This window comes from Hevea brasiliensis, chromosome 15, assembly GCF_030052815.1.
Source record: "Hevea brasiliensis isolate MT/VB/25A 57/8 chromosome 15, ASM3005281v1, whole genome shotgun sequence".
Classification (NCBI taxonomy): domain Eukaryota; kingdom Viridiplantae; phylum Streptophyta; class Magnoliopsida; order Malpighiales; family Euphorbiaceae; genus Hevea; species Hevea brasiliensis.
The window spans coordinates 63,454,602-63,742,959 of NC_079507.1; the positions used below are offsets into that span (position 1 = coordinate 63,454,602).

At 34.6% G+C, this 288,358-nt stretch overlaps 25 protein-coding genes and 3 pseudogenes across 43 annotated transcripts; 11 read left to right on the forward strand and 17 right to left on the reverse strand.

The window, feature by feature from the left end:
• The first annotated feature begins 8,329 nt into the window (after window positions 1-8,329).
• On the forward strand, window positions 8,330-12,592 carry LOC110646925 (B-box zinc finger protein 22). 2 transcript variants are annotated; one of them, XR_002493260.2, is made up of 4 exons: window positions 8,330-8,770; window positions 10,052-10,477; window positions 11,027-11,389; window positions 12,151-12,592. XR_002493260.2 is itself a non-coding variant. In XM_021800549.2 (3 exons), the coding sequence occupies exons 1-3, from the start codon at window positions 8,588-8,590 to the stop codon at window positions 11,306-11,308; spliced, it is 891 nt and encodes a 296-aa protein (XP_021656241.2). In that variant the 5' UTR covers window positions 8,330-8,587; the 3' UTR covers window positions 11,309-11,726. The 2 variants fall into 2 exon arrangements, 1 of the variants encoding a protein (XP_021656241.2); XM_021800549.2 differs by lacking the exon at window positions 12,151-12,592 and having other exon boundaries at window positions 11,027-11,726.
• LOC110646924 (mechanosensitive ion channel protein 6) lies at window positions 11,950-17,111 on the reverse strand. 2 transcript variants are annotated; one of them, XM_058137042.1, is made up of 5 exons: window positions 14,994-17,111; window positions 14,255-14,378; window positions 13,389-13,469; window positions 12,866-13,068; window positions 11,950-12,426 (listed from the first exon to the last, which is right to left on the reverse strand). In XM_058137042.1, exons 1-5 carry the CDS (start codon window positions 16,757-16,759, stop codon window positions 12,147-12,149), a joined length of 2,454 nt encoding a protein of 817 aa, XP_057993025.1. In that variant the 5' UTR covers window positions 16,760-17,111; the 3' UTR covers window positions 11,950-12,146. The 2 variants fall into 2 exon arrangements, with proteins under 2 accessions (XP_057993025.1, XP_057993024.1); XM_058137041.1 differs by having other exon boundaries at window positions 13,176-13,469; window positions 14,994-17,110.
• Window positions 17,112-19,092: 1,981 nt separating this feature from the next.
• Window positions 19,093-51,562, forward strand: LOC110646929 (uncharacterized; annotated as a pseudogene).
• Window positions 51,563-52,171: 609 nt separating this feature from the next.
• Window positions 52,172-56,349, reverse strand: LOC110646934 (protein VTE6, chloroplastic). 2 transcript variants are annotated; one of them, XM_058136467.1, is made up of 5 exons: window positions 55,963-56,349; window positions 55,333-55,586; window positions 54,731-54,854; window positions 53,138-53,242; window positions 52,172-52,581 (listed from the first exon to the last, which is right to left on the reverse strand). In XM_058136467.1, the coding sequence occupies exons 1-5, from the start codon at window positions 56,212-56,214 to the stop codon at window positions 52,477-52,479; spliced, it is 840 nt and encodes a 279-aa protein (XP_057992450.1). In that variant the 5' UTR covers window positions 56,215-56,349; the 3' UTR covers window positions 52,172-52,476. The 2 variants fall into 2 exon arrangements, with proteins under 2 accessions (XP_057992450.1, XP_021656251.2); XM_021800559.2 differs by having other exon boundaries at window positions 55,834-56,348.
• A 1,611-nt stretch (window positions 56,350-57,960) lies between these two features.
• Window positions 57,961-61,754, forward strand: LOC110646932 (50S ribosomal protein L13, chloroplastic). Its single transcript, XM_021800557.2, has 4 exons — window positions 57,961-58,449; window positions 58,635-58,820; window positions 59,703-59,873; window positions 61,178-61,754. Exons 1-4 carry the CDS (start codon window positions 58,156-58,158, stop codon window positions 61,292-61,294), a joined length of 768 nt encoding a protein of 255 aa, XP_021656249.1. The 5' UTR covers window positions 57,961-58,155; the 3' UTR covers window positions 61,295-61,754.
• Window positions 61,755-61,766: 12 nt separating this feature from the next.
• LOC110646933 (protein trichome birefringence-like 41) lies at window positions 61,767-63,903 on the reverse strand. Its single transcript, XM_058136595.1, has 5 exons — window positions 63,592-63,903; window positions 63,076-63,247; window positions 62,741-62,916; window positions 62,443-62,601; window positions 61,767-62,292 (listed from the first exon to the last, which is right to left on the reverse strand). The coding sequence occupies exons 1-5, from the start codon at window positions 63,870-63,872 to the stop codon at window positions 61,977-61,979; spliced, it is 1,104 nt and encodes a 367-aa protein (XP_057992578.1). The 5' UTR covers window positions 63,873-63,903; the 3' UTR covers window positions 61,767-61,976.
• A 5,368-nt stretch (window positions 63,904-69,271) lies between these two features.
• On the forward strand, window positions 69,272-70,503 carry LOC110646928 (receptor-like protein 6). Its single transcript, XM_058137138.1, has 2 exons — window positions 69,272-70,319; window positions 70,364-70,503. The coding sequence occupies exons 1-2, from the start codon at window positions 69,272-69,274 to the stop codon at window positions 70,501-70,503; spliced, it is 1,188 nt and encodes a 395-aa protein (XP_057993121.1).
• Window positions 70,504-70,557: 54 nt separating this feature from the next.
• Window positions 70,558-73,145, forward strand: LOC131174158 (receptor-like protein Cf-9 homolog). Its single transcript, XM_058137271.1, has 2 exons — window positions 70,558-72,626; window positions 72,762-73,145. The coding sequence occupies exon 1, from the start codon at window positions 70,581-70,583 to the stop codon at window positions 72,591-72,593; it is 2,013 nt and encodes a 670-aa protein (XP_057993254.1). The 5' UTR covers window positions 70,558-70,580; the 3' UTR covers window positions 72,594-72,626; window positions 72,762-73,145.
• Window positions 73,146-73,511: 366 nt separating this feature from the next.
• Window positions 73,512-98,350, reverse strand: LOC131173934 (protein trichome birefringence-like 41; annotated as a pseudogene).
• LOC110646927 (receptor-like protein 9DC1) lies at window positions 91,448-95,537 on the forward strand. The gene is made up of 2 exons (XM_058136728.1): window positions 91,448-94,901; window positions 95,033-95,537. The coding sequence occupies exon 1, from the start codon at window positions 91,545-91,547 to the stop codon at window positions 94,866-94,868; it is 3,324 nt and encodes a 1,107-aa protein (XP_057992711.1). The 5' UTR covers window positions 91,448-91,544; the 3' UTR covers window positions 94,869-94,901; window positions 95,033-95,537.
• Window positions 98,351-105,115: 6,765 nt separating the features above from the next.
• On the forward strand, window positions 105,116-108,007 carry LOC110654211 (receptor-like protein 7). The gene is made up of 4 exons (XM_058137139.1): window positions 105,116-106,385; window positions 106,538-106,782; window positions 106,894-107,228; window positions 107,326-108,007. Exons 1-4 carry the CDS (start codon window positions 105,116-105,118, stop codon window positions 108,005-108,007), a joined length of 2,532 nt encoding a protein of 843 aa, XP_057993122.1.
• Window positions 108,008-108,536: 529 nt separating this feature from the next.
• On the reverse strand, window positions 108,537-108,989 carry LOC131174084 (secreted RxLR effector protein 161-like). The gene has a single exon (XM_058137140.1). It carries the CDS (start codon window positions 108,987-108,989, stop codon window positions 108,537-108,539), a length of 453 nt encoding a protein of 150 aa, XP_057993123.1.
• Window positions 108,990-113,815: 4,826 nt separating this feature from the next.
• Window positions 113,816-117,711, reverse strand: LOC110654209 (protein trichome birefringence-like 41). The gene is made up of 5 exons (XM_021810126.2): window positions 117,145-117,711; window positions 114,991-115,162; window positions 114,729-114,904; window positions 114,401-114,559; window positions 113,816-114,290 (listed from the first exon to the last, which is right to left on the reverse strand). The coding sequence occupies exons 1-5, from the start codon at window positions 117,390-117,392 to the stop codon at window positions 113,996-113,998; spliced, it is 1,050 nt and encodes a 349-aa protein (XP_021665818.2). The 5' UTR covers window positions 117,393-117,711; the 3' UTR covers window positions 113,816-113,995.
• A 5,459-nt stretch (window positions 117,712-123,170) lies between these two features.
• On the forward strand, window positions 123,171-131,467 carry LOC110668044 (probable LRR receptor-like serine/threonine-protein kinase At1g53430). 3 transcript variants are annotated; one of them, XM_058136730.1, is made up of 24 exons: window positions 123,172-123,663; window positions 125,264-125,432; window positions 125,620-125,691; window positions 126,287-126,358; window positions 126,479-126,550; window positions 126,636-126,707; window positions 126,863-126,934; window positions 127,017-127,088; window positions 127,169-127,240; window positions 127,350-127,421; window positions 127,521-127,592; window positions 127,769-127,840; window positions 127,910-127,975; window positions 128,187-128,246; window positions 128,332-128,370; window positions 128,458-128,507; window positions 128,598-128,962; window positions 129,055-129,256; window positions 129,331-129,468; window positions 129,575-129,693; window positions 129,797-130,007; window positions 130,086-130,323; window positions 130,568-130,718; window positions 130,838-131,467. In XM_058136730.1, exons 1-24 carry the CDS (start codon window positions 123,543-123,545, stop codon window positions 131,261-131,263), a joined length of 3,075 nt encoding a protein of 1,024 aa, XP_057992713.1. In that variant the 5' UTR covers window positions 123,172-123,542; the 3' UTR covers window positions 131,264-131,467. The 3 variants fall into 3 exon arrangements, with proteins under 3 accessions (XP_057992714.1, XP_057992713.1, XP_057992715.1); XM_058136731.1 differs by lacking the exon at window positions 127,910-127,975 and having other exon boundaries at window positions 123,171-123,663; XM_058136732.1 differs by lacking the exons at window positions 123,172-123,663; window positions 125,264-125,432; window positions 125,620-125,691; window positions 126,287-126,358 and having other exon boundaries at window positions 126,494-126,550; window positions 126,840-126,934.
• Window positions 131,468-135,648: 4,181 nt separating this feature from the next.
• LOC110654232 (uncharacterized) lies at window positions 135,649-145,023 on the reverse strand. Its single transcript, XM_021810146.2, has 7 exons — window positions 143,778-145,023; window positions 141,091-141,330; window positions 140,478-140,567; window positions 139,766-139,915; window positions 138,893-139,017; window positions 137,393-137,522; window positions 135,649-136,104 (listed from the first exon to the last, which is right to left on the reverse strand). The coding sequence occupies exons 1-7, from the start codon at window positions 144,333-144,335 to the stop codon at window positions 135,979-135,981; spliced, it is 1,419 nt and encodes a 472-aa protein (XP_021665838.2). The 5' UTR covers window positions 144,336-145,023; the 3' UTR covers window positions 135,649-135,978.
• A 1,834-nt stretch (window positions 145,024-146,857) lies between these two features.
• Window positions 146,858-151,164, reverse strand: LOC110654231 (BES1/BZR1 homolog protein 4). 2 transcript variants are annotated; one of them, XM_021810145.2, is made up of 3 exons: window positions 150,552-150,697; window positions 149,956-150,052; window positions 146,858-148,029 (listed from the first exon to the last, which is right to left on the reverse strand). In XM_021810145.2, exons 2-3 carry the CDS (start codon window positions 149,983-149,985, stop codon window positions 147,244-147,246), a joined length of 816 nt encoding a protein of 271 aa, XP_021665837.2. In that variant the 5' UTR covers window positions 149,986-150,052; window positions 150,552-150,697; the 3' UTR covers window positions 146,858-147,243. The 2 variants fall into 2 exon arrangements, with proteins under 2 accessions (XP_021665837.2, XP_021665836.2); XM_021810144.2 differs by lacking the exon at window positions 149,956-150,052 and having other exon boundaries at window positions 150,552-151,164.
• A 3,668-nt stretch (window positions 151,165-154,832) lies between these two features.
• Window positions 154,833-156,868, reverse strand: LOC110654230 (uncharacterized). Its single transcript, XM_058136629.1, has 3 exons — window positions 156,129-156,868; window positions 155,392-155,509; window positions 154,833-155,293 (listed from the first exon to the last, which is right to left on the reverse strand). The coding sequence occupies exons 1-3, from the start codon at window positions 156,746-156,748 to the stop codon at window positions 155,075-155,077; spliced, it is 957 nt and encodes a 318-aa protein (XP_057992612.1). The 5' UTR covers window positions 156,749-156,868; the 3' UTR covers window positions 154,833-155,074.
• Window positions 156,869-157,839: 971 nt separating this feature from the next.
• On the reverse strand, window positions 157,840-158,490 carry LOC110654208 (uncharacterized). Its single transcript, XM_021810125.2, has one exon. It carries the CDS (start codon window positions 158,488-158,490, stop codon window positions 157,840-157,842), a length of 651 nt encoding a protein of 216 aa, XP_021665817.2.
• Window positions 158,491-160,605: 2,115 nt separating this feature from the next.
• Window positions 160,606-161,835, forward strand: LOC110654205 (GDSL esterase/lipase At1g23500-like). Its single transcript, XM_021810123.2, has 4 exons — window positions 160,606-160,849; window positions 160,964-161,094; window positions 161,210-161,440; window positions 161,578-161,835. Exons 1-4 carry the CDS (start codon window positions 160,606-160,608, stop codon window positions 161,833-161,835), a joined length of 864 nt encoding a protein of 287 aa, XP_021665815.2.
• Window positions 161,836-162,765: 930 nt separating this feature from the next.
• On the reverse strand, window positions 162,766-163,365 carry LOC110654204 (uncharacterized; annotated as a pseudogene).
• Window positions 163,366-220,141: 56,776 nt separating this feature from the next.
• Window positions 220,142-220,720, reverse strand: LOC110654222 (uncharacterized). The gene is made up of 2 exons (XM_021810134.2): window positions 220,622-220,720; window positions 220,142-220,513 (listed from the first exon to the last, which is right to left on the reverse strand). The coding sequence occupies exons 1-2, from the start codon at window positions 220,718-220,720 to the stop codon at window positions 220,142-220,144; spliced, it is 471 nt and encodes a 156-aa protein (XP_021665826.2).
• Window positions 220,721-221,378: 658 nt separating this feature from the next.
• Window positions 221,379-223,324, reverse strand: LOC110644966 (uncharacterized). The gene is made up of 3 exons (XM_058137141.1): window positions 222,448-223,324; window positions 222,176-222,322; window positions 221,379-222,079 (listed from the first exon to the last, which is right to left on the reverse strand). Exons 1-3 carry the CDS (start codon window positions 223,322-223,324, stop codon window positions 221,379-221,381), a joined length of 1,725 nt encoding a protein of 574 aa, XP_057993124.1.
• A 5,537-nt stretch (window positions 223,325-228,861) lies between these two features.
• LOC110670329 (putative protein FAR1-RELATED SEQUENCE 10) lies at window positions 228,862-229,383 on the forward strand. Its single transcript, XM_021832331.1, has one exon. The coding sequence runs from the start codon at window positions 228,862-228,864 to the stop codon at window positions 229,381-229,383; it is 522 nt and encodes a 173-aa protein (XP_021688023.1).
• Window positions 229,384-242,890: 13,507 nt separating this feature from the next.
• On the forward strand, window positions 242,891-251,867 carry LOC110670296 (uncharacterized). 3 transcript variants are annotated; one of them, XM_058136689.1, is made up of 8 exons: window positions 242,891-243,184; window positions 244,936-244,991; window positions 245,085-245,209; window positions 246,015-246,174; window positions 248,902-249,335; window positions 249,511-249,972; window positions 250,414-250,519; window positions 251,514-251,867. In XM_058136689.1, exons 1-8 carry the CDS (start codon window positions 243,116-243,118, stop codon window positions 251,644-251,646), a joined length of 1,545 nt encoding a protein of 514 aa, XP_057992672.1. In that variant the 5' UTR covers window positions 242,891-243,115; the 3' UTR covers window positions 251,647-251,867. The 3 variants fall into 3 exon arrangements, with proteins under 3 accessions (XP_057992672.1, XP_057992671.1, XP_021687980.2); XM_058136688.1 differs by having other exon boundaries at window positions 242,907-243,184; window positions 249,502-249,972; XM_021832288.2 differs by lacking the exons at window positions 242,891-243,184; window positions 244,936-244,991 and having other exon boundaries at window positions 245,968-246,174; window positions 249,502-249,972.
• A 1,967-nt stretch (window positions 251,868-253,834) lies between these two features.
• Window positions 253,835-261,830, reverse strand: LOC131173897 (uncharacterized). Of its 2 annotated transcripts, XM_058136581.1 has the most exons (4): window positions 261,390-261,700; window positions 258,979-259,101; window positions 254,456-254,575; window positions 253,835-254,013 (listed from the first exon to the last, which is right to left on the reverse strand). In XM_058136581.1, exons 1-4 carry the CDS (start codon window positions 261,424-261,426, stop codon window positions 253,949-253,951), a joined length of 345 nt encoding a protein of 114 aa, XP_057992564.1. In that variant the 5' UTR covers window positions 261,427-261,700; the 3' UTR covers window positions 253,835-253,948. The 2 variants fall into 2 exon arrangements, with proteins under 2 accessions (XP_057992564.1, XP_057992562.1); XM_058136579.1 differs by lacking the exons at window positions 253,835-254,013; window positions 254,456-254,575 and adding an exon at window positions 256,397-257,025 and having other exon boundaries at window positions 261,390-261,830.
• Window positions 261,831-262,698: 868 nt separating this feature from the next.
• Window positions 262,699-269,631, reverse strand: LOC110670294 (uncharacterized). 4 transcript variants are annotated; one of them, XM_058136521.1, is made up of 7 exons: window positions 269,395-269,631; window positions 268,989-269,060; window positions 268,707-268,874; window positions 265,245-265,442; window positions 264,672-264,881; window positions 264,289-264,377; window positions 262,699-263,659 (listed from the first exon to the last, which is right to left on the reverse strand). In XM_058136521.1, the coding sequence occupies exons 1-7, from the start codon at window positions 269,480-269,482 to the stop codon at window positions 263,012-263,014; spliced, it is 1,473 nt and encodes a 490-aa protein (XP_057992504.1). In that variant the 5' UTR covers window positions 269,483-269,631; the 3' UTR covers window positions 262,699-263,011. The 4 variants fall into 4 exon arrangements, with proteins under 4 accessions (XP_057992504.1, XP_057992503.1, XP_057992506.1 ...); XM_058136520.1 differs by having other exon boundaries at window positions 262,699-263,662; XM_058136523.1 differs by having other exon boundaries at window positions 265,272-265,442; window positions 269,395-269,630.
• A 1,751-nt stretch (window positions 269,632-271,382) lies between these two features.
• On the reverse strand, window positions 271,383-276,521 carry LOC110670292 (protein GRAVITROPIC IN THE LIGHT 1-like). 7 transcript variants are annotated; one of them, XM_058136738.1, is made up of 4 exons: window positions 276,092-276,521; window positions 275,537-275,665; window positions 273,939-273,979; window positions 271,383-273,403 (listed from the first exon to the last, which is right to left on the reverse strand). In XM_058136738.1, the coding sequence occupies exons 3-4, from the start codon at window positions 273,939-273,941 to the stop codon at window positions 272,009-272,011; spliced, it is 1,398 nt and encodes a 465-aa protein (XP_057992721.1). In that variant the 5' UTR covers window positions 273,942-273,979; window positions 275,537-275,665; window positions 276,092-276,521; the 3' UTR covers window positions 271,383-272,008. The 7 variants fall into 7 exon arrangements, with proteins under 7 accessions (XP_057992721.1, XP_057992723.1, XP_057992722.1 ...); XM_058136740.1 differs by lacking the exon at window positions 276,092-276,521 and adding an exon at window positions 275,793-275,990; XM_058136739.1 differs by lacking the exon at window positions 276,092-276,521 and adding an exon at window positions 275,748-275,990.
• A 5,982-nt stretch (window positions 276,522-282,503) lies between these two features.
• LOC131174085 (uncharacterized) lies at window positions 282,504-283,124 on the reverse strand. The gene has a single exon (XM_058137143.1). The coding sequence runs from the start codon at window positions 283,122-283,124 to the stop codon at window positions 282,504-282,506; it is 621 nt and encodes a 206-aa protein (XP_057993126.1).
• Window positions 283,125-288,358: the final 5,234 nt, after the last annotated feature.

Consider the following 288,358-nt stretch of genomic DNA (forward strand, 5'->3'; position numbering starts at 1 on the left):
GAGGCCCAATCAGCGTCGCAAAACGCTTTCAAAGTATTAAGATCATTACCTGCAGGAAAAAAAAGCCCTTTACTTAGGCAGCCTTTGAGATATCGAAGAACATGAATTGCTGCGTTCCAGTGGACCTGTCGAGGTTGTTGCATGTATTGACTAAGCTGTTGCACAGAGAAAGAGATGTCTGGTCGGGTGAGATTAAGATAAAGTAGCTTCCCGACGAGCCGTCTATATGTGTCTGGGGCAGGGAGTAGCTCACTCGTTTTGGAGGAAAGTTTCATGCCTCGCGATAGTGGTGTTTGAGCAATTCTTGCATCATTGAGGCCGAGATCAGTCAAAATGTCAAGAATATATTTACTTTGGAAAAGGTACATTCCGGCAGTAGAGCGAGCTATTTCAAGTCTTAGGAAGAATTTTGCAATATTTAGGTCCTTTATTGTAAAAGCTTTATCAAGGGATGCCTTGGTGTGGAGAATATCGTCCTCACAAGGTCCTGTAATTAATACATCATCTACGTAAACTATCAAGGCAAGAAAATGAGCTCCAGTACCTTGCGTGAACAGGCAATGGTCGTGAGAGCATTGAGTGAAACCAAACTGGATTAGTTTGGATGTAAATTCAGTATTCCACTGACGGGCAGCTTGCTTTAGCCCGTATACGGACTTCTTAAGCTTGCACACTTGTCCTGGTGTAGCCTTTGTATAACCGGGTGGGGGTAACATGTAGAGCTCCTCTTCAATGGTTCAATGGAGATAGGCATTGTTAATGTCTATTTGATGAATGGGCCAACCAAAAGCAGTGGCTATCACAAGGAAAAGTTGAACAGTGACCAACTTGGCTACAGGGCTGAAGCTGTCAGTATAGTCAATGCCTTCTAGCTGGTTAAAGCCCTTTGCAATAAGACGTGCTTTATATCGGTCCACACTACCATCTTGATTATATTTGATTCTGAAAACCCATTTAGATGCGATGGGTTTTTTATGTATGGGATGAGGAACCATGTCCCATGTTTGATTGAGCTCTAATGCATCAAGTTCTTGTTGCATGGCCTGAGTCTAGTTTGGATCTGTTTTTGCTTGCTCATATGTAATAGGTTTGTGAGCTAGTGATACTACTGCAACAAACTCAAGGTGATTGTGATCGAAACAAACATTAGAAAAGTGAAATGGGTGTTGATTATGGTTACCTGAGTCATCCTCCAGAGTAGGTGAGTTACTGTTGTTAAATGGGAAGGATGGATTAACATCAACTGTTGCCACATAGTCATTCAACCAAGCAGGTTGTATGTGTATGTGTGAGCTTCTTTTCATGATTGGAGCTGATTCTAAAGCAGTGGTATTTTCTGGTTGGGGAACATCAAGCTCATGGTCAGTGGAGGTGTTAGGTATCTCATCTTCTGATATTGGGTAAGGAGAGGGTGTTGATGCTGGTGTTTGGTGGATTGATTTGTAGGGGAATATATGCTTATGAAACTTGACATTTCTGGACATATATATGGTTTAAGTTTCTAGGTCTATGAGTTTATAGGCTTTGTAGCCCATAGCATGCCCCAGGAAAATGCTTTTGATCGCTCGTGGCTCAAACTTAGTTTTGGATGGCTTTGTGTTGGTGCCATAACATAGGCACCCGAAGGTTCTCAGTATTTGATAATGTGGTGGTTGAGAATGGAGAACTTCATATGGGCTTTTCCAATTAAGGACTGCAGTGGGCAGTCTATTGATGATGTAGGTGGCATGGAGGATGGTATGTCCCCAAAACTTCTGTGGTAAATTGGATTGGAATAGAAGGGCCCTCGCAACTTGAAGTAGATGTTTATGCTTTCTCTCAATGACTCCGTTCTATTGAGGGGTGTATGTGTAGGTCCTTTGGTGTAAGATACCATTTTGAACAAACAATTGTGCACATTCGTGGTTGATAAATTCAGTCCCGTTATCTGTTCGTATGATTTTCACAGTGCCTTCAAAGTGGTTCTTGATGAATTGTAAGAATGTTGCGATGGTGGAGGGAACTTGAAATTTATCAGCTAGTAAGTATGTCCAGGTTGACCTGCTATAGTCATCCACGATGGTGAGGAAGTAGGATCCGCCTTGCAAGGACTTGATCTTATATGGACCCCATAGATCGAGATGTAATAGTTGGAAAATAGCTGAGCTGTTGATGGTACTTTTTGGAAAAGGCAACCTTTGTTGCTTAGCCAATGGACATATATCACAAGCAAAATGATTTCCATTGAATTTTATTTTGGCAATATGAGAAAATGTAGACTCAGATGCATGCCCGAGCCTTTGATGCCACAAATAGGAGTCACTGACATGACTTGAAATTGCATTGATAGAATCTCTACAATTATTTGAAAGTTGACATAGTTCCTCAAATGTAGTGAGCACTGAGGGATGTCAAGCTTGGTTGAATGAGCTTGTGACAAGCTTATATAGTGCCTTGTCCATCCTTCTAATTGCCAATAACTTCCTAGTCTAGGGGTCTCGCATATAGCAATGATTATTAGTGAAGAGAACATGAATTTGTGAATCTTTGGATAATTGGTGAATGGACAAGAGGTTATGTTTGAATTCAGGTATATAAATCACATTTTGTAATTTCAAATGTGGATGTAACTGCACGGTTCCTATATGGGTAATTTTTTTAGTGGAGCCATCAGGTAGTTGAACAAAATTGTGTGATTTTTGGGGCATAAGAGTGGTAAAAAGATTTCGATCACAACACATATGAGTCGTTGCATCACTATCAATAATCCATTTACTATATTTACATAAAGCAGAGGTGTGAGAACTCTTACCAGCGAAGTTAGGGAAGTCGACACAACCAGCTTCATGATCGATTTTACCTTTCAATGCTTTCATGATTTATTGCTGGATCAAGTTAGTGAAATTTGGGTTGTTCCAATCTCCAGAATGTTTGCCTTGTTCAATGGTTCATCTGCTGTACTTCCCTGAGAAGTTGTATTTGCTAGATTAGCAGATGGTGTGGTTCTTCATCCTTTATACCATTCCGGGTATCCAATGATATTAAAGCAGCTTTCCAAGAAGTGGCCGATTGTCTTACAATGCTCACAGTATTTATCCTCTTTCTTGATTCCATCCTTCCTTTTGTTTTGATTTTTGTTGCCTTCATGGATTCTTTTGGAGCTCAATCCTTTTGCCAGCATGGCTACGGAAGATTCGATGCTGTTAAGGGAAAAAGTGTTGATCTCTCTCTATTTTTCAACTCGCAAAGCCATAGAGTAGGCTTTGTTGACAGGTGGGAATGGGTCCATGAGCAGAATTTGGTTGCGAACATGGTCATAAGATGGGTTCAATCCCATAAGGAAATGAATCAATTTTGTATTATTTTCCATCTCTGCAATTTCCTTCGAGGCTCCACATTCACAAACTGGAAATTGCTTGAGACAAGCTAGTTCATCCCAAAGCTTTTTGAGCTTAGTGAAGTAATTTATGAGAGACATATTACCTTGGCTAATAGAGCATATCTCTCTGTTGATTTGATATATAGCACCCCTAATTTTTAAATTTATTATTTTTAGATAAATATTGATATTTTATTTTATTTGAATTTTAGGAAATTATTTGAAATTTTTTCGAATTTTAGAAATCGGGTTCGATTTTTCAAAAATATAAATTTTGATGATTTTTTAAAATTAATTTAAAGACTACGTGGCAAAACTAAAAATATATTTAGAGTCTACGCATTTTTCTGAATTTTCTGGAGTTTTTTTGAAATTTTTGGACCTCGTTTTCGGTCTCAAGGCAGAGTAAAAATTTAAAATTTTGTATTCTGAATCGAACTGGCCGAATCAAACCAGACCGGATCATACTGGCTTCTTTCTTTTTCTTCCTCTCCTGCGTGCGTTCTCCTTCTTCTCTCTCTCTCCCATTTTCTCTCTCCTCCCACCCCGCCACGGCCAGTGCCTCCCTGCCACCCGGCCCGGTAGCGCGCCTCCTAGCCACCTCCCTTCGCCACCGCGCACAGCAAGCAAAGGAGCACGAAGCGACTTGCTCGTCTCTTTGTCTTCTCGGCCGAAATCTGACTGATCCGGCCATCAATCGGACCGGGTTTTGTGTCTAAATCTATCTACTCGTCGAGAGCTTTCCATAGACACCATGAACACCGAAATCCATCAAGCGGTTTGTCCAATTTTTGCCCGGGAAGTTTTAGCCAAATTTGATTTTTGGGCTAGATTTCTCGCAAACCGTGAACCCCACAAGAAAACCGAGAGTGCCAGAGCGCTCCACTCGTCGAGAGCTTCGCAGCGATATAAATTTCAAATTTTTCCGACACCGTTTTTCGGTGGGTCCCACGGAACTTCATAGTGTTTTTCCGAGCATTAAATGAGCTTAGAAAATTCCGTAAAATTTATGTACTAACCCCCGTGTTGTAGGCTTCGTGTAGGTATCTTCAATTCGCGGAAATTCGACAGTTGTCTGTGTCTGTGAATTTCCGGCCAGACAGACTGATTACCAGAAAAGTCTCCGAATTAGATCGAGGTTTTGGCTACCCCACCATTGTCGGACATCCCGAGCGCGTCTCCGAAGTCAGAATCGGCATAGGTAAACCCGAACCTTACTTTTTTGTAATTTTCTAGTGCTTAAATGAGATTAAAAATCCGTAAAATATTCGTGGTAGCTCAGAAAATTATGATTCTTTTTGCATTAGCCTAGTAATATTGCTAAGGACCGCGGGGCAAAGTTTTAGAATTTTTAAAGTTCATTTGGGTAGTTTTTGCAAAAAGAGTCAATTATAAGGACTAAATTGAAATTTTACATATTGTGATGGATGACTGTTTGGATGGGCCCAGGAGGGGCTGTGTGATGTGATTGAGTTGTAGATATATGGATTGTGAATATAGAAGTGCATTTTGAGCCCTTTTGCAGGTTGGGTAGGTCCTAGATATAGGGGAGACTCTGCCGAATTTTCGGCACGACTTAGGACGTATTTGATCTTTTTTTGAAGTTTGTATTGAGTCAAATTTATTAAATGATTGTAATAAAATTGTCAGATGAGCCGGGACAGCCTTCTTCCTCTGCCCAGCCGCCACAGTGACCGCTGTCAAGTCTGTGAGTAAAATATTAATTTTAATTGTAATTTTGATATTATTATATGTTTAAGTATGCCCATGCATCACTTATATGTATGTATCTATGTAGTTAAACTCTAGGCACGTTTTATGTTGCATTCATAACTGTTGAAGTGCCATGGATGTTGTTGTGGTAATTTGGAGCAGTGTGCGTGCGTTGGCGTGCGTGTGATGTGGTGTGGACTATGGATAGGACGGGTAGACACGGCTTGAGATCTTATTTGGGACCGGTCCTTCGGGTAGACACGGCTTGAGTTCTTATTGGGACCCCGATTTAGTTATTAAGTGGAAGTCCGAGCTGAGTTCTTCACTGGCACAGGTTGGATTTAAGAGAGCTGTATAGGGGATCAGCTCCCATATATTATGATTGATATTACTGGGTGTGTGAGTCCTCCAAATTACCTTTTTGATGTTATGACGTGAAATTATTGCTGTTGTTGCATTTCACTCTACAGGTTGCATTAGTTTTATATAGTTATAGAGATTATGGTTAAAATTGATATTTTACTCTCTGAGTCGAATGCTCACTCCTGTTCAATATTTTTTTCAGGCCACATGAGGATATTTTTGAGGTTAACCTGCTTTTCTCCCTCGCAGGTCGTCTATTCATGTTTGTGTAATTCTATAAACTTTTAGAATTTCCGCATGTGTTAGAAGTATTTAATTGATTGGGTCTATAATATAAATTGTTATTTTGGACCTGTAAAATTATTATCACATGTATGTTTGATGGACTGGATGAGGGAGCTGAGCTCCCATTTATTTTTATGTTGTTATGAGTATGTGGAGGGTGAGCTGAGCTCCCCACTTGATATATATTGTGTTTACAGGTCGGGTGAGTCAAAAACTCCCCGTTGAAATGTCCATTTTATGCCCAGACTCTGTCCGGTTGATTTCTTGAAATTGGGCCCAAATGGGCCTTAGAGTTGGGTTAAGGAATAGTTAGGCTTACTACGGGCCTTGGGGGCTTTAGGCTGGCCCAGGTCTTAGTGCCGGTCCGGCCCATAGGTTGGGTTGTGACGTGATATATCAAGGGACCGTTGCTTTCACCAAATCTCTGGGCAAGCTCATCCCATAAATCCTTGGTAGACGATGCATATAGAAAAGCTTCTACTATTTCTTTTGACATAGAACTTGGTATCCAAGAGATGATCATGCTGTCGACCTTGAGCCATTTCTCAGAATCTGGAGAGGTATCTGCTGGCTTTTTGCATGTGCCATGGATGAACCCAAGTTTATCTTTGGCCCTTAATGCTATCAACATGGATCGACTACAAGCGAGGTAATTATCGCCAGTGAGAGGGACGTTGACCAGTGACATGCCTGGGTGATCAGAATTTGATAAGGTGAACTGGTCATGTTCTGTTTCTTTCTTTGATGTTTTAGCCATGGTGGAGTAATAACAGGTACAGAAATGTTAGGTGTATTTGAACGATGAACTGATGTTGTCGAGGTGGGATCTTTACTGCTCTAATACCATGAACAAAATGGTTTCTCTTTTTTTTTTTTATATAATTATTTGCTGTACAAAGTATATATTTATATACATAGAAAAATGATACAGGTAAATCTACAGATTCCTTAATATTCTTGATTTGATATGATGATCCTTGATTTGCTTCTACAGATTACTTAATACCCTTGATTTGATATGATGATCCTTGATTTGCTCCATGAATTTCTTTAACTTCATGATTAGATCTGGCTATTGATGTTATCACTTAACCATGGTTTTCACATTGTCAAAATCCTAAGACATAATTCTTCTACTCTTCATTTGCACAACACACTCGGCAAAAACAAGAGCAAAAATTCAGGATCATTATAAGACCTGCCTAAATCTGATGAACCCCACATCTAAAATAAATTTGGGTGCCTTCAAAGTTCCTGCTTTCTCTTGTTCTAATTCCTTAGGAATGGAAAGTTGAACTCACTCCGGCTTTCAGTTTCTCAGGTTCCAACCTCTACCCATTTAATAGCTACTTGAATATTTGACCATGATATTTTATTATCTTAATACGTTTACATAAACCAAATTAACCAAATAAAACTACAAAATTAAAGATCAATTTCATCATAAACACAATGTCAAATTCGCATTAAGTTCTGACAAAGGACGATGTTACCACTGATGTAGTTAGAGAAATACTCAAATTAGGTTCTGAATTTGCTGGCACCCATTGAGCAGAAAGGTAACTACGTGTGGAACCGTTGATGCATCAAAAACATATTTTGCAATTAAATACAGAAGAGCTAAAAGGTATATGAGCACAATTGTATAATCTTATAAATTCATAACTAAAGATAACTCTGATAATGTATTAAATTTAAAAAGAGTCTTATTACACATTAAAATAATTAATTAATTTAATATTATAATTCAACTATTTATATATATATATATTATATTCTTTTAATGTGAGACTTTTAGGTTAATTTATTTTTAAATAAATGGTAAAATTGTTTTAAAAATATTATTATAAAAATAAGAGTTTCCATCTAAAGTACTAATTTTTAAAATAATTCATTTTGATTAAGATTCAAACTTAAATTTTTATATATTTAAAAAATTTCCATCCTAAGTCATTAAATTTAATATAATAATTATTGTAAAATTAATTAAAATAAATGTGAGAAATAAAACCAATGGGGAGGAAGAGGACAACGAACCAAGCATTAGGGTGACAATGTCTTTCTTTTACGAGATATGGGATTGGAGTGGACACTCATCCTCAATGTTACAACTTTAAAAAACAAGTCCGGAAATTTGGGAACAAAATTTGTCCCTTTTTATTCACAAGGTATAATTGTGATTGGTATCTTTTATAATTAATTTTAATTAAAATTTAAACGTAATTTTTATTTTTTTAGATACAATTGTAATATTATTAAATTAAAATTATATAATAATTTTTTTTATAGAAATATTGGGCAGACAAAATGGGCGGGAAATGAATAAATGTGGAATTTTTTTTTTGGTCAAACCTACCTCTGTTATATTACAACAGGAAAACAGCAAAGCAGGTCTCCTTGTTCAGACTGAGGAGGGACCAGCGCAGAAGAATCGCCACGTGTACAACAACATTCAAGGCTGCAAAAAATATCCGTCTCATTTTCAAATTCTGAGAGCAGAATAATCACTCCATTTTATTTTCTTTCTTTTTTTGAATTTTTTAATTTGTACCTTCAACTACTGTGTCTGCTACTCGCGTCGCGTGGCTTCATCTGGTCCTCTTCTTTTTCTTCGAAATATCTCGATTCCTATTGGGTTTCTTCAAATAATAATATAAACAGATGGGGGAGAGTTTAGTTGAGATTTTTGCAGATTTGGCTAGAGAGAAGATTGTAGGCAGGTGAGTTGTGGGTTATTTTTATTTTTCATTCGATGCAGAGAAAAGGGTAGGGAAGAGTTTTTGTAGACATTTTAGGAATCTAGGTGTAGGAAAACAGGTTCTTTTTCCCTGAAACTTTTGGAAATTTGTAGAAAAACAGACAGAGAAGATGAAGATTCAATGCAACGTGTGTGAGGCGGCGGAGGCGAGCGTGCTTTGCTGCGCTGACGAGGCTGCTTTGTGTTGGGCGTGCGATGAGAAGGTTCATGCAGCCAACAAGCTAGCAAGCAAGCACCAGAGAGTTCCTCTCTCTGGCGCTTCCCTTCAGATGCCTAAATGCGACATTTGTCAGGTGCTGCTCTTTCCTTCTCTCTCTATAATACCTGTTATATATTGGTGCTACTGCCTGTTTATTTTCTCTATGTGCATTATCATTATTTAATTAAAATGGTTTTCAATGTTAAGAATCATGCTTTTATGATCATACGAACAGAACAATTTTTTTTACAATTTGATTCTTGATGGAATTTCATATAGTTTTGTTCTTTCCTGGTAAAAACAAGAGATATGTTTTGTACTCATCTTGTTTCCCCATCATGTTAGCTTCAAATTTCAGTCCAGTGGTTAGGATTCGGCTGATTTTGATTTCAGTGGCTCCTATTTTCTGGTAATAATATATAATCTTGCTTCTGATGATCATTTATCGCATGTTTACCCAGAAAATTTAGAGTTTGTGAAGAAATTTTCCTGTTATAAGCATTCTTAGTTCTTCTTGTCTTTTCTGTTTGTTGCTTTTCCAGTATTTTCAATGGTATTTCTTAATGTTGATTGTGAACTTGAATCATATCATCATTGGAGGTGGATATGGTTGGTTTGTCTATTATTCAAGTAAAGAAAGGGTTATTATTGTCTCTGTTTAACCATTGTAGAACAGTTTGGCTATTGCATGTTTGTGGTTTGGTTGTTTCAAATCTGCTCTGTGTAGAGCCTGTTGGAGATACCGCATCGAAAGCTTGACCTGCATCGAAAGCTTGACCTGATCTTCTAGGGTGAGTAGTTATTTGACTAGGCATTAGGGTCTCTGTGAACAATAGGTTTAAGTTTAGATCTTGGATGCCTCCATCATATTAACTAAGTTTTAACTCAATCTAAAATTTGATTTTGTAGTTGTCCATGCTTCAAGCCCAGCGGATCCTAGAGATATATGACTTATACTTAGGCTTTTTTAAAATCTTGAGCTTAAGGTTTGAATAACTTTTGAACTGCCAATACTTGTCCACTTTATCGTTACTAATAAAGCATGGCATAGCAGTAGAAATTGAGTTGTTTTTTCCCTGATTTTTCTTGAAGGGAGGTTTGTCTGAGTCAATACATGTATTTCTTAATATGCTATTTTCAAATTTTTAGTGTTTTTTATTTTGCATGTGATGGCATAGTATGAAATGCCGATTTTGACGGAACAATGAGGACATATTTAACAAGTGATGTTCAGTTATCGGCTTGTTATGTGCCCAAAGAGATGATGTTGCCTGATGATTTGTTTGGAACCCTATTGAGTTTATTGGCCTGTGATTTATTGAACTTTCTCTTTGTGAATTAACAAGTGATGGTGCAAATTACTCATTTGATACAGGAGACGGCTGGCTTTTTCTTTTGTCTAGAAGATCGAGCTTTGCTCTGCAGAAAATGTGATGTTGCTATTCACACTGCAAATGCCTATGTGTCTGCTCACCAGAGATTTCTTTTAACCGGAGTAAAAGTTGGTCTAGAACCTACTGACCCTGGTGCATCCTCTTCTTCGGGGAAGTCACCTTCGGGTGAAAAAACATCTGAAACAAAATCCCATTATGTTTCTAGAAGAGGAACTCCAATGCCATTGGCTAGTCCGAGCAATGAAGTTTTGCCTGCACAGGTTGTTGGACAGGAGTTTGAACCTGTTAAAGTATCATTCTCTGGTGGTTCTGCAGCTGGAGGCATCCCACAGTGGCAGATGGATGAATTTCTTGGCTTAACTGGCTTTAGTCAAAACTATAGCTACATGAATAATGGATCATCTAAGGTATGCATTTAGATATGCAATGCAGCCACTCCCTTATATTGGTATCCCCATGCCTTTAGTTTGGTCTTGTTGCTGTTTGTTGCAAATTAGTCATTTAGTTGCTTCTACGCGGCTATCTGATGAATAGTAATAGCAAACAAGTGATTCTCATTATCTCACATAATCATACGCCATGTCAGCACTAACAGATGATACTAATAGGTTGAGGGACCTTAAATCAGAGCTTGAGCCTGTAATAGTTACACTGACGTCCCCTTGCACTTGGCTACTTGACCTTGTAGCCTGTAAGACACCACTCTGTAAGGTTGGTGGATAAGCAAGTTGCTTTTGTAACCGATTCTTCATGAAATCTTTGGTTGACTAATTTTTAATGTTTGTGGAGTATGTTTACGAGACTATATGATATATTTTATTCCGTGCTTTGTTTTTTTTGTATAGTTTTTATTCCATACTTCTGTTAAGATTATGTTTGCAAGTTAGAATTTACATCCTTCTGAGGTTTATGCATAGGTTGATTAACAGTATTTCCTCTTGAACAATGTTTGTCAGGCCGATAGCGGCAAGCGTAGTGACTCTGACAGCTCTGCAATCTTAAGATCGGCCGAGAAAGAAGTAGATGATGATGATGAGTGCCTGGGTCAGGTGCCTGACAGCTCCTGGGCAGTGCCACAGATCCCTTCTCCACCTACAGCCTCGGGGCTATATTGGCCAAAACGCGTTCATAATCAATCTGATAATGGGGAATTTGTGCCTGATATATGTTGCTCGACTGTGCAAAACCATCACCATTGTCGGCAGCATGGTAGTGTCACAAAACGGCAGCGGCTTTAAGACGACTCTGCTAGCTTTCTACTTAACTCGGCCATGTGGTTTGAACACATTTTCTCTGATTGCAAGGCTATTACACGAAAGGTGGTTACCCAATTTACTTCTAAATTAATTTATGTATTCCTTAACCATCATAGGGAACTGCTGTTGTGCTGCTGCTACTCGGGTCTTTAAGGTGAAAGGATAGCTCCTCAAAGCTTTTCGATTAGATTAGATTGTTGAAATGCTAGTTTCTTTCGTCAATAATTTACATGAGACAAATTTGAATTCTGTGTGAACAATCAAATTTGTTGGGGGAAAGAAAAAAAGCAACCTGATTGTTTAATGGAATTTTGTTATTTTCTGTTATAAATATGTTCCATGTTACTTGAAAAATATATAAAAAATAGTTTCAGTAAATATGAGTGAGGATTGTATTGTATCATTTTCTAATATATTGTGTTACCCTATAATTTTTTTAAATCATTATAATATATAATAAATTTGAAATTTTTACATAGACAGATGTTTAGACGTACATTTAATTGTTTATTGATTTAAATTTCTAATATTTTGAAATAATTTTCTTGGATTTTTTCCTGGAAAATTGAAGAAGAAAAGGAAAAATAAAAAAGTCTAATTCCAAAAGATTTTTACGACCGAAATTAAATAATAATAATGTTATTATGTTGATTAACTTGAACAAAGAAATATTATTTCCCTTGCACATAACTAAAATTGTACAACACTAGGAAACTTCTCATTCACTGAAGGGTTGATACTATGGATACACACTAGTGTCCCAAAAAGGAACTCTTTTACACTAATAATGAATCAACTCAACTCTTTGTTTACTTGTTGCTCAGATCATCCAACTAGGAGGGACACGTTCTGACGACACAGGAGGCAATGCACGAACATTGATATCAAGAGGAAGCAGGCGATACTGGATGTCAAGCTCCCTGAAAATTTTAACCATCTCTTCAAGCAAGAGAGCTCTCCTTGTAAACCTCTCTCCCATGTCTTGGTGGTTCATTGTATGGGTTAACCATACTGCTATTCGCACCCTATTCAGGTCTTCCACATCCTTGAATATGATCATGGGTGAAGGATACCAGTGTTCCTTTTTGTTCTCCACATAACTGCGGTGGAGAATGAAAGATAAATTTCAGAATATGAGATCAACTTAAAGAAGCAATATGATGAAGTACTGGATTAAAATAGACTACTGCTTCATGATCCAAAATAACAATCACTTGTACAAATAAGGTATGGCAATTGTGATAAAAAAATCCAAGTTTTTTGTTATGCTCGTGACCATATATATCTGAGTACGTACATGCATTTCCTGTCTATCATCCAAAGCCCCAAAGCATTCCTAAGGTAATAGTATAGAATTTAAGATATTCCAACGGAAATCAATTTTTATGTCATTTGATTCATGTAAATTCAGCATGGTTATTTTAGTTTCACCAGGTATAAAATTTCATTTTGGTCCTTATTACCTCCTTAGACCATAAGCAGAATAAAAGTAATGGCAAAGGGAGAGGGAAAAAACAATGAAATTTTATCTGTACTTACCAAGTTATCCTTTGCTTAATAACAGCAATCTTTTCAGCTGGCGTAGCAAGGTGAATGAGGAACTCAACAGCATCTCCCATGTCAGGACTACGATAGTAGTTACTGATGGCTTTGGTAGCGAGAACACTGTTTGCAATTATAATCTTCTGGTTGTCATATCTTAGGAAAACAGTAGTTAAAATGTTCATCTCTTCCACTACCATCTGAAATTTGTTGAAAACAAATTAGGCATATCATGTATAAACAAGCAAGAAATTCAATGATAGGGAAGGTACAAAATTATGGAAGCACAGTTCATATATTTCTTAACCTGAACTCCATCAACTTCACAACGGTCACCCACGTCAAAAGGGTGAATCACAAACAAGAAGATAATAGATTCAAATACTGTTTTGCAGGTGTTTCCAAATATAAATGCCACAAGGAGGAGTTGGGAGCTTATAAAAACAAGAAATTTGCTTGTAGCAATTCCTAGTATGAGAAGCCAAATAATAGCTATAAGGATCCCAACCAAAACGTTCACCATTCGATGCAGCTTGTTCACAGCCGTTTTTGTATCATTTAACGTCAAAGCAAGTGCTCTCCGTTCTCTAAAAGCATTAACCTGAAATAATCAAGTTACCATGTTAAAATTACTGTAAAAAAGAATATATGCACAAATAGGCCTTACATATGTCAAAATTTAAAAAGTTACAATATTATATCCATAAAACACATACTCAAATGTTGTTTGAAGAGATAAAATTGAAGCATCAAAAAAAAAAATTGCAAGTCATCGAAAGAAGGTTTCCCTTTCACGTGTTTTTGTGCAAGGTCTGGAAAAAGCAAAAAGAACATCCCCAGTGCGCAAGACCCCTGCTTTCTGAAGGTCAAGTGAGAGTCGTTTACACTATGCAGCCTTACTTCTACCTTTAGGCAATTTCCATGACTCAAACTCACAACCTTCCAGTCACAACGGAGTACCCTTATTAATTAATATCCTTTATCAAAGTTCATACAAATTTGAACATGAATAATATTTTCATATGGTGTAATACAAGGCCAACATCCCTATTTATATATGGAGATTTCAAACTGAAAAAATAAAAAACCACCATTAAAGGCCTATCTTTTAAATTGCATACTTCTTTACTTATCATAACAACAATCTTGACTATTCTGCCACATGCAAATGATATCCGGCATCAACATTCCAGTGATTTTTCTACCTAAAACAAATAGTAGTAACTTATATTAAACTGACCCAAATTAATAATTTTCCGTCCAATCACATCAATTTGAACTTAAAACCAGGCAAGAAGATTCAAATATGAATTTATTGGTATTTTTATATTCGCAATCAAAAAATTAAAATAATTGTGAAACCTGAAAAATGAATGTCACTCTTACCACCCAATTTTTCAAACATGACTTGCTAATTTTCTTGCTTTCAGATGCTCCTTCAAAAAGACCCATAGTCTTTAAAGCCTCATCTTCTTGCATGAAACGCATTATATCCTCCAGGTAGATATGCCTTCATAGGAGACAAAAACAGAAACTCATTACAGGAAGAATATGATGAAGGGATTAAATCACTACAAAGTCTATCAATTAAATCATGTGATAAAACCATACAATAAAAACATGATTATGAAGAAAAACTGAAGGTTGATTCAAGCTTGATTATACAACTGTCATCTTAAACACAATAAAAATTCCACTTTAAGAGTGCACATCTTTGCCAACTCTCATTCTAAAAGATGTACCATGATTCTGCAAAAAAAAATTTGTTATGACACATTTTCTACTAAAATGGGATAAAATGATAAATTTATCGCAACGTGCAAGTTTAAGCAGAAATAATTACTTACACATCAAATTTATTAAATAAAAATATATCGAAGAAGAAAATAACAGGCATAAAAAGCAATACCTAACAAAGTGTAGATATCAGTTTACACCTTGCATAACAGAGTTCAATGTTAATAAAAAGAACACAATCACCTCAAAAAAAGCAGATGATAAAATAGACCACAAGTAGTTGAATCTAATGAACATTACACCATGAAAGTAAAGATCAGTAACTGCACAGTGCACACCATCAAAATATAACTAAAAGTAAAAAATAGAATAGGAAATGAGAACCTACCTAGACCCTGGCTTTGCCACATTCTGGAAAATTTTCCTTGCCGCAGCTTTGGCTTCATATTCGCTTCTGATCTTTGTAGCTGACTCATCATCATCTTGACTAGTATCACGTATCTGTTCATCCAGTGTGGTTAGAGCACCATATCGAATTATGTTCATCAGCCTCTTCATATTCCAAGCAGAAACATTCTTAGGATTCAATTTGTGCAAATGATCAATTGTTATCCCATCTTCTTCTTCATTGGCCTTCTTAGAAAAAGCACGAGAAAGCCTAGGGGTGCCAATTCGAGGGCTTTTCTGTATCCTGCCACTTCCTAGTGCTTTTACACCCTGAGCCTGAGGTGATGGATAGGTAGTTGCCTTAAGGTTAGCAGGCATAGTAGCACCTGCATTCTGTAACGTCTGTATCTCAGCTGCAATTTTCTCTTCCTCTTCCTCATTCTTTTTTATTTCAATCAATGGAGGACCAGAAAGTGTTTCAATCACATATTGATTAAATAATGACTCCTGAATCCGATCAAAGTAAGTACTTACATGAAAAGAAGATGCCAGCACCTTGACCACAAGAGTCTTCACAAGCCATAACAGTGTACCCACCAACAAGCACACCAAAATCTTGGTCACATATCTAAGAGTTCTACTCCTAGTTTCCCTTTGAACTTTCTTGTCAAACAAATAATGCCAAGCAATCAAAACAAGGCCCAACCATAAGCAATTCTGCACAGCCTTCTTGATCCCATAGACAAAATACAAAACCCGCTTCCGCAAAAGAAAATTCCTCTCAACAAAGAACACAATGATCCTTATAACCCACCCAGAAACTAATCTGCCACATATTAACACCAAAACGAACACTTCCCATTTCCACAAACTAAGTTTCCACACACTTTTATTCCTCAAATATGGAATAACAAGACTACAAACTAGAGCAGCAATGATTAAAATCAAACTCACCCATTGAAGAAGAATCCAAATATCAAGTTTATCTTTCTTGTACTCTTCAGGCATATCCTCCTCCAATAAGGGGTCATCCTCTTCTTCATCAATCACGCTACCTTTCCCTATAAATCCGGACTTCAAATGGCCTGATCTTCCCACCACTCTCCCCGATTTTTCCGGAGGCTGTGGCGGTGGGTCCATCAGTCTCGACTTTGTCCTCTCCTTCAACAAGTGCGATTTCCTCTTAAACGAGGAGCTATTGGAAAACGTCGCGTCGTTTCTAGAACTACACTTCAAAATCTCCCCATCACCACCACCAGCACTAGCACTATCAGTACTCTTCTTGCTCGGCGAATCTTTATATTGGTGCCTCCTCCTCACCGACTCGCTAGACCCAAGCTGATTTGGGCCGAAGGAGACGCGGTTCACTGTGGTTGGAGACTCTGAAACCGGCGCCAAGTTCCGGTGAACGACGACTGCATCGTTTTGAAGCTCGACCATCTCCAAATCCATATCCAAGCAAAACTCACCGGAAGCTTTTTGTTTGTGTAAAAACTGACCAATTAGCTTCGAGGGTGGATCCTCCGTGGACGATGATGCAGCTGCACTGCCGCTAGCAGTAGCGTTAATTTGAGAAAAATCAAACCCAAAATTTTCACTTCCATTGTCTACTAGCAGTTTGTCTTTATCTTTTCCATTCCAAAAATCATAGCTCGATTCTCTCCAAATCTTCCCGGCGTTAGTGGGTTCGATGTTTCTAGAGTTGGGATCGCCTTCCCCGTCCATTTTGAGAACAACCTCTCTATGTTCAGTGGAGTTAGCGGCCATGGCGGTGTCCTTCTTTCCCCCTTTTTTTTTCCCCTTTCTTAGAGACAATGGTTAGTGGTTAGCTGTGTAGAAGTGTAGATAATCGGTGATGAAGAAGAGGAAAGCGTGTGGACAGTAAATGGAGTTAACTTTGATGGTGGGAATGCTGACTTATGGAGGTGGTGTTTGGACGCCGGGAAAATGCTAAAGGAAATCTGGATGTTGATTTTCTGAGAATTTCTTTACAGGAAAATTTTCGTGGACGCGTGTACTGTGAGCGAGATTAAATAAAGGAGTAGTTTTTTTCTTTGGAACTTCGAAGCGAAGAGAGAAATTGATTTCGCAGAAGAAACACGACAGGTGGTGCTTTGAGGTTTAACAGCGAAAGCGATGGTTTAGGTATTTTATTATGCTTGTAAGGAACAAATAAAGTCAATTAAAAACAAAGTAATTAAAAAAAAAAAAAACTATTGATGTATTTTAATTAATAAAAATAATATATTTAATTCTTAATATTTAAATAAATTTATAAATTCATTGATATCATTATAATTACAGTTAAAATTATAATTAAATTACTATTAATTTTAATAAAAATACCAAAATATCCTTTATAATATTTTTTATTCAAAACAACTTAATCCTTAAAACTCAATAAAATTTGCTTTTCCTCATTATCAATATATCGTTTTGCTTACTAATTTAATTCTGCTAAATCAAAATCACGAAACATTTAATTATATACAAATTTACATATAATTAATTGTTGTAACATTTTAATATTAATTAATTAATGAATTAATTTAACTTAAATTTATTTATGTAACTATCCATGAAAGTAACTTCAAGTTATTAATTAAAGTAACTCTAAGTTATTTAGTAATGTAATTTAAGTTATTTATTAAGTTTTAACTTAAAGTTATTTAATTGTTTTCAAAAAAAAAAACTTAAAATAATTTTTTTTTCTTAGATAATAATTCACATATAAAAACTACAATAAGATTAATTATATGATGTCGTAAACGAGGAAACAAAAATTAAAATTGGGTATATTAATTTGTGTAAATAATTAAAGTTAAAAAAAAAAGCAAGAATTGAAGGGTATAATTGTAAGCATGGGAAAAGTATAATTGAACAGATGGAGAAGCAGCAGGAGGGCGAATAGATGGTCCCCGTTCATTGATAAAAAGGTATTCCAAATGCGCACGGACCTTTCCGCTTGCTGGTTGCGGGTGCAAGTACAACTGCGACTAATTGGCGAATGCGTACCTATACCTTTGGCTTCACATGGCCAAACACTCGCCAATCGCCAGCTATTTATCATGCTATAGGCGTATAATTTATTTAACTTTATGTCGACCTAACTTTTGAAATTTGTTATCGTTACTGTTTATATACATTATAAGATTAGTTACACATCTACAATCTCGGCAACGAAACCGGTCAAGATTTGTGTCGAATAGGTGGTGGGCGTACTTTCATTTGGCGAGTACTGGACAGTGACGTTATTTCTGGAAGGTTCGTGCAAGTGACGCGGGCAGAGCCAGAGGATGCGTAAACGGACAAAATAATGACAAATGAGGAAAGCAATGCAAATTTGAAGGTCCACATCCACTTCTTCCGGCTGGCTGGTCCACTCGAATCTAATTTTTATTAAATGTTTTTTGTTTTTCTCAATTTATTTTATATATTTGACAACAAACATTCTTTTTAGCAAATTTACTCTTGTTGTCCCATTATTTGAAAAACCAATAAATTAAATTGAATTAAATATTCATTCAAAATCTAAGAAATTTTACACTAATTATTCTAATTTCAAATAATTTGTTAAACTTTTAATTGTGATTTTTTATTATTAAAATTTTAGTAAAAATAAATTCTATTTTTTCCACTAATATTTTTTTAAGATCAATAAATCAATACTTTTGTTATTATAAGCTTTATTTATTGGGTTTAAAAAAAGAAAAAGGTGACTCGAAGATTTGCTAAAGTGACGCGGCTCGACGTTGTGAAAAAGGGGCATGCTAATGACAAACATGAAAGGGATGGATGGAATGGAAATACTAAGAAAGCGGATGGAAATGTCCAGGGCTTCAACTTCCACCTTCATCATTTCAATTCTGATTAAACAATTTTTTATTAAATAAAAAATAAATGGAAAAAGCTTTTCTTTAATTTTTTCTTGTAATTATTCTCAATGCCTCTATTGTCATATAAGAGATCAGAAATGGTCGTTTTCAGAAATAAATTTTTATTGACATCTTACACTTTTAATGTTTATAAATTATATATAATACAGTAACCTGAGGGATGTGAGTTGTGCAAGCAGACAAATATGACTGCTTACAACTTACAAGCACCTTCTTTTTGACGCCCAAACAAAAACAAATCCCTTTGTTACATTTCATGCATCACTTGCTTAATCATTGTCCGTTAGCCAACCTCCAAGATTGATAAAAAAAAAAAGTCTTCTTCACATGAAATTGTCATCCCCTGATGGCCCCATAACTGCCTATGACACTGTCTCAGGCACCACCCTTGCTCGCTTCACTGGCAGCCACTCACCTTGCCATCGCCTTGCCCTTGCAGGAAAGGCTTACGTTGCTGCCTCTCACATCTCCTCATCCACAGCTTCAGCCTCTATTCACCTCTATAATTGGTTGTCTCCAACAGCTTTGCATCGCCTCCCTATCCCTCAACCTGTAGGTCCACTTGCTGTAACACCTGATGGCTTGTATCTATTCGCAGGTGGCCTTTCTGGAATTGTTCCCATCAATCGCTTCAGGGAATATTATCAAATCATTTCTTGCTCATTACAAGCCTGCATCTTCTCTTAGAATAAATAGTGACTGGTCACTTGTGATTTCGGGAGGCGATGATGGTACAATTGTTGTTGTTCCAATCTTTCAGCTTGAAGAAGCATCAGGGAAGGAGGATGCAAGCGACTTGTCACTGCATAGATTTGTTGCACATAATGGTCCTGTGACAAGTATCATTGCTTGTCTGGGATTATGCCGTCCTACCATAGCTTCTTGCTCGACGGATTGCACTGGTAAATTGTGGAGGCTTTTGGAAGGAAACTAACCTTCAGACAGTAGCATTCTCATTTCCCGCATCGCATTGGATCCAACAGAAGTAGAATTCTATGCCGCAGGATCGGATGGTTTGATGTACAAGGGATTCCTGAAAAGTTGGAAGCTTTAAAGAAGTAAGCCGAAGTCGTGAGTTTGTCACGTCGGCAGAAAAACAGGATGGAGCTGCCCTAAGTGGTGGTGGTGGTGAATAGAGCAATTTTTCAAATCATGGTAATGACAAAAAAAATTTACAAAATCATGATGTCAGCAAAATTTATTTTGAAAAGATAGTGGTTGGCCTTGTTTGCCTGTTATAATAGCGAACAATTGAGATTTCAACGAAAATTCTGCCATGTAATACATTTGCCATTTAAAACGGTGAAGAAAGAGAAAAGATGAATAGAATTTCTGTAACTTTTTTCTACCATACACTATGTTTATCATTTAAAGTGGTGAAGAACAAGAGAATCTCTGCAACCTGATAAAGCGTAAAAATATGGGTTATTTGATACAAGTAGTTCACTACTTATAACGGTGAACTTGAGATTTTCAATCCCCCCCTCTCTCCCTTACCACATGTTATTTCTTTCCCTTTCCTATCATCTCCCTCTCTACTTTCTTTCATATTTCTGTGTTCTCAACTTGCTTAGAGAATAGGTAATGTTTTTATTTCTTTACTTTTTAATGTTTAATTTAATTTCTTCAAAAATTGCATGTTGAAAAGTATATGTAATTATTAGTAAATTTGATCTTTTATTTATTTATTTTTTCAGATAATTTCTAGTGTTGCTTTGAGTTATGTTAGACATCTAGAAACTCAGAAACAAAGTAGTGGATCTTTATACAGATTAGCAAATTTTTAGAATTTCAGTAGTTAATAAGTGTTTTTGAAATGTTTATTTTGATTTATGGGTTAAAAAGGAAAAATAAATATAATATGTAATTGAAAAAAAAAACTAAAATCGTCCTAGAAAGGAAAAAAATGTAAAATTTGAACCATTATTTTATTTTATTTTATTTTAAATATTCTAATGGGTAAGGCTAAAAAAAATATTTTGATGGGGATTTTTGTTGTGGAGTTTAATGAATTGGAAGTTCCAATGAATATATATTTCTACCTTTTATGTGGAATTGTTATTCTTTTATATCTAATTTAGTGTTTATGCAAATAGCTTAATGGATTGATATATTTATGAATGGATTGATATATTAATTTATTAAGATTGATCTAAACTTGTAATAAGAAAATGACAACACTTGCATATGCCATTATCTATTAGGATAGAGATATTGTAGATAGTGCTGATGAATAATTATGATGCTGGGCGATCAACAAGCATCAATTTGCCAACTAGAAATTGATGACATTGTCGAGTCATAGATTTCGTAAACACATCAGCAATTTGAAGAGCAGTGGAAACATGGGGAAGAGAAATGACACTTGTATAAATGGCCTCCCAAATAGAATGACAATCTACCTCGATATGTTTGGTACACTAATGGAAAACTGGATTTGTGGCAATCTGAATGGCACTAGTTGTCACGACCCAACCTATGGGCCGGACCGGCACTAGGACCTGGGCCAGCCTAAAGCCCCAGAGGCCCGTAGTAAGCCTAACTGTTCATTAACCCAACTCTACGGCCCATTTGGGCCCAAATTCAAGAAATCAAACGGACAGAGTCCGGCCATAAAATGGACTTTCCAACGGGGAGTTTTCAACTCACCTGACCTGTAAACACAATAAATACTCAATTGGGGAGCTCAGCTCACCCTCCACATACTCATCAGCATAAAAATAAATGGGAGCTCAGCTCCCTCATCCAATCCATCAAACATACATAGAATATTAAGTTTACAGGTCCAAAATAATAAATTTAGTAGACCCAAATCAAATAAACATTTCTAACACATGCGGAAATTCTAAGATTTAACAAGTTATACAAACATTAATAATCGACCTGCGAGGGAGAAAGCAGGTTAACTTCAAAAATATCCTCCTGTGGCCTGGAAAAATTTTTGAACAGGAGTGAGCGTTCGACTCAGAGAGTAAAATATCAATTTTAACCATAATCTCTATAACTATCTAAAACTAATGCACCCTGTAGAGTGAAATGCAACATCAACAACATTTTCACATCATAACATCAAAAAGGTAATTTGGAGCACTCACGCACCCCGTAGCATCAATCATAATATATGGGGTGATCCCTATCTGACTCTCTTAAATCCAACACAGTGCCGTGAAGAACTCAAGCGGACTTTCGCTTAATAAACCAAATCGAGGTCCCGAAGAACTCAAGCGTGACTACGATCACATCCATAGTCCACACCACATCACACGCACACCAACGCACGCTGCTGCTCCAAATTACCACAACAACATCCATGGCACGTTAACAGTTATAAATGCAACATAAATCGTGCCTAGAGTTTAACTACATAAATATATGCATATAAGTGATGCATGGGCATGCTGAACATATAATAATATCGAAATTACAATTAAAATTAATATTTTACTCACAGACTTTACGACAATCACTGTGGCGGCTGGGCGGAGGAAGAAGGCTGTCCCGGCTCACCTGACAATTATATTACAATTATTTAATACAGTGACTCAATACAAATCAAGAAAAAGACCAATACGTTCTAAGTCGTGCTGAAAATCCGGCAGAGTCTCCCCTATACCTAGGACCTACCCAACCTGCAAAAGGGCTCAAAACACACTTCTATATTCACAATCCATATGTCCACAACTCAATCACATCACACAGCCCCTCCTGGGCCCATCAAAATCAATCATCCATCACAATATGTAAAATTTCAATTTAGTCCCTATAATTGACTATTTTTGCAAAAACTGCCCAAATAAGCTCTAAAAATTCTAAAACTTTGCCTCGCGGTCCTTAGCAATATTACTAAGCTATTGCAAAAAGAATCATAATTTTCTAAGTTACCACGAATATTTTATGGATTTTTAATCCTATTTAAGCACTAGAAAATTACGAAAAAGCAAGGTTCGGGTTTACCTTTGCCGATTCCGACTTCTGGGACCCGCTCGGGAAGTCTGACAATGGGGGGGATAGCCAAAACCTCGATCCAATTCGGAGACTTTTCCGTGCAGTGCATGCGTCGGAAATTCACGAACTTGGTCAATCGCCGAATTTTCGCGAATTGAGGATACCTACACGAAGCCCATAACACGGGGGTTAGTACATAAATTTTTCAGAATTTTCTAAGCTCATTAAATGCTCGGAAAAATACTGCGAAGTTCCGTGAGACCCACCGAAAAACGGTGTCGAAAAAATTCGAAATTTATGTCGCTGCGAAGTTCTCGACGAGTGGAGCGTGCTGGTACCCTCGGTTTTCTCGTGGGATTCACAGTTTTCGAGAAATCTAGCCCAAAAGTCTAAATGGGCTAAAATCTTCCCGAGCAAAAATCAGACAAACCGCTCGATGGATTTCGGCGTTCTTGGTGTCTATGGAAAGCTCTCGCCGAGTAGATGATTTTAGACACAAGACCCGGTCCAATTGGTGGCCAGATCGGCCGGATTTTGGCCGGAGAAGCCGAAACGCTTGCGAGGAGGAGAATTCGCGGTTCCGGCCGTTTAGGCGGCCGGTGGCTGAGGAGGGCCGGGTGGCGGCGCCTGGGGTGGCGGGGTGGTGGCCGTGGCGAGGCGGGAGAGAGAAAACGGGAGGAAGAGAGAAGAGGGAAGGGACGCGCGCGGGAGGAAGAAAAAGGGAAGGGAGCCGGTCCGATTCGACCGGTCCGATCCGGTCCGGTTCGATTCGGCCGGTCCGATTCAAGATATAAAATTTTGAATTTTTTACTCTGCCTCGGGACCGAAAACGAGGTCCAAAAATTCTGAAAAAATTTCAGAAAACTCAGAAAAATACGTAGACTCCAAATATATTTTTAGTTTTGTCACGTGGTCTTTAAATTAATTTTTAAAAATCATCAAAGTTTATATTTTCGGAAAATCGAACCCGATTTTTAAAATCCGAAAAATCTCAAAAAATTTCCTAAAATTTAAATAAAATTAAAATACCAAAAATGCTCATAAAATTTAAAATTTTAGGGTGTTACATTCTTCCCCCCTTACAGAAAATTCGTCCTCGAATTTTACACAAGGCAGAATAAAGTACAGGATTATACATTGAACAAATAAGGGTACTTGCTACGCATGTCCCGTTCTGACTCTCAGGTGCACTTTTCCACTGACTGACTCCTCCACAAAACCTTAACCATAGGGATCTGTTTGGATCTTAGCTGTCTCACTTGGTAGTCCACTATGGCTATAGGTTGCTCCTCAAACGTCAAGTTCTCTTTTAGTTCTATTACATCCGGCTGCAGTACATGAGAAGGATCAGGAATGTATTTCCTGAGCATGGAGATGTGAAACACGGGATGAACGTGAGAAAGGTTGGGTGGTAGCTCCAGCCGTGAGCAATCGCTCCAACTCTATCGGTAACCTCAAAGGTCCGATATACCGAGGTGCCAACTTGCCCTTCTTTCCAAATCTCATGACTCCCTTCATTGGAGAAACCTTCAGAATACATAGTCACCATCGCAAACTCCACATCCCTCCGTGCTGGGTGCATAACTCTTACGTCTCATGAAATTGTCGCCCTCAGTTGTTCCCTGATTAAAGGAACTACCTCAGTAGTGTACTGCACTAGGTCTACATCATGCACCTTCGCTTCCCCCATTTCTGTCCAACACAGAGGAGACCTACACTTTCTTCCATATAATGCCTCATAGGGTGCCATCCCTATCTTTGGAGTGATAAGCGTTGTTGTAGGCAAACTCCACCAAAGCTATTGCTCATCCCATTGACCTCCAAAATCCAAGACACTCATGCGAAGCATGTCTTCGATGTTTGGATTGTCCTTTCGATTGTCCGATGCATGCGAGGGTGGAAAGCCGTCTTGAAGTTCAATCGTGTGCCAAGTGCCTCCTGCAACTTTCTCCAAAACCGAAGTTAAGTTAGCGGGGCCCTCTGTCGGATATTATGGGCCGGAACTCCATGCAATCTGACTATTTCTCGAATGTAGAGCCGGGCATACTGTGCCACAGAATATGTAGTCTTCACAGGTAAGAAGTGAGCTGATTTGGTCAAGCGGTCTACAATTACCCATATCGAATCATATCCTCGCGTGGTACGAGGTAACCCAGTCACAAAATCCATAGTGATCATTTCCCACTTCCATTCTGGGATAGGGAGCTCTTGCAGCTTCCCGACGGTCTACAGTGTTCAAACTTCACCTTCTGACAAGTCAAGCACTTGGACACAAAGTCTGCTATGTCTCTCTTCATGCCATTCCACCAATAGCTATCTTTCACATCATGGTACATCTTGGTGGAACCTGGGTGGACACTGTACAGTGTATAGTGTGCCTCTCGCATGATTTCGTTCCTGAGGTTGTCCACATCTGGCACACATATCCTAGAACCTTGCACTAGGGCGCCATCATTGGCAAATCCAAACTCACCACCTTCACCTTGCTGTACTCTTTATATGATCTTCATCAATTGTTGGTCTCTGTGCTGGGAAACTCTAACTCTGTCCCTCAAGTCTGGCCTCACTGAAAAGTGAGCCAACAATACCCCCTCATCTGAAAGATCTAGGATTAAACCTTGATCCATCAACTCATGTACCTCCTGAATCAATGGTCTCTTCTCTACTGAAATGTGCACCAAACTGCCAGAAGATTTTCTGCTCAAAGCATCTGCTACAACATTGGCCTTCCCAGGGTGGTACTGAAGGAACGGAAGCGTGAAAAACACAAGTTTATACCATTGAATTCAAAAATTTTCACCTAGGGTCACATGCATCATGCAAGATTTATTTTTATCTATTTGATTTCAATGATAAACAACATATTAAAACTCTTTTAATATGTTTTTGGATCTGTATTTGCCATTTAAGATTTTAAAATTAATCAGATTAATTTTAGAACCCTAGATTAAATCAAGAACGATTACACTAACCTCTTGATGCCTTGTAGCGTGTCTGCGCTTTGAGATTCGTCTTGAGGACACGGATGTTGTCCCTCTAGCTTGTCCACACCAAGAACACCTATGGCAGCCCTTGAACAGCTTCTAAAGCCTTTTTCTATTAATTAGAAATTCAAGTTATGCCTTTTAAGAGATTAGAGATGTAAACAGGACACTAGAAACAATTCCTAGTGTTCTTAATTCAAGAGATTGATGGCTAATCTCTTTTAATTGATAAGAGATGAAGAAGAAGAGATAAAAACCCTCAAAGTGGCGTGACAAAGGAGTGTGGCTGCTGGTTGTGTTTTATTTTCTCATAACAACACTTAAATAGCTAGGTTAACACATTAAACCCTTGCCACATGTCACCCTTTGATTAGCTCTAGGTTTAAGTGACCCAATCACATTGTGCCAAGTGTCAAACCTATATTTAATCTTGATTTTAATCATCTTACATGATTAAAAAAAAACATTTGGCAAGCTTATGTGTTATGCCATGTGTCACCATCTCATGGTGCCACGTGTCCTGTATAAAATGAACAAAATGCCCCTGTGTCTTTATTTTGAGTTCTTAACCCAAAATAATTATTTTCTTCTTCTAATTAATTTATATCAAATATAAATTAATTAATTAATCTCTATTAATTAATTTCTCATTAATTAAATTCATATTTAAACACTTTAAATATAAATTTAACTTATATTATACATCCAATAATCTAGATTTGGTTTCAAGTCATGCTAGGGACTTTGCAATCTAATTGCAAACCAAACCTATTTAATTAATCAATTAAACTCTTTAATTAATTAATTAAATCATATTTAAATAGGTGATAACTTGTGTATGTGTGTGACTTACTAGACTCATCACTAATTGGCAATGAGACATGATATCAACTCTTAATATCATCAGAACTCTTTCTTACCATAAATGATTTCTCTAAATCATTTTATGAACCTCATAGACCATGGTTAACACCTAGCATAGCATGCCATGGCCACCCAATTAGTAATAAGGTTTACCTTAAATGAACCTATAATCATATGTTACCATGCACTAGAATCTCTCTGTTACAAAATCCCAACTCAAGCTTAAGTAATGGTTTATGTCAAACTCCATTTGCTATGAATATTGTGTTCTCTTTTAATTCCAGTTCTTGATTAAAAAGATTTTCTCATCAGAAACTCTTTTCTGAATAAATCTATCTGTCCTGGCCAGGAACTTGAAACATCAAGAACAATTAAATGAACATAGGATTTTATCTCTATTTACTTAGAGGAACAGATTCCATCTTGATCAACACCTACCTCCATATATAATTAGTAGGAGCCAACACATGCCCATATACCCATACACAGTACAAGTATGAAAGCAATATCAAACTCAAACCACCTATATACAAGATAATCTGTGCTATCTCGGTCTAAAGATTATATGCACTGATATGATTTATGACAAAACATTGACAAGAGTAAACTCCATGTGCTTGTCATAAGTGTCACTGGTTTGGCCTACTTATCATTTATAAGTGCCTATCATGTTTGTTATATGGCATGAGACTCACCATTCCATCTTATTTATATCTCATATAAATAACTTGGGAACAAACATGAATACAATCTTTCTGGATAAGTCATGTCCTTATTATGAAGTATCCTTGATTGTGAACCTATTTATGATACTTCGTACTAGAAATATTGTCACTCATATTCTTAACAACTTAAGAATAATATTTCTAACAAAATATCAATGGACCTTTTCTATTACACATAAATATATTATGTAAACGGAAAAGTGGAAATGCTTTTTATTAATAAAATATGTACAAGATACATACTAAATGATATGCTCTAGGGCATACTACTAACAATCTCCCACTAGCACTAGAGCCATTCATTTCAATATCTTAGACCTATCTTCTCAAGATGTCGATCTAACTAAGTCGTGACATAGGCTTAGTGAATGGATTAATTGGATTTTTCGTGATGTTATTTTTCTGCATGGCTATATCGCCTTGCCCAACTATATCTCACGATAATGTGGTAGTGCCTTTCTATGTGTTTGGATTTTGGTGAGACCTTAGTTCCTTAGCAGTATGATTGCTCCATTATTGTCACGGTGTAGTGGGCTGGCGACTCAATGGAAGGAACTCTTGTAAGTTCATCACGAACTTCTTTATCCAAAGCGACTTCCTTTCTGACATCGATGCGACAATATACTCGACACGTAGTGGAATCTGCGATCGTGCTCTGTTTGGAACTCTTCCAACCGATTGCACCTCTATTACAAATGAACACATATCTAGAGGTAGACTTTCTGTCATCGATATCTGATTGGAAATCAGAATCAGTATAACCATCCAATTGCAAGTCTCCACCTCCATAAATCAAGAATAAATCCTTAGTTCTTCTCAAGTACTTAAGAATATTCTTGACAGCTATCCAGTGTTCCAAACCTGGATTGGATTGATACCTGCTAGTCAAACTAACAGCATATGTGACATCCGGCCTAGTACACAACATTGCATACATTAAACTTCCAATAGTCGAAGCATATGGAATCCTGGCCATCTTATCTCTTTCTTCAGGTGTCTTTGGAGACATCTCTTTAGAAAGATGGATACCATGTCTCACTGGTAACAATCCTCTCTTGGAATCAAGCATGTTAAACCTCTTTAACACCTTTTCCAAGTATAGACTTTGGGATAAACCAATTATTCTTTTTGCTCTATCTCTATAGATGCGAATCCCAAGAATATAGGTTGCCTCCCTTAAGTCTTTCATGGAGAATGTATTTGACAACCATACCTTTATAGTCGTCAACATACATGTGTCATTACCCATCAACAGTATGTCATCCACATATAAGACAAGGAAAGTGATAGCACTGTCACTAACCTTCTTATATACACATGGCTCATCCTCATTTTTGATAAAACCAAAGGATTTAATGCCTTCATCAAAATGGATGTTCCAACTCCTCGAAGCTTGTTTCAACCCATAAATGGATCGCTTTAGCTTGCATACCTTGGAACCATCTTGGGATTCTAATCCCTTAGGTTGTTCCATGAAAATGTTTTCTTCAATGTATCTATTGAGAAAAGCTGTTTTGACATCCATCTGCCAAATCTCATAATCATAGTATGCAGCTATTGCTAATAAAATCCTAATTGATTTAAGCATGGCAACAGGCGAGAAAGTCTCCTCATAGTCGATTCCTTGCCTTTGGCGAAACCCTTTCGCTACTAGTCTTTGCCTTATAGGTCTCTACCTTTCCATCAGAACCAATTTTCTTCTTGAAAACCCATTTGTTCCCTATAGGTATAATACCTTCAGGTGGGTCAACAAGATCCCAAACTTGATTCTTATACATGGAATCAATCTCGGATTTCATAGCATCAATCCATTTTGAAGAGTCTATATCTAATATAGCTTCTTCATAGGTAAGTGGATCATCTCCATGATCTACTTCTTCATGTGTAGACAACTCTTGTTCTTCTTCATGAAGAAAACCATATCTCACTGGTGGGTGAGATACCCTGGTTGTTCTACGAGGAACAGCTGTAGATGTTTCATCAACGGGTATTGGTTGACTAGATGGATCTATATCCATCGATGCATTGGTTGGTCAGAATTCTCCAATTCTAACTCTATTTGCCTTCCTTTGCCTCCTTCTTGAACAAACTATTGTTCAAGAAATGTGGCATCTCTACTTATCACAACCTTTTGTGAAGTAGGCAAATAAAAATAATATCCAAAACTATCTTTTGGATATCCAACAAATCGACCTTTTTCTGATCTGGTCTCCAATTTATCAGTGTTTAGCTTTTTGATATAAGCTGGACAACCCCAAATCTTAACATGCTTAAGACTTGGTTTTCTTCCATGCCATATCTCATAAGGTGTGGAAGAAACTGATTTTGATGGAATCCTATTCAGAATATACAAAGTGATTCTAATGCAAATCCCCAAAGAAGATTGGCATATCGGTATAGCTCATCATACTCGTACCATATCCAATAGGGTACGATTTCTCCTTTAGATACACCATTTAGTTGTGGCGTTCTGGAGAGTCGGTGAGAAACAATGCCATACTCTCTCAAGTATTCATCAAATTCAGTACTCAAATATTTACCTCCACGATCTGATCGAAGAGCTTTAATACTCTTTCCTGTTTGATTTTCTACTTCAGATTTAAATTCTTTGAACTTTTCAAAGGATTCATGTTTATATTTCATCAAATACAAATACCCAAATCTTGATTTATCATCAGTAAAGGTAATAAAATAATGAAAACCCCCTCTAGCCATTTCTTTAAATGGACCACATACATCACTATGTATTAGCTCCAAAATATTTTCAGCTCGTAGCCCTTATCCAACAAAGGGTGATCTAGTCATTTTGCCCTGAAGGCAAGATTCACAAGTTGGAGTAGGCTCAGAGCCCAATGAGGATAGAATCCCCATTTTCTCTAGTTTTGCAATCCTATCTTCTGCAACATGACATAACCTTAAGTGCCAAATATATTTTGAACTTGAGTTGGTTTTCACCATGGCATTGTATTCTTTTAGATTACTTGCATTCAATTTGTGTTTGTCATTATTATCCAAATAATAAAGACTATCATTCATATAACCCGAACCAACATATTTATTTTCAAAATAAATATTGCAAACATCATCGATGTTGAAATTCATAGCCATTTCTAGTCAAACTAGATATAGAAATGATGTTCTTAAAAGCATCAGGTACATATAAAATATTATCCAAACACAAAACATGTCCAAACATGTAAAAAGATTTAGATCCTATGGCTAAAGCTTCAACAGTTGAGCCATTGCCAATCCGGACTCAAATATCTTGAGAACACAAGCTGCTACTGTTTGCTAGTTAATGCATATCATTAGAAATGTGAGAAGCGGCACGATATCTAAAACCCAAGCTGTAGATGAACTATGAGTATCATCGAATCTAAATAACAAGATATGGACATACCTTAGAAGGTGTATCCTTCTTGTCCTTCAGAGAAGCAAGATACTGCAGGCGGTTCCTTTTCCAGTGCCCATCCTTTTGGCGATGGAAACACTTTCCTTTGCCTCCATCATCTTTAGTCTTCATTTTCTGTTTAGCTATTTTCTTGGAAGGACCAGAATCGAGGTTTCTCTTTCCTATTGCCCTTCTTCTTATTGGACTTTCCAGTGAAGAAGATGCAACCAAAGCTACCTCTTTTCCTTTATTGCACGGCATATTCTTTTGGGCAATAACCGACATGTTGAGTAAACCACAAAGGTGCATTCTGTTTAGTCATATGGAAATTTGTCACAAAATTTCCAAATGACTCAGGAAGGGACTGAAGGATTAAATCCGTCTATAGTTGGAAATCCATGTAGAAGTCAAGATGTTCCAAATGCTCAATCAGCCGAATCATCTTGTGGACATGATCCCCAACATTACATCCCTCGGACATCCTCATACGGAATAGTGTCTAGATATCTCATACCTAGCATTCCTGATATGCTCACCATACAACTCTTGTAGGTGAAGGAGGATCTCACTCGCACTCTGCATGTTCTCATGTTATACGTAACTCATTACTCATGGTAGCAAGCATGTAACACTTAGCTCTCATATCATGCTCCTTCCACTTGTCCAAAGTATCATGTTCCTCTTGTGTGGCCTCTGGAGGTAAGGGACCAGGAACATTTGAATCTAGAACATATCCTATATGTTCAAGTTTCAGGACAAGTTTCAAATTTCTTAGCCAATCAGACAGATTAGGTCCTGTCAACCTATTGTGATCAAGTATGCTTGCAAGGATATTGGATGATGGTGGTTGTTTTGTGCTCATTTTTATCAGAAAATTAACTGCAGAAAATAACCAGATTAATTAGTAAATGTATCATGTAATTAACCAAAATGATTATGGTCTTTTAATCAAATTGGTCCTCCCACTAACTTAGCGAATCCTACACTTCCAAAGTAGGAAACGGAAATCCTAGTTGGATGGATTTCTAGTGGGTGATTAAATTCTTATAATTCTATTGATCATCCTCAGGTACATCCATTATTGGAATTACAATAAACTATAAGTGAGCAACTCATTGCCCATCACATCTCATGTGAGGTTCAATCATTTATCTAGCCCCTAATGCTCAAAATCTCAGGTACATCCGTTATTGACTTATCTTGCATTAGTTAAGTTGATCCCATTGAGCCAGTAATTATGCAAATAATTTTAATGTCCTCAGGTACATCCAATATTGGCCACTAAACCATTTACATATTTACAACATCTCATGCTTAACAATTATTCTTAAGAAAATCTCTTAAATAAATTGCATCTTATGCAACTATTTAAAATTTCTTAAAATAATTGCCCCAATGGAGGGCCTATGTTATAATTACTTTAATTATAGCATTTCCAACTTAATCATTTGTTTGGAAGATTTTATGGTCATTCTATTTACTATTAAGGTCTCACTTTGCACATTATCCATTTAGCATGCATATATCATATAATTGCATACATTCCCATACATCTCATGCATTCATGGATAAGCAGTAAATATGGTATGATCATGGACTTTCTAAGGGATTCAATTCTGAGCCACCAAGAATTGAATCAGGGCATTCCTAGGTGCATTTCATTCATTCATTTTACAAGAGTTGCTGAAGGAGTACATAATCAACACTTGATCTTGAATTCCTCCCACTGGTCCCACCAATGCTCTTGACCTCCTTGAACTTCTTGCAATCCAATATTACATAGTAATCCTTGGCATACCAAGGCGAATTTACAAGAACTTAAATAAATGAAATTACAACCCAAAAATTATTACAAACTTAATAATACATGCCCAAAATAAATTAAAATAAATTAATTAATTTACAATCCCAAAGAAACATAAAAGAAATAAATCCAATCACATTGGTCTTTTATAGTCCATGATCATCCATCATGCATATCACTATTTAACAATTAAATAAAACATACATACTTAAATTAAATTGAATATCTCATATTCAACTTAAAAATCCAGATTTGAATATGATTCAAATAAATTTAAAAATTCAGATTTGAATCTCATTCAAACAAATTTAAAAATTCAGATTTGAATCACATTCAAACAACTTCAAAAATTCAGATTTGAATCACATTCAAACATTTTTTAAAAAATCAGATTTGAATCACATTCAAACATTTTTTAAAAAATCAGATCTGAATTTTATTCAATCAATTTTAAAAAAATCAGATTTAAATATGATTCAAACAACTTTAAAAATTCAGATTTGAATCACATTCAAACAACTTTTAAAATTCAGATTTGAATCACATTCAAACTATTTTTAAAATTCTGATTTGAATCATAATTTAATTGTGTGATAAAAACTACTAATTAAACACTTTAATTAGTCAAAGAATAGGCCTTAGATCATACAACAATTGCAGAATTAAAAGCCAAACCTTAAACCACCCATGGAAGCCAAACCATGAGCACCATTGATGGTGTTTTTTTTCAAGTATGCCGCCAACTTGCTTTGCAACCAGCAATGAATTTTTGATCTCATGATCAAACACACAATTAAATCATATAATCAACAATCTAAATGGCAAATATAGTTACTCTGATACCAATTGAAAGAACGGAAGCGTGAAAAACACAAGTTTATACCATTGAATTCAAAAATTTTCACCTAGGGTCACATGCATCATGCAAGATTTATTTTTATCTATTTGATTTCAATGATAAACAACATATTAAAACTCTTTTAATATGTTTTTGAATCTGTATTTGCCATTTAAGATTTTAAAATTAATCAGATTAATTTTAGAACCCTAGATTAAATCAAGAATGATTACACTAACCTCTTGATGCATCATGTCTGCGCCTTTGAGATTCGTCTTGAGGACACGGATGTTGTCCCTCTAGCTTGTCCACACCAAGAACACCTATGGCAGCCCTTGAACAGCTTCTAAAGCCTTTTCTATTAATTAGAAATTCAAGTTCTGCCTTTTAAGAGATTAGAGATGTAAACAGGATACTAGAAACAATTCCTAATGTTCTTAATTCAAGAGATTGATGGCTAATCTCTTTTAATTGATAAGAGATGAAGAAGAAGAGATAAAAACCCTCAAAGTGGCGTGACAAAGGAGTGTGGCTGCTGGTTGTGTTTTATTTTCTCATAACAACACTTAAATAGCTAGGTTAACACATTAAACCCTTGCCACATGTCACCCTTTGATTAGCTCTAGGTTTAAGTGACCCACTCACATTGTGCCAAGTGTCAAACCTATATTTAATCTTGATTTTAATCATCTTACATGATTAAAAAAAAAAAACATTTGGCAAGCTTATGTGTTATGCCATGTGTCACCATCTCATGGTGCCACGTGTCACACTATAAAATGACCAAAATGCCCCTGTGTCTTTATTTTGAGTTCTTAACCAAAAATAATTATTTTCTTCTTCTAATTAATTTATATCAAATATAAATTAATTAATTAATCTCTATTAATTAATTTCTCATTAATTAAATTCATATTTAAACACTTTAAATATAAATTTAACTTATATTATACATCCAATAATCTAGATTTGGTTTCAAGTCATGCTAGGGACTTTGCAATCTAATTGCAAACCAAACCTATTTAATTAATCAATTAAACTCTTTAATTAATTAATTAAATCATATTTAAATAGGTGATAACTTGTGTATGTGTGTGACTTACTAGGCTCATCACTAATTGGCAATGAGACATGATATCAACTCTTAATATCATCAGAACTCTTTCTTACCATAAATGATTTCTCTAAATCATTTTATGAACCTCATAGACCATGGTTAACACCTAGCATAGCATGCCATGGCCACCCAATTAGTAATAAAGTTTACCTTAAATGAACCTATAATCATATGTTACCATGCACTAGAATCTCTCTCATTACAAAATCCCAACTCAAGCCGAGTCATGGTTTATGTCAAACTCCATTTGCTATGAATATTATGTTCTCTTTTAATTCCAGTTCTTGATTAAAAGATTTTCTCATCGAAACTCTTTTAAGAATAAATCTATCTGTCTGGCCAGAACTTGAAACATCAAGAACAATTAAATGAACATAGGATTTTATCTCTATTTACTTAGAGGAACAGATTCCATCTTGATCAACACCTACCTCCATATATAACTAGTAGGAGCCAACACATGCCCATATATCCATACACGTACAAGTATGAAAGCGATCAAACTCAAACTACCTATATACAAGATAACTGTGCTATCTCAGGTCTAAAGATTATATGCACTGATATGATTTATGACAAAACATTGACAAGAGTAAACTCCATGTGCTTGTCATAAGTGTCACTGGTTCGGCCTACTTATCATTTATAAGTGCCTATCATGTTTGTTATATGGCATGAGACTCACCATTCCATCTTATTTATATCTCATATAAATAACTTGGGAACAAACATGAATACAATCTTTCTGGATAAGTCATGTCCTTATTATGAAGTATCCTCGATTGTGAACCTATTTATGATATTTCGTACTAGAAATATTGTCACTCATATTCTTAACAACTTAAGAATAATATTTCTAACAAAATATAATGGACCTTTTCTATTACACATAAATATATTATGTAAACGGAAAAGTGGAAATGCTTTTTTATTAATAAAATATGTACAAGATACATACTAAATGATATGCTCTAGGGCATACTACTAACAGGTACTGGATGGTGCAATCATAGTCTTTCAGAAGCTCCATCCATCTCCTCTGTCTCAAGTTTAAATCCCTCTGTTGGAAGATGTACTTTAAACTCTTGTGGTCGGTGTATATCTCGCACACTTCACCATACAGGTAGTGTCTCCAGATTTTAAGTGCAAAGACTACAGCCGCCATTTCCAAATCATGGGTGGGGTAGTTCTGCTCATGCCTCTTCAGCTGCCTTGAAGCATAAGCCACTACCTTTCCATTTTGCATCAAAACACACCCTAGGCCAACTCTGGAGGCGTCACAATACACGGTGTATCCTTCACCACTCACAGGTAGTGTCAACACAGGGGCAGTGGTTAGACACTCTTTAAGCTTCTGGAAACTCACCTCACAGTCATCTGTCCAGATGAATGGAACATTCTTCCTAGTCAACTTAGTTAGGGGAGCCGCTATCCTGGAGAAATCTTGTACAAAACGCCTATAGTAGCCAGCTAAACCCGTAAAAACTTCGCACCTCGATGGTTGTAGGCCTAAGCCAATCGATTCTGACTTCACTTTTCTTGGGATCCACTTGAATGCCGTCACTAGAAACCACGTGTCCCAAGAATGAGATGCTTTCTAGCCAAAATTCACATTTTGAAAATTTGGCATATAGCTGGTGCTCCCTCAACGTCTGCAACACCATCCTCAAGTGCCACACGTGTTCTTCCTCGGTCCGAGAGTACACCAAAATGTCATCTATGAATATGATGACAAAACGGTCCAAAATGGCTTGAACGCCTGCTCATCAAGTCCATGAAGGTCAGCTGGTGCATTAGTGAGTCCAAAAGACATCACCAAGAACACATAATGACCCTATCTTGTCCTCGAAAGCCGCTTTGGACACGTCCTCATTCCCGATTCTCAATCGATGGTAGCTTCGATCGCAGTCTATCTTGGAAAAGAATCTAGCTCCTTGAGTGATCAAACAAATCATCGATCAGGAAGTGGATACTTGTTCTTCACACCACCTTGTTCGGTTGCGTAGTCGATACACAACCTCAATGACCCATCCTTCTTTCTCACAAATAGAACAGGAGCGCCCCAAGGTGAAGTGCTCGGACATATAAAACCCTTGTCCAAAAGCTCCTGTAGTTGCTCCTTTAGCTCTTTCAATTCTGCTGGTGCCATCCTGTAAGGTGGCATGGATATGGGATTTGTACCCGGCACAACATCAATGCAAAACTCTATTTCCCTTCCTGGTGGCAACCCTGGAAGCTCCTCTGGGAAGACATCCATAAATTCTCTGACAACAGGAACATTTTCCATGCTGACACCTTCTACAGATGTATCCCTCACCAATGCCAAATACCCTTGGCATCCACGCCTCAACATTTTTCTAGCACTAATTGCTGACACCAAATTATATGGAGCCACGCTCCTGTCACCATCAAAGCTAAACTCTTCCACACCAGGTATGTGGAAATACACCTTTTTGTTCCTGCAGTCTAAAGTGGCATAATGAGTTGCCAACCAATCCATCCCCAAAATTACATCAAAATCCATTACTGGTAGAGGAACCAAGTCTGCTGGGAGGATCTTTCCATCCACTACCACTGGGCTACCCTGTAACACCCTCCCGGTAACCACTCCGTACATCCTACTGTTCCGGTGACCGGTGTCGGTCCGGACAGCTAGAATGTCCGGAAAAATATTTAAACTAAAGACAGGAACCATAATTAACTCAAATATTAATAAGAAAAATTTAGTAAAAATTTTAGAAATAAAATACAACCAAGTGAAACGAGGTGCCCAAGCGATGGGTAGCAGGAGGGAAGTTATGGTTCTGCAACGAGGAGCCCTAGAGGGGGAAAATTATAACATAATTTTTGGGACTCCAGAGAAGGGTAATTGAGGTTCCCATGGCATTAGAATGCCAAGAAAATACCTAGAAAAATTTTTCTATCGGTACAGACAATTTTGACCCGTTAAGCCAAACGGAGGGCATTTTGGTCATTTCGCCTTCAGAGGTGATTTTTGGCCGACTTGCCCAGTTGAGTAAATAAATATTGTGACATAAAACATGAATAAATATTGTTGAAAATTGAATTGAAAATGATTAGAAAAGAAAAGGAAAGAAAAATACATAAAAAGCAATTTATGACATCTTTATGATGTCACTTATAAGTCCCCACCAATTGCATTCAAACAAGCATCTTTAAAACACTTAAAAGGGACAAAATAAAGACTAAAGGAAATTCAAAACGTGATCAGCACCTTCTTCCCAAATTCACGCACCATAGCCAAGAGAAACCCTCCATTTTCTTCATCAATCAAGCTTGCAAATCTCTCAAACCTCACCTCAAAACCCTAAGTCACTTTCATTAAAATTTATCCTAGCACCTTGCATGACCTTTTGGCAGCCAAGAAAAGGAAAGGAAGTGAAGATTTAGCTTGGAAAAATTTGCCTACAAGAGGTTAAAGTGAGGTTAGTGCTACAAATTTCATTCTTCTTCTTTTAAACTTAGTTAGAACATCATTTGAGCTAAGAAATTGCAAGGAATTGAAGTAAATTACATGTGTTATGGTACTTTAAATTTTCAGCAGCCCTATGAGAGTATGAGGTTGATTGTTTAACAAACTTAGAGTGGTTGGAAATCATGGTTAAGGTATTAAAATGCATGAAGATTGAACTAAGTATGTTAGACAAGGTTTATGAGTAAACTTAGTTGAACATTAGGGTTTGGGAAGGTGAAATGGTGACTTAGCTTTGGAAATGGTTAGAGGACTTTTTAATGGTCAATTAGTGACCATTTTAGATAGGTTGACCCTAATTAGAACTGAAAAATGGGATAGTAAAGTGAAAGTATAAACTGCCCTTTAGACAGCAGCATAGGGACTGAAATTTCAGTCCCTTTGCACTGCCATAACTTGGGCAGTGGTAGTCCAATTGAAGTTTGGCCAATTGGACATGAAACTAGGCTTATAATGGCACATTTTTGCTGAAGAAACCATGCCCAAAAGACCAAAGCAAAAGGGTCAAAACTCAGCCACAATCCGGATGCCCTGCACTGAATGCTGCAGAATTTGCCAAATGAACAGTAACCGTTCATTTGGCCATAACTCACTGTAGATTTGGTCAATTGGTCTGAAATTTTTACAGCAACAAGTTAAGACATAGACAAACAACTTTCATGAAGGAACCTACCCCAAATTATGGCCAGAACCCATTCAACCAAGTGACTCAAGTCACTGTTCATGCACTGTAGATATGGTAAATTTCTGCAGACTGCATATCCGGACAGCCTGGGTTTTTGAGCCATATATGGAGCTACAAAACTCCAAATGGAGTGATTCGAAAAAGGAAATTCAACTAGACAAAATAAGGAACAACTTTCATGTTTTGCATTTCTTCAAATTCCAACAGTAACAGTGTCCAATGGAACAGTGAAGTTGACTCACCAAAACTGAAATTTTCTGCTTGTGTGGGTTACACTTTGAAATTGCATTAACACTTAATGCCAATAAGTTTTAAACACCAAATGTGGTATGTTGGGAGTGCCAAAGGCAATGTACATATTTTTATTCCAAAAGTCAACATTTTTGTTGACCAATGATGAATAGTAACACCAAAAAAGTTGAAATTCACAAATTGACGAATTTAAGAGTTTCAAATGCCCTAGTATACCTAACAAGATTGGTTTGGATAGTTTGGCATGCCAATAGGGTTCAGTTAGCAGTACTGCACATGGCAAAAATGCCATTCTGTGATTTCATGGCTTTTAGCCATTCTGACTTTGCATTGAGACTTGGCCTTGTGCCTGATATTATTTGACATTGCCTGTTACCGCTGCACACACCGAGATGCATATGTGACCGATGGTGTGACGGCCCGAGGTACTAGGTACCCAGTGCCAGTTTACCCGTTATCCAGTCCAGTCGTCTAGTGTAGGTTACTTGGGCAACCAAATGAATGAAAATGAGCAATGTAGAAGAAATAAAGGAATGAATATACAAATACATGACAAACAAAACATGCACATGCAATACATATTTATATCTGCTATTTTCTTTTATTTTATTATTGCACCACTAAGCATTATTGCTTAGCCCGTTGCTTTTGCCACTCGTAGGTACCGGAGATCGATCGTGAGCCCGTGAGACCTCGGACCGGGTGAGTCCATCCGCGATTCTGCACCGTGTCCGTGTCACCTCTGTTCATGCAGTGCATTGGTAGGGCTCTATGTGTCATTTTGTCATTTTGATATTTTGTAGCATATTTTTCTTCATATGTAATTAAACTTGTGTAATGTATATTGATGTATATGTAAATTATGAAAATTGTATTTGTTAATGGAATAGTAAATGTTTACTTGTGATTTATATGCGAACATCACATGTGAATGATGAATGAAAATGGAAATTGAAATGTGGAAATCTTGATATTGAGTTTGGTGTTGATAATGGATGTTTGAGAAATATTGTTGAGATTTTGGATATTGGAGTTTGAGATGATGAAATAAAAATATTGGAAGTGTTTTTAACAGGTTTCGAAGAATGGTTTTCTCCATTTTTAGCCAGATACTCATGGATTTTCTTTAAAAATTTTCGGAACCTTAAATAAATGATACTTTTGATAAAGGGTTTAAATAAATTGTATTTCGTAAATTATATGCAAAAGCATTGTATAAATTAATTGAGGAATATTAGAGTGTGCCGGTACACCGTGTGGCATACTTACTCGGGTATACTGTACACGGGTAAAGGGTGTCACATTTAGTGGTATCAGAGCACGGTTTAGGCGTTTCTGGGCCTAGATGGAGTCAATACCATGCATTGCATTTGTAAGAGTCGAGGTGACACTAACGCAGATCTGTCTATCTTTCTTATTTTGAATAGGATATGGACCCTTCATCTCAGAGAGCCGCTGAGGAGGAAGTGGAGAGTCATACTCCACTGCGGTGAGACCGGGGCATGAGAGAATCGCTCCGCCACTCAAGCGAGCCTCGCCACCTCCAGAGGCCATGTTTCGACAAATGGCCGACTTCTTTAGACAGATGGTCGGGTAATGCCGACCAAAGACCACCACCACCACCAGCTCCACGCAGTAAATCACACTTGGAGAGACTAAGAAAATTTGGGGCGTGGATTTCTATGGCAAGAGAGAAGATGACTCATTGCGGTAGAATTGGTTGAGCAGAATGGGCGAGTCTTAAAACAACTCCATCGCACCCGAGCGTAACTTAGAAGTCGCTATATCCTTGTTACAAGACGATGCCTACGGATGGTGGGACACCGTGTCATGAAGTGCACGAAGTCAGAACTTGGGACTTCTTCCTCTCGAGTTCAAGAAGAAATATGTGGGTACTGTATACCTGGAAGAGAGAAGAAGGGAATTCATTAACCTGAGGCAGAGACAGTTGTCAGTGGCCGAGTATGAGAAGGAGTTTGTTCGGTTAAGCCGCTATGGAAGGGAAATAGTCCCTAACGAAGCTGAAAGGTGCAAGAGATTTGAAGAGGGACTGAATGACAATATCAAGATACAGCTCACTGCCTTGGGAATCACAGAATTTAGCAAGCTAGTGGAAGCTGCAATAAGGGTTGAAAAAGTGAGAATCAATGAGCAGACCAGAAGGGAGAGACAGCAGAAGAGGGGACCAGGTCAGTCTAGTTCCACCCCTGGATTTGGGAAGAAGTTTAAGGGTCCTCCTGCACAGAGTTCGAGTCAGCCACAGGGTCAGGATCAGTCTCAGGGGCCCAGGCCACAGTTCACCCCTAGGAGAGGTCAGTCCACACCATCAGTGGGCAGCTCTCCAGGGATGGGGTTCAGGGGACCAGCCCCAGCATCTTCTGCGTGTCCACACTGTCAGAAATGGCACAAGGGGGAATGTTGGAGAGTGACTGGTGCTTGCTTGAGATGTGGGTCGACAGAACATCAACTGAGGAACTGCCCACGCAGAACTACTACAGCTGCTCCGACACAAGTAGACAGACCTGCTCCTGCACCACCAAGGGGTAGAAGGTCTGGTAAATCCGAAGCTGTGGGACCATCTCAGAGGCCTGCATCTGAGCCAGCAGAGAGGCCAGATAACAGACCACCTGCCAGAAATTATGCCTTGAGAGCTCAGGAGGAGCAAGATGCCCCGGACGTCATCAGGGGTACGTTCTCCCTCTACACTACACCTGTGCATGCATTGGTGGATCCAGGATCCACTCATTCCTACATTTGCATCAATCTACCCGTAGAAAGGGGGATACTGGTAGGGGAAAGTGACCAAGACATTCTGGTCACTAATCCATTAGGTCACAGTGTGGTAGTGAACAAGGTATACAAAGGTTGCCCGTTGAGGATTCAGGGGTATGAATTCTTGGCAGACCTGATTGAGTTGCCTTTCCATGAGTTTGACGTGATTTTGGGAATGGACTGGTTGTCACGTCATCAGGCAATAGTTGATTGCAAATTGAAGAGAATTTCTTTGAAAACCCCTGAGGGTAATGAGATCACAGTTGTGGGGGAAAGGACAGATTTCTTGTCCAATATCATCTCAGCCACAGTTGCAAGAAGAATGGTTTTCTCCATTTTTAGCCGGTACTCCGTCGGATTTTCTTTAAAAATTTTTGGAACCTTAAATAAATGATACTTTTGATAAAGGGTTTAAATAAATTGTATTTTGTAAATTATATGCAAAAGCATTGTATAAATTAATTGAGGAATATTAGAGTGTGTCGGTACACCGTGTGGCATACTTACTCGGGTATACTGTACACGGGTAAGGGGTGTCACATACCCGGAAAAACCATGTCTACATCTATGTTGTCACTAAGTGGGGTAGCTACTGACAAAGGACATCCTAAGGTTGTAGGGTTTCTACCCAACCTCATGACAAACACAGGGGAGACAAATGAGTGCGTAGCACCCGGATCTATCAAAACACGAGCCTCATAAGAACAGACCAGAAGAATACCTGCCACAACTGCATTGGAAGCTTGAGCATCCTGGTGAGTCAGGGTGAAAACCCGAGCTTGACCCCTACCCTGAGTGGCAGAACCCTGATACTGACTTCTACCTCCTGATCTGCCTCCAAATCCACGTCCCCCTTGTCCTCGGCCCTGTTGGCCACTGAACTGACTGCCTGCCATGTTGGAAGCACCCGGATACAACTGGCGAGGAACATTTGCAATAGAACCCTGTGACCCCATCTGTGGCTCACTGAACACGGGGCATTCCCTAGCAAAGTGACCTGGTTGGCCACACCTGAAACATACTCCTGAACCCATCAAATAAGGTCCTGAATGTCCTCTTCCACACTGTGCACAAGGTGCCAAGGAGGATCCTGAACTGCACCAGTAATCGCCAGACTGAATCGTGACCACTGCTGGATCCGTACCCTGGTCTGAATCCTCGAGGTTTGTGTCTAAAACCACTCTTCTTGTTCCTACTTTTTCCTCTGTAATTACTCTGGCCACCACTGTCCGGAGTACCCATGGAAGGGACACCTGAGGAACCCTCTGCTCTGTTTTTCTTTGCTCTCCCGCTGTCATCCGCAGCATAGCTAATCTCAATCTGTCTGGCTCGATCAACCACCACATCAAAAGACTGATTAGACATCATGGCTGTGTTCGCATACCTCTGTCAAGCCCCTTTAGGAATCTCTTCACCTTCATAGTTTCCAGAGCTACTGCAGGGGCATATCTGCTCAATTCGTAAAGTGCAGAGCATATTCATCTGCTGCACTGCCATTCGTCTTAAGGCCTCAAAGGCCCACCGCTTCGATCTCTCAAGCTTTCGCACAAACCGATTGATAAAAAGTTCCACAACCGAGCCCATGTCAAACCCTCCATCCGGTAACACGTAGTCATTCATCCATTGTCTCAGGCATAGGCCCCATGACATGCCGCATACACTCTATCGGTCTTCTATCACCAATCAGACTGCTCGCCGTCTGCAGAATCTAAAAACGATATGCATCGTCGACACATCATAAGTTCCGTGCACCAACTTCTTGAAATTAATTATCTGCTTTGGTTCCTCTTGGTGCGGTGGACTGCTGCTGCTGTGGAGGGTGGACCATATACTGCGCCATCATGTCGATGGTTCTCTGTAACCCAGCTAGAGTAGCTGCCATTGGGTCCATGGGACCCTGTGCCATAAAGGACTGATCCTGTACTGGTGGCAGCTGCTCTTCTACTTGAGCAGCTCTAGGCCTCCTACCCCGCCTCCTCGGGGCAGGCGCCTCATCCTGTGCTGACACCTCGTCAGGCACATCTGGCTCTGGTGCAGTGGCAGCTCTCCTGCTTCTACGCATTTTCCTGAAATTCAGTAGCATTAGCCCACAAAATTCAAAACTGCACATTACACAGCTCTATAGACTCATATTTACACACAATATATGAAGCAGAAACTAGAAGCAAAGACGACAATGCAAGACGAATGTGGACCCTATTTTTCCGCATGTGACTCCTAGTAGACTCTTCCCAACACTTTAGACAAACATTCCCTAAGAATCTGGAGCCTAAGCTCTGATACCACATCTGTCACGACCCAACCTATGGGCCGGACCGGCACTAGGACCTGGGCCAGCCTAAAGCCCCCGAGGCCCGTAGTAAGCCTAACTGTTCATTAACCCAACTCTAAGGCCCATTTGGGCCCAAATTCAAGAAATCAAACGGACAGAGTCCGGCCATAAAATGGACTTTCCAACGGGGAGTTTTCGACTCACCCGACCTGTAAACACAATAAATACTCAATTGGGGAGCTCAGCTCACCCTCCACATACTCATCAAAGATAAAATAAATGGGAGCTCGGCTCCTCATCCAATCCATCAAACATACATAGAATATTAAGTTTACAGGTCCAAAATAATAAATTTAGTTTACAGACCCAAATCAAATAAACATTTCTAACACATGCGGAAATTCTAAGATTTAACAAGTTATACAAACATTAATAATCGATCTGCGAGGGAGAAAGTAGGTTAACTTCAAAAATATCCTCCTGTGGCCTGGAAAAATTTTTGAACAGGAGTGAGCGTTCGACTCAGAGAGTAAAATATCAATTTTAACCATAATCTCTATAACTATCTAAAACTAATGCACCCTGTAGAGTGAAATGCAACATCAACAACATTTTCACATCATAACATCAAAAGGTAATTTGGAGCACTCACGCACTCGTAGCATCAATCATAATATATGGAGCCGATCCCTATCTGACTCTCTTAAATCCAACTCGTGCCGTGAAGAACTCAAGCCGGACTTTCGCTTAATAAACCAAATCGAGGGTCCCAGCGAAGAACTCACGCCGTGACTACCCCTCGAAGGATCGGGTCCCAGCGAAGAACTCAAGCAGTGACTACCCGTCCTGTCCATAGTCCACACCACATCACACGCACACCAACGCACGCACACTGCTCCAAATTACCACAACAACATCCATGGCACGTTAACAGTTATAAATGCAACATAAATCGTGCCTAGAGTTTAACTACATAAATATATGCATATAAGTGATGCATGGGCATGCTGAACATATAATAATATCGAAATTACAATTAAAATTAATATTTTACTCACAGACTTTACGATAATCACTGTGGCGGCTGGGCGGAGGAAGAAGGCTGTCCCGGCTCACCTGACAATTATATTACAATTATTTAATACAATGACTCAATACAAATCAGGAAAAAGACTAATACGTCCTAAGTCGTGCCGAAAATCCGGCAGTCTTCCCTATACCTAGGACCTACCTAACCTGCAAAACGGCTCAAAACACACTTCTATATTCACAATCCATATGTCCACAACTCAATCACATCACACAGCCCCTCCTGGGCCCATCAAAATCAATCATCCATCACAATATGTAAAATTTCAATTTAGTCCATATAATTGACCATTTTTGCAAAAACTGCCCAAATAAGCTCTAAAAATTCTAAAACTTTGCCCCACGGTCCTTAGCAATATTACTAAGCTATTGCAAAAAGAATCATAATTTTCTAAGCTACCACGAATATTTTATGGATTTTTAATCCTATTTAAGCACTAGAAAATTACGAAAAAGCAAGGTTCGGGTTTACCTTTGCCGATTCCGACTTCGGGGACGTGCTCGGGACATCTGACAATGGGGGGATAGCCAAAACCTCGATCCAATTCGGAGACTTTTCCAGAATCGGAAATTCCGGAAATTCACTTGGCCAATCGTCGAATTTCCGCGAATTGAGGATACCTACACGAAGCCCATAACATGGGGGTTAGTACATAAATTTTTCAGAATTTTCTAAGATCATTAAATGCTCGGAAAAACACTGCGAAGTTCCATGGGACCCACCGAAAAATGGTGTCGAAAAAATTCAAAATTTATGTCGCCGCGAAGCTCTCGACGAGTGGAGCATGCTGGTACCCTCGGTTTTCTCGTGGGATTCACGGTTTTCGAGAAATCTAGCCCAAAAGTCGAAATGGGCTAAAATCTTCCCGAGCAAAAATCGGACAAACTGCTCGATGGATTTCGGCGTTCTTGATGTCTATGGAAAGCTCTCGCCGAGTAGATGATGTTAGACACAAGACTCGGTCCAATTGGTGGCCGGATCGGCCGGAGAAGCCGAAACGCCGCGCGGGCGAGGGAGGGAATTCGCGCGCGCCGCTGGCCGCTACCGGGCCGGGAGGTGGGTGGCGGCGGCCTACCGGGTGGCAGGGGAGGTGGTCGGGGTGGCAGGGGGAGAGAGAAAACGGGAGGAAGAGAGAAGAGGGAAGGGACGCGTGCGGGAGGAAGAAAAAGGGAAGGGAGCCGGTCCGATTCGACCGGTCTGATCCGGTCCGGTTCGATTCGGCCGGTCCGATTCAAGATACAAAATTTTGAATTTTTTACTCTGCCTCGGGACCGAAAACGAGGTCCAAAAATTCCGAAAAAATTTCAAAAAACTCAGAAAAATACGTAGACTCCAAATATATTTTTAGTTTTGCCACGTGGTCTTTAAATTAATTTTTAAAAATCATCAAAGTTTATATTTTCGAAAAATCGAACCCGATTTTTAAAATCAGAAAAATCTTAAAAAATTTTCTAAAATTTAAATAAAATTAAAATACCAAAAATGCTCATAAAATTTAAAATTTTAGGGTGTTACACTAGTGTTGTTAGCATAGAGAGGAGTAGGAGTAGACTGAGGAAATCCAATTTCTGCAAGCAGTCGTCGAAGCTAAACAATCTCTGAGCAAAAAGCTGACATGGCTCGATATTCAGACTCTGTGAAAGATTTTGAAACACTGTCCTATTTCTTATTCTTCCAAGATATCAAGGAATCTCCAAGAAACATACACCAACCTGTGACAGAGCGACGAGTATCTGGACATCCGACCCAATCAGCATCACTAAAAGCAATAAAGCGAATAGGAGAGCCAACAGGAAAGAATAAACCACGGCTAGGCGAGCCTAAGAGATATCTAATGATGCGACGAACAGCCACCAAATGTAGATGACGTGGAGCATGCATGAATTGACTGACTTGTTGAACTGTAAAAGAGATATCAAGCCTTGTAATAGTAAGATAATTCAGACTGTCAACTAATTGTCGAAATAAAGTTGGATCAGGAAGAAGATCTCTCTCCTCACGATGATACTTAACATTTAATTCGAGTGGAGTATCAACTAGGGACGAATCTTGAAGGCCTGCCAAAGTAAGCAAATCCTTAGTATATTTGTGCTGATGTAAAAATACACCAAAAGAATCAGAATGAACCTCCAATCCCAAGAAATACATAAGAGAACTAAGATCCTTCATATGAAAAGAATCTTGAAGATATTGTTGAATGTTTTTTTTTTATCAATGATGAATCGGTTCCGGTGATAACTATGTCATCTACATAAACAAGAAGTAGAACAAAACCAGTAGATGTTTTGCAAAGAAACAAAGAGGAGTCATATTTGCTTTGCACAAAAGAGAAATGAAGCAAGGTGGATCGAAACTTTTCAAACCATGCGCGTGGAGCTTGTTTCAGGCCATACAAAGATCTTTTTAACTTACACACATTTGATGTAGATGAGGAAAACAAACTAGGTGGAGGTACCATATAAATGTCCTCTTTAAGATCTCCATGGAGAAAAGCATTTTTTACGTCCATTTGATGAAGAGGCCAACCTTGAGAACCAATAATGGCAATAACAGTGCGCACTGTAGTCATTTTTGCTACGGGAGCAAAAGTCTCCTCGTAGTCCACCCCATACTCCTGCTTGTTACCAAGAGCAACCAATCGAGCTTTATATCTATCTAGAGTGCCATCAGAACGAAGCTTAACCGAGTAAACCCATTTACATCCAATGGGCTTAATAGTTGGAGGACAAGAAACAATTTCCCATGTGTGATTCTCTTGGAGAGCCTGAAGTTTCTCCTGTATGGCTTTCTGCCAACACTCATTCTTGGAAGCTTGTGAGTAACATGATGGAACAAAAATATCAGACAAAGTAGCAGAAAAACCATACCAGTTAGGAGGACGAGATACTCTGGTAGATCGGCAAAGGATAGGCTCGGGAGGAGCAAGCTTAGAAGAAATCTCAGAGGTAGGCTCAGAAGCAGGCGCAGGTGGCAGATCAGTCTCGGGAAGGAGCAAAGTTGGTTGACGTCTTTCATACTTAAATCCAGGCTTAAACCGATTAGGAAGAGATGGTAAATCCTCAAAAGTAGGAAGAATAGTAATAACAAAAGAGGGCTCAACATGAGTAGAAAAGAAATACTGATTCTCAAAGAAAATAACATTTCTAAAAACACGAAATTTGTTAGAACTTGGATCATAGCAAACAAAACCCTTTTGAGAAGAACTATAACCCATAAAGGCACATTTAGCAGATTGAGCAGAAAGTTTATGACGTTTATGAGAAGGCAAATGTACAAAACAAACACAACCAAATGTATGTAAATCACGATAGCTAGGATATTGATGATAAAGATGATAATATGGAGAGTCAAGATTTAACACCTGAGATGGCAGTCTATTAATTAAGTGAACTGCAGTAGATAAGGCTTCCACCCAGAATTTGGATGGAACAGAAGACTCAATCAATAAAGTTTGAGTGACAACCAAAAGATGAAGGTTTTCATGTTCAGCAACCCCATTTTGTTGCGGTGTATATGGGCATGAGCGTTGTGAGACAATGCCTTTCTCATGCAAAAAATCATGAAATGCATGAGACATATATTCCCCACCAGAATCAGATCGCAATACTTTAATACAAGTAGAAAGTTGAGTCTCAATATAAGCCAAGAAGGTCTTGAAAACAGAAAATACATCAGATTTGGAATGAAGGAAATATACCCATGTATATCGACTGTACTCATCAATGAATGTCACAAAGTACTTGTAGTGAGCATAAGAAATAATTGGGGTAATGCCCCAAACATCACTATGAATTATATCAAAACATTATATAGCACGACTATCACTAGAAGGAAAAGGAAGAGTTTTACTTTTGCCTAGTTTACATGTGGAACAATCAAAAGAAACATTAGAGAAATGGTCTTTATTTCCCAATAAATCAGAATTTGATAAATGAGACAAAATAGCAGAATTTGGATGGCCTAAACGTTTATGCCATACTTCACTCTTACTAGCAATAGTGGTACAATAAAAGAAGTGACATTAGGAATGGAAAAAAATAAGGGAAACAATCTTCCAACTTTAGGCCCCTTTGCGATTACTGTCCCCGACAACCATTATGAGAAAAATGTACATCACAATTGTTATCTACCAATTGACCAACTGAAATCAGCTTAGTAGAGAGCTTTGGAGATACAAAAATATTTTTGAAAGATGGAGTAAGATCCCCAACCTTAGTAATAGATATATTACTTCCATTAGCAATCTGAATTTCTATTGAACCATGATACTTACGAACATTTTTAAGCTTACTAGATGAGTTGGTCATATGGTTTTGAGGCAGCAAAATCAACAAGCCAAAATTGAGAAGATGCAATATCATTACCTTGTAGCCCTAAGGCAGAAAAGGCTGAAACAATCATTTGCTGCACCATTTCAGGAGTAAGAATAATAGGTTCAGCAGCTGTAGAAGGAGTTGTAGATATTGCTGGAGTAGCAAAGTGATTAGAACTATTCATTGTAGCCGAGGAAGCATTGGCTCTATGGTTTTGAGGAGGTGTAGGACACTCCTTTATGATGTGTCCGAGCTGTTTACAGTAGTTGCAGAACTTCTTTCCACAATTGGCAGCAATATGTCCATATTCTTTACAACTATAACACTGTATGTTGTTCATATCCCTAACCTTCCCTTTTCCTTGAGCCGCAAATATAACTGTGACAGTATTCACTTGCTTGAAAGTACTTTGTGTGAGAAGACACTGCTCTTCACGAAGTAATTCCCCAAAACAAACATCTAAGGAGGGTGAAGGATCACGACTCATTAAATTTGAGCGAATCGTCTCAAAATCAGATCTCAATTTCATTAAAAATTGATCTCTCTTGCTTTGCTCATGAATTGCCTGAATTACAGAAAGAGATTCTACAGGTACCTTAGCATAAACAATGTCAATAAATTCTGCCCATAAGTTCTTAAAACCAGAAAAATATTCCTGGATGGAGGGATTTCCCTTAGAATAATTAGCAATGTCATTCTCCAATTGAAAATGTCTTGTAGTATTGTTTTGATTGTAAACATTTTTTAAGTAATCCCACATGGCCTTTGTAGTCTTATATGGCCTTAGATTAGGAACAATAAGAGGGTCAACAGACCCTAAAATCCAGCCATTACCCGAGCATCTTTAACTTCCATTGAAGCAACTCCTTAGAATCTGTAGGAGCTGGATCACTGCCATTAACATGACCCCATAATTCTTTCCCTGTGACAAATAATTGAAATTGAAATTCCCAGGCAGAATAATTTTTCCAATGAATCGAACATTGAAAGTCTCAAAATGGTTTGAAGTTGTCATCTTGAACAGCCCAAAGAAAACCAAAAATTTCTGTGACTAAAAGCACGAATATAATCAGAAAACCAAGACCCAAGAGGCTAAGATATTAGGACTGATCACCAAATAAAATCAAGAAAACCAAAAAAAAAAAATCAAAGAACTCAAAGAAGACAAGGAAATACAAATTCAGAGAGAAGGCTCTGATACCATAACAATTTTTGCTGAATGTCTCTCCAATAGGGAGTCCTTTCATTTAAATAGAAATCATTTTGATTTACATTCCTAAAAATCAGCTATAATACCAGCCTAATTATGGAAAGTTATTTACTCCTTAATTACACAGATTCATACAGTTAGCTATAATCCTAAGTATAGAAAGCTATTTATGCCATATTTACAAAGATATGTACAGTTATATGAAAACTAGTAATTCATATGAGTTGGTCACCATACTAACAATTATATCTATCTTCTCTCATCCTTTGCCACTTTAAATGGCAAACATGGTGCATTGCTGAATTTTAATTGGAATCTCAATTCTTCACTATTTATAATGGTGGACATGGACACAAATTTCGCCATTATGACTAATACAAAAAAACATGCTCCATATTCACCATTATAACAGACAAAAAAGGCAATGACTACCATGTTTTCAAAATAAATTTTGCCAACAACATGATTTTGTAAATTTTTTCCTCTCATTGCCATGATTTGAAAATTTGCTTGTGGTGAATGAGGGGAAGAATTTAGTATCTGCTGCAGAAGATGGGATTGTTTACATATGGGAAATAGAGAAAGGGCAAATGATTATGGTGCTTGGCAGTAACATGGAGGGCATTAGTGATGTAGAGTGGTGGCAAAGGGATTGGGGATGTTAAAGTGCATGGGTTTGGATTAGGCAATGAATTTAGTGGCGGGAGTTTGGAATTTTTCAGGGAAAAAGCTTAGCGCCATACGCATAAAAGATACAGTGGATGTAGAGGATGTTCTGACTGGGGCAGCAAGTAATAGAAGAAAGGCCACTGACATGCTCGAGTCCGCAATTGGCGTGAATGAGAGGCGTTTGGAGCTCATTCTCAAGGAGGCCAATGGGGTACCGCCAAAAATGTTGAAAATGAGGAAGTTAACGTAACATGCGAACACATTATAAACAAGTGAAAAAAAAAAAAAGCCAAAATTTTAGGAGGTCCGTGATTTTTTTTTTCCTTAACTATCAAGAAGAGAGTTGTTATTTTATAAAAATTGAGGAAAATTAATTAATTTTCTTTTTTTCAATCTTATTTTTATTCCTATTAAACATAATAACTATTTTTATAATTTATTCTCTTCATCTGTTTTTATTTATTATTTTTTAAAAATTATTTTATTTAAAATTATTTATCATTTTACGAAATTTAAGAAGTATTAATTATTATGTTTTTTAATCTTACCCTTACTTCTACTAAACATATTACAATTTCACCGAAAGATAAAAGTGAATGACAAAAGTATTAAATTTGAAGTGAATTATATCAATGGTCATTAAACTTTAAACTAATTTTCATCATGTTCACAACTAACAATTTGATGCAATTTGATGGGTAAACTATATATATATATATATATATATATATATATATATATATTTTTTTTTTTTTTTTTTTTTCTTTTTTTTTCTGAAAAGCATCGCTAAACTCTAATTGTGTTACAATTAGTTATGCTACATGAGAAGCTGGTGAAGAAATATATACAAAATCCAGTCTCTGAGAAGAAAGTTCTTCATTCATTTGTTTGAACTGAGGAATTAGCATGTCAGCTAATGATACTACAGATAAACTGTGGGAAGTTTAGGATCTTACAACCATACAAGGAATATTATCTGCAAAATAAACAAAACACTTACAAAAGCCCCTTTGGTTGTTAACTGTAACGGGAGGGTAACTTTGTTTGAACACAACCCTGTAATTCAAACAACTGCCAGAAGTAAAACATGGCAAAATGTCTTCCTATATCCCTTATCACACTTTCTTCATTGATGAAACGTATGTACAGCTTGATAATGTTAAATTATGGATTTACGAGTGCAAAGTTCTGGAGCATAACTTGCTTCATCAGGACTGCTAAAATGCTCCCCATAGATATGTTAAGGACATTGACAACATCATTGTTAAGCTGCAAAACAGGGCAAAAACATACGTAAGATATATAGTTTATTATAACGTAAAACATGTTAAGAAGCATCTTCCTAGAATGATGGCCCATATCCTAAACCCATAAATTCAGCTCAGCCTACACACAGAGGTTGAGATGATGCAACATGGAGTTCAGAAAATTGGCATCATGGCCTGCTATGGACAATTATCCATTATTCTGTGGAATATGAGATCTAGAAATTTCTTTTCTAAATGTACTGATTTTCTAGTGGAGGATCCATGCAGGTACTCATTTAAGTCATTTCCAAACAAGGCATATCTCAACCCCCTTGAATTGTTCAGCACTCTATGGGTAGAATATGTTCCATGCATAATGACGGCACATCCATTAAGTTGTTCCAAGGCTAAACAGACGATAAGATGATTAAGTAATCAAAGATCAAGGTTGATCAATGCTCTAACTAACATTCTGGCCAATCAAGCCCGAAACTCTCCTTTACTTCAAATTGATGAAAATAGCTGAGAACAGATGTGACTGATGCATATGTGAAGTAAACATTTATATCATTGCCTACCCATTGAAATCCTTCCTTGCCTTGGAGTGAAGCACCTATTATGCTCTCACCAAAATTAGCAATCTGGGAAGCTATCACACATATAACTGCTTCAGCAGCACGTATCTGTTTCAGACAAAGGAGAAAGGATATGGTTAGAACCTCTAAGACTTACAGGCATCAAGGCATGGGACTGAATAAGAGTATGACACTTGCCAACAAGTAATCTGAAGAAAAATATAATTAAAATACTGTCAGAATGGCTGCCGTCTAGCTTTACTAAGGGCCTTTGAATCCTACTCACATTAAAGATTGAAAATTTAATAGGTCTTGCCCTTGGACCAAAGTAAACTTGGATACATAATTTGACGAATAAGATGGACCAAAATCAAATGACAACTTAATTTATGTTGAATGACTAAGAACAAGAGATAGTTTTATTTATATATAGTTTTAATATATATGAAAAGCATGAAGCAACGATATTCCTTGGGGAATTACTATAGACATCCAGCTCAGTAAGTTATATACAAGTCAATGTTAAATGCACTGGAAATATACTTATTTCTATTTTCCCTTCAACGAATAAATTATTCTGAAATGGGTGGACCATAAGCATCATGACAACCCATAAAAAACTAATAAATGTGGGGAAAATGATTATCCTACACATTCCATGGAAGAAATCATATCTTAAAATATCACAAGAATTGTGAAGTATCATATGTTAGCAACAATATAATTGGTTCCACATGAATCTAGGATTCATTCATTTTCAAGTGCATTGCCCTTCCCCTGAGTTTGTTGATAACAGGCATCAGTTTTTCCTTTTGCAATTTGAAACCAAGTGGAACATAAATAGGTCAAACAATCAACAGAAAACCTGATTCTATTCCCAAAACTCCTTTGTGTTCCCAATCCCACCTAAATATACCTGCATCAAACCCTAATCTTGTGTCCACAACATAATGCTGCTGAATAACAAAAGACCCTGCATACAAAGATCTTGGTTTGCGCCAATCCAAGTCATCTTTTAGTAAACTTGTCACATATTAACCACGAGTGTATACAGCACTACATTTCAAATAGTGATTGTAATAAATATTATAGTTACACAAGAAAATTAACAAATATTTAGGTTAAAAAGATCAAGAACTTTACAAGGGAACATGGAGAAATAAAAAGGAAAGGTGAATTACAAAATCTTAAGAGAATCAAGTTATAAGTTATGCTTACATAGAATATAGTTTGCATTTGACAAGCATTAGCATTAACCTTGTTATAATGCTGAAAAAAAAAAAACTCTGTACATAGGAAAATGCCTAAATAAGGAAAGGTAGTGTTGACAATCACTAGCAATTTTGAAGGAAACAGAAAAGACGCACATGCACCACAAAAATAAAATGTCATGTAGAACAGCAATTTAGTTATGATTTCCTTTTTTTTTTTTTCCTTTTTCCTTTTAACATTTTTGGCTGTATGATCATTTCATCATGCATATGGAGACAAGACAATCCAAACATGAAGGGAAAACACTGTAAATTAAAAAAAAAATGATCCAAAACAATAAACAAAAAAGTTAAGCATAAACAAGGTTCTGATAGAAAATTATACCTCACCCATGAAACAACCAATAGAGGCAAGAAGAATTGATGCCAACAATCCAGCTAATGTTCCCTCAACACTTACAGCCCCTTCTGTTCCCCTTGGAACTACCTTAAATGTTGTAACAAGATACCTGCCCATGCCTCCCAAATTGAAACAATAAAACTGAGTAATAATTTCAGGAGTTAACCAATATATACATAAGGATATATCTTTCCAGATGACTTGTATATTCTTTTTTGTTTCTTTTCAAGGAATACAAAGGACAAGCAAAAAGTGCCACAAACAAGATGCAAGTAACATAAATGGAGAGTGCTATAGTGCATTTTTCAAGAGACCAGATGATTGAACATACAATGCAGCCAACTGCAAATGAGATAGCATAATAATTTGTGCGCTTTGTCTTTAAGTGAATGAATTGAAATGAAACTTAATAAATTGGTTTGATTGTGGTAATTGTATATTCATCATCCATGTTGTCACGATCATATGAAGATCAAATGGCCACAAAAATCCAAACCTTCTCACAGATTTGCAATTTTACCCAAAAACTTTTTAATTTCGTCAATTTACCCTATCTATTTCTCACAATACAGAGTTGCATTACTTACGTAGTTTTTCCATATGCCTTCCCTATCTCGCTTGAGACAGTATCACTCAACTTAGTACAGAAACTGGCTACAAATCCAAGTTCCCAAAGCCGAGAAAATGCCTCTCCCCCTATTCTATTAATCAACAAAAAAGCGCAGAGACAACCAGCAGCACTGGAACCAATCACACTGCCAGGTCCCCTTCTTCCCTTCCTCTTCTCAGCCACTCCCTGGGCTTCCTTTTGCGCCATTTTCACCTTCGTAGCTGCGGTGCCCTGGCAGCACAAAGAATTTAAAAAGGATGCAATCGCTAAGAAAATTACCCTTTAAAGCAGCCAATCGATTAAAATTATTGTTTTCATCGATATGCTCCAAGTCCTATAGTTTCAATTTTGTGCACAGAACAAAATCAAATTCTTAACAATTAAAAAAATTAACCACATACTGAAACCAAGCAAAAATAAAATAAAATAAAACAAACACTTAAGACACACGGATATGAACGTAGAGGTTTGGACTCACTATAACGAAATAAGAAGCAACGAGGAGGAACCCAGAAGGCCCAAAAGCGCGCCAAGTGAGAGTGCCCAAAAGAAATGCAGCGCAAATGCCAGATAGAGAAAGCCCAGAGACCAGAATAGGAGAACCCACAGTGAATATCAACAAGTTGTTGAAGAAAGCAGATCGCCAAGTGGGCGGCGATGATTGGATCAAATTCATCGCCTCCGATAGAGCTCCCTGCAAGGAGAATGCTTGGGGTCTGTGGGGCGAAGGCAACATTTTGGGAAATCTAGGACTAGGGGCAGGAGCAGCTAGGGTTTTCTTAAGTGGAATTGGAGATTTGGCGAAGTGAAGAGGAGGGAAGGAACTGGAATTGACGTAAAGAAGAGCGGACAATGCCATTTTTATGTTGTTCCTTTGCGTTTTCTGGAGAGAAGCTCAACGGAAAAGGGTCGCGCGTGGCTCCTGCGTGCTGCCGCCGGAATTTGATCCATGAGTCCTGGACAAATGGGCTCGAGCTCCGTAACCCAAAAAAAAAAATAAAAAAATAAAATAAAACTCTAATTTATAAATGATTATTATTAAATAAATTAATAAAATGACAATCTAATCTATGATAAAAAAGAATATATTTAATCCTAAAAAAAAATATATTTAAAATAGCTTTTAAAAAATAAATTTAAAATAAAACATTACAAAAATTATTATAATTAATGAGATTCGAGTCTCAATATTCAATGTAAAGTGTAAGATAAAATAAATAATTAATAAAAATTAAAAATATTAATTTATTTTATTTATTTTTAAATTTATTAATTTTGAAAAATTTATTATTTAAACCTAAACTAATTATTTAATTTTTTTATTTCAAATTAAAATTTTTTTAAATTCAACTATTTAATCATTATAATTTAAATAATATAATTATATAATCTCTTTAATTTTTAAATTTACCAACTATTTAGTCATTATTTATAATTATTATAGTTTTTTTGACTAAGTTAATTAACAGAAAAATTGATGAGATAGATTAAGCAGTAACAAATAGGAGAATAAATAGTATATTATTCAAAATATATTAACTGAATAATTATTATTATTATTATTATTATTTTTTATTTTTTTATGAAAGGCAGCATTGAGATAAAGGAACCAACAAGGATCCAAATAACAAATAAAAGAGAAGGTCCCTAAGCATCTTAACATATTCTGGCAAAAAACCATCAGGGTCCGAAAGGCCCACAGCCTGTAAACTTAAAGGTAGAGTCCATGGCTTACAAAAATGGGGTCCTAATAAGCTGCTCAAACCAAACCAAGAGAAAGGTCCAATCAAGCATAACCCCAGCAGCTTGAGAAACATCAAACAAGATGTATAGCCACCTAACAAACAGCGCCTCCTTTACTAAAAACCGGTTTTGAGGAAGATGAAGACCACGGGAAGCATAAAAGGAGCCATGCATGGTAGAGCCACCATTGGTGGAAAAGCCACCCCCATTATAACGACCCCAGAAACACGAGCAAATAAGGAACTATTATTGTCAACTCCAACAGAGTAGAACCACGGAAAAGTCGAACGATCTGGAAGGCTTGTTAAATCTCCGGCATTCTCAATCTCTTATAGCCTAGGAAATCACCGCATGGCTCCGAAGATATCCTTGAGAATACCAAACCATTAGACTTCGATGATAATGTTAAGATCCACTTGCAAACAACACACGGAATATAAAAGAAAACTATAAATAGAGCAGCAACCAAATAGCCTTTAAAATTATCCTTAAACCACAAAAATCTAGTTACTCTCCAAAACTATTTACATCCCGATCCAATAATGGGGAGGGAACCCAAATCGGGTCGAGGAAGAAGGGTGGCCTTCCCCTGTCTGGAGGGGCAGATAAAGGCCTACAAGCTGCAGAAATAAGGGCTTTACCTAAGAAGGAAAAGAAGAAAAATTGAGAGAAAATTTCTCTCTCTAAAAGGTAGAGTGAGATGGACGTTAACGTTTAATTGAATAATTAATTTGATTAAAACATAGGAAATAAATTTTAATTTTTTTATTAATTTTTTAATATTTTATAATTTTAACACATTTCCTTTCTTTTTCACTTGATCCCAAACAAAAATAGCCTCACTCCATTCAAATAGAACGGAGTGTTGGGCTTAGAAAGCTTTGCCCAGTGGCTCAAATGATCTATTATGGGCTCAACATAATCACTCTAGTCAAGCCCTAACCATAAAATCCTTAAAAAAGAAGAAGGGGAATCATCTTATCCAGTTGTAATTGAAGGCACTAGGCAGAACAGAACCAGAACGATTGGGGAATAGAGAAGCTGAAGTAAGGAGAGAATGTCAATTCTGTGTGTACCATCTTCTATGACGCCCTCTTCTTCTTTATCTTCTTCGACTACTGCCAGTACAACTCAACCTTATTTTTCTTCTGCAAGCAAGTCCTCCATTACTAGCAGTCCGTTTATTGTGGGGTTCTCTTTGCTAAAATCAAAATCATGTATACGGACGGCGTTTCCTGTTTCTAGCTGCCGCAATTTTGTGGTTCGGTCTCAGAAGAAGGAAGAAAAGGACCTTGCTCGTGTACCCCTCGACCAACGTTGGATGTTCGAGGAGTCCGAGCTTAATGGCCCTGTAATTCTAATTCCCTTTTTTGTTATTTTTAGATTTTGATTTATTGACTTTGCTTTCAATAGAACTCTCATTTACTCTAATCCTTGCATTTTTTTTTTTTGAAATTTGCGGAGAAACATGGATGTGATACTGGGTTCATGTTCTGCTCCTAAATGTCGCAATCTTAGTTGGGTTTTGTTTTGTAGGACATTTGGAATAAGACTTGGTATCCTAAAGCTGCAGACCATGTGAACACGGATAAACCCTGGTATGTTGTTGATGCAACTGATAAAATTCTTGGGAGACTGGCATCCACGATTGCTATTTATATTCGTGGAAAGAATTTGGCAACCTATACTCCTAGCGTGGACATGGGGGCATTTGTGATTGTGGTATGTAGTTTTTGTAGTTATGTGTATATATTGCCTTCATTGCATTAGCAACGTACATTGACTACTTGCTCTGAATGTGTCAAATATTGCCAATGTGTTATGAAGATAGATCTTGACACATCATTCACTTTCTGCGTTTTTGTGTTTCCTGGTCTCTCTGTCAATTGATTTTGTGTGTATCAAGGGTAATGAAATGCCACTTGATTACAAGCTTTTTTCTGCATATACGGAATTCAAATGGTTCATTCTAATTTAGTTTTAGCTTCAAAGTTTAATCTCATCTGTAATGGTTGGGTGAGCCTATTTTTCTTTATTGAGAGGTCCTGAGTTTTTTTTAATAATCTTGCATTTCTTGTAAGTACCACCTTCTTCAAGTTGGTAGGTGTAAGTTGATCTGAAGGCTGCATGCAGCAATTGAATGTCAAAAAGGTGTTTTAATACAAAAATCTAGGTGCACTATAAGGTGCTATTATTCATTTTAACCATCTGACAACTACTCAACAACTTCCCTGGGTGCTGCTATATTTTGGTGTTATCTCTGGATATTTATTATGATTAGAGGCTTTAAAGTTTTCAACATAGGTGATGTTACAGCTTAGTTTGAGCACTGAACATCCTTGCACAAAATGCATTGTCTTATTTTCACGTGGTTCTGCCTAATTTCATAATTTGTGATAAAAAAACCTTTTCTAAACCATGTGAATAATGTTTTTGTTTTAGTTAGTTGCTCATAATTCTACCTGCTTCTCAAGGTCTGGTCCCTGGGAGGTTTAGTGGGACTTATCTAGTTCTACAAGAGTGTGGGCTGTTGTAATAGGCTTGCAAACATGCATTAGTCACAATTTTAAGTGCATGAAATTCTGAAACTTTTGATCTCAAAAGGTGAATGCTGAAAAGGTTGCTGTGTCTGGGAAGAAAAGGACCCAAAAGCTATACAGAAGGCATTCAGGAAGACCTGGTGGTATGAAAGTGGAGACATTTGATCAGCTACAACAGAGGATTCCAGAAAGAATTATTGAACATGCTGTTCGTGGTATGCTTCCTAAAGGGAGGGTGAGTTCTAAAGTTCTAACTCAGTGATTGTTCATATAATGTACTAAAGGTTTTCCTTTTTCCTTCTTGTGTGTATATGATGGGCCATTGCAATGTGGTCTAGATTTTTTTCACCAAAAGAGTTCCCTCCCTGCCCCCTCCTGCTTGTCATTTTAGGTGCTATTTCATTCTATAGGCTTACTTTGTTGATTTTATTGTTATGGGGTCTTTTCTTGGATGCATCTTGTGTATGTTGTGCTGTGCCCCCATTCTTTTTTAAGTGAGTTTCCATTGAATGAGAATAAAAAAAAAATGAAGGACTGACAAAATTAGATTTTATCGTTGATGTTATGGAATTCATTCGCTTTTGGAATTTTATGGAATTTTTCTTGCTTTTAGCTTTTCTGTGAGTCTGCTTATTCTGGCATTCCAGACCAAAGCTTTCTGCTTTGTACCAGTCCTTGTGTTCTTGATTAGGCTTGGTGCATGATTATTCCAGTTGGTGTGACATGTTAAAGAACTTAAAAGTGGAAACACTGAGTGTTGAAGTGTGAGTCTCCAAATACAATGGGTTAACTTAGGGAATGTATTGGAGCTGCTAAGCATAATTCAGTTAGTGAATGGTACAATTTGAGCCATTAGGAATAGTGGAATGCCTATGATATGATCTGCTTAGCCAACCAACCAGTGCCAGAAGGTTGAGGATGGATCCACCATGAAGCTAGATGGTTTACCGTGAAGTTAGATGGTTTTTGGATACTTGACTTTTGCAGATTTTATGATGTGCTACTGCTTTGCCATTTTTAAGTTCTTACCCTCTCCCACTTCCTGAGGATGATCTATAATGCAACCATAAGATTAATCTATTGTGATTTGAAGGTTACAAGTTCAAACTGTGGAAACTCTGCACACTGTAAGGGGAAGGTTGTGTACTTTTGACCATCCTCATAGCCTGTAATGCAAGAAGTCTTGTGTACTGACACATTCCTTTTTTATCCTCTTATACAGGTTGTGTGGTTACAGCAGAGTTAGGGGCATAATTTGGAAACAAAATTATTCATGCTGTGAAAAAATTGTCCCACTTGCTTTGCTTGCAAACAATCTATATGCATATATGTGATCTTTTCATGTCTAGGTCTGTTTAGTTGCGCTTGTGAATTAGTATGCATGTATCTTTCCTTTGATCTATTACAATCTCTGTTCTCTCTGTGACCATATATTTGTTATTGTCAAGTTTAATAGATTCTTCTACTCTGTTATGCCTGCATGAATGGGTTTGGTTGCTACACAGTTGAATTACGTTTGATGATAATTGTTTACTGCAGCTTGGTAGAGCATTATTCAACCACCTTAAGGTATACAAGGGCCCGGACCACCCACATGAGGCTCAGAAGCCCATTGAGCTGCCCATAAGGGACAAGAGGATACAAAAGCAGAGATAGATTTGCATCAAGATCTAGCTTGAGATGTCACAAGCAAAGTCTCTGGTCCATATTGATTGCCTTGACAAAATCTATGGTGACGTGGATTTGAGTTCCGTGCCTGGGCTTCCTCCATTCGAGAGCCTGTTCATGCTTGTTTTTTGCCAGTAGAGAAATTTGAAATTAGAGTTGCTTGCTTTTGGCTAATAATTGTTGCTGATTCTGATGGAAATTTATTATTATTATTATTATTTGTAGCTTTCTGTTGTTCAATCTCTATGCACTTTAATCTAAAATGTATCTCACAGAAAATTGAATTCAATAACTTGAAGGAAAGGATTAAATCCTCTGTGACTTTATGGATGAGGAATTGTACTGTGGACCGAGAGCCTAGTTTAGCATATTCTATCAGTGAATTGGGGTCTCTGGTGACTTTGGAGCGGTGGGAAACGTATTGAGTGAAATTTTGCAATTTGATTCATCGGTTGTGTTACATAACAAATATCGCCTTAAACGACTTGCGTTTAAATGATACACCCAAAATATTGTTAGAAAATGTAAACCTAACATCTGCTTCTTTGATTCTCATTGTGGAGTTTTGAACATCTTTTTGAAGATTTTGAGATTCAATTTAACTCGTTTATCTAATTATTAAATTAATCCCTTTTCTGGGTACTTGATCATTTATTTTTATTTTTAACATTTACTGTAACTTGCTTCCCTCTCCAGTAACAAGAATGGAATACAAAAGTTGATTCCATGTATCAGGAACTCCAGCAAGACACCAATGGCTGCAATCATTCCCCTTTTTTGCCTCGTATCCATAAATGGAAGGGTGGCCATCTTTCCTTAGCTGTGAAAGTGTTGTTATGTCAAGCAATGTAACAGCTATTTTCATCTCACTCAACACTTGTTTTACCACTGTAGCTGCTGGTGGTGAACCTCCTGGATATGTTCTTCCACTTATTGGTTGAGTTTCGCCAATGCAGGTCGATTTGGTTTCGTTCCATTCCTCACCACTGATATATCGTCATCCACCAAAAATAATCCAACAATTAATAATCATTTGGAGAATATTATATGCAAATCACTACAACAAAAGAGGTTTATAACAATATTTTTTTTGTGCGTCAATATAAATTAGGCTACCATGGTGGCAGTGACAATACTTATAATGGGTTGGAGAAATGCCTTGGAAGAATACTTTGGTAACGTTGGGATTAATAGTGGTGTCTACCCACTTTGACCATGTAGTAAGTCCATCTTTAAAAGCAACCAGACGATCCATGTCTTTCCGAATTGTTTTTCCTTCTTGAATGTAGTCCCATCTATAACTCAACACAAAATATATATTAATTAAGGCTTCTCATTATTATTTAATTATTTTCATATATCTATATCTTAATTATTAATTAATTAAGTAATAAATACATATATAAATGGGTTTTCTAGCAAGCATATTCTTACGGTTGTTCACTTCCTTTGTGAAGCCACCAATGCCAAGTGTTGAAGATGAGCATGTCGTATCCTTTCCAATAATTCCCATTTTCAATAGAATCCAGCTTTAAAACCTTGCCTATCTTTTCTTTCACTAAATCAACTAAAAATGCATTACGAGATAAAACCACAGAAATCTCATAATCCTGCATGCAAATTAATTCCTAGTTAGGATCCAATACAAAACCCATGTATATGAGAGAGATATTGTCATTAAAACGTAGATACTCCATCATTAGATAATAATGGGGCAACTTAATTGAATAATTAGTGAATCTAAAAGAAGATTGCATGCATATAATTACATGCAAAGAAAAGGTAGAGACGTCTCCTTTTCTTTGAATAGTGAACTTTGATTGGGGAACCGATGCATGCAGCATGCATGTGAGAGATTGCCATTGATTCAGGCTTAGAGAGTCCCCTACGAACAATATTTTCTTCCCTTTATTCCTCCTCAAAAAATCCTGGCCATCAAATCTGCATCGATCATGAGATATTTTTAGGCTTTTGCACACACACACACATATAAACATCAACTTTTGCTATAAATATCAACTTTTGCACACATACATATATAAATGAAAGCATGATGTATATTATGTGCCTTTTTCACCATAATGAAAGTTTAAATATTAATTTTATAAATTATTAATTAATTATATATCTAAAAAAAATAATGCAATTATAAAGCAACTCTACCACGGTGAAATTGATTAATTCTTTTGAATTCTTGAAAACCATGGCCTAATCAGATTCAGCTGCTTACAGAAAGAGTGCATATATATATATATATGCAGATGAAACCCATTTTTAAAATGTACCTTGGTAAAGCACAAGCACTAGGCATCCATCTGTATTTGAGATATAACTTATCAGGACGTCCATTTTTCTGGCAATCAAATTGTTTCTCAATAAACGGGCACACTGATGTGTCGTATATAGGATAAGAATCATCATAGACCCAACTCCCTTGGAAGAAATCACACCCACCCTGCTTTGTATCATACAACAATTTGGCATTGGATTGGTGAAGAAATGACATGAGAATAAAAGCATTATAAGCTAAGGAGCGAATGCCAAAAACCCCATGTCCCATTCTCATTCTCACAGAAGGATAGGATGAGGAGTACTGTGACAAGTGTGGTGAGATTCAGGGAATGCAGCAGCAGATAAGGACCATATATACACAAAGGTTTGTTAGAGAGGAGGTGGCTTTGTGTAAAGCAAAAGCTAACCTCTTGGGAAGCTAATTTTCTAGCCTTTCTCAACTATATATAAATGGTGTTAGGAGTTAGGACCCGTCTCTCTTTAATTTAGAGACGTAAACTCTAATTTCTCATCATTTCTTTGTTCAACAATTATTGCTTTTTTGGCCTCTCCTTCAAGGGAAAGCTAGTTAGCTAGCCAAGCTCTCCCTTTTACAGCCAAGTACATGAGAGAAATTATAAGAAAATGATAGAGAAGTAATTAAAGAATCTTTCCTTTTCTTCTTCTTCTTCTTCTTCTTCTTCTTCTTCTTCTTCTTCTTCTTCTTCTTCTTCATTTTTTTTTTTATATAGGGAGTGCATGATATAGAATTTTTTTGGGGCTGTTATATTTTATTATAGATTTAAAATTTTATGCTTTGTATTAATAATTTATTTTATATATTTAATTTTAATGACTATTATTATATTAACATATTTAAAAAATAATTTTATATTTTATTTTTATGACTTATTTGATTTATATCAAAATTATATTAAATAAAATAATATGTTTTAAATTTATAAAAAAAGGAAAAAAAATATATTAAAAATGATTATGAGAAATGTAAAAAGATAATAAAATGATGATTAATTTTTAATTTTCCTTTAAAAAGGAATGATTAAATTTTAAATTAATTTAAAGTTCATTAATATATAATAATTCTTATGCATGCACAAAATCAAATTTTCGACTAAAATAGGTAAGAAAAATAATTGAAATTTAAATAAGGTATTTTTTTATATAATTATTTTTGCGCATCAAAACATATCAAGAAAATATTTTCTATTAATTAGGCTATAAACTAGTTAAGTAATTTCATATTATTATGAGTGATTACTAATTTACTATTTAAAGAAGAAAAGAAAATTATTTAAAGAATTAATTGAGAGATTTCTTATTAAAATAGATGAAAATTAATTTTAGTTAAAAAAGAAATTAATTGGAAAATAGTTAACTAATTTTCTATTAATATGAGTGAAGATTTTTCATTGATTGTGGTGTGAAAGGTAATAATTATGAAAATTTTTGATTAATTTAATTAATAATTAATTTATTATATTTTAACAAGTCAATTTTTCTTCATAATTTATTACGTGATAATATTAAAAAAGAAATTTGCTTAATTTATATACATGAATAGATTAATTGTCTATTTATTGTTGTGTGAAAGGTGATAATTATAGAATTTCTTGTTAATTTATTAATAATTACCTTATTATTATTTTCTGATCAATTTCCCCTCATAATTTGCCATATAGCAATATAAAAAAAAAATTTGTCTGATATAGATTCATACTATATGAGTTTGAGAAAGCCAATGTTAATGATAGGTGGTGTTATTATCTTATTGATAGTATCCCTTGATACTATAATTCTTCCATACCCAAAAATAGTATATCGAATCAATAACTGAGTGTTTAAATATCTTGAATTTATATATTTTATTAATAAATTATTATCAGCCTTAAAAAATAATCTACTTAATTTATCTCAAAAATTAATTTAAAAAAGAAGAATGTCCAAAGTTTTATAAGGAGCTCATTATTTCTATTTTAAACCAATATAAAATATTAATATATCCTCCTCAAATATTTATGAAAAGTCTAAATATTGATCATGAAGTCTCTAATACTATTTTAAATAAATAGATCAAGCTTAACTCACCCATAAAAGTTAACTTAATAGAGAGGAGAGAACTAATAGAGAGGAGAGAAAGAGGAGAACCTAAGGCCTCATTTACCTTTATCGTAAATCCATCAATGTGGAATATTAACAATGGATATTTTAATTAACTTATATTTAACTTTTATTTATTTGCTAGATGTAATTTTTTTTGGAGCATATAAGATTTTTCTTTTTTAATTTATGATTATCTTAGCTAGATGACGAGGGTAATAATAATTTTTACTTGCATGTTTCTAATTACTAAAAATTAATTTTAAAAAAGAACTTCATTTTTACAAATTTTATAGTAAAATATATAATAAAAATAAATAATTCCTTATTTATATAAATTTTATATTATGATTGCTATCTTAATGGTTGAATTACAAAACACTTTACAATTAATTACAACTATTAATTATAAACAGTTGGCATTGACTGCTACTATTAAACTTAATAAAATCTTAAAATTGTCTAACAACAAAAACTTAATTATTTTATTAATTAAATAATAATTATAATTTAAATTCATAGTTTGATAAAATTTTAGATGATTTTGTAATATTATTGATAAAAATATTTATTCTTAATTAGATTATTAATTATTCTAAAAAATAAATTTTCACCATTCTTTTTTTTTTTTAAAGAAAACAGATAATTTTTATTTATAAATATATAGTTTTACAATTAACATCTATAATAAAATTCAACTTTTAAATATAAAATACCAAAATGAAAGTGTTTTATTATACCAATAATAATTGTAACTTGGTTTGCCCCCAAATTATAGCACTGTTCTTGCTATAAATCCTGCATCTTTTTGTTGATTAGTGATTAGTTTTTCTTTTTAGATTTATATTTTTTTTAAATCTTTATTGTGAATATATGGTTTTTCCCTTTGTTTTTTTATCGTTAAAATTCACACCATCAATTACTTCGTCGGTGCTTTAATATGTTTGTTAATTTATTCACCCCCATTAACACTTCTAATTGATTTGTCAAAGACTTATATCAACTCCACTTTATTTATCTGATTATGAGGAAATTATCCACCATCAAATTAAAAATTTACATTTTTTTTAATATAAAAAAGCTTTTCCACATATTTAAGGTTTATTTGAGTCTCTTTATTTTCATGTTGATGGGGCTTCAACCAAAACCCACTCAAATGATCTCTGCTTATAGGATGGAGAAGGGGTCCCCATCCCAAAGTAAAGATGCTTTACAAAATGTGAAAGCATTGACCATTGCAGATGACTACTGAAAAAAGGGTGGACCAACTGAATGGGAAAGGCCGGTTTTTAATTAATTTGAGAGAACCTCCATTTTTATAATTTTTTTTTTATAAAAAAAAACAAACCCTTACACACGAAACAAATTATTGATTGCAAAGTGATTTTCTGTGTCAAAAACTCTTTATTTATTTATCATGATAATGACGGTGAATGAATAAATACATGAAATAGTATCTTTTATTATTTTTTATTGATAGGAATTCATTAACATATACACCTGAGACAGAAACAGTATACACCCTAAAGTACACCATAGCACCAAACTGATACACTGCAACACCTTAGACTTTAGAGATAGGGCACACCCTAAGTTATACCATAGCACCCAACTCACACACTATAACTCCTTAGACTTTTGTCTTTTCTTGATAGAAACTTATTAATATACACGTGAGACAGAGATAGGACATACTTTTAGTTAAAATTATGGCAATTTTGACTAAGCATACTAACCCATATATCTCGCATACATACACGCTAACCAGGCGATGTGGGATATGCTAGGACCACCCTAGTAGTAACCCCTTAGACTTTTGTCTTTTTTTTATTAGAACTGATTAACAAGCATATAAATGAGACAGAGACGGGATACACCTTTAATCAAAACCATGACAATTTTGACTAAGCATACTAACCCATATATCACACACACACACACAGACGCTAACCAGGCGACGTGAGATATGTTATGACCACCATAGTACACTATAGCACCCAACTCACACACCGTAACCTCTTATACTTTTATCTTTTTTTAATAGTAACTGATTAATACACATACATGTGAGACAGAGAAAGAACACATTCTTAGTCAAAACCATGGTAATTTTGACTAAGCATGCTAACCCATATATCACACACACGCTAACCATGCGATGTGGGATATGTTAGGACCACTACAGTACACCTAGGGGTGAGCACTATTTAGTTTAAACTGAATAACCGAACCACCTTAATTCGAAAATTCAGTTTGGTTTTTAAAATAATTTGATTCGGTTCGGTTTTATATTATAAAAATTTTGATTATTTCGGTTCAGTTCGATTTTGAAGAGAAAAAAATTGGCTAAACTGAATCAAACCAAATAGTTTTATTGATTTTTGAATTGATTTATTTTTATGGGAAATTTATGAATTATATGTAATTATATATATATAAATTGTTTAATTTCATTGATTAATGGTTATTAGGTTCAAACCAAGGTCAAAATCAGACCAAATAACTTGAAAATCAAGTCTAAATTAAAAAAATAATCAAAAATCAAAACCGATCAGTTTGAACCGAACTAAAATAGAGTGGTTTAGTTTGATTCAATTTTTTATCCATTTCGATTCAATCTGATTTCTAAAATATGTAATTCGATTTTCATGATTCGATTCGATTCGATTCGGTTCGATTTGAACCGAATGCTCACCCCTAAGTACACCATGAAATAATATCTCTTATCATTAGTTATAACAAAAAAAGGCAAATTCAATTATATATAGAAGCAGACAATTAAAGCCATGAATTTGTCATAATATTAAAAAATAATTGGAATTAATTAGAATAATAAGGATCCGTTTGTTATTTGAAAAATATTTTTAATTTTTTTGTATTTTTTAATATTTTAGATATTTAGGAAATAAGTCAATGAAATATATTTTTTTAATTAAATAGAAAATTAAACATTTTAAAGAAAATGACTTTGTCTTAAGAAAAAAAATTATTTTTTTAAATTTTAATAATTTTATTAAAATATAAAAACACTTATATATAAATAATATAAATAAATATCATTAATTTAGCATTATAATCAAATAATGAAAAATACTTTCTTACAAAAAAATTTTTATAAAAAATATTTGTCATATATAAAATATTTTCATAAAACAAATGAAATCTAAAATAATTAATAATATTTCATGCACAATTTATATGATATAATTTAATTGATTTTCTCATTATTTCTAAGGGTGTAAGAATGAGCCGCAGTTTTAAAATTCAAGCAAAACGCCCAGCATATCACGCACAATTCTATCCTATATCTAAAAGATGAGTTAAAGTAAGGCAAGAATTTCTCATGGGACCTACGCTATCATATTTTTCCATAAACAATTCATTAAATTGCCTTCCAGCTGACCCATAATGGAAGTTGGCAATTTGTTTGGTTGTCCTTTGCGAGAAAAGAGCAGCTACTTGAACCCATACGCACAAACCCTTTTTGTCTATAAATATTGATACTTACCTATATTTTCTCAACTCTCATCTCCATCTTTTAAGATTTCAATTTTAAAACCTTCTTTGAGAAAGCACATGGAGTTTACATGGCTTAGCCCATTTATTTGTCTTCTTTTGTATTTCCAAGCTATATGTTCTCCTTCTCTCCCTTTCCCAATATTGTGCCCTCATGACCAAGGTCTTGCCTTGCTTCAAATCAAGAAATCCTTTTCTACTAGCACTTCTGCTTCTTTTGTACATCACGAGCTAGAGTCTTGGAAAGAGGGGACAGATTGTTGCTCCTGGAATGGGGTTGAGTGTGACACTGAGACTGGCCATGTAATTGGCCTCAATGTTTCTGGTCGCATGCTTCATGGCGCCCTCAATTCCAACAGCACACTTTTTTCCCTTACTCACCTCCAGACACTTGACCTTTCAAACAATGATTTCAGTGGCTCCCATATTCCATCTCTGTTTAGTCACTTGTTGAATTTGACATGTCTCAACCTTTCGTCTTCAAATGTTGCGGGCCAAGTTCCATCAGAGATCTCTCTTCTGTCCAAATTGGTTTTTCTTGATCTCTCTTTTAACGAAAACTTGGTGCTAGAAACAACTTCTTTTACCAAGGTTGTCCAAAATCTAACCAAGCTAAGAGAACTCAGTTTGAGTACAGTTGACATGGCTTCGGTTGCACTCCATTCCTTGATGAATCTTTCTTCTTCTTTGTCATCTCTCAGGCTTGTGTCTTGTGCATTACAAGGAAAATTCCCAGATGAAATATTCCATCGATCAAACCTTCAGTTGCTTGATATAGAGGACAATAAGGATCTCACTGGCTCTCTTCCCAGATTCAATGGTAGTAGTCGCCTCTGGTTCTTAGCTCTTTCTTTCACAAGCATCTCAGTATATTTAGAACTTGATTTCTTTAGTAGTCCACATTCGTTAAAAGAATTGTATCTTAGTAGTTGCAATGTTATGGGGTCTAATTTTGCATTTCTTGGCAATCTTACACAACTCACTCGTTTGGACCTCTCCGGAAATAATTTCAATGGTCAAATCCCACCCTCCCTTGGAATCCTTGAGCATCTCGACTTTCTAGACCTTTCAAATAACAATTTTAGTGGTCTATTTCCCTTTGTAGTTTGTAATCTCACAAAACTGCAATTCCTGAGCCTGTCAAATAATAAGATAACAGGGATAATCCCTTCCCAAGTAGGCAACTTTTCATCTCTGAATCAACTCTACTTATTCGAGAACTTCCTAAAGGGAGCATTACCGCCATCCTTGTTTTCTCTGCCTTCTTTGAAGTATATATTTCTTGGGAATAACCTATTCAGCGGTCATCTAAGTCAATTTCAGTATAATTCTTCTTTGAAGTACATTGACTTGAGTAGTAACTTGTTAGATGGTCCAATACCAAGTTCAATTTGCCAATCTTGTCAATTTGGATAGTCTTATCCTTGCATCAAATGAAAATTTGACGGGAGAGATCCCTTTCTCAATTTGCAAGTTGAAATATCTACGAATTCTCGATTTGTCTAATAACAGATTAAGTGGTTTCATCCCAAGATGTTTGGGAAACTTCAGCAAGTCATTGGAGATTATTGTTTTAGGGAATAACACATTGGAAGGTCCAATTCCAAGTTCAATTTTCAACCTTACGAACTTGTTTATTGTTGTTTTGTCTCCAAACAAATTAATTGGAGAGATCCCTGCTTCAATTTGCTTGTTGAAATTGCTGGAAGTTGTGGACTTGTCTAACAACAATTTAGGTGGCTCTATCCCACGATGCCTGGAAAATTTAAGCAATATCGTCCTCACTCCAGACAATCAAGTAATGAGCTCAGCCATTGGTCAGGTCAGGGTGCTTTCGAGTATTATTTTTCTCGACTTATCGAATAACTGGCTAAATGGAACAATACCATCCTTCTTGTTCAATTTGTCTTCCTTGCTATACTTGTACCTTGGGAATAATCTCCTCACTGGCCATATAAGCCGATTGCCATCGAATTCAGTAATGGAGGTTATCGATTTCAGTAACAACTTGTTGGATGGTCCAATTCCAAGTTCCTTGTTCCATCTACCCTCTTTGCGGTACCTATTCCTTCAAAACAATTCATTGACTGGCCATATAAGTCACTTTCAGTTTCATAAGCTAAGGTACCTTGATCTGAGTAATAACTTGTTGGATGGCCCAATTCCAAGTTCAGTTTCCAGACTAGTCAATCTCAGGGTTCTTATTCTTTCATCAAACAACAAACTGATTCAAGAAATCCCTCCTTCCATTTGTGAGCTGAAATCTCTACAAATTCTTGACTTGTCTAAGAATGGTTTAAGTGGTTCCATCCCATATTGTCTGGGAAGCTTCAAAAAACTCTTGGTACTTGGTCTGGGTTTGAACAATTTCCAAGGTACTATCTTTACTACATTTTCAGAAGGGAATAGCTTGAGATATCTAAATTTCAATGGCAATAAATTCCAAGGGCACATACCAAAATCCATCACCAATTGTAGATATTTGGAAGTTTTGGACCTTGGCAGCAACAAGATAGAGGATACGTTCCCTTCTTTTCTTGGAACTCTTACAGAATTGCGAGTTCTTATCTTGCGATTCAATAAGCTACATGGTTCTATGCAGAGTCCTTCCACCAACTTTTCCTTTCCTAAATTGAGGATCTTGGACGTCTCCAACAATGTTTTGAGTGGGAATTTGCCGTCAAATTTTTTCAAGGATCTCAAAGCAATGATGGATGTTGATAGCTATATGGAATATATGATGATGAAAGATTACAGTTATGATTATTCTGCGCGAATGATACTGAAAGGACTCGAGATTGAGTTGGTGAAAATCCAAACCACCCTTACAGTAATAGATTTGTCTGGGAATAAATTTACAGGGGAGATTCCAGAGGCAATGTGGAAGCTTAAAGCCCTTAAACAACTTAATCTTTCCCATAATCGACTTACTGGTTGCATCCTGTCATCATTAGGAAATTTGAGCAATTTGGAATCATTAGATCTCTCTTACAATTTGCTCACTGGAGAGATTCCTATACATTTGGTGGATTTGACATTTCTTCAAATCTTGAACCTTTCTTACAACCAACTTGAGGGACCCATACCACAAGGAAAACAGTTCAACACATTTGAAAATAGTTCATATGAAGGAAACTTGGGATTATGTGGATTTCCTTTATCAAAATCATGCAACAGTGGTGATATCATAAAGCAACTAGTACCATTGCCAAACTTGCAAGAAGGAGACGCAACTGGTTTTGGATGGAAATCTGTATCAATAGGCTTTGGATGTGGGCTGCCATTTGGATTTTCAATGGGATACATGACGCAAACAAGAAGACGACGTGCATGGTTTGTGAGGCTGATTCAAAGTGTTGCATCAACGTTCAAGAAAGTTTAAGGACAAAGTTAGTTATAGAACTCATGGAAGAAGGTAATCAATATTTTTTTTTCTTTTTTTCCTGGCTAATTGTTAATAAATTGAATTATAAACATACTTATATGTAGTTGTAATTAGAATATCTTATTTGCAACCATCTTTCTTTACACATAGTGTTCCATTTTGCAGGAACGTTTCGATAAAATAACAAAGGATATGCAATTTTTTTGGCTTGTGGGTAGTTATTTAGCTGCTGACCCTTCTGTTGTGGGTAGTTATATGGCCGTTGATTCTTCTCTACCTGATGAAAATCGGTTAAATTGTTGTTCTGGGTGTCCTCATGCTTCCTTGGCTACTGGTTATGTCATCTTGGAAGCTAGTTATTTTCTTCTGGTTTTTGCAGAAATTTCTACTCATTGCAACAATTGGGCTGCTGTTGCTTTTTGGGTGCTACAATTCCCCTTGGCTCTCTGTTGTTGGTTGGTTTGATCTATTTTAGTTCGGTGTCTTTATAGTTGTGTTTTGTTGTAAAGCTTTGCTTGTAAAGTCTGCTCGATTACTTTTTAACTTAGAGGTTTTAATAATTTAAGTTACTGCGTTTTGTATTATATTTTCTTTAAATTTTTTCACTTAGTATTTGTCATTTTAAGTTGAGTGTTCTAGAGAGGTCAGTTGATCAGGGTTTAGTTGGATGACCTATGCTAAGTTTTTCCTGGATTTGTGATTAATAAAATAAAAAATAAAAAAACTGCTTATAAAAAAAAAGGATATGCAAAGTGTCTCGAAGAAGATCTATGGATATGCACATGTTGTCACCATTAAGAATTTGCCTACGTAATGTTGTACATATAGTGTTGTCACTGTTATCTCTATTTTCAATTACATGTTAATGACAATTTTTTAATTTCATCAGAAATAATAGTTCAATTTCCTACCTAATCAAAGAATGAGATTGTAAAGAATTTCATTCCAAAAGTAGCAGGAACACCAGCAAGACACCAATGGCTGCAGTCCATTGCTTTGCAGTAGGTTCTCCAAGCCCGTAAATTGAAGGGTGTCCTTTACGTAGCAGAGACAGGAGTGTTATATCAAGAAATTTCACAGGCTTTCTAATCTTTCTCAGCAAACACTTAATTAGCACATCAACGGCCCTTGTTGCCCGACACAGCTCTTTGCCCTTGGTTCATTCCATAAGGTGCCACCGATAGCCAAAATTCGTTCAAAACAATAAATCAGAAAATGTGCTCTATTTCTAGTACTGTTCAAAAGAAACAGAGAATGTAATTATGGGTATATTGCTTAATGATTACTTATAATGAGATGGAGAAATTCCTTGGAAGAAAACCAGAGTTTTGGCAGGATTAATATTTGAATCGACCCGCCCATCCCATGTTGTGAGTGCCTCCTTGAAAGCAAGCATACGATCCATGTCCTTTTTAATCTCATTTCCTACTTGAATATAATTCCATCTGCAAATTGTATAACATCAATCAACAAGTGAAACCCATGATAGCTAAATCCCTATTTTCGAAGAAAATATTTCATATAAACACAGAGAATATGAGAGATTATAATGTAAATAATAAGAAGTTGATTCATTAGATGAAATTAAACATCCGACTTACGATTGAGTGGGTCCTCTACGGTTCCACTAGTGTCAAGTATTAAAGATGAGCTTGCCACGCTGTATGGATTCAAGCTTCAATACTCTATCAATTGCTTCACATTCCGTAAAAATCACTGTATAAACATAATTAATATTTTTAAAATTTAAATATTTTTTAAATTTAATTAAAATTTATTTTTAATTATCTGAACTCATTTTAAAATCAATTATTATATTTAAAAAATATTCGAATTTATTTAATTTTATATATTTTAATTAAAAATTTACGTAACAAATTATTTTTATTAATAATTTATATTTTAAAAATGTAATAGTTTCACAAAATATTTCAATTTTATTTTATATAAAATAAAATATATAAAAATTTATGAATATTATTAAAAATATATATATTTTTTATATTTAATTAAATATTTATATAAATAAGTTTGGGTAGCGGATATTCAACATGTAAAATTCGAACTCGTCTCAAACCCGTTACAAGTATTAAATTTTAAATCTGAACCTATTTTAAACCCGCTTATATACTATCCAAACTCATTCTATTAGAATTTAATCAGATCGAAAATTTAAAAAAATCATGCCTAAAAAAAATCAGGCCAATTGCCATCTCTAATGCGATCAAGCATCACTTTTAATTCCATAATCCTACAACATCATAAATAAATGTACTAATTATATTCGATGCTCATAAGCTCCGATATATAATAGTGAAAAAAGAAAAGCAAATGAAATAGGCATACCGTGAATGTAATTTAAAGTACAAACATCTCCTTGCATGTATTGTAATAGTGTAACTAGTAAGTGTATTATTTGACTTATTTATTTTTTATTTTAATATATAATTTAATATTTATTTTTATAAAATTTTATATTTTAAAATTATATTATAATTTATTATTAATTAATTATATTAAATATAATTAAAATTTTGAAGAATTATATTCTTATTGATTATCAATTATTTTACTCTAAATATTCTTCCATAAAATGTAACAATATAATATTTTTACAGTATAATTATATTTTAAAAAAACCATATATTATTAGAAATAATTTGGCCATAATAATTATAATAATAAATCTGCTCAAAAATAAAATTTTAAATATTACAATAATATTCAATAATAATAATAATAATTTCTTGATTTATGATTTGCATTTTGTTCTTCCCCTTTTTTTTTTTAAGTCTTAAGTTTGTTCTTTTAAAATTGAATTTTTTTTTTATACTTATCAGCAATTGTAAATCTTCATTATTTAATTTTCTTATACAATATTTTGTATTTTTTTAAAACAACATTTATTTTTTTTTTATATAAATCATTGAAAAGTTATACTGATATATTAAATTATCGATATAAGTAGGTAAAAAAGTGAGATAAATAAATTATTTAATAGTAATTGATATAAATATAATTTAATTTTGAATTTTAAATTTTGATAAATAATTTGTATTATATTTTAAATTGGCTCATGTATAGCAATTAAGGATAAAAAAAGTAAATATAAAAATTTTATAATTTTAAAAGAAATAAAATGAATAAAAAGAAAAAGGAGAATGAAGATTTAAATTTGAAAATTAAAAAGTATAAATTAAATTTCAAGTTATCAATATTTATGGGGAATGGATATTATTTGACAAATCATTAAATCATGTACATTAATAAGTCAAATGACTTAATTTTATAAGGTAATTTTTGTATTTTAATTTTAATATGTATATGTTGATTAGCATTGGGCACAGATGCACGTCAAAGATTGGGATTGATTCCGATTTAGAGAATCACCTACAAACATTACACAATCCCAATCATTACCTCTACAATGTAGATTTATTTCATATAAATATAAATATAAAAATCTGCCCAAAGTATTTAAGGGAGTGGGGGCAGCAAATGAAAAACAATTAATAAAATAATAAAAAAATAATGTTGAGTTCTTATGATTAAAATATGTCAAATTTAATTTAAAATTAAATTTTAATATCAGCTCTGTAATATATTTAAAAATATATTTTTTCCGAATAACAACTAATAGCAATACTAAATAAGTTATAATTATATATTTTCTTAATTTATATGAAAATAAAAGTGATAAAAGAGTATAAAATCTATGTAAAGTTTTTTTTTTTACATTTTTCTAATAATTTAATTTTAAAATTATTATATAATTATAACACAATAAAGAGGGAAATATATAATTATAAATGCAAATAACTATTAATAGTTCTGTATAAAGTACAGAAGCTCGATAATAAATAATAAATTCTAAAATATATTGTTGAAAAATTTTATATTGAAAAACACATTACGGTGGTTTTTTGTGAAAATATTTTTTTAAAAAGAAAATTAAAATAATTTTAGGGTTTTAGTATATACAGGGCCACTAAATTGATTGAAATTATTGCGTAAAAAGACTGAACAATTTAATTAAAAAAAAAAAGAGCCTAATATTGTAAGAATAGAAGCATGATTACTATTACTGTAATTTTTACCACAGCAAGCGTTATTAAAAAAAAAATTAATAATAATAATAAAGGAAAAGGGTTTTTACAAGTGGGTGTGGTGGAGTTACGGAGGAATGAGGCAATGGGTCTATTAACATTCTTGTACAAAAAGAATAAATAATTTTTTTAAAAAAAAATTATAACAATAGTAGTATAATTATTATTACAATATAAATAAAGTCATTTAAAATTATTTTGATAAGAAAATAATAATTTGTATAAGTTTAATAATTAAATAAATCAAATATATATTTGAATAAATATAAAAAAAATAAAGTAAAAAAATAATTATATGAAAATAGTGTTTGAGTGCATAGCCGAGTTACGAAAGTGTTGAAACACAAAATGAGTTGACATTATTGTGTAAAAAGAATAAATAATTTTTTTTTAAATATCATTTTTGTTAACAATGAATGTGGATATTATTTTAACATATTATGTAAAAAGAATAAAAAATTTTATAAAAGTAAAAGAAAAACTGCCGTTCGCTTGTAATCAATGACAAGTCTCTTTTTTCCCCTTAGTCACTCAGATCTTTTTTCTACATAAAAGGCCTGGCAAGCCTACTAAGAGGATGTAGGCTCTATAAGACCTTGTTGGAATAACTGTTTGCACTCTTCTTGGGCTAAAGCCAAGTCTGTAGGATTCATCCCCGAATATGATGCCTTGGTCAGATTTATATCCTCATTGAGCTTGAATGGAAGGTTGACAAAGAACTCTAGGTTTTTTCACAAGGGGTGACGATGATGAAATTGTGCATGGGAGTCAGTACAACATCTTAGGAGGAGTTCTTTGTGTTCTTGAAATTCAGCTGAGGCATCAGTCAAAGAGTATAGCCTTGGGACAGAGGTGAATGGCTGAAAACTCCTCTTGTATTTTAATCCTGTTGGGAGTATCTTCAGATGTTTCGCTTGTTGGTATAAGTAAAAACCTATCAGCAGATCCTTGTCAGGAAGATCTGACCCAATGACCTTGTTCTAGAGGATATAAGTGGGGAAGAACTGAATCTCAAAGGGATGCTTGGTAATGAGGCTGGTCTTGAAAATATTACCATCCGTTGCCTTAAAGTATTCTGTATGAGGGACCCAGCATTCTGGAGGTAAAATGCTAGGTTTCATCATACTCTTTGGGCTCCAGTATCGAGAAAACCAATTACACTGATGGGCCGATCATACTTGCTAGGGAGGACGTGAAGTGGTACTAGTGGGATTGGAATAGTGTCTGGGTTGTGAGCTGGGTGAGAGGTTTGGATATGTTGGGCTAGGTAAGAAGGGTCATGGGCCTCAGTATCTGACTTTGATCCTTCTGAGACAGGGAGTAGTCTGGGTCAAAATCAGTATCTGCTCCGAGGGCAAAGACAGTTTCTTCATTAGGTTCATCTTGTTCAGAGAACAAAGATTCAACATCATCTTGTTCCAAGGAGATGTGAGAAGCCTGCTGAATATGTTGCAAAAGCTTGACAGCTTTGTTAGGGTTCTTGGGGCAATTCTTAGCATAGTGATCCCGATTGCCACAGATGTAGCATCGATCAGACTTCTTTGTACTCATTCTTTTCTTTCGAAAATATCTGGCTGGTTTATTCCCTTTTCTTTGCTTAAAAGGGGTTTTGGATCTTGAAGAACCAGAATATTTTCTGTAATGTCCCTTCTTTTTGGGCCTACACTCACAATTCTTCTCCTTGCATTTGATAGCAAGGTAGGACTTCTGGCAAACATTCTTCAAGGCCTTACTATTATCAATAATATCATTGAATAACTTTTGTTGCTCACACATTTTGTCTAAGCAAGCCAGAGTCATCTGGTGTATTTCTCTAATAGTGATGGCATTCATTGCTCTTCTGGTAGCAACAATGCTTCTGTGGAGCTCTGGTTGGAGCGCTTCAGGGAGAGAGGCAATGTATGTATGCCTGAGATTGACATCATTATAACCATTCAGTAAATAGTAGCGCTGAGCCATGCGCTAGTAATGCCTTTCAATATCTGTTCTTTTCAAAGAGCAACATCCCATATTAAAATACTCCTATCGCAACTATTTGCTGTATAATGAAGCATCTCCAAGAAATTCAGCAAAAATAGCGTTAACAGCTTGTACAGTATTTAGATGACAAAATTGGGCTTTATGATATTCTCCAATGGAGGCAAACCAGTCTTGTAATGTACCAACAATCCGAGATATAAATTCTCTAAGAACAGCATGAGAATCAGCACCTTCTCGATGCATCTGGACGTCAAGCCAAGTTTTAAATTCTGCAAGACGATCTCTCTATTTTGATGGAGAAACATCGTCCAATGTGAACCATGGGCCTGAACTGGGCCTGGATTGCTGTTGGGCTCCTTGGAAATTAAAATCCAAGATTGGGTCATCCTTTGGTATCTCGACATGTGGATCTTGGGCTTGAGGAGGCCTAGTGGCAGGGCTTATAGTGTCGCTGGTAGAGTCTGTAGTTGGCGAAGGACCCGTCTGAGACGCGTTTGGCTGTGGATCAGCCATGAGCAACGTTGTGATGTCCATTTGTCCATCCTCGCTATCACCATCGGATGAATCATCTGAAGAGTCATCTTTTAGCTCAGAAGGTACAGATACCATGTGCTGAGGAGGAGGATCAGGATACATCTTTTCCTTGCCTTTATCAATCTTTCTCTTTGGAGGATGAGATTCTTCTGAAGAAGATGGGCTTCTTGGTTCATATCTGGTAGGTGTTGGTGTTGGTCTAAACAAGGGAGATGAGTTGTATGTGGTCGGAGGTGGTTCATATGAATAGTTGAAAGGACCAAAAGGAGAGTAAGCAGGCTCAGGAGTGAGAAGGAAAGGATTATGAGAGATTTGAGTGGCAAATGGGCTGTAAGAAACAGGAGCCTCTGTTGGTTTGTGCAAGTCTGCTTCAACTTGGGCTAGCTGTTTTCTTAACCTTCTAATTTCTAGTTCCTTATGGTTGAACTCGGCGCCAAATCTTCATTGTTGGATTGAGGATCTTAAAACCTTATCAAGCTGGATAATTTTCCCTTGCAAATCTTTGTACATGTTCTAAGTGAATGCAGTGAAAGAATTGACCTTTTGATTAATATGTTGAGTCCTTGTAAGGACCTGATCAATCTTGGAGTCAATTCGTTGCAACGTTTTGTTTTGGACAGTTGCATTCTTTGTTTGCCAATTCAGAACTTCTTCAGCTTGAGTGATCGGGGTTGACTATTCTCCCTTTCGGCCTTAAAACGGCCCCATCTGTTTTCCAGAAGGCCATGACAAAAATATTCGAGCCCATACTCCACAGTGCTCTCATCTATATGGATGACATCCTCCTTTTCTCCAAAGATGTTACGGCCCATAAGGAACTCCTCTTGTTCAACACATTAAAGGAAGCATAACTTGGTTCCTGATCTACTATCCAGACCTAAGAAACTTCACCTCATAAGATCTTGCTCTACGCTCCCTCTAATCCTCATGGCTTCATCATCTTCTCCACACTCCTAGTTTTCTTGTTCCCACCTCAGATAGTTTTCCTCCAGGATGCTCGCCTAACCAGCCTATCACAAAAATAGCCCAGTTCGCAAAAGACCACATGTTCCATTATCTAAGTGCCAGGAATACCCTAAGAGGATTGCTCCCATCCTTATCTATCTATATCCCTGATAACCCCTTTCTCACCTGCTTTAGCATTCATCCTGACAAAGACCTCATCCTGGAAGAATTATGGCTTCTCTGGTGCATGGTTACTCTATATTCTACAGGAATAGAATTCCCGCTCATGGCCCTGTACCAGCATACTATGGATAGAACAAATAGGACTCTGTTATATATATATATATATATATATATATATATATATGACGACTGTTACTGATTTTTGTACAGTGCTCTTAGATTCACAAAATTTTGGAGGTTCTGTCCTTGCCCTTCTTTTGCTTTATGTTCTTGGTTCACGGTAATTGGTGCACCCTTGCTCTCATTTTGATTGTTTCTTCATAAGTTTTTGCATGGGGATTTGTTGTTGTTGTGCTTTGGTAGGTGTAGATCAAATTTAGTGCTCTTTCTGTCAAGGCTCCTCCAAACATCTAATATGATTGAATCTGAATGGCCTCTTCTTGGTATCTGTAAAAGAACTAAGAAATTTTGGAATAAGAATTCTGATGTTTATTGCCCCAGAAATCAAAGATATATATAAAAAATTACAGCTAACAAATAGGTTCCTAATCAAGTTAAACTACCAAAATTGTATCAAAATCATACAACAAAAGGTAAAAACAGATATGCACACAAAAATTTCTAAACAAATGCCCTAAATAAATGCAAAATAAGTGGCAGCTAACAGCTGCCTTTCTAATACCCCCCCTCAAGTTGGAGCATGGAGATCTCGAATGCCCAAGTTGCGAAGAAGAAAGTCAAACTGATCCTTTCTTAACGCCTTTGTGAAGATATTCGCAGATTGCATTGAACTATGTACATAATCTGTTCGAATGTTACCATTCAATATCTCATCATGGATTAAATGACAGTCCACTTCAATATGCTTGGTACGTTCATGAGAGACAGGATTAGTAGCTATATACAGAGCTGCCTGACTATCACAATACAAATTCATAGGTTCAGTATGCGCCACACCAAGAGAATTCAATAATCCTTTCAATCATTTAAGTTCACAAGTTGTAGTACTCATAGACCGATATTCAGCTTCAGCGGATGAGCGAGATACTGTCTGTTGCTTTTTAGTCTTCCACGAGATAGGGGATTCACCCAAAAGAACAAAATAACTGATCAAAGACCGTTTCGTCAAAGGATAGCTAGCCCAATCAGAATCACAGTAAGCAGACAATTTGAGATCACAATTGGCATGCAGTAGTATACCTTGACCTGGATTTCCTTTCAAATAATGCACAACTCTAACAGCTGCCTCCCAATGAGCTTTCTTCGGTTGTTGCATGAACTGAGCAAGAATATGCACACAATAAGACAACTCGGGCCGAGTTATTGTTAGATAAATAAGCCGTCCCACGGATGCCTATCTTGGCGGGATCATCCACATCATCACTCTCGGTAAGGGCGACTTGTGATTTTGTTCAAGAGGAGTTTTAGCGGCACACCTTGATAATCCAACTTCTGAAATTACATCCAACGCATACTTACGTTGACACAAGAAAATACCATTCGAGTTTCTGGCTACTTCAATCCCTAAGAAAAATTTTAGCTTCCCCAAGTCTTTCATATGAAAGCAACGACTCAAATAGTTATTGAATTTTTGTACAACGGAAACATCATTGCTATAGATAATAAGGTCATCCACATAAATAAGCACATTCAATTGAACAGTCCCAGCACGAAAAGTGAACAAAGAGTAATATGAATATGATTGCTGAAATCCATAAGCTTTCAGAGATGCAGCCAATTTCGCAAACCAACATCTAGGTGCTTGTCGCAAACCGTATAGAGATTTTCAGAGTTTACAAACCTTCCCTGGTGATTGAGAAGCAAATCTAGGCGACATCTTCATGTAAACCTCTTCCTCCAAATCACAGTGTAAGAAAGCATTTTGGACATCCATCTAATGGAGTTCCCAATTCTTTGCAGCCACAACGGCAAGAAAGGTGCACACAGTAACCATTTTTGCTGTAGGACCAAAAGTCTCCTGATAATCTATGCCTTCAACTTGATTATTTCCCAATATCACTAACCGCGCCTTGCATCGTTCAACACTTCCATTAGAATTGTATTTAATTTTGTATACCCACTTGCTTCCTATTGCTTTCTTCCCAAATGGTAGATTTTCAACTGTCCATGTACTATTATCCTCCAAAGCCTGTATTTCTTTTCTCATAACCGCTCTCTACCGTTCATCCTTAACTGCTTCTGCATAAGAGCTTGGTTCATGTCCTGTAGTAATGGCTGCCAAAAAACATCGATGTTGTGCAGAGAATTTATCATAACCCACATAATGTGCTGTAGAGTAAGGCGTACCTGAGGAATCAGATTGGGAAGGTGAGCATACAAAGGGGCTTGTTTTGATGGCGTTTGTCATATAATCCTTCAAATGAACACTAGGTTGCTTGGCCCTTTGTCCCCTACCTAGTTGCTCTTCAACAACTTCACCTCTATCCACTCCCTCACTGTTTTCATAGATCAATTCTTCCATTTCAGGATTCACCTCACTTTCTCTACCCACACTTTCATCGTGCTCCTTTCCCAAGTTGTTCTCTAAACCATCAACTTCATCACCCAACTCCTCAACTCCATTTTTAATGATTTCATCACCCATTGTTTTCTCATTTGCATATGGAAATTCTGTTTCAGTGAATACCACATCTCTTGATACAAAGTATTCTTTAGTTTCCAAATCATACAATTTCCATCCCTTCTTTTCAAATGGATACCCAACAAAAACACACCTATGACTTCTACTATCAAACTTATCTTTATCCTGATTCAGATTATGCGCATAGCATAAACAACCGAAAACCCGAACGTGTTTGTAAGAAGGTACTTTCCCAAAGAGCATCTCATATGGGGTTTTACCATTTAATAACATAGATGGAGTCCTATTAATCAAATACCTGGCTGCAAGTACACATTCTCCCCAAAATTCTATGGGTAAATTTGCTTGGAAACGCAAGGCTCTTGCCACATTAAGAATATGGCGATGTTTTCTTTCCACTTGGCCATTTTGTTGAGGTGTTCCTACACAGGAAGTCTGATGCAACATCCCTTGTTCATCAAAATATTCTTTCAAGCACATAAATTCACTTCCGTTATCACTTCTGACAATTTTCACATTTTTTTCAAATTGGCGTTTAACCATCACAACAAATTTCTTAAGAACACAAGCTACTTCTTGTTTTCCATTCAGCAAATATATCCAAATAGCACGAGAGTAATCATCAACAATTGTTAAGAAGTAAATTGCTCCACAAGAAGTTGGGACTCTATAAGGTCCCCACAAATCACAATGTATCAATTCAAAACAACCATCAGCTTTATTGTCACTAGAAAAGAAAATCTCTCTTGTTTGCTTTGCTCTAAAACAAACTTCACAAGTTTTATTAGTTTTCCTAACTATGCTACCAGCTTCTGGAATTAACTCTACCACCTTATAAGAAGGATGACCCATTCTCTTATGCCAAAGCTCAAAAGACCCCACATCAGTTACCTTGCAAGCATGTACCGATGTCACTCCCTTGAGAAAGTACAGCCCCTCGCGTTGCTCACCCGCTCCAATCAGGTTCCTCGAATTTAGGTCCTGTATAGCACAAATTTTGTTAGTGAGTTGAATAACCAAATTTGAATCATTAAGTAGTTGTGATACAGAGATCAGATTGCAATTCAAATTTGGCACATAAAGGACTCGTTGCAATTTCAAGTCTCCTCCAAGCAACACAGTTCTTTCTTTCACCGCCAAGGTCTTTTCTCCATTAGGTAACTAGACTGAGCATGGCACAATGTCACGCAATTCACTCAAAAATGCCAACGTTCCTGTCATATGATGGGAAGCTCCTGTGTCAATAATCCAAGGAAATATCCTCTGCGTACCTGTCAGCCTCTCATTGCCACCATTCTGACAAGAATTCAACATGCCCAGCAAAGCAGCCCACTGCTCTTCATTTAATCCACTAAGACCCTTTCGATCTGAATCTGTCACAATTCCACGCCCACCATCAACTCCAGTTGCTTGTGTGGCGTTGGCACGAGCAACTCCTCGCTTGCTACGTCCTGCTTCATTGCCACGCTTTTGACCACCTCCTCGTCCAGCAGAAGTTCCACGTGGTCTATTACCCCACAATTCTTGATAACTCATCAGCTGGAAACAACTTTCAGCATCATGTCCCTCTCGGTTGCAATTAGCACAAATTGAGGATTTGTCTTTATCCCCCCCTGAATTTCGACTTCCTACTAGAATTGCAATGTAACACCCTCCCCGTAATAACTCCGTACATTCTATTGTTCCGGTGACCGGTGTCGGTCCGGACAGTTAGAACGTCCGAAAAAATATTTAAACTAAAGTGAGGAACTATAATTAACTCAAATATTAATAAGAAAAATTTAGTAAAAATTTTAGAAAATAAAATACAACCAAGTAAAACGAGCCGGTGCCCAAGCGATGGGTAACCGGAGGGAAGTTCTTGATTCTATAGCGAGGAGCCTAGACCGGGTAAAAATTCATAAAATAATTTTTGGGACTCCAGAGAAGGGTCATTGAGGTTCCTATGGCATTAGAATGCCAAGAAAATATTTAGAAAAATTTTTCAATCGGTACAGACAATTTTAACCCGTTAAACCAAACGGAGGGCATTTTGGTCATTTCGCCTTCAGAGGTGATCTTTGGCCGACTTGTCCAGTTAAGTAAATAATTATTATGACTCAAAATATGAATAAATATTGCTAAAAATTAAATTGAAATGTGGTAGAAAAGAAAAGCAAAGAAAAATAGTGGAAATTAAGGATAATGACATCACATGATGTCATTATCTTACTCCTAACCAATCACCATCTAACAAGCAATCTTAAAACACTTAAAAGAGTGAAAAATAGACAAAAAATTTCTGATTTCCTTCTTCATCTTCAACCAGCCAAAACGTGAGTTTCTTCCTCCATAGCTTTTATTTTTTTTATACCTTCCAATCTTTGATTCCTTACCCTAAAACCCTTAGGTCTCTTCATTAAAACTTGTCCACACACCTTGTAGGAGTGTTTGGCAGCCAAGAAAAGCCAAGAAAGTGAAGGAATTGCTTGGGAAAATTCTGCCCTCCTAAGGTTAGTGCACCTATATCCATTAAACTCTTTATTTTCATGATTTAGGACTTGAAACTAGTAAGAATTGTGATTTAAATTAACAAAAACTTATGTGTATAACATCTTGAATTTTGTCTGCCCTAGCTATGGAATAAGGGGAAGTGTTTTGATGAGCTTAGAGTGGAATAGAAACCATGTTGAAGTGATAAACATATGAGCAATGCATTGGTAGCTACTAAGATACATGGCATAAACTATGAATTTGAATTAGGGTTTGGAAAGGTGAAAATGTGACTTGGCTTAGGAAATTATTAGAGAGCATTTTAATGGTCAATTAGTGACCATTTTAGGTAATTTGAACAACAAATGGACAGAAAAATGAGATTGCAAAGTGAGGATTGCAGGCTGCCCTAGGGCAGCAGCATAGGGACTGAAAATTCAGTCCCTTTGCACTGCCATAACTTGGGCTGTGTAAGTTCAATTGGTGTTTGGCCAATTGGACATGAAACTAGGCTTATAATGGCACATTTTTGTTGAAGAAACCATGCCCAAAAGACCAAAGCAAGAGGACCAAAACTTGGCCCCAATCTGGATACCCTGCACTGAATTCTGCAGAATTGACCAAATGAATAGTAACTGTTCATTTGGCCATAACTCACTGTAGATTTGGTCAATTGACCTGAAATTTTTATGGCAACAAGTTAAGACATAGACAAACAACTTTCATGAAGGAACCTACCCCAAATTATGGCCAGAACCCATCCAAACAAGTGGTTCCAGTCACTGTTCATGCACTGTAGATATGGTAATTTTCTGCAGAATGCACATCTGGACAGCTTGGGTTTTTGGGCCATATCTGGAGCTACAAAACTCCAAATGGAGTGATTCAAAAAAGGAAATTCAACTAGACAAAATAAGGAACAACTTTCATGTTTTACATTTCTTCAAATTCCAACAGTAACAGTGTCCAATGGAACAGTGAAGTTGACTCACCAAAACTGAAAATTCTGCTTGTGTTGGGTTAAACTTAGAAATGGTATTAACACTTAATGCCAACAAGTTTTAAACACCAAATGTGGTATGTTGGGAGTGCCAAAGTCAATGTACACATTTTTATTCCAAAAGTCAACATTTTTGTTGACCAAGGAGGTAAATAGTGACACCAAAATCAAAAATTGGCAATTTTGCCAAAATGACCTAAGCTTTGAGAAAGTGACCAAAACTAATAAGTTTTAAATGCAAAATGGGGTACATTGGGATTGTTAAAACCAATGCACCTATGTTCTATGCAAAAGTCAACTTTTTGTTGACTATTGAAGTGAATAGTGACATAAAAACTTGAAATTCAAAAAAATTGAAGAATTCAAAAGTATCAAATGCCCTAGTAGGCCTAATGTGATTGGTTTGGATAGGTTGGCATGCCAATAGGGTTCTGATAGCAGTACTGCGTATGATATATGGCTTCATTGCCATTCTGTGATGTGATAGCCTATGGCTATACTGATTATGATGTTTTACTTGGCTTTATGCCTTATTGCTTATATGGCTTATTAGCCATTCTGTTTGCCACCGGAGACACATTGTGACCGATGGTGTGACGGCGAGGTACACAGTACCCGTGCTAGTTTATCGATCCGATCGATTTGTATAGGTTACTTGGGCATGGAAAAGTATAAGCGTAATTGAACGATTGTTAAAGAAAATACGAAAACTAAATATCGGAATGATTACGATAGAATACAATGAAAACTTAAAATTCATGAAGAAGTAAATATCATAAAACGTAATTAGCCCTCGACTAAACACTAAGTTGGTAATTATTCGTTCTTATGAACACAATGGCTAAGAAATTATGATTTTTATGTTGCATATTATTTTTTTCTATTTTATTATTTGCACCACTAAGCTTTATGCTTAGCGTCGCTTTTACGCGTAGATGCGAAGATTGGATGAGCGCCGGTGAGACCACAGTTGGTAAGGCGGTTCACGATTCTGCATAGTGTATGCATGTCACCTCATCGTGATGCATTGGTAGGACGCTAGATGTCATTTTGGTATTTTGTAATTGATTTTATTTTCTCGTATGTATTTGAACTTATGTAATATATTTTGATATTCATGTAAATAATGTAAAGTGTGGTTGTAAATGGAAAAGTGAATGTTTCTCTATGATATATGCATGGTATCATATGAGATGGATGAATGATTGAGAAATGAATGGTTGACAAATGTTGAGAACTGAAATTGAGAAATATTGATGAGATTTTGATATTGGAGTTTGGAAATGATTGAATGTGAATATTGGAAGTGTTTTTCACAGGTTCCGAAGAACGGTTTTCTCCATTTTTAGCCGGTACTCCGCCGGATTTTCTTTAAAATTTTCGGAACCTCAAATAAATAATAATTTCGATAAATGGCTTAAATAAATTATATTTCACAAGTTATATTCAAAAGGAAGAATAAAAATGAATTAAGATAAAATAGAGTGCTCGGCACACTGAGTGGCATAACTTGCTCGGCTACACTGTAGTCGGGTAAGGGGTGTCACATGCAAAACTCATAGGATTGCCTCTTTCTTCCTTGGTTCATGTCATAGTTCGCACCCGCTCTTGCTGAACAACCATAGCATAGGCACGATTCAAATTGGGTAAGGGTTCAGTGCTCAAAATATTAGAGCGCACTGTTACGTTTCCTTCTTCATCCAAGCCCATCAAAAACTGATGAACTCTCTCTTCTTCACGCTTTCTTTCCAATTCAATGGTAAGATTGCATCTGCAGCCTGCACAGATACACACTGATATCTGATCATAGTTGTTTATTTCATCCCATAACGTTTTGAGTCTTCCGAAATAGGACACGATCGGTTGACCTTCCTGCCTACAATTCGCGGTCGATCTCGATTCTTTGCATTCGTGGACCATTCCCAATCGAGAACCTCTGTTTAATATCCTCCCACAGATCCTTTACGTTCTCCATGTGAGAGATAGTCGAGCGAAGCATCGGTTCAATGGTGTTAAACACCCAAGAAACCAGCATAGAGTTAACCATCCACCAATCTTCGAGTTCCAGTGAGTCATCTGCTGGTTGCTTAACAGATCCATCAATAAAACCGTATTTCTTTTTAGCCCGCAATGCAGTCCGCATAGCTCTCGCCCATTCTTCATAATTCTCGCCCTTCAACTGAACTTGGGTAATCAAGTTACCTGGGTTGTCATTCGAATTCAGTGTGTAAGAACTAGAAGTTTTCTTCCCTGATCCAGAACTCTCATTTTTCTTTTCATCAGCCATGGCTCTGATACCATGTAAAAGAACTAAGAAATTTTGGAATAAGAATTCTGATGTTTATTGCCTCAGAAATCAAAGATATATATAAAAAATTACAGCTAACAAATATGTTTCTAATCAAGCTAAACTATCAAAATTGTATCAGAATCATACAACAAAAGGTAAGAACAGATATGCACACAAAAATTCCTAAACAAATACCCTAAATAAATGCAAAATAAGTGGCAGCTAACAGCTGCCTTTCCAATAGTATCATCTATTAACTGGTACTCTCAAGGATGTGTGATCGTCTTGGCTAGATGAGATTGAGATGCCGGAGCTTTATCATGCCTGCTTCTGAATTCATCCAGCATGTCCTTGGTTCGTTTGCTCCCTTGGCTGAGCTAATCCTCGCTTAGTTCCCGAGCTTTTGGGTTTCTTGTTTGAGGTCTCTGTTTATTATGTTGAATGGCTGCATTTTCTTGTGGTTGAGATCCCACCAGTCTGTGTATACATGAGAAATCTGAAAGTTTTCCTCTATTTTAGCTGGTACTCTCCTCTGAGGAGGCAGCGGCTCGGTTCTGAAGATGGATTACTGAGAGGGAAAGACAGGTCTTTATTGGTTTCTATCAGTTAGGACTTTAGCCCTTCTTTCTCTGGGTATGAGTCTGTAATGTTTCTAATACTTAGACTTATGTGTTGGTCTGAGCCTGGGCTAGATCTAGTTAGGGGTTTGGCTATAAGAGCTGTGAACCATGAGCTTTAAGTTGTACCTTTATTCTCTATGAATAAATGGTGTTTTATTGATAAAAAGAGGTATGACTCAAATCTTTCCCAAGATTTACATATGCAATATAAACACTCAGTCAATAAAAAATTATATTAATATATTTTTAAATAGAATTTATTATAATTTAAATTGAAATAACAATTGGCTGAGTGTATATATCAAGTTTACTATGAATACTCTCTTTCTTATTTTAGTTTTCTTCATAGTCATCTGCAATTACATTTTCTGTAACCTTTTACTCCTTTTAATTTTAATTTTTTTTCTTTTTTTCTACCAAATATAAATACTTTGAATGCTTATAATTAAATTTTTAACTACTTTGTTCTACAAAATAACTATGATTTACTTTTTCTTTTTCCTTTTTGGTGAGAACGAGAGACAGAGAAATAAGTATGGCTTGGCTTGAGGAGCAAGTAAAGCCAGTGATATGATTATTGTTTGGGTTAGGTTGAAAGAATGATAAGTTAACTGTAGATGGTAAAAATTAATAATTTGGCAAATTAAAACAAAGAGATGAAGTGATTTGTAGCAGACCCAATACAGGTGGCGTTAAGACTATAAAAATAAAGCAGCCAAACCATCTTTCTCATTCAGTTCCCGAGCCCTTGCACTGTATCTCTGCTAAGGGGCTCATTTCACTCTTTTGCATTTGGTTATCATGTTCAACTTGACTAATTTATCTCTTCCAGAAAAGGCAAGACTGTACCCCCACGTAAATCATGTTCAACTTGACTAATTTATCTCTTCCAGAAAAGGCAAGACTGTACCCCCACGTAAATCATGTTCAACTTGACTAATTTATCTCTTCCAGAAAAGGCAAGACTGTACCCCCACGTATATTTACTAAGAAATAAATACCAACCCAACATAAATCAAATTTTTTTTCTTTTTCTCCTATATTACTATTATTATACTATACTGTTTACAATTAACAATAAAAGTGTTATTTATTTACTCTTGGGCTTTTTTAATTTTTTTTATAATTAAATTTATTCAACACTTACATAGAAGATAATATTATTTAAATATATTCATATAATTTAAACAAAATCTAAATAAATTATAAATGGAAGTTAAAAGATAATTATATCTTTTTTCGTAATTAAAATACTTTAACAATATAAATTTTAAAATATATATTTTTAATTAATAATAAACTAAAAAAATATCTACTATTATCATTAAAAAAAATACAAAATATAGCATTAGAAAATTAATTTTGCACGCACAGAGTATTATAGAATTAATTTCACACACACAATCAATCTTTGACTCAATTTTGAGTTATAATTCCAATAACAATATTATAAAATTTTTATTTGGTGTTTTTTTTTTCTATTTTCTTTCTTATTTTAATTGGTTAAAACCTTTTAATTTCCACCTTTAATTTTTTTTCAATATTATTTTTGAAATTTTATATCATTTTAATAGCTTTTAGCTATTAAATGATAATATTTATCTTAATCTCAATAGATTATCTATATATATATAATTTCATTTTATTTTTTGAATAAGAATTTAATTATTTTTTAATAGGCAAAAACAGATTTTATAAAAAAAAGTTAAGGAAAAACTTAGCAAGCATTTTGATAAAAGAGTTTAATTAATTTCTGACACATTCTCATTGCAGTAAGGTGTGAAACACTGTTTCTTTCTTCCTTGCAAAACAGAAATGTTGTTTCACATAGAACATTTGCAAATATCTCATATATACACCAAGAAACTGACTCGATCCAACGTAGTATGTATTCATATGGTCAACCTTCAATGACTTGTGGTTAAATTTTGACATTATGATCTGAAAAATCGTCGACTTTGACGATTATGCTCTTCATTGACTTGAAAGACAATGCAAGACTCTCTTTCCCATGAGGACCTCCGTAAATTGCGTTCCAGACCCATAGAAGGGAGTTGGCATAAATACAAGTCTTCCATATGTTCAAAAACTACTTTACCCCACTGGGCACGACCTTAATTTGATCTATAAATAGTGATTCTCATCTGTGCTTTCTCAACGCTCATCTCTTTCTTAGTCTTATGTTTTCCTTTCTCATTTAACCTTCTTTACAAGACATGGAGTTACCTTGGCTCAGTCAATTTCTCTGCCTTCTTTTGTATTTCCAAACCATATGTTCTCCTTCTTTCTCTTTACCGTTATTGTGTCCTCATGACCAAGGCCTCGCCTTGCTCCAATTCAAGAATTCCCTTTTCACTAGTAGTTCTGTTTCTTTAGGACACCACAAGCTAGAGTCTTGGGAAGAGGGGACAGATTGTTGCACTTGGGATGGAGTCTTGTGTGACATGGAGACAGGCCATGCAATAAGCCTTAATCTTGCTAATTTCATGCTTCATGGCAGTCTCAATTCTAACAGCACTCTTTTCTTTCTTACCCATCTCCAGAACCTCGACCTTTCCAACAATGACTTCAATGGCTCCCATATTCCTTCTCAATTTAGCCGGTTCTTGAATTTGACATATCTTAACCTTGGGTTCTCAAATTTTTCAGGCCAAGTTCCATCAGAAATATCTCTTTTGTCCAAATTGAGTTTTCTTGATCTCTCTTATAATGAAAACTTGGTGCTAGAAACAAGTACTTTTAGCAAGGTTGTTCAAAACCTAAGTAAGCTAAGAGAACTCAGTTTAAATGGAGTAGACATGTCATTGATTCTGCCCAATTCATTGATGAATCTTTCTTCTTCTTTGTCATCTCTGAAACTTGCATCCTGTGGATTACAAGGACAATTCCCAGATGACATATTCCATCGAACAAACCTTCAGGTGCTTGATCTATGGGTCAATAAGGATCTCACAGGATCTTTTCCTAGAATAAATGGCACTAGGCCCCTCAGGTACTTGGCTCTTTCTAACACAAGCATGTCAATATATTTAGAGCATGATTTCTTTAATAGTCTAAATTTGTTAAAAGAATTGTATCTTAGTAGTTGCAATGTTATGGGGTCTAATTTTGCATGTCTTGGCAATCTTACACAACTCACTCGCTTGGACCTCTCCAGAAATAATTTCAATGGTCAAATCCCATCCTCGCTTGGAAACCTTATTCATCTCAACTTTCTAGACCTTTCAAATAACAATTTTGGTGGTCTAATTCCCTTTGTAGTTTGTAATCTCACAAAACTGCAATTCCTGAGCCTGTCAAATAATAATCTAACAGGGACAATCCCTTTCCAAGTACACAAGCTTTCATCCCTGAACCAACTCCACTTATCTCATAACTTTCTCAAGGGAGCATTACCACCATCCTTGTTTTCTCTGCCTTCTTTGGAAAATCTATTCCTTGAGAATAACCTATTCAGTGGTCATCTAAGTCAATTCCAGTATACTTCTTCTTTGAAGTATATTGACTTGAGTCGTAACTTATTAGATGCTCCAATACCAAGTTCAATTGCCAATCTTGTCAATTTGGATAGTCTTATCCTTGCATCAAATGAAAATTTGACTGGAGAGATCCCTTTCTCAATTTGCAAGTTGAAATCTCTACGAATGCTCGATTTGTCTAATAACAGGTTAAGTGGTTTTATCCCAGGATGTTTGGGAAACTTCAGCGAGTCATTGGAGATTATTGTTTTAGGGAATAACACATTGGAAGGTCCAATTCCAAGTTCGATTTTCAAGCTTATTAACTTGTTGATTCTTGATTTGTCTCCAAACAAATTAAATGGAGAGATCCCCGCTTCAATTTGCCAGTTGAAATCCCTGGAAGTTGTGGACTTGTCTAACAACAATTTAAGTGGCTATATCCCACGATGCCTGGAAAATTTGAGCAACAATGTCCTCACTCGAGACAACCAACGAATGAGCTCTGTCCTTAATCAGGTAAGCGTGCTTTCCAGTATTATCTATCTCGACTTATCGAGTAACTGGCTAAATGGGACAATACCATCTTTCTTGTTCAAATTGTCTTCCTTAAGACACTTGCACCTTGAGAATAATCTCTTCACTGGCCATATTGGCGAACTGCCATCAAGATCGGTAATGGAGGTTATCGATTTCAGTAACAACATGTTGGATGGTCCAATTCCATTTTCCTTGTTCCATCTACCCTCTTTGCAGTACCTATTTCTTCAAAACAATTCATTGACTGGTCGTATAAGTCAGTTTCAGTGTCATAAACTAAGGTACCTTGATCTGAGTAATAACTTGTTGGATGGCCCAATTCCAAGTTCAGTTTCCAAACTTGTCAATCTCAGTGTTCTTATTCTTTCATCAAACAACAAACTGATTCAAGAAATCCCTCCTTCCATTTGTGAGCTGAAATCTCTACAAATTCTTGACTTGTCTAAGAATGGTTTAAGTGGTTCCATCCCATATTGTCTGGGAAGCTTCAAAAAACTCTTGGTACTTGGTCTGGGTTTGAACAATTTCCAAGGTACTATCTTTACTACATTTTCAGAAGGGAATAGCTTGAGATATCTAAATTTCAATGGCAATAAATTCCAAGGGCACATACCAAAATCCATCACCAATTGTAGATATTTGGAAGTTTTGGACCTTGGCAACAACAAGATAGAGGATACGTTCCCTTCTTTTCTTGGAACTCTTACAGAATTGCGAGTTCTTATCTTGCGATTCAATAAGCTACATGGTTCTATGCAGAGTCCTTCCACCAACTTTTCCTTTCCTAAATTGAGGATCTTGGACGTCTCCAACAATGTTTTGAGTGGGAATTTGCCGTCAAATTTTTTCAAGGATCTCAAAGCAATGATGGATGTTGATAGAAACATGGAATATATGATGATGAAAGATTACGGTTATGATTATTCTGCAAGAATGACATGGAAAGGATTGGACATTGAATTGGTAAAAATCCGAACCACTCTTACAATGATTGATTTGTCTGGGAATAAATTTACAGGGAAGATTCCAGAGGCAATTTCGAAGCTTAAATCACTTAAACAGCTTAATCTTTCCCATAACTACTTTACTGGTTGCATCCAGTCATCATTAGGAAATTTGAGCAATTTGGAATCATTAGATCTCTCTTACAATTTGCTCACTGGAGAGATTCCTGTACGTTTGGTGGATTTAACATTTCTTCAAATCTTGAACCTTTCTTACAACCAACTTGGAGGACTCATACCTACAGGAAAGCAGTTCAACACATTTGAAAATAGTTCATATGAAGGAAACTTGGGATTATGTGGATTTCCTTTATCAAAATCATGCAACAGTGGTGATGTCACACAACAATTAGCACCATCACCAAACTTGCAAGAAGGAGATGCAACTGGGTTTGGGTGGAAATCTGTATCAATAGGCTTTGCATGTGGGCTGCTATTTGGATTTTCAATGGCATACATGACGCAAACAAGAAGAAGACTACTAGCATGGTTTTTGAGGGTGATACAAATTGTGGCATCAACGCTCAAGAAAGTTTAAGGACAAAGTTAATTGCAGAACTCATAGAAGAAGGTAATCACTTTTTCCTTTGCTTGTTTTCCTAATTGTTAATAAACTGAATTATAAATATATCTCTATGTAGTTGTAATTGGAATAACTTATTCGCAACCATCTTTCTATACACATAGTTTTCCATTTTGTAGGAAAGTTCGTTAAAATAATAAAGGATATGCAATGTGTCTCGAAGAAGATCTATGGATTTGCGCACATAAAAAGCTTCAACATATATGCAGAGACTGTTGGAATGGCAACTATCATTTACCACACAACTTCCTTCTTTTTCTTTTCTTTTCTATTTTTAGCTGTTTTTGGCTAACCAATTTATCAATAGTTTTTCCAATGTGTTGGTGGGCTATGTTGTCACCAAAAAGAATTTGTCCTTTTCACTGTTATCTCTATTTTCAATTACATGTAATTGATGACAATTTTATTATTTCGTTTGAAATAATAGTTCAATTTCCTACGTAATCAAAGAATGAGATTGTAAAGAATTTCATTCCAAAAGTATCGGGAACACCAGCAAGACACCAATGGCTGCAGTCCATTGCAGTAGGTCCTCCAAGCCCGTATTGAAGGGCGTCCATCTTTACGTTGCAGAGATAGGAGTGTTTTATCATGCAATTTCACAGGTTTTCTAATCTTTCTCAGTAAAGTCTTAGGAGTGTTTGATTCACCTGGGAGGGGTACCGTTGATTGCTGCTAGAGACCCAAGTGTTTGATAAGTTTAAAAAAATAAAACGTTGTGATAGTTGATGGGTAATTGATATGGTATAGTTTATATGGTACAGTTTATATTTGCTCTATTTTTAGAGTTGTTTTTCATTAAATAGCTGATTTGATTTTATTTTTTATTTTAATAATATTATTTTTTTTATTTAATTAGAAAAATAATATTATTAATATTTTTTTTTATAATTTTAATATTTTAATTAACACATTTTAATTTTGCTAAAATATTTTTTATTAATAACATAAAATATAAAATATTTATTTATATCTAAAAACTTAAAATTAATTATAAATTTTTTTTTATCAATAATAATAATTACTTTATTATTTTACTATATTTTTAAAGTTATTAAATATTTTTAAAAAAAAAATTAATTATTGTCTTATTTCAATAATTAAATAAATAATATAATATAATAGATTAATAATTATATATTTATTTTAATAATATAATAAATGATATGATATATTAATTTAATAATTATATATTTAATTTAATAATAAAATAAATAATATAATAAATTTATAATTTTATATTTATTTTAATCATAAAATAAATTATATAATATATATTATTTCACATGTCAACGGCACTTATATAATATTATATAAATTATATATTATATATTTATAATTTTATCAAACACTTAACATAAATCAGCTATCATCGATTATCGATTAACAGTAACTTAGTAATTTATTGACTGTATTCGGCAGTTAAACCAAACATACCCTTGATTAGCACATCAACGGCCAGCGGTAATCCTCCGGAAATCTTAAGCCTGCCACAGGTTCTTGTTGCCCCACACAGCTCTTTGCCCTTGGTTCATTCCATAAGGTGCCACTGGTAACCAAAATTCGTTCAAAACGCGAAATCAGAAAACGTGCTTTATTTGTAGTCCTGTTCAAGCGAGAGAGAAAATGTAATGATTACTTGTAATGAATGGAGAAATTCCTAGGAAGAAAACCAGAGTTTTGGTAGGATCAATATTTAAATCGATCCACGCATCCTTGTTGTGAATGCCTCGAAAGCAAGCATACGATCCATGTCTACATATAAAAGCCAGCACCACAAGGGGCGCCAATGCTCAACCCAGCATAGCATCACAAAATAACAGAGTAAGGGGTGTTTGGTTTACCTGTTCGGTGTAGCTGATAGTTGATCGACACCCAAATAGGTAAATTGTGGTATTTGGCAAGTTAAAAAAAATAGAGCTGATAGCTGATGGGTAACTGATATGATACCCATCACTTGCAGTTTGTATCAGCTCTATTTTTAGAGCTGTTTCTCATCAGCTGATAGCTGATCTGATTTTATTTTTTATTTTGACCATATTATCCTTTTTTATTTAACTTGAAAATTAATATTATTAATATTTTTATTTTTTTATTTGTAATTTTAATATTTTAATTAATGTATTTCAACTTTATTAAAATATTTTTTATTAATAACATAAAATATAAAATATTTATTTATATCCAAAAACTTAAAATTAATTATAAATTTTTCTATTAACAATAATAATTATTTTATTATTTTATCTATATTTTTAAAATTATATAATTATCTTAAAAAATAATTACTTTCTTATTTCAATAATAAAATAAATAATATAATATAAAAGATTAATAATTATATATTTATTTAAATAATATAATATAATAATTTAATAATTATATATTTAATTTAATAATAAAATAAATAATATAATATAATAAATTTATAATTTTATATTTATTTAAATAATAAAATAAATTATATGATATATACCTTTATTAGTCATTTCACATACTAACAGCAACAGCTAAATATAATTTTACCAAATACTTAATATAAAACAGCTATCATCAGCTATCAGTTATCAACTATCAACTAACAGTAACAGCTATCAGTTATATTCAAGAGTTAATCCAAACAGGTCCTAAAACTTCCCCCTTAAAGAGAGTTAAAACATAACTATATAAACGTCGAAGGGTGTCGTCACAGAGCTCACAGCACACTAGCCACAATGATGACCTTGCCAATCGATGTGTAGAAGCATATCCCAGTGATGCGAATCAGCAAGAGCAAAGGAGTTTCCACCACCTTTTTGTCTAGAACCACAAACGAAACCAGCATGGAGGTCTTCACTAACTGTCCACTCAATGAATCGTCCACCTGCAAACAACCAACCCAACATATACAACCGAATTTAGTAAGGGGAGGTCTCTCCCACAAGACCAAACTAGAAACCAAAAGATCTGAAGCCTTTCTCTGCTCGAAGCTAGGAGAAGCCGACGAGGAATGAGACTGGCAAATCCAAGAGGAGAAGATCAAACCACGCTCTGGTTGAGAGAAACTTTCTCTCTCTTAATCTCATACGATCCATGTCCATTTTAATCTCATTTCCTACTTGAATATAATCCTATTTGCAAATCGTATGATATCAATCAACAAGTGAAACACATGATAGCTACATCTCTATATTCAAAGAAAATATTTCATAACCATAGAGAATATGAGAGATTATAATGTAATTAATAACAAGTTGATATTAATGAAATCATTAGATGAAATTAAATATCCGACTTACGGTTGAGTGGGTCCTCTACGATTTTACTAGTGCCAGGTATTTAAAGATGGCCATGTTGATGCCTTTCCGTAGCTTAGCACCCTGCAAGGAATCAAGCTTCAATACTCTGTCAATTGGTTCACCTACAACATCCACTAGGTACACATTGCGATCAAGCATCACTTCTCCGTCAATTCTATTTTATTGTTTCTCTTATTTAACAAAATCATAATCATTAATTTTTATTTTTTAAATTTAAATTATTGAATAAAATCATTAAAGAGAAATCTAATACAATTCTCTATTTTTCATTAATTTAACATTTTTAATAATTTTCTTCTCATGATATTATTAGTTGAAATCTCTCCCTTATTAGAATTTCTTCATATTTGGATTAAAAAAATTTCTCTAGATACATACATATATGAGTTTGTGAAAGCCAATTGAAAAAAATAAAAAAAAATAAACCAGCCATCAAGAAATTAGAGATAAAAGAAGAGACAAAGGAAGAAATTGATTGCAGTTTATGTTTTCCTGTATATCCCACATAAATGTTTTTTATTTTCTTGGCTGTCGAAGATAGTATCCCTTGATACTATAATTCTTCCCTACCATTTTAAATATCTTGAATTTTTTTATTTCTTCAATCTTTTTGGGATTTGTAGTTATACCTTTTAATAACGCATCCTCTAAGAATCGAATTTGAGTTTCGTGCTTAGTAATGCTATGGCCTTATCATTGTACCAACACTTGTTAGTGTCATCTGTTATTTTAATTAACTTATATTTAACTTTTATTTGTTGGTTAGATGTAATGTTTTTGGTGTATACAATTTTTTTTTTTTTTAATTTATGATTACCTTAGCTGGAAGATGAGATTAATAATAATTTTTATCGTAAAATATATAATAAAAATAAATAATTCCTTATTGAAAATTTTATATTATGATTATTGCCATCTCAATGATTGAATTACTAAACGCTTTACGATTAATTACAACTATTAATCGTAAATGGTTGGCATTGACTGCTACTTTTAAACCAAAAAAAACCTAAAAATTATTTATTTTTATTAATTAAATTATAATTATAATTTAAATTCGTAATTTAATAATAATAATAATAATAATAATATCGATAAAAATATTTATTCTTAGATTATTAATTATTCTAAAAAATAATTTTTCACCTTTCTTTTTTTAACGAAAATTTTCATTTGTAATAGTTGCACAGCATCTATAATAGAAAATCCCAAAATGAAAATGTTTTATCATACCCTTCAATAAATTGCAACTAAAAAAAATAAAAAAAACTGTAACTTGGTTCGCCCCTAAATAAATTGCAGCACTGTTCTTGCTATGAAAGTGCATAAAAATACATTATTTTTGGAGATAAATTTTCACTGTGCAATAAATAGTTTTGATTTGAGGCAATTTGATTATTATTTTTTTTTATTTTAAGGGCAATATGTATATTTTTTTTGGAAATTTTTATTATTATTATTTAAATTTAGACTAAAAGTATGTATAGATATTAAGCTAGGGAAATAGGCCCTTCTTTTATCACCATTCCAACGGCACCGTTTACTTTGGAGGCGAGGGTGTAGTTCCTTCGAGCAGTGTTCTCACGTTTGTAGAGTATTTCTTCAATCAGTGACGAGATTTTGAGCTTAGTTTCCTTGGATATTTTGCTTGCTAAAATAAATTTTCTCTGTTTGATTTGACAGTGAATCATGTATTTTTTTTCGGAGGAGAGTGCTTGGAAAGGACAAGAATGGTTGGAGTGAGCTTCTTTTGCACGATATGAAGCATGGGAACTGATTTGACATTCGCGATGGGTTCTCTGCCTTCCTCACCTTCCCTCCTCTCTTCCTTCTTCTCCTTTGACGTTCCACCTGCTATTCTCCCTCAAAAAATAAAATAGCTTCTCATCTCTCTACGGATTGAAGGGTTTTCTATACTGGTATCATTTTTCTTCTCTATTTTTTCATGATGTTGTTGTGAAATTTTAACTATCTGGGTTTTCGAGAGTTATATAAATTTTCTCTACTTCTTTTCTGATGCATTATTTGGTAATTATTTATGTGAATACCCACCAAATGGGTATTGGGTTTTGCAGTTTGATTATGCTGACTGTTTGCATATTATTTGGATCATCATTGGACTAGATCAGGGTTTGTCATTTGATGATATATCTAGGTGTGTTAAGATATTAACTTATTTGTGCACATACTATACTATACTAGTGATGCATCAGATAAATGGTTTCTCAAAAAGTAGTGTAAGTCTGTGCTCTTAGATTGAGTTGTTTTGATTTAATTTACTTAACAGGTTTTCAAATGAAATTTTATATTTTTTTTTATTTAAAAATATGCCCTTTAATCCTCTCGTTCAATATCCATGTAAATGCAATCAATATGGTCCCGATCCTAAAGCATCTAATCAATTGAGGTATGCAGTAAAAAATACACTGTAAATTATAAAAATAAAATAAAATAAATAAATAAAACACTAATATTTGTATAGTTTACTCGTTTACTCTTTTCATATAGAATTATATTTATGGACATATCATTATTTATTATCTATAGAATAATCAATCAATTATAAATTCAAACTATATCACCCGTTAACTCAATTACACTCAATTCTTTTATCAAACTACTCAATGGCAAAATACCATTTTAATTGGCGTCCCATGGTGCTGAGCGCCATTTTGATTTGCATACCAATTGCTTCGTACCATTTTAATGTTCAAATTCATTGATCTGATTAAAAGTAAATTATCCACTATAAAATCAAAAATTTTACAAAATAAAATAATTAATTTGTGTTTAAAAATTTTAACTAAAATCATGAATAACTACTTAACGTTAAATATTCAATAAAAAAAGCCTTTTATTTTCGTCTTCCATTTTTTCTTTTAAAAAAAAAATTGATTTTCCACATATTTAACATTTATTTGAGTCACTTTATTCACACATTGAGGGGCTTGAACCAAAATTCACTCAAATGATCTTGCTAATAGGATACAGAAAGGGTCCCAAAGTCTAAATGTTTAACAAAATGTGGAAGCATTGTTCATAGAAATTTTATTTTAAACCATTTAAAAAATAATTTCATTTCATATAAATAAATAATACATTTTTACTCAATTGACTAATTGAAGGATCAGTAGATTAAAATATATGATTAATGTGATATACATACTCAATTGATTCACTTGATTAAATATATATTCAATTGAATCATTTAATTATCACAATTGACCAAAAAAAAAAAAAAATATATATATATATATATATATATATAATCAATGTGACATTATATATAATTAATTAATTCAGTTTATTCAACTAAAAATTTAATTGACTAAAATATATGATCAACGCTACATTGATTTAATTGCTTCAAATATATATTTAATTTAATTAATTAAATAATAATTATTACAATTGATTCAAATATTTATGATTAATGTGATATTGCACATAATTAATTTATTCAATTTACTCAATTAAAGGCTTAATTGACTAAAATATATAATAAATATGACATGTCACATACTCAAATTAATTCAATTGGCTCAAAAATATATTCAGTTGAATAATTTAAATGATAATTATCACAATTTACTAAGAATATATATGATTAATGTGACAATACACATAATAATCAATTTAATTGACTCAATTAAATGCTTAATTAATTAAAACATATAATCAATATGATGTGTCACATTCTCAAATTAATTCAATTGACTCAAATATATATTCAACTGAATTAATTGAATGACAATTTTTACAAATGACTCAAATATATATGATTAATATAATATTATTTATAATTAATTGATTTAATTTATTTAATTAAAATTTTAATTTATTAAAATATATAATTAATATGACATATTATATATTTAAATTAATTTATTTAATTAAAATTTTAATTTATTAAAATATAGGATTAATATAACATATTATATATTTAAATTAATTTATTTTAATTAAATATATATAATTAATATAATATTATACATAATTAATTAATTTAATTTATTTAATTAAAATTTAATTAACTAAAATATATATTATTCACGTAAAATGTCTCGATATGATATACGACGACGAGATCAACTTCAACTTGAAGTATTCAAGAAAGCGACTAGATGACTACCAAACTGTTGGCTCAAGTATATATATATATATATATATATATATATATATATATACACGTAATTAAAATTCAATTAAAGTTTAATTAATTAAAATATATATTATTTACGTAAAATGACTCGATATGTACGACGATGAGATCAACTTCAATTTGAAGTATCCAAGAAAGCGACGGGATGACTATCAAATTGTTGGCTCAAGTATGAACGAAAGCTTTATATATATATATGAAATAGCTTTTCGAATTCTTGGAAAAAAAAATTCAAATATTAAGTATAATTGCTCTTAATTTTTTTTAGAGAAGAAAATTTTTTTCTTAAACATAAAAATATAATTTATTATTATTTGATTAAAAAAATAACAAGAGAAATTATAGAAAGAGAATAATATAGAATAGAGAAAAATTTTACTTTTAAAAATATAAAGAGTAAATATAATATTTTTTATTATTGATAATCATGGATCCATATTAAATGTGGATTAAATTAGTTCTCAATTATTTCTAAAAAAAAAAATATTAAATTAGAAGCAAATTAATTATTGCAAAGTAATTTTTTGTGTCAGAAAATTATTTATTTATTAATTTTTCAATATAATCATGATGACAATGATGATGTATAAATAAATAAATAAATAAATGAAATATCTCTTATAATTAGCCAACAAAAATAGGAAAGAGTTTAATTACATATCTATAATATATATAAAACTATAAATGAAAGGTCAAACTTGTAAATGTACAAAAAATATCTTTAATATAGTTAGAAAATTACTAAGTACTATTTAATTATTTATTTATTATACTTATGTTAAGTCTTAACATAAAAAACTATAATTAAAAGAAATCTATCTTCTACGCGAATCTTATAAACTAAGTATTTCTCACCGAAAAATAAACTACTAATTAACTTTTATTTAAAAATTTTGAAAATTCATTTTATCCATAGAATTTTAATTTATTGTTCTGTTTACAAATAATTATAATCTTAATAAAATTTTAATTCTAATCACATAATTAATATTCTTAAATTACGATATAATTATAATCAATATTATAAAAACTTTTTAAAAATATTTATAATAATATTGCATATTAAAAATATAAATACGCAGTAAATATATAATATGACTAAACATATATTAGCTTTGCAATTATAAAACTTTAAACTATATTTTAATTATAATTTATTATGGCCTATGAAATAAAAGTCGTACTCACTTGGTGCTACTATTTTTTTATTTATTTATGACACAGGAAATAAAATATTAAATTTAATTGAATATAATTTTTTTTTTTAAATTGAAAGATTAAGATTAAAAAATTTGATATTATTAAAGTATAACATGTATAATAAATAATATTCATATTTGTTCTATTTAGTTTCTCAATTTAATTAATGAACAGTTTAAATATTATATATTATTTTCATATTAATATTTTATATAAATAATTTTTTAAAGTCTCTGTATTAAATATAATATATTAACTTGTAATTTTTGGTATAATATTTCCCTTTCTTAAAATGTTTATCATTAATTACTTAAATTTCAATTAATCGTTAACATTTCTTTTTATAATTATATCATAAAATTAAATTAAATAATAACGATTTAAATAAAATTTATAAATTTATATTACTTCAAAAATTAATATTATACAGTTAGAATTGTACCACGTATCAAGTATTATCCCTTATATTATTATTATTATTATTATTATTATTATTATTATTATTATTATTATTATTATTATTATTATTCATGCCTTTTCTTACCTTATTCTTTTTATCAAAATTTTAAGTTAAGAGTGTGTACAATTTTTATTCTTTATTTTTTTAAATTGAAATAAAAAATTGAAATTGATAATTATAAAAATTAAATAAAATATATTGTGAAGCAATTTTATTGGATTAAATTTATTTTATATTTTGATTTTGACTCTTTAATAATAACCAAATCAAGAATTGAATCAAATAAAAAAATTAAGTTAAAATTAATTTTATATTTTTTCATTTTTTTAAATATATTATAAAATTTTAAATATAATGGATATATTTATATGTAATTAAATATATATATATATATATATATATATATATATACTTTATATTTTTATTTTTTTTAATTTGATAGACGTATGGTGCAAGTGTTTCAAAGACCAATAACTTACAAATTTATCAAGCATATTCTGACATTCTCAAACAATGAGATTTAATTAAAATAGAAAAATAATTAATAATTTTACTTGGTTTTTTTTCATAACTTTTAAAGGTGTAAAAGAAGCATCGATTTTAAGTTTGAATTTTTTTTTAAGAAATTATATAAATAAATAAAAAAATACTATCTGTTACCGGAGTCTTTACGTATCTTGCATATATAACCCAATTAATTAAACCTCCCTCTAAAAACAAAAATCCAAGCTTATGCAATACTTCGTAACTTCACTCATATAAAATTTATCACGCACAACAAGAAAAGTTAAAGGAAGGTTATCATATTTTCCCATAAACAATTTGATTAAATTGCCTTCCAGCTGACCCACAATGGAAGTTGCCAATTTTTTTGGTTGTCCCAAAAGAGAAAATACTAGTTACTTTACCCCACATGCTCAACCTTTTGTTCTATAAATATTGATACTCATCGATATTATTTTTCTCATCTCCCTTCTTAGATTTCTAAACTTCTTTAAGAAAGCATGGAGTTTATATTAGCAAATTTATTTGTCTTCTTTTATATTTCCAAGCTATATGTTCTCCTTCTCTCCCTTTGCCAATGTTGTGCCCTCGTGACCAAGGTCTTGCCTTGCTTCAATTCAAGAAATCTTTTTCCATTACTACTACTTCTATTGTACATCCTGTGCTAGAGTCTTGGAAAGAGGGGACAGATTGTTGCTCCTGGAATGGGGTTGAGTGTGACATTGAGAATGGCCATGTACTTGGCCTCAATGTTTCTGGTAGCAAACTTCATGGCGCCCTCAATTCCAATAGCACACTTTTCTTCCTTACTCACCTCCAGACACTTGACCTTTCAAACAATGATTTCAATAGCTCCCATATTCCATCTCAGTTTAGTCACTTATTGAATTTGACATGTCTCAACCTTTCGTCTTCAAATGTTGTGGGCCAAGTTCCATCAGAGATCTCTCTTTTGTCCAAATTGGCTTTTCTTGATCTCTCTTTTAATGAAAACTTGGTGCTAGAAACAACATCTTTTACGAAGGTTGTCCAAAATCTAACCAAGTTAAGAGAACTCAGTTTAAGTGCAGTTGATATATCTTCGGTTGCGCTCTATTCCTTGATGAATCTTTCTTCTTCTTTGTCATCTCCCAGGCTTGCCTCTTGTGCATTACAAGGAAAATTCCCAGATGAAAATTTCCATCGATCAAACCTTCAGTTGCTTGATATAAAGAACAATAAGGATCTCACAGGCTCTTTTCCCAGATTCAATGAGAGTAGTCGCCTCTGGTTCTTAGCTCTTTCATTCACAAGTATGTCAATATATTTAGAACATGATTTCTTTTGTAGTCTAAGTTCCTTAAAAGAAATGTACCTTAGTAATTGCAATTCTATGGGGTCAAATTCTGCATTTCTTGGCAATCTTACACAACTCACTAAGTTGGACCTCTCCAATAATAATTTCAATGGTCAAATCCCTTCCTCCCTTGGAACCCTTGAGCATCTCAACTTTCTAGACCTTTCAAATAACAGTTTTGGTGGTCTAATTCCCTTTGGATTTTGTAATCTCACAAAACTGCAATTCCTGAGCTTGTCAAGTAACAGGCTAACTGGGATAATCCCTTCCCAAGTACACAACCTTTCATCTCTGAATCAACTCTACTTATTCAATAACTTTCTCAAGGGAGCATTACCACCATCCTTGTTTTCTCTGCCTTCTTTGGAGTATCTATTCCTTGAGAATAATCTATTCAGCGGTCATCTAAGTCAATTCCAGTATACTTCTTCTTTGAAGTATATTGACTTGAGTAGTAACTTGTTAGATGGTGCAATACCAAGTTCAATTGCCAATCTTGTCAATTTGGAAAGTCTTATCCTTGCATCAAATGAAAATTTGACGGGAGAGATCTCTTTCTCAATTTGCAAGCTGAAATCTCTACGAATGCTCCATTTGTTTTAAGTGGTTTCATCCCAAGATATTTGGGAAACTTCAGCAACTCATTGGAGGTTATTATTTTAGGGAATAACAAATTGGAAGGTCCAATTCCAAGTTCAACTTTCAAGCTTATTAACTTGAGGATTCTTGATTTGTCTGCAAACAAATTAAATGGAGAGATCCCCACTTCAATTTGCCAGTTGAAATCCCTGGAAGTGGTGAAATTGTCTGACAAGAAGTTAAGTGGCTCTATCCCACATTGCCAGGAAAATTTAAGCAACGATGTCCTCACTCAAGACAATCAACTAATGAGCTCTGTCATTACTCAGGTAAGTGTGTTTTCGAGTATTACTTATCTCGACTTATCGAGTAACAGGCTAAATGGAACAATACCATCCCTCTTGTTCAATTTGTCTTCCTTAGGATACTTAAACCTTCAGAATAATCTCCTCACTGGCTTTATAAGTCAACTGCCATCGAATTCTGTAATGGAGGTTGTCCATTTCAGTAACAACTTGTTGGATGGGCTACTTCCAAGTTCATTGACTAGTCATACAAGTCAGTTTCAGTTTCGTACACTGAATTATCTTGATTTGAGTAATAACTTGTTGGATGGGCCAATTCCAAGTTCAGTTTCCAGACTTGTCAATCTCAGTGTTCTTATTCTTTCATCAAACAATAAACTGATTCAAGAAATCCCTCCTTCCATTTGTGATTTGAAATCTCTAGAAATTCTTGACTTGTCTAACAACAGTCTAAGTGGTTCCATCGCACAGTCTGGGAAACTTCAACGACAATAAATTCCAAGGGCGCATACCAAAATCTATCACCAAGTGTAGACATTTGGAACTTTTGGACCTTGGCAACAACAGGATAGAGGATACGTTCCCTTCTGTTCTTGGAACTCTTCCAAAATTGCGAGTTCTTATCTTACGATTCAATAAGCTACATGGTTCTATGCAGAGTCCTTCCACCAAACTTTCCTTTACTAAATTGAGGATCTTGGACATCTCCAACAATGTTTTGAATGGAAATTTGCCCTCAAAGTTTTTCATGAATCTCAAAGCAATGATAGATGTTGATAGGGACATGGAATATATGATGATGAAGTATTACTATTATGATTATTCTGCGAGAATGACATGGAAAGGATTCGAGATTGAGTTGGTGAAAATCCTAACCACCCTTACAATAATTGATTTGTCTGGGAATAAATTTACAGGGAAGATTCCAGAGACAATTTGGAAGCTTAAATCACTTCAACAGCTTAATCTTTCCAATAATCGCCTTACTGGTTGCATCCAGCCATCATTAGGAAATTTGAGCAGTTCGGAATCATTATACCTCTCTTACAATTTGCTCACTGGAGAGATTCCGTTACAAATGGTGGATTTAACATGTCTTGAAATCTTGAACCTTTCTTACAACCAACTTGAGGGACTCATACCTCAAGGAAAGCAGTTCAGCGCATTTGAAAATAGTTCATATCTAAGAAACTTGGGATTATGTGGATTTCCTTGTTATTGTATATCAGCAAAGACGAGAAAAAAATGACTTGGAAAGTCTGATACTTCATTTAACAAAATGCTTGCTTAAATGCAAGTGCAAATATAATTGAATTACAAAAAAAATTGCTGAAAACTAGCTAAAGTTGTCCACTAATAACAGAAAAAAACGCCATCAGCTATATTAAAAAACAGAATAACAAACTGAAACTAAAAGCATAAAAACTTGGTCTTCTCCTATGATTCTAGTTACAACTTCAGCAGTTGCAGGTCTTGAGACACTTCAACACTCCTCCTGGATCAGGAACTGCAAATTCCAAGCTTCTCTCGAAAAAACTCAAATCTGTTTACGTGAAAAGATTTGGTGAATATATCAGCTATTTGCTCTTCTGATCTGCAATACAGTAACTTCACCTCGCCACCTTCTTATATTTCCCTGAGAAAATACAATCTAAAATTAAAATGCTTGGTTTTCCCATGGAAAATTGGATTATGGGAAATGGCTATGGCAGCCTGATTATCCACAAACACCTCAGTACTGCCTTTTTGCTCCAAATCAAGATCATTTAAGATCTTTCTTAGCCACAGGGCCTGGTTTGCTGCTGCAATAGCAGCAATGACTCTGCTTCGGCAATTGATTGTGCTACAATGTCTTGCTTCTTTAAGCACCATGAAAAACAATCAGAACCAAAATTAAAGCAATATCCAGAAGTACTTTTCATATCATCCACTGATCCTGCCCAGTCACTATCAGAATATCCTTGCAGCTTGAAATTCTGACACTTTGTAAACTTAATGCCATAATCCAAAGTTCCTTTCACATACCTTATCACCCTTTTCGCTGCTTTCATGTGCATTTCACTTGCACAATTCAAGAACCTAGATAGCACACTCACACTTTGCAGAATATCTGGTCTGGTGGCTGTGAGGTACGTGAGACAGCCAACAATACTTCTGTAGATTCCTTCATCTACTTTGTCTGAGCCGTCATCTTTCAGTAGCTTTTCCTTTGGATTCATTGGCGAGTTCATTGCGTTACACTCCTCCATCTTGAACTTTTTCAGTATTTCCTTTGCATATTTCTTTTGATAGATAAACACAGCATTTTTGGCTTGTTGAATCTAAATCCCAAGAAAATAAGACATCTCTCCCAAGTCTGTCATCTCAAACTCTTTCTTCATTTCTATCTTAAACTCCTCAATTAACTCAGGATTGCTACTTGTCATAAGAAGATCATCAACATACAGTGAAATAATCACTATATCAGAATTTGATTTCCTGACATAAAGAGTTGATTCACTTAGACTTTTTTTAAAACCCAAGCCTTGCAGATGATCATCAACTCGACTATACCAAGCCCTTGGAGCCTATTTTAAACCATACAGGGCTTTCTTTAACAGATACACTTTATCTTCATGTCCTTTTACTGCAAAACCTTGAGGTTGCTCCACATAAATCTCCTCTTGCAGAAAACCATTTAGAAAAGCAGACTTGACATCTAATTGAAAGATCCTCCAGCCTTTTTGAGCAGCAATGGCTAGTAGGAGTCTTATAGTGCCAAGTCTAGCAACTGGCGCAAAAGTATCTGAGTAATCGACTCCAAAAATTTATGCGTACCCTATAACAACAAGTCTTGCCTTGAACTTGTTGACAGAACCATTAGCATTCAATTTAGTTCTGTAGACCCACTTCACACCAATGATTTTTCTGTCTTGAGGCTTATCCACAAGCTGCCAAGTCTTGTTCTTCTCAATCGTTGCAAGCTCTTCCTCCATTGCAGCTTGCCACTTGGGGTTTGAAATAGCCTCCTCAAATCCAGCGGGCTCTAAAATGGCCACGTTGCATCTCTGATATATTTCAGAGAGCAACCTTGTTCCTCTCACAGGTTGATCATCTATGTCTTCATTAGCATCCTGTAGATCATCTGGAATTTGCTTTTGTTTACCTTTCTCCCAATTCCATTGTTCATCCTCTATGAAAAATACATCCCTGCTTATCAGGATCTTTCCTGTATCTGGTTGGAAAATCCTGTAAGCTTTGAAGACTGTGCTATATCTAATGAAAACACCTGGTTCAGCCTTCTTACCTAACTTGTCTCTCTTTACCTGTGGAATGTAAGAGAAACACAAACAGCCAAAAATTTTTAGATTTTTTAAGGAAGGTTTATATCCATTCCATGCCTCAAAAGGTGTCTTGCCCTCTACAACTCTTGTAGGCAGCCTATTCAAAAGAAAAACAGTAGTGTTAGCTGCTTCTGCCTAGAAACACTTTGGAAGGCCCTTCTCATGCAATAAACACCTGGACATTTCCATTATTGTTCTATTCTTCCTCTCACTAACCCCATTTTGTTGTGGAGTGTATGGGGCAGTAAGTTGATGTTCAATTCTAACTTCTTCACAAAATCTATTAAATTGATTAGATGTGTACTCAGTACTATTGTCTGATATCAGCACTTGCATTCTGCAGCAACTTTGATTTTCCACTGAGGCTTTAAACTTCCAAAACACTTTTGCTACTTCATATTTGAACCTGAGAAAATAAATCCAACACATTCTCGTCATATCATCAATAAATGCTATGTAGCATTTGCTACCATTAAGAGATGTAGTTTTCTGTGGTCCACATAAGTCTCCATGAATTAGCTGGAGCTTCTCAGATGCCCTCCAGGTTGTCTTGGCAAAAGGTAGCCTTGTTTGCTTGCCTAGCTGACATGCCCTGCAACTTGGGAGCTCCTCCTCTAGAGATGGTAGTCCCAGGACTAAATCATTCTTTTGTATGTATAAGAGTGCCCTGTGATGGAAGTGTCCAAGCCTCTTATGCCAAACTTCTGCTACTGTCACTTGGCTAGGATATGCAACTTGTTTTTCCTCCATTGGATTAAAGGAAAAACTCTTGCCATTCATCTTGATATGAAAGACCTCGTGCCCATTTGCATCAATAATCATACACTTCTTGGCCTCAAAGATGACCTTGAAGCCACTCTCTAGCAACTGGCCTACACTTAGCAAATTCTGATCAATCTCAGGAACATAAACTACATTTGAGATAAGCTTAGTACCTGAGTAGCTTTCAATTGCTACTGTTCCTTTCCCTTTTACAGCAATATAGTCACCATTGCCTATTTTGACTTTTGAGGTTGTAATTATATCCAGGTCTCTAAAAAGTTCCTTATCATGAGTCATATGGTTTGTACAACCACTATCAATCAACCAACTATCACTTGAACTACCACTTACAAAACAGGTAGCTGCAAACAAATGTTCTTCCTCTTGTTGATCTGCAATTTGAGCTTCATTTTATTGCTGTGTCGCCTTTTCCTTACAAATGATCTCTGTATGGCCAAGTTTGTGGCATTTTCTGCATCTCATATCAGGTTTTCTCTAGCACTTGAAGTGTGGATGATTCCTTTTTCCACAATGCTGACAAGGTGGATATTTTCCCCCTTTGTTACTACTGCTAGTGTTGCTATCACTTATAGCAGCTTCAGTTGATGTAGCATTGTTCTTCTTTCCTTTTTGTTTCTTGCCTTTGACTCTAGAGTTGGATTGTTGCCTTGCTTGTAAAGCACCTTCAACAGTTCCTTCATCCCTCATTAGCCTTCTTTGTTCCTGTGCTTGCAAGGCATTTAATAGCTCTGCCAAGGTAATCCTTGATAGATCCTTTGCATTTTCTAGAGATGCAATAGTAGCTTCAAATTTCTCTGGTAAGGTAACAAGAATTTTCTGTACAATTCTATTGTCAGAAAATTCAGCACCAAGTAGCCTTACCTTGTTTGCTAGACTTATAAGCCTATCTGAGTACTCTTTGATAGTCTCAGATTCCTTCATTCTTTGTATCTCAAATTCTCTCACCAGGTTCAGGACCTTCATACCTCGAATCCTCTCATCTCCTTGATTCTCTTCCTTTAGAAAATCCCATATTGCCTTGGCTGAGCCAAGTGTCATAATTCTAGAGAAGATGGTGGGAGATACTGCAACATAGAGGCTGGCCTTGGCCTTAGACTTCCTAGTCTTCTTTTCCTTGTGATTTTTGATCTTAGCCAAAGTAGGATTGCCTGGTAAAGGAGGAATTTCATAGTCCTCCTCCATTGCCTCCCAGAGATCACATGCATCCATGTAGGCTTCCATCCTGACTGCCCAAACTTGATAATTTTCTCCATCAAACACTGGTGGAGCAATTGTTGAGAATGAGGTTTCTCCATCCATCTTTCTACAGGTTTTTTAATGGAGGGTCAGATATAGTGTTTGGGAGTCAATAAACTCACAAGCTACACACAAGTCCCTTAAGAACAAAAAAGCTCTGATACCACTGTTATTGTATATCAACAAAGACAAGAAAAAAATGACTTCGAAAGTCTGATACTTCATTTAACAAAATGCTTGCTTAAACACAAGTGCAAATATAACTGAATTACAAAAAAAAATTGCTGAAAACTAGCTAAAGTTGTCCACTAATAACAGAAAAAAAAATGCCATCAGCAATATTAAAAAACAGAATAACAAACTGAAACTAAAAGCCTAAAAACTTGGTCTTCTCCTATGATTCTGGTAACAACTTCAGCAGTTGCAGGTCCTGAGACACTGTCAACATCCTTTATCAAAATCATGCAACAGTGGTGCTATCAAAAAACAATTAGCACCATCACCAAACTTGCAAGAAGGGTTTGGATGGAAATCTGTATCAATAAGCTGTGGATGTGGGCTGCTATTTGGATTTTCAATCAGATACATGAGGCAAACAAGAAGACGACTTGCATGTTTTGTGAGTTTGATTCAGAATGTGACATTAAGACTCAAGAAAGATTAAGGACAAAGTTAATTTCAGAAAGATTAAGGACAAAGTTAATTTCAGAACTCATGGAAGAAGGTAATCAAGTTCTACGATCAACGCTTCGCAACATAGTTTCATTATTCTACTTTTATAATGTTAAGATAAATTTCATCCTCTTCTTTTTTTTTCCCCCCTTTTTTCATAATTGTTAATAAATTGAATTATAAATATACCTCTATATAGTAATAACATATTTGTTATAACAAGCATGCAAATCTAAGGCACACTCACAAATTGCACAATCACACGATATTGCAGTATTGAAAAGAGAAGAAGAAGAACTCAGGATTTAACGTGGTTCAACCGTAAGGTCTATGTCCACGGGCAAGACAAAAGAAAAAGTTCCATTATGATGAAAAGAGCAGGATATAATCAATCAGAACTCCCGAATATTTCACAACTCTACTGCAAAGGGTACAATATTACAATATTTATACTGGTCCATACCACGGGGCGTTGCCTTGCACCTCCCAAAGAGATCAGTAGTAGGCTTCGGGCCCGGGCCTATCGGCCTGTGCCCTCCGCAACCACCACAAATATCACTTTTTATCTCAATCGGGTTGCAGTGCGAAACTTTCGGATCTGGTCACAATTCAGGTCCATGAAAAAAACATATCCCAAAATTAAAGCCGCAAAAAAATAACAATATTTGTAATCATCTTTCTATACATAGTGTTCCATTTTGCAGTAAAGTTTCTATAAAATAATAAGGATGCAAAGTGTCTCGAAGATCTATGGATGTGCACAGATGGAAAGCTTCAATATATATGCAGAGACTGTTGGAATAGCAACTATCATGTACCATACAACTTTCTTCTTTTTCTTTTCTTTTTTTAGCTGTTTTTGGTCAAGAAAGACCAATTTATCAATAGTTTTTCCTAAGTGTTGTTTGGCAATGTTGTCACCATAAATAATTTGCGTACCTAATGTTGTACATATATAGTGGCATAGTGCTGTCACTGCTACCTCTAATTTCAATTTAAATCTAAAAAACTGGAAAAAAAAAATTCTTTTTCGACAAATACCCAAATTAGAATCTTCCCTCCCCATTGTAAATCAATAAAAAAAAAAAATCTTTTCCTAAAAATCAACTTAATTAGAAGGTTTTGATAAATTTTGCAAGAGGTCGTCAACATTCAATAAAAGCCATTTAATTAATGACAATTTTATTATTTCGTTTGAAATAATAGCTCAATTTCCTACCTAATCAAAGAATGAGATTGTAAAGAATTTCATTCCAAGTATCGGGAACACCAGCAAGACACCAATGGCTGCAGTCCATTGCAGTAGGTCCTCCAAGCCCATAAATTGAAGGGTGTCCGTCTTTACGTAGCAGAGATAGGAGTGTTATATCAAGCAATTTAACAGGCTTTCTAATCTTTCTCAGCACACTCTTTAGCACATCAACAGCTGGTGGCAATCCTCCCGGAAATCTTAATCCCGTCACAGGTTCTTGTTGCCCCGCACAGCTCTTGGCCCTTGGTTCTTTCCATAAGGTGCCACTGATAACCAAAATTCATTCATAACATGAGATCAGAAAATGTGCTCTATTTTAAGTACTGTTCAAGCGAGAGAGAGAATCTAATTAATGGTTATATTGCTTAATGCTTACTTGTAATGAGATGGAGAAATTCCCTGGAAGAAAACCAGAGTTTTAGTAGGATCAATACTTGCATCGACCCAGGCAGCCCAAGTTGTGAGTGCCTCGTTGAAGGCAAGCATACGATCCATGTCCATTTTAATCTCATTTCCTACTTGAATATAATCCCATCTGCAAATTGTATAATATCGATTAACAAGAAGTGAAACCCATGATAGCTAAATCCCTATATTCAAAGAAAATATTTCATAACCACAGAGAATACGAGAGATTATAATGTAATTTACAACAAGTTGATATTAATGAAATTATTAGATGAAACTATAAATATCCGACTTACGGTTGAGTGGGTCCTCTACGGTTCCACCAGTGCCAAGTATTAAAGATGAGCACGTCGATGCCTTTCCATAGCTTGGCACCATGTATGGAATCAAGCTTCAATACTCCACCAATTGGTTCACGTACAACATCCACTAGGTACACATTGCGATCAAGCATCACATTAACTCCATAATCCTGCAACATCATAAACTAATTATATTCCATGCTCATAAGCTCCGATATATAATAACAAAAAAAAAGGGCAAATGAAATAGGCATACCGTGAATGTAAACGTAGAAACATCTCCTTGCCTTGTAATAATGTAATTAGCATTGGGCACAGAAGAGTGAAGCATGCACGTCAAAGATTGCCATTGATTCCGACTTAGAGAATCACCTACGAACATTATGCTTTTCCCCCTAAATCTTTCCAACATTTGCACCCCATTCAACCTACACTGCACTATCTCAATTAGTACCTACATAATTTACATTTTATTTCATTTACATATAAATATAAAACCTGCCCAAAGTATTTAAGGGAGTGGAGGCAGCAAACGAAAAACAATTAATAAAATAATAAAAAAAAAATTGTTGAGGAGTTGCATTTTATTCCCACATCATAGAAACATAATCTGTGTCCTCCAGACAAAAGCTGAACGCCCAATTATAAAATTCAAAAAAAAAAGGCTGTACCAAGCGCACTACGTAGCGCGTGCAACTTTTCTCATCAATCACACTCAGACACATGTGCTTTCTTTTTTATGTAGTTTTAAATGGAATTCAAAATTCGAATTGTTACAGCTCAATTACTCTAATGCCAAAAAAGAAAAAGGAAGGAGCTTTATTTTGTACGTCTTGTTTTAGTTAAAATGATTAAATTAAGTTTGAGAAAATAATAATAAATTATAATATAACTTTTAAAATTATGTTTTATTAATAAAATACTTCATAATCCAACAATGGAGATTTGATACGGAATTCAACTAGAAGAAATAGGAAATTAAGAGGTTAAAAAAGCAATTAGCTCAAATTGAGGCAGACCTAAATAAATCAACAGAGACTTTAATTTCTTATAGCTCGTTCTCCACTCAAATGTCCCATAATCATTTCCTGTCTACTCCTGAACCGGTCTACTCTCTTTTCGGTCCCTTCAAACCTTCAATGAACCACCTCCAACCACATACCACCCATTTCTTTTTTTCAAACCAACTCCGACACCTACCAGATATGAGCCAAAGAGCCCATCTTCTTCGGAAGAATCTCATCCTCCAAAAATGAAGATTGATAAAAGCAAGGACAAAATGTATTATGATCCTCCTCCTCAGGACATGGTATCAATACCTTTTAATTTATTATATAAAATATATTTATAATATAAAATATATTTTATATTTATTTTTAATTAAAAATATATATTAAAAATTAATTTTATTGATTAAAATATATTTAAATATAATAAATAATTTAAAATTTATATAATAATAAAATAATTAAACTATATTTTTGTCAATTACATAAAATAATCATATTATAATAAAATAACTATTAAAGTTATAAACCGAATATAGGTTATGCAATTAATTATAAAAAATTCTATATAATTTTATAAATAAAAATAACAGTTAATTTTTTTAAAATCATATTAATTACTCATCAATTCAGAAAAATAAAACATACTAGATAATAAATTGATGATTAGAAAAAAAAATTATGTATTGACAACTAAAGAAAAAAAATTTACAATTTAAATTAATGAATTTTATTATTATTATATAAAAAATTATTATTTTATTAAAATATGGTTACTTTACTTAATTGACAATTAAAAAAAATTTATAGTATGATTATTTTATATTTATTTATTGTTATGTAATTTTTAAATTATTTATTATATTAAATATATTTTAATCAATAAAAAATATTTTTAATATAAAGTTTTAATAAAAAATAATATAAATATATTTTATATTAAAAATAAAAAAAAATTTAAATATAAAAATTAAAATAATAAATTATTTTATTAATTAATTAAAACTTTAAAAATCATCTTATATTTACCGTTGCTTTCTTAAATTTAATTTAATTTAACTTTTTACTAAATGATGACCACTAATTAAATTTTTACCATAAAATATATATAAAAAAAAAAAAAGCTACAATCGTGAAAACTTCAAAAGTTTTAGATTTTATTTAATAAATTTATTATAAATTATTAAAAGTAAGAAAATAATTTATAAAAAAATGTATATTTTTTAAGAGAAGAGAAACATTTGATTCCTGATGGGGTCGGTGGAGGTACGAGAGCGTGGCTGCGTGGGTGGGCAAAGCGAAAGCAGTGCTAAAATAACAGCTCTAAACTAATAGAACACTAGAGACGATGAAACAAGCAACTAATAATGGTTAAAGAGAACTCACGGGAGATAAGAAGATACCTCTGTAAATCGCAGCCCAATGGCTTCCATCTGTATTTGGTGTATAAGATATCAGGACGCCCATTCTTCTGGCAGCTGAATTCTCTCTCGATGAAGGGACAGCCAGAGGAGTTGTAGAGAGGGTATGCTTCGTCAATCACCCAACTCCCACTGAACAAATCACACTCCTCAGTCGCATTTGCTCTGTGACAAATAAAAATCCAAACAAGAGAAATCGCAGTGAATATAAAATAATCCCACAAGCCCATTTCTTATTCTATTCTCAAACTCAAAACCCACAAAGAAAAAATGTAAATCTTGAGAGAGAGAGAAAGAGAGAGGCTGTGGAAGTATCAAGAATGGCTGTGGCTTGTGTTGATGAAGAAATATCAACTACCAAGTGATGGAGGAGTAGAAGCCTTTCTTTCTTTCTCTCTCCCTTGTTTATTTTTTATCTTTCCATATATAGGTACGTATGTCTGTTACAGAAGAGAGAGAGATGGTGACAGACAATGGTCCAATGAGAAATGGCCGTGAGCTGTGCATCCAAATAAAGTTTAAGATGTGAAGTAATTCATAGTCTAAAAGTTGTCTTCTATGGTAAAATAAAGGGTTAAAAAAAGAAAGATTTGGTAGCTAATGGTGTACAGCTTTATTATGCAGATCACCGTCACCCAATCTGTAGGTTATAAGGGACAAATTAAGTGAGTGAGAGATCTGTTTATTTTTTGTTGGGCCTATGGGTTTATGTTTCTTAAGCTTAGAGTAATCTGAGCCTTAAATCATGTACTGATCATCTCTATTTGCTTGGCCATTAAGAGTCCCAAAATGAAAATACTCAGAATAGCCGGAAAGAAATGAAATGGTCACAATTTCCTATTTTGGACTTTATTTTAATTTTTTTTAAATCATTTTAAGTTTATATAGAAAAATATTTTAATATTTAACTAACGCATAGAACTCAGCATATAATATAATGAGTATGATAAAAATAGTTCTCAAAACATATAATAAATAATATACAAATTAAAAATATTTATAATTAATAAATAAAAATATTAATTTCAACCGTTTAATTTACTTTATTATATATATATATATATATATATATATATATATATATATGCACTTAAATATGATTTTTTTTAAGTTAAAATGCATTGTAATACAGTGTGAAACACATAATAAATTGATTTTTTTGTTATTTTAATAATAATAATAATAATATTATTATTATTATTATTATTATTATATTTACATATTATAAATAAAACTATTATCTATCAATAATACTACAATAAGGGGTGAGTAGATTTCGGTTCAAACTAAAAAATTGAACCGAATCAAATCAATTTGGTTTTAAAATTCAATTGGTTCGATTTGATTTTATATTATAAAAATTTCAGTTATTTTGATTCGGTTCGATTTTAAAGAAAAAAAATCGATTAAACTGAACCAAACCGAATAGTAATTTTATATATTCAAATCGAACAGAATTAATTTTTGAATTGATTTATTTTTATGGGGAATTTATGAATTATATTTAATTATATATATATATATATTGTTTAATTTCATTGATTAATGGTTATTAAGTTCAAACCAAAACCAAAATTAGACCAAATAACTTGAAAATTAAGTCTAAATTAAAAAAATAATTAAAAATCAAAATCGATCCGTTTGAACCGAATCGAACCGAAATAGAAAAGTTTGATTTAATTTGATTTTACATCTATTTCGGTTCAATTCAGTTTCTAAAATATATAATTTAATTTTCATAATTTAATTTGGTTCGATTTGGTTCGATTCGATTTGAATCGAATGCTCACCCCTAACTACAATCTCAAAAATGTATATTAATGAGTGAGTACCTGAACAACCAACTAATATTGCCATGACTGAATAACTCAAATAAGGGTCTTAGTTACCCTGCGCAGCTCAAATAGGGTTTTAAGTTTGTTCGAGTAACTCTCACAGGTCATGTTAAGATAAGATAATCTCGAGAAATGTGTTAGTACAGTTCTAATGCTTATAGAACTCCAATATAAGCTAAACTACGAGTCCCAACTCCTTCTGAGTCAAATTGAAAGCCTATATAACGGGCCAACACATACGCGTATATTAACCTAATTCATTCATTCACCATCAAGTCATTAATAATTAATCCTTCAAAGTCAGGTAAAATTAATGTAGTTAAAACATTTAGATAAAATTATAAATTAATATGAAAAAATTACATTTATCTTTTTAATTATTTAATTTATTGATAGATAATTTTCATATCTTTTGTTTATTTTATTCCTAATTTTGAAAGATTCAATCTCTCTATTTTGGAAATGTAAAAAAGAGAAAGGAAACAAAATACCAGAAAGGCAATGGAAAGGAAATATTTTCCCTGATTTGAGGGCTATTGGAGGATAAATAATTAAGATCAAGGAAAGCAATAAATAAATTATTTTTCATACTTAATTATAATTGAGACAAATTAAGTTAATTTATGGGCCCAAGAAAAGAAAAAAGGTCTTCAGTATGGTCACCTAATTATCTCTCACTTTCCCTTTCACATTAACAAGGATTTTTAGAGTGCATCTCTTAGTTTATTTTATATAATATGGTCCACCAACATCGCATTCATATATTTATTTTATTTTATTTTCCAATTTGGGTCTATTCTCTCTGGCATGTAATTTTCAAAACTCCAAATTTTAAGAAATTTCAGCAAAATCAGCCTACTTTTAATTATTTAATCCATTAATTGTTCTATTATTAAATACAGATCTCCTTTTTGCATGTTTCCACACGTACGTAAATTTCCATTTTCTCCACATGTAGTCATCTATGGAAATTTCCTGAAAATTTCCATTCAGATTGATATCTTTTTCAATTATAATTATGTAATTTTATCATCTAATGCTATTTTAATTTGTCTCTCATAGAAGATTATTCTTTTTTAGAGGTTAGACGTGTAAAATGAGGCCATTCTCAAACTATTAACGAATTTATAGAATATGGTGCACGTCCACCACTACATCAAATCTATTTGTGTTAACACTATTTTTTTTTTTTAATTTAAATATAACATTAAGTATTTTTAATTATAAATGTGAGTTTCACTTTAACTAAAATTAAAAAAAAAAAATAAAAATATGAGGAAAATTTCTAACCTTATCGTCACCGTCACCCCTATGATCCACCCTCACCTACTTACTGCCTTCAATGTAAAGCTATCTTCAAATTATAATAAACAATTAATTGGGATGAAAAATAAATAATTAATTAATAATAGGAACTTAATTTAAGTTAATTAATTAAATTTGGCCATAGTTGAAAACGAAATCAAAGATTTAAATACGGCTTTTAAAGCTAATTTTCGTCCCAAATAATTAAATTTACAGGGACGCTTACTAAATTGTGCTGCGTTGATTTGGCGACGTATACAGTGAAAGTTATAATTTTGTCCCAAATGCGTTTTTGGCGACGATATGGATAATTTTTTGGCGACGAAATTGTTGTTCGTTACCTAAAGTCAAAAGACTCATCAACAGAAAAATACGAAGTATTTTTATAGATGTGACAGATATCAACATAAATAAATTCAATCATAACCCTGATTTGTATTTGCGATTTGCGTATAAAATTACTACCCCTAATCTCATCCCTTTGTACAACCTTAGTTTTTTTTCCCCCTAAAAGTAACATTACAAAATATATCATGACAATAACCAACTTAAGATAAAAATATATTTGCATATGTAAAGTATAATACTAATAAATACATAAGTAGACAATCAAATTCAGATAATTTGATTGATTTTCCTTTACCTTTAAGATGTAGGGAGTGGAGAGATTCATCTATCTATTATAAGATAATTTTCTTTTATAGTGAAAAAGAAATATGGCTACGTCTCATTGTGGGGTTAATTTTACTCATAATTTCTTAAATGGTTGTGTCAGTATCGTCTTTTTAACCTCAATGCATATCATAAAAATCTCTAAATTTCAATTTAACTGTCACTAACATTTTTATAACCTGTTATTATAGGTTTTCAGGTTCACTTAGGGTTAAATTTTATTCATCATCTCTTAATTTAAATAGATTTATCATAGTAATCCCTCAATTTTAAAGTCAATTTAAAATTTTAAATCTTCATTTATTTTTAATTCATTTAAAATAAAATCATACTTTTAGAAAATAGTTTAATATTTTTATAGATGTTTATAATTAATTAATTATTTAATTTATCATATAAAATATTATTTTTACATATATTACTTTTTAAACAGCTTTTAGATTAATATTTAAAAGGTTTATGCCTAATTTATATTAATTCCTTTAATTTTATTTTAGCGTAAGAAAATAATTAATAACATATATTTATTTTCCTTTTTATTTTGAAAATATTTAAACCCCAATTAAGTATGAGTGATTTTTTTATATAGGTTGATACTGTATATAATTTTATCTTTATTTCTTAAATTAGCAAAATAATATCCAAGCTTGGTTATTATTTAGTACATTTTGTATTAAAATTATTTATGTATTAATTTAAAACTTAAAAATTTTTACAAGAAAAATTAAAGTTGAGGGATGTGTGTTGTATATATATCGAAGTTGAGAGACGATAAGTGACATTTATCCTGGAAATTGGATTATAATGATATTCAAATTGAAATTCAAAAATTTTTATGATACAAACTAAAGTCGAGGGACATTATTAATATAACCAACTAAGTTAAGAGATTATAAGTGAAATTAAGCCCTCTTTACGTAACCCATCGATTATTATACCTCTGTAGAAACCAAAAATAAATAGACAAGTACAATCAACAAATAAAGAAATAATGAACAAAATGCACAAACTTAGAAATTAAAATTTGAATATTTTGATTGCAGGATCTCACAGTTTTATCATTATAGTAAATTAGTACTACTTCATTATCATGCAACCTAGTTGTGAAAAGAGGGAAAATAAACAATTAAATATAAAATTATTTTAAGCAAAGATGGACTATACACCAATTTTATTTTATTCAACGAAAATTTAATAGATTGATTAAAAATTGAGGAGTTACACAGTCAAAATAATAGGGAGATGGAGAAATCAGAGCTCAAGACTTTCTCATTCTATACAGACAAAGTAAAAATAATTAGACCATCCATAAATGACAGCAATGTTAATTAATTTACAATTGACAATAATTATTTTAGGCATTGATTATTACAATAATCAAAGATAAAATTAGGCAAGCTGGTATTTTTTTTTTTTTTAAAAAGAAAGGTAAGTCAGTATATAATGTTGGATGGATTTCAATATAAATTCCCTTAGCAATCACTCAATGTTGTTAATTATTTTATTTCAATCATTATACTTTAATTTATTTTAATAAAATTACTTTTTTTTTATTAGTAGTTACTTATATCAGAATCTGATTGAATTTCCCGTTAAACTCCTATATGGCGTATTTTATATCGTTTTAAATAATAAAAAATTTATCCCATTGAGAGGTTAAATTAAAAGATTAAAGAGAAAAAAAAACAAATTTTATATTCATGCTGCTTACTTCATTTATTAATGTCTATTTTTAAATAAAAAAACTAAACAAATAAACAAATTTTAACTTGTCTTGGTGAAGATTTCATGTTTTTATATAATTTAAAACCATGTAAGATATATGCTACATAGGAGTTTTACCGAATTTTGATTTGAGTAACTGCTAGTAAAAAAGTTAAAAGATAAGTAATTTATCAAAATAAATTAAATTATAATAATTAAAATAAAATAATTAATAAAATTGAGTGAATGCCAATAAAATTTATCCATAATTTTTAAATTATCTTAAAATAAAAGAGAGAACTTTTAGAGAAAAGGAAAAAAAAAAATGAATACATAGAATTGTAATCTTAACCCATATGTCTATCAGAGGAACCAAGTATTAGGAACTATAATTAATGAGAGAACATAATTTTAGACAAATATGTCAAAGGAGGATCATGCATCGTCCAGTCTCGTCTATTTACTATTTAACTACTGCTTTGCTCAAGCCATTAGATTCCTCATTGACGGCCTTTTGATTTAACTCTTTTTGTCTCATTGCAGCTTCTTGATTCATCCTAGCCGATTCTCATTGAACACTTCCTTATAGTAATCGGAAAGAAAGAAACAGTTTGTCTTCCTCATTTTTTTTTACTTCCTTATTTGGCCATTTGATTGACCCCTTCAAAAGAAACCCATACAACACCACCTTCATAAAAACCAAACCCTTTTGTCACCTTTAGTCCTCCAACTACTCGTTCCTCTAAAATTTACTCTTTTCAAGTTTCGCTGCAGTTCTTGTCCTTTTGTTCTTTTTCTAAAGCTCATTTTTCACTCTCTCTTCTAGTTCTCTGGAAAGCAGTGAGGAGAAGAAGAGGAAAAACCATGGCGTTTGTAATTCCTTCATTCTTGAGGATTTTATCTGTTATTGTTTTCGGGGTTCTGGTTTTGGATTGCTCTTTTGTCAAGTTGGGATCTCTGGCTCAAGTTTTGCCTACAGAAGAAGGTATTTATATTCACTTCTGCTTCTTTCCATATTTGGCAAAATGAAACCACATTTTGCTTCTGGGTTTTCTTTGTTTTCAGCGTTTTTATTGTCTGCTTTGAGTAATGGTCGTTTAACTTTTGTTTGGTTTATAAGAATTTGAGGGAAAAAAAGACGAGAAAAATTATTTTCTTTCTTTTGTTTTTTGGAATTCGGAAATTTAATCCCTCTCTCTCTTTACCAAGAAATTTTTGCTCTCTTTCTTCCCATTTTTGAAGATTAATGTGAGACATTGATTGCATAAAATAACCAATGATAATGGAAAAAGTTTTGTTTTGAGGCAAATATTTTGTTGGTAATGGTGTCTTCATTTTGCTTTTAGCAGTTTCTATTTCTAAGTATACTCTGTTTGCTTTCTGAGAATTTGAACAATATGAAATAGAATATCTCACTCCCAATTCTGAAGATTAGGTTTGGACGATGAGAAAATGAGGCAGTTTATAACTTTCGAACAATTTTTTACTTCCATTTCCCTGGAAAAAGAGTTGTCTGAAAGTTCTGCCATTTTCCTTCGTCTTTCTCTGCAATCAAACAGGAGATTTTCTAACTTCCCTTTTTAGTTAAGCTAATAAAATTATTTTACGGTAATATAATTATAAATAAATATTTGATTTTTTATATTTGTATAATTATAAATAAATATGGATAACTTAGAGTGATTTAATTGATTTAGTCTATAAATAGTATATTAAATTAAATTTATCTAAGAATTTTTCTATAAATTACTATAATATAAAATATGGAAATACTAAAATTTCCTTTTGCAAATCTTCATGGTCTATTTTTTTTTTCTTTTTATATATTGTGGGTCAATGTAAATAATAGTTGGTCAGCTGTGCTATTAAATAATTTTTCTTATAATCTTTCCAAAAATTATTTTCTTATAAAAAGTAATAATTTTATAATCCAAGCACGCATGCGTTATTTATATAATTTTATAAGAGAGAAAAAATAAAAAAATAAATTTATCTTAATAATATTAAAATTATTTTTCAATTTATAATCTCAAAATTAAGTCTAATTAAAGCTAAATCTCAAAGTTGTTTACTTTGGATTATTGGTTAAAACATAGAATTTAGGTGTAATTAAAGAAGTGTTTGGTTTGAATGGAACTCAAATTTTATGTGTTGAGTAATTATTTTTTGAATTTATTTATATAAATAATTTAAATATAAAATATGTATTTATAATAATATTTATAAATTTTTATATATTATATTTTAAATAAATAAAATATAAATATTTTGTAAATTATTAAAATTTTAAAATGTAAATTATTAATAAAAATATGTTTTATGTAAATTATTAATTAAAATATATGAATTAAAAAGATTAAGATATTATTAGAGTAATAATAATAAATTTTGAAATTGTATTTCTAACACGACATTTAATTCTCAATTTCTTAGGAAACCAAACATAGTAGTATAAAATAATTATCAACATTTTTGTTTTTATTTAAGACATTGCCTTTTGACATTACTGTGCTAAGTTGCTAATGATAAATAATTAAAATTTGATGAACTATTTTCAAAAAAATTTGATGAGCTATTTTCAACAGTGGAAATTCTTCAAACAATATTTACAAAATTGAAGACCTCCTGGAACGTTACCCAAGATTCTTGCAGTAAACCAGAGTGGAAATTGAACTTCACAGATGACCTCGTTTCAAGCAATGTCACGTGCGACTGTTCATTTGAAAACGGCAACGTTTGTCACGTCACAAACATGTATGTGCTTCTTCCTTTAGCATCTCATTATTCTCTTCACTTGTAAAGATGCATACCCACAGAAATTTTTCCACATGCACATGAAAATATTGCATTATTCTTCTAGCATATTTATGTGAGATGGATTCACTAATCCAACTACTGATGATAATACTCTTTGCCTTTTACCTTTTTTGTTTCTTTGCAGCCTGCTGAAGGCTTTGAACTTGACAGGAGTTTTACCCACTGAAATAGGGAAACTTACTTTTCTGGTTCAACTGTAAGTATACGCATGCATCATTCAAATTTTATGCACGTTTAGAATTGAAAGCAGATTGATATTGTATGCGTTTCCATTCATTACTTGATGTATAGTGCTCTTTATTTGAATTAGTTTTCTTAAAAATAGTAAAAGATCAAGATTTATTGCACAGCAATATGGTGAACAGTTCGATGTCTGAACTTTAATGTCATCTGCAGGGAATTCTGGAATATGATTCAATTGTTTTTCTTTTTCGTTTATTTGGCTCTGACTAGGACTCCAACTCAGATATCTCACAGCCCTAAAAAGATCTCATAGCCCTAAAAGTCTTTGGTTGATTCAATTGTTTTTAGGACGTTTAAACACTCCTGATCTGTCAAATTCACGAGCCTTCCTTTTTTACTGAAAAAAACAGTTTTGACAACAAAGCAGATAAGCTAGTATTGCCAAATCTCATAGAAGATTGGCATTTTGTTTTACAATGGAGTGGGATGGGAGACTTGAAATTGGGACCCTGCCCAAATTGAATGCTTCGTTCTGCCAGGCTAACCCTTTGGTTGTGCATCCTTTTACTTAATTTAGTGACTAATGTGAAATATTTTATATTGAACAGTGATCTCACTCGTAACTATATTAATGGAACAATCCCTGCAAGTCTTGCTCAGCTCCCTAACCTTCGAAACTTGTAAGTTCTTTGCATCTCTATATCAGTAAGGACCCTTTCAATTACAATAATGCCATCATCCACAAACAAGTCAGCCATTTGTCCAACTTGTGATTACTGATTACTGCTGTGCCTAATTAGGTCCCTTTTGGCGAACCGTCTCACCAGTTCAATTCCTCAGGAAATTGGAAACATTGCTACTCTGGAGGAACTGTAAGTTAAGAAACAGAATTCTTTGCCAAGTAGAGCAAATACGGAGTTACAGTGTTTTATTTCCAACTTTAAATGGATGTTGCAGGGTTCTGGGAGATAATCTTCTTGAAGGACCTCTCCCTTCAAACCTTGGAAACTTGAGGAGCTTGAAGAGACTGTACGCCTGCTTTTTTCATCTTCTTTGAATTTATTTTTAAAATTAATTTGTATTTTCAATTGTTTTTATCCTTGCTCTGATAATAATTATACTGCAGCAGATATCTAATATTTTTTGTTCACTCCCAAATAGCCAATGGTTTATTATTCCTGCAGCCTTCTTTCTGCAAACAATTTTACAGGAGTGATACCAGATACATTTGGCAATTTAAAGAACTTAACTGACTTGTAAGTGATGTAATTTGACAAATTTTCACATATTTTAGCATTTTGAGCTAAAGCACTCATGAAATTCAAGTACTTCTTGCAGTAGGATAGATGGGAATGAACTGTCAGGGAAAATACCCGAATTTATTGGGAACTGGGCCAACATTGTTCGGTTGTGAGTATATGCTTAATTCCATTCATCTGTTCACATTATTTATCTATACAAACTAATAGAAATTTTATTTTCTTTTGCAGAGATTTGCAAGGAACGTCCATGGAGGGTCCTATTCCTACTACCATATCGCTCTTGACAAACTTAATTGAATTGTAAGCAAAACGTCCTCTTAGTTTTTTCAACTTCTGTGTTGTTACTTTCATGAAGATCTATGTGTATGGATTGGAAAAAGTTATTTTTCTGCCATATGTTGTTTGTCAGGAGAATATCCGATTTGAATGGAGCAAGTTCAAATTTCCCTGATCTCAAGGCTTTGAAAAAAATTCAGAGACTGTGAGTTGACTATCACTGTTCAAAATATGTTATTCAAACCTATGTTGTTCCATTTGGATTCTGTTAATTATTGTGATTGAATACTTTTTCGTTACTTAGGATACTGAGAAATTGCTTAATGATTGGTACAATCCCAGAATATGTTGGAGACATGACAGAATTAAAACAATTGTAAGTTTCTCAAAGCCTCAGATGGCCATCTTTATATGGATGCTTAATTATACAAGCACGTTTGGATAATTTAAGAAAATAGACCGACTCCACATTACATGAATTCTACTGCACTGGTGTTTTAAGGTCTGAATTATCGTGATATATATATGTGTGATTCCATTTATTTATTGCAGGGATCTTAGTTTCAATAAGTTGACAGGCCCAATTCCAGGCACATTTAAGAGATTGCAAAAATTAAATTACATGTAAGTCAATAAGTAAAAATATGTTGAAAGGAACAATTTCTCTGAATGTATTATTTTCAATCCATGTAGGTTTCTGACTAATAACTCGTTGACTGGAATACTACCTGACTGGATATTGAACAGTAAACAGAACTTGTGAGTCCTTCATGAAGCTATGGACCTTTATATAATCAATTGAAAAGATTCATACTTTGATAGAACGTACATAAATGCTTATCTAGTTTGCAACTTGCAAGACATGTAGTTAATTGTTACTTCTCATTCAGTATTCTTATCATGGCTTTTAGCTCTTTTCAAGTTTTAACCCAAGAACTTCATTAAATCCTGATTTGACATATCATCTCAGGGATGTATCTTACAACAATTTTATGGGGTCATTAATGATTGGTTGCCAGCAGCCAGAAGTGTACGCATCATTTTTTTTTGTTATTTTTTAATGTTCTGTTATGTCTGTCATGCTATTTACTCTATCTTCTTTTTTAAATGTACAGGAACTTAGTTTCTAGTTTTTCACCTTCTGAGAGCAATGAGTGAGTTACTTGTTCACTAACATTCCTCAACTAATTAAAAACACATTTGAAATATATATTATTGATCATCAAACTTTCATCTCGTAGGATTTCCTGGTGCTTGAAAAGGGACCTCGCCTGCTCCGGGAAACCTGAATGTGAGTGTAGATAAATATTGCATTTTTTTGTCAGTAGAAAAACTCAAGAAACTTGTGAGGTTTTGACAAATGAATTGATTATATCTGCAGACCATTCCTTGTTTATAAACTGTGGAGGACACAAGATGACCTTTGAGAATAATGAATATGAAGAAGATGTAACTCCAAGTGGGCCATCTACCTTTATTTTTGCAGAAAAATGGGCTTATAGCAGTACTGGACTTTATATGGGCAATGATAGTGCTGAATTCATAGCAAGAACAAGTTTTGGTTCAAATGTGACTGGAGCACGATTGTATGAATCTGCCCGCCTAGCTCCTCAATCACTTAAGTACTATGGCCTATGTATGCGGCAGGGAAGCTATAAAGTGAAGCTTCACTTTGCTGAAATTATGTATTCCAATGATCAATCATATTGCAGCCTTGGGAGGCGCATATTTGATGTATCAATTCAAGTGAGTTTATGATTTGGTTCCGTGTTAGATTTGATTTAGCTATGGAAAGAGGAAACTATGTCAACTGACTGTAATTTGAATTATTTTCCCAGGGAAATGTAGTTTTGAAGGATTTCAATATTATGGAGAAAGCTGGAGGAGCTCGTATTAGTCATGTTGAGGAATTTGATAATATTTTGGTTAACGGCAGCTCTACACTAGAGATACATTTGTATTGGTTGGGCAAAGGTACTACTGCAATTCCAACAAGAAGTGTCTATGGACCTCTCATATCAGCAATTACGGTGACACCAAGTAAGCTTATTTCATCTTGAATGATTTTCACCTGTCATACGAACCTGTCATTTATGTATTCTCTCTTCTAATAGACTTCAAGGTTGATGACGGAGGGTTGTTAGTCGCAGCGATTATCGGCATTGTAGCTACTTCATGCTTTGTTGTTGTGCTGATCTTGTTAGTCCTCCGACGGAAAGGTTATTTAGGGGTGAAGGACCTTGAAGATAAAGGTAAGATTAATTGCATAATACATGTCTAGATGTTCTTCTCTAATTGTGCATGCTATGAAATTTTTTGATAGTCTTTTCTGCCTGATTTGAGACTATGCTCTTACAGAATTTCGTGGACTAGATCTCCAAACTGGTTATTTCAGTCTAAGACAAATTAAACAAGCTACCAACAGTTTTGATGTGGCAAATCAGATTGGAGAGGGAGGATTTGGGCCAGTGTACAAGGTAATTATGAATCTGTGCATTTATTATTTGCTTGGTTATGATACAAGAAATTTACTATTAAGACATGCTAAAATATTCTGAAATTTTAACGTGCTGATATCAGGGAGTGCTGCCAGATGGTACAATAATTGCTGTTAAGCAGCTGTCTTCAAAATCGAAGCAAGGGAACCGTGAATTTGTGAACGAAATAGGCATGATATCTGCCTTACAACATCCTAACCTTGTGAGGCTGTATGGCTGCTGCATTGAAGGAAACCAACTGTTGTTAGTCTATGAATACTTGGAAAATAACAGTCTTGCTCGTGCACTTTTTGGTAATTGCTTGACAAATATCTTGTGCATCATTTTCTGAATTCTCCAGAATATGACTGAATTGAGTCTTCTGATGTTAGGTCGTGAGGAACAACGACTTGAAATGGATTGGCCAACAAGAAAGAAAATACTGTTGGGTATTGCAAAGGGATTAGCTTATCTCCATGAGGAGTCTAGGCTGAAAATCGTACACAGAGACATAAAAGCTACCAATGTGCTTCTTGATAAGGATTTAAATGCTAAGATATCAGACTTTGGCTTAGCCAAGCTTGATGAAGAAGAAAACACTCATATCAGCACACGGATAGCTGGAACAGTGTGAGTTCCCTTTATCACTTTAAATCTATTTGTTTGAGTTATGCAAAAGAAGTAGACTTCTTCTAAAGTGCAGGGTTTTGGACAGATTATAGAATGCATATGAAATGATGTGGTAGATATTGGAGAAATTGTAAACTGTATGTATGTAATTTGAAGTCAGCTTCTATTCTTACCTTTTGTGGGATCAGACTTGAAAAAAAAAATGAATTTGTTAACATTTTGCAACTATTTGATTTTTATGCAGAGGTTATATGGCTCCAGAATATGCAATGAGGGGTTACTTGACAGATAAAGCAGATGTTTACAGCTTTGGAGTTGTTGGTCTGGAGATTGTAAGCGGGAAGAGCAACACCAACTACAGACCAAAGGAGGAGTTTGTTTATCTTCTTGATTGGGTAACATTATGACTACACATGACTGCAATGCAAATTTAATTATCTTTTCTTGTTTGGAAAGACTGCACAAGCTAGATATCTAAATTCTAAACCCTTTTGCTTTTGTTATATAAATGAAGGCTTATGTGCTGCAAGAGCAAGGAAACCTTCTGGAACTTGTGGATCCAAATCTAGGATCAAACTACTCAAAGCAAGAGGCAATGAGTATACTTAACCTGGCTTTATTGTGCACCAACCCATCACCCACATTAAGGCCATCAATGTCTTCTGTAGTGAGCATGGTGGAAGGCGAAATTCCAGTCCAAGCTCTGATAATCAAGCGCGGTTCCATGGACCAGGATGCAAGGTTTAAAGCCTTTGAGATTCTATCACATGACAGCCAAACTCACATTCCCATGTTCTCTCAGGATAGTCAGGATCAAAGAGGCGTGTCAACTGATGGACCATGGTTAGATTCCTCAATTTCTTCCCCAAGTAATGATGAGTCACGAGAGCATTCATCAAGCCGGCTTCTTAAGGATCTTTATGATGTTAAATTGGAGTAATCAAAGCAGGATTGATAAAATAGTAACTATATATATAAATAAGTCTTGGTTGATCCAGGAGAAATAGTTTTGATTAGTGTGTATAGCTTCTTCCTTGTCCAAGTTTAACTTTATTAGCCCTTCAACATGTAAATGAAAACCACCACCTTCTTGTGGTGAAACTTTCCCTAGAGTAATCCAAACATCAAGAAATTGGTAGACAAACCGACATGGAATCAAAAAGTCTATGGGATGCACTCTAATGTTGCCCATTCAAATTTTCCAAAGGTGGAGCTGACAAAGTGTTCATGGATTGAAAATGGTTTAAAATTAATTCTTTCAGCAAAGGCCATGCGCAACAGTGCGTCACCGAGAGGTTGAGGCTCTAGTTCAAGGGATTGTCACAATTGTGCAGAACGTACTTTAAGCAGAAGAGAGGTAAAAATCGTGTTACCTTGCAGGGAAATGAAAATGAAAGAGTAAGTGCTAGAAAGGATAGGCAAGTCCTATACGGTGGCACCAGAGAATGGAACAATGAGCAATTTGATGTGCCCCATGTAGTGAATTCTCCTTCAGGAGGCTACAATGAATTTTCTTTGAACTTTCTTGCTTTCTTCGCGGCATTAGCGTTGGAAAACAGCATTCCATATCAGGGGAGATAAAAGTAATTAAGAATTCATAAAAATAAAGGTCCAATAAATCAATTTAGCTTAGTTTATTCTGACAACAAGCCCAATTATTCAATTTAAGCTTCTTGTCAAATATTTCACATTGCCAATTTGTTTACTTTTCGTTCATGTTCCTGACATTTCCGTTCTAAACTCTTAGGCACATTGGAGAAAACGAAGTGTTGAGATTACTGGGTATTTCTAGTAGAAATGTCACTGAGAAAGCACAAATTGCAGCTCATTGTTTCAAAGCTGCTAAGGAAGTTGGAGATCGTGTTATTCCTCATAACACAAATTGCAGCTCATTGTTTCACTGACAGTGCCTGAGTCTGACTACAATCGCAAACTTGGTATCTTCCAAGTACCCTTCTTTTTTTCTTGTTTCACTGTAACAAGTTTATAACTTGAATATGGCAAAAATCCTGCTAACACACCATTTGATTAATTGTGACATGATGCTTGCGACGACGCAATAATTTCCACATTGCTTAACTACAACAATTAATAAGAGAATATAAATTAGGGGCACGAACTACCTTTGCGATTTAGGATATATGAAAAAATCTTCATCATAAATGAGCACTTTCTAAAAACCCATTGGTTTGAAATTTTTTTTATAAAATATAATTAAATACACAATTACTTCTCTCTAAACCTAATTTTCTCTCCTCAACTTCAAAAACCTAATCTTTAGTTTTAGGGGAGGTCCGCCCTTTTGGCCGTCAACAACACACCCCCCCACCCTCTCTCTTTTTTTTTTTTAAGTTTATTTAGCTTGTATTTTTGTTGTAATGCTGGTATAGTTTTCAGATCTGGAGTTTAGTTCCCCTCCTTGGATGTGGTTTATTGTTCAGTTTCTTTGTTTTGTACGTGGGTACATGTTATGTCAAGGGTTTCCTTACTTGGATGGCATCTCAAAGAAGCGGTTGTAGTTAATCTTAGGCACTGATCTTTTTATGGGGTATATGAGCTTGCTTGGCTTACTTGCTGTGAAGGAGACATCTTTCTTGGGGAAGAGTTCTCTAACGGTTTTATTATATGCTGAGAGTTTTTCCTAGTGTTGCAAGTAAAAAATTTGGTGCGACAGCTACGACGTCAGCAAGTTTCAAGCTTCCTTTGAATCATTTGCCCAGTTGTAATAAGTTTCTTAGTTGTTGGACTTTGGTCATGCTCGATGGCTGAAATTGTAATTGGGTTCATTACATGAATAGGCTTGTATTTTGACCTGTGTTTCTATCACAATGAAGTCTTCTTTTTCGATAAAAAAAAAAGAATACACAAAATTTCTACCAAATAATTGGGCTAATAATTTAAAAGTCATAAAAGTCCTATTAAAATCAATTTCAAAAATGCACACAAAAATCCTACCAAAACATAGCCAAATCACATTAGAAAATCTGGTTAGAATGTTATGGCGGTGGGAATCGACTAATACAACGGGTCATACAAGCACCAAGCTCGTCAAGTCAGATAATAAAAACAAAGACCAAGACTCCTTTACCTCCATTAAAAAAAAAAAATCTATATATTGTTAATCTACTAAAATTAAAGAAATAATTTCAAATTCTTTCCAAATATATAATTACATATCCAAGACCTAACCCGTGATTATTACCCAGTCTATTCTTTTGTAGAGCCCTGACTTTTCCAGCACTTAAAAGGCAATGTCGTGCACGATGGGGTATCAATTAAATTCATCCATAAATTGGAATCAACTTATGTAGCTAGTCAAGTCAACTCATATAGAAATTTTTTAGAAATTATTAAATACATTCGATCCCATGTATATATATTATTTGTCATAATCACATAGACCCAGCTTTTATATTATAAGGATGACTCATATTTTTATAAAAGAGAGAATCATCTTGTGTACACTGATAATATCCTATAATCTTCTGAAATTTTTATGCTAGCACCAACCAGTGAAGTTTTTAAATATAGATTTAAGTAATTAATCCCAAAGATGATTTTAAGTAATAATGCTCAATGATAAAAAAAAAAAAAAAAAAAAAAAAATCTGCAACTAAGATTTACGGAGAAATTAATAGCCTTCAAATCTATTATTTGACATATGAATTTTCGCCTAAAAACCAAAACACAGTGGAATCTGTATATAAAATACATAAAATTTTTATAGATGTTAAATCCTCTTAACTAATTTTTTTTTTTCCTTTAAATAGCTCTCCAATCGTCCATTTCCTTCACATTGCTTTTCCATATTTAATGATGAAAAATATACTTCTCTTTTGGTTGCTCCTCATAGCAACCATTAATTGTGTTGGCTTCTGCTATGCAGCTTGCATTCTGAGCAAGAAGGAAGCCCTTTCGAAGTTCAAGCATCATCTTTCCAATCCTTCAAACCCGCTCTTATATTGGGTTGGAGACTGCTGCGGAATGGAGTCATCTGCGACTACTAAACCACCCTGTTTGATAATAAATTTGACTTTCGATAAAAAAGCTGTGCATAAACTCGCACTTTGAAGAATATGTTGTACTATACTGATCCAAACGCTGAATAATTACTCTTTTATGAAGTTGCGTCTGTCTCGTTTATTATGGATCAATGGTTCATCAACTGGAGCTCTCTAGAGTTATTGTTAGTGAAGGTTGTTCAGTTTATCCAAGAAAAAGAAAATGCTATTTTTTTTTTTTATTATGTTAGACTTTATGATTTTATGAGTTTATTGATTAAGAAATTTAAATTGTTGTTATTAGTTTCAGTCTAGATATATTTTTATTAAATATTATAAATATTCACCTGAGTTTGGTCGTCTTCTTCAACTTAGTTCATGGGTCTGACTCGCTGCACCCAAATGTCTTTCAGAACTATGCTTAAATGTAGTGCTGTTAATTGGTTACTTGAAATCCCATTTGTTTTTGTATTTATGAACTTTAAGGATTCGAAATCCTATGAGGATATTGCTAATTGGTTGCTTGAGCTACTATGCATTGATTGTTCTGCTTTCTTGTTTGTATCTGTTGGATTTTCTTGTCACTGCAAACTCACATGAAACAGAGGCTGCACCTTACACAACTCAAGATAGGAAATGCAGAATTCACACTCACAGATTTCATTAGATTAGGCTGCTTATACAGCACAAAAGTAGTAAAAAAAGCATGGTCCATAAACACTACAACAAGTTTCAATCCTTCAAACCTGTTTACATCTTGGGCTGGCGGTAGAGATTGCTGTGGAATAGAGTCATCTGCGATTACTAACTAAACCATATGATCAAATGGTTGGCCTGTTGGAGCTCTCTAGAGATACTGTTAGTGAAGGTTTGCTCAGATTATTCAAGAAACTGATAATGCTAAAATGTTTTTTTTTTTTATTTTATAATGTTGACCCTTATAATTTTATGAGTTTATTGATAAAGAGATTTAAATTGTCGCTATTAGTTTGAGTCTAGATATGTTTTTATTAAATATTATAAATATTCATGTAAGTAAAGCTAACAAAATGAATGATTTGTTTTCTTTATTTCCTTTCTCGTGTGAATCCAAAGGATTCACAGATTGATTGTTTCAAAAATATCCGATTTTGATATAATTGCTATTGTATTAATAATTAATGAACAAAGATTATGATTAGATGTTGTATTATCATGGCTTTTCTTTTTTTTGTAAGTCTGAAACCTGAGTCCATATAAAAAAACATATATTTAATATTGAAAATTTTCCAAACTAGACAATTTGAAGAAATCAAGCACATAGAACTTGAAGTTGGAATTCAGCTTCTACAAAAATTATCATATTAGATTAAAAGTTCGTTCTTTTACATGATCCATGTCCAAAGAACATAGCTAGAACTTGGAAGTTGGCAAATATTTCTGAAGCTAGAACGGTCAAAATTCTATCCAATTCAAAATTTACATAGTGCTTCAACCTTCCAGTTGCTTTTGATTTAATTAAAAAAAAAAAAAAACCTCATTTTTACAGAAAGCAGATGGCAGTGACTCGTATAATTAAATAGAAATCTCAAAATATACAAGTGGTATTGCAGGTTCAGATGCTCGTGTCTATTTACATCTCTAATGCAAGATATGTGATTGCAGAGCCAGACATTCAAAATTCAATGCCGCCATTTATCTGAACAGAAACTGATGGTTGACTAACATCAGAAAGTGGGCTGTCAACTCTCACAACGATTCCTGTGCTCCCCACATTACCATTCCATTTAGACCGCCCAATCTGCATTAAGGGTACATAAAATACATCAACAAACAAAAAATTATCCAAAAAAAGATAAATGAATTCCAGGGTGACATGGAATCTCCATTTAGAAGGCTGAATCTATATAACATTAAAGTACTTCGCTCCAGACAAGTTCATCCAGTAATTTGATGATTAGCGTTAAAATATACGTTCATTAAAAATCTGTAGCCCAAGACCTAAGCACAACACATAAGACACAAATCCATTGCAAACTGCAAGACAGTACCAAAAGCCCTTTCCACGAGGCATTGACCAGTACTAACTTGAATAATCTCGTTCAAATTCACTTTGCATCCATTCAAAGATTTTTTGAGCCATCAGAAAGAAATGCCCTGTTAAAACTACGCAATACAATTGTAGTTCACAACGATGGTGTGATTACTACATCAAAGCTATTCAGGAGTAGGAAATGGGCTTAGTTAGTACTTTCTTTAATTGTTTGTATAACAAAAATAATTCATAAGCAATCACTATATGATTTGGAGGCATTCTAATATAAGAACTATGAAGTTGTGCGAGCTCTCCAATTACATTTTGACCCTACTAGTTCAAACCTATGGTTTCCATCTTAGTTGTTCAATTACATTAATACTAGGCCAGACAGTCGTGTGTGCTGACATGCTTTTGGCTTTTCAATTTTTTTTCCGCCAAGCTGCTTCTCAGGAGCAATGGTTTTGGACAAGCTGGAAACCCCGCCCATGGTCCAGGAGAAGGGGGGAACAGAAAAGCAGGTGGGCAAAAGCAAGGCTGCTACGATGCCAAACACCTACCGAGTCTCATTTTTTGCTACATTTGTTCTATAGAAGAAAAAAAAAAATCTTGTGTGCTATGTTTACACTGTTTATTTTATAAATTACAATTTTACAGTCATGGAAATATGCTACCCAGAAATAACAGTCAACTACCCAAACTGCAGTTTCTCGTTTAAGGAAAAATATTTGCTGCAACTGAATACATTTCAATGGCATGGAGGTTTCCATCATGAGAACTGGATGGCTTTTCTTCAGAGACTTGCATTATGTTTTTGAACAAAAGCAGCAGCGGGTGAAAAAAGTGAAATCATTTTTGAAGTCAAATTGATTTTTACCCATCTAGTTTGATTGAATGACAAAAAGAGGAAGGAAAATTGAGAAGAAGAGACGGGGAAGGGGGTGGATGGGTGGGTAGGGGAAGAAGGTAAAGATCTACAAGCAAGCCCAAGAGCAAGTAGAGATGTGATCAAGTTAATAGATACACCGACACTAAATAAATAGAGCAAACTTACAGACAGTGATGCAAATACTGAAGGGTATGTCAAGAATGCACAGCCACATATCAGATTTAGTTGCTCATTCACTGAATGAATAAGTTCTGCCTGCACCCCAGGATTGTTTCCGCCAAAAGTTGGGCACAAACTGGCAAAGTGTAAAACCGAACAATGTTAATTACATGGTGATCTGAACAAGGAAAAGCAAAATGAAAGACAAAATAGATGCAATAAATAACTCCTAAAGACCATGCTTCAATTGAACACACAACTAGTATGTTGTTAAATTGGGGAAAAATTGGCAATAAAGCAAGAATAAAAACAGATTCTGCATTAAACTCGACCAATATTGACATCTATGTTAGTATGTTACTTAACTCGCGACTTCATTGTTACATACTCATGTCACATACTTGTCAAGACACCTTTTACTAGTATAATGCTATCCAACAGGCCCAGTTCCAACTCCAATAACAATGATAAGACCAGGCAGCTGTCACAGCCCCATGAAAGATTTGGTTCTCCTAAAGCCAGTTAAATTGTACAGTGCAAAAATCTTATTTATACTGAGCTAATTTGACTGCAAGTGAACAGGAAAGAATAGAGAGAAAGCAAATGCAAGATCAGGCTGCCTGATTCAAAGGACCCTGGATGAGGCTTAATAATGGGCCACTTCAAAGCAGAATTCTGTTAGCTATTAGGCTAGGAACCTGGTAGTCGAGTGCCCCTCTCATAGCATAGGAAGTCAAGGAAGCAAAACCAGAACCTCCCTTCTCTCCTTTAAGAGTTTCCAATGTATTAGAAACAAAATTATTAAAAAGAAGAACAAGGAGATTCCTGTTATAGAAGAAGTACCAGCAGCATTACAAAGTGTGGATTTTTTCCCTACAGGTCAGATTTGTCTAATGCTAGATCACAGAAGGCAACAAACATTCTCTGCGTCCAAATTTTTAGTTCCTAAGGCAAAATGCAGTAAATCTGTAAATGTTCAAATCAGCATAAACTGAATACTGTACCAGAAAAGCTAAGCACAACTATGGCCGAAACTGACCCAATAAGCAGCATATATTGACTAATCCCAGAGCTCCTTTCTTTTTTTCTTTTTCTTTTTGTTTTCATTTTTAACTATTTACTATCAGAAATGCTTACACACACACACAAAATTTTGTTATTCATCAAGCATCTACTTTCTTTCCTCCCTGCTTAAAATACTAAGAACCAGATAAACATTTAATCTCAGGGTGCAAATATAGCATTGGATGTAACCATTGACAAAAAGAACCATAAGACAACACTGAAAAGAGAATAAAATATGGTATTTAGACCATTCAAGAAGTTATGGCATAGCTAGTAATGCTAATATCATAAACCATATTCTTTACAGGTTATTGCAGGACTTAAAAGGCCATAGTCAATGCAACCATTCTGCTCATGTCATCCATATGTCCCATTGTGCCACATGGAGAAAAGGAATAATGACGTGACATTATAAACATAAAAGTAAACCTGAAAAGTTACCTGAACTGAACTGTAGGCCTCACCATTAGGCCTGATCTTTGCCATGCTAAGGCTTGAGCAAAACCTAATGTAAATGATTTGTCAGGCCATTGTACCATTGGTGTGATGCGTGTACCCCACTTGTTCTGTTAAGACATTTTAAAAGAACCTTTTTTACAAATCCATGAAACTCATTAAAATTATTTAGATTTTGCATGCAAGTCCATTCCAAACTAAATACCAACAAAATTCTCAAAGATTGTTTCTGGATAAGTGCTTGAGGGGAATTACTTGAACTTAAATAGTTTCAGTGTTGATAATGCATATATTTTCTTTAGTTAGGTATTAATGAATGCGTACTGCTAACTTATTTGACAATTAATTTGAAATAATTATTAAAAAAAAAGTAATTTCAAATGTACACTATTTAACACTTGGATTAACCATATCGATGCAGTCCAAGAGGACTCCATTTAGCAATTATGTTAATTTAAATTTTCATTGTAAAATTAGGAATTGAAGTAGCAGTTTATTTTATTTAGCAAGTTTGAGTTCATTTAGTATTCCTACTATTGGTTTAATAGTCCCAAATAGTATTTCATTAATATTTTCCTTATTTTGGGATTCCTAATCTTATGAGTGTCCTCTAGGTATTTTACTAGAGAAGAGTATATTATGATTATAATTGACAATTGAGAATTAATAAAATTGAAAATTTGTTTCTCTAGTCTCTACCCATTGTGCTCTTCTTGTTCTAAATCACATATATCTCTCTAGCTTCTAAATGACACAATTTATACTAAAATAAATATTAGATTTCAAAATATCTCCATCCACATGCAACCTAAGATTATCTTGAAATCATCAAGAACCGGTCATCTATCATAACCTGACCTTATGAGAAAAGCTAAACCTCATTTCTCCTGGATATTGACCCTGAGCTTGGAGAAGGCCCCCAAAAATGGGTAGAAAAGCACTTGTAGTCAGCCCCTCGCCTGACACATAGGTAAACTGACCATTTGGAAACTGCAAATCCACGAATGACTGCATGTAGAAAGCAGTAGCAAGAGGAGAAAGAAGAATAAGAAACCAGAAAATTAATCTCAAGAAACTGACATTAGTAAAGAGTATCGCTACAGGAAAAATGCTGTGACAGCACTTGTCTTGATACATTAATTATCAACAAGTTAACTTCTCACAGAGATGGAAATAGATTTTTGTTGCAAGACAACTGAGCTATCCTTTCAGTCATTCAATAAATATCACTTCAAGAATGCATATGGGAGTTAAAAGCAACCTTGTCAAATTTTCAATATCAATCACACAGTTTCCCCCCTTATTTTTCTAACTACTTCAAGAAAATCATGCTCATTGAACTATTTCTCTTGCTTACCCTGCACTTGCCTTTCCAAAATCCAAAGTGATTGTATTTGATGTAAAGTAGGATTAAAGTTTTCAGCTACAGAGTTACAAATTCAATAATAATCTTTCCCTACACGTTACCATCAATAGATCACACTTCTAACTATGCCTTTGAATACAACTGTTATACTGGATTCAAGCATACAGTCAGTCTAATCTCTCATATTTCAGAAGAAGTACTTACACAAGCCAAAGGATTAAGACAGAGCATTGACATTAACAGCCACCTTCTATGCTTTGACCATACAGCAGGACACAGAGAATGCATCCCATTCTGAAAAGACCAAAAGGAAAGGTCTTCACAAATAAAGCACCAAGCAAGAAACATCTAGATGCAAATATGTGTATACTATAATGCAAAGCATTTCTCAGTAAAATCTAGGGAGTACAATCTTGACAGATGACATCTTAGATGTAAAAAATGCCAATAGCAATGTTAGCATAGCAACATATGCACCACAAGGCAACTAATATATATACAGAAGAAGTAACAATGCAAAATTGTTACTACAATGTTAAGCGAATAAATTAAGCTACCCAATAACAGGGTATAGAGGTAAATCAGTAAAACAATTATGAGAAAGCAGACCGCTAATGTTCAGTGAGTACTTCAAGCCCTTATCTTTGGAGGCCTATTCTTTTCAACCTTCAGATGAAATCCAGGGCTCAAGAGGATGTACATTTTTTAGGACAGGCAGGTAAAAGGATATCCGAACACTTTGTATCTTCTGCACACTCACCTCCAAATACATTATATTTTTCATTTTACAACCACTCTGGCTAAAATTGATCATTACCTTCCTATCATAACCATACCAAAGCAAGTGTTGCTTTGACAGATGAACAGGCAGAAGAAGTGTCGAGTCACGAACAAATAGTAATGGTCCAAGCTGGAACAGAAAGAGTGATGAATTATCATTTCCTGATGTGGAACTGCCATGTGATGCCTCAACTCTCCATAAATCTCCCCTTGCAACCAAAGAACTCTCTATATTGTTGTTTCTACTGTCATAAGTTGATGTGATATTTACGACGCCCTGCATGCAGTAGAAAATGAACCACTGAAAAACTGCAAGAATGAAATATATTAGAAAACAAATGACACTTCATAGTGGTTCATTGACTCTGATGATAATAACATTATAAAATGAAAAACTACTGCTGCAGGGAAACATGCTGTCATAATGATGTTAATGATGGGTCATATTCCTTGTTCACTAGAAACGACTTTCAATTGGCTACAGTGTTGTCAAAAGGCACTTGGGTGAGGCGAAATCCAAGCACCTTGCTCTGGAAGGCTCTAGACAGAGCGCCTTCAACTAGGTGCCCAGGCGAGAAATTTAAAAAAAAAAAAAAGTTGAGAAAGAGAAAAGCTGACCTGATTTATTTTTCATCTTTTGGCATCCACACGATGACTAAAGAATTAGGATTTTTGAGTTTACATAACATAATGAATAAAATTGAACAATGCATCTAGAATTTTAAATTATATTATGTGCTTTATGAATTTTGCTTTAACATTTTGTGTTATTAGAAAAATACTTTTGATTTTAAAGCTTAAAACAAAAATCTATTATGAAATATGAATATGAAATTTGGTAATTTATTTATTGTGTGATATGTTAGACTTTTTTATATTGTATATTTAATTATTTGTTATTTTAGAATAAATTAGTGTCTCACTTTGCTCGAGTGAATGCCTAACTCCTCAGGTGATGAAAGACCTTCTCACCTTAAGGGCGCCTAGCGCTTTTGACAGCACTGATTAGCTATATCTAATATGCTGAACACTTGCATGTGTAATACATATGCTTGTCATGCACCCAGCTGGCCTGAGAGGCCAGGGGAGATATGTGACTAAGGAGGAGCAATATGACTTAACAAAGTTCCATTCATATAACCATAACATGTTATTATCACTTTTACCGTACAGTCTGTACCTCCACCCACCTTTCTGCACTTATTCAAGAAGTAACTATGATTTGAGTCAATCATTCACCAACAATTCAATTGTCTTCTCAGTATCTAACCAACTCTTTTATCTTCTACTGCATAAACTTCCTATCTATCCTTTCTTGATCTGTCTATCATCTCTAGAACATGCAGAGTGACTTTCAAACTAATGCATGAAAGCAACTTAAGCTGAAGCTGTTTCATCAACAATGGCCTTGCTACAGAAGCATATCTGATTTTTATTTCTATGTTCATATTTAATCATATGGTCAAAGGAATATTGTTTAGTTTGAACAGAAAAGAGTTTATGGAGGTCGTTCTTTTTTTTGAAGCCTACTAACTATCCCAAATCATTATAGATTAAGCATCTAGCACAAAACCAATTAAAATCTGAATAATAGACACGAGCCCCTAAGGAAGTAACAAACCAAACATTTGCAAGGCAAAGTTAAAAAGGAAGTGGACAAGGACAACACAGAGTCCATTAGAGAGGGAGATGGTTCTAAGAAACAAAGTCTTTATGTAGAAGAATAACGTTTCCAATGATCAACTGTTCATATCAAGGCAATATATTCCAAACGAGATTATTATTTTCATTAAACTTCAATCCCAATTTCAAACATGCATAATTTTATAAAAGCAGTAGGAGCACTTAAAAAAAAAAAAAAATTCTATGTGTGTGCCTAGACTTCTAATTTTAATTTGTGGAATTGAACATTTAACTTTTAAAAGTTAGCAATGGTACTTCCAACACTATCCAATCACCAGGGCTGCCGTAGTGAAAATTTAAAAAGGCTAAGTTGTCGCCCCTTCGGCTTGTACTCAGCAGAACTACCCTTTCCTAGCATCAAAGGCACACATAAAAGCTCAAAGAAACAATCGCTTATGCTAATCCCAACATTTTCATACCTAAACAGGAAATACAGTTTAAAATTAAAATTTAAAAGGAAAAAATCTATTTGTTTCACTGAACTGCGTGGCTTTAAACAAAGTGTTACGCAAAAATCCTATAATTTTATAAAGCAAACTTCAGAAATTATGGATCCATAGTTTTAACTTCATTTTAGTGTACACCTTAAATGAATTTGGAATTAGTTAAGAGTAGAGGTTAATGCAACCAAAATAACTCAGCTTTTGTATTTCAAATTTTTCCAACTCTGCAATTTCTGTCATTAGAAAATCCCACAAGATCTAAATTGCAAAGGTTTCAACAGTTGGATTAGAAACCCAGAAAAGATCAAGGACCCAACAGTCATTATTCCTATGCTAAAATATAAAATCTTAATCAATTTGCAAAATGCAGACATTTTCAAGCCCCCAATTCCAATGTATAAATAAAACTTTTTCAAGCATCTAATAGGTCAAAAGTAATCTAACAATCTACATAGCATTTAAGAATAGAAACTCTAACAATAATTAAAAAAAAAATTTAAAAAAAAAAACCCCACGATTTATGTGCTGCAATAAAGACTTCTACAAATTACATAGTTATTGCAAAAAAATAATATGCAACTTCGGCCATAGTCATTACCTGTGGTTTACCAAGAAGCCCCACGGATTTCAAATTAAACCCACCCGTTTCTTCATCTGATGAACCATCCAGCTTACCGCCAGTAGCATTCTCCACAAATCCATAATCCCTCAACCCCTCGCTCACCAACCCCAAGTCGCCCTCCATACCCAACCCAATATTACTCCTATTACCATCCATCCTCACCTCCATCCCAACACTCTCCTCCTGCCTAAAAGGCACCGGCAACATCCTAAATAACTGCTGCACTAACCCATTCAAGCCCGCCCCAAAATCAGCCCCAGCTTGTCCAATTCTGTTTCCAATATCGAAAATTGCAGAAACCCCATTTATCCCAGTATTATCAGCTAATACTCCAAAATCCCTTCCATTAAAACTGTGGCCTGGGAACTCCAAATCAAAAAGCTTCGATTTCTGAGGGTTGGGCCAGGGAAAAGCTGGCGGGTTGGTCATATGGGATTGAATAAGGCCCGTAAATCCCTGCGCCAGCCGGTCTGCAAGATCCTGGCCATGCCGCTGCACTTCCTCCCAAGCTTCAAACGATCTTTCCACAGACATTTGGCGATAGAATTCAACAAATCATGAGATCACCACAAAAGGTTTTTGACAAAATTTGCAACAAAAAGGAGGGAGTTGTCCGTCACCGACAGAAATACAGTTCTTAGATGGGTTTAGTGCTGATAGTCTATTAGGCAATAGTGTTATTTTGGGAAAGAAAAAAAACAACCGAACTTAACGGTATTGCTTTTCCAAAAACTACCAAATAAGGAAATCTAAAAACCTCAGCAAACAAAAAGCTACGGATTTGCAGAAACACAGAAATAAATAAGAAATTAATTACTATAAAGTTTTTTTTCCTATTTTTCCTTTGCTTTAAGCAAATCAACAAGAATTATCGAAAACGAAGGGAAGATTGAAGGGGGAAAAAAAGATGAAATTAGGGTTTGGTTAGTAGGAAGAAACAGAAATTGAGAATAACTTTGTGACGAGAAGAGATGGATCGAAGAAGGATTTTATATGAGTGGAAGGTTGAGGATGGAGCATTTTTCTATTTCGCATATGGGAAGGGACTGACTGAATTTAGAAGCGATCTTTTCCTTAGAGAGATAAAGACGAAAATGTGCGTAAGGTTGGCGCCAGGAGGCTGAACGTTTCCAAAGTGCACGGGATGCGTAGTGCGCACATAGATTGCTTTACATCCTGCCACGTTGATGAGGGGAAACCGCCTGTGGTTGTCTCGATGGAGATTTTTTTTGCAGAATGCAGATTCTGCCAATTCCACTTTCTTCGGCCAGACAAAATTATTATTAAAAATGTTTTTTTGAAAAAAATTATACCTTATAATTTTAGTTTCCATAAATAATTGATAATATGGTTAAAATAATTTGATTTTTTTTTGACTTTCAAATAATTTTTTAATTTGAATTTCTTATAAATATTTTAAAATTTTTTTACTAATTTTGATATATGTATTATGAGTTAAATTATATAGATGATATTTTAATTTAAAAATATATAATAATATGTATTTAAATTTTAATTTATAATATAAAATTCTTAATTTTTAATTTACTTAATGTAAAACTCTTTATAATATTTAGTACTTAGTTTCTATACTATTTTTTTAACATAACACTGACTATTAAAGATTAAAAAAAAATTTATATTACTTAAATTAAAAAATAAAAAAATTTATATTAAAAATTAAATATTTTATTATTATATATTTTTAAATTAAAAGGTTATCTATATAATTTACCGGTGTATTATATGCTCTAAATTTTATAAACTATAATGTAATGATATTTTAAAACAATTTTGCTTTCAATAGCATTGTAGAAAATTATAGAATTTTCATTAATAAGTTGTCTAATTTCCAAATTTAGATTAATATAAATTAGCTTATCGTCACCCTAATTTAGTTGTCTTTTTTCTATCTACGATATATGTATCATATTTGCAATTTCTATATAAAGTAATAAACAAAATGTTCTGAGGGGGTGTGTTTCTCCAGCAAACTGTTGGAGTACATATCATGTACGTTCATTTGATCCCATGAAATGGGACAATTCAAACTAATGTCATTATACCAACACAGCGAGATGCATGGTGACAGATAAACTTCATATGCAAGGCCTTGAAAATGTTTGTCTCTTTGTAAGGCAAGGGTTGTAGCTAAACAAGCTGGTTTGCAAAATTCTCTCTCAGATATTGCTTGTGATGTGCTATTCAATTTTGTTACATGACAAGTTTAGGTTAGGAATTACCAAGGTTTCAACCTCTCTTTCATTCATCATCTATGACTATTAATTTGCTAGTTTTGGAGAGTATGCTTCTTCCTACTCTTATATATTTTGCTAGCTTAATCAAGGTGAATTTCGAACTATTTGAAAACTAAAAATCATGAAGGACAAATAAGCCAAACCACAGGATGAGGATGGATGGTTTTGACTTGGAGCACATGCCATTATCATGAGCAAATGGGGCTTGGTCAAAAAGACAAAACAATCATTCAAAGAGGAGACATAACTCTGTAGCCATTTCGTTAAAAAAAAAACTCCTGAAGCCATTATAATTTCTAGAATTTCAGTGGCAGAGTGAGGGCTTAGGTCCACATCCATTACCCTTGCATAAAATTGCCCCCCTTTTTAGCAGATCACCAAGCCACAACATTAACGCACACACTCTTATCCATCCCTCATGAAATAATAAAAAGAAAAATTAAAATAGTATCCTTTAAAGTTCCTCTGATATGGAAAATTACAAGACCATACTGAGATTAACAAAGATGATTTGTTTTATTTTTTTTGGCAAGTAAACCATATAATATAATAAAATAGACAGTTAGAACTTGCTCTTCTATGAGCAAATTAAACAATTATAGTCATAGCTTGTTCAAATTCATTTCAGCAATGATTTATACAATTATCGAAACGAGATGGTTGATTTGTTAAATTCACAGATATCATATTGGTGATTTCTGTAACTTATCCAAAACCCATTTTCTCCTGAAAAACATAGGCTGAAAAAGATGTGAAGCAAGATAACATGAACAAAACAAGTTAACACCAAAGAACATATAAAGACGGTAAAAACGCACTCTATTATAATTTTCACAGAAGGTAGGTTTGGCCATTGATTTACATCCAATTGACTCATGTCATTAGACACTAATTTCAATGCCAACCCATACAAATCCATCAATTCTCCCCAGAGAATACATAGAGGCTAATGAAAGGGTTGTGAAACTACCCTTCATTTTGAAAACCATCCATATGGTAAAACAGAAAGGAAAAGGGACTTTAAAAAGAGAGCAGTTGCTGGTGCCCACCTTGATCTCCTTTATAAAATTTTTTCTTCAGAAAGTACAACATGGAACTCATATTTGCCTAAGGAGACCATTGGAACTTCTCATTTTTGCAATCCATTGTCCATTTGATCTATTTGATCAAATGTTCATGCCAAGTCACCTGGTTCTTGAGCTCCCGAGAGTAAGCTCCAGATCATCTGATCCACAATCTTCATGGATTCGCTCTCCTTCCCATGGCTTCACCAGTCCTGTTGCATTGCTACCAAAAGCAAACTCATCAGAAATTGCCTCAGACATTGGAACATCAGCAGTATGATCAAAGCCAGCTGCAATGGCAGGAGAACAAGTCCCACTTTGCCCAGGAGTCCACATGCAGGATCCACCACGGGATCCACCATGAGATCCACCACCAGCTAAAGCCTCTTCCTTGAAGCCAAATGGGTTGGAGGAGACGAGGCTGAATGTGGGAGAATTTGGGCCACCCTGTGGGATGCGAATTCCAGCAAACCATTCAGGATCAGGAACAATTTGCCGGCCAGGGCTTGGTGGAGTAGAAGATGGCAGGAAGGAATAATGCTGCCCACCCCAGCTTCGGTAGGCAGATTGGTCATCCCAATCAGCTTTTATTCGAGGCGTTCGGGCAGTTGGAGAACTTAAAGGAGGGGTAACAGGAGCACTGATGGATCCACCATGGATGTAGAGATTGGGGAGCTTGGAGGATGATGCACATGAGGATGCAGATGAGAGGTTTTTGAGCCACAGGATGGGGGAATTCCTGTCAGCATTAGTATTAGCAGCATAGGAGGATGAAGCTGGACTTTGAAAGGAAGAGGATGCAGGACTAGGGTTGTAGGAGGCACAAGGACTTGGTTGGTAAGAGGAGCATGGGCTTGCTGTTGCAGAACCACCCATGATATCCATGCGCTCCACAGGCTTGCACCCCTGCAAAAATTGAATGATGATGATTAGGCACAAATAAATGAATCAACAGGTCATGAAGGGATGACTCTTGAATTTAACCAATATATTTAAGGCCACAACATAAAGTGATGCAGTACAGAATGAAAGTAGGAAAATGCTATTCGGCTAAGAAGTCATGATTTTGTTGGCCTTGTATACATAAGCTGAGCGCATAACAATGTCTCACAAGAATGTAAAAGACATCTTCATTACAGAACCTTCTCTTCATGCTTTTCATCTCAAATATGGATCCCGACAAGTAGTGTTTCATAATCTTACAGAATATCAAAAATCATGTTTCTCAAATTTCTAACTCCAGCTATGTTTGTCAGCACTTTTTAATATGCAAAAATGGTGACTATTCAATTGATTTTTTGCAGGAATATAACTAAATTTTATTTGTATCATTTTGGTTTTTCCCTGACTGGGCGAAAATCACTCTACTAATCTAAATTGATATAAAACATCAAAAGATCATCACTCTTGAACTCTAATTCCACTAATATCAACCATATCCTCAGCTTTTGCAGAATTTTTCTCAGATAAAACAATGTGAGGTTAGTACCATATTTCAACACATAGCTTTAAGTCCCACATTTGGATGCATGGTTATTAGACCTGAGCTATTAAAAATCCCCAGGGGAGAACCTCAAGAATATCATTGTGTACATAAAATGACTGACTCAGCAACAATTCCAAGTTTATACTATGGTTAAATGCCTCATTCTTCCCCTGTATATCAGGTATTATTGACAAATGCTGGCTCCACCAACATAGATAAGCGATAACTCTATAAACAAGAATCTTCAACTATCAAACACGACTGTTTTCAGCATTTCATGTAACGATCTCATAAAAGCAATGTATGAGCTCTAACACAAAAAGTTGAAAACAGAAGAAGCCATGGAGAGACAAAGCTAATACACACAACACAGATTTGGAAAGTTAATGAAGTTTGCACCAGCCCAAGGAAAAAAGCAAGCAAATTCATGTGTGGGAGTAATGATTAAAACCAAAAACGGATGCACAAGATGCAGTATCTTCTCCAGTATTTTTGTCAAGCAGTTTATCAAATCAATTTCCTCAAAATTATAATTAGTAGACACAGTTCTTGTGATTAGTTATAATTTCGTCCCCTTTTAATATGATCACCATAACTCTCCATGAATTGCACAAGAAAAACACACAACTAAATCCCACTGCGCTTTCCCATTGCTTCAAAACAAATCAGAGCAGGAAGACAACTTTAGCCTTGTAATTTGGGAAGGAAACCACGATCCCCAGTTGAATTCACTGAAAAAGAATATTCCATAGCACAACACAAATTGATACATACATCATGCACCAATGCTTTAGAGACCAAGTTTACTTAAGAAATAACATCATCATTATACTATTTGTTCTAAGTTTATCATAAGAGAAAAGGATACTAGTGTTAGACCCTGAAGAAAACTATTTAATTTGTATAATCCTAGTAACCAACAGTAACCATTTATGGTTTATCATAAGTTTATCGTTAGGACGGCTGATACGAAAAACATCAGCTTGATTAGAGACAATGAAAATTATTTTAAAAATATTTTAATTATAATAACTCCAAAACAACTAAATACCAAGTTTTTTCAAACAATATAAAAGGGCACTTTTTGAAAAAGCAGTTTTACTAACTAAGAAGTAATGCACAACAAATGGCCCCCCAAAATAATAAAATTTCCAAGGAACTGCATCATCAATTTATCATTACTCAATTACATGACCACAAAACAAACAAAAAATATGCCTCCCAAATATGAAAGTGAACAGTAACCGAACCAAAAAGAAAAAGTCTCTTACTTTTGCAACGAATAAAGCAAAAACACCAAAATATATCAAATAGAGAGAGAGTGCAATGTGAAAGAGTACTTTCACTTCTCTGTCAAAAGCACCCTTGGACATCATCAATTCATCATCCCCATGTTACCAACCAATGGCACTGTTAAGGATTTCTTAGTCTTTTGCTCGAGATCTGAAACGAAGATGGTCCATGTTCCATTTCAGATCAACTAGAGTTAAAAGAAGCATACAGAAAAAGAATCTTACGGTTCACGCGAGAAAGAGAAGTGACATCACCACGCAAACAACACAGAAAAAAAGCTCATGAAAGAACAACAAAGCTGACCAGATCTAAAGTACGCCGATAATACAAAAAGAAACCAATAAAAGAAACGCAAATCACACATCTAACGCCACCTATCACTCAGAAAGACCAAAAAATATGAGTAACGCTCCTCCAGCTACCATGCGCACCCCCACCGGCACATGTTAACGGAGAGTAACCGGCCACTGTTAATATGCGCCGAAGGTTGGGGCAATTCGCAGCTAACTAGTGCAAGAACAGGCTTTGGTGATTACCGAAATCAACAATTGGAGAAATTTCTGTCATGCTGCTTCCATAATCAAGAAAAAAAAGAAGCAAAATGCAACTGAAAACATCGCAAAAAAGGGAAATAAAATTTCAGAAGTACCTTACGGTAGGTGGAGCCATCGGGCTCAACGGTCCAACCAGCCTCGTTGCAGAGTGCTTTGAGGACCTCGTTGTTGTCACAGTGCTTAGGAAGCTTATAGTTACCGTACATTCTTAGTCCTGCGAAGATCTTTGCTGCTATTGCTCTCCTTCTCCTTTCTCTCCTCTTGTTGTTCTCTCTTTCGTTCCATGTTGGTAACCTAGTCCCGGAAGTCATAGTCCCTCAGCTAGACACCACCGCCTCCAAATTCCAGGAAATAAATAAATAATCTCTATCTATCATCTGCTGATTCTTGAAGAACTGAGCAAGAATCAACTAAGCCTTCATTTGGCTAACAAGGGTTATCGTTTAAACATAGAATTAGTGTCGGAAACCCAAAAATTTGCAGCCTTGAGGAGGTAAAGTTGCAGCTTTAGGGCCATTGGACCAGGCAAAAGGATATGGGTTGAAGTATTTGAAAGAGATTGAAGTGATCAGATGATCAGATCCATGAATATGGAAATTCAAGGAGAGGGATCAGTTAATGGAGGGGGCTAGACTGGGAAACCGCCAGTGACCCGCGAGTGACCCGGGAGTGGTGCATGATTAAACCCGGGAAAAGGAAGGTAGAGACAGGAAATCAAAGCATGAGATGATTGTCAGCTAAATATGTTTGACGATTCTAACTGCCCTTGATGAGTATCCAATTTTACAAGTTTGCCATTATCATGCGCGGAATTTACTGTATTTTTTCCTTTTTGAAATTCACTGGATTCATTGTGCTTCCTTTCCTTGCAATAAAAAGTTAATTTCATTTAATTTTTTTTATTTAAGGTGTTAATATATTTAGTTATGAAAATAAAAATCTAAAAATAAAGTAATTGAAATGTTAAAACCGCGTATTTAATTAAGCTGTCGGCCAATCTGAAATATTTTAAAATCTTTAATTAAATGTATTCAGATCATTTGTAATTTAATTATTGTATTTTAATTATTGATGAGCTAATGTAGTAGCTGTTAATGCACAGTTAGTGTGATGTGCAAGCCGATGTCTTGAGCCGAGCCCAACACTTGCAAGGTCAGTCTCCAGTCGCACCACGGAGACCGTTACTGAACCAAGGCACAGGCAACAGCCACGTGGAGCACAAAATTCATAGCTGGTCCCACAAAGAACCTGTCTTTTTTTTTTTTGGAAGTTAGGATGATTTTTTAATAAAACAGGCTTCAAAGGGAAGCCCAAAGCCGAATTACACAGATCACATTTAAATTGAGAGTCCTGTGAATATCTGAAGCCAATATATTGAGCATGAAGCCTCCTTATTAGGGATGATTAATAACATTAATCGATTTTATCTAAAAAAATCGAAAATCAATTAAACCAAAACTATTTTAGAAATCTAAACCATCGATTACAAGATGAATAATGATCTCCCAAGTCCACCCTTAGCTGCAAGCCCTGGATACCCTTTGGCACAACTATTTTGTGTTCAATTTCCAAATGTATGGAAGACTCAGAATCTATATTTGGCTGCAGACTTCTGAAGACTAAGACTCTGGAGACCTCCTAGGATCCTACTGTTCCTTACTTTCAATATGCTAAAATAAAAATGGGAATTCTTCATTTATTAGTGCCTATAACTATTTCTTATGTTTTGACACTCGATAAACCCATCCATTCGAAAAGCACTAGCGTTAAAATTAAGCAATTAAAATCTGTGGATATCGTGTTTTTAAACAAGACTTGGTAAAACTTTTACTAAGGGCAGACTCATCTCTGACAATATTCTTATAAGCCATGAAATTATGCATAACTTAAAACTAAGGAGAAAAGGTAGAAATTATGGCTTAGCTTTGAAGTTGGATATTATCGAAGTTTATTTATGTGTGGAATGATCTTATCTTAAGCATATGTTAACTTGCTTTGGCTTTCATGATATTTGGATTAACTAGATTATAGAGTATATTACTACAGTATCTTATTCCTTTCAAATTAATGGCCACAAAATGGAGTTCATCAAACCATCCCTCTGGTTGAGATAAGGAGATCCCCTCTCACCCAATTTGTTTCTTTTTTGTGCAGAAGGGCCCTCTCACTTATTGAAGGCATCTAATCTTCAAGGGATATCCAAGTCGAAAAATAATCCCTCGGTGAAGCATTTGTTGTTTGCAAATGATTCTATCATTTTCTCTAAGGCCACCAGCTCAGAAGCTCACAAAATTAGAAGCATCCTATTCAATTATGCATTGGCGAGTGGTCAAACGTTGAATCTTAGCAAATCGGCTCTATTTTTCCGTCCTAATAATCCTGGGGATATCAGGAGGCATATTTCATCAATGCTTCAAGTGCCTAATTCAGGTGGTCAAGAAAAAATTTTGAGATTGCTTACTGTCATCTTCCTCTCTAATTCTCAGACCTTTGAATCTATGAAAGCTAAAATTCAGAACAAGATACCAGGGTAAAAGGAAAAGTTGCTATCTCAAGAGGGAAAGGAGAATCTAATTAAAGCAATGGCCACAGCTATTCTTGTTTTTGCTATGTCACGCTTCAAACTTCCATTCACTCTTTGTAAAGATATTAATAGCATGATTTCTAATTTCTAATGGGGACAAAAAGACCAAGAGAAGAAGATTCACTAAAATTTATGGGATGAGATCTGTAATCCAAAACTTCAAGGTGATCTAGGATTCAAGGATCTAGAACTCTTTAACATGGCTTTATTAGCCAAGCAAGGATAGCATATTTTAACAAATCTTGAATCTCTGGTTGCTGGGGGAAGTATTTTCCTTTTTCTTCCTTTCTTCAAGCTAAGGAGGGTCCTCATCCCTCATGGCCTTGGCCAAGTTTGCTTTGGGATGGACAAATCCTTCAGGTAAGTGTTAGATGGCAATTTAATGATGGTCACGCTATACTCTATAAAGTTGACAAATGGATTCCCAACTCTATCCCCAGTGAGCATAGTGTCAAAGAGAATGCCGATACTTCCATTGTTTGGCCTTCACAATTGATGGACAGTAGTTCTTCATCATGGAACAATCAAAGGCTTAGAGCCGTTTTTGAAGAAGAGGAGGTTAGTAATATTCTTTCTATTTCGATTAGAATTTTTCCTGAGGGAGGACAAACTGGTATGGCATTTTACTAATTTTGGTGAATACTCAGTCAAGTTGGGTTATTGGGTGGCATGTAACTTGCATTTATATCGGACTCAATCTGATGGTGCAGGTCCTATAACTAAATCCTACCGAATTAATATACAAATTTGGAAAGATGTTTGGAAGCTCAAGTTACCCCCTAAGTTGGCCATTTCCTTTGGAAATTCTTTAGAGGGCGTTCGCCGACGAATGCCAAAATCAATAGCTTGATTCCTTCATTCCCTAAAGAATGTAAATTCTGTGGGAATTTGGAAACTGTGCAAAATCTATTTTTCAGATGTCGAAAAGCTAAAAAGATTTGTCTCTCTTCTCCATTGATGCTTCGATCCTTTCATCCACATGGACATCTTCACTAGATTGCTGGCTTGAAATTACTTCTACTCTTCGAGGTGTTGAACAAGCTCAGGATCATGTGGTGATGATGGTATTCCTTTCGTGGAGTACTTGGAAAAGTCGCAGCCAATTCATTTTTGGAAACCAAGCTAATTCCAGCATAAGGAGCTAATTTCAGCAGCACTTGCCTGTTTGGATGAATTTTCCTCTGCTATAGAATTACCTTCCCAGCAGTGAAAGGACAACCATCATCCTTCAATTACCTGGTCACTTCCACCTCAAGGCATTGTCAAAATTAACTTCGATGAGGTTGTTGATAAAACAAGGAAATATGGTGCAGTGGCTGTATTAGCCATAGATTCGGCTAGCTTACCAATGGGATGCAAACGCATTAGATTTCTCGACATTATTGAACCCTATCCTTAGAAGCACTTGCTTGCAAGGAGGCAGTTTTGTTGACTCAATCCAGAGGTTTTAAGCAAGTTATCTTCGAAAGGGACTCTCTAGCGGTCATCCACGCAACTAAAAGTTCCACTTGCTTGCTGTCTATTGATGGAATCATGCAAGATGTATTGCATTTAATTTCTCAATTTTATAGGAGCTCCTTTGTTCATGTAAATAGGATAAGTAATTCAGCAGCGCACACTCTAGCAAAGAAGTGCTCGCATGATGATTCCTTCTATTGTAATTCTTTGACCCCAGTCAATTTTCTAATCTCTTCTTTGCCCAATTGAGGGCTGCAATACCATCTATCTTTGGGGAAAAAAAAAATAAATCACATTTATTTTTTTTTTTTAAATAACAAATAGAAGAATCAACTAAAAATAACCAGATCACATCAAACCAGTCATTAATCAGATTCCCAGTTTACATCAACAATCCCTACCCTGGTTCACTTCATGCTTGTAAATATGCTTAACGAGTCCAAAATAGCTTAATAATTTATACACATAATGATGGTGTAAAAATGATTGCAGCAAAATCAAATGTGTAGCCATCATAAGAGAAATTACAATGATGATTAGTTGAAAGCACTCACATCTGGGTCTATGCGTGTAGCCTCATGATATAGTTTCACTCAACTTTACAACTTCGTTTAGCAACCGGCTGACAGAGGCCTTTATCTCATCTGGCACTGGCAACTCTGGATGCACTTCCTCCAAAGCATATAAAGTGATGACCCGCATTACAACAGCTAAATTCAAAGTCTTGTAATCACCTTTCCATACACTCTGATTCACGAACTTACATGAATCTTTCAAGACACATTTACCACATACCTGAGAAGAGCATATACATGACAATGAAGTAAAATTATGATCTTTGAATTTGAGTCCTGCAACAAATATGATATCAATCGGATAATTGGATGGCTTACAGTGTCCTCTTTAATTTCAAAATAATTGCGCAATCTTTTAGCAGAGAAAACATTCTTTTTTGTAAGCGAGGGACAACCAAAGAGGGCCAACTTTTTCAAGTCACTGCCTGACAACCATCTGTAAACCAAGGTTTAAGCTTGTAATATTAAACTCTAAACAGAACACAGACAATAAGGAGGGAGCAGAGGGAAAACCAACATTCACACAACTAACACGCAAGGTTGAACAACAAAACAAATAAATATAACCACATTTCTCTATTTATGGTTCTCAGATTCATGATGGGAAAAAAAAAAATCCCAAACAAGTCAGAGGAGACCATTTTTAGCCTATCACAAGAAGGCTGAATTTGTAAGATACCTGTAGAAGCCATTTCTGTCATTTGCATGCACAGATTATCCAATCTCACGTTGAAACTCCAAGAATCAGGTTTTTTAAAGAAACAATCATTACCCATTTAAGTACAAAAAATAAGAAGCACAAGATTTACTGGAGATCCTTCCAGCTTAAAACTAATGGAAGTTGTGAAATCATAAGTTTAAACTATAGATATAGCCTCAAATTTTACCATTAGCAATTTCAGCTTTGTTAATAAGACCCTTCCTTCAAGATATTCCCTATCATTACTTTTCCTTCCAAATAAGGAATTAACCACAAATAAAAATAAAGAATCACAAATAGACACGATTATATCAGAAAAAGTATCAAAGAAAAGAAAACCCAGAAAGCAACTTACTTAGCAATTTCTTGCTGATCCTGGCCAAACTTCTCTGCAGCATACTTGATATAATCCCTACCATAACTATCATAAAAGCAACTAAAATCTAGCTCACCCCTTCTCAAAAAATTAGCATCCTTAAAATAACCATGCTGGTACAAATGGTTCACTAACATTTTCATATCCGGCGAAAACTCTTTAAAAACCCTGGGTCCTTCCGACTCCCTTCTCTGCGTTTCCATTTTCTCTCCAAGTTTCTCTCCTGTAAACATCGCATACAAACTCTTGCGTTTCCCTGTTTCAATTTTCTTCACATTCCGATTTCCTTCGTCGTTCTTCGAATCTGCTTCTCTTAAATCCCTCACTTCTCTCTCTAGCTCCAATAATTTCTTCTTCACCCCATTGCTTTGGCTTTCATTTTCGATGTCCGGTTCCGTTTTTTCACATAAACCTACTGCTTCTTGAAATACAAGGCTAAGCTTTTTGTTTTGTTCAGTTTGAGTATCGGGTTCGAGTTGGGGAGAGGAGGAAGTAGCAAGGGTTCTGCAGATAGCAAATCGGAAAGGGGAGGAGAAAGGTTTGCGAGAGTTGAAGAGAGGGTTTTGGGGACTGAGAAGGAGGGCTCTGAAGAGAGACATCGCATTAATGATGATTTGGGTGCTTAAGGGAGTTGAGGATTTAGGGTGGGTTTTAGAGGAGGTGAAAAGTGAGGCCTTGAAGAACAGAGAGCTGCAGCGAACAAATCAGGGTAATATAATTAATATTTATTCAAAAATAATATAAGCTATAAAAAATTCGTAAGGGTTTAATTTATCTAATAAATATTTTAATCTTATTATTGCAAATATTTTTTATTTAACTTCAATTAAAATTTAAATTCAGTAATTTAATAACCCTAAAAATAATTTAATAATCTTGAAAATGATTTCAGTAAGATTGCCACAACTTATCGGAATGAAGAAAAACAGGGAAATTGGCCACTGAAATCATTGGAAGAAAGATCTAACATCTCTAATTCGGGAAGGAATGCAAAAATACCAGGAACTTGCCTTGTAAAAGCGTTAGATATCATAAACCCAAGAAATTGAGTTGCTCAAAATTGCCAATTGGTGCTGAAATTGTGCTAAAAAAAATTATTGTGTAAAAGAGATAACTATTCAATAACAGACCAGAATTTTTAAGAGAAAGTTAGATTCACACCATCAGCCATGTAGATTCATTTGGGTGTATTTGAAAAGGAGGTATAAGAAAATTACTATCATCTGAAGAGACCCTATGAGTTAGCAAATCCACTACATCGCTATAATTTTCAACATGGGCCGAAAAAATTATCATTAAATGCCTCAAGAACCATCCTACTCATGCTAGTAAAATTATCATGTCATCTCCTCTTGGAAACTTGTAAAGCTACGATAAAGGGTCTATTTGTCATTTGTCATTAAAATTACTGTTGAAAAAAAAAATGATTTTTTAAAATATATTAATTAAAAAATATTAAAAATTTTAATTATAAAATTATTAAAATAATAAAATAATTTTTTTTTAAATTATTTTTTTTAACATCATTTAAAATAATTTTTTTATTAAAAAAAGCAAAGCAGTTTAACCATCCAAATACAGTGCCAAACATAAAGTCAGAGCACCTGCTGTCGGAAGCTTGAGAGTGAAAATAATGAGTGTTACCACGCTGTAACCAGAAAACTTTTGAACTTTGCTAATACAATTCCTCTCATGAAATAAGAGAATTGAGATCATTTTGCAACGTGACAAACTGAGCAATCGAATCTTCATCCATACTATTCTGAATTCTACTAAGCTGATTCCCATTTAAACGTCTTCCCCACTCGTGCAAAGCCTTACCACACCTCTCTATATGCGACAAGAGATCAAAAGAAGGGGAAGCTGACCAACTCTCCTCAACAACAAGATGGATGTTTGAGTTAGCTAGCCAAGCATTTTCAAACCTGAACCTCTTCTCACCATAAGAGCAACTGCCATAATCCAGAACTAGAAGAACAGAGGAATGATCCGATACCGTAGAAACAAGACTGAAAAGTTTATGCCTCGGCCATAAGCTCATCCAATCTTTTGTAGCCATAGCCCTACCAAGCCTTTCTTGAATCCACCTATCTGACCCCCGACTCCTCTCCCAAGTAAACTGATGCCCACATAGAGGAATGTCGATAAGGGTAGAACGATCAATTGTATCACGAAAACCATCTAAAAGACTCATAGGATGCTCAGCACCACCCCTCTTATCTGACACATAAAGAAGATAATTGAAATCTCCTATACACAACCAAGGTAAGGGAGAAATACTAGCAAGCGGAGAAAGTGAATTCCAAGAGTTCTTTCTTTTACTTCTCTTAGGAAACCCCATAAAAGCCCGTCATCCTCCACACATTATCTCTAGAACTAGAAATAATAGCATCTATATGATTAGAAAAGAAGCCAAAATCTGAACAGAGCTAAAATTCTACAACAACAAGGCCAACCCTTCCCCTCAACCCATTCCATCAATGCAAGAACAACCATCATAGCCAAACAACACACGAAGTTCCTCTATTTTGTTAGCATGAACCAATGTTTCAACAAGGAAAACAATAGACGGCTTATTACATTTTAACAACTCTTTAAAAGCTAACACTGCCTGCCAATAGGGTTGCCAAGCCCTCGATAGTTCCAACTTAGACAATTCATGACTCTCGGCAAGCCTAATTCATAGGTCCCGCCGCTAAAGAAAAGTTAGGAATAAATTCTTGAGTAGAAGAAACAATCTCGTTATGAGCAAGACAGCTTGACTTCTGCAGAGCAGAGGTAGATAAACGCTGCCGCTTCTTTCCTTCGTCCACGTCCAAAACATTATCTTCATTATCTTCAACTAAAGGTCCTTCATTTTCACTAATATGAGAGTCCAAGTTATGGCCCAAATCTGAAGAAGTTACTTTAGATCTAAAAACCTCATCCACACAAGTTGGCATGGGAATTGCATGGTTGACTCCTTATTCTTTCCAATAAAAATATGCAAGGGATCCACAACTAATATTGTCTTTCCCGTCATAGCCATACGCTGAATTTCCGCCATTGATCTAGCAATCAAAGAACCAAAGCTATCTCACAGCCATTTGTCCCCGGAAAAAGATGGTTGTCGCATCGCCGCCTTCAACCAATAACCCCATCCTCGCTGGACAGATGAAACATCTCCAGAGAAAAGGATGTGACAAAATTGCTCAGAATTTCCCAAACAACCGCATAGAAAGCAAAAGATTGTTAGGCATTCATAGCGGAATTTGACAAGGAACCACTCCTGTCCTGACCTACTTAACTTTTTCCACCGCTTCAGAGGCTTTCGAACATCTCCAGAAACTCTTATACTCATAAAGTTTCTGCAAGAGCCCATGTCCACTCGCATGTCATAGTCTGAAAACTGGCTGATGAAATTACCCAACTGAGTAGCTACAGCTTCTGAATGGAACCCAATGGGCAGATCGCGCACCTAAACCCAGAATTCAGCATGATCTAAATACCTGTAATGGATCATCACCAGCTTGCAACATATGAGAAAGCAAAAGTTGATTGTGAAAGGACCAAGGACCACCCTCCCTAAATCTATTCAAATCCACCGGATGAAAGAGTTGAAAGAGAAAGCGTTGGGATGCAATCTCTTTTATACAGACTCCTCTCACTATGAAGAATACAAGTTATCCAGAAAAGTTCTAGAAACAGAGTAGAACAGAGGAGGCGGGAGATTTGCTATACAAGTTGGTTAGTTAGCTAGAGTTTGCTAAAACTATTAGGCTGAGTTGTCCTTTTATGATTGGACATGTGCTAAAGTATATATATAGATGTAATTAACAATCAATAACACAATTCAGTTTTCCATATTTTCTCTTTTCACGAGTTTCTCGCACTGGCCTCCATAGATTAGCTAAAACAGCCTTCATAGCCCCCGAAATTAATCACTCGATCAGTAAGAAAGCGACCCGCAAAGAGATTATCAGGCACCTCTATCTCATTATGAACAATAGCCGCTTCCACAACCAACTCAGATTCCTCCTCATCCATAAGTGAAAGACACCCAAAATACCTGTAACTCGGTGCAAGACGTAACCCAATATATAGGAAAAGCAAAAAAAGAAAAAGAAAAAGAAAAGGAATCTCATAAATACGATAGAATCAAAGGAATCCATATACAGATTTACCGAGATTAGAGAAAATCAGAGAAAATCTGGGGTATAACTTGATAGTTATGAAAACGAGATCGGAGAAAATCTGATGTATAACTTGACAGTTATAAAAACTGAAACAATGAAACACAATGGAAGTAATTAGTGAATAAATGTATTAATTAGTAAATAAATGCATTGCGAATCTGAAAGTTACACTTGGAGAACTTTATAAATTACTTGAGAACGTCAATATTCAAGCAGGAAATAAATAAATCCAATTGGAATTGACAGCATAGTATCAGTAGAGAAAATTGGGGCTACTCGAGATGACAACTTGGTCCACAAGTATTTTGTTCATTCTTTATGTCTTTAGCACATTATCTAGCACTGAATGTGCCAATGGGACAATTTCAGCAGTTATAGCATTTGGAGATTCAATATTGGACACAGGCAATAACAACAATCTCAATACAATGACCAAATGCAACTTCCCTCCATATGGAAGGAATTTTCCAGGAGGATTACCAACAGGAAGATTCGGTGATGGAAAGGTTTTCTCGGACTTGATAGGTAATAACTCTTCTGATAGTTTATATTTACTGATAAAAGATATAAACTCGACATCAAAAGAATCAGCAACAACTATCACCTGTAGGTCTGTTAATTTTTTTGTTTCGTTGGCAGTCGAAGGACTTGGAATTAAAGACATCCTGCCAGCATATCTTGATCGTAATCTGAAAGATGCAGATCTTTCTACAGGCGTTTGCTTTGCTTCTGGTGGTTCGGGTCTTGATTCCCTAACAGCAAGAATTCAGGTGTTAATATTTCAAAATTTTCTTTCATTTTCTAATCTACGTTTCTTGTTTATATAGCTAATGCTTAGTAGTTTAAATTTTTTTTGCTTTTCATTCGTTGGATTGGTATGATCAGTCGGTTCTTTCAGTATCAGATCAGCTCCATCTCTTCAAACAATACATAACAAAGCTTGAAGCTGTTGTTGGAAAGGAGAAATCAAATGCCATTATATCCAATGCCTTATTTCTTGTGTCTTCTGGCAATGATGATATTGCAATTACCTATTACAGTCTCCGTCTCCGATCTCAATTTGCCGTTTCTTCTTACACTTCTTTATTGGTTACATTGGCTTCTAATTTCACCAAGGTACGCACCTACTATTTTTCAGTCTTTTGAATTATTAATGTCAATCTCAGTAGAAGAAGAAAATGGATAGATACTTCAATCAATGACAAGATCATAGAAATTCATGGTTTTTCACTAATATTGGGTAATAATTGAAGGATTTATATGGGTTGGGTGCACGAAGGATTGCATTTATGGGTACACTACCATTGGGATGCCTACCAGCAGCAAGAGCTACAGTGGGAGGGATTCTGTGTGCAGAGACAGTCAACCAAGCAGCACAAATTTTCAATTCCAAATTATCATCTGAGCTTAGCGCCCTTAACAACAGCCTGTCTGAAGCCAAAATATTCTATCTTGACGTCTACAGTCCTCTTCTTGATCTAATCCAAAACCCACAAAAATCAGGTAATTAATTAAGTAATACACTTCTTAATTATGGCTGTTTAGAAGTTTTGATCAGTCACATCCTTAATATTTATTTCTATTAGCATCGTTGAGAATGGTATTATCATCAATTATTTCAGGTTTTCAAGTAGTCAATGTTGGGTGTTGTTGTCAAGGTATATTATCATGCGCCTTCCCATCAACTTATGTGTTTTGGGATCCTGCTCATCCTAGTGAAAGAGCATACAGGATCATTGCCAATCAGACCCTCCTGAAGTATGCAAACAGCTTCTCCTGATCTACAGCAATTTTATTAGAAAAAAAGAAAAGAAAAGAAAAGTTGTTTTTCATAGATGTTATGGTTTTGTCACTCTCCACTGCAATTGCTAAAGTGGGAAAGAATCAGTTAGTAATTTTCCTATCAGTTATGTGTCCCCTTGCAATAGCAGTTTCCAAATCCAGCAAGTAAGATGAAAGGCTTTTTAAAGGAACTTCTAAGTAACAAGGGTATCCGTGTTTGGTATTGAAGGATTGGCACTAAATAGGCATGCAGCAGCATTAAGAATTAGCTATAGTTAATCATGCAAAAGGGAAGAAATCTGATATGGTAGTCATGAAATCCTTACTAACGTCTCTAAATCAGTAATATATGTAGTACATATCCATCAGGCCTAGAGACTTCACCCCATATAGGGCAAACTAAGTTAATGAGAATTAAGCTAATCATGTATAGTCTATCTGGTTGGTCTGCACACATTAGGGGATCTTCATCTACCAAATTAAACTATAACATGAATAAAAATATACTATAAAAGATGAACAAATTTTGAAGCCATTAATTATCATATAAATAGCAATTTCAATTCAATTCAGAAAATATGTGTTTTCCCTGTAGACCTTGGGTCTAACAAGGGATATTTTCAAGTGACTCCTAAGCAATTAACCCAAGCAACAAAGAATCAAGCCAAGAATACTAAAAATAAGATTATCTCAAAATTGCAGATTGTCATTGATTAGAACCTTAATGTCTGCATTAATCAATAGATGAACTTGCAATGAACACAAACCACAGGGAAGAACAACTGAAGCTAAAGCATCTGCTATATTCCAAATGATATCTTATTTTCATCACTCAACAATGTCTATCCCATATTCCCCAACTCCGAAGAATCAACAGAGAAATGAACACCACATCAGCATTGATAAAAGAGCCCCAAGATTTCTCCACCATCCTCAATCATCATGTCCTCTAAACTCACATCTTATGCAACTCCTGTATCTTTTCTTGAAGCTCGTAGCTCAATATCATAAACTGCACGTGAACTTGAATTGCTAAGGATTTCCCTAGCCTTTTGTGCCTTCAAAAATCCATCTAGCAACTCATTTTGAGCATCAGATGACTGATATGAGTTATGCAATTTATCAGGATGATAATTAAGGATGGCCAATCTATAGCTAGTACGGATTTCTTCAAGGCTTGCATCTTCTTTCACAGATAGAATGTCATGGTAAGACTCTTCAACAGAGTGCTTGCACGAAGCATAGTTGGATGCCACTTTATATCAGACTGGCTTCACTGCAAAATGCAAACAATTAGAATTTAAGAAAAGAGATTCATTTAAATTAATTTCAAATGGAGGAAATTTCAGCCAAAGCACAAAAAACACTCATTAGGATTGGGGCTCTTTACGAAGTTCTACACTATATGATGCAATTTGATATCATTCTCTGACGCAAAATTGAAGTAAATAAACCTAGAAAAGGTTTAGATGCAGCAGTAGGCATTGCCCTTCTCCTGTACTTGTCTTTCCGCGTTACCATTCATATTAAGCAATCCCCAATTTTTTGGTATTTCATCAATTTTTTTTCTTTGTTTTAAACCTTCAATTAAATTTTGTGAACAAGATGAAATCTCTACCAAAACTTTTGCCAGACAGAATTCACCACACTTTGAAAGGCTAATGAAATGCTTACCTGCGTTTCTTGAATTCGTAGCCGAAGATTTCTGAAAGTAGCAAATTTTATAGCAGCTGTGAATTAGCAAGAGTGCCCAAGATCGCTCTCTCAATTGATCCATCTAGCCGGGTCTTTATCTTGTAAACCCATTTGCAAGATATGGGTTTCACATCCTTGGGCTCTAGAATCAAAACGGCTCAACTGTTCAAGCTGCAAGCTTTCCCCGAAGTTGGTAGAATACCACTGTACTTGAACTAAAAAGGATATTCTGTCCAGTCAGGACCCAAATATCCTCTTAAGTCGGTCCCCAAGTACTGACCCACCACACTACGCTTGCGCGCAGTGCTTAACATTTGCAGGGCAGGCGTTCGAATCCGGGACCTCAAGGGCAAACCCAAACTCAACGAGGCTCTGATACCACTTGAACTGAAAAGGATATCCTGTCCAGTCAGGGCCCAAATATCCTCTTAAGTTGGTCCCCTAGTACTGACCATAGGTACTCACTGGCTGTGCCCGTTTGCACATTATACATATGATAACAAGATAGTCGCACCTAATATCATAACAAAGATATTTCTGATACACAGGTTCCTCTCAGGGAGGCAAGTGTAGAGCATACGTATATCTGATTATAAGAGTATGATACAAGTTCAAAGGTTTTTGGAGAGAAAAAGAAAGGTTTAGAAAGCCATAGAAGAAAACTTTAGAAAATATTATTGAAAGGGAAATTGAGTCTGATTACAACTGAAGAGAGCAGCTCCTTATATAGACTTGGAGGCTCTTAGGAATACAGGCAACCGGTAAGAAACTAGCTACCGACACTCCAAAACTACCGACACTCTTTAAATAAAGCAAAATAAGATAGACACTTTATTACATTATTGACCGACAAGCTTTTACTTTTATTATGGGGTGGTGGACAGGTTAAGAGTATCAAAGTCAGAATCATCATAGTCGATTCCAAAAAAGTCCTTTGGCCACTGTCGGTGTACAGGTGATGGTGGGTCAACGTTCTGAATGGCATCCCGTGACTCGGTGTCCATTGGATCCTGAGAATCTTGCCACATGGGATGGGTCCAGTCAATGGGCTCGTCATTGAGAGACCGGATGGGCCCAAGTGATGTACAATTCACATGGGGAGGCACCAAACAATAATAGCTATTGATTTCGCAGAGATATTCAGCTAGTTGTTTCCTTAGGGGCCCCATGGCATCCTTTTCAGTAATTGATCCCTCATAAGTCCTCCATTCGTACTCAGTATTTTGGGTCCAGAGGAGTCCATCGGGCCTTCTAGAGAAAGGCCTGTGCATATTGAACATGGTCCTGATATTGAGCTGAGTGCTGATGGGCCTGTCTTCAATTCCATGTGTGTCTATGATGCGCTTCAGACTGTAGCGCCATGTTGAAATGGGCTTGAACCATTCCAGAAATCTGGACAGGAGAGTCCTGTTGGTGCTGCATATAACATACTGATACAAGGCCATGATTGGGAACTCTATCCCTGTGGAATAGAGAGTAACCATGCACCAGAGGAGCCATAGTTCTTCTAGGATGAGTTCTCTGTCAGGATGGATACTGAAACAGGTGAGGAAAGGGTTATCAGGGATAAAAATAGATGAGGATGGAAGCAACCCTCTCAGAGTGTTTCTGGCATTTAGATAGTGGAACAGATGATCCCTTGCAAACTTAGCCATTTTTGTGATAGGCTGGTTTGGTGAGCATCCAGGAGGAAAACTGTCTGGAGTAAGAACAAGGAAATTATGTATTGGAGAAGGAGTATGTGGAGAGGATGATGATGATGCCATAAGGATCAAAGGAAGTGTAGAGAAAGATTGTATGAGGTGGAGGTTATTGGGCTTAGATAGGAGATCAGGAACCAAGTTATGTTTTCCTTTGACATGTTGGACTGTGAATTTATACCTAGCGAACCAGTCCTTTAGCCTCAGTAATTGTGGTTCAGGAAGAGACTTGTTTTTGAAGTCTAGAACCTTTGGGAAGGATGAGCTGTCCATAACCACAGTGAAATGGTGGCCAATGAGATGGAATTCGAATCTCTTTATCCCATTTTTGACATCTAATATTTCTTTGTAGACCGAATGATAATGTTTTTGAGGCTCTGGAAATTCTCCACTAGCATGTCCGTAGATTTTCTTTTCTCCTTGTATCTCTTCGATGAGGACTGCACCCCAGTGGGTGTCACTAGCATCAGTCTGAAGGATTCGGTGTCCAATGCTGGGAATCTTTAAAGGTGGCGGATTTAGAGCCACTTCTTTTAATGTCTTGACCGCACATGTCTGTTCTTCCCTCCAGGGTGGAGCATTCTTCTTGAGCATTTTCGACAGTTGGCAGGTGTGGGTAGCCACATGTGGAATAAACTTCCTGATGTAATTGATAATACCAAGGAACTGCTGTATTTGTTTTACTGTCAAGTTTTTATCAGGGAACTTCAGTAATTCTTCTGTAATGTGAGGTCCCGGTTGGTATTTTCCATCTTTAAACTTCATTCCAAGGAAGTCGATATCAGTTTGGGCTAATGAGCTCTTCTTTTCAGATAGCATAATTCCATAGGATCCACCAATTGTTGAAAAGTAGAGAGAAGTATCCTGTGGGCCATAACATCTTTAGAGAAGAGAAGGATATCGTCTATGTAGATAAGAGCACTGTGGAGTATGGGCTCGAATATCCTTGTCATGGCCTTTTGGAAAACTGATGGGGCCGTCTTCAGACCGAATGGAAGGACTGTCCATTGGTATTGGGCCGTAGGAATGCAGAAAGCGGTCTTGGGCCTATCAGAGGGGTTAATACCCAATTGCCAAAATCCAGCTTTAAGATCAAACTAGGAGAAAACATGGGCCTCGTGGAGTTGAGTGAACAAGGCTTTAGGTTTTGGTAATGGAAACTTGTCATCTTGAAGGAAATGATTGAGGGGCTTGTAATCAATGACAAGTCTTTTCTTTCCTCTTAATCGTTCAGATCTCTTTTCAATATAAAAGGCCTGGCAGGCCCACTGAGAGGAAGTGGGTTCTATGAGACCTTGTTGGAGAAGCTGTTTGCACTCTTCTTGGGCTAAAGCTAAGTCTATAGGATTCATCCCTGGGTGTGAGGCCTTTGTTGGGTTAATGTCCTCATTGAGTTTGAGTGGGAGATTGACAAAGAAATCTGAGTTTTTCCACAAGGGGTGGTGATGGTGAAAATGTGCATAGGAGTCAGCACAGGATCTCAAGAGGAGCTCCTTGTGTTCTTGGAACTCAGCGGAGGCATCAGCCAAAGAATATAATCTTGGAACAGAAGTGAATGGCTGAAAATTCCTTTTATATTTTAATCCCGTAGGAAGGATCTTCAAATGCTTCACTTGCTGATACAAGTTAAAGCCTATCAACAAATCCTTGTCAGGAAGGTCTGACCCGATGACCCTGGTCCAGAGGATACAAGTAGGAAAGAACTGAATTCCAATGGGATACTTGGTGATGAGGCTAGTCTTGAAAACATTCCCATCTACTGCCTTGAAGTATTCTTCATGAGGGACCCAGTACTCTGGGGGTAAAATGGCTGGGTTCATCATACTTTTGTGAGCCCCAGTATCTAGGAAACCAATGACACTAATGGGCCGTTCATACTTGCTAGGAAGAATATGAAGCGAGACTAAAGGAATTGGAATAGTGTCTGGGCCGTGAGTTGATTGGGAGGATTGGATATGTTGGGCCAGGTAAGATGGGTAATGGGCTTCAGTGTCTGAGCCTGATTCTTCTGAAGAGAAAGAGTGATCTTGTTCTGAACCAGTATCAGCTCCAAGGGCAAAGACTGTATCTTCATCTGGTTCATCTTTTTCAGAGAATAAGGATTCAACATCGTCATGCTCCAAAGAGATGTAAGAAGCCTGCTGTATATGTTGTAAAAGCTTAACTGCCTTATTAGGGTTCTTAGGGCAGTTCTTGGCATAGTGACCTCGATTGCCATAGATGTAGCACCTATCAGTCTTCTTTGTGCCCGTTCTCTTTTTTTGAAAATATCTGATTGGCCTTCTTCCTTTTTTCTGTTTGAAAGGGGGTTTGAATCCAGAAGAATGCTTCTTATAATGTCCCTTCTTTTTTGACTTGCATTCACAATTCTTTTCTTTGCATTTGATGGCAAGGTGGGACCTCAGGCATACATACATTGCTTCTCTTCCAGAAGTATTACAACCTGAACTCCACAGAAGCATAGCTGCTACCAGAAGAGCCATGAATGCCATCACCATTGGAGAGATCCATCAGATGACTTTGGCTTGCTTAGATAAGATGTGCGAGCAACAGAAGTTGTTCAAGGATATCATTGACAATAGCAAAGCCTTGAAAAATGTCTGCCAGAAGTCTCACCTTGCCATTTTCCTCCCGGATGCTCACCAAACCAGCCTATCACAAAAATGGCTAAGTTTGCAAGGGATCATCTGTTCCACTATCTAAGTGCCAGAAGCACTCTGAGAGGGTTGCTCCCATCCTCATCTATTTTTATCCCTGATAACCCTTTCCTCACCTGTTTCAATATCCATCCTGATAGAGAACTCATCCTGGAAGAACTATGGCTCCTCTAGTGCATGGTTACTCTCTATTCCACAGGGATAGAGTTCCCACTCATGGCCTTGTATCAGTATGTTATGTGCAGCACAAACAGGACTCTCCTGTCCAGATTTCTGGAATGGTTCAAGCATATTTCAACATGGCGCTACAGTTTGAAGCGCATCATAGACACACATGGAATTGAAGACAGGCCCATCGGCACTCAGCCCAATATCAGGACCATGTTCAATATGCACAGGCCTTTCTCTAGAAGGCCCGATGGACTCCTCTAGACCCAAAATACTGAGTATGAATGGAGAACTTATGAGGGATCAATTATTGAAAAGGATGCCATGGGGCCCCTAAGGAAACAACTAGTTGAATATCTCTGTGAAATCAACAGCTATTATTGTTTGGTGCCTCCCCATGTGAATTGTACATCACTTGGGCCCATCCAGTCTCTCACTGACGAGCCCATTGACTGGACCCATCTCATGTGGCAAGATTCTCAGGATCCAATAGACACCGAGTCACGGGATGCCATTCAGAATGCTAACCCACCATCACCTGTACAATGACAGTGGCCAAAGGACTTTTTTGGAATCGATTCTGACGATTCTGACTTTGATACTCTTAACCTGTCCACCACCCCATAATAAAAGTAAAAGCTTGTCGGTCAATAATGTAATAAAGTGTCTGTCTTATTTTGCTTTATTTAAAGAGTGTCGGTAGTTTTGGAGTGTCGGTAGCCAGTTTTTTACCAGTTGCCTGTATTCCTAAGAGCCTCCAAGTCTATATAAGGAGCTGCTCTCTTCAGTTGTAATCAGACTCAATTTCTCTTTCAATAATATTTTCTGAAGTTTTCTTCTATGGCTTTCTAAACCTTTCTTTTTCTCTCTAAAAACCTTTGAACTTGTATCATACTCTTATAATCAGAGATACGTATGCTCTACACTTGCCTCTCTGAGAGAAACCTGTGTATCAGAAATATCTTTGTTATGATATTAGGTGCGACGGTCTCATTATCATATGTATAATGTACAAAAGAGCACAGCCAGTGAGTACCTATGGAGAGGGAATAAGCATAGCATGAGTACATTATATATATGGTAAGGGCTACCGGCTTATCTTGGTATCAGAGCCTGATTATCCTAGTATTATACATACTTCATTGGTGAGTAGGGGAGAAGCTTTAAACCTCTGGTATTTCTCTTAACCTTTATTCCACTGTTTTCTGCCATATTCTTTTATTCTGGTATATCGGCTGGAAACTAGTAACTGCTTAATTCCTTCCTAGAAGGTAGAGCGATCTCTAGCCACAACGCCACGTACCAAACATGGCTTGCCAAACACCTAACCCTGTTGCTGAAACTCATCTCCAGACCCCTTCTCCTTCTGAAATTGTAAATCTCACCTCATCTTTCTCTTTCTCTTCACCACTACGAAGAACACTTTCTTTCCGAATGGACAATCTCATAGAAATATCTACTCTACTTGAAGATGCTCAGGTTGGAGAATCTATCTTACCTCTTCTCAGTCCCTACAACATCTACAGAAGATCTGGATCTCTAACCAGATCTATTCGATCTCTCATTTCTTCCAAAAGGTCTTTATCAAAAGAATACGTTCAGGCCTCCAGAATGGATCAATGCTCTCTTCAGAGCTCATCCGCTGAACAGTATGTGACCTTAGAAATCCCTCCTTAGCTCATTCCTAAATGGAGACAAGAAGGATTTTCTCACCTCCACTTTAGAGCCGTTAGAATTATCCTCAGTCTACATGGAAGACGTGGACTTCCAGTGACAGTAAGGGTGTCTCTCCTTGATACAAGGTTCTTACAGTATGAACATGCAGTGATAGGGACATGCCTCACCACCTTGCATGCTGGGAGTGTGGTACTGACGTTTTTCCCAAACTACAATCTCTCACTCAGAGATCCACATCTTAGCACCGCCTTAAAAGTCCAAATCTAACTCACTGGTGCAGCACAAGTCACATCCTCCATGATGGCTACGTTACACCATCAGATCATCTATAGGCTGCAAGATCATGCAGTAGATCTGTCTCAGCCATCCGTATCAAATGACGCTCTGCTCGTATTAGCAGACACTGAGACCCCCCCAACAATTGTTCAGATACCAAGGCAACTGCTTAGAAATGAGCTTGAGCAGCTCATTCTAAAGGATTGTTTAACCAATTATGAAAGGCTTCATTCGACCTCTCAACCAATCCAGATCACAGAATCCTCTTTCAAAAGGAATCCTGATGGAACAGTACAGACTTCCTTTCAGCCACCACGGCATTCTACAGGATCCTTACCTGTATTTCAGACTATAATGGTCCAGCCATTAGAAAAGGAGCAAGAAGATTTTTCGATTGGAGCAGTAACTCCTGACAACCATTACATCTATCCTCAGAAGATAGATGGTCACTGTCCCTGGGATCTCCCAGGATCTGGAATGTGTGACGAAGACTGTGACTGTTGTGATAACTACTGGGAAAATGAGTATGACCATCCTTTATCTGAAAAAAACTGGAGGAAGCTTACCAAGGGAACGATGAAAACCTCTTGCAAGCCTCAGCAAGTTCTCAGAAGAAACTATCCTGATAATAGCCCATGGATTGGTATTCATGAAGAAACCAAGCAGAAAAAGCCACTTCCCATCTATGAGCTTGCCCTTGAGATCATCAGAAAAGAAGGAAAGAGACTGCCTCCTCTTAAAACAGTTTCTTCCGTTCCTCCTGCACTTCCTTTGGTGCAACCCCGTATGATGTTCTCACCTGCCTCTTATGAAGTAAATTTTCCCCCATTAGCACAACAAATAGACCAGCAGACCAAAATCTCCATCAGACCTTTCATTGACTCAACTAAGGTTGATAGTGAAGGGCAAATAACCCCGATCACTCAAGCTGAAGAAGTTCTGAATTGGTAGACAAAGAATGCAGCTGTCCAGAACAAAACATTACAACGAATTGACTCCAAGATTGATCAAGTCCTCACCAGAACTCAACATATTGATCAAAAGGTCGATTCTTTCACTGCATTTGCCCAGAACATGTACAAAGATCTGCAAAGCAAAATTGCTCAGCTTGATAAGGATTTGAGATCCTCAATCCAGCAAAGGAGGTTTGGCGTGGAGTTTAATCAAAAGGAACAGGAAATCAGAAGGTTAAGAAAACAGTTAGCCCAAGTTGAAGCAGACCTGCATAGGCCAACAGAGGCTCCTGTTTCTTACAGCCCATTTTCCACTCAAATGGCCCATAATCCTTTCCTTCCTGCTCCTGAACCTGCATATTCTCCTTTTGGTCCTTTTAACTACTCATATGAACCACCTCCAACCACATCTCCCATCTCCTTTATTCAGACCTAATCCTACACCTACCAGGTATAAACCAAAGTGTCCATCTTCTTCAAAGGAATCTCATCCTCCAAAAAGATAGATTGATAAGGGAAAGGACAAAATGTATCATGATCCTCCTCCTCAGCATATGGTGTCTATGCCCCCTGAACCAGAAGATAACTCTTCAGATGACTCATCTGGAGATGACAGTGAGGATGGAAGAATGGATATTATGACATTGCTCATGGCTGATCCTCAACCAACTACATCTCAAACAGGCCCTTCCTTAACTACAGATTCCACAAGTGGCACTACAGGCCCTCCCACTGGGCCTCCTCAAGCCCAAGAACAACATGTGGAAATGCCAAAAGATGATCCCATTCTGGATTTTAATCTCCCAGGAGCCCCACACTAAGCCAGGCCCAGCTTAGGCCCATGGTTCACACTAGACGATATTCCCCCCTCAAAATGGAGAGATCGTCTTGTAGAATTTAAAGCTTGGCTCGATGTTCAAATGCTTCGAGAAGATGCTGATTCTCATATTGTTCTCAGAGAATTTATCCCTCGAACTACTGGCACATTACAAGACAGGTTTGCCTCCATTGGAGAATATAATAAAGCTCAGTTTTGCCACTTGAATATTATACAGGCTGTCAATGCTATTTTTGCTGAGTTCCTTGGAGATGCATCCTTATATAGCAAACAGCTACGCTAGGAGTTCTTTGACATGCAATGTTTCTCTTTAAAAAGAACAGATATTGAAAAGCATTACCAGCGCATGGCTCGGCACTACTATTTACTAAATGGGTATAATGATGTCAACCTCAGGTATACATACATTACTTTTCTTCCAGAAGTACTACAACTTGAACTCCACAGAAGCATCGCTGCTACCAGAAGAGCCATGAATGCCATCACCATTGGAGAAATCCATCAGATGACTTTGGCTTGCTTAGATAAGATGTGCAAGCAACGAAAGTTGTTCAAGGATATCATTGACAATAGCAAAGCCTTAAAGAATGTCTGCCAGAAGTCCCACCTTACCATTAAATGCAAATAAAAGAATTACGAATACAAGTCGAAAAAGAAGGGACATTACAAGAAGTATTCTTCTGGATTCAAACCCCCTTTCAAACAGAAAAAAGGAAAAAGGCCAGTCAGATATTTTCGAAAAAAGAGAACGGGCACAAAGAAGACTGATAGGTGCTACATCTGTGGCAATCGAGGTCACTATGCCAAGAACTGCCCTAAGAACCCTAATAAGGCAGTTAAGCTTCTGCAACATATACAACAGGCTTCTCACATCTCTCTGGAGCATGATGATGTTGAATCCTTATTCTTTGAACAAGATGAACCAGATGAAGATACAGTCTTTGCCTTTGGAGCTGATACTGGTTCAGAATAAGATCACTATTTCTCTTCAGAAGAATCAGGCTCAGACACTGAAGCCCATTACCAGTCTTTCATGGCCCAACATATCCAATCCTCCCAATCAACTCATGGCCCAAACACTTTTCTAATTCCTTTAGTCCCGCTTCATATTCTTCCCAGTAAGTGTGAACGGCCCATTAGTGTCATTGGTTTCCTAGATACCGGGGCTCACAAAAGTATGGTGAACTCAGCCATTTTAGCCCCAGAGTACTGGGTCCCTCATGAAGAATACTTCAAGGCAGCAGATGGGAATGTTTTCAAGACTAGCCTCATTACCAAGTATCCCATTGGAATTCAGTTCTTTCCTACTTGTATCCTCTGGACCAGGGTCATCGGGTCGGACCTTCCTGACAAGGATTTATTGATAGGCTTTGACTTGTATCAGCAAGCGAAGCATTTGAAGATCCTTCCTATGGGATTAAAATATAAAAGTAATTTTCAACCATTCACTTCTGTTCCAAGATTATATTCTTTGGCTGATGTCTCCGCTGAGTTCCAAGAACACAAAGAGCTCCTCTTGAGATCCTGTGCTGACTCCCATGCACATTTTCACCATCACCACCCGTTGTGGAAAAACCCAGATTTCTTTGTCAATCTCCCATTCAAACTCAATGAGGACATTAACCCGACAAAGGCCTCACACCTAGGGATGAATCCTACAGACTTAGCTTTAGCCCAAGAAGAGTGCAAACAGCTTCTCCAACAAGGTCTCATAGAACCCACTTCCTCTCAGTGGGCCTGCCAGGCCTTTTATATTGAAAAGAGATCTGAACGATTAAGAGGAAAGAAAAGACTTGTCATTGATTACAAGCCCCTCAATCATTTCCTTCAAGATGACAAGTTCCCATTACCAAAACCTGAAGCCTTGTTCACTCAAGGATATTCGAGCCCATACTCCACAGTGTTCTTATCTACATAGACGATATCCTTCTCTTCTCTAAAGATGTTATGGCCCACAGGATACTTCTCTCTACTTTTCAATAATTGGTGGATTCCTATGGAATTATGCTATCTGAAAAGAAGAGCTCATTAGCCCAAACTGATATCGACTTCCTTGGAATGAAGTTTAAAGATGGAAAATACCAACCGGGATCTTACATTGCAGAAGAATTACTGAAGTTCCTTGATAAGAACTTGGCAGTAAAACAAATACAGCAGTTCCTTAGTATTATCAATTACATCAGGAAGTTTATTCTACATGTGGCTGAAGGAACGGAAGCGTGAAAAACACAAGATTATACCATTGAATTCAAAAATTTTCACCTAGGGTCACATGCACCATGCAAGATTTATTTTTATCTATTTGATTTCAATGATAAACAACATATTAAAACTCTTTTAATATGTTTTTGGATCTGTATTTGCCATTTAAGATTTTTAAATTAATCAGATTAATTTTAGAACCCTAGATTAAATCAAGAACGATTACACTAACCTCTTGATGTCTTTGCGTATGTGCGCCTTTGAGATTCGTCTTCAGGACACCAGATGTTGTCCCTCTAGCTTGTCCACACCAAGAACACCTATGGCAGCCCTTGAACAGCTTCTAAAGCCTTTTCTATTAATTAGAAATTCAAGTTCTGCCTTTTAAGAGATTAGAGATGTAAACGGGACACTAGAAACAATTTCTAGTGTTCTTGATTCAAGAGATTGATGGCTAATCTCTTTGAATTGATGAGAGATGAAGAGAAATAGCTGGAGAGGCTCAAAGTGGCGTGACAATTGAGAGGAGAGGCTGCTGGTTATGTTTTCTTTTCATAACCACACTTAAATAGCTAGGTTAACACATTAAACCCTAGCCACATGTCACCTTTTGATTAGCTCTAGGTTTAAGTGACCCAATCACATTGTGCCAAGTGTCAAACCTATATTTAATCTTGATTTTAATCATCTTACATGATTTAAAAATATTTGGCAAGCTTATGTGTTATGCCATGTGTCACCATCTCATGGTGCCACGTGTCACACTGTGAAATGACCAAAATGCCCCTGTGTCTTAATTTTGAGTTCTCAACCCAAAATAATTATTTTTCTTCTTCTAATTAATTTATATCAAATATAAATTAATTAATTAATCTCTATTAATTAATTTCTCATTAATTAAATTCATATTTAAACACTTTAAATATAAATTTAACTTATATTATACATCCAATAATCTAGATTTGGTTTCAAGTCATGCTAGGGACTTTGCAATTTAATTGCAAACCAAATCTATTTAATTAATCAATTAAACTCTTTAATTAATTAATTAAATCATATTTAAATAGGTGATAACTTGTGTATGTGTGTGACTTACTAGGCTCATCACTAATTGGCAATGAGACATGATATCAACTCTTAATATCATCAGAACTCTTTCTTACCATAAATGATTTCTCTAAATCATTTTATGAACCTCATAGACCATGGTTAACACCTAGCATAGCATGCCATGGCCACCCAATTAGTAATAAGGTTTACCTTAAATGAACCTATAATCATATGTTACCATGCACTAGAATCTCTCTGTTACAAAATCCCAACTCAATTTGAGTCATGGTTTATGTCAAACTCCATTTGCTATGAATATTATGTTCTCTTTTAATTCCAGTTATTGATTAAAAGATTTTCTCATCGAAACTCTTTTACGAATAAATCTATCTCTGGCAGAACTTGAAACATCAAGAACAATTAAATGAACATAGGATTTTATCTCTATTTACTTAGAGGAACAGATTCCATCTTGATCAATACCTACCTCCATATATAACTAGTAGGAGCCAACGGATGCCCATATACCCATACATAGTACAAGTATGAAAGCAGTATCAAACTCAAACTACCTATATACAAGATAACTGTGCTATCTCAGGTCTAAAGATTATATGCACTGATATGATTTATGACAAAACATTGACAAGAGTAAACTCCATGTGCTTGTCATAAGTGTCACTGGTTCGGCCTACTTATCATTTATAAGTGCCTATCAAGTTTGTTATATGGCATGAGACTCACCATTCCATCTTATTTATATCTCATATAAATAACTTGGGAACAAACATGAATACAATCTTTCTGGATAAGTCATGTCCTTATTATGAAGTATCCTCGATTGTGAACCTATTTATGATACTTTGTGCTAGAAATATTGTCACTCATATTCTTAACAACTTAAGAATAATATTTCTAACAAAATATCAATGGACCTTTTCTATTACACATAAATATATTATGTAAACGGAAAAGTGGAAATGCCTTTTATTAATAAAAATATGTACAAGATACATACTAAATGATATGCTCTAGGGCATACTACTAACAGTGGCTACCCACACCTGCCAACTATCGAAAATGCTCAAGAAGAATGCTCCACCCTGGAGGGAAGAACAGACATGTGCAGTCAAAACATTAAAAGAAGTGGCTCTAAATCCGCCACCTTTAAAGATTCTCAGCATTGGACACCGAATCCTTCAGACTGATGCTAGTGACACCCATTGGGGTGCAGTCCTCATCGAAGAGATACAAGGAGAAAAGCATACCTGCAGACATGCTAGTGGAGAATTTTTAGAGCCTCAGAAACATTATCATTCGGTCTATAAAGAAATATTAGTTGTCAAAAATGGGATAAAGAGATTCGAATTCTATCTCCTTGGCCACCATTTCATTGTGGTTATGGACAGCTCATCCTTCCCAAAGGTTCTAGACTTCAAAAACAAGTCTCTTCCTGAACCACAATTACTAAGGCTAAAGGACTGGTTCACCAGGTATAAATTCACAGTCCAACATATCAAAGGAAAACATAACTTGGTTCCTGATCTCCTATCCAGGCCCAATAACCTCCACCTCATACAATCTTTCTCTACACTTCCTTTGATCCTTATGGCATCATCATCATCCTCTCCACATACTCTTTCTCCAATGCATAATTTCCTTGTTCCTACTCCAAACAGTTTTTCTCCCGGATGATCACCAAACCAGCCTATCACAAAAATGGCTAAGTTTGCAAGGGATCATCTGTTCCACTATCTAAGTTCCAACATTTCCTCAATACATGTCATTTTGACTTAGAAAAACAGTCGGAAGACTGTTACAGGAATAATTATTGTCGCTTCCTCGGAAGCACCCGTAAAACGATAAAAGAGTACCACACCCCAATGGCCTTAGGCCCATGATTAAGGATGTGACAACCATGTTTAAAAAAATATTAAATATAATTATTATTTAAATAAAAATAAAATTTATAAAATTTTAAGGAGAAAAATTTAATTTGTACTTGGATTTGAAGGAAAAATTATAGAAATTTTAGGATGAAAAATAAAATTTTCAGAAAGTTGAAGGACAAAAATAAAATTTAGTTAAAAAAAATTTGGGACAACAAGTTGCAACCACGCGACTCTCTGGCAGGCTCTATAAAAGAAAAAAAAACAAAGAAATTGGAAGAATACTTGGAAAAGAGGAGGGGAGGAAAAAGAAAGGAAAAGAAAGAAAAAAAAGGAAGAAGGAGAAGAAGAGAAGGGAAGAGGGAGTTGGTGTTAGATTTGTTTTGTGAGTTTCTCTAGCAAGAAAGAACAATAACAATAGGAAAAGAAGGATTTTGATATGGGTTAAAAGGAATTTGAGAGAGAGAAATGGAGAAGAAGGTAAACAGTAGCAAAAATAGGGGTTCAGCAGGGGCAGTATATTTCTCTTCTATCCAGGTGAGTTTGGCTTATCTTTAACTATTGATTTTTGGGTATGTTTGAGGTTTGTATGTGCAGAAGTTATAATTAAAATTTGGTGATTTTTCAACTGTTGAATTTGGAGAAATATATTGTTGAACACAGGATGTCTACAATTGGAATTGTAAATTTTAGCTATTGAAATTTGAGAAAAATAAATGGTTAGAATGCTTATAAAGTTATGAAATTTGGTACAAATGATATTTGGGATGTTGAGGCTATTGTGTTAAAATTTGGTGAATTTTAGACATGTGGTTTATGAGATATAAATTATTTTGTATAATTTATCTGATTAAGAATTATTTATGAAAAATTCAGAATTTGAAAGGTTGGATAAAAATGTTAATATCTCATGATGTAGTGATAATTTTAGGCTAAAATTTTTACTGATGTTGTATAGGGATGTCTTGAAGATATGGTTAAAATTTGGGATTTATCTGACAGTTGGATCATTATATATAAATTTGAATGCACAAGCTGCCAGATTTGATATTAATGGTTAAGATAAGTTGAATAAGTGATTTTGATGGAACTAAGATTATTTTGAGATAGAATATAACGCCCTCACCATAGGTAGTTTCGTACATTTTACTGTTTCGATGACTAATGTCTGTTCGGACAGTCAGAATGTCTAGAACTACACCTAAACTATAATGAGGAGGCATAAATTGAAGAAATAAATGTTAAGAAAATATAGGAAAATTTTAGAGGAAATAAAATAAAAATTTAGAGAATTTATTAATTGGTACAAAAAATAAAAATAAAAATAACCCAATATGCACTACTAAGGGCATTTTGGTCATTTTACCCCCCAAAAATGAATTTTGAACTAAATGTCAAATTAAAAATTTAGAGAATTAAAATAATTAGTATGAATTAAAACTTTATAAATTGACTTAGAAAAGAAAGAAGAAGAAAAGAAAAGAAAAGAAAAGCTTATGACAAATTTAAAAAATTAAAGTACAAAAATATAAATATAAATAAGCACATAAGACAAATTTCTACCAACCATCTTCTTCCCCACTCCCTCTTCTCTCTCTTTGGCCAGCTGCCTCCTCCCCTTTTCCACCATTTTTGTCAAGCTTTGAAACTTGATTTCCCAAGTTTCCACACACCAAAACCCCTAGCTCACTTCATTAAAAATCCTCTCCACACCCTAAGGAAGCTATAAATACCCATAAAGAGGAGAAAAGTTGAAGTTTGAAGTTGGGTCACCACAAAGGTTAGTATTTTAAACTTTTAATCTCTTTTTTAAGCATGAATATCATGCTAAATCAAGTGAAAATTTGCATAAAATTGAAAAGAAAATTTAAAGGAAAGAACCCTTGATTTTCGGCAGCCATGAAACTTGAGGTTTGTTGTTTTAAGTGATGAAAAATGATTCCATGAGAATGTGTGAAGAGTTGAAATGTTTGAGAGTTTGATTGTGTAGTGTTTGTGTAAATTTGAAACTTTGAAAATTAGGGTTTGTATAAATGCTTAAAATTGACCTATTGAGTTGAGATTGTGCTTATAAAAGTGTATTGCATGCAAATTGAAGTAAGAGAGATGGAGAAATTGAGATATTGGGAGTGTTTGATTTTCTACAGGTTGAGACTTAATGAGTCCAGTCCTTTTATTGAACCATAACTGAAAATTTGTTACTCCAATTGTATGAGGCCAATTGGAGGTGAAATTAGACTCAAAATAGCCCATTTTTCATATAGACACCATGCCTAAATTTTGTCAAAATCATGACCAATTCTCTGCCCAAACCCGGATGGCCAAACACTGGAACCCAGAAAATGACCTACGTGTTCATTTGGTCATAACTCTTTCTATACTGGTCCAAATGACCTAAAATTTACATCAATGGAAAGCTACACTTTTTATGCGGACCACTTGACCCATTTTTGCCTTTAACTAAGTTAAATTGTTAGCATAAGTTGAGTCACTAAAACTGCTAGCCCAGAAATTGACCAAAACACTGTTTATTTGGTTTGCTTGACCAGTTTTGGAAAAAATACCATAACTTGGTCTCCAAAGTTGCAAATTGAGTGAAACTAGTGCCAAAAATTTTATAATACATAGCTCAATAATTTTTATGTTTTGACCAAGCTCCAAAACCATCTTATGGAAAATATTAGCCAAAGTTAGGAATTGAAATATAGAAAATGTTAAGTTGAACCCAGAATGCCAATTGATACCCGTGTGTTCATTTAGCCATAACTCCCACTAGGAAATTCCATTTGGGATGTGCCAATATGATATGGAAACATTATTCTTAGGGCTACAACATTGATTTAGACCAAAATACTGTTTCTTTGGTATGCTTGACCAGTTTTGGCAAAAATGTCATAACTTGGTCTCCAAAGTTACAAATTGAGTGAAACCAGTGCCAAAAATTTTATAATACATAGCTCAACAATTTTTATGTTTTGACCAAGCTCCAAAACCCATTGCATCCTCGGGAAAATATTAGCCAAAGTTAGGAATTGAAATCTGAAAAATGTTAAGTTGAACCCAGAATGCCAATTGATACCCGTATGTTCATTTAGCCATAACTCCCACTAGGAAATTTCATTTGAGATGTGCCAATATGATATGGAAACATGATACTTAGGGCTACAACATTGATTTGGACACCTTTGTCAAATTCTAAGTGTAAAGACCCTAAAAAGAGGGTCAAACATACTGCCCTGAAGTTTGACTATTACCTTTATAAGATTAAGAGTCCAGGTCAATACATTAACCATAACTCACTATACCAAGCTTGAAAAATTATGAAATTGTATCTGGGAGTCCCTAATATATAGAGGAACATATCTTGTGAAGGAACTTAAGTCTAAAAATGACCATAAAATGATCAAATGACTGGTCAAAATTTATTGACCAGGAATTGTCAATTCTGGATAGCTAAGAGACAAAGGGACCAGTTATGGTATTTTGACCATAATTTGAGTTCTATAACTCCGAATTGAGTGATTCAAAAACTGAAATTCAAGTTTAAACATAGAGAAGCAATTTTTATGGAGGAAGTGTGACCAAATAAACAACCTAACCTAGCCAAATTCCTAGATAAAGATAATACACCAAAATGAACCTAAAGAAAGGTTAATGGGAAAAATGCTATACATGGTAATTAAAATACTCATAAGGCTAATTAAATATTAAAAATAATATGAATATATAAATTGGGACTAATGTCCTATTAATATGAAATTAATGGCACCACTGTATAATGACAGTGAATAGTATTAAAATAATTAAAATCATGCTTAATTGCCTATAGTATACCTAGACTTATTTATTTAGTTTGGATAAGTTGGTATACCAATTAGGGACTATAGCTAGCAGTACTGCCCATAAGAATAATCAATAACAGATAAAATCTGTCTGATATGATTGTTTTATAGGCCTCATGCCTGCCCGTTGGCCATTGTGCCTAATTTTTATATCAGGCTTAAAAGCATGCCCGCAGTCTCCATGCCTGACATGACCGACGTATACTGGATAGACATATTGTGACGCTCCTTACCCGTCTACTGTATAGTCAAGCAAGAAGTGCCACATTCAGTGCCGGAGCACCCTATCTTGTTTATCATATCCATTGTAAACTTTTAATATCATTTAAAAGATGTATTCTATGTGTAGAATTTTTTTTTTAATAACTTATTTCTGTGGAGACCCGGACAAAGCCTCCCCTATTTTATTAGCATCTGGCGGGTTCCACTAATCACTTGTTATCATGTTCATATTCATTTCACACATTTCCATATCATACTCTCTTTTATCATTTCATTCATAATTATTTATGAGATCTCAAAAGTATCATCTATTACATTCATATAGAAATTCATAGATAATAAATTATAAGTTTACATTACAATCTCAAAATGGAATACATCATGTTTTTAGGTACAATGAACAAAAAGTACAAAATCTAGACATGCTTGGGCCCTATCAAAAAGTAATACAACTGTAGAGGTGACTAGTAAACACTGGCAGATCTGATCAGTCTCTGTGTGAGCACTACTACTGCTGCTGCTGCGGCTGCTGGAACTGATCTCCAGTACCTACGCGATGGAAAATCAACACGCTAAGCATAACACTTAGTGGTGCATAATTTATAATAACAATAATTTAACAATTGAAATAATAATTGCAATTAATAATTTCTGGGTCTATTACATTTTTATTACACTTTGGAAACAATACGAATGTGTGGAACCCGGATCAATTAATGCACATACTAGCAGATCATAAAAAGAAAATGTGCCTCTAATGACATCAGCTGGCTCTGGCTCATCATGAGCTTTCATAGCATAAGCACATGGTGCAACCCTAGTCTCCTGCCTCTGCAGTAGGCCTCTGTGATGTACTAGCTGTATCAAGCCTCGCAGGTCTCCTACCCCTCTGTGCTGCTGGGGCAGACCTCTCCATTTGAGGTGGAGCAGTGAGAGCACTAGTGTTCCTCTGTGGACAATCCTTCAGGAAGTGATCCGGAGACCCACATCTGAAACATCCACCCGTCAACAATCTGCACTCTCCTCTGTGGGGTCTACCACAATGTACACAAGCAGGTAGTGGGGCTGATCCCCGTGTAGCTGCACCAGGCGAACTACCCACTGATGCACTAGACTGTCCTCCTCCTCTCCTTGGAGCAAACTAAGACTTCTGCTTCTTGTCCTGACCTTGAGTCTGACCCTGAGACTCCTTGGGCCTCTTACTAGCCGTGTCTGCTAAACCAGACTGACTAGACCCAGAACCCCTCTTGCGTTGCCTATCCTTTCTGGACTGCTCTTCATTTATGAGTCTCTCCACATCAAGGGTTGATGCTACCAACAGAGAGAAATCAGTGAAGTGGTGGGATGTCACTATCAACCTGATATTGTCATTCAGTCCGTCTTCAAACCTTCTGCACTTATCAGTTTCTGTGGGCATCAACTCCAATGCATATCCGCTAAGTCTCATGAATTCCCACTCATATTTGGAGACTGTAAGCTACCTCTATCTCGATGCCAGAAATTCTCTCCTTCTGGCCTCTAAGTACACATGATTGATGTGTTTCTTTCTGAATTCAGCCAGAAAGAACTCCCAAGTAATCTGTGCAGGTTGTACCATCCTCTATACTGTCACCCACCATCTATAAGGATCCTCTTATAGTAGTAACAGAGCACACTCCAACTGCTGCTCTGGGGTGTAGTGCAACTGCTGCAATACCCTCTTTGTCCTCTCCAGTCAATACTCTACTGAGGCTGGATCATCATCCTTCTTACCTCTGAAGTTAATTGCCCCATACTTCTATAGTCTTTCTACTGGGGATCTGTGTACAGGTTGCGACTGTGGGGGTGGAGGTTGGGTCATGCAGTGGTGGTGATGGCTATGGTCAGAGGTGGAGGTGGTCGTGGGATGACTCGGTGACGTGTCATCTATTCATAGAAGGCCTGCTGTGCCCTACTCACAACACCTCGAGATGATTTCGCTTTACTACTACTTCGCCCTCGACTAGGAGTAGGTGCGGGTGCGTGGCTCTCTACCTCCTCCTCTATCGGTGCTGGAGGTCCGTGCTCTGAAGGACCAGATGCCATCGATCCTATAAAATAGATAAAGAATAGATCTGCATTAGTGTCACCTCGACTCTATTTAAAGGCCCACGCATGTGATGCACTCTATCTATTTCTAACTATCTAGGTTTAAGACCGCCTAAACCTCTGCTCTGATACCACTAAATGTGACGCCCCTTACCCGTCTACTGTATAGCCGAGCAAGAAGTGCCACATTCGGTGCTGAAGCATCCTATCTTGTCTTATCATGTCCATTGTAGACTTTTAATATCATTTAAAAGATGTATTCTATGTGTATAAACTTTTTTTTTATAACTTATTTCTGTGGAGACCCGGATAAAGCCTCCCCTGTTTTATTAGCATCTGGCGGGTTCCACTAATCACCTATTATCATGTTCATATTCATTTCACACATTACCATATCATACTCTCTTTTATCATTTCATTCACAATTATTTATGAGATCTCAAAAGTATCATCTATTGCATTCATATAGAAATTCATAGATAATAAATTACAAGTTTACATTACAATCTCAAAATGGAATACATCATGTTTTTAGGTGCAATGAACAAAAAGTACAAAATCTAGATATACATGGGTCCTACCAAAAAGTAATACAGCTGTAAAGGTGACTAGTAAAAACTGGCAGATCTGATCAGTCTCTGTGTGAGCACTACTACTGCTGCTGTTGTGGCTGCTGGGACTGATATCCAGTACCTACGCGATGGAAAACCAACACGCTAAGCATAACACTTAGTGGTGCATAATTTATAATAACAATAATTTAACAATTGAAATAATAATTGCAATTCATAATTTTTGGGTCTTTTACATTTTTATTGCACTTTGGAAACAATACAAATTATTCGGATCTTTTCTATTTACTTATTGTATATTCAGTATTAATTAATCATTATCAATGCCCAAGAAACCTATAACAGACTATAAGAGCTGGATACATGGGAGTATACGGGTTAGACAACCATATGTCTACCCTGTATACATCTGTCAGGCACGAGGCCAGCTGTCAGGCACGAGACCCCCTGTCAGGCTTGTAAAGCCAGAAATAAAGTAGGCACAATGGCCAGTAAGTAGGCATATAGCCTGTAGAACAATCATACCAGATATATATTGTCAGTTAATGATTTTCTCGATAGGCAGTACTGCTATCTGTAGTCCCTAATTGGTATACCAATTTATTCAAACTAAATAAATAAGTCTAGGTATACTATGGGCAGTTAAATATTTTTAATTATTTTAATACTATTCACTGTCAATATTTTCTAGTACTGTTCAGTGGTACCATTAATTTCATATTAATAGGACATTAGTTCCAATTTATATATTCATATCATTTTTAATATTTAATCAGCCTTATGAGTATTTTAATTATCATGTATAGCATTTTTCCATAAACCTTTCTTTAGGTTCATTTTGATGTATTAACTTTATCTAGGAATTTGGCTAGGTTAGGATGTCTATCTGATCACACTTCCTTTATAACAATTACTCCTCTATGTTTAAGCTTGAATTTCAGTTTTTAAATCACTCAATTTGGGGTCATAGAACTCAAGTTATGGTCAAAATACCATAATTGGTCCATTTGCCTCTAAGCTGTCTAGAATTGGCAATTCCTGGTCAATAAACTTTGACCAGTCATTTGATCATTTATGTTCATTTTTAAACTTAGGTTCCTTCATAAGATTTGTTCCTTTATGTCTTAGGGACTCCCAGGTACAATTTCATAATTTTTCAAGCTTGGTGTAGTGAGTTATGGTCAATGTATTGACCTCGATTCTTAATCCTATAAAAGCAATAGTCAAACTTCAGGGCAGTATGTTTGACCCTCTTTTTAGGGTCTTTACACTTAGAATTTTGTAAATGTGTCTAAATCAATGTTGTAGCCCTAAGTATCATGTTTCCAGATCACATTGGCACATCTCAATTGGAATTTCCTAGTGAGAGTTATGGCCAAATGAACACACGGGTATCAAATGGCATTCTGGGTTCAACTTAACATTTTCCAGATTTTAATTCCAAATTTTGGCTAATATTTTCCCTAGGATACAATGAGTTTTGGAGCTTGATCAAAACATAAAAATTGTTGAGCTATATCTTATAAAACTTTTAGCACTAGTTTCACTAAATTTGCAACTTTGGAGACTAAGTTATAGCATTTTTGCCAAAACTGGTCAAGCATATCAAAGGAACAGTATTTTGGTCAATTTCTGGATTGGCAGTTTTAGTGACCTAACTTGTGCTAATAATTTGACTTGGTTAAAAGCAAAACTGGGTCAACTGGTCTTCATGAAAAGTATAGTCCTATGTCTAATATTTCCATTGATGTAAATTTTAGGTTATTTGGACCAGTATAGAGAGAGTTATGATTGTTCATTTGGTCATTTTCTAGGTTCCAGTGTTTGGTCATCCGGGTTTGGGCAGAGAATTGGTCATGATTTTGATAAAATTTGAGCATGGTGTCTACATGAAAAAATGGGCTATTTTGAGTCTAATTTCAGCTTCAATTGGCTTCATACCAATTAGAGTCACACATTTTTAGTTATGGTTCAATAAAAGGACTGGACTCTTAAAGTCCCAACCTGCAGAAAATCAAACACTCCCAATATCTCAATTCCTCCAACTTCCTTACTTCAATTTGCATGCAATACACTTCTATAAGTAACAATCTCAACTAAATAGGTCAATTTCAACATTTTACACAAAGTCCTCAGGTATTTACACAAACCCTAGCTTTCAAAGTTTTAAATTTAAACAAACACTACGCAATCAAACTCCCAAACATTTCAACTCATCACACATTCTCATGGAACCATTTTTCATTACTTAAAAGCAACAAACTTCAAGTTCTATGGCTGCTAAAAATCAAGGGTTCTTTCCTTCAAATTTTCTTTTCAATTTCATGCAAATTTTCACTTGATTTAGCATGATATTCATGCTTAAAGAAGAGATTAAAAGTTTAAAGCACTAACCTTTGTGGTGACCCAACTTCAAGCTTCCTAAACTTTAACTTTTCTCCTCTTTATGGGTATCTATAGCTTCCTTAGAGTGTGGGGAGAAATTTTTGTGAAGTGGGCTATGGGTTTTGATGTGTAGAAGCTTGGAAAATCAAGCTTTAAAGCTTGCCATCAATGGAGGAAAGAAGGGGCAAAGGTGCCAGTTCCAAGGGGAAAGAGAGAGAGAAGAAATGGAGGAAGAAGATGAAAGTGGGTGGGAGTTTGTCCTCTAGTGCCTATTTATAATTTTTAAATTTTTGTACTTTAAATTTTTGAATTTTTCCATATGCTTATATTTTTTTTTCTTCTTCTTTTCTTCTTCTTTTCTAATTCAATTCCTAAGGTTTTTGACTTATGTTAATTTTTATTCTCTCAAATTTTTAATTTTGACATTTAGGTCAAAATTCACTTCTGGGAGTTAAATGACCAAAATGCCATTCATAATGCATATCAGGTCATTTTTATTATTTTTGTATAAATTTAAAAATTCTCTAAATTTTAATTTATTTTCCTCTAAATTTTTTCTATATTTTCTTAACATTTATTTCTTCAATTTATGCCTCCTCACTATAGTCTACGTGTAGTTCCAGACATTCTGACTGTCCGAACAGACATTAGTCGTCGGAACAGTAAAATGTACGAACTACCTATGGTGAGGGCCTTACACATATGGTTGTCTAATGAGTATACTCCCATGCATCTAGCTTTTATAATTTGTTATAGGTTTCTTGGGCATTGATAAAAATTAATTAAGACTTAAAATACAATAAGTAATCATAAAAGATCCCGATAATGTTAATTGTTTCCAATGTGCAATAAAAATGTAAAAAACTCAGAAATTATGATTTGAAAATATTAATTCAATTGTTTAATTACTGTTATTATAAATTATGTACCACTAAGCGTTATGCTTAGCGCGTTGGTTTTCCATCGCGTAGGCACTGGAGATCAGTCGTAGCAGCTGCAGCAGCAGCAGTAGTAGTGTGCACACAGAGCCCGATCAGATCTATCAGTGTTTAATAATCACCTCTACAGTTGTATTTCTTTTTGATAGGGCCCATGCATGTCTATATTTTATACTTTTTGTTCATTGTACCTAAAAACATGATGTATTCCATTTTGAGATTTGTAATGTAAACTTGAGATTTGCTATGAATTTCTATATGAATGCAATAGATGATATTTCTTTAGAGATCTCATAAATAGTTGTGAATGATATGATAAAAGAAAATATTATATGGAAATGTGTGAAATGATTATGAATATGTTAACAGGTGATTAGTGAAACTCGCCAGATGCTAATAAAACAGAGGAGGCTCTATCCGGGTCTCCACAGAAATAAGTTATAAAGAAAAAATTCCACATATGGAATACCTATTTTTAAATGATATTAAAAGTTGACAATAGATATGATAAAATAAGATAGGGTGCTCCGGCATCGAATGTGACACTTCTTGCTCGGCTATACAGTAGATAGGTAAGAGGCGTCACATTTAGTGGTATCAAAGCAGAGGTTTAGGCGTTCCTAGACCTAGATAGATAGAAAGAAATAGTTTGCATTACATGCATGGGCCTTTAAATAGAGTTGAGGTGACACTAATGTAGATCTATTTTTTGTTTGTTTTATAGGATCGATGGCATTTGATCCTTCAGAGCACGGACCTCCAGGACCTACAGAGGAGGAGGTAGAGAGTTACGCACCCGCACCTGCTCCTAGTCGGAGGGCAAAATAGTAGTAGAGCGGAATCATCTCAAGGTATTGTGAGTAGGGCACAGTAGGCCTTCTATGAACAGATGACACAACTGCTCCGTCAGGTCACTGGAGCCATCCCACAACCACAGCCACCTCCACCTCCACCTCCACAGCCACAGCCACCACCACCACCACCTGTACAGCCACTGCAGCCCCCACAGCCACAACCTGTACACAGATCCCCACTAGAAAGACTGCAAAAGTATGGGGCAGTTGACTTCAGAGGTAAGAGGGATGATGATCTAGCCGTAGTAGAGTATTGGCTGGAGAGGACAGAGAGGGTATTGCAGCAGTTAGAGTGTGCTCTGTCACTGCTACAAGAGGATGCATATAAATGGAGGGTGATAATATCTTGAGTGGTACAGCCTGCACAGATCACTTGGGAGTTCTTTCTAGCTGAATTCAGAAAGAAATACATCAGTCATATGTACTTGGAAGCCAGAAGGAGAGGATTCCTAGCATTGAGACAGAGAAAGCTTACAGTCTCCGAATATAAGCGGGAATTCATGAGACTTAACGGATATGCATTGGAGTTGATGCCCATAGAAACTGATAAATGCAGAAGGTTTGAGGATGGTATGAATGACAACATTCAGTTAATAGTGACATCTCATCACTTCACAGACTTCTCCCAGTTGATAGCATCAGCCCTTGATGTGGAGAGAGTCAGAAATGAAGAGCAGTCCAGAAAGGACAAGCAACGTAAGGGGATTCTAGATTAGGTCAGTCTAGTTCAGCAGACACGGGAAGTAAGAGGCCCAAGGAGTCTCAGGGTCAGACTCAGGATTGAGGTAAAAAGCAGAAATCCCGGTTTGCCCCAAAGAGAGGAGGAGGACAGTCTAGTGCATCAAAGGGTAGTTCAACTGGTGCAGCTACACGAGGATCAGTCCCACCACCTGCTTGTGTACATTGTGGTAGACCCCACAGAGGAGAGTGCAGATTGTTGACGGGTGAATGTTTCAGATGTGGGTCTATGGATCACTTCCTGAAAGATTGTCCATAGAGGAACACTAGTGCTCCCACTGCTCCACCTTAGATGGAGAGGTCTGTCCCAGCAGCACAGAGGGGTAGGAGACCTGTAAGGCTTGATATAGCTGGTACATCACAGAGGCCTACTATAGAGATAGTTCAGAGGCAGGAGACTAGAGTAGCACTTGTGCTTATGCTATGAGAGCTCAAGATGAGCCAGAGCCAGCTGATGTCATTAGAGGTACATTTTCTCTTTGTGATATGTTAGTATATGCACTGATTGATCCCAGCTCCACACATTTATATGTGTGCATCACGCCACCAGTTGATAGAGGGGTACAGATAGAGTAGTTAGAGGAGGATATACAAGTTACAAACCCTCTAGGCCATAGTGTCATGGTAAAAAAGGTCTACAAGGATTGTCCTCTAAGGATACAGGGTTATGAGTTCCCAGCTGACTTGATTGAGCTACCATTCCATGAGTTCGATGTGATATTGGGTATGGACTGGTTATCACGTCATCAGGCGATGGTAGATTGTCGGCTAAAGAGGATGTCACTACAGACAGTAGATGGGGATGAGATTACAGTTGTGGGTGAAGGAACGGGTTGTCTTTCTACCATCATATCAGCCACAGCAGCCAGGAGATTGATAAAAAAGGGTTGTGAGGCTTTTTTAGCACATGTGGTTGACACCAGGAAGACTAGCCCAAGCATGCAGGAGATCCCCACTGTATGTGATTTTCCGGATGTGTTTCCGGAAGAGTTGTTGGGTTTGCCACCTGATAGAGAAATGGAGTTTTCTATAGAGGTTATACCGGGTACTACACCAATGTCCATTGCTCCATATAGGATGGCACCTATTGAACTAAGAGAGTTGAAAGTTCAGTTACAGGAGCTACTAGACAAGGGCTTCATATGCCCTAGTGTGTCAACCTGGGGAGCACCAGTGCTATTTGTGAATAAGAAGGACAGTACCCTTCGACTATGTATAGATTACTGGCAGTTGAATAAGGTGACTATGAAAAACAAATACCCTTTACCTAGGGTAGATGACCTATTTGATCAGTTGAGGGGAGCTGGAGTATTCTCCAAGATAGATCTCAGATCCGGCTATCACCAGTTAAGAGTGAAGGAGACAGATGTTCCTAAGACTACTTTTAGGACCCGGTATGGGCACTATGAGTTTCTAGTGATGCCATTTGGGCTGACAAATGCATCAGTAGCTTTTATAGACCTAATAAACCGTATCTTTCATCCTTACTTAGATCGATTTATTGTGGTCTTAATAGATGATATCTTAGTGCATTCTAAGAACCAGGAGGAGCATGGTGAATACCTGAGAGTAGTACTATAGACACTGCGGGAAAAGCAATTGTGTGCCAAGTTGTCCAAGTGTGACTTCTGGTTGGATGAGATATCCTTCCTTGGACACATTGTGTCAGTAGATGGGATCAGGGTAGATCCAAGGAAGATTGAGGCAATAGTTGAATGGAAACCTCCCAAAAATATAACAGAGGTTCGAAGCTTTTTGGGGTTAGCTGGATACTACAGGAGATTTGTGAAGGGATTTTCCCTTATAGCAGCCCCACTGACTAAGTTACCGCATAAGAATGCAAAGTTTGATCGGAATGATAAATGTCAAACCAGCTTTGAGAAGCTGAAGGCTATGCTTACAGAAGCTCCAGTGTTGACACAGCCAGAATCAAAGAAAGACTATGTGATCTACAGTGATGCCTCTCACAATGGGCTTGGGTGTGTTCTGATGCAGGAAGGAAAAGTAGTTGCCTATGCTTCCAGACAGCTGAAGCCACATGAAAAGAACTACCCAACTCATGATCTGGAATTGGCGGCAATAATATTTACATTGAAGATATGGAGGCATTACCTATATGGTGAGAAATGCTACATCTATACGGATCAGAAGAGTCTAAAGTATTTGCCAACCCAAAAGGAACTTAATCTGAGATAGAAGAGATGGATTGAATTCCTTAAGGATTATGATTGTGTGATCTACTATCATCCTGGGAAGGCAAATGTAGTGGCTGACGCCCTAAGCAGGAAGTCCATGATGGCTTTGAGAGCATTGAATGCTCTGCTGTCTTTAGCACAAGATGGGACACTTTTGGCTGAGTTGCTTGTAAAGCCAAACTTGCTACAGCAAATACAAAAAGCACATCTAAGGGATGAAAAGTCGCTAACTGTTATAGGCAGAACTCAAGAGGGGAAGGAGACTGACTATGAGTTGAAAAGAGATGGGTGCCTGTATTATAAAGGCAGAATCTGTGTACAAAGAGATGAGGAACCGAAGAAGAATATCTTAAAAGAGGCGCACAGTAGCTTCCATGCTATGCACCCAGAAAGTACCAAGATGTACCAAGACCTAAAGACACATTATTGGTGGCCTGGAATGAAGAAAGAGATTGGTGATTTTGTGACTAGATGTTTAACATGCCAGTAGGTTAAGACTGAGCATCAGGTTCCATCAGGGTTGTTACAACCTATATCCGTACCAGAGTGGAAATGGGACCGCATCACCGTGGATTTTGTCACTGGGCTACCATTGACAAAGAAGAAGCATGATACTATGTGGGTGATTGTGGATAGATTGACCAAGTCAGCTCACTTTCTACCAGTTAGAACCGACTACTCATTGGAGAGATTAGTAGAAATTTACATAGATGAGATAGTCTGGCTACATGGAGTGCCAACATCGATCATATCTGACAGAGACCCGAGATTTACTTCGAGGTTTTGGAAGAGGCTATAGGAGTCCTTAGGCACTCGACTACACTTCAGTACGGCTTTTCATCCACAGACGGATGGACATTCAGAACGGGTGATTCAGGTAACCCTTAGAACCTAGTAAATTATTGTAGATATTAAAAGACTACTAATAATGACATGAATTACATGATAGGTATTGGAGGATATGTTAAAGAGCTACATCATTGATTTTGAAGGAAGTTGGGAGAAGTATCTTCCTTTGGTAGAGTTTGCATACAATAACAACTACCAAGCCAGCATAAAAATGGCTCCATATGAAGCATTGTATGAGAGGAGATGTAGGACTCCCTTATGTTGGACAGAATTGGATGAGGAGAAAGTAGTGGACCCAGATTTGGTGAGACAGACAGAGAAAAAAGTGAAACTCATCAGAGATAATTTGAAAGTCGCCTCAGACAAACAAAAGTCATATGCCGACTTGAGGAGAAAGGATATAGAGTATGAGGTTGGTGATAAGGTGTTTCTCAAGGTATCACCTTGGAAGAAAGTACTGAGATTTGGTAAGAAGAGTAAGTTGAGCCCTAGGTTTATTGGTCCATACGATGTCATTGAGCGTGTGGGTCCTGTAGCCTACAGGCTAGCTTTACCATCTGAGCTGGATAAGATTCACAACGTGTTTCATGTGTCGATACTCAGGAGATACAGATTAGATCCTTCACATGTCATTTCAGCAGAGGAGATAATTGTGCAACTTGATTTGACATATGAAGAAAAACCAGTCATAATCTTGGCACGAGAAGTAAAAGAACTCAGAAACAAGAGGATCCCATTAGTGAAAGTCTTGTGGAGACACCACAACGTAGAAGAAGCGACGTGGGAGAGCGAGGAGACGATGAGGCGGCAGTTCCCTTAGCTCTTCACATCAGGTAAATTTCAAGGACAAAATTTCCATTTAAAGGGGAAGAATTGTAACGCCCTCACCATAGGTAGTCCGTACATTTTATTATTACGACGATTAATGTCTGTTCGAACAGTCAGAATGTCTGAAACTATACCTAAACTATAATGAGGAGGCATAAATTGAAGAAATAAATGTTAAGAAAATATAGGAAAAATTTAGAGGAAATAAAATAAAAATTTAGAGAATTTATTAATTGCTAAAAAAAATAATAAAAATAACCTAGTACTACTAAGGGCATTTTGGTCATTTCACTCCCAAAGGTGAATTTTGACTTAAATATCAAATTAAAAATTTAGAGAATTAAAATAATTAGTATGAATTAAAACTTTATAAATTGACTTAGAAAAGAAAGAAGAAGAAAAGAAAAGAAAAGAAAAGAAAAGCTTATGACAAATTTAAAAAATTAAAGTACAAAAATAAAAATATAAATAAGCACATAAGACAAATTTCTACCAACCATCTTCTTTCCACCATTTTTGTCAAGCTTTCAAGCTTGATTTCCTAAGCTTCCACACACCAAAACCCATAGCTCACTTCATTAAAAATCCTTCCCACACCCTAAGGAAGCTATAGATACCCATAAAGAGGAGAAAAGTTGAAGTTTAGGAAGCTTGAAGTTGGGTCACCACAAAGGTTAGTGCTTTAAACTTTTAATCTCTTCTTTAAGCATGAATATCATGCTACATCAAGTGAAAATTTGAAGGAAAGAATCCTTGATTTTCGGCAGCCATGGAACTTGAGGTTTGTTGCTTTTAAGTGATAAAAAATGGTTCCATGAGAATGTGTGATGAGTTGAAATGTTTGAGAGTTTGATTGTGTAGTGTTTTTGTAAATTTAAAACTTTGAAAACTAGAGTTTTTGTAAATGCTTGAAATTGAGCTATTGAGTTGAGATTGTGTTTATAGAAGTGTATTGCATGCAAATTGAAGTAAGGGAGTTGGAGGAATTGAGATATTGGGAGTGTTTGATTTTTTGCAGGTTGGGACTTAATGAGTCCAGTCCCTTTATTGAACTATAACTGAAAATGTGTGACTCCAATTGGTATGAAGCCAATTGGAGGTGAAATTAGACTCAAAATAGCCCATTTTTCATGTAGACACCATGCCCAAATTTTGTCAAAATCATGACCAATTCTCTACCCAAACTAGGATGACCAAACATTGAAACCCAGAAAATGACCAAATAAACAGTACGTCTTCATTTGGTCATAACTCTCTCTATACTGGTCCAAATGACATAAAATTTACATCAATGAAAAGCTTAGACATAGAGCTACACTTTTTATGAGACCACTTGACCCAGTTTTGCCTTTAACCAAGTCAAATTGTTAGCACAAGTTGGGTCACTAAAACTGCCAACTCAGAAATTGACCAAAATACTATTCCTTTGGTATGCTTGACCAGTTTTGGCAAAAATGCCATAACTTGGTCTCCAAAGTTGCAAATTGAGTGAAAATAGTGCCAAAAATTTTATTAGACATAGCTCAACAATTTTTATGTTTTGATGAAGCTCCAAAACCCATTGCATCCTAGGGAAAATATTAGCCAAAGTTAGGAATTGAAATCTGGAAAATGTTAAGTTGAACCCAGAATGCCAATTGATACCCATGTGTTCATTTGGCCATAACTCCCACTAGGAAATTCCATTTGAGATGTGCCAATATGATTTGGAAACATGATACTTAGGGCTATAACATTGATTTAGACATCTTTGCCAAATTCTAAGTGTAAAGATCCTAAAAAGAGGGTCAAATATACTGCTCTGAAGTTTGACTATTGCCTTTATAGGATTAAGAGTCTAGGTCAATACATTGACCATAACTCACTATACCAAGCTTGAAAAATTATGAAATTGTACCTGAGAGTTCCTAAGAAATAGAGAAACATATCTTGTGAAGGAACCTAAGTCTAAAAATGACCATAAAATGATCAAATGACTAGTCAAATTTTATTAACCAGGAATTATCAATTCTGAACAGCTTAGAGGCAAAGGGACCAGTTATGGTATTTTAACCATAACTTGAGTTCTATAACCCCGAATTGAGTGATTCAAAAACTAAAATTCAAGTTTAAATATAGAGGAGGAATTGTTATGAAGGAAGTGTGACTAAATAGACATCCTAACCTAGCCAAATTCTTAGATAAAGATAATACACCAAAATGAACCTAAAAAAGTTTCATGAGAAAAATACTATGCATGATAATTAAAATACTCATAAGGCTAATTAAATATTAAAAATGATATGAATATATAAATTGGAACTAATGTCCTACTAATATGAAATTAATAGTACTACTGAACAGTACCAAAAAATAGTGATAGTGAATAGTACTAAAATAATTAAAATCATGCTTAATTGCCCATAGTATGCCTAAACTTATTTATTTAGTTTGGATAAATTGGTATACCAATTAAGGACTACAGATAGCAGTACTGCCCATAAGAATAATCAATAACAGATAAAATCTGTCTGATATGATTATTCTACAGGCCTCATGCTTGCCCTTTGGTCATTGTGCCTAATTTTTATATCAGGCTTAAAAGCCTGCCCGCAGGCTCCATGCCTAACATAACCGATGTATACTGGATAGACATATGGCTGTTTAATCAGTGTACTCCCGTGCATCCCGCTTTTATAATTTTTTATAGGTTTCTTGGGCACTGATAAAAATTAATTAAGACTTAAAATACAATAAGTAATCATAAAAGATCCCGATAATGTTAAATATTTTCAATGTACAATAAAAATGTGAAAGACCCAGAAATTATGATTTGAAAATATTAATTCAATTGTTTAATTGTTATTATAAATTATGCACCATTGAGCGTTATGCTTAGCGCGTTGGCTTTCCATCGTGTAGGTTCTGGAGATCAGTCCCAGCAATCGCAGCCGCAGCAGCAGCAGTAGTAGTGCGCACACAAAGCCTGATCAGATCTCTCAGTGTTTACTAGTCATCTCTACAGTTGTATTTCTTTTTGATAGGGCCCATGTATGTCTAGATTTTGTACTTTTTGTTCATTGTACCTAAAAACATGATGTATTCCATTTTGAGATTTGTAATGTAAACTTGAAATTTATTATCTATGAATTTCTATATGTATGCAGTAGATGACATTTCTTTAGAGATCTCATAAATAATTGTGAATGATATGATAAAAGAGAATATGATATGGAAATGTGTGAAATGAATATGAACATGTTAACAGGTGATTAGTGGAACCAGCCAGATGCTAATAAAACAGAGCAGGCTTTGTCTGGGTCTCCACAGAAATAAGTTATAAAAAAAAAAAAAATTCCACATATGGAATACCTGTTTTTAAATGATATTAAAAGTTGACAATAGATATGATAAAACAAGATAGGGTGCTCTAGCACTGAATGTGGCACTTCTTGCTTGGCTATACAGTAGATGGGTAAGAGGCGTCACATAGAATATGAAGTTGTTGAATTATTATGTGATTGTGGAATATTTTTTGGGAAATATATATGTGGATTTTACTTGGATTTTTGGTGTATGAGTGCATTTTAATGATTAAGGAAATTATGGAATTGAGTATTATTTTTGATATTATAATTTTTATAGAGTTATACGTTGGATAATTGAAAATATTGATATGATTAATGGCTTGTGGATTTGAGAAATTTGGGAAAGTGAAGTTATGATTGATTATGATTATTATGGTTTTAGGAGGAGCTTTTGATTATGGTTTTAAGTGGATAGAATGTGATATTTGCTAGTTGGTATCATGAGATCAGGTGAGTGGTATTTACAATATATGGCATGAATTTGCTTCTCAATTGATTCTTTATCCCTCGAAAATTAGAAACGGTGATTTGCTTTCGATATTATTGTTGATTACTTGATTCATTTTTATTGTTTAATCTAATTCCATTCTATTGTTGCTCATTGCCATTCCAATATTTCATGCATACTAGCAAATCCAGAAAGAGAGTTGAAGGTTATAAAATTGAGATAAATGGTAAATGATGATAAGATTAATAGCTTGTACATAGAGATAAATGATGGTAGCAAAGTTCAGCAGATGTTATTTAATATTTTAGAATTACAAGAAGAATTATGAGATTGTGGGTATTTATACTGGAATTGCTTGGCTACTTTGAGTAGCAATGATTTGCTTCGCAGAAGTTGGTTATTGGAATTTATGAATTTGATGGTCTATGGTACTGACAATCATAATAAGCTCTTGTATCACTATGAGATACAAAATTATATTTAGCATATTCGCTTCTGTTAGTGGGGTGCCAGCAGTTCAATTTAGTGCAGTAGGAAAGGGCTGCCCATAGAGAGGGTGGAGCCGCCACTGTGAGATTTGACATAGTATTGCTATGATTTTTATATATATTTTGATACTCTAGCATAACTTTGGATGTTAAATACCAATTATCGATAATTTTTTTACATCTGTGAGGAATAATTGGAGCCTATGAAGAATAATTGGAGCCTATGAAGAATATAATTTGAGGATTTGGAGATTCTAGAATTGCATAGCATGTTGAATTTGATTATTTAATTTATTCAACTTATTCTAAATTCTCATTATTTAATTTATTTCCTTTGTATATTCCCTTTGTTGCGTGATGTGTATTGTAAATGTCAACTTACTAAGTAGTCTATACTCACCCCACCTAACTCACCAGTTTTGCAGATGTTAATTGAAAGGAGAATTAGGTTGATGGTTTTTAGAGTTCTAATTGGCTAGACTCCACAGTTCTAGGGAAGCAAGGGAAGGAAATCTACGGTAGGGAATATGGGTGTTACACATGAACTAAGCTAAAAGAAACTATAGAAGACTTTCTGGCCTTGGATACTGAGTTTTTATTTTTAATTTTTTTTTACTACATGCTTCAAAATAATAACAACAAATTTACTACAATTTTTAGTTTTAGAATTGAAAATTCTTTACTTTATAAACTTTAATTTTGCTCCTAACATAGATTCATAAGTGTTATAATAATATTCTGGACATGGCAAAGGTACATAAGGTTTTCAAGAAACTCTATGTTGATTTAAAGTTGACATTTCATTGGAAAGGAGATGGGGGATAGAGTAACTGAGCACAGGGAAGAATTACATTTCCTTTTAAGGTTTTACCCAAAAAAAAAAAAAAAAAACTCTTATAGAGACATGAAAATGATACAGGCACACCCTCTCTATATAATTCGTTAATCAGTAGCCTCAACCATCAAAGAAATAGCAGTATCAAGTACTTCAGTTTTCTTATCTTCTTCAACAGCATTCCAGCTGCTAGCAGAAAACATGACCTCGCGTCTAAATTCAATCCTCGTCTGAACTCTAAGAACTCTGTTGATTTGTGGAGGAGTACTTCCTGAGCTAGGTTTTCCCCGTGATCTTGTATTACATTTTCTGATAAAAAGGAGAAAAAAGAAAAAGTTAATAATAAGCAAAGACAAAAGAAGAAGAAAGAAGAGACATTAGTGGAAGATGGTCACACACATGACAAAAGATTTTCTTTCAAATGGCTTGAGGTTGGGCATATGAAGAAGCATGGTCTGCTGTGGCAAGAAACTGCTACCCACTCGAGACATTACGAAGAAATAGTGAAATTTCTGTTTTCTTTTCTCAGTAAGCTCTGATTTAGATTCACTGATATTTGTGAGTCCAGAGTACATATTTATAGGCACATGAAGCTTCACTAGAGAAGTTCAATCAATAATGGAGAAGCTATTTTGAAATAGCTCTTCAACCCATGTTTGCTCACATCTATTTTTAATGTACGTAGTTGAATATTTCAACACTGCATGTGTTAATTAATATATATATGACTCAAGAGCGCGAGCTTTGTTCTATTTATTTTGAATTATTTGATTAGTGATAAAAACAAATAATATATTCTTGATTCTGATAATCTCTTATAATCAAAGGAATAATAAACGATTTTTTATATGTTCATATACTATACAAAAATGATATCTTGAATGGATTTGTTGACCAACAAAATCCAACCCATATGAATGTTACATAATATGTCTCTTTTGAATGCTTACGATCATTGAGAACCATGTGATATATATGAAAATATATAATTGTTTGAAAGTCTAATTCCTAAACCATCACCACATTCAACTGCCCACAACATGCATGCAGCTCATGTACTGTAGATTTTTCTTTCGAAAAAACTCATTTTGAGCCCTCAAATTCTTAATATTAAGCCATTGAAATACTATTATTTATATATTTAAGACTTATTTAACACAAGTAAAACACGTAGTATACCAACACGTGTTGAAACCAAATCTAAAACCATCAAAAAATGTTTTCTACTTATCACGTTTTAAGACTCCATAATTTTCTTGTATTTGTTATTTCAAAGAGTGCTGATTAAATTCTTATATTTTTATTTTTCAACTTATTAACCTCATTTCTAATGGTATGATAAAAAAATTTATAAAATTTAATAAAATGTTAAGAATATTAATAGAAAAATTATATATTATTATATAAATTTAGGAAATATCAAAAAAGGAAAAAATTATAAGAATTATGGATAGTTTCGTCGGGAATTTAAGTACACTTTAAACTGTATATCTCATTGCTTTTCCATAATTTCTTGAATATCAATCTCATGTTCTTGGGATTTTGTTAAAAAAGTTAAAGATTGTTTAACCTTTTATATTTTTTCACATAAATATAAAAGATTAAGAGTGAATTCCTTTATATATACTTATCTGAAGATTAAACCAAATACACAGCGAATTAGATAATACTTGAAATTTTATTACATTAATAATTAAGTCCTTTTAGACGATTAATTAATTTGTCGATAAGATAAATACTTAATGGGCAACTATATATATAGAAAGAAATTATTTTAAAATTTTAAATAAAAATATAAGAATAGTTTATATCTTTGAGAATTTGTTTTTGGAGTATCAACTATCAAGTGAATATGAAATGTGATCATCATCAAACCATCTAATATTGGTCCAGTTGTTGATCTTGTTATGTATATGGTCTTGGTTTGATATACTTCAAGATTTTTCACTTAGCATGTAATTTCTTAAGTTGGGTGCATGAGATTGAACTATTAATTAGTGCTTAGTAAGAGGTTTTCATGCAAAATTTTTCCTGGTATTATTTTAACAAAAATTTTTTAATTATAAAAAAACAGTATGACTCAATATATATATATATATATATATATATATATGGAAAGAGAGAGAGGATTGATATATTTATGATCTGAATCTGTATAACTGTACAACTTATGATAAGATTTAGAGAAAATTTGAAAAGGTATTGTCATCAACTTGCAATTTGTTTTAAGTTTCTATTGCAATCATTAATTCTAAGGAAAGGATGAAGAAAACAGAAATGATTTACATGAAGGTGACATATATATAGCCGCCATCTTTATATATATAACGGCACTAATTAGCAGCTTCAGTCTTCAAAGCAATAGCTTCATCCAGTGCTTCAGTTTTCTTAGTATCTTCAATAACATTCAAACTACTGGGAACAAGAATGACTTCTTCTCTAAATTGAATCCTCGCAACTCTAAGAAGACTATTAATTTGTGGAGGAGTGCTTCCGGAGCTGGGTTTTGAGCGATTTCGTGTCGCACATTTTCTGATCCAAGACAAACAAAAGAGTCAGAAATTCAGAATAACTTAGTCATAAATCAGTGCATGGCGTTTATCCAATATGAAGAAGAATAAGCAAATTAAGCTAACTCAGTAAAATACTGGAGCCGTTTTTCGAAATAAATCAAAATAAAACTTTAGGCCATGCTTCAATCTTCCTTCCCATTATAAAAGATGATGAAAACTTGCATGACTAGAGGTTTCTGATGGCAGGGATTGCTGGTGGGCAAACTTAGCATAGTCTTAGCCATGAAGCTGCTGCTGGCACCCACAAAAGCCATGAGAAAATGAGGAAGGTTTTCTGTGAGCAAAGAAAGCTATTGCAGGGGAAATTATGAAATTGTCTGTGAGTTGAAACTGAGCTCAGATGCTATATTTATAATGCAATATAGGTTCACCAAAAGTCATATTCGAGGACCCAAAGAATAAGACTGGTCTGGTCAGCTAAGCTTTGTACACTTTTCTCACCCAACTACGGAATTTGAAAATGTCAAGTTTTGCCTTCTTTCTCTATCTTATTCATAGGTCTTCTTATTTGAGTTTGACTGACAGCTGACGCGTTTGTTGTGCTTTAGCTTGGCTTCCCCATTCCCTTTAACAAAAAATTAGACAATTCTTTTCTGATCCTTAAATCTTAAATCGCATAACCCATTGAATTTCTGAATTATACATATATATATATATATATATATATATATATATATATATATATATATATATATAAACTTATAAACATTTAAAATTTTAAATAATTACGTGTTTAATTAAAGTGTTTATAAACACCTTATAAATATAATATGTTTGATAAAAATAGTTTATAAGTAAATTTATTATTAAATTTACTAAAAATGATATTAAATAAGATATGTGGTAAAATTTTAAAAATTAAATAATGATAACATGGTAAAATATTTGATAAATTAGCTTATAAGAATCAAAATGATAAGTTGGTTAATTTAATTTTTTTTTTTTACTTATAAGTAAAAAAATATTAAAAACAAATAGGTAAATTTGTTTTTAAAGCTTATAAAGTGATTTGAATGGCTAAGTTAAGGCAAATACTAATTAAAACCTCAAAAGACTTTAATTAGTTAAAAGAAATTGTAGAAACAACTTGATAATAGCAAGAGACATATGACAGCTAGAAATTTTTATGTCAAGATGAACATCAGCATTACATGTTAACTGCATTAGGTAATCATCAATTGAAAACCAAGATAATAAATTACTCAAAGGACTAAATATACAACTACAGTCAGCTGGGAAATTTCTGGAGTAACCATGATGTTAGAGAAACGAGAGAATGAAGCTTAGCAATGGTCTATAGGCATGCAAAGCATGAGCATATTCAAATTTTTAATGGCTGCTGTGTCTATCTCTGCCATGAGAGCTTCTGTAGTTGATGGGATATATAATTCGAATTCCATCAAAGACACTCATGTGGGCACATCCTTCCTCCAAAGCCCTTGCTAGATGGGGATCACTAGTGTGGTCATAAAAGTAAGTTTCTTGGCACCATAAATTGACATGTTAGAAGAAAGAATACAAGTAATGAAAGAAAAGATTGTGTATTTGTCTGTGTCTTATTTACAGAGATATTACATCTATTTATACATGAGAATATGAGCTAATTTAGACAAGAATAATAATTGTTGTAATTATACTACACAAATCTCCTATAATCATGCTAATTGTTATAATTATGCTACACAAATCTCCTATAATCATGCTAATTACTGTAATTATGCTAACACCCCCCCCCCTTCAAACTCAAGGTGGTAGCACAGGTGCCAACTTGAGTTTGCTTAAGAGATCTTGAAAGCGAGCGGGAGGATGCGTTTTGGTGAATATATCAGCGGTTTGGCTGACAGAGGAGACAGGAATCAAATTTATGGTGCCATGAGCAACATGATGACGTACAAAATGATAATTAATTTCGATGTGTTTGATACGCTCATGAAATACATCATTATGAGAAATCTGTATGGCACTTCTATTATCGCAATGAAGTATTATGGCAGAAGAATGAGTGACACCCAAATCAATTAATAACCATCGTAACCAAAGTAATTCAGATGTAGCATCAGCAAGAGCACGATATTCAGATTCTGTGCTAGAACGTGCAACAACAGTTTGCTTTTTGCTACGCCAAGAGATAAGAGAATTACCCAAGAAGAAATAATAACCAATTGTAGAGCGACGATCTGTCAGATCACCAGCCCAATCAGCATCAGAGTAGCCAGATAATACTAGGGAGGAGGTAGCGGAAAAGTGCAAACCATGAAAAAGAGTGCCTTTGATATAACGAAGGATTCGAAGTATTGCAGAGAAATGAGTTGAGCGAGGAGAAGACATAAACTGGCTGATCAGATGAACAGCTTATGAAATATCAGGTCGAGTAACTGTGAGATAAACAAGACTCCCAACAAGCTGTGGATATAAAGTAGGATCATCAAGCGGAGTGCCATTAAGAGGTGTAAGTTTGCAATTGAGCTCCAATGGGGTTGATATTGTTTTGCTATCAGTGATGCCTGCTCGAGAAAGTAAGTCGGATGCATACTTGGCTTGAGATAGATAATAACCATCAGAATTTTGAGAAACTTCAAGACCCAAAAAATAGCTGAGAGAACCGAGGTCTTTCATTTCAAAATGCTGATTGAGATAATGTTGTAACTCTGAAATACCAGATGAATCATCTCCTGTTATTATCATATCATCAACATAAAGCAACAAAAGAACAATACCACTGTCAGTTCGGTGAGTGAATAATGCAGAATCATGTGGACTAGAGAGAAAATCAAGTTGAGCAAGAGTGAAACTAAATTTGGCAAACCAGGCCCTGGGAGCTTGTTTTAATCCATATAAGGCTCGCCGAAGTTTGCAAACCTTATGAGGAGAATGATAACCAGGAGGAGGATGCATATAAGCCTCTTCTGTTAAATCACCATGAAGAAAAGCATTTTTGACATCCATCTGGAAAAGTTTCCATTTACGAACTACAGCAATAGCTAAGAGACTGCGAATAGATGTTCATTGGGCCACTGGAGTAAAAGTTTCTTCATAGTCGATACCATACTCTTGAGTGTACCCTTTGGCTACTAAGCGAGCTTTGTAGAGTTCAATAGTTCCATCAGAACGGGTTTTGATTTTGTAAATCCATTTGCAACCAATAGGGGTCTTGTTTGGTGGAAGATCAACTAAATCCCAAGTATGAGTTTTCTCTAAAGCACAAGTTCGCTACCATAGCCATCGCCAAAGAGGGTCGATTTGCCTCACGATAAGAACGAGGCTCATGAAGGGTTGCAATAGTAGAGTAACAATGAAAATCAGAAAGATAATGAGGAGTTTCTCTTACACGGGTAGAACGACGAAGAATAGTGCTAGGAGGAGATGCAGGCGCAGGTACTGAATCAACAACTGGTGCAGATTCAACAGGGGCAGGTGTAGTTGGGCTAATATTGAGCACATCACAATCACCTAGATCAGGACTTGGAAATAGCTCTTTGGAGGAGTCAGTGAAAAATAGAGAGTCAGTATTGACAGAGTGATGAAATTTAGAAAGAGAAGAGAATATAGTATTGTCCCAAAAGGTAACTGTAACACCGTAGGCAATTCCCACATCGGTAAAATACGGGAGAGATGCTGGGTTTATAAGTTGGTGGTTCGTAACCCCTAGTGACGCGTTTTAAAACCGTGAGAGCTTCAGCCCAAAGTGGACAATATCACTAGTGGGCCGGGTCGTTGGGCCGAAGCCCTCACGGTTTTAAAACATGTCACTAGGGGTTACAAACCGCCAACTTATAAACCCAGCATCTCTCCTGTGTTTTGCCGATGTAGGATTTGCCTAGGGTGTTACAATCCACCCCCCTTATAGGACTCAGCGTCCTCACTGAGGTTTGCCCCACCATCGCTCAAGGTTGCACGCGGAGTGGCTCTGATACCACAAATGTAACGGCCCAGCCCAGAGCGGACAATATCACTAGTGGGCCGGGCCGTTACAGTAACATAACGAGAGATGCGTAACTTATTAGAAACAGGATCCCAACAATGATACCCTTTGTGTTCAATACCATAACCAAGAAAACAACATTGACGAGCACGGGGTTCTAATTTGGTATGTTCATGAGGTTGTAAAAGAACAAAAGAAACACATCCAAAAGGTTTAAGGATGGAATAGTCAGGAGGTTGTCCAAACAACTTTTCAAAAGGAGATAAATTATGAAGAACCAAGGTAGGAAGACGGTCAATAATATAAACAGCATGAAGAGCTACTTCTCCCCAAAATTTTTCTGGACATGAGGCAGAAAGAAGAAGAGTACGTACAGAATCAAGAATATGGCGATACTTGCGTTCGGCTCGCCCATTCTGTTGAGAGGTGTGAGGACAAGAACGTTGAACAATGGTGCCTTGTTAACTAAGAAACTGAAGTAAAGAAGAATCTCGATATTCCATGGCATTGTTTGTTTGGAGAATTTTAATGTCACAAGAGAACTGAGTTTTAATCATTTTTGCAAATGTGATGTAAATTTGTGATAACTCAGATCGATGTTTCAAAAAATATATCCAAATAAACCGAGAATAATCATCAATAAATATCACAAAATAGCGAAAACCATTTATTAAAGAAATAGGAAAAGGACCCCAAATGTCAGAATGAATTAAACCAAAAGGAGTGTCTGAAGTAGTATTATTATGAGAAAAAGATAATGCAGGTTGTTTTGCAAGCTGACAATTTAAACAATTAAATGACTCAAACTTAGTAGATCCTAATAATCCACGAGAAATTAAAGGTTGAATTTTACTGGCAGAAGCATAACCAAGACGAAGATGCCATTGGTGAATGGAGGAATTAGGGATTGTAGCTATAGACACAAATATCTGAGGAAGATATAAAGATGCAAGCTCAAATAATCGACCCACTCTGCGACCCTCCCCAAGAATCTGTCCCGTTTGTGGATCCTTTACCTGGACACCATGGGGAGAAAAAATAACATTTAGTCCTTTTTGATATAACTGACCAACAAAAATAAGATTGAGTGCCAAATTAGGGATATAATAGGTGTCAGGGAGATGAAGATTTGAGGTAGACTCATGACCAGTATGTGTGATGTTCATTTTAGTACCATTTGCAGTATGGATTGGTGGTAAAGAAGATACAGGTTTTGCAGAAGACAAAAATTTAAGATTAGTGGTCATATGATTGCAACATGCAAAGTCAAAAAGCCAATAAGAATTACCCAGAGTGGCAAACATGGCAACAGGAGAATTAGAAGAGATAACCTATTTGAATAGTGCCTCAAGATCACTCATGGTGATGGCAGTAGAACCCTCAGTAGCAGCAATAGCAGTGACAGAGAAAGATCCACGCTTTGAGACATTCTTGAATTTAGAATGCCCTCCTTTTGGTCTTGGAGGGCGTGTGAGACAATGTTCAAGAATATGACCGTAACCATGACAATATCTGCATTCTATAGTAGGACAATATGCAAAAGCATGACCAATTTGATTACAATTCTTACAGAGTTGATTACTAGATTTCTGATATGAAGATCGAGTAGTTGCAAGAGCAGTTTCAAATTGAGAAGTTTTATCCAAACTGAGACGAGTCTCTTCAAAAATAATTTCTTGAATAGCAGTATCCAATGATGGGAGTGGATTTCGATGTAGCAGGGATGCTTGAACGGCCTCATATTTTGACCGAAGAGCCATTAGAACTTGAATGAGATGAAGATGATCTTCACTGATTTTGGCCTGAGATATTTGATTCCAAATAGGTTGGACCTGGGCAAGAAAATCATTCACCGATTGACCTGCTTCTTGTTTCAGATTATGAAGAGTAGTCCACAACTGATAATAGTGGGCAAGTCTAGTTGTCTGATATCGATTAACCAAAAAATCATAGATTTCTTTTGCAGAGTCATAATTAGCAAATTGGATGTAGATGGACAAGACAGAGGTATTGCGAAACCAGGTGATGATCTGATGATTTTACTATCCCAATCCTCAAGACGGTCAGCAAATTTTGCATCAGTTTCATTGTTCTCTCTTGTCGACGTAGTGATAACTCCGATAATAATACGCCAAAGCTTGTGGCCTATCAAAAAACTTTTCATTCCTTGAACCCAAATATTATAATTGGAACCAGTCAGAACTGTTGCAATAGTTTTTGAAATATAAGATTTCTCCATTGATAACAAAATGAGGAGAAAAAAAAATGGTATAATAACAAGAATAAAAAATGAACCAGAACATGTTGTAGAGAGAGAAGAGAGACCCCAGAAACTAAAAATAAAAACTTTACGGCTCTGATACTATGTTAGAAGAAAGAATACAAGTAATGAAGGAAAGGATTATGTATTTGTCTGTGTGTTATTTACAGAGATATTATATCTATTTATACATAAGAATATGAGTTAATTTAGACAAAAATAATAATTGCTGTAATTATGCTACACAAATCTCCTATAATCATGCTAATTACTGTAATTATACTAACATGACAGATTACTCTATTCCTTAACTACAGCTTAAACCATAGTCAATTAAATGCCCAGTTTGATTCCATCCAAATTCATTGTCTAAGTAGAGTTAATCCTTCTTCTACTAACTAAAAATAATTGATCAAACAAATACAATCATAAAAGAAACATAATTCAAACCCTTACCCGAATATGCATTCCTTGAATTAGTAGCCGAAGCTTTCTGGTATTAGCAAATTTTATAGCAGCTGTGAATTAGCCAAAGTGCCCTAGAATCAAAATGGATCAAGCTGTAAGCTTTCCTGGATTTAGGTAGAAAACTACTGCAATCTTCCTGGAGTTTTGAATTAACATTTCTTTAAGACGGCATGTCGTTTCAATTTAGAACAACAGTCAGACGACTGTTAACAGGAATCAATAGTAATTATTGTCATTTCCTCGGTAGCACCCGTAAAAAAGTAAAAGAGTGCCACACTCGAATAGTCCTGATTTTTAATTATTGTTTAAAATAATTTTATAATTGATTTTTTTTTTTTTACTTTATAAACTTTGATTTTTCTCCGAGATTCATAAGTTTTAGAATCGAAAATAAGTTTACTATAATATTCTGGACATTACGAAGATACATAAAGGTTTTCAATAAAGTCATTAATTTCAAGTTGTTGTTTCACTGGAAAGGAGATGGGGAATATAGTAACTGAACACAGGGAAGAATTACATTTCCTTTATGATTTTTACCAAAAAACCCTCCGTGATATGAAGATGACATAGCCACATCCTGTCTATATATTACTTTAATCAGTAAATCATCAAAGAAATAGCAGCATCAAGTACTTCAGTTTTCTTATCATCTTCAACAGCACTCAAGCTATTACCAGAAAACATGACCTCACGTCTAAATTCAATCCTCCTCTGAACTCTAAGAACTCTGTTGATTTGTGGAGGAGTACTTCCTGAACTAGGTTTTTCCTGTGGTCTTGTATTCCATTTTCTGATTAAAAAAAAAGAGAAAAAAGAAAATGTTAATATTAAGCAAAGACATAAAGAAGAAGAAAGAAGAGACGTTAGTGGAAGATGGTCTCACACGTGATAAAAGATTTTTTTTTTTTTTTTCAAATGGCTTGAGGTGGGCATACGAAGAAGCATAGTCTGCTGTAGCAAGAAACTGCTGCCCACTAGAGACATGGCAAAGAAATAGTGAAATTTCTGTTTCTTTTCTCAGTAAGCTCTGATTTAGATTGCACTGATGTTTGTAAGTCCAGAGCACATATTTATAGGCACATGAAGCTTCACTAAAGAAGTTCAATCAATAATGGAGAAGCTATTTTAAAATAGTCAACCCAGGTTTCATCACATCTATTTTTAATGTACGTAGTTGAATATTTCAACACTGTGTTGACTGTTGACCAACAAAACCCAAAATATAACCATTGAATATATATATATATATATATATATATATATATATATATATATATATATATATATATATATATATATATATACACACACACTTATTTAGCAAAGGTAAAACACGTAATATATACCAATACCGTACGTGTTGAATCCAAATCTAAAACCATCAAAAAAAATTTCTACTTTTCACGTTTTAAGACTCTATAAGTTGTTGTATTTACAATTTCAAAGAGTGCAGGTTAAATTCTTATATCTTTAATTTTTTTTTTTTCCAACTTATCAACCTCTTTTCAATGGGTATATATATATATAATAAAAAATTTATTAAATTAATAAACAATGTTAAGAATACTAATATAAAAATTATTATACATTTAGAAAATAACAAAAAAGGAAAAATTATAAAAATTTTATGGATAATTTTTTGGGAATTTAGTTTCACTTTAACTCTAGATCTCATTATTTCTGCTTAGTTTCTTGAATATCAATCTTATATATTCTTGGGATTTTGTTAAAGAAATTAAAGATTGCTTAATCTTTTATACTTTTTCACTTACCTATAAAAGATTGAGAGCGAATTTCTATATACTTCTCTTATGATTGTTAATACTTAAAATTTGATTACAGTAATAATTAAGTCCTTTTATTTTTATATGATTTATGAGACAATTAACAATTAGTAGGTGTCTAACGCGCTCACCATAGGTAGTTCCTACATTTTACTTTTCCGATGACTAATGTCTGTTCGGACAATCAAAATGTCTGAAACTACACCTAAACTATAGTGAGGAGGCATAAATTGAAGAAATAAATGTAAAGAAAATATAGAAAAAATTTAGAGAATTTATTAATTGGTATAAAAATAGTAAAAATAACCCGATATACACCATGAAGGGTATTTTAGTCATTGCACCCCTAGAGGTGAATTTTGACCTAAGTGTCAAAAATTTAAAATTCGAGAGAATTAAAATAATTAATATGAATTAAAACTTATGAATGGAATTAGAAAAGAAAAGAAGAAGAAAAGAAAAGAAAAGAAAAGGCTTATGAAAAATTTAAAACAAATTAAAGTACAAAAAAATAAATAAATATATGAGGCATTAGAAGACAAAATCCACCAACTCCTTCTCCACTTCTTCTCTCTCTCCCTCTCTCTTGGTCGGCTGGTTCCCTCCATTGTTGCCAAAGTTTCAAGCTTGATTTCTTATACTTAATCCACCCAAACCCATAGCCCACTTTACAAAAAATACTCCCCACACCCTAAGGAAGCTATAGATACCAAAAAGAAACAAGAAAATTGAAGTTTAGCAAGACACCCAAAAAGGTTAGTGCTTTAAACTTTTAATCTCTTCTTTAAGCATGAATATCATGCTAAATCAAGTGAAAATTGCATGAAATTGAAAAGAAAAATTGAGGAAAGAATTCTTGAATTTTCGGCAGCCATGGAACCTTGAGGTTTGGTGATTTTAATTGATGAAAATGGGTTCCATGAGAATGTTTAATAAGTTTATATGTTTGGGAGTTTGATTGTGTAGTGTTTGTATAAATTGGAACTTTGAACCTAGGGTTTGTGTACATGATTTGGGGATTTTGTGACATTTTTGAAATTGACCTAATTGAGTTGTGAATGATGAATATAGAAGTGCCATGTATGCTTATTTGGAGTTTGGAAGAAGGAGGAGATTGAAATTGGGAGTGCCTTTGGCTTGCAAGTTGTGTTGTTGTTGAATCTAGTAGCTTTTTATTTCCATATCTCCCTTTGTGTTGCCCCAATTGGTATGAGGCCAATTGGAGGTGTTTTGGGACATTAAAGCCTTCATTTTTCAAGAAGAAACCCTATCCAAATTCTGTCAAAATCATGATTAATTCTCTACCCAAACCCGGATGACCAAACACTAAAACTCAGAAAATGACCAAATGAACAGTATGTGTTTATTTGATCATAACTCTCTCTATACTGGTCCAAATGACTAAAAATTTACAACAATGGAAAGCTTAGACATAGGGCTACACTTTTCATAAAGACCACTTGACTCAGTTTTGCCTTTAACCAAGTCAAATTGTTAGCACAAATTGGGTCACTAAAACTGCCAACCCAGAAATTGACCAAAATACTGTTCCTTTGGTATGCTTGACCATTTTTGGCAAAAATGCCATAACTTGGTCTCCAAAGTCGCAAATTGAGTGAAACTAGTGCCAAAAGTTTTATAAGACATAGCTCAACAATTTTTATGTTTTGACCAAGCTCCAAAAGCCATTGCATCCTAGGGAAAATATTAGCCAAAATTAAGAATTGAAATCTGGAAAATATTAAGTTGAACCCAGAATGCCGTTTGATACCTGTGTGTTCATTTGGCCATAACTCCTACTAGGAAATTCCATTTGAGATTTGCAAATATGATATGGAAACATGATACTTAGGGCTACAATATTGATTTAGATGCCTTTGCCAAATTCTAAGTGTAAAGACCTAAAAAGAGGGTCAAACATACTGCCCTAAAGTTTGACTATTGCCTTTATAGGATTAAGAGTCCAGGTCAATACATTGATCATAACTCACTATACCAAGCTTGAAAATTTATGAATTTGTACTTGGGAGTCCCTAAGACATAGAGGAACATATCTTGTGAAGGAACCTAAGTCTAAAAATGACCATAAAATGATCAAATGACTGGTCAAAATTTATTGATTAGAAATTGTCAATTCTGGACAACTTAGAGGCAAAGGGACTAGTTATGGTATTTTGACCATAACTTGAGTTCTATAACCCCAAATCAAGTGATTCAAAAATTGAAATTCAATTTTAAATATGGAGGAGCAATTGTTATGAAGGAAGTGTGACCAAATAGACATCCTAACCTATCCAAATTGCTAAATAAAGATAATACATCAAAATGAACCTAAAGAAAGGTTCATGGGAAAAATGCTATACATGGTAATTAAAATACTCATAAGGCTAATTAAATATTAAAAATGATATAAATATGTAAATTGAGACTAATGTCCGATTAATATGAAATTAATGATACCACTGAACAATACCAGAAAATAGTGACAGTGAATAGTACTAAAATAATTAAAATCATGCTTAATTGCCCATAGTATACGTAGACTTATTTATTTAGTTTGGATAAATTAGTATACCAATTAGGGACTATAGATAGCAGTACTGCCTACCGAGAAAATCATGAACTGATAATATATGTCTGGTATGATTGTTCTATAGGCTATATGCCTACTTACTGGCCATTGTGCCTACTTTATTTCTAGCTTTACAAGCCTGACTGCGGGTCTCGTGCCCGACAGCTGGCCTCGTGCCTAACAGATATATATATGATAGACATATAGCTGTCTAACCCGTATACTCCCGTGTATCCAGCTCTTATAGTCTGTTATAGGTTTCTTGGGCATTGATAATGATTAATTAATGTTGAATACACAATAAGTAAACAGAAAAGATCCCAACAATTTTTATTGTTTCCAAAGTGCAATAAAAATGTAAAAGACCCAGAAATTATGATTTGCAAATATTAATTCAATTGTTTAATTATTATTATTATAAATTATGCACCACTAAGTGTTATGCTTAGCGCGTTGATTTGCCATCGCGTAGGTACTGGAGATCAGTCTCAGCAGCCGCAGCAGCAGCAGTAGTAGTGCGCACACAGAGCCCGATCAAATCTGCCAGTGCTTACTAGTCACCTCTGCAGTTGTATTTCTTTTTGGTTGGGCCCATGTATGTCTAGATGTTGTACTTTTTGTTCATTGTACCTAAAAACATGATGTATTCCATTTTGAGATTTGTAATGTAAACTTAAAATTTATTATCTATGAATTTCTATATGAATGCAATAGATGATATTTCTTTAGAGATCTCATAAATAATTGCGAATGAAATGGTAAAATAGAATATGATATGGAAATGTATGAAATGAATATGAACATGTTAATAGGTGATTAGTAAAACCCGCCAGATGCTAATAAAACATAGGAGGCTTTGTCCGGGTTTTCACAGAAATAAGTTAAAAAATAAAAAAAAATTTCCACATATGGAATATCTGTTTTTAAATGATATTAAAAGCTGACAATAGATATGATAAAATAAGATAGGGTGCTTCGGCACCAAACGTGACACTTCTTGCTCTGTTATACAATAGACGGGTAAGGGGCGTCACAAGGTAAGTTCAATACTTAATACTTAATATAAGAATAGTTTATATATTTCCTTGGTAATTTAGTTTTGGAGTATCAAGTGAATATGAAGTGTGACCATCATCAAACCATCTAATATTGGTCCAATTAAGTATGACACAATATATGATGAGATTCCATATATGTAATTATATGATTATTATGTGTTTCGGAGCACATGCTTTCTGTTGGAATACATGCTTCCCATCTCACAAAGCATGAAACCCATTATTTCTTAATTTAGAGAATAATTATAACTATATATTGGTGCACTACTTTTTAGTAATCTCTATGGACACTATAATTTTCAAGTTGAAAGGTAAAAGTAAATGCCATTTAAGTTCATTAATATATGAATTTCATATAAAACAATTTTCATAAAAAAAAAAATGGAGTTCAATCACTCCATACACAGCATATAATTTCTAACAACATATTGTTTTGTATCATCAACTTCAAATTTGTTTTAAGTTTGTATTGTCATTCAAAGGAAAGACTGAAGAAAACAAAAATGATTTACATGAAGGTGACATATGGCCACTCCCCTTGTATATAACAGCACTAGTTAGCAACTTCAGTCTTCAAAGCAATAGCATCATCCAGTACTTCAGTTTTCTTAGTATCGTCAACAATATTCAAGCTGCTGGGAACAAGAATGACTTCTTCTCTAAATTGAATCCTCACAGCTCTAAGAACACTATTAATTTGTGGAGGAGTGCTTCCGGAGCTGGGTTTTGGGCGATTTCGTTTAGCACATTTTCTGATCCAATACAAACAAAAGAGTCGGAAATTCAGAATAACTTAGTCATAAATCAGTGCATAGCATTTATCCAACGTGAAGAAGAATAAGCAAATTAAGCTAACTCAATAAAATACTAGAGCCGTTTATAGAATTGAAAGGTTACTAGTTCAAAAACCAAAATAAATCAAAATAAAACTTTAGGCCATGCTTCAATCTTCCTTCCTATTATAAAAGATGATGAAAACTTACATGACTAGAGGTTTCTGATGGCAGGGCTTGCCGGTGGGCAAACTTAGCATAGTCTTAGGCATGAAGCTTCTGCTGGCACCCACAAAAGCCATGAGAAAATGAGGAAGGTTTTCTTTGAGCAAAGAAAGCTATTACAGGGGAAATTATGAAATTGTGTGTGAGTTGAAACTGGGCTCAGATGCAATATTTATAATGCAATATAGGTTCGCCAAAAGTCATTCGAGGACCCAAAGAATACGACTGGTTTGGTCAGCTAAGCTTTAGTACACTTTTCTCACCCAACTACTGAATTTGAAAATGTCAAGTTTTGCCTTCTTCTCTATCCCATTCGTAGGTCTTCGTATTTGAGTTTGACTGATAGCTGACGCGTTTGTGTGCTTTAGCTTGGCTTCCCCATTCCCTTCAACAAAAGATTAGACGATTTTTTTCTAATCCTTAAATCCCATAACCCATTGAGTTTCTGAATTATATATATATATATATAAACATTTAAAATTTTAAATAATTATATACTTAATTAAACTATTTGTGGGTATTTGATAAATATAATAAGTTTGATAAAAAATTGTTTATAAGTAAATTTATTATTAAAATTATTAAAAATGATATAAATTATGAGATATGTGATGAAATTTTAAAAATTAAAAAATATTAAAATATTTGATTAAATTAGTTTATATGTATAAAAATAATAAGTTCGTCACTTAGCTTATTTTTTTTAATTTATAAATTTAAAAAATATTATAAATAAATAGATAAATTTATTTTTAAAATTTATGAACTGATTTGAGTTATTTATAAATTAAACGCAAACACTTCTTAGATTCTAAGTAAAACTTAAAAGACTTTAATTAGTTAAAAGAAATTGCAGAAACAACTTGACAACAGCAAGAGACGTATGACAGCTAGAAATTTTGATGTCAAGATGAACATCAGCATTACATGTTAACTGCATTAGGTAATCATCAATTGAAAACTAAGATAATAAATTACTCAAAGGACTAAATATACAACTACAGTCAACTGAGAAATTTCTGGAGTAGCCATGATGTTAGAGAAACAAGAGAATGAAGCTTAGCAATGGTCTACAAGCATGCAACGGCATAAGCATATTCAAATTTTTAATGGTTGCTGTGTCTATTCTGCAATGAGAGCTTCTGTAGTTGATGGGATATATAGTTCTAATTCCATCAAAGACACGCCAGCAGGGACTTCCTTCCTCCAAACCCATCTCCCTTGCTAGATGGGGATCGCTAGTGTGGTCATAAAAGTAAGTTTCTTGGCAACATAAATTGACAAATTGGCTTTTTTTTTTATAAGCAAATTAGACTATTCCTTAACTATAACTACAAATTCATTGTCTAAGTAGAGTTAAACCTTCTTCTATTAACTACAAATAATTGATCAAACAAATATAATATTAAAAGAAACATAATTCTCCCCACAAGTAAAGCCCAGTTTATGAGTTATTGAGTTTAATATGACTGATTAGTTATTGATTTTCCTCATGTTCTCAAGCTTTCTGATGCGTTTCTCGAACTCGTAGCCGAAGCTTTCAGGTATTAGCAAATTTTATAGCAGCTGTGAATTAGCCAAAGTGCCCTGGAATCAAAATGGATCAAGCTGTAAGCTTTCCTGGATTTAGGCAGAATACTACTGCAATCTTCCTGGAGTTTTGAATTAACATTTCTTTAAGACGACATGTCGTTTCAACTTGGAACAACAGTCAGACGACTGTTAGCCGGAATCAATAATAATTGTTGTCGTTTCCTTTGTAGCACCCGTAAAAAAGTAAAAGAGTGCCGCACTCTAATGGTCCTGATTTTTAATTATTGTTTAAAATAATTTTATAATTGATTTTTTTTTTTTTACTTTATAAACTTTGATTTTTCTCCGAGATTCATAAGTTTTAGAATCGAAAATAAGTTTACTATAATATTCTGGACATTACGAAGATACATAAAGGTTTTCAATAAACTCATTAATTTCAAGTTGTTGTCTCACTGGAAAGGAGATGGGGAATATAGTAACTGAACACGGGGAAGAATTACATTTCCTTTATGATTTTTACCAAAAAACTCACACTGATATGAAGATGATATAGCCAAACCTCTCTATATATTTCTTTAATCAGTAGCCTCAATCATCAAAGAAGCAGCAGCATCAAGTACTTCAGTTTTCTTATCATCTTCAACAGCATTCGAGCTATTACCACCAGAAAACATGACCTCACGTCTAAATTCAATCCTCCTCTGAACTCTAAGAACTCTGTTGATTTTTGGAGGAGTACTTCCTGAACTAGGTTTTTCCCGTGACCTTGTGTTGCATTTTCTGATAAAAAAGAGAAAAAAGAAGAAGTTAATAATAAGCAAAGACATAAAGAAGAAGAAAGAAGAGACATTAGTGGAAGATGGTCACACACGTGATAAAAGATTTTCTTTCAAATGGCTTGAGGTTGGGCATATGAAGAAGCATGGTCTGGTGTGGCAAGAAACTGCTACCCACTAGAGACATTACGAAGAAATAGTGAAATTTCTGTATTTTCTTTTCTCAGTAAGCTCTGATTTAGATTGCACTGATGTTTGCGGTCCAGAGTACATATTTATAGGCACATAAAGCTTCGCTAGAGAAGTTCAATCAATAATGAAGCTATTTTAAAATAGTCAACCCATGTTTGCTCATATCTATTTATAATGTACGTAGTTGAATATTTCAACACTGCGTTAATTAATATATATGACTCGATCGAGCACGCGGGCTTTATTCTATTTATTTTGAATTACTATTTGATTAGTGATAAAAACAAATGATAATACTGTTGATTCTGATAATCTCTCATAATCAAAGGATTAATAAACTATTGATTATATGTTCATAAGCTGGTTAATTAATTACTATACAACAAAGATATCTTGAAAGGATTGTTGACCAACAAAACCCAACATCCAACCATTATATATATAAATATATGGCAAAGGTAAAACACGTAATATATACTAATATGTGTTGAATCCAAATCTAAAACCATCAAAAAATTTTTCCACTTATCACGTTTTAAGACTCTATAAGTTATTGTATTTAAATTTCAAAGGCTGCTTATTAAATTATTATATCTTTATTTTTTTTTTTAAATTATCAACCCACATTGAATATGAAATATGCATGCATAGTGCTTATATGACACGAGAAGTCTTGATAAAATTGTCATTATTTTATCAAAATATTGAGCCCTGTACCTGAACGTTATATGTGTACGTATCTATCTTCCAAAAAAAAAAACCTCTTTTTAATAGATATTTATATAATATAAAATTATTAAATTAATACACAATGTTAAGAATATTAATATAAAAATTATTATACATTTAGAAAATAAGAGAAAAGGAAAAATTATAAAAATATTATGGATAATTTCTTTGGGAATTCAGTTTCACTTTAACTCTAGATCTCATTATTTCTGCATAGTTTCTTGAATATCAATCTTATATATTCTTGGGATTTTGTTAAAGAAATTAAATATTGTTTTAACTTTTATACTTTTTCACATATATATAAAAGATTAAGAGCGAATTTCTATATACTTCTCTCAAGATTGTTAATACTTAAGATTTTATTACACTAATAATTAAGTCCTTTTATTTTTATAAGATTTATGAGACAATTAACAATTAGTCGATAAGGTCAATACTTAATATAAGAATAATTTTTATATATCTATCCTTGGTAATTTGATTCCGATGCTTAAGATTTTGTCGGATAATACATACTAAATTTCTCCTAGCTTTATTAATAAAATATTTTTACTTATTGAAAAGAAAAAAAGTGAATATGAAGTGTTCAATTGATCCAATTAAGTATGACACTATATATATATGTGTGTGTGTTGAGCATATATATTTATGATCTACATGCATAACTATATGATTACTGTGCGTTCATGAAATATACACTCTTTGTCAAAGTACATGCTTTCTATCCCACAGACAAAGTACATGATTCTATCCCACAAAGTATAAAATCCATTATTTCATAATTTAGAGAATAATTATAACTATGTATGGAGAGCACTACTTTTTAGTACTCTCTATGCATACTATAATTTTTAAGTTGAAAGGTAAAAGTAAATGCAATTTAATTTCATTTATATATGAATTTCATATAAAAATACAATTTTCATAAAAAAATGGAGTTCAATCACCCCCGTGCACAGCATATAATTTCTAACACTATATTGTTTTGTATCATCAACTTCAAATTTGTATTAAGTTTGTATTGTCATTCTAAGGAAAGATTGAAGAAAACAAAAATGATTCACATGAAGGTGACATATGGCCACTCCCCTTGTATATATAACAGCACTAATTAGTAGCTCCAGACTTCAAAGCAATAGCATCATCCAGTACTTCAGTTTTCTTAGTATCGTCAACAATATTCAAGCTGCTGGGAACAAGAATGACTTCTTCTCTAAATTGAATCCTCGCAGCTCTAAGAACACGATTAATTTGTGGAGGAGTGCTTCCGGAGCTGGGTTTTGGGCGATTTCGTCTAGCACATTTTCTGATCCAATACAAACAAAAGAGTCAGAAACTCAGAATAACTTAATCACAAATTAATGCAAGACATTCATCCAACATGAAGAATAATAAGCAAATTAAGCTAACTCAATATATAGAAATGCTTCAATCTTGATGAAAGCTTACACGACTAGAGGTTTCTGATGGCATGGCTTGCAGGTAGGCAAACACAACATAGTCTTGGGCATAAAGCTGCTGCTGGCACCCACAAAAGCCATGAGAAAATGAGGAAGTTTTTCCGTGAGAAAAGAAAGCTATTGCAGGGAAAATATGAAATTGTGTGTGAGTTGAAACTGAGCTGATCAAATGCAATATTTATAATGCAATATAGCTTCACCATAAGTCATATTCCAGGACCCAAATAGTACGACTGGTTCATGGTCAGCTAAGCTTTTGTACACTTTTCTCACTCAACTACTGAATTTGAAAATGTCAAATATGGCCTTCGTATTCGTAGGTCATTGGTACTGTGCTTGAGTTTGACTGATAGCAGACGCGTTGCTTGCGCTTCAGTTTTGCCTAGGATACACGCAGAATGGGGGAATTGACCGTACAGGGTCAATTTAAAAAATAATAAATCGAAACGGGGTAGAATTTGGGAAAATTACGGGAAAGGGGTGAGAAGGCCAAAAAAACGTTAATAAAAATAGCGTCCTAACACGTAGACGCTATTTAAAATAGCATCCAAAGAAAAACGCTATTTTGAATAGCGTCCTCACATAAAAACGCTATTCAAAATAGCGTTTTTACGTGAGGACGCTATTCAAAATAGCGTCCCCACGACAGCGCCGCCCGAAGCAAGCCGAAGCAGACGTGAGGACGCTATTCAAAATAGCGTCCCCATGACAGCGCCCAACCCACAGCGCCCGCAGCAGCCGAAGCAAGCCGAAGCAGAAACCGAAGCTACCCGAAGGATGAAAAACGCTAATATGATTAGCGTCCAAGACTCTCCGCCGGCAAAGAATAAAAACGCGTCCTCAAGCATGAAAAACGCTAATCATATTAGCGTCCCGAGACTGATTTTGTAAATATATTAAATTTATAATATTTTGATCGATCATTTAATTATAATTATTTATTATATTTTATAAAATATATAGATTGATTTTGTTTAAAGTTTATTTTATATTTTAGTAGTAGTAATATTTATTTAATATTATATTTTTATGAAATTAATTTAATTTATATATTCTAAATAGAATATAATTGTACGGTTTAAAAAATATTTATATTCAAAAAATTAATTTTATATTTTTGTAAAAAAAAATTTATTAATCATAAAAATATTTCTTAATTTATAGATTAAAAAATATAAATGTATAATATTTGAATATATTTGATTGATAAATTTAAAATTATGTTAGTTATAAAAATTAAAAGTTATTAAAGTATAACTAATATTAATTTTTATTCTTATTATAATTATGGATAATATATTTTCTTCATAGCAATTAATAAATGTAATTACTTAATTAGTTTTAATTACTTTATTATTTTCAAATTAATTAAAAATATATATATAAAATGTTTACTAACATGTCATACGAGCAATTGACTTAAAGCAAGATATAAATTAAGACAAGTATTCATAATTATTATACAAATAAAAATAAATATTTAAATTAGTCATGTGCCACAACCAGGTCTTCGAATATGTCGTCTCGGTCGAAGAACTCGATGTTGTCCCCTTCTTGCTGCTCTTCTGGATCACCTTGTGCATCTTGGGGTTGGCCAGGTTGCCCTTGTTGTTGTCCTGATGATTCCCCCCCTGCAGTATAATGCATAGCACCTTGTTCATGGTGTCCAAATAGACCTGCACCAGATGGAATATGGCCTAAGGCACGGTCGATATAGTGCATAGTATTGATCTGAACCATATCCGCCAAATTGACTCGAAGCATATTGTGATGGCCCAATGCTAGATGGTTTGCCAAATGGAGCAAATAAGCTACTCATTGGTGTATGTGGCTGCTGACTCTCAGTGAAGTCAAATGTGCTTCTGCTTTGCACATGAGAATGATTTGTCATCCATGGTGTTGATGGGCCAGGTATTGATGGGGTAGGCATCCAACCAATATAATGTGGGGGGATAGTTTCTGAATATGGTTGGAATCCTGTGGAGGGACTAGGATGAGCCGGTGCGAGAGCTAAGGGAATAGGACGGCGCCGATGCCATGCGAAAGGGTGAAATCGGCAGTGGGGGCATAACATCATCAGGTGGAGAGGATTGACGCATTTGATGTTGACGACGTCGAGGAGGACGTGATTGACGTCGTGCTGGTCTACGTGAGGGGCCAGGTTGGTTGATGGGTTGGTCCTCTTCCAATTCATCATTAAAAGTTGCTGCTTGAGGTGCAGACTGAGGAGGTGGCATTTGGCAAAGCCTACTTTCTTGTTCCAGAGCAATCATCATTTTTCTTAATGTACGCTTAACTTCTGCCACGTTTTGTGTTGATGGATTTTGTAATTTTATCAAACAATCCTCAATTGCGTCCTCCTGTAAAAATAAAAAATATATACATAACGTTACATTTTATGTTAAAAAATACAAAATTATTATTATAAGTATTTAATAATGAAAAAAATACATGTTGTTAATCATTACCACACAACCAATAGCAGCTCCACTTATTGAGATCCAACGTCTACCAGCTCGACGGTACCACTCCATATATTCAGAATGATGGTGGAGTGGTTGTCCCATTTGTTACCCTTGAACAATATATTGTTCTCGCCTATTCCAACGATGAATATATGTTGCATGGTGGTGTGCCCAATTACTCTCACTAAGTCGGAGAGTAATATCGTGTAACTCATCTGTTTGCATCGGTAGTGCTGGAATAGGCTGGGCCAAACCAAACTGCCTCATGACTCTGTCAGGTTGGTGCCATTAAATAATATGAAAGCAAATTAATGGCACCACTGTCTTCCAACTGGGACAAAGCTTAACAATGCAGAGTAGGTAATTCCCTGTAGTTGAGGGTGTTACTTCCATTGGTAGATTAATCAAATTCTTAATTAGTCCATGTACCCTTGCTCTTTGTTGTTGATTGACAATCCTTTTTGGAGTGCGCATTATACGAGCCATTATATTATCTACGACATAAACAAAATGGAGCACAAATAAATATATGAGAATCACATGATAATGCAAACATTATGGGAGATAATGTACTTGATAATAATACATGTTACATTTACACATAAAATTAAAATATAAAAATAAATACATTCCGCAACAATTTATAATAATGATACATATTAACATAATTAACTTATGTTGTTCCTTCGCATGTGACAATTTTTTTTTTGTGTGTCCTTGTACATGACATAACGAACAATGATTTACACTCCAATCCATTTCATTCTTCTTCCTTGTGAAATTGGTCGTCCTTTAGACCTTTGCAGGTTGGGTCAGGTAGAAGAACTGGATAATTATCTGTTGGCCAATCATCAGGATGTCCAAGAGCATGAAACTGCCACTCATAGCACTTAAGTGTTTGCTCCAATGTGTAATAATTTGAAACGTATTGCTCATAATTAATTGACATTGCTTGGCATGCGGCAATCACATGAGAACATGGAATGCATATTTCTTCAAACTTCTTGCATGTGCATTGCCTTTCATCAAGTTTGACCACATGCTTCGTTTCAGATCTTCCCTTCCAAACTTCAAATTCACCACAATCGCGGTTAAAGATTCGGACATTATATGAGCTTGCTTCATTTAAATTGTCAAGTAATATTTGACGACATGCTGGTGTAAATTTGAAGCCCATTTGCAGTTGCTCACGGAGGGTCGTGCGGCGTGTGTCAAAATAATCAACACACTGGAAAAATATTTTTTCTACCATTGCAGTTATGGGTAAAGCACGGATCCCTTTGAGTATTCCATTAACAGACTCAACAGTATTAGTTGTCATGGAGCCATAACGTTTCCCTCCATCATGAGAACGTGTCCATTTTTCCAAAGGTATCTTTGTAGCCCATTCAAATGTATCAGGATGCTCATTCTTGATTGTGTTCATGGCCTCATAAAAATTTTTTTTTTCCAATTGTTGTGCTGTAAAAATAAAAAAGCCATGTTATTTGTTGGATACACATGTCAACTTTATATTTAGATTACAGTAACAATAAATAGTCAACTTAGAAAACTAACCTGCCTTTCGGAGAGCTTCTTTCATATTAGTATTCTTAAACTTTGTGTTGTAATTGCTGATGATATGTCTTAAGCAGTATCGATGATGCCCAGCAGGAGGCTGCCACCAATCTTGATTCATTGCCTTTTTTATGGCAATATGTCTATCTGATATAACACATATTCCATTACGATCATCACAAACACCCTCAAACAAGACATAAACCACTACCAGTTCCTTGTATTTTCAAAGACGACTATTGCCCACGCAATTGGGAAAATATGGTTATTACCATCAAGTGTTGTTGCACAAAATAAACATCCTTTGTACTTTCCATATAAAAAAGTTGAGTCTATGAATATAACCGGTCGACAGTTCTTGAATCCTTCTATTGTTTGTTTATATGCCCAAAACATTCTATCGAAAACCCGATAAGCAGGATCTAATCTATTATTAACAAAAAAAGGATCATCTTCAATCAAGAACATACTTTCAGGGTTCTGTTTGCACAAAGCAAGCATAAATTGTCGCAACCTTCCGTAAGATTCGTCCCAATCACCAAAGATCTTAATAATTGCATCGTGCCTAGCCTTCCAGGTCTTTCGATAACTTGGCATATATCCAATCTTATCTTTTATTTCAGACTGTAACGCTCCTATCTTCACATTGGGTTGTTCACGTACAATAGCGAGAATGAAATCAGATATAAATTTGCTATCCAATTGCTTATGATCTTGTGACAGTGATGGATTAACACATGTATGTGGTCCATTATATCGCGTCATTTTCCATATATCACTTCCTTTCCCTCGTGAGGCACGCAATCTCCACTTACAATTGCTCGTTGTGTCTTTGCACCTGATGGCATATGTTCTACTCTTTGTCTCCTCATTACAAAACTCATGGTGCCTATGTAAATGATATTCTTTGGCAGCTTTTTGGACATCCTCTCTAGATGAGAATATTATTCCTAATTCAAACTCTTTTAATGGATCCCACATTGAACTACACTGTGGTGTTGACCATGGATCAACCGTTAGCAATGAAAAATCTATTTCACTATAAGGCGGAGGAGAGACAAGCGGCATTATTGGGTTTGCAACATGAGTATTATAGTAAAAAGGCAAATCTACTACTAACTCATTATGATGACCACCATCCTCATTCATGTCCTATCATCACTATCAATCCATTCTTCATCGGACTCGCATCATCCTCATCATCATCGGGACAATAATCATTGCTAAGCGGATTCAAAATCATCCGTACACTTGATTGATGTAACAATTATTTGATGGGCCCGCTTCATCAACAACATTTGCAGATGGTCGAAAAATTTCAATATATAATTCAATCGATGACATACCTCCAATTTCATCAATGTAATTAAACATAATATTCACATCGTCATCGTTTGTCAAACCCATGCAATCCCATTTAAATGAGCCATTTTTTTCAATGGGTTGTCTGAATAAGATTTTCGATATAAATTCATGTCCACCTTTAAGATTAATTCCACGGACAATTTTCATTCCTAAAGTACCAAAATCCATACGTTTACCAATAGTAATGACGGTTGATGAACCCCCATAATATTCATAGCCTTCATCATTCATAATGATTTCTCCATCCCAATATAAAGTAGCAAAACTTGGAATTGACATTTCTGATAAAATAAAAATCGTAACAACTATCAAAGATAAGCGATGCAGTTGACAATACGTTTTACATTGTACATTACTAATTTTTCTATTTTTTTAATTTTAATTAATAAAATAAATTAATATTTTATTTCTACTAATTATATTTTAATTAAATATGCAATGATTTCGACATATTTTTATGTTACTCTTGTTTTAATTTTTTAATCATATTTTACTAATATTAATTTTTTTAAATAATTACATATTAATTGTTATATTGAGTTTCACCAATTTTTTTTATTTTATTATTTTTTATTTCTTCCATATTATCTAAATCATATAATTTTATAATTTATTTTTATTAATTACATTTTAATTAAAATGCTACTTATTTTTTTTTGGCAATTTTTTATATTACTAATTTTTCATTTTTTAATAATATTTTATATAAATTTATATTTTATTTTTATTACATCCTTTTCTATAATATATTATGAACACAATTTTCTATTAATAAAGAAATTATTTTCAACAACATTTTACATTACTAATTTTTCTATTCTTTTAATTTTAATTAATAAATTAAATTAATATTTTATTTCTTATAATTACATTTTAATTAAAATGCTACTTATTTTTTTTGGAAATTTTTTATATTACTAATTTCTCATTTTTTATTAATATTTTATATAAATTTATATTTTATTTTTATTACATCATTTTCTATAATATATTATGAACTCAATTTTCTATTAATTTTTCCCTTTCTTCTATAGCTTTTACTAATTTTTAAAAACTTAAACTATTATTTTATTTTATACAAATATTCTCTGTTCAACTTATTAAACTATTATATTATGAGATACAAAAATTATATGACTTAATATAAAATTTATTTTGTAACATAATTTACATTTATAATTTTTATTTTCTCTTTCCTAACATTTTCTTAATACTACAAATTTATATTATTTTTTCTTTACCTTCTTTACTATTATACACTAAAAATATAATTTTTTGTATTATTTTTCCCAATAACTAATACTCATTTTATCAGTATTATGCTATTACTATATATATATCAACTTGCTCACAAACATACCAACATGCATGCATAAAAAATATATATATATATATTATTTTCAGCATAATAATTACATTAACACTCAAGCATTTTATATATTGCATGTTAAAACTTGTAACGAAAATTTATTTCTTAAGGAATATTACATTTTTTTCACAATAATATACATTATTATCACCTAAGCATTTCATATATTATATGTTAAAAATTATTAAACAGTCAAAATACATACCTTAATATAATTTTTTTTCAAATTTCTTCTTTCTTTCCTTGTGATCTACCACTGCCTGCACCTTACTCTTCTCCTTCTTGCTCCACCCGAGCTGCTCCACCAAAATGAGACAATGGATGAGGGAATGAAGGAGCGAGGGAGACGATGGACGAGGAATGAACGAGAGCGAGGGGCTTGAGGGCGAAATGAAAGCAGTAAATGAGAGCGCAGGGAGAGAGAGCAGGAGTAGAAATGGTGATCAGCATGAACACGGGACGCTAATAAAAATAGCGTCCCCCCTTCACTGAAGATTCCTGAACAGATTGGACGGGGCGGATCAGCATGGGACGCTAATAAAAATAGCGTCCCGCGTGCAGGAAGATTCCCTGCGCAGATTGGACTTGCGCCAGGCCAGGCTTGGGTGGGAGGAGGCTGCAGCGAGGCTCGGGAGGACACGGGACGCTAATATAATTAGCATCCGGAGCAGATGGGACGCAATATTCCTCCCGTGCTGCAGTGGCCCATTCCGAACGCTAATATGATTAGCGTCCAAGCTTCGGGTGCTATTCATAATAGCGTCCCTTGTTCAGACGCTATTTTGAACAACGTCCCACGCGGTGACCACTGCAACCCGCCCCCTCTTGGTAATTTTTTTTGGTGTTAGCCTATTCTGGTATTTTTCCATTATGAGTTACCTTAGTACCGTCATTTGCCCCGCAGAATGGGTGAGCCTCGCCGCATGGGTCACAAGTCATACCCATTTCCATCCTATTTGTTATTGTGATTTAAATTTATTTTTTAAACAAATTAAGTATTATTTTAGATAAAAATAATTTGATAAATTATTTTAAATTTTTTATAATTAAAATATATTAAGTTTAATTTAAAATTAATTTTTAATTAATATATTTAAAGTGTTATTTTTTTAATAAATATTTAAATAAATATCAAATGGGTTCTATATATGCTACTTGAAAATTTATGCTATTTTTTCATAACGAAATCATATTTATTCCATTTAATATGATTTTAAAAATAATTTAAAATTTTTAATTATTTAGTTTAGAATTTTTATTATTAAAATAAATTATAATAAATTAAAAATAAAAAATTTAATGATATTTAATAAAATTTACTCAAGAAAATAAAAATTATAAAAAAAAGAATATAATTATATGAGAATAGAATTGAATTATTTTCTTATAAATAATTTTTTTTCATAAATAATTTTTTAAACTATGTTTTAAGTGTTTTCGTACACTTTTAGTTTACGAGGAATTTTTCCAAAGCTGAATTTTGAGTGTTTTCGTACAATAAATTTGCTCTTTATAGCTCCGAAAGCTACACTATGGAATTGTAATCGGTTTTTCTAATGGGCGCAAAATTGCAACCATTAAGCTGTAGTTAATTATGTAATGCTAATATATCCCTCTGATTTAACTTCACTCTGATTTAACTTCATTAAAAAATAAAGTTATTCTAATTTCCCTCCAATTTTTAATGACTTTTCATCTCATTATTAATCTCTATTTTTTTTTTTTTTAAATTACATTCACTTGCTATGATATACTTAAAGGCAGATTATCTACTTAGCAGCAGAGTTTCTTTCTAAAGCAAACAATAGCTTCCTTTAACCATGTAACCAGTTGAAGAATTTCATCCTATGAAGGTACATAATTTTTTTTTATCATTACTATTTTTTTTTAGCTTCTTAAACTTATAAGAAAATAAGAAAAAATCAACCAAAATTTACCAGTGTTATGTTTACTTTTTTTACTATATCAGAAATTAAAATTTGCGAAATCCTTTATGAGATTTGTATCATCTGTACTAATTTATACTTTTCTAAATAGACTTACACTATTTTAATTGTACTATCCAAGCAATTATACTTAGTTTTTATGATCCCAATGCAAGTACAACTTCTTTTGGACTGAGATTATAGATATATGTATCTTAACTCTTATTCTTCGATTTTTATAATAAGTTCTTGATTTTTTTTTTTTTCCAGAAAAGTTTTGATTTAAATGTGATTCCTAGAATTGATGTGGTAAATGATAGTAATGATGAAGACATTATGGAGAATATGTTCAAACCATTTATAGGTCAGTGCTTTTTAAGTGAGGAAGAGGCTTTTATTTTTTATAAGAAAGCATGATTTTTCATGTAGAAAAAGCATATTTGTACTTGCAACTAGAGAAAAAAAGTGGAGTGATTTTGTTTGTAGTTGTGCAGGAAAGCCACAAGAAAAAATAGTTGATTTAACAAAAGATCAAAGAAATAGAGCATCTATTAAGTGCGAATGCAAAGTTCATATGCAAATTGTGTTGAAAAAATCATTTGACATTTTTCCTGAAACTCGGCAGGTAGTGAAATTTGAAAATTTTCACAATCATAATTTATTGTCTCCAGAAGAAGTTCACTTCTTTACAATAAATCACACTATATGTAAAGAGGATGAAGAGTGCATTCTTTTGTACAAAGAGAGAGGTCTTTCAGTTAGGCAAATTATACGCATGATAGAACTTGAGAGGGGTATTAAATATGGTCATCTTCCCTTTCTTGCAAAGGATATGTATAATCTAATCAATAGTGTATGTAGAAAAGAGAAAGAGAATGACGCCATGGATCTATTGCAATTTTGCAAAGCTATTAAAGATGAGAATCCCAGCTTTCAGTATGCCTTCAAAGTTGATGAAGAGGGAAGGTTGGAGCACATATTTTGGTCTGCAACACATTGTTTTGATTGGTATAAAAAATTTGGAGATGCAGTTATGTTTGATACAACTTGTAAGGTAAACTCATATGGAATGCCATTTGGTATGTTTGTGGGTATGGACAATCATGGACTGACCATATTATTTGGTTGTGCACTAATTCAAAATGAGACTAGAAGCACATTTTCATAGCTAATGAAGGTAAAAAAATGTTTACATGCTTCACAACTTTGACTCTTTTATGCTTACATAATTAGTTATTAATACAATCTTATTTGTAGACCTTTGTATCATTGATGAAAAAGGCTCCTTTAACAATTTTGACAGATTAAGATCCATGGATGACTAAAGCTATAGCAAGTGAAATGTCAACTACAAAGCATGCTTTTTGGATATGGCACATCACTTCTAAATTCAGTAATCGGTTTACTTCAGTTCTTTGTCATCAGTACTCAAAATGGCGTTCTGATTTTTACAAAATATACAAATTAGACACTTTTAAAGAATTTGTGCATCAATGGCCACTTGTAATTATGAAGTATAACCTGAACGCAAACAAGCATATTCGTGGTTTACATGCTATAAGACATTTTTGGGTGCCAGGATATCTTCGTCATTAATTTTTTGGAGGAATGACTACAACAGGAAGATCAGAGAGCATTAATGCCTTTATGAAGAGATTTGTAGCTTCTCTCTCATGTTTTGTTAAATTTATGAAACAGGTAAAAATTTATTGCTCATATAACTTATACTATTTTTTTTATTGTTTATAAGAAGTTTATTTTTTAAAATTTTTGTTTAAGTATATGAAAAGTAGTGGTTTAATAGCTACAAGTCAATTTATATTATTAAAGTGTGATCCAAGAGTTTAATTATTGTCTATGTTGATAATATAATCACGCTTATTGTTTTATCTTGCAAGAAAACTAAAGAAAAGATCGGTGGTTTATCCATCATACAATATCATATAATTGGTTAAAAAATTATATGATTGGCTTTGTAGGTTGAGCTACCTATAGAAGATATTGAGTATATACAACTATAAAATACCATGTTACAAAAGTACAGAGGGTCTTTTATGAGATCTAAATCACCATTGGAGGAGCAAGCTTACAGCATCTTGACACCATATGCTTTCAAAAAGTTTCAAGATGAATTTGCAATGGCGACACGATATATAGTGCTTCAGATAAATGTATCTCAGTTTGTGGTGCAATACTTTGATACAACAAGAAGAGAAAAGCACGAGGTATTCTGGAATGGTACGCAAGCAACCTGTAGCTGCAAGCATTTTGAGTTTTGGGGCATACTTTGTCGCCATATTTTGAATGTGTTCCTTCATAAAGACTGTTTTCAAATTCCTGATGTCTACGTCCTAATGCGCTGGCATAGTGATTTATCATCACAAGTTACTAGCAATATTCTCTTGTCCCTTCAACAAGTGAAATCAAATGTCAGTCTTACAATAAATGACAATTCATGTGCTGAAAATATTGATTATGTTCATTGTCCTCCTAACTCAAAGACTAAAGGACATCCCTTGCATAAGCGGATGAAAAGGGGAAAAGTGTAACGCCCTTACCATAGGTAGTCCGTACATTTTATTGTTCCGACGACTAATGTCTGTTCGGACAGTCAAAATGCCTGGAATTACACTTAAACTATAGTGAGGAGCATAAACTGATAGAATAAATGTTAAGAAAATATAGGAAAATTTTAGAGAAAAATAAAATAAAATTTAGAGAATTCATTAATTTGTACAAAAATAATAAAAGTGACCCGACATGTATTATGAAGGGCATTTTGGTCATTTCACCCCCAAAGGTGAATTTTGACCTAAATGTCAAAATAAAAATTTAGAAAATAAAATAATTAACACAAATTAAAAATTATGAATTTAAATTAGGGAAATGAGAAGAGAAAGAAGAAGAAAAGAAAAGAAAAGAAAAGAAAAATGTTTATGAAAATTAAAACAAATTAAGTACACATAAATATATAAATATATATAGCATAAGAGGACAAAACCCACCAACTCACTTCTTCTTCTTCTTCTCTTTCTCCTTGTGCCGTCCACCCTTGTGCCCCCTCTCCACCATTTTTGTAAAGCTTTCAAGCTTGATTTCCCAAGCTTCCACACACCAAAACCCATAGTCCCCTTCATTAAAAATGCTCCCCACACCCTAAGGAAGCTATAGATACCCATAAAGAAGAGAAAAGTTGAAGTTTAGGAAGCTTGAAGTTGGGTCACCACAAAGGTTAGTGCTTTAAACTTTTAATCTCTACTTTAAGCATGAATATCATGCTAAATCAAGTGAAAATATGCATGAAATAAAAAGAAAATCTTGAGGAAAGAACCCTTGAATTTTTGGTAGCCATGGAGCTTGAAGTTTGTTGCTTTTAAGTGATGAAAAATGGTTCCATGAGAATGTGTGATGAGTTAAAATATTTGGGAGTTTAATTATGTAGTGTTTGTGAAAATTTGAAATTTTGAAAACTAGGGTTTGTGTACATGCTTGAAATTGACCTATTGAGTTGAGATTGTTGCTTATAGAAGTGTATTGCATGCAAATGGAAGTAAGGAAGTTGGAGGAATTGAGATATTGGGAGTGTTTGATTTTCTGTAGGTTGGGACTTTAGGAGTCCAGTCCCTTTATTAAACCATAACTGAAAATGTGTGACTCCAATTGGTATGAGGCTAATTAGAGGTGAAATTAGACTCAAAATAGCCCATTTTTCATGTAGACACCATGCCCAAATTTTGTCAAAATCATGATCAATTCTCTATCCAAATCCAGATGACCAAACACTGAAACCTAGAAAATGACTAAATGAATAGTACGTGTTCATTTGGTCATAACTCTCTCTATACTAGTCCAAATGACCTAAAATTTATATCAATGGAAAGCTTAGACATAGGGATACACTTTTTATGAAGGCCACTTGACCCAGTTTTGCCTTTAACTAAGTCAAATTATTAGCACAATTTGGGTCACTAAAACTGTCAACCCAGAAATTGACCAAAACACTGTTCCTTTCATATGCTTGACCAGTTTTGGCAAATATGCCATAACTTGGTCTCTAAAGTTGCAAATTGAGTGAAACCAGTGCCAAAAGTTTTATAAGACATATCTCAACAATTTTTATGTTTTGACCAAGCTCCAAAACCCATTTCATCCTAAGGAAAATATTAGCCAATGTTAGAAATTGAAATCTGAAAAATGTTAAGTTGAACCCAGAATGCCATTTGATACCCATGTGTTCATTTGGCCATAACTCCTACTAGGAAATTCCATTTGAGATGTGCCAATATGATCTGGAAACATAATACTTAGGGCTACAACATTGGTTTAGACACCTTTGCTAAATTCTATGTGTAAAGACCCTAAAAAGGGGGTAAAAAATACTACCCTGAAGTTTGACTATTGCCTTTATAGGATTAAGAGTCCATGTCAATACATTGACCATAACTCACTATACCAAGCTTGAAAAATCATGAAATTGTATCTAAGAGTCCCTAAGACATAGAAGAACATATCTTGTGAAGGAACCTAAGTTTAAAAATGACCATAAAATGATCAAATGACTGGTCAAAGTTTATTGATCAGGAATTGTCAATTCTGGACAGCTTAGAGGCAAAGGGACCAGTTATGGTATTTTGACAATAACTTAAGTTCTATAACCCTGAATTGAGTGATTCAAAAACTGAAATCCAAGTTTAAACATAGAGGAGCAATTGTTATGAAGAAAGTGTGATTAAATAGACATCATAACCTAGCAAAATTCCTAGATAAAGATAATACATCAAAATGAACCTAAAGAAAGGTTCATGAGAAAAATACTATACATGATAATTAAAATACTCATAAGGCTAATTAAATATTAAAAATGATATAAATATGTAAATTAGGACTAATGTCCTATTAATATGAAATTAATTGTACCACTGAACAGTACAAAAAAATAGTAACAGTGAATAGTACTAAAATAATTAAAAATGTTTAATTGCCTATAGTATACTTAGATTTATTTATTTAGTTTGGATAAATTGATATACCAATTAGGGACTATAGATAGCAGTATTGCCTACCGAGAAAATCATGAACTGACAATATATGTTGATGCATACATTTTGCATAGTCATTTAGGTCTAATTTCATAGCCATTTTATTTTATTATTAGTTATTTTTAGCTAATTTCATTAGATATTTAGTTAGTTTTTCATAATTGTCAATTTTAGATTAATTTGTAATTTTTACTTTGTTTTGTAGGAAAAATGGTGTTTTTGAAGGATTGAAGAGAAATTTTTGCCATTGAGGAGTGACTTCTACAGTCAAAGATGTCAAAAACAAGTTTTCAAGCTGAAATATGCATTGACCAAATTGTGCATAACTTGCCGCATAAGCTATGCAGATCTGCATAAGGAGAAAAATCACTGTTCCAATACCTGCCGAAATGTGCATAAGGAGACTGCATAGCTTATGCACATTCACGCCTCCCTTATGCACTCTCACGGAATTGTGCATAACCTATGCACCAAGTCATGCAGTTTCGCATAAGTGAACCAGAACCGTTAAATTGCATAAGGGACTGCATAACTTATGCAGTCCACTTATGCAGTCCCATAAAGGTTTCATTAATGAGCTGGCAGAAGATTCCCTCAGAAAATTCCTCCTAGAACACACCATTTTAGGGCTCCATGTCAGAAAATGCTATAAATAGTCCCATTTCCCATTTTAGAAGAGGAGACAAGGAGCAGAAAAGGAAAGGAAGAGGAGAGGCAGCAGCTGAAGAGTCATTTTCACCTTCCACACCATTTTCAACCAAGATTTGCAGATTTCTTTCTTTCCTTACATTTTTCCTACATTTCTAGTGTTTAATTTCTTGTTTCTTAGCTTAGATTAAAGCTTATTTTCATATAAACTCAGATTTTCTTGTAAACATTATGGATAGTGAGTAGTTTACTCTTGATTCTGGAGTAAGGGTTGTAATATTTGAGATATTTTGTGGATTTTGATTGGGTAATCCATATTTTGTGGTCTTAATGAGTTTTATTCATTTCTTGTGTGCTTAATGACATGCTTAGTGTAGGATCCCATTAAATGATGTTCTTAATCCATGGTTGAGGCACCAAAAGGAGAAGGCCTTGTGATAGATAATCAAGGAATTGGACTTAATTAACTTAGATCTAGAAATAGACTAAGGATTAAGAGGATTCACAGATTAATTAAAGAACTTAATAGGTCTTAATTAATTCTAACTCTACGAAAGTAGGATTAGTTTGATTAAGGCACTCTTTGTCTCACTTGAAAGGGTATTCGAAGGATTTAAGAATTAATCTCCTTAAAACCATAAGTTTCACAATATTGGATAACCAATTTAAAAATCCCGAAATTGCTCGAATATGAAATCCCGAACTCCGGAATCGCCTTTTTACCATTGTTAATTTTCAATTGAATTTAATTACTTGCCATTTTAAATCTTGCCATATTTGAACTTGCTTATTTCAATTTGATGCAATTTTAGTTAAATCATTACATAGTTGAATAGATTATTAATTTTGCACATATAGATTTCATACTCCAATACCCATTCAATCTATTGTTTTAATTTTGAAATTAATTTAATTTAGTCAACTTTTTATATCAAAAATTCAATCATTAACACAACTCCTCGTGGGAACGATATCTTTACTGTATTACTTGTACGACCCGTGCACTTGCGGTTGGGCCACATCATATGTCTGATATAATTGTTCTACAAGCTATATGCCTACTTACTGGCCATTGTGCCTATTTTATTTCTGGCTTTACAAGCTTGACAGTGGGTCTCGTGTCCGATAGCTGGCCTCGTGCCTGACAGATGTAAACAGGGTAGACATAGGGTTGTCTAACCCGTATACTCCCGTGCATCCAGCTTTTATAACTTGTTATAGGTTTCTTGGGCATTGATAATGATTAATTTATACTGAATACACAATAAGTAAACAGAAAAGATCCCAATAATTTTTATTGTTTCCAAAGTGCACTAAAAATGTAAAAAACTCAGAAATTATGAATTGCAATTATTATTTCAATTATTAAATTATTGTTATTATAAAATATGCACCGCTAAGCGTTATGCTTAACGCGTTGGTTTTTCATCGCGTAGGTACTAGAGATCAATCCCAGCAGCCGCAGCAGTAGCAGTAGTAGTACTCACACAGAGACCGATCAGATCTGCTAGTGTTTACTAGTCACCTCTACAGTTGTATTTTGATATGACCCATGTATAGACTAGTATTTTAGTTCATTATGTTTAGCCATGATGTAATTACTAGTTTATGATGTATTTCATTTTGGACTTGTAATTAAACTGGAGATTGAAATGAAAACTTGTAATTTATTATCTATGAATTTTTATATGAATGCAATAGATAATACTTCATTTTGAGATCTCATAAATAGTTGTGAATGATATGATAAAAGAGAATATGATATAGAAATGTGTGAGATGACTATGAATATGTTAACAGGTGATTAGTGAAACCCGCTAGATGCTAATAAAACAGGGGAGACTCTGTCCGGGTCTCCACAGAAATAAGTTACAAAAAAAAAAAAAATTTCTACACATGGATTACTACTTTTAAATGTTATTAAAAGTTTACAATAGATATGATAAAACAAGATAGGGTGCTCCAGCTCCGAATGTGACACTTCTAGCTTGGCTATACAGTAGACGGGCAAGCGGCGTCACAAAAAGATTCAGTAAAAAGAGTGAAGAGTTGTGGATTTTGCAAAGTTGAAGGCCATACTATCACCAAGTGCCCACATAAGGAAAACAAAGACATCAACACTAATGCACATTGGGACAAGCGGAAAAAAGTTGCAGCTGAAAAAGGAATAATTAACCCAATTTTCTCTATAAAATTTTAGATTTTTAGGTTTTATTATTTTCATTTGTTTCTAGATAATGGATGTCATATTTTTTTGGCATTTTTTTAAGTAGTTAACTTGCAAACTTTGAGTTAGTTTTATTTGCGATTTTACGGTTTTGGTTCTGACTACGAGATTTGAAAGGTTTAAAAAGATTATTAATTTTTATGCCCATTTATATTGCTAATTAGGGACCTGGTGGAGGTGGGCTCCCTTGGTCAGGTATTGCTATTCTGTACTTTTTTATTTTATGGGTTAACTGAGGATCGATTTGTCATACAATACAATACCCAATTTTTTTATATATGTTATGCTATAATTTTTCTTTTTCTTTTTTTTTTATTTCTATACAATATACTACTTTTGAGTAAAAGTATTTTTAGTTGCTTTCTCTAGCTATGGTATTTCATGGGTAAATCTAAACTTAGTTATTTAATTTTTCATAATTTTAGTTTAATTTCAGTAAAATAAGTCATATGAAAAACTATGTGATAAATTAGACTCTAGTATTAAAATTAAATGACTTAGATTAAAATTAATAATAAAGTAAGTCACTACTTATATTTTTAATTTGGATTTTATAACTTGATTTTTAAATTGAGTAAACTTCATTAAAAAAATAATTAATCTTTATATTTTAAGAATTGATAAGATATCATATTGAATGGATTGGCAAACATTTTAAGGGTAGAGATAAATAGCAGACTGATTAAAAGAAAAAAAAAGTCTCTAATACGCTTTACACTGGATGTTTATGAGGAAATGTAAATTAAAAAAAAATCTAATAAAGGTGAGTGTACAGACCAGGGGAGGTTGAGTTAAATTGGTGTTTGTAATGGGATTAATGGTTACGATAAAGTTAGCATTAATTATGTATTGTCAAAATCGTGGTTCCCCATATTAGTGGGTTCATTAACTACACCTTAATGGGTGCAATTTTGCACCCATTAGAAAAACCGATTTGTAAAAGGTTTTTCCAGGGCTGGATTTTGAGTATTCCAGTGCAACAAATATTATTTTCATAGATATGAGAGCTAAACTATTAATTTATGGAGGAGTTTCTCCGGAGCTGGGTTTTGATCGTTCTCGTGCAGCAAATTTGCTCTTCGTTAGCTTTGAGAGCTGCAGTATTGATTTGTGGAGGAGTTTCTCTAGAGCTGGGTTTTGATCGTTCTCGTGCAGCAAGTTTGCTTTCCGTAGCTCCGAGAGCTACTCTATTAAATTGTTAGTTAAACTAAGACCAAGTAAATTCATCAAATCAACCTCTTTAATTTCAATTCAAGTGGTCGGTAATGGTCATCTTGTGATTGGGTCTCTCTCTTTCTCAAATCATAACCATCAGCTTTAACTTGAAATTGGATCAAAATCGACACATGGCCAACAGTATATATCAACCACAACAACTACTCATCACCAAATCCAAACCAACAGATTATTATTTCAGAAACACCTTTGTCTTTCTCTGGCTACCAACATAAGCAAACAGACACAGTACTAACAAACACTAATAGTCCTTATTGAGAGTTGAGGACAGATAGGTAGCTAAAATAAGATCATCGACTCCTTATAAGATTATTTGATACAGTAGTACTTAAGCATGCATGCATGCATGCCCCTGAGACTGAACCTCATTTGGAGGCCTCGTCGGTTTCCATGCCATCGTCTACTTTTCCCTTGCTTTTCTTGCTTTCTTTTTCACTATTATTGAAGCTAGAAAGAGTAACATTCTCTTCTCTCTGACTCGGATCCATGGCTTTCGCTTTCCGTCCTGTGTTGATCTGTGGAGGCTTCCCATCGCTGGGCTTTCCCCGCGTTCGTGCACCACATCTTCTGATATAGAAAAAGGAAATAATTTTATATTTATGTAATTAAATTACATTAAATTATTAATTAAAAAAATAATTAACTTATGAACAAAAAATAAAATAATTAAAAAACATGCATGCTCACCAATTTGATTATTCAAAAAATTCAAAAGGCCGCATAAAGAACAAAATTTTCCAAGGAAAAAAAAAACCCTGAATTTAATTTAATTAGAACTATATATGAGTAAAAGTTGACCTACATGAACATAGTTTTACGCTGATAGAAGCTGAGCCTGGAGTTGGGCATTGGGAGCAAGACCTTATTAGGCATAAAGCTACCCACTAGAGCCATCTCAAGAAAAAAGGAGAGAATTTTCTTACTCAGATGCTGTCTAATCTCTGCAACTCAAAAGTCTATAACGAGCTTATTATCTTGTGAGTTCTAAAGGATGAGCTAAAAGGCAGTGCTTATAATGGCAGCCTCATCCATGCGTACACATCTCCAAGAAATTAAATGGGAAAGTATATTTTACTGAATGGGACCTTAATTCTTTCATGATTGCTCGCTAGTGGATTTGCTTTTCTTTGTTGTCATATTCAACATTTTCCTCAAGTAATTTATCCTATCAAATTGCTTCTTTAATCTTATTTTGTGATGGATATGCGCTCACTTCATAATTTTCGTTGACTTGGAAAATTCTAATTTGTACCTAGTTATTGAAATGACTCATTCCACACGTAAAAAAAATTATATACTAAAGTCTAATCTTAAAATGTAAATATTAAAATTTAATCGGTTATAAAGAGGTCTTAAAAATTGACAAACAGAAGATGACAAGAATAATGTTTGTTAACAGCAGTATAACCTCTTATGACATTTGGTCCACGTTTTGTTGAGGCCATGGTATGAAATTAAGAAAAATCATAAAATACGGAAAAAGAAGAATAAGAAGAAGAAGAAAAGCCTTCAATTATGAGTTGGCAGAAAGTTGGAGAATTTGAGCCTTTATCGCACTTAGAAAAAGAAAGTTTGGAACTTGCAAGGCTATCATTGTAGTCTAAATTGGACCTTTTATTGGATAGGCCGAGTTGGGCCTAATTCATCATGCTCAGATTTTCATTAGTTGTGTTTATGAAATCCATAAAAAGCATAATATATTTGTTAATTTTGAAAAATAATGATCATACACTCATTGCATGGAAATGATAAAATCTAAAACTAATTAAGTCTCTGATTTAGTTATTCTATATATAAAAAAAAAATCTTATTTCATTTAATTTATTTCGACAAGAAAATTATTTATTTTTATAAAGTAAATAATTTATTTTTTCGTAATTTGCATCCTTGTTTATTTTCTTATGGGTATTGAGCAATTACGAAATTTATTTTATATTAATTTGGCCAAATTATCATTAATTGCTTGGAAAAATCCTTGAAGATTTCGGTGTGACTACACTAACTCTGAAGCAATAGCGATTGAGCAGCGTCTCTATTTATAATTTAGAAGATTAAGAAATTAATACTGTAATAGTACCATCTCTTTTAATGATGTATATATATATATATATATATATATATATATATATATATATATATATATATATATATAAAGATTTTCCAATGATAATAATTAATAAAGACATTAATAACTCAAAAACATACATACAAACAATCTACTAGCAATTATATTTTTGTGATGTCCCAATCAACATTGTATGAAGAAAAATCAATAATGAAGTTGGAACCTCAATGAACTTAATGCAATTCTTTCTTTTGAACGAGCATGCTCAATTTCACCAAATGACTGAAACTTTCAAAAACTAAATTATATTTATAAATAAGAAAATCTAAAATTATGTCCATTCTCAAGAACATAATATATAATAACATAATATGCTTAATTAATTACCATATTTTTTTAATATAAAATTATTTCATTAATTAAAAATACAGAATAAATAAATATATTATATTTTTATAAAAAAATTAATTTTTTATAAACAAATAAAGGATTAATTTTTTTTAAAATAATAATAAAGCATGTAAGTTGGCAAATGGATGGATTTACCCTTTACCTCAGTGGCAGATTAAAAAAAAAAAAATTAATATGTGGCAAATGGAATTATTTCATTAGACGTTTTTAGTATATTTTATATGCTTAGTGAGCCATCAAAGACATTTTTTTTTATCTCCTCTTATTCATCTTCTCTCTTTGTGAATAAAAGATTTTTTTCTCTCTCTCTCTTCTTATTGCCCACACTCTCAACCGATTTTTTTCCACCAAAAGACGGGAAAGAAAGTTGTTTTGAGCGACTCACTAAGCATACAAAATATATTTGAAAAGGTCTAATATGGTTGCCATGTCAAATTTTTTTATTGAATTTGTTCTAGATTTTGTCTCAATGTTTTTATTGTTAAAGGAAGCAAAGTTTGTTGATTTTAAGTGGCCCATTTATATTTCATAATTTTAATGGGATTAGTGACAAGTTAAGTAACAAGTGAAATTAACCCATCAATATTTATATAACTCTATTTGGATTTGCTGTTTATTGTTGAGGTGTTTATCCATATTTTCATTAATATTGGGCTTTTCTTAATTGTACTTTTTTAGTTGGCTTATTATTCTTGCATTATTATTACTTTCGTCTTTTTTTTTTTTAATCAAATTGCCTGACCAATATATTGGAAGACCTTAATTCCTTGTTTATCTTGTCTGACTTTTCAATGCAACAGTATGGGATCTCACCAGAACGGCTTATAGAGAACCAGGCTCTATCTAGTGTCTTCAAGATATTGACTACTAGTGCGGATGCAGATAACAAAGTACCGGATTTAATATATATATATATATACAATGTTATGTGCCCACTTGAAGAATTCTAATTCCTCTTCTAACATTCACGTCAGGTTTATGTCTACACTGTACAAGCACACAACTATCCTGTGACTGTTATCCAATGGCATCCAGAGGTATAGCCTCCACTTAACCCATTAAATGGACGAGGCTCTTCAATGCATATACTTGTACCGACAATTTGATTCTTCTGATCTTTTTCCTCGTATTTTACCCCATTTATTATAATACATATTTATTTATTACAATAACCCGATTGGATGAAGTAAGAAACATTTACTCAAGTATTTGGATAATTAAGGTAAAGGTTACAAGTAGAGTATACCTTAACATTTATGTTTCAAGATTTGGGGATTGGGTCCTTTGGTGTGGTGTGAGCAGATTTTTGAAATCAGGGCCTATCTCTTCCTATTAAGTTCATACTTACATATATATCTTTTCATATGCAAAACAACAAACTCGGCCATAAATCCATATGCAAGCACATATTTTATGTCCATGTATGTATGCCTATGGCAGAAGACACACAGACATACACACAGAAGATCAGATATTACCTCTGGAGTGCTCATTTCAAATGCACGCCTATTCAAATGGATTTTTAGGGTTTAATAAACGCAGAACATGGGTTGATGCATGAGTGTGTATGTGTGTGAGAGATAGATGAACTGAGGTACTTTAGTGTTGTTGTGTATTGTACTGGACCCTAGAATAAAAAATAATAAATATGATATCGAGGAAGTTTTGACAGAACCTAGGGAATCAAGAATCTGTGCATGTGAAGCAACCCCTCCACCCCCCTCCTCTCCTCTCCCCCACACACACCAACCCCCCCACCCCCCACCCACCTCCTTCCCCCCAAAAAAAAAGAAAAAAAAATTTCTTTTTCACCATTCATATCATAAGGATCCTTATAATGAGAGATGACTGAATGTGTATTGTAGAAGAAAGCCTTCTGAAATGAAATCTGCACTACACCAAAATTGAACTTGTGAAAATTCACAACTGCACGCTAAACCGCTCAAAGCTACAGAGTATATTCCATTATATATGGCATGGGTAGTGTATCTTTTGTTGTGCGTTTCTTCTAATTGTTTCTATTGTTTTGGACAAGTTGAAAAATTAGAACAAGTAGATTTGCATACGTGCCTTTTTTTATGGCTCTGTTGAATTTCAGACATGTTAAAAGGTTGATCTAAATTAGTGGTTTGTGCATTTGAGCTTTTTTTTCTCTTCACCCCTATTTCCTTAGTGTTTTCTGGTAACTACCTGCTCTTTTGAAAATATTGCAGAAAAATGCTTTTGAATGGGTCTTATCTATGATTCCACAGTCAGAGGATGCCATTCAAGTGATTCAACATATTGCAAACTTTTTTGTGAGGTGAGAACTTGATAATTGCTGAGAAGTTAGTAATTAATATATGCTGCTTCTTTTTTAATATTTTGTTTAGGGAAACAGGTGATGAGGCAATTGTGAGTTTCTTTAACCTTTCTTCTTAAACACACACTGTCTGTGAATCACACATGTTAATGTTACCGGCATGATTAGCTACAGTGCATACGACTATGCATTCAGAAATGAAGTCAGAGAAGGTCCTTGTTCCAAAATATAGGGCAAAGAAAGTACAAGCTTCAATTTTGGAAAACAAAAAAAGACTTCTATTTTAACATTTTAAATTTCAGCAAATAGTTAGCTGAGCTCAAATCATATCATGTTGTATCAGAGAAAACAAGAACTTATTCTAATCCTGTGTATGTGTTGCAGTGAGGCCAGGAAGTCTTTGAACAGGAAGGCCTGCTGGCAAAGTGCTTGACAATCTGATTTACAATTACAGTCCCACATATTTTGGGAACGCTGGGTAAGCACAATACCTTGAATCCTTCAATCGTAATGTTATCTCGGTTGAGACTTAGTACTTGAATTCACCGACTGATTTTTTCCATCTAACCGCAGGAAGGGATATGATGAAGTATATATATATATATATATTCACTGAACCATAAACTGCAGATTTTATGCAAGTGCAGGCAAGCATTGTAAATTTCATGACTTCAAAATTGAAATGTAAATTATAAGATTGTTGATAATGAAACAATGGCTCAATGAAATATGTTGCTTGTGTACTTGTGTTATATGAATATATTTAGGCATTTAAGACTTGTGGTAAATTATTGTGTGCTTCTGGTAGAAGTTACACATAAAGGAGCGGACCTCACCTTTCTGAATTTGAGGAACAATTAAATTTTTTGTGAGTATGAAATAATTTGCCTAAGCTTGACATTATTTCTGGGTTAATTCATTTATTGTTATTTTGATTTTTAATAGTATTGTTAAATTTTAATTTTTATTAAAACAATCACTTAAAATTTGTTATATTTTGATAAATGATACTATTACTAAATTTTTATAAAATTTTAACCATAATTTGATATATTAATTAATTAAATATTTTTTTCGTATAAATGTGCCGAGATTAACCAGTAGCCACATATTTGATTTGTTATATAATTCCTATTTATTAATTTATTTATTTTGTCTTAAAATAGGAGTGAGAAAAGAAAATTGAAAAAAAAATTAATTGTATTGATAAATAAGTATATAGATATGTATTTTTTAATTTATTAATAAAAATATTCTTTCAACACTTTTCAATTTTTAAAAATGCACATATTTTTAATTTTACAATGTAATTTTTCAATATACGATATGATTAAATTTAAAAATGAAAATATACATTTATAAATAATAATAAATACTAAAAATAATTATTTTAAAATAAATTAGTAAAAATTTTATTTTGGTGAAATTAAATTTTGATTGATTTAAAAATGAACCAGATAATTATTTTTGTTTTGAGTAGAGACCGCATAAATTTAGTTAAATGATACGTTATATATAGGGGTGAGCAATCGGTTCAAACCGAACCGAACCGAATCGAACCGAATTAAATTATTAAAATCGAACCGCCAATTTTAGAAACCGAACAGAACCGAAATTAGTGAAAAACCGAATCAAATCGAACCGCTTTAATTCGGTTCGGTTCGGTTTAAACAGATCAGTTTGATTTTTAATTGATTTTTTAATTTAGACTTGATTTTCAAGTTATTTAGTCTAATTTTAACTTTGGTTTGAACCTAATAACCATTAATCAATGAAATTAAATAATTAATATATATAAAATTAAATATAATTCATAAATTTTCCATAAAAATAAATTAATTAAAAAATCGATTCGGTTCGATTTAGTTCCATTTGACTATATAAATCACTATTCGGTTCGGTTCGGTTTTTTCTCTTCAAAACCGAACCAAACCGAAATAATTGAAATTTTTATAAATTAAAATCGAACCGAACCGATTAACTTTTAAAACTGAATCAATTGAATCGAATTGAATCGATTCGGTTCGATTTTTCAGTTTGAACCGTATTGTGCTCGGCCCTAGTTATATATACATATATGATTGGAAAAAAAAAATAAAAGGATAACTCCGACATTCATATGAAACGCACGTGACTCTAAATGGTCTTTCCACGGAGAGCCAGAGTCGCGACAAAATTCGATACAGCTGATCCAAGAGAGAGCAGAGAAAGGGAGAATGGCGGGAAAAAGGTATCTTTAGTCCTTAGAGTTGGGAGAACAAAACCATAAAATCTTTATATCCTTATATTCCTGCTCAACTGCACTCTTTCCTTTGATCCCACAAACAAAATAAGAGATTAATAGAGAAAAATTATGGCCCAAATGGAAACCCTAGGCATACTCGAAGAGATCGAAGCTCTCGTCTCTGATAAACTTCAAGTGGTAACTTCTGATTCTCTTCTCTTGCTTTACCCTCTCTCTACAAAATTTAGTGTAATTTTCGCCTGATCCATAGTTTTGACTCTGTTAATTTGCTTTCTATTAATCTCTTACTTTAAGTGGATTTATCGATGTTTATGGTGGCAATTTTCGGTAAATTTATTGTATTTGTCAAATTAATTTCCTGCTAAATTGTTGAATAGTTTCCAGAGTGCTAGGAAACTAAGTTTTTTTTTTTTTTTTTAATATTTGTTTACTCTTTTAGTTTCACTTATTTTTATTAGAAGCGAATAGAGAGAAGAAAGGTTGATTTCTGAAGGAACCCGAATTTTGGATAGGAATTCCTTATGTGCAATACTGTAAATTAATTGTACTTTTTATTTTGCAACTTCCATAATTGAGTGCATTTTTTTCTGTGAAGAAGTTAGACTTTTAATGATAGTACTAACTGAATTAGCCAATTGAAAGTTCGGTTACACCTCTGCTATGTAGAATTGTACTGCAGTGGTGAGAGTTTCTCCTAAGTGTTTCTCTGTACAATTGCTTCACATCTTGTAGAAATAAAGAGTGCTGCTTGCCTTTTTGTAGATTCTTAAATAGACTCTTCCACTAATGAGCCTATGATACAAATTTTTGATGGAGTCAATGAAGGTGCAAACTGAAATATAGAATTGTTAAATTAACCAATAGACCCATTGCCATTGGATGGGTGAGATAAAAGGAGATTGAGGATGAAGTCTTACCTTTGTGTTTAAATAATTTCTGTTATATGCTTTGGGTAGCTTGATAGACATTGTATGCATAGATTTTGTTGTTTCTACAGCAACTCATTGATCTCTAATTATGAACTGTAAAGTGCTAAACACATTTACGTGATGCAACAGTTTTCATATTGCTGCATTTCTTCTTCTTTTTTTTGTTGCAAATATTTGAATTTTATTTTATTATTTTTTTTTTGTGCATTTACTCATTCAAAAAATTACATGTATTTATGGATTCATGGAAAGGTGGAAGTGGAATCTGTTGAGCGAAAGTTGGGAGAAGGGAGATAATTTTTACAGGGGTCTCATAGACCAGAAATGCAACAGTACAAAAGGTTGAGCACATTGATGTTATAGGAGATAAGAAAGTGGGCAGACATATAATGATGTGGGGAAAATTGGGAGAGAATTTTGCAGCTTTAGATTTTTCTGAGGATGTAGCTTTAAACTGAGTGGAATGGAGGAAACATATCTATATGGTCAATTATGGCCAGTTTTGGTTTTAAGTCTCAGTGAAGTTGAGTTTCTAAAGTTTTGATGTAAAATGATTATCCCTTTTTGCAATTTGATTTAATACTGTGATTAACATTGGTGAGAGATGCAAATATTTTAGAAAAGGAAAAACTTTTCTTGTGCTAGAATTTTCTGTTATTATGGCTGTTGCATAGCAAGATTTTTTGATAGATACTTCCTAATTCCCATAAATCATTCTGATGTAGACACAAGCTAACTGTTTTTTAGTTGAGTTCAAAACATGGTCGGATAAGCTTTGAGCACCAATGAAGCTTCAATATGTATTGTTAATTATGGAGCTCAATTTTTAAGCAATTTGATACTCACATATGTCATTTGACTTATCCTTTATTTAAACGTTGGCAACTGGCAAGTTTCATTGGACTTACTTCCGTGTGGAATGATTTTGCAAGCTAGAACTTCTATTAAAATTTAATAAATATTTCTAGTAAACTTTGTATCTATTTCATTACTTTTCAGGTTTCATACAAGTGGTTGAGTCGCAATTTTTTAGTGTCATCAAATGCGGCAAAGAGGTATATTTTTTCTCCTCTCATGAATATGCTGGTAGCTCCTCTTTTTAGCTCCTCTTTTCTTTCTTTCCATTTTCCTCCATCTTGTGTCAATAGATTGCTTCAAGAGTTTGTGGAGAAACACAGAAGTGGTCTGGAAGTAGTATATACTCTGTCTGGCTGGTTGAAGAACAATCCTCCCAGTTACCATATAAGGCTTGTTTCGGGGCCCAAACTTGAAGGTCTGATCTTCTTTTAGAATATCATAGGATTATAATGATTCAATATTGTTGGAGAGAGAGAGAGAGAGAGAATTCTAAAATTGCTCAAGGCACTGTTACGTTGATTATGATTGATAACCATCAATATCCTAAAGATTGCATGATTTTTCTGTGACTGAGTTTTCCCCCCTCCCTTTGTTGCTTTTCATGCATAAATCTATAAAGGTTTGGAGCATGTATAGCATCATGATGAAGTCATATGAGCCAATATTTTGTCATTGATTCTCTTCTTGTTTCTTCAATTGACGGTTTTTTTTTTTTTGCTGCTTTTCACGTATAAATCTATTAAGTTGTGGAGCATGCATGGCATGATGATGAAGTCATTTGAACTGACTTTTTGTCATACTGAATCTCTTCTTCTTCTTCTTGCTCTCACCTAAGCAATTAGGGTATTTCCTATTGCTTTTATGCTCATTTCATAGGTCAACCCCTGCCCTTTTATAGCTTTGGACTCATGACTTCCTATTTTCTCAATTAGGCTACACTGAAATCATATTAAAAGCTTGCTGCCAAATTCTAAATGAGGAACCATAAAAGTGTGTCAAATGTAATAATTGTTTGATTTGTATTGATGCCGTTGCATTACTGGTGTAGCTGATAGAATCCCAATTTATTGCATGCATGCACATCAAGCTGAGTTTTGGGTAAATTCTTAATTATCTTGTTGTGGTAACTGGTTTTTTTTTGTACTTTTGAATGCATATTTATTTTGTAACCAGCACAAGAATAAAGGAGTCCATGTCAAACTCTTATGAATTTTTGGCAGAAGCTAAACAAGAATTTGATGGCAATTGCTCGCTTCATATCTATAGCGTGCAAGCTGCAATCCCGAGGGATCCAGCTGCACTTTGGAATGATGAATTTGTACAAGCAGAAGAGCTCTTCAAGCAGCCCTCCACCGTTGATAATTGCTTAAGAGATAACAGGTATGATGCAACTTAATTCTGCAATGTCTTCCAAGCACTAAAGTAGAGTTGTTTGCTATTGGCATTTGACTTGAGAGACTCTTCACTTGTAAAGGCTATATAATTGATGAATATAATTATTCTCAGTTGAAATTTGTAGCCATTCTTCCGTTGTTGTGATGACTATGTTTAGCTGCCTTCTTTAATTTATAAATGTTGATCAAATGAGAGCATGAATTTATAATCATCAAAACTTTCAGAAACTGAGCTTCCTTTGCCAAGATAATTCCTAGAATGGTAAACTACAATTGAGTCCTTGAGGTTCGGCAAAACCTACAACTTAATCCTTGTATTTTCAAAACCAAGCAATCTATTCTTTCCATCCAATTTTCATTCAATTTACTATTAATTATAGAAAAAATGGCCAAAATGCCTTTAACTATATATATTTTCTAACTTAAATGATTTAGCTCTTGTGATTTTATATTGTAAATATAATAGTTTAAATCGAGAGACTATTTTGTTTATAAAGCTTAAAGCAAGAGACTATTTTGTTTATAATAAAAAACCTTAGGGACTTAATCATTTCAGTTAGAAAATATATAGAGTTAAGGGCATTTTGGTCATTTTTGCTATAATTAATTGTCAATTGGACGGAAAATTGAACGAAAGGACTAAATTGTAAGTTTTGCTAAATCTCAGGGACTAAATTGCTTAGTTTTTAAAATATAAGGAGTAAGGACTTGATTGTAGGTTTTACCAAACCTCAGAGATTAAATTGTAATTTACCCTTATTAGAAATACTTAGGCCTGTTTTATATTTTCCATTTTCTAAGAAAATTTTAGTTTTTAGTTTTTATTTTCTATGGAAAACAAAGAATAACATGGAAAACATGCTCCCCTGCATATAATAGAAAATCATTTTTTAATTCAAAAAAAAGTTATTTATATCTTTCATAATGAAAAAATAAATTATTGTAAAATATATGTAAAAACTTATTTTATGTCTAAAATTTTTAATGTGTTATTCATTTATGTTATAATAATATAATTAATTTTTTTTATCATTGTAAATAAATATTTTTCTAAATACTTATTCAATTTTAGATATAAAGAGTTATTGTTTAGTTTTAGTTATAAAAAAGCTATTGCTTTCTATGTGGAAAATTGTTGGGAAATAGAATTTTTGTTATAAAGGAAAACAACTTAAAGTTGTTCTCCAAATCTTAGTTAAATTTTAGAAAACTAGAAAACTATTTTTTTAGTTCTTCATTTGAAAAACTGGCATATGTGGATATGAAACTCTGTTTTCCTGTTTTCTTAGAAAAATTTTCCAAAAACTGTTTTGCACAAGTGAACAGACCCTTAGCTCTTGCAGGAGAAAAAACAAATTGATCGATTATGGCAACTTGTGTTTCACAAGGATAAGGTGTCAAATGCCTTTTGTCCTTTAATGCTTGCTTCCAGATTGGTTGTTCCAGCTTCTTTTGGACCATGAAGTTGGTCCTTGTGATTATCTTATTTACAGGCACTCTGCATGCTGTGTGTGTTTGTGTGAGTTTTTTTTAGAGAGGGAGAGAGAATTGCTGTTAATTGTTCTCAAGGTGTAGTCCAAATTATGAGTTCCCTTGTTCTTCTCTAGGTAGCAACAATGTTATTCCACTCCATATCAGATTTTTTTTGTTGTGTGTGTTATTAAAGTCATGCACTTTGGAGGAAAGGGGAAAAGGGTAGAGCAAAACAGGTTTTTTTTTTTTTGGTTTAGTTTTAGTTATAAAAAAGCTATTGCTTTCTATGTGGAAAATTGTTTGGAAATAGAATTTTTGTTATAAAGGAAAACAACTTAAAGTTTTTCTCCAAATCTTAGTTAAATTTTAGAAAACTATAAAACTATTTTTTTAGTTCTTCATTTGAAAAACTGGCATATGTGGACATGGATTTCCCGTTTTCTTAGAAAATTTTTCCAAAAACTGCCTTAGTTTTCCACAAGTGAACAGACCCTTAGCTCTTGCAGGAGAAAAAACAAATTGATTGATTATGGCAACTTGTGTTTCACAAGGATAAGGTGTCAAATGCCTTTTGTCCTTTAATGCTTGCTTCCAGATTGGTTGTTCCATCTTCTTTTGGACCATGAAGTTGGTCCTTGTGATTATCTTACTTACAGGCACTCTGCATGCTGTGTGTGTTTGTGTGAGTTTTTTTTAGAGAGGGAGAGAGAATTGCTGTTAATTGTTCTCAAGGTATAGTCCAAATTATGAGTTCCCTTTTTCTTCTCTAGGTAGCAACAAGGTTATTCCACTCCATATCAGGTTTTTTTTGTTGTGTTTGTTATTAAAGTCATGCACTTTGGAGAAAAGGGGAAAAGGGTGGAGCAGGGAAAAGACAAAGGAACACTTGCCCAACTTGAAAGTTAACTTTCAAGGAAGCAAATGGTTATTGATATTTTCTTAATGTTGGCTTGCAGAACAAGGCCTTTTTTTTTTTTTTGCCTGTGAAAATTGTGCACTTTGAGGAAGGGTGATGTACTGTGACCTTTACTTTTGCATAATTAAACATTCACGCAAAACATTTATTTTTATTTTCAGGTAAAAGTGATGCCACTTCCAAAGCCATTTTGATTTGGGTGCCCAAATGATTGTGCATAGTCACTTGTTATGAACTTATGTTCTGGTTATGCAGTCATGCAGTTATAAAAAGTTGCATTTGTAGCATATGATTATGCTCAGTTAATGCTTTTTCTTTCATCAGGTTCTGTGGGATTCTTAATCCCTTTGTTAAGCGCAATGTTGATGAAACTCCTGTGAAAAATGCAGCCCCACAGACCAAAAGCGTGGGAATCCTGGGGCGGTCCAATAGTAATTCTGCATATAAAAGCATTATAGTTCCACCTCCTCAGCAAATTAAAGTTGATCAATCAGGTCCAAAGGTTGGCCATCAGTCTACCAATTTGGTGAAAGATGTAAAACCTGAAATTCATGGGATAGGAGTTCATAATCAGGCTATGCCTCTTCTAGATGGAGAAAAAGTCCCTCCTTTGCCTACTAATGAAAAGAAAGGCCAGAGTGATAAAAGTTCCATTGGAAATGGAGGTTCATTGGCAAATTGTTGGGGTCGTGCATCAGCAAAGTCAAAACTCACTTCAGCACCTGCAGGCAATAACAGTCTCATTTCAAATCCTACTGGTTGGTTCCATCTTGTTACAGTGTGAATTTGAAATTTTCTTTTCATAACCATGATGCATCATTTTCTTATATGCATTGTACAAGTCAAATTTCTATTCTATAATCTAGAATTTATTTAATTGATCGGTTTGTTCTAGTTTTCTGGTTGTTTTATTTATGTTATTAGCCAGTGCAGAATCTCAAATTTGTGCTCTTAAAGCAATGGAGGATCGGAGCAGTGATGATGAGGCTCAACATGTTAAGAGAGCCTCAAATGGTGAAGGTGGTAGAAAAAGGAGGGTAGTCCTTGATTATTCGGATGATGAGTCTGAAGATGCAGTCAGCCTAGCATCACCTGATCATCCAAAGGGGGCAATCAGTAAGACACATCCTGAGAAACCCATTGTCAATGACCAAAATGAAGAAAAATTGAAGGTAAAGGAAGAAAAATCAACTGACGGAGTGTCTAATCAAGTTCTGAAGGAAAATTTTTCAGTTGCCTGTAAGAGTATGAACTCTAAAGACACCTATAAAGAGAATATCCAGAACCGTATTAATGGAGATGGTGTTAAAGCAGATATAGTTACTAATGCTGCTTCAAATTCACCCAAAAGGAGAAAAGTATTGATGACCCGAATTGATGAGCGTGGTAGAGAAGGTACAACCATGCTTTATCGCTTTTATCAGTTTCTAGAAAGTCCTTAATGTAATATACTACTTGGCTCAGACTCTCTTTTCTGGGTGAAATGTTGTTTCACATTCATTGGATTCTTAGATTTTGCTGGCATTTGTTTTTGTTCCTTCTTTTTTCTTTTAATCTCATTATCAACTTTTTGGTCATCTGTATTAGTACTCTAAATCATTAAATTCTGCTAGTATGAGAGGGATGTATTATTCTGCTATTCTTCCAGAATAAATGATTAGTTGATGCTACAAATTTACACATCCAGAGGAACTTTCCTCTAACTGTTGCATCCAGAGAAATCAAACTGAAGTGCCTAGTTGAGACATCCTGTTTGTCATTGCAATATGTTCTGAAGATCCTAATTTCTTGTTGCCCTTCCATTTTACAGTAATAGTTCTCTTCTCTTTGCTGCAGTAACTGAGGTACTCTGGGAGGGAGAGGAGATAGAAACAAGGAACGCTGACAATAGTGCGATGAAGAAAGCTGAAACTAATGCAGTTACAAATACTGTTAACAACAGGTGAGAAATGTTGCGAAAAGTATAAAAAACTATGCTCCTGCTTAGACATGCTCCAAGCCAGGCTCATATTATATTCTCTTAAGTGTGTAGGCCAGGCCACATATAGACATAAATTTGAAGACCAGCCAGCTTTTTAAAGGGGAAAAGTACAAAACTCCAAACTCAAACCTGATTTAGGCAGGGAATGAACCCCTCTTTTTTTTGCATGGAGTAAATTAAAAGCAACGATATAGAAAATAGCTTACTGCATGGTTCTCAGATTTAGTAATAATCAATTTCATAGATGATGATTTTAGAATGCTCAGTGCAATTTGAGGGATGAAGTTTTAAAAAATGGAGAGAACCTTTTGATTTTGATATAAGTTGATGTTCTGATGATGACTTATATAATCCTGCATAATGAAAGAGATTGCTTGAAAAAGCTTCTTTTCTGGGATAAATTTCCAAGATTTTTTTTAGTCAATGTTTCTCAGAATTCTAATGCTTATCCATATTTTGGATCAAAGTCCTAAACTTGCACAACACTTTGAAGGTATCATTTGCAATTTTGATAGCCCTGAGTGAAAGAAACTGCTGTGTATTATGGTCATGACTTGAGCTAGTGCATAAAATTTTTTAAGAGCAAAATTCACTATTTTATAGCAAGTTGCTTCAGATCAGGGAGCTTTTAGTAATTTGTCCAATTATTTTTTTGTAGTTTAATACAATACCTGTTTCAGTGCTCAGAACTAATTATATTATTGAAAAAATATAAATCAGAAGCAAGCAGGTAGATTTATGGATATTCTTATGTTCTGTTCTGTTATCAAAATTTACCATCGTAATGGTGAATTAAAGCTGATGCAATTAGGTAAATTTGCTGATCTTGGGCAAGGTATTATAATTACGTTGTGGTTTGCTAGATTCATATGTTCAATCAATACTTGCTAGTTTGGTGGTAAATTTTTGGTTAGTGTCTAGGGACTGTTCTGTTGACATTGTGTTATAAATGCAGGGCAGCCGCAGCCAAGAAGACTGCAGTGGGAAATGCAGCTCCATCTAAACCAGGAGGCAAAGCAGGGAACAAGAAAGGAGGAAGCAAGGACCCTAAACAAGGCAATCTTCTTTCATTCTTCAAGAGGGTTTGAACTTTTAAGGCGTGACTTGAAAATGGAAAATGTATCATATGATTCTTTGCTTCCATTTTGAGTTTCTTTTCCTCGCTCTTTGATTTTAGGTTCTGGGCTTGGAAGGGTAGGGCAATTTGGTTCGTTGGTCGTTTAGCTTGTTTATAACTTCAATTATCTTCTTCGCAGTTATACTTTCTTTTGAGGGAAATGGATGGAAAAGAAAAAGAAATATTATTTTCTTTTGTTTTGGCAGCAATTAGAAAAACGAAAAGAAGGAAAAACAATGAAAATAAAATTTATAGTTTTTCTCTAAACCTAAAGAAAATCTCTCCAATTAGTCAAATATTAAAAGGTTACTTCATGATGAGGATATGGTAGTAAAAATAAATTTTCTATTCACTTTATCTCACAAGGTCATCAAATAGTATAATAAAAAATATTCATCTTGTCTTTTTCCCTTTAATTTCTTTTTATTTCTATTGCAAAATTAAGAAATCAAACAAATTCTTATACTCTATTCATTCTAATGTTGGTAAGTCCTACTTGAATGAATGCTGTATGGATCTACTGAAGTTTGTTAATTTATATGTATTTTTTTTTTTTGAAATAAAAATAAATTATATTTTTTAAAACTTAATAAAAATATTTAAGTCTCTTGAATGTTTAATTTATTGCTCCCAACCCAAGAAATCAGAATGAGAAGGAATGTAAGGAATCTGCAATAAGTCGGGCTTTGCAGAAGAGTTAGCTAGTTAGGCCTTCACTATGAAATTTCAAATCGCGTAAACTGGCAAAATGAGTTTAATTTCTAGCATAAAAAAAAAAAGTGGTGTAATGTTCAGCTCATGCAGTCGTACTGGCTTTCACTGAAATGTCTCATCCAAATTCTATACCGTGCATCGCTGATGCACTGCAGTTTATTATTGACTAGACAAAACAAGCACACGGGGCGATACGATTTAGATTTTATTCAAAGTCGTCATCACCATCTAATTTTGTCTCGTCTTGCTGCATCATCATTTTCTACCAACTCATCTAACTTCTCGTTGTACTAACAGTCATAAAGCTAATCCATTAAGTGCCTCCTCTTGATCTCCCAATCCAAATACAACACTTCACTTGCAACACATGGATCTCTAGCAACATAACCCCAAAACTGTATACATCAAACCTTGATCTATCAATCAACCATTTGAATTCTTCGATACTCGGAAGCCATTTATTTGAGTAATAATAACTTCAATGAAAGCTTATTGAAATAGGATGAAGGGAGTGATCGTAATTTACCCTATCAAGAAATTAAGTATGGAAAAATCCCTCAAAAGTATCTCTCACTTGACATTCACAAGTCACCTTAACTTGTCGCATAGCAAGATAATGGAGCAGAAATAATTCCTTCAGGCACGTGAATTCGTGGGCAATCAATTACTTAGGCTTTCCATTTCTGAGGGATGGGATGGGATGGGAGTAAATGCGGCGCATGCACCAGTACAGTCTTAGACAAAAATTCCTCAATAAATTTGAAAAATAAAATAAAATAAAATAAAATGCGCTGACAGCATGCAAGCTACATGGGGGATTAAATTAATGTACTTACATTAGCATCATCACTTATGCATTTAATTCTTGTCCATAAATATTATGTATGTTTCTAACTTTGAAAAAAAAAAATCAGTGATTGTGGGAATGACTGCTTTTCTAGTTTTGCTCTTTATTATTATTATTATTATTATTATCATTTGATACTCTTTGATAATGCATTGGCTGTAAGCATTTTAGTGACGGGCTTGGATATGACTTGGTGGTGAATTTTTATCTTCCATTTTCTCTGAGACTTCCATTCCCATTCTTCTCCACATTAATCTTTTCTTTTAGACGGGTTATTGCTTTACTTTTATAAAATCAATTCAAAAACATTTATAAAAATAATATTTACTTTTCTTAATTAACGTTAAGCATATTATTTTAGCATGAGAAGATTTCAATAGGTAGACAAATAAAAGTCATAATTAATTGAATAAAATAAAATTTTAAGATTTAAACAGTTAAGAAAATTATTAATACCATCGGTTAGTCCAGCAATTTAACTTCTGTTTTGATAGGAAAAACTAAGATCTTTTTTCACTAAATCCAAACAATTGCTGTAGTCTTGTTCAGTTGACAACAGGATTTCACAGTAGAACAGATAAAAAAAAAAAAAAAAGTCTCAACAAAGGCATAAGATGACCCACCTTCCTTTATTAAAGGTATGATAGGTAATAATGTACATGATGATTTACATTCAATCTGTGCACAATGCTGCTAATTGGTTTCCCTGTTATCAATTGTCTCGAATTAAGTTGGTTGGCTCGCTCAAAACATACTTGGGCAGTTCATATTTCGCACCTGCAAGCACATTTTGAAGCCAACATGAACATGGAAAGCACAGAAAATATCATCGTATAAACTACTTCAATACAGGAAAATCCAGCATGCCGTTACCACAAGGCATCAAAAGTGATCGTAAATCTTGCGTGGATTTCATAGGTTGGCCCCTTATTTGGAAAGTAGAATTTTACATGAATTCGATTCAATTAATTTGTTTTTAGTTAATTATCTTGTTTGGAACAGAAGAATTTAATTCTTTTTAATTTAAAAAAATTTTCATTTTTAAAAAATAAAAATCAAGCATGATTTTGTAAGAATTTAATTGAATTCTTTTCTTGCAAATGATTTATTTCAAATGAAACCTAAAAGTAATTACCCAAGATACTCCTCGAGTTTTCTCAGGAAGTTTAGGATTGAAAAAAAAAAAAAAAATTCTAAGAATTTAACAAGGGCTAACTACCTCTTTCATCATAGCATATTGTCAAATCAGCATTTTGAACAATTACACCAGCACTGTCCACAATAGCTTGCGCAAGGGTTAGGTCAGCTTCAGCAGCAGCTCGAAGAGCATCCCAAATCTCTGCCACACAGGAAAATTGGTATTTATGTTGTGAAACTAAGCGTATAAAAAAATTCAAAGCATATTACGTACATTTTCATGGAAATGCTAAGACAGCAAATAATTTGTTATTAACAGTAAAATTCAAGCCTGCTTCACTTTGCTTCACATGAAATCCATGTCAGACTAAATGGTGTGACATAACATATAGGTTATTTGGAACCAACTGGAACAAATAATTTCATTTCCATATAAATTTTACTATATTAATGAATTTTATTTCTAACAAAAGAGAAAATAGAAAAAAAAAAAAAAAGAATTCTGCTAAAAATTCAATTACAAATGAATAAGGTTTGGTATAGCATTTATCAGAACTTAAAATTTCAATCATTTATATTTGGACAAGAGAGAGAACAGCAGAGAGAGAGGATTGACAAGAACAAAGAATACCAATTCATTTACAACTTCTATTAATTTGATGAAGTTTGTGACAAGTGAAATGAGCTCCATATAAAACTAAAAATGTCGAATTGTAATTGTAAATGAATTCATTAGTCATTACTAGGTAAAACATAACGAGGATGCAAATATTTGTGAATTCCATAATAAAAAAAAAAATACTTTTCCAAACTTTATGATAGTCATCATGAAATGAAAAAAGACTGCAATTATACCAGCCACTGAAATGATAAAAATATGAGATAGTAAAACAATTAATGATTTACAATGAAACATGGACATAAGAGTTAGGTGGTAGCTGGGTGTTAGCCATGTTGCAATGGCAACATTTAACTCGAGCAATTCCTATCAATCCATCCTACCCTGTACAAGTGGGGGTTGGATATACAGCTTCTAGCATATTCAGGTCTGATTAGGGTAAACCTTTGATCCAAGTGAACCAAGTTCCAATCAAACCCCTATCGACACTTATAGCACCTACAGCTAGAATAAAACATATCCTATTATATCCATTGATTATAATTGGCAACTTGATGAAATCTTATTCTTGTCAATTCTCTAATTCAATTTCATATCAGTGTGAACAATAGTCTGCACATCACCTATTTTCAATATTTTTGCATTGTTACCAACATTCAAATGATATATTATGGACTTCAATAAAAAATCTCAATCCAAGAATAGTGGTGCCTATGTCCCATATAAGATTTAACAACAATTCCACTCTGACCTCTCCTCATGCATATAAGTACAAGGGTAACAGGTACTTGGGTTTCACTGAACATCAATTTTCTCTCACCCTTACCTTCCCTTGTTTTAAATATGATCTTAAACTGGTTTTCCCACCATTCTAATCCTAAGACATTGAAATCTGGAGAAAACATATAATCAAACATGCAATTGAAAATTGTTAAGCATGGTTAGAAACATAACTACAGAAATGGAAATAAAAGGAGCAATAGATGATCTACAAAATAATTACTCAGAAAGCAAAACCTTAACATTAAATGCACATCTTCAGTCTATGCATTGTTACATGGAAAGAATTTAGAAGCTTTTGGCTATTAATTGAAGAACCAAAATTGAAGTGTCAAGAACAAGTTATGGAATTGTGGTCATCTTTTTCAAAAATCAAAGTTTAAATCCTAGAAGTCAAGGCATCAGCATGATCTGTTCTCTCTCATTTCAATACCCTGCACCAATGCAAATAATTCAATGTGGAATTACACTTGAATTTTACTTTTTCAGACTTCACTCTGGTGGTTCTGCTATTATCACCACAGCTAAATGATACTGTAGCCTATGGAAAGTTCATAATTTAAGAAAGTAAAAAGGCACACACCAAGCATTATCTCTTCCTAAAATCTAAAAGCAATACTCAAGTAAGAATGAATTTCAAAATCTGTTCATGTCTGCTGCTTCTTATTAGTCAAAAGAAAACTCCTAATCACCTAAATTCACTCTCTTGAATGTCTTTTCTGTTCTTCTTTCTCCCCCACCATTATTTACTGATATTTCGGTCAGATTATTACTAATTTTGTCTCAACATGAGATCTTTCTAAACTTTTTTTCAGGTTTTCTTTCCTAATCTAAAAAACTCAAAGCACACTGATAACTCGTGTCTTTATTGGTTCAACCTCAAAAATCACACAAATACCAAACTCCCAACACTAGTCACTATCAGCCTTTACTGCATTTCAATTACAAAATATGCAAAATCCGTCAACAAACTAACAAACAGAGACTAACAGATCCACAAAATTTACAGTATTGTCCAGTGGTAAACCTTAGTCTTTCAATTATACCAAACCATTTTCTTCTCTATCAAATCTTCCTTTTTCCTTCTTTGACCCAATCAGCAAATTCTAGTGGAACTTTTTCCTTTTCAGCAGCAGTGCTGCCCAATTTGCCACTGGATTCACCAGCTACACTGTCAACCACCAACATAGCTGCATGAAGCTCTGCATATTTAAGAAGGCATGCACCCTTTTGTATATAAAGGCTCAACAGTCCTATTATCAGGGAAACTTTATATTTTTAAAACTTGTGAATAGCTTTTTGGTTACATACAAAATCGGAAACAAACACTAACACAAATTTGAATTTTCAACATAATTAAAACATTAAAAAACTATTTGCGAATCAACTCCTTAAGTTCAATCGTATTGTTTGGTGAGGAATATGGTGTGTGACACAATCAAAGCAACATAACATACCAAAACTCTCCATGATTCTCCATTTAAAATGTTCCCAACTATTTTAAACATGCACTTGTTTATATAATTATTTGTGGAGAGTCTTGATTTCCAAATTTTCTGTATTTCAATTCGCTTTAGTTAGAAGAAGACAAGGGAAGTTTTCATACTCAGAAAAGGATCACCTGTCTTCCTCTTCTCAGTCACAAAATATACAACTCAACTCAACTCAACTAAGCCTTTATCCCAAAAATTTGGGGTCGGCTATATGGATTCGCTTTTTCCACTCTGAACGATTTTGGGTTAAATCCTCAGAAATGTGTAATGCTTCTAAGTCATGCTGTACTACTCTCCTCCAAGTCAATTTAGGTCTACCCCTTTTTTTCTTTCTATCCTCTAGCCTAATGTGCTCTACTTGTCTAACTGGAGCATCCGTATGTCTACGCTGCACATGACCAAACCACCTCAATCTCCCTTCTCTCAACTTATCTTCAATTGGCACCACTCCTACCTTTTCTCTAATACTTTCATTACGGACTTTATCTAGTCTAGTATGACCACTCATCCACCTTAACATTCTCATCTCTGCAACTCTTATCTTAGATGCATACGACTCTTTCAGTGCCCAACACTCGCTACCATATAGCATAGCGGTCGTATGGTATGCGGTAAAATTTTCCTTTTAATTTATTGGGAATCTTACGATCACATAAAACTCCCGTGGCACGTCTCCACTTCAATCATCCGGCTTTAATCCTATGACTAACATCCTCCTCACATCCCCCATCTACTTGAAGGACTGAGCCTAGATATTTAAAGTGATTACTTTGGGACAGTGCCACTCCATTCAAACTAACTCCTTCCCTATCACAAGTTTGGCCTTCACTGAACTTGCAATGCATGTATTCTGTCTTCGTTCTACTTAACTTAAAACCCTTTGACTCTAGAGTACTTCTCCAAAGTTCTAGCTTCCTATTGACTCCTTCTCGTGTCTCATCTATCAGAACAATATCATCCGCAAACATCATGCACCAAGGAATACTCTCTTGTATATGTTTCGTCAGTTCATCTAAAACTAATGTAAAAAGGTAAGGTCTTATGGCTGATCCTTGGTGTAATCCAATTGAGATCGGAAAATCTCTTGTGTCCCCTCCCACTGTGCGCACAATAGTAGTTGCTCCTTCATACATATCTTTCAATACTTGTATGTACCTAATAGATACCCTCTTTTGTTCTAACGCATTCCATAAGACCTCTCTTGGAAGACTATCATAAGCCTTCTCCAAATCAATAAAAACCATGTGTAGATCTTTCTTCCCATCTCTATATTTCTCCATCAAGCTTCTAATGAGAAAGATCGCTTCCATAGTTGAACGACCAGGCATGAAACCAAATTGATTGAGAGAGATAGAAGTATCATGACATAGTCGATGCTCCACAACTCTCTCCCACAACTTCATAGTATGGCTCATGAGTTTAATTCCCCTATAGTTTGAGCAACTCTGTATGTCTCCCTTATTTTTAAAAATAGGTACTAAAATACTCTTCCTCCATTCATCAGGCATTTTCTTTGAGTTTAGAATCTTATTAAATAATTTAGTTAACCATGCCACTCCCATATCTCCCAAATACTTTCACACAAAATATAATTAACAATTATTATGCTCCAATTATAACAATATGCTACTCAAGCGTAGCGCTAGATGTCCATAAGGCATTCTAGTATATGTCATTAGTGATAACTGATAACAAAGTCTATGGGAATCCTACCTTTTCTTCCACCATAGTGAGGAGCAGTATCCCAAAACTCATCACGCAACTGTATAAGCTGAGACTTTGTTATAGGCTGAGGATGCTTCCAAGGTTTTGGCTTCCGAATCTTCTTCACAGCCCCTGAAACAATTCAAATTGTCCATTTGTTAGCCTGATTCTTAGCCAACAATTACCTTTTTAGGTTCAGTTCTATGTTAAGACTACCAAGTTCTGTCATAAATTACACTGATCAATACATACATGTATATATAAAGCACTATTGTTAGAATCTTACGATTCTCGATTCAATTCGTATGATTCATTTTGATTTCCCATCCCGGCGATTCAAATCTATGGGGTGAATCACAAATATACCTAAATCGTGACTGAATCTTACGATTCGATAGTAGATCAAGTGAATAGAAACGAATAGACTGATTCGGTCGATTCTTTTTCTAGAGGATTGTTAGATCATATAGTTTCAAAATTTAAGATTTCACTTTATTTTTATTATGAGAAGTGCACATAAAACCTTCTCCTAGGCTTTTTTTTTTTTTCCACCGGCCATTCTTTTCCCTCACTTTTCTTTCTTTTTCTTTTTTTTTTTTTAATTTACTCTTCTAATTATAGTTGTCAATTATGACATTTTATGTTTACATATCCCAACCTTTTAATTTAACCTGCTATCCCTTTTTATTATTTAATTATTTGATCAAATTTAAACGAGAGTTTCAACACATGCACAATAATCATTGTCTACAAGTTCATAATTTATAATAATATAAAACTATATAACATAATATGAATATATTGTTCTATTACAAAGTATACTTCTGACTAGCTAAATGATAGTCTATATTTATTAAAATATGTTATTGTGACATTGATTTACTTATTTCTTTAGAACATACATCATTTTTAATTAATTTTGAGAATTTTTATCGAATCTTACGATTCGATTCGATTCTCGATTTACAAAATGAAGATTTCAATTCTCAACTCAAATCTTAATTTGACAAATATGATATAAAGAAGACTTTCATTAAATTGCTGAATAATTTTGAGTGCTATTGCCTATTGGTTGATTATTTTATGATATATTTCAAAACAACCTAGAATGTGATAAAATATTCCACCAGAGAGGGAAGAGGAGAACCCGGGGGGGGGGGGGGTGGGGGGGGGGTGTGGGGGGGGGTGTGGGGGGAAGGAGAAGGAGGGAGTCCTAATTGCTACTTTTCTCATTCATCATCCATACAATTCCATTAATTGAGTCTCGTACCCCTAAGAGAGACAGAGATCCATAATAGTCTTAAAAAAATGAAAAGGGATAACATTGTGAATGGATAAAGGTTAAGTAAATCCACGCATGCAAGAGCACATAGATGCATGCACGAACAGCGAAATCTTGAAATATAAACTTAAAAGGTCAACCTAAAAGATATCCATTATACTACAATTACACAAAAATGGTAAGCAAATGAAGTTCATGATAGATGCAGCATCTTCCAAAAGTCAATGGAACAGCAAAGCAAGGGGACTCAAAAATTGTAATTAGAAATGCTACTTAAATCCTCACTAAGGTATATTCGTATTGGAATTACCTAACTATCAAGTTGACCAAGTAGGAGCAATCAAATTTTCAACAAAAAAGATAACCAGTGTTGTTATATATATGCATGGAACAGAGGCAGGAGGGTACAAACTACCATTTGTAATGGGTCAAACAAAGTACTACTTAATCTTCAATCTCTTGCATGAAAATAGGCTTGATACATGATGGAAAACCAAATCGCAGTTCATCAGAATTTTGATTTGGTTAATATCGACTAAACAAGACATTGAATGTGCTGCCAAAACATTAGGTTTTCAAAAACCTGTTGAAGTGAAACCATTTTTCCTTTCCTTAGAAACAAACAGCAAATTTTTCTTTAGTACATGCATCAAAAACTTCAATTGTTCTTTGTTGAACTTTACACCAAGTGTATTTCCTAATATAGGAAAAAAAAGAATTATCCTAAATTCAACCCTACTACATAATTTCACAATTCAGCTTCTACAAGAAAGCCTCTAAAATTGAAAAATTCATAATTAAAATATCTAGATTAAGCTCATCAAAACTTCAAATAGCAAGAAAATCAGCAAACACATTGCAATAATCACACATCAGAACATAAGAAATAACAATCTCCGCAATGCATAAGGGCGTTCAATATCACTTTAACTTATTTTATTTCCAAAAAAACAAATCCGCTTTTACAACAAGTACAACATTAAAAAAAAAAAAAATCTAAGACATTATTAATTCTCCTTCGCTTTTTTTTTTTTTCTCCTGCAATTTCTCGGAAACCAAACAGAAGCTAAACCTCTGGAACACAGATAGACTAACAAATCGGGAAAATAAAAGAGATAAAAAGAAACAGTGAGCTCACCATCTGCTTTAGACTGTGAGGATCCAGCACAACCCATTCCCTCTTATCTCTTTTTTAAGAGCAAAAATAGCAGCAACTTCAATCAAGAGAAACAGAGAGAGAGATTTCTAGAGAGAAAGAATCTTCATTGAAATTGAAAGGAAGTCAAAATGAATCAAAGAGGGTTCCATTTTTTTTTATTTTTTTGGTTTATTAGGGGTTTATTTATAGATTGATTGTTGGGTTCTATTATTACCTTTTTGGGTTCCGCGGCAGTTGTGTGTGTGTGCTGTAAAAGTTTTACTCCGTAATCCGATGAGTTTGCATAGGAGGACATAATAAAAATAATTAATTTAATTATTATTATTATTATTATTATAAAATTAAGTAGAGGACAAAAAAAGGATGAATTGTGTAGAAAGGATGATCGCTCAATCATAAGAAAATTTTTGGAGAGAGGTAGAGGAAAGGGTAGTTGGCTGTCACGTTCGCTTTTGCTTGTATTGAGGGTTTATGGATTTTCCTTTTTTTTTTTTTTTCTCAATTTGTTGGTGTGGAGATCCAACACCATGCTTAATTAGTTTATGATTACTAATGTAATTACATCGCAAATCATCTGCAATCATATGTAAAATCAATAAATCATGTTAAGGGTGACTAAAATTAATAAATCATGTTAAAGGGGAAAAAGAGGGTCCTGAGAAAATTATTTTAAATTTTATTATTATAAAATTTGTAATATAATATAATATAATATATTTAATAACAATAAATTACACTAACGATAATAAAATATATATAAATTTTATTTTATAATATAAAATTTTAATTTTTAATTTAAATAATATAAAATTTATATATTCTTTGAACGTTTAAATTATTTATATTGACATAATATTTATTAATTTATATATATATATATATATTTACTAGTAGGTTTTGAATTAGTTAAGTATTAATCCATATAATTTCAGGGTTGAGACAATATATAAGTGAAAAAAAAATTTAAAAAATTAATTATAAAATGTTATTTTTTGATTAATTAATTTTTTTCTTAATAAGTATTAAATTAATGAAAAAAACAAATTTTTTTTTTTAATTTAGTAAATATCACCCTAATAAAAATAACTTACAAATGGATCTCTAAAGGTTATAAGAGTTTTATATTATTTAAATTATAAGTTCAAAAGTTTTATATTATTTTAAGTAAAGATAAGAGGTTTTGTAATAAAGCTTTACCCATTTAATAAGTAATTATAACAATTCACCTTGTCATTGCAATCTCATAAAAAAAACACTTGATTGCTTATGCAAACAGAAGACATGAGCATGGCATGAATCTACTACTAGTAAATTTGTTATCTGGCCGTAAGAAGACAAAGACACGAGTCTCAAACAAGAAGCTCGTCCTCATGCACGATGAATTTCTTCACCGCAATGCTCCTAACAAGATGATAGATTATTATCAGTTTCCTTCTGGAAAGTAACAACAGCGACTGAATGTTCCTCATATGGGGCAGCAGGTAGATCAATAATTATCCTGAGCTGCCTCAATCCCTATATCCAACAGACAAATCCTTGCTTAAGGTTTTGATTTGAATTAAATGTCAACTGAATGTGAGACCAAAATGAGTTCCAGTTGATCAAAATGGGTAGGAATTGTCAGATCCATACTTGCTTCTCATATTGTAATGGTCAAATTTTGGATTATCATAATTCACAGGCTTCATTTCAACAGGTTTTGTTGGCTCTGTCCCGGCTGCTCCAAAAATCACCTCTCCACTCTTATCACGTTGTCGATGCCTTGTTCTCTCTTTGTGGCTCTTGGGCCTGCCAGAAGGAGGCACCTCACCTGATACATAGAATTCTGCATATTCTTGTCGTTTTGAGGAACGGTGCTTGCTTGATAAAGAAGGATCCTTGAAACTGGATGACTTGATCTTTGGTGGCTTCATTTCTGAATATTTATCACTAGTATCAGGAGTATGGACCTGCCGGGTTTCAGACAAAGGAACAGGAATACTCTGCCTCTGCACTGTTGGGGGTTCAACTTCATCCTCAGGCATCCTTAGGGAATCTTTCAATGGTGTGAGGCCTTTGGATCCACTTGATCTGAACCATGAAGGGATTAAGAAGAGGAACATGCTAGCCAATGCCTCAAGTGCGAGCTTCGAAAGATCAATAATAAGCTGTCCAAAAGAGGGCCACTTAGGATCCTCTTTCATGCTCTCTGTGATAGGAGTCGGTTTCTCCATACTTGGGTACTCCATAAATTCACCCTCTGAATATTGCTGCTGCATTAATACAGGCATCAGATTAATACAAATACATGAAAGATTATCTACTGCATTTGGATAGGTAAGTAAGAATGTGGATTTGAATTTGTGTTTCAAATGAAAAGGCATAAAATTTTAAGACAATGTCAACTTCAAATACTCTCATTTAAAATCCATGTCTATCCGCCTGGAGCCTAAAGTGAATGAGAATTCATATATTCATTGAGGCAGAAAAATAAATGCAACCTTCCCAGATCAACTTCTAAGAGTAATAAAACTACAAAAAAAGCATTGAAGCCTGATTGATGACAAATCTCATCCCAGCATAAGAAAGGGTCAGAGCCGGTAGTAATTTATATAAAAAAAAAAAGGACAAAAGAAAAAAACACCATCGTCAAACTGCATATTTGGATTTTAAAGTTAATTTGAGCTTTTAAAAGCAAGTTTTGCTTGAAAATATTACCTTTCTGCTAGCCTAGTGTTAAATCACAACTTCACACATTTGGCTATTAGAAGAGAGAAAAATACATTATACTTTGATAGGCTACTAAAGGCATTGGACGGTAAGGATTTAAATTTTTCACTTTCCATATCTATTAGAGATCATAAATATTATAGATAAAATTCCAAAGCAAAAATTATACCATTCTTGAGAAGAAAGAAGGCCCAAATCCTTGTTGAAGCATACATGTAACATATCCAGCCAAGACGACCCCAACAACCATAAGGAAATCTGCCAAAAGACCCGTTAAGTACTAAGTAAGCAATAGACAATCCCAAAGGGAATTCAAAACCTACGTGATGACGGTATTCTCTTCATTGCTTCTGAATAAAAGCCAACATACCTATTTCCTGCAATATCTCACTTATAGGCATGTCCTCCATAATGGAGCACAGTCTCTATGGAAATTATATGCAATAAAGATGGTCTAAGTTCATGAAAGAGATCATATGGATCTGAATTCTTAATATGGTGTAAGTAATTCGTCAAAAAATTCATATTTAATTAAATTTTATGGGACCAAACCTGTAGCAGTAATTGAACTGGACTGATAATCACAATCTTCTTGGTTGAGTGAGATTTGTCGAAGAGCAGCATTTCCTCTATCAACAACTAACAGAGAACATGTGGAGTGAACATATACCACATCAAAATCAGTTGAGAACTTTGCATCCTCACTAGGTCCATCCCTGTAGCCAGCAATATTTGATTTCCCACCAGCAATGGTTGTCACACCTGCAAACGAATTCCATATTCAACATCTTTATTTCATATATACAATCGAGATTTTAACTTTGAAGAAGTTCCAATGGTGCTGACATCATAAGTAGATATAAATTCTCAAAAATTGTTTACATGTGTTTAAGGAGATACACTTTTGATTTGTAGTTCAATTGCCAAACAAAATAGATGTTCACTACTGTCGGAGACAAATTGTGCATACCAGCATCTCCATTCTCACAGATGGCACATGCTGACATCATAAGAAGATAATATAGATTCTCAAAAATTGTTTGCATGTCTTTATGTAGATACACTTTTGATTTGTAGTTCAATTGGAAAAAAAAAAAGTTGCTAAGTAAAATAAATGTTCACAACCTAGCGTCTGAGACAAACTGTGCATACCAGTATCTCCAATCTTTCTGATGGCAAGATTCAAGGTATCAGCCACATACACATTCCCTTTATCATCCATGGTTACACCTCTGGGATGATTGAAACGGGCTTCATTTGGTTTTCCATCCACATGCCCTGTATAACCTTGAAATGAACCAGCCACCAATCTTGCCCTACTGTCTGCAATAACAAAAAATAAGACCACAATGTATGACCTCCCCAAAAAAAAAAAATAATAAATAAATAAAATAAAATAAAAAATTAAATCCCATATTCCTAATTGTTCAATTTAGTTAATAAATTTTAGAACCCCCCTTTCCTCATCAAGCAAAAAAGAGCACCAAACATGGCCAGAATTCCATGTTTTTGGGGCTATGAATAACAGGCATTATTAATAGCTCTCGAAGCAAAATTCATATTATCATCCAGGGGGATCTATTTAGTTGTAGATGCAGTATGGCACTTTATTGATAAGATTCTTATGTTTTCCTCTCATAAGAAAAAAGGAACACCATACTGGCTGCTAGACTTGAATGTAAACTGGCTAATGAAGTACGAGGAGAAGAAGGGGAAAAAAAAAAAAAATTGTCTCTTTCTGCTAATAAGGAAATCCAATGGTGTTAGGGGCACATATCACCCATATCTCAGTCTCACCCAAATTACTCAACCCCCAGTTGTCTAAGTATCTGAACTTTATCACACTATAACTCCAAACCCCACCACACCTGTTCCTCACTCCCTATTGGTGCGGCCCCCCTTTCCCTCTCTTCCTATCGGTTGAAACACCACACCCATATCCCAATTTCACCCAAATTCTACAACCCCAGTTGTTTAAGTTATCTAAACCTTATCACCTTAGGACTTCAAACCCTATCACACATCTCTCTCCCAAAACCCTATAAATACCTTACTTAAAAAAAATAAAAAAAAAAGAGGAAGGAAAAAAAAATGAGGAAAAAAAAAAGAAAAAGAGAAAAAAAAAAGGAAAAGGGAAAAAAAGGGAAAAGATTCAGAAAATTTAGAGTTTTTTAGAAATATTTTAGAACTATAGGAGATTTAGAGAGATATTCAAAAACTCTTTTAGTTCTTTCTTGTTTCTTTTCTTTTATTCAAGAAGATATTCTTGCAAGATTTCTTAAAGGTTAGTTTTTGTTATTTTCTTTTCAAGATTTATGCAATGTAATATTTAATTCTATGTTCTTTGTCCTTTAATTTATCTTGCATGTTCATATGAATCATGTAATCATGTTTAATTTGAAGGGATACACAACTCTGCACATATTCAGTTTTCTATCTCCTAAGTTTTTATTACTTTCTATTATCTTATGTATCTGTAAAAATTTTAAAAAAATTATATCATATTTTAGATGAAATTTTATTAATTTTAAGCTCAAAAATTACTGAAAAAGCTTTTGTATTTTATAAGTTATGACTATTTGAAATTAGGATTCCTGCAAAAGCCGATTTGCAGTATACCCGAATTTTGAATCTCATATCTCCCTTGTTTATTAATATTTTAGTGTAAATCTGGAGTCTAAAATTAATTTCAGAATCTTATGAATCTTTTCCAATTGGTTTCGCATTCACATCTATTGTGTTTGATGAGTTATGAATTTTACAAAAAAGTAGTGCGATTCTGTCACTAGAAAAAGTTATGATTTATGTAGACTATTTGGCTAGGGTTTTGTTTAGTTTACAAATTTTATGATTTTGTATGATGTGTTGGCTATCTTCTCTAATTTTTTTATGATTTTTAGGCATATCTAACTATTTTTCAAAAATCGGATTTCTTGCTACTCTTATTCTGCCAGAATTAAGAAATTGTATGTTTATACATATTCTTGTATTTTCTTGGGTTTCAATTGATATTTGATCTATTTTTCTGTATTCTTTTAATTCAAGAGGTGTTATGAAGTATTTGGATCATGTTAGAATACTGAGACCATTAGGTAATTGTAACTAATTAAGAATTTTAACCCCTTTAGGAGACTAGAGTTAAAATCCAATGTGGATTGTTATTAGTATTTTCTTATTTTCTTTATTTTCTTTAGTTTCTTTATTTTTTACTACAAACAAAATTGATAAGTAGCTCTAAGGTAAGTACCAAAGAGGGCATTTGCGTGGAACTTACATTGAGCTAAATGGAAGTAAGTCACGGATATCATTGTCATACTAGAAAACAGAGATATCATGGTCATATTAGAAGAAAATGCCCTTTTTTAAGAGTAACTTGCCCCAATGGCAACTGCAATTACTAACAAGTAAGTAATCCTAAATTCTTAAAATAATTATTGACATGAAAATATAGTAATAATAGGATTTTTATCTGGTAAATTAAAATAAACTTTTTTTTTAATTTAACTAACTTTTGTATGTAATTAATTTAAATAAATACTTGATAAATTAAAATTAATCTTGTTTGTAAATTAAACTAACATTGACATGTAAAATAAATTTAATTTAATACTTGGTAATTATAAAATAAGTTTACATATTAGAAATCTTTTTTAGGTTGTGATTATTTGGGCCTTATGTGATATTAGAATAAATTACATATGTACATAATTAATTTAGTTTAATTATCCTTAGGATAACTTGGAGAAAAATTAATTAATTAGTTTAAATAGAAACTTAGAGTTATTTAAAATTGAATTTGTTTGTAAATTAAATTCTCAATAATAAATTAATTTTAGTCATCTGGTAAATATCATTTAAATAATTAGCAACCCCATAGATAGGAATTACTTGTGAATGAAAATTATTTATAAACAACAACTCTTTTGTGAATTACTTGCGTGTAGTAGGATTAGAATTACATTTTTAAGATAAAGTTTAATAAAGGAATAATAAACAAGACTTCTAGAAACATTAGTAGAGGACTGACACTCGAATTAACGAGGTTAGACCAGGCGTAAGGGGTGCCTAACACCTTACCTTACGTACCCACTATCCCGAACCTAGACATTGGGCTATGGTAATAACGATTGTGAAAACTCTGCAAGGAGTAAATTGCCATCTATAACCTTCGAAAGAAACACTGAATATAGCATGGTTATTACCCGGATGGTGACTCCTAACTATCTATGCCTTCGTGGTATAAATCCTTAGTACCGTGTTAGTGTTATGGGAAAATGGTACTTACCAGTGGTTTGATTTTATTAGGATTGTATGAAGTGCATGTCTAGGAAATGCTGTCTAAGGAGGTGGTGCTTAAGTGAGACCATTGTAACTCCACCATCTTTACATCTTTACTAGGCATTACCTAGTGCATTTTATATAATTCTAGTGGATGATATTTCGCCTTACTATGACCCTCTATCCCACATAACAATTATGTTGAAGAGTTTTGCAGCATTTTCTTACCATTCAAACACAACATAAAATCAGTAAAAATGGAAAGAAAGAAAGAAATGAAAGAAATGGAAATGAGCAAAGCAAACGTACATTGGGACAATGGTGGAGTAATTTTGACAATGTTGCTATTAACTTCATCAACAGCATATAGTTCACCATCCTCAGAGACACGGATTTTGTAAGGAACAACTCCAATTTCATTTCCTTCCACAATAGTCTCCACTAAGTACCCTTCTTCAAATTGAAGAACATTTCCATCTGCTTAAAGACAAAAACTCCATGGTAAAATATGAAAGAGACTGATCATTAACTAACTAAATTTCTTTTTATATAGAAAGGGGGCAAAATGACAGGTATTACTAGTCAAATTACCTGACTGGGGTGTTTTGGAGGATGATCTAGCAGTCCATTTAAGAATAGAAGACAAGCGCTTAATTAATAGCCCTGAGTACCCAAAATTTAAAAACCAAAAAATGTAACTATAGGTGAGAGAGAGTGGAAAAAAGGCATGCCCATTAATCAACCAGATCATAACAAAGATTTGAACATAATTTTACAACTACTCAAGAGACCAAAGAAGAGATGGGTTGGTTTGGCTTAGGGAATTTAGCACCATGAGAAAACAGCAAGTGGCAGTGTAAACAATGCAAAAGACTCCTACAAATTACAATCTATTAAAGCAAAAAAGAGTGAATTAAAGTAAATAAGCATACCATTTACTAAACAGATCAAAAGAATAAATAAAAGCAGAAGCAGAGAGAGAGAGAGAGAGAGAGACCTGCAGGAGCAGCTTGAACTTGAAATTGAAAAGTATAAGCAACCAAAAGTGCTATTACAGAAGCAAAACAGAAATGGGATCTTCTCATAGCTCTTCCGAAACAGGCTAAACTGAAGAAGAGAGAGAAAGATCAGCTGATAGTTATAAAGGGTTAGAATTTCAAGAGAGCATGAACCGGTTTGTTAGAAGCCGTGCGTTCTGCTAGTACAGCGAGTTAGTGGCCTGGAAGCAAGAGAAGGGGCAAAGCAGCTTTTCTCCCTCTCTCTCTCTCTCCAATCACATGCACCTCTTTTTAAAACCGGATCTGGAATTAAACCGGTCTCGAGGAGGCCTCAGGTTCCCATGTTAACCCACTCAACCCCGGTTCAATCATTACCCATTGCAGTAAATTGAAGAAACCGAGAATCCCATCACAGTGTTAAAATCGTTATATTTGCACGAAATTTTTGTTTAAATATTTTAAAATTAATTCACATGCACTAAAATTAATTTTTTTCTTATTTAAAAAAATTATTTTTTCTTAAAAGCACTTTTTTACGAAGATTTATTTCTTATTTAATTATAATGATATTCATGCTCGTAACGTTAATATTTTTTTTGAAAATTTTCAAACCTAGGCGATGTGAAATATGAATACTAATCGGACCATGGTAAGGACCGGCTTCTAATTTAACTCGGTAGTCCGATCTGGACATTGCTTTTTTTTTTTTTTTTCCTTTTTCTGACAATAAAAGTGGGATCGTTTTTCAAAAGACTAAAGTAGAATTTGAAAGAATCGGCAAAAATCAAGAGGCTTGTTTATTTATACATGAGAAATTACTATGCATTCTCATGAGGGTGACTCAAATGAAATTATCAGATTCAACTCACTCAAAATTATTTCAAATTATTTGTTCTTAAACTTACAATTTAATTAAACATAAAATTTAATTATTTTTAAATTAATATATTTCTCAATAATAATAAAATGCAAAGAGAAGGTGGAACATAAACAATAGTCTCGCATAGAGGCCATAGCTTTCATAAATTAGGTAGATCCGTAAGGCCCAGAATATAGCAAGTGGACCTTCTCAACCCAGCCCCAACATATTAGAAATAGAAATGGTAAAATCAAATATTTTTTTTAAAAAAAACCGAATTTTGATTTTATGATCTATTTATAAATAGTTCTAACCAAGAAATAAATGCAAGAAATAGAGGTAGTAGGCAGATTGTGTTGGAGAAATAGAAAGGACCACAACAAATTTATTGAATGGATTGTCCACAACTGTTCCCTAGTATTAATATTACCACAACCGTCCACTTCGTACAATCCATTTCTTTCTGCAAGACCCCACCCACCCTCATCAACTAGATTTTTTTTTTTCCATTTATTAGGAGGTGATGCATAAGAATGGCAATGTATGGGGCAAAATTAGATATTCGATTAATCAAAGCTGGTGATTTGGGCGACCCAATCTTGAGAGCGTAAGATTTCTCTACAGCAGAGCAGAGTCATATTTCAGCGCCTTGGGCTTGCGATACTTTCTCACCCAGAAATTGAGGGTTGATCTTCTATGGCGATTTATTTTGTGCCCATTTTAATTTTTGTTGGGCCTTTTGCTCACTTAAGAGGCTTGAAAAGTTAATTTAGGGATAGATTGATTACAAATTGTCTTTCTAATAGGACTAGTCTTATAGGTAAGTTGATAGATTTAAAGCCTACTTAAAAAATTTCTCCGCGACACGATCCTTAAACGGAAAGTGTTCATCTGTCTTGTGGTCAAATGTTAGTCTGTGACGGAGCAAATTGAAATAAAGTAGGCATCATCACCATCATGTTGTTTGGGGACCCAAACTGGCACAACGTCTAATGATTCATCATAAATTTAAAACATATACACATGTCCAAACGATTAAAAATAAAAGTTCTTTCAAAAGCATACTCACTTCAATTAACGTTTTTGTTATCTTCGGCTTTACGTTGTATAGCTCGGACATATCTCAACTTCCAAAACAAGAAAAATTAAAGTAATTTATATAACAAATGAAAGAGACAGAATGACAGGGAGAGCACCAAGTTGGATACTGCGAACACATATCTATAATAAAAAAGTCCCCCACCATATATTTCTTTATTTACATAAAAAAACTAAAAAAAAAACTTCATAATATAGGGAAACGAGGCAAACTTACTAAACAAATCCCTCTGTCATTTGCCTAATATTAACAAAATTGCGAGCATGTCTGATGTCTTTCATAATTCAAATAATAAAATCAAATGTTGCCCCCGTCATCCTACCACAACGGTCCATTCTACGCGCTTTTCCACTTCAAATTGGCCGCTAAAAAACAAAACAAGGCAACTAGCCAAGCCACACTTCTTCATCATCTAACTATTACTAAAAAAACAAAAGATGAAAAATCATGACCATGGCCTCCTGTTCCCGCTTTGATGCTGTGAGATGATCTCCTAATCGTCGGATGGAAACTAAGCATCAATGAGCCCCCACAAGGAACACAAAGCTATCAGGCTACTCCCTAGCCTCAACTGACTTTTACTCGTGAAGAATCATGACTATGGCCTCCGGTTTGATTCATTATTCTTCGTCCTCCGTTATCCATGAATTGAAGATCACCGATTTATCCTGCTTTGCATTAGAGAGAGGTAGACCTGGCACTGTATAATAGTTTTACCAATCCTAAAGCCTGGAATTACAGTGAATGCAACTGGTGGGTCAGCCTCTAGTGCATTTTCGGACGAAAGCAGTGCATCCTCTGATACACATTCCATGTAAACTTCAGAAAAACGGCATCCCCTGCGTACTTGAAAGATTGAGGCCTCTGGCTCGAAGGAAAAGGCCAAGCAATGTAGTAGCCACACCCGCCTTGCCATTTCAGCAAATGAAGTGAAGAAGTTGGTGTCAGGGAATTCACTGGAATTCACGATGTTTCTTTGGCTCAAATTGCCAAAGAATGATGTTTCCATCTGGGGATGAACAAGTTGCAAGTACTTGGCCCGGCAAAATTTTGCGAATGTCGACTTGGGATACTCTGCAAGATAATCCTTAGCTTTCACAGATTTTAGTTCTGTAAATCTCCTGAAAAAGTGACGTTGCTTATTCTTTCTCTCTGGTAAAGAATCGCTTGGAAGGGAGAAGTTTGGCAAATTGAAACCATCAAACATTTTCCGGCAAACAAAGCATTCAAACGCGAAGCATTTATCATCAGCTCTCCAGTAGACCACGTCCGGTACAATCGAATTGGCTGCAGCTTCAAGATTCCAATCGGTAGCTTTCATCTGATCAATCATCAACTTGACAAAGCTTCGGATAGACTTCACTGTAAACCTAACAACTGCTAGGAAATGACTAGGACTCAGACCTGATCGGTGAAGATTGTCAGGCATAGACAGCTGTCCACTCTGATTTAATCTCTTCTCAAGTAGCTGGTTCTGTCTATTGGATTCCTCCAATTTTTCTTTAAGATATATGATCTCAGAATCCTTGAGCCTCAACTGAGACTCCAATTTCTTCCCCATAATTTCATAGGTCTTTGAAACACACTTCTGCTCCTGAACTTCGGCCAACAGCATAGCAGTCTCTGACAAATCATCGAACTGTTTTTTAATATAACACTGCTTCAACTCAGCTAAATTCTTCAACTCGGAAACCACCAATTTATCAGCTGCTTGGATCCCATCAACGTCATAAGGAGACTGAGCACACTGTAACTGAGCATATGCTGCTTTAACAGAGGAAATGCTGGCAAACAGTTTTGCAAGAAGAGCTTCCATAGCCAAACTCCTTTGGTGTTCCTCATCACTGCTGATTTTGAAGGATTGGCGCAGACTGACTGTGCTCTTATTGCCTATCTTCTTATCATCCTTGACCTTTTCCTGGGACTCGACTTTTTGCACACCATCAACTGGAGCAATCCCAGTTGCAGCTCGAAGATGAAGAACTTTCGCAACTGTGCGTGCCAATCTACTCTTTTTTGGTGTCATGGAAGATAGTTTCACAGAATCCATCTGCAGATGGATACACCAAATGATGGAGATGATAAAAGCAAAACTTAATGAAGATTTTAAGTGATTTTAAATTAAAAGATGAAAAAAAGTTGCGACAATAAAGATTCAAGATGATAGCAGTGATGATGAGAGCATTGATGGAGAAAAGAGAAAAGCAAAATACTTTAACACTTATATCGAGACCATTAATGGAGGTAAGAATTTCCTTTTGTTTGTTCGTTTACCTTTAAAGAGTTTCTGATTTACTTCTTTTCAAAAGAGTAAAAGATAAAACTTTAACGAAGGGTAAAGCAAAAGGGTCAGGAATGAGAGGAGAGGAGAGAAGAGAGGAAACAAAATAACTACAAAGAAGAAGAAGCCAAAGGAAGATGATTAAAAGACAGCACACTTAAAAGATGAATTTAAAATTCCCATATGCCTATCAAAAGAACAGTAGATTCCTCGGTTGCAATGAGAACAGAAATTCTATAAAGAAAGAAACAAAGGGAAAGTAAGCGTATGCGTAGGAGTTGACAACTCGTCTGGTTCTGCCTACCATCTTTTGTTCCAGTTCTTTCTGCTGGAGTCAAAATATGCCTACAATACAATTCGGCAGTGTCCAGATAGAAACTTTCTTGCAATAATATTATAAGTAAATAGCACAAACCGCAAGGAGAAACATGCAATCAATTATTTTTAATCCAATCTTGAAATCATCTCCTATAATAGCAAAAGAAAGCTATTATTCTATATTGCATTTTATTTATGGCACAATCATGTCTTCATGTGAAATCAAAAGTCCTATTCAACTTCCAAACAAAATAGAAAACCAGAGAGTGGATAAGCCGCACAGCAAGAGAACTAATGAGCATGAATAACATTTTTCGCCCCTCATTTGAAGTTCTGCTATAATAGCATCAAGAAACTGTGCCACACAATTTCTGTAGAAAAAGAAGAAAATTGAACACTAAAATTGGTATATTTTTGTGCTTTCAGCTTCACTTTAAAAAAAAAAAAAAAAAAAAAAAGTAAAAGTTGGATATTTTCATAAGAACAGGAAAATAAAATGCGTATATTCCAATTTTTTTCATGTTGAACACAAACAATTCTTGATATGAGCATGTTAATTGTTGCCATATACGTATTATACATGGGACCATGGTGGACGACCATTGAGCACTTGATTTCCAGAGGAAGTAGTCTACATACTGACAAAATTAATTTATTTTTGAAGTTGGCAATGCAATGGACAAAAAAATAAGATTGGCTAACGGTGATGGCATCAAATCCAAGTTCATTTATATCCTACCTTCTTATACAAGCACTTTAACTTCTGAATGCTTGTAATCCAATGATCATCATCTGTATAAGATAGCTTCAAAGCACAATCACATGCTACCAGAAATTTAAGCTCACTTTGGAAAAAAAAAGATTAGTTTCAACGAAGGCTCCAGGGGAATTGAAGAGCTAAACACTAATGGATTTCAAATAGCCAACTTAGTAGGCCGAATCTACATAGTTTTACAAATGCAAAAATGGGTTTGCATCAAGTCCAAATCATTAATCTAATCATCAATCTTGTATACGTAAAACTCCATCGTTTTACAGTCTTCCAATTAAATCCTTAACTAAAAAATTATAAAAGCAATCATCCACCTCCGTACACTCAATCAATCTTTTTGTTTTAAATTTGATATTAATCTCTTGTTTTATGAAACATACACCACTCGTACTAACACTCCATCACTAGTGTTATTGAAAAAAAAATTTAAAAAGTTATTTAATTAATTTTCAAATTTATATAATTAAAATATGTCAAATTTAATTTATTAATTTCAATATTTTTTAATTTGAGACTTAATTCTAAACAGGCCGTATAAAAAAATAGCAGGCACGGCTCACATTTCAATGCGAAAACGTGTGAGGCACGTGCCTACCTAGTAAGGTGCAGTAGTTCACACGTACACGGGCCAAAATTGGTAATTTGGTAAAACAATTTATATGCCGATATGCATTAACGTAGTAAAAACACAAATATACCACGAGAAACAGTGCGTCTTTTACTCATTTTTTCGTTTTCAAGCTAAGCTTTTACTATCTAATAGCTATAATTATAATAAAATACCAGCATTATTTGCCATTCGATTACCGTACCTTTGATTATGCAGAGAGATTTCGTCAATTTCTCTTCATATAAACGTAAATCTCAAGGTACAGAGACCGACACCGACGGCCGACCCCGCTATTGACCCCTCTACAAACAAAGGCCGAAGACCAAAACCCCTGCAATTAAACCACAACGCATCAATCATCAATCAAACAAATAAAAACCACTACATTAAGAAAAATAATCTCCAAGGCCTACCAAACTTTTTTTTAGAAGAGAAAACAAGAGTTTACAGAACGAAACTCCAAAACGATGAACGAAGAAGCCCAAAACGACGATCATAACATTCAAAACTCTGCTTCAGGAGAAGGTATATGTGGATATATAGAGACGGGGAGAAGAAGAGAGCGAGGCTAGCTAGGTATATACATACAGTACAGCCATAACCGAATATATAAGCCATTCTCCATATCCAAGAAGGAAAAAAAAATATATTGAATTCAAAAAAAAAAAACAGAGAAAAGCCAACCAAAGAAAGAAAAACAAAAAAATCAAAAGGAAGAAAGTTTGTTGAGAAGTCACCAGTTACAGCTCTAACTTACCTTACGAAAGAGATGAAGCTTCACCAAAAATTCTAACAGTTTGACAAAAAAAAAAAAAAACTGACACAGCTCTTCTCTACAACTTCTTCGCTGATTTTTTCCAAAATTACTCTAATCAAGAAACTGCTTTTCTTGAAGCAGAGATCAAATCGCCATTGCCATTTCAGAGAGAGAGACAAAATAAAAATAAATAAATAAATAAATAAAAAGCTCTCGCTAGAGGTCCAACTCTCCAAGAGAGAAAAATAAAAAAAATCCAAGCTCGAAGGTGGAGTAGTGATATGAAAAGACCAAACAGGACAGAGACTAGGAAACTGTCCGCCCATTGGGGATTAAAAGAAGATTTGGGTTGGGCCTGTGTTTGGTATTTTATTCTTGGTTACGATCTTACCCTTCATTTTTGTAGAAATTACCTAGCCGTTTAGACATGGTAGTGCTTCCAGTTTGGAAAGATGGTAGGAGTATTTTTGAGATTTCATACGAAAGATCTGACATGCAATAGACCTTACGTAGGTTCGTTGGTGAACATGGGGAAAAACGAAAGGTTCGTGTTTGGCTTTATCAAGAGTCTTGTGTGTGAACGCTTGCAATTTAAGGGAAACGTACGCGCTATTTATATTTTGTTGTTTTCGGACACGTGGCAAACTGTCAGACATTTGTGGAGCCCACGAAATTTGCCGATGATGTTGACAGTTGCAGTGTCGATGCGCTCGGCAATTGCAATCTTGGCCTTTTTTCCGGTGGGACGACACCGTAACAGCAACAATTTTTCTTTAGACTCTTATATTGGAAAAAAAAAATACTTTTAATTTAATTGAATTAATTTCCTTTTGTAATTACTAAATTTATTATCTCTCTTTTATTTTTCATTTAATTTAATAACATTTTAGAAAATTCTAATAATATTTTCTTACACTCTATTTTATACTTCATTTATTATGGGTATATATATTATCTTTATACAACTTAAAATATATTTATTAATTTAAATTTATTTAATTGATTATATTAATTTAAGTTTCTTTGATTTTGTTCGATAACTACTTTTAAGATAATATTTAGTATTTTAATCGTAATTAAAATAAGACCTTTTTATTTGTATTATTTAATATATAATATTTATAATAATATTTATAAGTTGAGTAAATAGTTCATGAAAAATTATTTCTCATAATCTTAACTTTTAGAAGTTGAGAGAGCGTTTTAAATATGATCAACAATAAAATGATACAACTATTTTTATATTTAATAGTTATTTTTATTAAATATTTTTACTTTAAATCACTATATAAATAATTAACTATTAACAATTAGCAAAATAATTGACAGCTACTTAAACAACTACTAAGATGACTAATATTATCAAATATGGTCTTAATAAATTTAGCAAATTTAAAATTTTCCATTAAAAGAAATTTCATTTATCAAATAGTTTTGTTTTATTAATTTCCATATAATTTAATTTTAAAAATAAAGAATAAAGTGTTAATTTCAAAATTTATTCAATCTGTAAAATAAATTTCTAACTTCAAAAAATAAAATCTAAATCAATAATGAAAATATTCAAAAGAAAGTGTATAAAAAAAAAACTATTATTAGCATTTCTCATAGCATTTTATAAACATTTTCATATGAATTTAATAAAAAATTATTAGATAAAATTAGAAACAATAGATGAATTCTCCCTTGTTGTGTAAATCCAAACATGTAACCAATGCAATTTGATAGAGAAATATGCAGAAATTGATTACAACTCCCTTTTTATTGAAGAATTTTAAAACATAATTAAAAAAAAATAAAACTATTTTCACCCAATCATAAATATTAACTAATCCATAACTTATCATAGCATTGTTTTTATTTTTCAAATTATTTATAAAAAAAAATGCATTTATAATAACTAGTTTAATTTGAACTTATCTACCAATTAAAACCTTCAGTATTTATTATCTATTTTATATAAAAATTATTTTTTAATATTAATTACAACAGATGATCTCTTATAAATTTAGCCATTTTTATGATGGGTTGGTTGGGTGAGCATCTTGGAGGACTCTTTCGTTCATATCTGGTAGGTGTAGAATTAGGTTTGAAATGATTCAAGCCTATTTCAGCATGGCACTACAGTCTGAAGCGTATCATAGACACACATGAAATTGAGGACAGGTCCATCAGATATTTTTGATACACAAAATTCTCTCAGAGAGATAAATATAGAGCATGCGTATCTCTGATTATAAGAGTACGATATATATTCAAAAGTTATTTTTTTAATATTTAAAAAATAAAATTTATAATATTAATTTTTTTTGTAATCTTAAATAAGTTTTTACGCTTTTGTTTTTCTTTGCAGTCTTATCTCACCTACCTCATTTTGACCGATTGCTAACAACTACGTCCAGTCAAAGTCTGATTTAAATTTAAAATCGAAATTAATAATTTATATATTAAAGCAATTTTAATCTGAGAAATAATTCAATATCATAGTGCTTTTTTTTAAAAATTATTTATTAGTTTAATATTTAATAATACAAAAATTATTTATATTTTAACTAGAATTTTATTAGTTTACAAATATTTAACTAAATATATTTAATAAATTTTCATTTAAAAAAATGTAAAGATTATAAAATATTTATGTAAACACAAAAATAGTATGATCTCAACTAATTAATATAATACACTACGAATATTAAAAATAATATTTTTTTATGTATAAATTTTTAATTTTTTTTTATATTTAGAAAATGTAAGACTCATAATTTTATATAGAAGCTATTTTTTTACAAAATAAATAATTTTTATAAAATAAAAAATAAATTTTATATAATTAGGTGAGGTGATGTATTTGCAATAAATACACATAGTTATATCACTTGAGTTGTGTTCCACTTTTCACGTTGCATAATCGGTTGAAGCATGCATTAATCAACGAAACCAACTCACCTTAAAGATGTGTGGTTGCGGTTAACGAAAATGCTACACGTATATCAATAACCTTTCACATCAGCTAAGAGCCCAAGAATTTGCCATCTTGATTTTTCTAGGCCTATTTATTTTTGAAATGTTATTTTATCTAATAAATTTGTAATATTTTAATTATTTAATTGATGTAATATTATTCTGATACCAAGATAAGCCGGGAGCCCTTACCACACATATAATGAACTCATGCTATGCCTCTTCCCTCTCCATAGGTACTCTCTGGCTGTGCCCTTTTGTTCATTACACATGTGATAACGGGACCGTCGCACCTAAATGTCAAAACAAAGATATTTCTGATACACAGGATCCTCTTAAAGAGGCAAGTGTAGAGCATACGTATCTCTGATTATAAGAGTATGATACACATTCAAAGGTTTTCGGAGAGAAGGAGAAGAGTTTAGAAAGCCATAGAAGAGAACTTCAGAGGATCTTATTAAAAGGGAACTAAGTCTGATTACAACTGAAGAGAGCCACTCCTTATATAGGCGAGGAGGCTCTTGACATTACAGGCAACCGGCTAGAAACTGGCTACCGACACTCTCAAAGCAACATAAATAAAGACAAACACACATTATTACATTATTGACAAACTTTTGCTTTTATCATGGAGTGGTGGGCCAGTTGAGGGTGTCAAAGTCAGAGTCATCAGAGTCGATTCCCAAAAAGTACTTTGGCCACTGTTTGTTAACAGGAGATGGTGGGTCCGCACTCTGAAAGGCATCTCGTTACTCTGTTTCCATTGGATCCTGGGAATCTTGCCACATGGGATGGGTCCCGTCAAAAGGCTCATCATTGAGGAGCGGATGGGGCCGAGTGATGTACAACTCACATGGGGAGGCACTAGACAAAAATAACTATTGATTTCACAAAGGTACTCAGCTAGTTGTCTTCTCAAGGGTCCCATGGCATCTTTGTCAATAATTGATCCTTCGTAGGTCCTCCATTCGTATTCAGATTGCAGGTCGGAGGAGTCCATCGGGCCTTCTAGAAAGGCACTGTGAAAAATGAACAAGGTCCCGATGTTGGTGAGTAGCGATGGGCACATCTTCTATTCCATGGGTGTCTATGATGCGCTTGGTGTAGCGCCATCTGAAATGGGCTTGAACCATTCTAGAAATGCAGAGAGTCCTGTTAGTATTGTTCATAACATACGTCTGAGGCCATGAGGGGGAATTCCAGTCCTGTGGAATAGAGTGTAACCATGCACCAGAGGAGCCATAGTTCTTCTAGGATGAGTTCTCTGCCAGGTTGGATACTGAAACAGGTGAGGAAAGGGTTATCAGGGATAAAAACAGTAGAGGAGGGGAGTAATCCCCTTAGGGTGTTTCTTGCACTCAGGTAGTGGAACAGATGATCCCTTGCGAACTTAGCCATTTTTGAGATAGGCTGGTTTGGTGAACATCCAGGGGGAAAACTGTCTGGAGTAGGAACCAGGAAATTGTGCATTGGAGCTGGAGTTTGTGGAGAGGATGAGGATGATGCCATGAGGATCAAGGGGAGTGAAGAGGAAGCTTGGATTAGGTGAAGGATTCTTGGCCTGGATAGGAGGTCAGGAACCAAGTTGTGCTTCCCTTTGATATGCTGGACTGTGAATTTATACTTGGCGAACCAGTCCTTAAGCCTCAGTAATTGTGGTTCAGGAAGAGACTTGTTTTTGAAGTCTAGAACCTTTGGGAAGGATGAGCTGTCCATGACCACAGTGAAGTGGTGGCCAATCAGATGAAATTCGAATCTCTTGATCCCATTTTTGACAGCCAATATCTCTTTATAGACTGAATGATAATGTTTTTGAGGTTCTGGGAACTCTCCACTAGCATGTCCGCAGATATGCTTTTCTCCTTGAATTTCTTCGATGAGGACTGCACCCCAGTGGGTGTCACTAGCATCAGTCTGAAGGATGCGGCATCCAATGCTGGGAATCTTTAGTGGTGGCGGGTTTAAGGCCACTTCTTTTAATTTTTTGACTGCACATGTCTGTTCTTCCCTCCATGGTGGGGGATCCTTTTTAAGCATCTTTGACAGCTGGCAAGTGTGGGCGGCCACATGCGGGATAAACTTCCTGATGTAATTGATAATACCAAGGAACTGTTGTATTTGTTTTACTGTCAAGTCCTTATCAGGAAACTTCAGTAATTCTTCTGCAATGTGAGGTCCCGGTTGGTATTTTCCATCCTTGAATTTCATTCCAAGGAAGTCGATGTCAGTTTGGGCCAGTGAGCTCTTCTTTTCTGATAGCATAATTCCATAGGAATCCACCAGTTGTTGGAATGTGGAGAGGAGTGTCCTATGGGCCGTAACATCTTTGGAGAAGAGAAGGATATCGTCTATGTAGATAAGAACCTTTGTGTAGTATGGGCTCAAATATCCTTGTCATGGCCTTTTGGAAAAGCGATGGGGCCGTCTTAAGGCCGAATGGAAGGATCCCATTGATATTGGGCCGTAGGAATGCGATGCGATCTTGGGCCTATCGAGAGGTTAATACCCAATTGCCAAAACCAGCTTTGAGATCAAACTTTGAGAAGATATGGGCTTCGTGCGATTGAGTGAACAAGGCCTCGAGCTTTGTAACGAATTTGTCATCTTGAAGGAAGTGGTTGAGGGCTTGTAGTCAATGACAAGCCGCTTCTTTCCTCTTAATCGCTCGAGATCTTTTTCAACATAAAAGGCTGGCAGGCCTTTGAGAAGAAGTGGGTTCTATGAGACCTTCTTTGGAGGAGTCTGTTTGCACTCTTCTTGGGCTAGAGCCAAGTCTGAGGGTTCATCCGGGTGTGATGCCTTTGTCGGATTGATATCTTCATTAAGCTTGAGCGGAAGATTGACAAAGAAATCCGGATTACGCCACGAGGGGTGGTGATGATGAAAATGTGCATGGGAATCAAGACAGACCGCAAGAGCGACTCCTTGTGTTCTTGGAACTCGGTGAGGCATCGGCCAGAAGAATATAACCTTGGGGCCAGTAAATGGTGAAAGCTCCTTTTATATTTCAATCCTGTGGGAGGATCTTCAAATGCTTACTTTGTTGGTACAAGTCAAAGCCTATCAATAGATCCTTGTCGGGAAGATCAGACCGATGACCCTAGTCCAAAGGATACAAGTGGGGAAGAAGCTGGATTCCAATTGGGTGCTTAGTGATAAGGCTAGTTTTGAAAACGTTTCCATCTGCAGCCTTAAAGTATTCTTCATGAGGGACCCAGTATTCTGAGGGTAAGATGGCTGGGTTCATCATGCTTTTGTGAGCCCCGGTATCCAGGAAGCCAATGACACTAATGGGCCGTTCATACTTACTTGGAAGAATATGGATCGGGACTAAAGGAATTGGAATAGTGTCTGGGCCATAGGTGGATTGGGAGGATTGGATATGTTGGGCGGGTAAGGCGGGTAATGGGCTTGATTATCAATGGATTCTTCAAGTGAATGAGTAATCTTCTTACGATCCAGTGTCTACTCCAAGGGCAAAGCGTATCCTCATCGGGCTCATCCTGTTGAGAAACGAGGATTCAACATCATCATGTTCCAGGGAGATGTGAGAAGCCTGCTGTATGTGTTGTAATAGCTTAACTGCCTTATTAGGGTTTCTTGGGCAGTTCTTGGCATAATGACCTTGATTGCCACAGATATAACACCTTTCAGACTTCTTTGTACCCGTTCTTTTCTTTCGAAAGTATCTGACTGACCTTCTTCCTTTCTTTTGCTTGAAAGGGGGTTTGAATCCAGAAGGATGCTTCTTGTAATGTGCTTTCTTCTTTGTCTTGCATTCACAATTCTTCTCCTTGCATTTAATGGCAAGGTGAGACTTCTGGCATACATTCTTCAAAGCTTTACTGTTGTCAATGATATCTTTGAACAGCTTCTGTTGTTCGCACATTTTATCCAGACAAGCCAGAGTCATTTGATGGATTTCTCCTATGGTGATAGCATTCATCGCTCTTCTGGTAGCAGCAATACTTCTATGGAGTTCTGGTTGCAATGCTTCTGGCAGGGAGGCAATATAGGTATCTGGGAGGTTGACATCATTGTAACCATTTAGCAGATAATAACGTTGAGTCATGCGCTGATAGTGTTTCTCAATGTTTGATATTTTCAAAGATCAGCAGCGAATATCAAAGAACTCTTGTCTTAACTGCTTGCTGTATAAGGATGCATCTCGAAACTTCAGAAAGAGAGGCGTTGATTGCTTGTAAAGGAGTCAGTGGCAAAATTGAGCTTTTGATATTCTCCAATGGAGGAAAACCAGTCTTGTAGTGTGCCAACTGCTCGAGAGATGAATTCTCCGAGTATAGCATGGGAGTCGCACCTTCCGAGCATTTAGACATCAAGCCAAGCTTTAAATTCTGCAAGACGGTCTCTCCATCTTGATGGGGAACATCATCCAAGGTGAACCATGGGCTGGCCCGGGCTCGGCACTGTGGAGCGCCTGGTAGCTCAAAGTCTAGAATTGGTTCATCATCAGGAATTTCAACATGGGGGTCTTGAGGAGGCCCTGTAGGGCCTGTAGTGCCACTGGTAGAATCTGTGGTTGGTGAAGGACCTGTTTGGGAGGCTGTTGGCTGAGGATCAGCCATGAGCAGTGTTGTGATATCCATTCGTCCGTCCTCGCTGTCATCGACGAGTCTTGAGAAGAATCTTCTTCAGTTCGCTCGGAGGGTATGGACACCATATCTTTGTGGAGGAGGATCAGATACATTTTGTCCTTCCCTTTATCAATCTTCCTTTTTGAAGGATGGGATTCTTCGAGGAAGATGGACTCTTTGCTCATACCGCGGTGTTGGAGTAGGTTTGAACAAAGGAGCTGGGTGATAAGTTGGAGGTGGTTCATATGACTAGTGAAAAGGTCCAAAAGGGGAATAAGCAGGTTCAGGTGTAGGAAGGAAAGGGTTAGGAGTTGTTTGGGCAGTGAAAGAAATTTGAATGGGTGAAAGACTGGAGCTTACGTGGGCTTGTGCAAGTCTGCTTCAACTTAGGCTAATTGTTTCTTGACCTTCTTATTTCTGTTCCTTTTGATTGAATTCTACACCAAATCTCCGTTCTTTGGATCAAAGCCTTGAGATCTCTATCAAGCCGGGTAATCGCTTTGGAGATCCTTATACATGTTCAGGCAAAGCGATGAAGGAGTCAATCTTTTGATCAACATCTTTGAGTCTGGTGAGGACACTGGTCAATCTTGGAATCAATACGTTTGTAGCGTCTTGTTACAGACAGCGACATTCTTGGTTTGCCAGTTTAAAACTTCTTCAGCTTGAGTGATCGGGGTTGTCTGACCTTCACTATCAACCTTAGTTGAGTGAATGAAAGGTCTGGTGGAGATCTTGGTTTGCTGGTCGGTCTGTTGTGCTAATGGAGGAAAATCTGCTTCATAGGAGGCAGGTGAGAACATCATACAAGGTTGTACTAGGGGAAGTGCAGGAGGAGGAGAAGAAACTGGTTTAAGAGGCGGTAGTTTCTTTCCTTCCTTTCTGATGATCTCAAGGGCAAGCTCATAGATAGGAAGAGGCTTCTTCTGTTTGGTTTCCTCATGGATACCAATCCATGGGCTACTATCTGGATAGTCTCTGCTGAGAACTTGTTGTGGCTTGCAAGAGGCTCTTCTTGTTTGTTTGGTGAGCTTCCTCCAATTTCTATCAGACAGGGGATGGTCATATTCATTTTCCCAGTAATTGTCTTGACAATCACAATCTTCATCGCATGCTCGAACACAGGAGATCCTGAGCGGTGACCATCTATTTTACGAGGATAGATGTAATGATTGTGCAGTTATTCTTGCTCCAATGGGATAGTAGTCTTGCTCCTTTTCTAATGGCTGGACCATCATGGTCTGGAATACAGGCAAAGAGCCTGTAGAATGCCGAGAAGGTTGAAACGTGGTCTGCACCGTTCCATCAGGGTTTCTTCTGAAAGAAGACTCAGTAATCTGGATTGGCTGAGAGGTTGAATGAAGCCTTTCGTAATTGGTTAACCAATCCTTTGGAATGAGCTGTTCAAGCTCATTTCTAGGCAGTTGCCTAGGTATCTGAACAATTGTTGGGGTTGTTTGATGTCGTAATACAAGCGAGCATCATTGGAGACAGGATGGTCGTGAAAGATCTACAGCATGATCTTGCAATCTGTAGATAATTTGATGGTGTAAGGTGGCCATCATCGAAGAGGTCACCTGAGCAGCGCCAGTGAGTTGAACCTAAACTTTAAGGGCAGTGCTAAGATGTGGATCTCTTAGAGAGAGATTATAGTTTGGGAAGAATGTCAACACCACGCTCCAAAGATGCAAAGTGGTGAGTCAGGTTCCTATAACCGCATGTTCATCTGCAGAATCGTGTATCAAGGAGAGACACTCTAGTCAGGCTGGAAGACCTCGTCTCCCATGTAGGCGAGGATAAGTCGTCTGACTCCAAAGTGAAGATGAAAACCCTTCTTGTCTCCATCCGGGGATGAGTGCGGAGGATTTCTAACGTCACATATTGTTCGTGAGATGAACTCGAGAGAGCATTGGTCCATTCGGAGGCTGAACATATTCTTTTGACAAAGATCTTCGAGATGAAATGAGAGATCGATAGATCCAGTTAAAGATCCGGATCGTCTATAGATGTTGTATGGGTGAGAAGAGGAAGGAGGGATTCTCCAACTGAGCATCTTCGTAAAGTGGATATTTCTATGAGATTATCAATTACGGAGGATAGTGTTCGCCAAGTGGTGAAGAAAAGAAAGAGAAGAAGTGAGGTTAACAATCTCGAGGAGAAGGGGTTTGGAGATGAGTTTGAAGCGAGGTTAGGTGTCGACAAGCCATATTTGGTACGTGGCGTTGTGGCCAGAGATCGCTCTACCTTCTAAGAAGGAGTTAAGCAGTTACTGCTTTCCAGCCGATATACCAAGGTAAGAGAAGATGGCAGAAAACAGTGATACAGAAATTAAGAGAAATACAAGAGTTTAAGGATTTCTCTCCTACTTACCAATGAAGTATGTATAATATATATATATTACTAGAAAATTAATACTTATTTTAAAAAATATATACTTATTTGCTTCCTAATTTTATAAAAACTAAATAAATAACCATGGAAATATACTAAAACGTAAGAAAAATCTAAAACCCCATTTAAAAATCTAAAAAATTTAAGTTGAATAGAGTTTGAATTATAATAATTTTTTCATTAATGTATAGAGTTAGGCCATAAAATGTCATTTTGATTGATTAAATTTTAGTAAAGAAAAGTCACCCATGTTGGGTTTATTCATTTGTTTTTATGGGATTTTCCTTGTTTTGCGTCAAAGATCTTAGAAAGCAAGTTAATGAAAGTGAAGAAAAAAATCCAAGGAAAATGACTCACAAGCCAATTAAGGAATTCGTTTTACGTTGTTTTCTTGATTTTTAATGGGTAGGGCAGGATCTTCTTGTCATGACTCAGAAGTGGCATACGTCTATGGTGGGGGGGTGTTGGGGGTGGGAAATATAATATTATAAAATTTTCTGGTAAAAAAAAAAAATTTGATACGGATCCATATCATTGGATATGAGGTGGATTATGATTGCTTGACCCTAATTTAGGGCTGTGATTACTGCATTGATTTTGTTTGAAGATCTTCTCGGCATTATACACACTCTGTTTTTGACTTCATTTGCTCAATGGAAAAAAGGTGGATTCGCAGCTACCTTGTCTTAATCCTTTGTTTGGGAATCATACAAGACCCCTGTTATTAAACTTGGCTCAAAAATTAATTAAATATAATACTCATTAATATAAATAAATAAGTATGATTAATTAATTAAATTTTAATTATTTAAATAAAAACTTTAATATTTTATTAAGTTATATTTAATAAATTTTAATAGTGTTTTCAAGTTTAATATAAAGGTATTCAAGTAATATAATACATAAAAATTTATATAAATGTATAATTTTCTTTTTTAATATTTATGAAATATTAAGTATATGTTAAAAAAATAAACATATTGAAATAAAAAAATATATAACCATCAACTTATCTCAATTGATTTTAATTTTAAAAATTTTTTATGAGATTTTGAGTTCAATTCTCTATACTAACACTAAAAAGTATATATATTCTATGAAATAATTGAAACAGCCGGGCCACATCGGTTCAACCCTCAGATTGACCGGGTCACGATGAGTCACTTTCTTATCTAGTTCAATTACAAATCCAGACCGATTTGAAGACTGATTCATCGATTCAACCAACTAATTTGATCTGAGTTTAATATCCATATACGAGACAAAATAAGGGTAAAGCCTTTCTTTAAAATAAATAATTTTAAAATTAATAAATTTTAGCTATCCATAATTATAAATTCTTGAGTTTGGATTAATCAAAGTCAAAATAAAAAAAAAAATTTATGATATTTTCCCTCTATAATTAGAAAGAAAATGGGTCCCATATATTATTCCTAGAATGCCCTAACGCCTAGAAATCATTTTGTAGGATAAAGCCACAGTGGGCCTTTCTTCTCTTTTCCCTTTCTACATTTATCATCATGCACCATGAAAGCTTCACTGTAGACTAGAGAAAGTGCCGCTTATTGGTCTGCTGGGTAACGGGAAGCTTGAATGTTGTTGGTATTATTGCTAGGAAGAATTTGCCCAAAAGGCAATGAAAAGCTTACAACTTTGAACCGACTTTGCCCAGTTACAGCCGCTTGCCTGTTGGTATAATCCCCCACTTTTCACATGCACAAATGCACAATTTCAAAAGCAAATCAAGGGGTATCTCTCTCCACCCAATTGGTGACAGCTTAATAGGCCTTTCTTTTCAGGACATTCTGGTCAGTTTTCAAGCACAAAACAACATTTGCCCATAAAAAAGAAGGGGTTGATTTGATAAGACAAACTTTAGCTGAAGAAATTGTGAGCAAAAATGCAAAATTACCAGCTGTTGGGTGCACCAAAGCACCAGTGTCCCATCAAATGTAGGGTATCCTATGGGTATTGAGTCCAACTCTACAAAAGGGCATAGCTCGCAATGGATTTAAATGTTACTTTTACCTTTCTATTCCCAATTTCTAAACACGTCCCACAAATTACATAAATTTAAATGCTTTAAATGCTTGGAAATTAAATGTCTATATATCAACTATCATAAATTCTGAAATTTACTACATCTTTCTCTATCTAGAATTCAAATAAACTTGCTCGGTTGTTGACATGCCTGTCTCCCCTAGTAGATGCGAGGTCACTCATTACGAATATTCTTTCAACAATCTAATACATTAATTAATAGTTTAGCAGCTAATAATCACATTTTCAGAGAAGCGTGCGTTCAATAATGTTAAGTATA

What these genes read in the sequence shown, in the direction of transcription:
- LOC110644966 (XM_058137141.1), bottom strand. Translation starts at nt 223,324, where the DNA reads ATGAATGAGGATGGTGGTCATCATAATGAGTTAGTAGTAGATTTGCCT. An exon ending in TTGTGCAACAACACTTGATG is followed by an intron (nt 222,323 to 222,447) that starts GTAATAACCATA and finishes GTGTTATATCAG; the next exon opens with ATAGACATATTGCCATAAAA. An exon ending in AGAAGCTCTCCGAAAGGCAG is followed by an intron (nt 222,080 to 222,175) that starts GTTAGTTTTCTA and finishes TTATTTTTACAG; the next exon opens with CACAACAATTGGAAAAAAAA.
- LOC110646924 (XM_058137041.1), bottom strand. Translation starts at nt 16,759, where the DNA reads ATGGCCGCTAACTCCACTGAACATAGAGAGGTTGTTCTCAAAATGGAC. An exon ending in CATGTTTGAAAAATTGGGTG is followed by an intron (nt 13,470 to 14,254) that starts GTAAGAGTGACA and finishes TGATTATTTCAG; the next exon opens with GTTAATGCTTTTAGAGAACG. An exon ending in GTGAAGTTGATGGAGTTCAG is followed by an intron (nt 13,069 to 13,175) that starts GTTAAGAAATAT and finishes AACAAATTTCAG; the next exon opens with ATGGTAGTGGAAGAGATGAA.
- LOC110654209 (XM_021810126.2), bottom strand. Translation starts at nt 117,392, where the DNA reads ATGGGCTTGTGGGATTATTTTATATTCACTGCGATTTCTCTTGTTTGG. An exon ending in TTTCTACGTTTACATTCACG is followed by an intron (nt 114,905 to 114,990) that starts GTATGCCTATTT and finishes ATGATGTTGCAG; the next exon opens with GATTATGGAGTTAATGTGAT. An exon ending in ATTTCTCCATCTCATTACAA is followed by an intron (nt 114,291 to 114,400) that starts GTAAGCATTAAG and finishes TTTGGTTATCAG; the next exon opens with TGGCACCTTATGGAAAGAAC.
- LOC110646927 (XM_058136728.1), top strand. Translation starts at nt 91,545, where the DNA reads ATGGAGTTACCTTGGCTCAGTCAATTTCTCTGCCTTCTTTTGTATTTC.
- LOC131174085 (XM_058137143.1), bottom strand. Translation starts at nt 283,124, where the DNA reads ATGACTCAACGTTATTATCTGCTAAATGGTTACAATGATGTCAACCTC.
- LOC110646934 (XM_021800559.2), bottom strand. Translation starts at nt 56,214, where the DNA reads ATGGCATTGTCCGCTCTTCTTTACGTCAATTCCAGTTCCTTCCCTCCT. An exon ending in TTGCTTCTTATTTCGTTATA is followed by an intron (nt 55,587 to 55,833) that starts GTGAGTCCAAAC and finishes TTGTGCTGCCAG; the next exon opens with GGCACCGCAGCTACGAAGGT. An exon ending in AAGGCATATGGAAAAACTAC is followed by an intron (nt 54,855 to 55,332) that starts GTAAGTAATGCA and finishes AGGCATGGGCAG; the next exon opens with GTATCTTGTTACAACATTTA.
- LOC131174158 (XM_058137271.1), top strand. Translation starts at nt 70,581, where the DNA reads ATGGTCCAATACCAAGTTCAATTTGCCAATCTTGTCAATTTGGATAGT.
- LOC131173897 (XM_058136579.1), bottom strand. Translation starts at nt 261,426, where the DNA reads ATGGGTTGTGCTGGATCCTCACAGTCTAAAGCAGATG. An exon ending in CTCACAGTCTAAAGCAGATG is followed by an intron (nt 259,102 to 261,389) that starts GTGAGCTCACTG and finishes GAATTGTTTCAG; the next exon opens with GGGCTGTGAAGAAGATTCGG. An exon ending in TCACTATGGTGGAAGAAAAG is followed by an intron (nt 257,026 to 258,978) that starts GTAGGATTCCCA and finishes CCCTGATAATAG; the next exon opens with GACTGTTGAGCCTTTATATA.
- LOC110646928 (XM_058137138.1), top strand. Translation starts at nt 69,272, where the DNA reads ATGGAGTTTACATGGCTTAGCCCATTTATTTGTCTTCTTTTGTATTTC. An exon ending in TCTATTTCCCTTTGTAGTTT is followed by an intron (nt 70,320 to 70,363) that starts GTAATCTCACAA and finishes TCAAATAATAAG; the next exon opens with ATAACAGGGATAATCCCTTC.
- LOC110646933 (XM_058136595.1), bottom strand. Translation starts at nt 63,872, where the DNA reads ATGAGAATGGGACATGGGGTTTTTGGCATTCGCTCCTTAGCTTATAAT. An exon ending in AGTGCTTGTGCTTTACCAAG is followed by an intron (nt 63,248 to 63,591) that starts GTACATTTTAAA and finishes TGATCGATGCAG; the next exon opens with ATTTGATGGCCAGGATTTTT. An exon ending in CACAAAGGAAGTGAACAACC is followed by an intron (nt 62,602 to 62,740) that starts GTAAGAATATGC and finishes GTTGAGTTATAG; the next exon opens with ATGGGACTACATTCAAGAAG.
- LOC110654231 (XM_021810144.2), bottom strand. Translation starts at nt 150,767, where the DNA reads ATGACTTCCGGGACTAGGTTACCAACATGGAACGAAAGAGAGAACAAC. An exon ending in ATGGCTCCACCTACCGTAAG is followed by an intron (nt 148,030 to 150,551) that starts GTACTTCTGAAA and finishes CAATTTTTGCAG; the next exon opens with GGGTGCAAGCCTGTGGAGCG.
- LOC110646925 (XM_021800549.2), top strand. Translation starts at nt 8,588, where the DNA reads ATGAAGATTCAATGCAACGTGTGTGAGGCGGCGGAGGCGAGCGTGCTT. An exon ending in CTAAATGCGACATTTGTCAG is followed by an intron (nt 8,771 to 10,051) that starts GTGCTGCTCTTT and finishes CATTTGATACAG; the next exon opens with GAGACGGCTGGCTTTTTCTT. An exon ending in TGAATAATGGATCATCTAAG is followed by an intron (nt 10,478 to 11,026) that starts GTATGCATTTAG and finishes AATGTTTGTCAG; the next exon opens with GCCGATAGCGGCAAGCGTAG.
- LOC110654230 (XM_058136629.1), bottom strand. Translation starts at nt 156,748, where the DNA reads ATGTCTCTCTTCAGAGCCCTCCTTCTCAGTCCCCAAAACCCTCTCTTC. An exon ending in GATCAGCAAGAAATTGCTAA is followed by an intron (nt 155,510 to 156,128) that starts GTAAGTTGCTTT and finishes CTTGGTTTACAG; the next exon opens with ATGGTTGTCAGGCAGTGACT. An exon ending in TTGAAATTAAAGAGGACACT is followed by an intron (nt 155,294 to 155,391) that starts GTAAGCCATCCA and finishes TGCTCTTCTCAG; the next exon opens with GTATGTGGTAAATGTGTCTT.
- LOC110654211 (XM_058137139.1), top strand. Translation starts at nt 105,116, where the DNA reads ATGTTGTGCCCTCGTGACCAAGGTCTTGCCTTGCTTCAATTCAAGAAA. An exon ending in CAATCTTGTCAATTTGGAAA is followed by an intron (nt 106,386 to 106,537) that starts GTCTTATCCTTG and finishes TTATTATTTTAG; the next exon opens with GGAATAACAAATTGGAAGGT. An exon ending in TGAGCTCTGTCATTACTCAG is followed by an intron (nt 106,783 to 106,893) that starts GTAAGTGTGTTT and finishes TTAAACCTTCAG; the next exon opens with AATAATCTCCTCACTGGCTT.
- LOC110654208 (XM_021810125.2), bottom strand. Translation starts at nt 158,490, where the DNA reads ATGGGGTTTCCTAAGAGAAGTAAAAGAAAGAACTCTTGGAATTCACTT.
- LOC110654232 (XM_021810146.2), bottom strand. Translation starts at nt 144,335, where the DNA reads ATGTCTGTGGAAAGATCGTTTGAAGCTTGGGAGGAAGTGCAGCGGCAT. An exon ending in GGTATGGTTATGATAGGAAG is followed by an intron (nt 140,568 to 141,090) that starts GTAATGATCAAT and finishes TGGTCTTTTCAG; the next exon opens with AATGGGATGCATTCTCTGTG. An exon ending in CAGTATTTGCATCACTGTCT is followed by an intron (nt 136,105 to 137,392) that starts GTAAGTTTGCTC and finishes CCCTTAATGCAG; the next exon opens with ATTGGGCGGTCTAAATGGAA.
- LOC110654205 (XM_021810123.2), top strand. Translation starts at nt 160,606, where the DNA reads ATGACAACTTGGTCCACAAGTATTTTGTTCATTCTTTATGTCTTTAGC. An exon ending in CCCTAACAGCAAGAATTCAG is followed by an intron (nt 161,095 to 161,209) that starts GTGTTAATATTT and finishes TGGTATGATCAG; the next exon opens with TCGGTTCTTTCAGTATCAGA. An exon ending in TGGCTTCTAATTTCACCAAG is followed by an intron (nt 161,441 to 161,577) that starts GTACGCACCTAC and finishes TAATAATTGAAG; the next exon opens with GATTTATATGGGTTGGGTGC.
- LOC110670294 (XM_058136520.1), bottom strand. Translation starts at nt 269,482, where the DNA reads ATGAGAAGATCCCATTTCTGTTTTGCTTCTGTAATAGCACTTTTGGTT. An exon ending in TACTCCACCATTGTCCCAAT is followed by an intron (nt 265,443 to 268,706) that starts GTACGTTTGCTT and finishes TTGTTATTGCAG; the next exon opens with ACAGTAGGGCAAGATTGGTG. An exon ending in CAGTTTGTCTCAGACGCTAG is followed by an intron (nt 264,882 to 265,244) that starts GTTGTGAACATT and finishes ATTCGTTTGCAG; the next exon opens with GTGTGACAACCATTGCTGGT.
- LOC110646932 (XM_021800557.2), top strand. Translation starts at nt 58,156, where the DNA reads ATGTCAATTCTGTGTGTACCATCTTCTATGACGCCCTCTTCTTCTTTA. An exon ending in AGTCCGAGCTTAATGGCCCT is followed by an intron (nt 58,450 to 58,634) that starts GTAATTCTAATT and finishes TTTGTTTTGTAG; the next exon opens with GACATTTGGAATAAGACTTG. An exon ending in TGGGGGCATTTGTGATTGTG is followed by an intron (nt 58,821 to 59,702) that starts GTATGTAGTTTT and finishes TGATCTCAAAAG; the next exon opens with GTGAATGCTGAAAAGGTTGC.
- LOC110668044 (XM_058136730.1), top strand. Translation starts at nt 123,543, where the DNA reads ATGGCGTTTGTAATTCCTTCATTCTTGAGGATTTTATCTGTTATTGTT. An exon ending in TTGCAAAAATTAAATTACAT is followed by an intron (nt 127,841 to 127,909) that starts GTAAGTCAATAA and finishes CAATCCATGTAG; the next exon opens with GTTTCTGACTAATAACTCGT. An exon ending in TATTTGATGTATCAATTCAA is followed by an intron (nt 128,963 to 129,054) that starts GTGAGTTTATGA and finishes TTATTTTCCCAG; the next exon opens with GGAAATGTAGTTTTGAAGGA.
- LOC110670296 (XM_058136688.1), top strand. Translation starts at nt 243,116, where the DNA reads ATGGCCCAAATGGAAACCCTAGGCATACTCGAAGAGATCGAAGCTCTC. An exon ending in TTCGGGGCCCAAACTTGAAG is followed by an intron (nt 245,210 to 246,014) that starts GTCTGATCTTCT and finishes AATTTTTGGCAG; the next exon opens with AAGCTAAACAAGAATTTGAT. An exon ending in TGATGAGCGTGGTAGAGAAG is followed by an intron (nt 249,973 to 250,413) that starts GTACAACCATGC and finishes TCTTTGCTGCAG; the next exon opens with TAACTGAGGTACTCTGGGAG.
- LOC110670329 (XM_021832331.1), top strand. Translation starts at nt 228,862, where the DNA reads ATGTTACAAAAGTACAGAGGGTCTTTTATGAGATCTAAATCACCATTG.
- LOC131174084 (XM_058137140.1), bottom strand. Translation starts at nt 108,989, where the DNA reads ATGAACTCGCCAATGAATCCAAAGGAAAAGCTACTGAAAGATGACGGC.
- LOC110654222 (XM_021810134.2), bottom strand. Translation starts at nt 220,720, where the DNA reads ATGGGACAACCACTCCACCATCATTCTGAATATATGGAGTGGTACCGT. An exon ending in GAGCTGCTATTGGTTGTGTG is followed by an intron (nt 220,514 to 220,621) that starts GTAATGATTAAC and finishes TTATTTTTACAG; the next exon opens with GAGGACGCAATTGAGGATTG.